The sequence below is a fragment of the Falco cherrug genome, chromosome 3, assembly GCF_023634085.1.
Source record: "Falco cherrug isolate bFalChe1 chromosome 3, bFalChe1.pri, whole genome shotgun sequence".
Lineage (NCBI taxonomy): Eukaryota > Metazoa > Chordata > Aves > Falconiformes > Falconidae > Falco > Falco cherrug.
The window spans coordinates 12,962,912-13,237,332 of NC_073699.1; the positions used below are offsets into that span (position 1 = coordinate 12,962,912).

The 274,421-nt window shown below is 41.2% G+C and overlaps 7 protein-coding genes across 7 annotated transcripts; 3 read left to right on the forward strand and 4 right to left on the reverse strand.

Annotated features, from left to right (window-relative positions):
* The first annotated feature begins 277 nt into the window (after nucleotides 1-277).
* Nucleotides 278-120,444, forward strand: DNAH5 (dynein axonemal heavy chain 5). Its single transcript, XM_027813011.2, is given in 79 exon segments — nucleotides 278-334; nucleotides 4,830-4,964; nucleotides 7,214-7,351; nucleotides 9,560-9,673; nucleotides 11,289-11,510; nucleotides 12,058-12,195; nucleotides 12,755-12,931; nucleotides 13,758-13,871; nucleotides 16,379-16,486; nucleotides 17,213-17,335; nucleotides 19,205-19,420; nucleotides 21,963-22,070; nucleotides 22,809-22,894; nucleotides 23,655-23,976; nucleotides 27,239-27,445; nucleotides 29,110-29,281; nucleotides 30,573-30,718; nucleotides 32,378-32,537; nucleotides 33,008-33,283; nucleotides 34,146-34,336; nucleotides 34,418-34,517; nucleotides 35,901-36,025; nucleotides 37,525-37,726; nucleotides 39,232-39,467; nucleotides 40,749-40,967; nucleotides 41,682-41,744; nucleotides 42,725-42,963; nucleotides 43,804-44,044; nucleotides 44,509-44,708; nucleotides 45,537-45,690; nucleotides 46,321-46,484; nucleotides 47,132-47,288; nucleotides 48,234-48,446; nucleotides 49,243-49,467; nucleotides 50,787-50,959; nucleotides 52,015-52,193; nucleotides 53,778-53,965; nucleotides 54,528-54,722; nucleotides 55,397-55,531; nucleotides 56,328-56,435; nucleotides 60,890-61,043; nucleotides 62,684-62,830; nucleotides 64,636-64,877; nucleotides 66,372-66,548; nucleotides 67,032-67,236; nucleotides 67,704-67,846; nucleotides 68,588-68,722; nucleotides 70,356-70,478; nucleotides 70,786-70,999; nucleotides 71,638-71,861; nucleotides 73,439-73,634; nucleotides 78,076-78,248; nucleotides 80,596-80,726; nucleotides 83,496-83,649; nucleotides 84,382-84,649; nucleotides 85,231-85,462; nucleotides 87,073-87,187; nucleotides 87,411-87,587; nucleotides 90,690-90,893; nucleotides 92,400-92,579; nucleotides 93,470-93,607; nucleotides 94,204-94,339; nucleotides 95,778-96,094; nucleotides 97,361-97,516; nucleotides 97,904-98,086; nucleotides 102,865-103,108; nucleotides 104,235-104,349; nucleotides 104,811-105,001; nucleotides 106,295-106,416; nucleotides 107,264-107,413; nucleotides 109,066-109,311; nucleotides 110,857-111,076; nucleotides 111,922-112,127; nucleotides 112,936-113,139; nucleotides 113,719-113,934; nucleotides 114,756-114,968; nucleotides 116,371-116,523; nucleotides 118,377-118,608; nucleotides 120,002-120,444. Coding segments are annotated over 79 exon segments (13,914 nt in total). The 3' UTR covers nucleotides 120,154-120,444.
* Nucleotides 120,445-150,950: 30,506 nt separating this feature from the next.
* Nucleotides 150,951-155,113, forward strand: LOC102048678 (prostate stem cell antigen-like). Its single transcript, XM_005444473.2, has 3 exons — nucleotides 150,951-151,049; nucleotides 152,940-153,044; nucleotides 154,663-155,113. The coding sequence occupies exons 1-3, from the start codon at nucleotides 150,998-151,000 to the stop codon at nucleotides 154,872-154,874; spliced, it is 369 nt and encodes a 122-aa protein (XP_005444530.1). The 5' UTR covers nucleotides 150,951-150,997; the 3' UTR covers nucleotides 154,875-155,113.
* Nucleotides 155,114-175,443: 20,330 nt separating this feature from the next.
* LOC102048506 (secreted Ly-6/uPAR-related protein 1-like) lies at nucleotides 175,444-181,180 on the forward strand. Its single transcript, XM_005444472.4, has 3 exons — nucleotides 175,444-175,810; nucleotides 179,058-179,177; nucleotides 180,467-181,180. Exons 1-3 carry the CDS (start codon nucleotides 175,759-175,761, stop codon nucleotides 180,676-180,678), a joined length of 384 nt encoding a protein of 127 aa, XP_005444529.3. The 5' UTR covers nucleotides 175,444-175,758; the 3' UTR covers nucleotides 180,679-181,180.
* A 40,361-nt stretch (nucleotides 181,181-221,541) lies between these two features.
* Nucleotides 221,542-227,860, reverse strand: LOC102048218 (lymphocyte antigen 6E). The gene is made up of 3 exons (XM_005444471.4): nucleotides 227,701-227,860; nucleotides 223,512-223,631; nucleotides 221,542-222,363 (listed from the first exon to the last, which is right to left on the reverse strand). The coding sequence occupies exons 1-3, from the start codon at nucleotides 227,750-227,752 to the stop codon at nucleotides 222,155-222,157; spliced, it is 381 nt and encodes a 126-aa protein (XP_005444528.1). The 5' UTR covers nucleotides 227,753-227,860; the 3' UTR covers nucleotides 221,542-222,154.
* A 10,653-nt stretch (nucleotides 227,861-238,513) lies between these two features.
* Nucleotides 238,514-244,451, reverse strand: LOC102048046 (lymphocyte antigen 6E-like). Its single transcript, XM_005444469.2, has 3 exons — nucleotides 244,400-244,451; nucleotides 240,001-240,120; nucleotides 238,514-239,196 (listed from the first exon to the last, which is right to left on the reverse strand). Exons 1-3 carry the CDS (start codon nucleotides 244,449-244,451, stop codon nucleotides 238,985-238,987), a joined length of 384 nt encoding a protein of 127 aa, XP_005444526.1. The 3' UTR covers nucleotides 238,514-238,984.
* Nucleotides 244,452-249,808: 5,357 nt separating this feature from the next.
* Nucleotides 249,809-255,280, reverse strand: LOC102047876 (lymphocyte antigen 6E-like). The gene is made up of 3 exons (XM_005444468.3): nucleotides 255,063-255,280; nucleotides 251,102-251,221; nucleotides 249,809-250,451 (listed from the first exon to the last, which is right to left on the reverse strand). Exons 1-3 carry the CDS (start codon nucleotides 255,112-255,114, stop codon nucleotides 250,243-250,245), a joined length of 381 nt encoding a protein of 126 aa, XP_005444525.1. The 5' UTR covers nucleotides 255,115-255,280; the 3' UTR covers nucleotides 249,809-250,242.
* Nucleotides 255,281-258,730: 3,450 nt separating this feature from the next.
* Nucleotides 258,731-262,487, reverse strand: LOC102047710 (lymphocyte antigen 6E-like). Its single transcript, XM_005444467.4, has 3 exons — nucleotides 262,430-262,487; nucleotides 259,776-259,895; nucleotides 258,731-259,173 (listed from the first exon to the last, which is right to left on the reverse strand). Exons 1-3 carry the CDS (start codon nucleotides 262,479-262,481, stop codon nucleotides 258,965-258,967), a joined length of 381 nt encoding a protein of 126 aa, XP_005444524.1. The 5' UTR covers nucleotides 262,482-262,487; the 3' UTR covers nucleotides 258,731-258,964.
* Between the last annotated feature and the right edge of the window lie 11,934 nt (nucleotides 262,488-274,421).

Here is a 274,421-nt window from a genome sequence, read left to right on the forward strand (position 1 = left end):
AGAGCTCTAGTCTCTGAAGTAGTCCAATTTAGTTTTCGAGTAATTTAAATGCACATTAGAACTGAATTTTAAATACAGAGTTGAGGTTAATAGTTGCTGACTTTCTAGGTCCTTACTGTATTTTCTAGAGTTCTTTGGTGTTCTAATAGATAAGGAATGACACAAATACGAAAAAAAGTTTGGGGGGAGAGTGCAAAATGATGAATCAAGAAGCTTACTCCATGGCTTAAGGCTTGTTGCTGAAAAACAGTACTTGAAGCTTGTGTCAAATAGGACAATGTTTAGAGCTGGAAGAAAGCAACTTTGGAAACAGAGCATTGGCAGAGTTATAAAGGTAAGGAAAACTGAACCTTGGACTAGGTCAAGACTAGCAACTGTGTAGTCTTAATAAAGGTATGAATTGAAGTGGGGAGGGTATAGAAAAATATGTGTTTTGAAGTGGTGTAAGTGGATGATATTTGTTTCACAAAACTTTCTAATTATACAAAAATGGATAAATTTGCCTTTTAAAGCAAAACACAGTATTTGGGATATTTGTCATGAAAGGTAGGGGTTTTTTGTGCAACTAGTCTTATGAGTTAATAGGTAAGGTATCAGTCAAGGCTTAGTTGCATGTTTTGTTTTGGAAGCTAAATTTGTGCTGGGAGATTTTTATACATTTGTATCTTGTCCAGATTGTTGCAGTGGTGTGGTAATCATATAATTTCACAAATGTTGTACTGGTACAATAAAGAGCTTGATGCTGGATCTAGCAATAAAACAGGGGTGGGCTCTATCACCAAGGAAAACTGAAGTTTAACTTTACTCTTCCCATACTTATAAAGTGGGAACAGAATTTAGAAGACACTATATAGCATTGAGAAACAATAATAAAATACAGAAGTCATTAAGACCCTTAGACTAGACTAATTTTAAAAGCTGGTTATTTGACAAACTCTTCCTGAGTTAATACAGTGTTATAACAAATGTGGGAAAGCTCTGACTGATGTTTGAAATTTAAGAGTCAGCTAAGAGGAGTGCCCTAATTCTGTAGGGTATGTGTTTTCTGGAGATAAGCAAATAAAAAGGTGTGTGTCTGTTGAAAACTCAGGGTGCTCGTAAAGTGGAAAATGGCTTGAAGTTCACTTTTACAGGGAGATCCATGAGCAATGCTTATGCAACATAAAATATCTTAACAAGTTAAAGGAGAGACAGAGGAATGCCTTGTTGGTTAAATAATTTTTGGATAAGAGAGTAAATTAACAATAGAACACATTTTGACTCTTCTACTTTTGAACTTCCCTGTAAAGTTCAAGTGTATTGCTCATCCATAAGACTTTGATCTGAGTGTGTCTCAGTTCAGTAATGCGCAGTATTCTGACAATCAAATGCATCATTTGCTGGATAAACTGTGTTCAGGAACAAGTTTTAACTTGTGCAGTTATGACTTGCATACTAAATAACATTAATGCTAACTCTAAATAGAGTGTCTGCAGACACATCAGCAACCGAGCTCTGTAATGGAAAAGTTGGCAAGAGTCAATATTTGGTTTCTGAGGCTGTTGTTTCAATGGAAAGGCACCTGGCATCTCTGAGTTCTGATCTTTTAGTACCTTCTGCTTAAACTTACATACTCGTGTTAACAAAGACTGTTGGTGTTTTTTTTGTTGTTGTTGGTTTTTTTAAAAAAATTTAACTTAATCCCCATTTTTGCTTCAGATTGCTATTGTGATGGTTGTGACTTCAAGCACATGTTAAAATATCGTTAAGACTCTCCCCTTCATGCTACTTCAGGAGAAGGTGTCTACTGAAATTGGTTTCCTGTGCTAAATTTTTGGTATTTAGGTATTAGGAATTTTCAGGTTTTATGTAACATAAACCAAGTTATTTATTATAACTAGACGAATCATCAAAGAAGGGCTTCTTGGTTCATTACTTTAACTTTGGACTTGCATCTGTTGTAGGACTGTGTCATATGGCCTTTCTTACCTTTGTAACTAAGAGGGGGGGAAAAGAAACCCCAAACTAAATGTGACTGTGCTGATGTTCTTTAAATGAAGAACTCTGGTAAAGCTGTATCATAAAAACCCAATCCTTCCGGATATCTAAGTGAGAAGGCATTTATCCCTTGTCAGTACTGTTCCATTGGGATCCTCCTATATCATGGAACATCATGAGGAGGCTCTGTTGTGTGACCTTGATCAGAATTGCTGCCAATACTTTTCAGGGTTTGCACCTAAGTGTTACTGTACATACCAGCAATTCCTCTCTTAAGATGTCATTTACGTAGGTATGTGTTTTAGCAATCTTTCCATCTTCAAATCTAACTCTTTTGGCATTCTATGAAACACTGTTTATTTGAATTTCATAAACTGTCATGAAATGCACCCATATGCAAAAATCAGGATGGAAACAAATATAGAATAGAAATCTACTTGTTCGTCCATGAGCCTTTTGCTCATTTATGTCTGGCCCTTAAAGATGAGGTGTGGGGAGGTGGTGGGAAGGGAAGAATGAGAGGTAGAAAGTTCAACATTTTCTTGTAATTCATTCTTTCATTCTCTGAGATTTCTAATCCCAAGTAAAGAATATCTTAAACATTTCTTCTTTAAGTAATATGCAAATGGAAACTAATATTTTGACTGGTATCCAGTCTAGCTTCTGAATGTTTTAAAATATTTAAATTAATGGCTTCCTATTGAAAGCACTGAAGGTAGTGCTTTTTTGAGGACAACCTAATCCTAAAATTGAGGCAGAAGTGTCTTCTGATGACTGCAACAACTGGGAAGTGAGAGTTGGGAACACTTCATTTGGGGAGGAGAAGTAGAAATGGTAGATCATCAAAGTATGGAAACATGACAGGCAGGATGTGTTCTTGAATTGCATTGTAGTGACTGTCAGGAAAAACATGCATGCAACTTGGATTAATTAGAGAGAAATCCACCAGAACAGTGCAAATGCCTTCCAGAAATGACGTGTGATAAATGCGAGTGAATGTCTTAATCTTCATAAAGCTATAGATTTACTATCTAGTTAATAATTCCTTGTTTTCTCTAGGCACAGTTCATTAAAATAATTTAACTAGATTTTTAAAGTTTTGTGACATATTAATGAATGCTTGTTACTGGACGTAGACATCAAATAATGCCTAATACTATGTGAATGGCTAAACACAATAGCTAGTATATTTGTTATAGGGCTTGAGACACTGCAATTAAAGGGTTGGAAAGCATTAAAAGTACTGAAACAAACATCAGGGCATGACTGCCCCGTTTGAAAAGAAGGTGCTTATGATTTCAGCCTTCATAAACAGCAGCTTGTGGAAGAAATGGAGGCTATGAACATAGCAAGGGCCATCTGTATAGGTGAGGTTGGGAACTGATGACCAATGTAAGATGAATACTTTTGTAGCAATCTATCTAGAGTTCTGTGCTGGAAACACAGCAGAATACAAAAGTAGTCTCTCTGTAGTTGAAATAAAACAAAAAGAGCTTTTTGATGGATTAAATAGAAGCTAGCTAATTGGCAGAGTATTGGTTGTGTTTTTCTATGTTAAAGATGCATTATCACTTGTGCCTAAATTACTGAAACAACAGGTTTTAGGGTTCTATGTTATCATCTAGCATGAAGCTGATTCAGTCCCAAATGGTTGCTTTTTGTATGTCTAACTACAAACAAAAGGGGGAAAATTCTACCCTGATTTGAGAAACACATAGGAAAGGCCAATCCTGTGATGACATTTCACTTTTGGGAAAGTGGAGACCACGTTAGACAATGACAGAGGTAAAATAACATAAAGTACATGCACAAATTAATCTGCTACTGCATTCTTCAAGCATATCTGTGTAAAGGGCAGGATTCATATGTTTTTCTTTTACATGGAAAAACATTTCCAGTGCATTCATCAGTTATGAAAATATGTTAGCATTTATGAATTTACCAAATATTTGAAAATTCCTTTAGAAAGTAGAAAAGATATTTACATAAAGGTATAAAGTATACTATGCAAATCCTATTGACTCTGCAGAAGCTTATGGATAAATCACTTGTGCATACTTTATAGAGTTACTAGATTTTTCATAATCGCTGGGGAAATAAAGATTGAATTTAAAACCAATGAAAAATAATTTAAAATTTCTTTTGAAAATTAAATGATATTAAATCATGTAATCTGCAAGCACAATAACACCAGTAACTATTCCAGAAGGCTATTTTGTCTATAATGTAATGAGATGTATTACATATGGGAATTCAATTTAATTAGAAGAGTAGGCATACTGTTTGAAGAATGGCATAATAGCTATAGTTAAGCACATTTGTAAACACTTGTGTACCTTGAGGCTTGTGGCTTGTTTTACTTCTCATTATATTAAAGAGATAATGTAAGAAACCCTAGCTTTCTTCAGCAGCATCTGTCTTTATTAGAGAATGCTTACAATATCTTCCATGAATCACAAAGATGGGTCAGAATCCTGTCTTGACTTGATGGTCATATGTGACTAGACTGAAAAACTGGGAAATAGGGTGATGAAGGTAACGTGCAGAACGATGGACCTGTACATACAAAGTACTTTTTTTTCCCCTACAGTCTTTCAACAACTACTTAATATCGTACAAAAGACCGCTGATAGAAATTCTTTGCTAAATCTGAAGAGAAAACACAGGAAATAAACTGTAAAATCACAACACGGGTTGCTTCTAAACGTTTAATTTGAGTGCCTTAACATACACCACAAGTATGGAAGAATGTAATAGCCTTAACTTTTAAAAATAAATTTTAGACGTTTCTTTATTTTTGTCTTCCAAATAGATTGTGAATTATTCATTGTCTGCTTTGTGTTTTATAACAGCAAAAGCTCAAGGAAGAGAGGGAGGCTAAACGTGCTCGGCTGGATGGCAGGCATGATTACTTACTGGATACTGTTGCCACTTGCGTGAATCTGGACAAAGCAGAAGTAGAGGATGCTGTTCTTGATGGTAACCAGGTAATCTGATGAATTTGATAATGAAGCTCATAGGGTGCTTTAGAACTGATATTACCATTAAATACTTGGTGAGATAGTTGTCAGATTTTGTGTCTGAGATTACTTAAGTCTTCCCAATGAAAAAAATATTTCTCAGCATTTTGTAATTAAGTGAGCAAAAGTGTCCTCACTTTCAGGAGCTATTGTAACAATATTGATTTTGAAATCAATTGAATTGATTATAATTTCTACTTGCCAATGTTTATAGATAAGACCGTAAAACTGTGACTGCATATCATATTGGATCCACAGCATGAAGTCTCTTGGTCCTTGAATATATAGTACATACAGATTCAAGAGTCCTGTCCACAGCAGGCTGCATGTTGTTGTTTCCATTAGGCTGCCACCAGCATTTGTGAGACTACATGGTGATCTAGTTTAGGAAATTACTTAACAAAATAGAATGGCTAAGTGATCTGACTGACTATGTGAGGCTTAATGCAGGGGGTAAGCAGTTAGAAATACATATATTGAGGAAATGGTGCATTAAAGTTGATGGTGAAGTATTATATGCAATGGAGATATATTTTGTGATTTGAATAGAAGTAACTATTTTTTTAAAACCTAGGCAGACAACAAGTAGAACTTGTTTTACCCCCTGATACTAAAGTAAACATGGTTGTGGGGTTTTTGTTTTCTCTTTCCAACTGTGTACATTCATATGCCTTCCCATTTCAGTGCTAATATTGTTGACAAACTGAAGAAAGTCCAGTGGAAGACTATGAAGACAGTGAGGGACATAGGGCCTGCAAAGTATGAGAAGAGGGAAAATAAGAGATTGAGGGGCAGTTAGATAGTAGCCTGCAGTTGCTTGAAGAGTAGTTACAAGGATGACAGAACTGAACTCTTCTCAGGAGTTGCAGATGATACAACAAAGGCAATAGCCACAACTTGCAAAATGGACATTAAGAGACAAAAGACCCTTCTTCACCAGCAGAGAAATGCACTATGGGAATAGGTTACTCACTTGAGTTGTGGAATTTCTGTCCTTGAGGTTTTTGAGACTCAGCCTAGGCAAAGCTCTAGATGACCTGAGCGTTTGTTGATGATACAGGAGGCTGGCCTTGAGATCTCCCAGAGGGCCCTTCCAACATTTCTGTGATTCCATGTGATAGAGGAAAATAAGCTGTGTAGAGCACTATCACACAAGTTAAAAAGCAGAACTTGTTTCAGGTTTTGTGCATTCTATCTTTAAATAGGTTTCCTAGCAAACTATATTGTCCGAGAATAAGTCAGGTGAAGAAAATATTGGCAGGTGTTACACTTGGAAAAAGAGAAGTGCAACAGTCATTTTGACCTCATCTTGGAGGGCTCAGCCAAGATTATCTGGAATAGCAGTTTATGTGATCTTGGTGTAACTGAGGCCCGTTATTAATGGAAGAGGATAAATGCAGCTTTCTTCCTGCTGCTGGTGATCTCTTAGCCTTTTTCCTGTGCTAGGAATCACAAATGGTACTGGCAAATGTTTCTGAAGAGCTTCTAGTAGAAGCCTTTTCTGCTGGAAGATTGCTATGTAGTTAGGGACTATATGAAACAATGACTCATAGATCTAGTAAAATAATTGATTAGGCCATAATTTCAGATGCTGAAACACTGATGCCAGCATAGAGAAATCAGCTTTCTTCCTGGGCCCGTATGGCCTTTAAATAGGATTTCCAGACTACACTACCAATACATGGTTCAGGGATGCTTGATGGTAGACTTAAATTGATGGAGAACTGTGAAATTGTCCTGATGTTTACAATATAAATAAAGGCTTCCTGTGTTGCTATGATATGGAATAATTGCAACTGTGTGTTTTCTGCTTTCAGCTAGTTAGGTGAATGGCAGTAAGAATAACATGGGTGGGGGACTTCAGTGTGGTGCTGCTGCACTTCAGAACGTGAAGCAATGCCATGTGCCCTCAGTTTGAGAGATGATATGCAGCACATACAGTAAGTGGTTTCAGTAAACTGAAACATGGCCTGGCTATACCAATTGTGTTCAGCATGGAAAAATTTAAATAGTTCAGTTAAGTAGGTGTGTGCTGCTAAAGGACAAGGCAATTCAATCATTTTTTGCAGGGTAGTAATTGGGCCTGGTATAACTTTATTACTGAACAATGATAATATGATGAGCATTTGTCAGCCCTTTATGTTAAGAATCTGAGTAAGCTAAACTTTTTATAGTGAGTGTGCTATATGTAATGATCTCATCACGATCTCAAACAGATAGAGCGTATTGACAAATTCCTGGTTCCTGGTGGCCTGCGTCATCTGATGTTCTACTATCAAGATGTGGAGACAGTGGATACAGGTGAAGCAATTTAGGTTCTCCTGCAACATGTTATAGTTGTGCTGAGCAAGTGTGCAAGGAAAAAGCAAACAGTGAAGTTCTTGTAAGCTGGGGCTTAAGGCAAGTGAAGGTTGGTCATACTGGGACATCGACCCTTGCTCATGAAATGAGGATTGATTAAATTACTGAACCAGTGACAGGTCCTCTGCCCCCTCCCTTCCTATCATGCCACATCTGTCCTAGTATCCCTCCTCATTTCTCAGCACATGACCATCCATCCATGTGGCCCTGTTACATGACAAGCGGCCCCAGGAGGCCTGCATTATGGGCAGCAGAGCCGTTGTCCCAGAAGTCCTTTCTGCTCATGTCCTCCCTTCCCCAGTGCCCCCATGTTACTACACTTCTGTGGGAAGCCTCCTTCTCACTTACCCTGGCAGAAGTTCAGGACCCCTGTCACAAGGACACCCTCCCTTTGCCCATGCCTGCTGTCACAGAGCCTCCAGTGCTGCTGCTGTTGGGACTAGCCAGGTGCTATGTGACCTCTGGGACCCCGTGACTGGTTGATGGGAGTTCACCCTGCTTGTACAAGAAGGGCCTTGTAAATATATCTATGCATATCTGTATAAATCTGTGTTTATACATATGTGAACATATACTGAGATGAGTGTACAAACATATATTTACGCTTTATGTATTTTCAATAATATGTATGTATATACCTTAAAATATGAAAAGACTGTCTAATATCATATAAGCAACTTTAATAATTAAAGTTGAAATGTACATAGAAAACTAAATTAAAATAGAAACTCAGCCACTAATTTAGAAATCTACTGAGCAAGTTTTAATATGACTGAGTTGAAGTAGTTGCAAGTATGTTGGAGAGCATGTGAAGCAAGGGGCAAAGCCTGGGAATCTAATCAGTCACCCTCACCCACTCCCAAGCTCCCAAACTGATGACCCTGTAGTATGATTGTGGTGGCCTTTGGTTTTTTGGGGATGCAAGCAACAGGGAAAGCTGGAGAAAAAAACCCAACAAATCCCCGACAAGTTCACAGCAATATGTGTATTGGGTCAATAAGCAAAAGTCCCCCAAAGACCATGAGCACTGGAGAAGAAAAAAAAAAAAAGTAAAAATGAACTTGTGATGAAGGAGAAGACAGGTGAGTGTGGGGTGAAGTGAGTGGGGTGGAGGCTGCCTTTGCCTACAGCTGCAAGCTTACAGTTACTTGTGATACCATCACAGTGTGCTGCTTGTGCTGTACATTTTTCTTTCTTAGATAGGGCAGAGTTTGTAAAAGAATTTTCTGTGATGCTCATTCTGGGACTGTGGTTCACAAGGCTAGCAAAGCAAAAATCACGGTTATAGTGATGGCTACTAATTGGTAAAGTTGTCCTTTAACTACTGATGTCAACAATTCACTTTTTGATCTTTTTATTGTTGCTGTATCTTACTGAGATGTGTATGCACACAATTTTAATCTGGGGTAATACTAGAAAACTAGTAACAGAAGTAGCATGGCCAAACCCAGAATTTAAGAGAATTATTTTCCCCCCAAAGACACTGCTACTTCTTGGTGACTTTTTGCAAGTGTTACCAACAGCCTAAACATGGGAGCAGCATACTTATGTTAGGGGAAGAAGAAATGACAGGGAAGTCCTTTGTAGCTTCTGTACTGTTTTTTTTTGTTTGTTTGTTTGTTTGTTTTTTCCCCCAAAGAATCTGCTGTGGTGTATCTCTCCTTGTTTTCAGCAGCACTCTTTCTTTTTTATTTTTCCTCTCTTTTTTTTTTTTTTTCTTTCTTTCTTTGTATGTTAGACTTATGTCTACAAGTTTTTAAGGGAAGACAGTTGATAATAGCTCCTCTGAGGTAAACTACACTTGCTGATTTTTTTCATTTTGTTTTGTTAAGCAATAAAGCATTATCTGCAACTGCATGATAAAGCACCATGTAAGAGGATCTTGAGCCTGAACCTTTACTTAGAAGGAACAGAAAACGAATGAATAGAAAGTAAAGGCTTTTGATGTGAGAATGGCAAAATTAGATGAAATAGTTCTTACTGTGCTGTGAGGACTCTGGATGCTGTGCACTGTCTGTGGATGGTCCCATGGGTTGGCTCCAGGGGACTAAGACTCAGAGATACACAAATGATGACTGAACTGTTTGCTTAGAAAACTATTCTTTGAATCAGTAATCAGTGGTTTTTAAGTGTTTCTTTTATTTGAATCTGCAGAGCGCTTCGGCCTTCCAGGAACAGGAACGAACTCTAATTTGACAAAGAAGAAACCTAAAGTATTTGTGACAGAGGGAAAAGAAGTTGCTTTAACTGGTGTGTGCATTTTCTTCATTAGATCTAGTCTTTTTAAAACCATCACAACTGAGAATATCTATCAGGTAAGAGTCAGTGACTGCTGCTCACTGTTTACATTTCATTTTCATCTTGGGGTATTTGCTCTCAGCATGTAGTTTGGCAGCCTTTGACAAGGAGGAAAGAACACAGTTTGGCTGAATGAAACGGGATTAAAAAAGGAGAGGAATGGAAAAACTGACATTATTTAGCTGCAGCAACTTGAAGTGTATTGTTGCTATGAAGAAATAATGTTAAGGAAGAAAATTTATGACAAAGAGCAATTAGTCAATACCTAAATAATAAGCTGTTAAATTTCAATAAGTGCTAGCAAATCCATTAAAAAACCAAACAAAACTGATTTTATTTTTGAGAGCATATATCTGCAAATTTAATATAAACAAGTTTTTACTGGTGAAAGACTCCTTAAATCTATGATGGTCTGAAATAAAGCTGGATCAAATGCCCCAGTAGTGAGGAGCATATAGTAAAATGTAGGTAATGTTACAGTTGTAGACAAACTAATCAGAGTGCTAAAGTAAGAATGATGGGCTAAATGAGGATATAATGTTGTGGAAAACTTTCTATATGCTTCAAAGTGGGAACTTTCAAGTACAATTCCTAAACTAGCAAGGTTTAACTTCTCCCGTCTCTTCTAGGAAAAACTTTAAAGCTATTTTGCCCAGGTAGGCAAGAAATAGAAGAGCAAAGGGTGGGTGAGGTGGCTGTCATCACATTTATTGTTTGATTTCTACAGATATACTCTTTAAAGTTTTATGCTTAACCTCTTAATTTAATTTGTTTGGGTGATTTTGAAAGAACTGGCTTAGAGTTTAGCCAATTTTATACTGTTTAACATTTAAATATTTTTTTGCTTATTAATAAAGTTTGCAAGCTGGTAATTGCAACTGAAAGACTGTAAAGCAGTCTTCTTCGCAAGTAATTATGTAGCCCTTGCTGATAGTAGGTAATACCTTAAAACTAGGAAAGACAAGTTGGAAAGTAAAAATGATGTGTGTGAAAATACATGTAATGAGTAGCACTTAAATACAAGTTGCTTGGTGTTAAATTATGTTGCTGAAAAAAATTCTTGTGGTACCTTCTAATGAAGCAAAATATGGCTGGCAGATTCATGTAATTTACCTTAGAAGTCTTCAGAGTCTTTTTCAGAATGTCTAAAAAGCAGATGCTCTGTGAATTGTTCTCTCTCCAATTGGATAGATGCATTCTTCCTGAACCAAAACCTTTGGGCAACTGCAAATCAGAATTGACTACAGTTCATAATTCTTTTGGCATCTAAGCCTTTTAAGTGCTATGATCTGTACATATGCATATATATACACACACATATGTATGAATATATTAAAAATATAATTCTGATAGCTTTAGAAATGGCAGGCTGGTGTTATTTTACTCACCCATATAATCCTTATAAATAGAGGTCTATTGTTTTCAGATCTTTGTTCCCTCAGTTTCGTATGACAAGTTGTGAACCTGTGCAAATCTTGCAGCCCTTGCTAGCAAGAATTGTGCTGTTAGTACTTGAAGAGCACTTGAACACACTGGCAATTTTTGAGATGATCAAGGCAATAGGACTGGAATAAATGTAATGATGTCAAAATTTTGTTTTCTATTTTAACTTGTATTGTGTTTCTTTTACAGGAAGTAAGTTTTAATATGATGAATGTAGGTCGAGATGGCTTACTAAAAAGTGTTGAGCAGTTGATATCAGAAATCTTCATTCCAGCCTTACAGACTATGGACTGTGGCTGGGTTGAACTTGGTGAACCTCAACAAGCTTCCAGTATTAAGCAGGACTTCCTTTGTTCCCTTGAAGCGTTTGTTAATGTGCTGTCAGGAACTCAGCAAAGTCTGTTGGAAAAGGTAGTATGTTCACATGGTAAATAGAAACTGAGCTACCTGCAGAATGTTGCTTGCTCTGGGCCTTTTGAATTAACTGCTCTTGCAGAATACTCATAAAAATTGCCTTTCTTAAACTGGACGAAAAAATAACCCTTTTGCTTGTTGTCATCAGTAACTTGTTATTCAGTGTTCTTTGGCTTTAACAATTTTTCAGGTCCTTCTGTTCTTGTTTGTTCTGGCACGAGTTCTTTAGAGTTAACAGCTTCTTGACTCTCCAATGGCTGTGGTCACTCTTAAACCAAGAATGATTACTTTATGACAAACAGTTTCTTTAACTGTTATTTTCTACTCTGTGTTTGTGAAGGAAAGGGCAGGAGAGCACAGCCAACATGCTGGTGAATTCTTCAGATTCTGGAGTCCAGTTCTGGCTCAAATCAGTTTAAGTTAAACTGAAGTGGAAATATGAAGTGAGATACCCCAAGTGGGGCAACCAGTTACTTTTAAAAGTTCCTGCATTATTTGTCATAAACATTTCAGCATTTCATGGTTTTTTTAACTTGTGTTTTAGGTCAGTCTGAACAAATGTGAAACATATGATCTGAAAACTCTAAGACGACCTTCAGATTACCTGATGGTTGCTAACAGCATAGATGCTCTTGAAAGAATAGAAGCCTGCATGAAAGGATGGACCAAACAAATTGAACAGGTGATATACTGGACAAATGTGAAGTATGACAACATAAACATATTGGCAGATGATGAGTTTAATTCTGTTGGCGTATAGCAGCCTTTATAGAAAATTAGATATGATCAGTTCCTGTATTTTAAAGTAGTGTTTTGTGTGCTTTTCCTTCTCAATGAGAATATTGAGAGCTTTTTCTATGCACATGTTTCTGGAAACTTAGTCCCCTTTCTTGATAAGCACCTATTCTTAAAGTAGAAAACAATGATTCCGAGTGGATTTAACAAAAGCAAAAGGAGCACAATAATTCAGTAAATACTATTCACGGTGGTCAAAATCGTACTTTGAAACATGTTTTGCAGGTTATTTGCAGAAAATGTAATTGTAATAGGGCTCTTGATACTACTCCTTCTTTAACTCAGAACTAAAAAGGCCAAGCAAAATTAAGGTATCTTATGTGAGGTGATGGCTGAGTTTGGTAATTTATCACAGGAGGTTAATACTTGGAGTTAATTATGAATTAATCCATGCTATCCATGCAGATTAAAAAATGTCACCCACTAATATTACTGTATGATAAAAGGTTCTTGCAGAAAATGACCAGTTGAGAAAGGAAGCTGATGACCTTGGTCCACGAGCAGAGCTTGATTATTGGAAAAAGAAATTGTCAAAATTCAACTACCTTATGGACCAGCTGAAGAGTCCAGATGTGAAGGCAGTGCTTGGAGTGCTCACTGCTGCTAAATCCAAACTGCTGAAGGTTTCTGTTTTGAATTATGACATATATAAAGACCAGAAATATTCTGTATACTCTAGTCTATTTTGGTGATATGTGTAACATTACTGGTAAGGAAAATACTGAAACATCTTTGGCTTTTGTTTTCTTTGTCCTTCCCTATTCCTTACCTTGAGTACATAAAATTTTGAATTAATTTATTGGAAAAGACTGGGAACCCCCTTTGTCTAAATGCTCATAATGTACTGCATCCACGTGACTCAACAGAAATAAATACTTACAAATATTTGAAAAGTTGATTATTAAATCAGAAAATTGAATTAATGAACTAGGTATTTAATGAAAATAAAATATCCCCCCCCCCTCATTTTTTAAACCTTTTATCATGTTGTTACACTGTCTGTCCAACCTGCTTGTGAGGTCACAGCTTCTCACATTGATATAACAAAGTTGAAGACCCATTACAAACACGAAAATAAGTGAATAAAAAAGTCTTGGCTCATCAATGTAACATAATAATCAATAACAAAATAAGAGACGTGAAACAAACAGCTATCTATTCATCAGTCAATCAAGCAAAAGTAGTTAACAGATGATCTCTATATATTTTACAGCAGCTTGACTTTACACTACTAGTGACATAACTTGTTGAGCTGAGTGCTCTGACTGTTCACAGTCAAATTATTGAAGCAAACAAGGACTTGTTCCTCATCTTGGGTAAACAAAGTGTAACTCTGGAGTAACAGATCTGTGCTTTCAAGTGTGTTTAAAGGCTAATGATAAAACAGTGATCTCAGAACAGTTTGTCTGAAATGCATGGGTTTATTTTTTTCCAACTTTCTATTCTTAGAACTGGCGAGCACTAGATATTCGCATCACAGAGGCAGCAAATGAAGCTAAAGATAACGTCAAGTATCTATATTCTCTGGAAAAATATTGTGACCCGTTATACAATAGTGATCCTGTAAGCAAAACTTTTGAATTCTTAACATAAATCTGTTGAGACAACTAAAATGCATGTATTTTGTAGGATCAGTTTAGGAATTACATAGATCGCATTTTAGGTATGCATATCTGGTTTGAGACTTTGTTCAGTTATAATAAAAGTGGCCTAGTGGGAATTTCTGGCTACAAAATAGAGTACTTGTTATTTTCTTGCTATGATATCTATGAAAATTTTCGTCTGATGGTGAAATTGGATTCTGTGCTATGGGAGGAAGTGAGATCTTTGTAATTTAAAAAAAAGGGGGTGGGTGGGTGTGAAAGTAAACCTAGTGCCACACTACAGACAAAGTCTGGGGTTTTGTCTTTGTGCTGGCAGTAAGTTCATGCTTAGCCTAACATTTATAAGGCAATTTTCAGCTTCTTGAGTTAGGAAAACATAAATACGGTTATGTAAATATTAAGGTGTAAATATAAATCACCTTCTCATACCATAGTAACAGAATGATGCAAGCATATAGTAAACAAAACCAGCCAACCTAAAGTATGGGATAGGAAGAAGAGTTTCTCACTGTCCCATTATCTGCTAAAGTAGGTGGCAAATGGTTGCTTTTATTAAAACTGGTTTTGCAACTGTGTACATGTCTTACTAGTCAGGGAAATATGATGAGTAGCCATGAATATTCAAAGCTCTGACCATCCTAGCCACCCCTCCCCCCATACCTTTCCCAAAGGTAAGTTACTTCCAAACAGTGCTAAGGGCAACCGTGCTATGGCTCTGTCTCTGTTTGTTTCCATTTACTGGATGGTTATTAGAACAACGTGTTCTTTCAGTGTTTCCCAATCTGATATTTGAGTCTCTCTGATTAAATGTTAGTACGATACCCATACAAAGCGGCATTAAAGTGAATATACTTTCTATTGGTGCTGTGCAGGGTCTGTTGAACTTGATCTGCTTTGTGCTCCCCATACTGATTTTTACCAAGGAGGAAGTGGTGCTAGCTTTAGAGATATTTAGTTTTGAGAGTGTGTAGCACTTGGGGTGGAAGCTGTCAAGGCATGGAGTGTGAACCTTTCCCTTATGGATATTTATCTGTAAAATGTTGAGAACCAGTTTGTCAGTAGAGTAAAACTGTCATTGCTTTGGAAATTAAGATGTGAGGAGGAGCTGTCTGAAAAAAATCTGTCTGGCCCATTCATTGGCTGAAGACATAATGCTTCCCTTCAAAAAGACATTTCTGTTTCTCTTCCACACAAGGCTTACTGAAAACCATATAGGGTACGGAGAATTAAAATGTGTATGATGGGTTAACCTTGGCTCTGGGCCAAGCACTGTGTTACTCCCCCTCCTCAACAGGATGGGGAGGGAGTACAGGATGAAAAAGCTGATGGAATTTTTAAAGACAGGGAGATCATCATGGGCAAGACAGTCTTGACTCAGGGAAAAGCAACGTAATTTATTGACAGTGAAAATAGATTTAGGTAGTGAGAAACAAAGACAAAAACTAAAACCACATCTCCCCACCACCTCTCTTCTTCCCAAGTTCAGCTTCAGCCCTTCAATACCGACTTCTCTTCCTCCTCCTCCCCCTGAGTGGCACAAAGGGATGGGGAACAGAGGGCTGCAGTCAACTCATAACAGCTCCTCTGCGCTGCTTGTCCTCCTAAAACTTCTCCCTGCGATGGAGTGGGCCCTTCCCATGGGCTGCAGGGAAACACTGTCTGCCGGAGTCTCCCCCAGGGCCGCAGGGACATCTGTGTGGGGGTGCCCGGAGCCCCCTGCCCCCTCCCGCTCCCCCCTCGGGGCTGGCCGGGCTGTTTCTCACCCCGTTGCCCTCAGCCCTGGCTGCCGGGCACCGTTTTGCCCTTTCTCAGCCCGGCTTTCCCCGAGGCGCCCGCCCGTGGCTGCGGGGCTCCGCTGTGCCCTGCGCTGGGGCCGGTGGAGCCGCCTGGAACTGGCTGTGCCCAGCACGGGGTAGCCCCAGCACCACCTCATGGGGCCACCACTGCTGCCGACGCCTGCACACCTGCACCCCAAAGAATGAGCTATGAGATCACCTCTTCCCAGGCACTTACCTATTGCATATAATTTTTTATGTTCTAAATGCCAGCAGTATAGAAAAGTTGTTCTTCGCAGTTCCTGTATTCAAATGAGTGCCATGAGGCTTAGGGCAATTTTGGGGCTCACTCTATTTGCAAGCTTAGATCAGGTTTAGCAAAAGAGGCTACAAATGTACTTTTTAGGAAAATAAATGGTACTTTGGAAGAGGCCTTTATCTCTATCAAATTTCACTTGCTGGCCAGAATTCTTCCAGCCAAGACTCTAGTGAAAATTTTTCCCTAAAACTGAATCACTGAGCTTGGAGGTGAAGTGGGACAAGCAGCTTTGCAGGAGAGGCTGAGGGAAACAGAGGCACAAACATTAGGCAGACCATGTTCGTCGTGCTCCTGCGTTCGCTAGCTCGGTGTCGAGCTAACGTATGATAACAGAAGTACTCAGCAGAGTTCAGACTGTGTGTTTCTTTCCAGGTGTCCATGGTGGATGATATTCCAGGCCTTATAAATGCAATTAAAATGATTCAGAGTATCTCTCAGTATTACAACACATCTGAGAAGATATCCTCGCTCTTTGTGAAGGTTGGTTCTACAGTGTGAAAGGAAGTTTTCACAGATTTGTTTGTGGTGTTGACTGAGTGAGAGACAGAAAACACAAAGGGACCAAGCAATTGAAGAGGCAGCATTTTGGTCAATTTAATGCTGCTTTTTGAATGTGTAGTGAATTGGAAATAGTGATAAAACTACTTCAAAGGTAGAACTTATTTTACTGTCTGTAATTTGGAGTTGTAAGAATTTTTTCAGACTTCTTGAAGATCAGGGCTAATCTCAACCCTGATGTGAATAGATTGAGGAACTTTCTGTTACAATGAGTTTTGCCTGTGGTGAACAGTTTTATGTAGAACCAATTATGTTAAATTTATATACCTCTTACACCTCCTTAAGTTTTCATAAAGAAGGAAATGGAATTCGAAGGACAACCTATTCTTTAATGATCTCATGGGCCTTTGATTTTACTTTTGCTTTCAGAAGTGCCAAAGTCTCATGACTTTGTAGTCCTCAATGTCATTTCAAGGTTGGTACAAGGAATTTAGGTTTAGGTTAAGCATAGTTGATCAACATTTTGGTGGTGTAATGGTCTGGAAGCTGGATATTGTAAGGACAGTCTGGCTATGGGGCTGGTATTTGGTGTTGCTATTTTGCAGGCTTTAGGTTGGTGGAGTCAGAGGTATGGGATGAAACTTGAAGAAGAGCAAGATCTGCTTTGTCTTGACATTTTTTTTTTCACAAGGTTAAAACTGCTTTTAGGTGACCAATCAGATGATCACAGCATGTAAATCTTACATTACAAACAACAATATGGCCACCATCTGGAATCAACCTCAAGAGAAAGTTATGGAAAAGCTGCAAGCAGCTATTAGACTTAAACAGGTAGGTGGGAAGAGTGTGTAGAAAACAGAATATAAGGTGGGATTTAGGAGGGCATGATTAGGAAAACTTTATTCTATATGAGGAAGAAAAGTTATAATGAAAGAAAATGAACCAACTGAAAAATAACCTTTGGAACTGGAGCATTTGTATTAGAGCTAACAGCAGATTTAGTCCAGCATCTGCTGATTTTCTGGAAACAGGATTTTGATGCTTAGCCTAACTTAACTATGCTTCTTATATGAGAATTACTTGGATTTTCATGTCTGTATTTCTCTAGAATAGAACACATTCTTCTCATATGATGGGGAAGGATGTGTGATAGAAATGAAAACGGAGCAAGTTACTGAGCTGAACATATTCCAAAGATACGTGGACAAGCTATACCTTTAGATAGGGCGATTTAATGAAATGAGGGCAATTCAGCTGTTCAGGTTGCGTAGACTTGTTGTGAAAATAGCCTTTATTTTTTGGCATATACTTCCATGACTGTATTGGGGATTATTTTTTTTTTCTTCTTTTTTCCCCTCTAGAACATAAGATCATAGGATAATTCAGCTTGAAAGGGTCCTTAGCAGGAATCTAGTAAACCTCCTGCTCAAAGCCAAAGCAGGGGTAGCTATGAGATCAAACTTGGCTGCCCAGTTCTTTATCCAGTCCTGTCTTGAAGCTCTCTGAGGATGAGGAGACTGCATAGTCTTTCTGGGCAATCTCCTTCACTGCTTGGCTGTCTTTAGGGTGAAAGATTTTCTCCTAACCAGTCAGAACATATTCTGTTTCAATTTATGCCCATTGTCTCTCGGCCTGTGTCCATGTGTTGCTGTGAAGATCGTAGCTCTTTCTTATAACCTTCCTGTAGATACTGGAAGGTTCATATTAGGTTTTCTCCGTTATTACTTTTTGATCCCTTAATAATATGTGCTTGGAAGAATAGAAGTTTATCCTGACACCTTCTGAAGCAACAGATCTTGCATAGTTCTAGCACAAATTAGTGTAAATTTATATGACATCTTACTATCAGCAATGAGTAGTAAATGTGTATGTTTCTATAAAGATACAGCAAGTTATTCTGTTGCTGGATTAAAATATGTTGAAGGAGTAGGTTTTTATTTGAGTCTTATTAGTTCCAAAAGCTTTCAGAAAATCAATAGATTAAAACGTAAAATTTGAATCACTAACAATTTAGGAAACTCTGGGTCTTTAGTATGAATATTTCCAAGTGGGCTTATTCATACATATATGTGATAAAAAAAATTAACATTGTATTTTAAAGGGAACTACTCTTGAAAGAAACCATTTCAAGCAAATCTGCTGACTATATAACCTGACTTTGGGAAGAATTTAATTTTAACATGTTTGGAGTAAGGTTTGTGCCCCGTTGAGAAAGCAGAGTGAAAACTCAAGCTGCTATGGACACCATTCTAACTTATAAGGGGTTTTGTTCTGGAAAGTGATTTTGTAAAATTTCAAACATCATTACTCAATAAAACTGCTCAGCACACAATCATTATTTTCAGTTTTCAAAAACCAAAATCTCAGTTGTCATCTTGGATAGTCAGTAAACACATTCAGTAAAGATATCAAGCCCTGCTAAGAAATGGAAGGAACATAATTTCATGCCAGTTACGGATGGAATGTACAGATACATATAGGGGCAGTTCATTCTTGTGATGAAGTGTGTGATCATGTAATGTTGTTGGGTTAGTTTTCAGAGACAAATTTTATGACTCTTTGTAGCGTTCATGAGTGTTTTTTGATGAAACCTCTACTTGCTATCAAGTTAGGATAATAGCTGCATAAATTTTGTTTTAGCAGATGACAACGCCTTTTATTATATGCTTGACATTCTTTTAAATTCTTCCTTGTTTTTAGGAGTATCAAAATTGCTTTCACAAAATAAAAAAGAAATTGGAACAAAATCCAGCTGAAAGACAGTTTGATTTTAGTGAGATGTATATCTTTGGAAAATTTGAAACCTTTCATCGACGTGTGGTAAAAATAATAGATGTATTCAATACTATGAAAACCTACTCAGTTCTACGGGAGTCTAAGATAGAGGGACTGGAAGGAATGATCACAAAATATGAGGTACACAGTAAATTTTGATATCCTGTCAGTCTGACTTGAACTTTAAACAGTAAATCATTATGAAAATTAGAAAAGTGTTTATCAAGAGAGAAATTTGAGCCATGGTTTTGTGCTATAATCAGAAGAAAAAGTGAGAAATGGAACATTTCTGTCTTTACAAATGTTTTTCTTGCTATGAAAGTGTACTGTGACCAAAATTGCAGACTGTTTTAATCTCTTGCCCATTATTCTAGGAGTACCTGATCAGTCAGTGCCGGCCAGTGAGGTAGTCCATTGCCATGGTAGTTGATGCTGCAGTTCCATTTCTGTGCTGCATAAATACAAACAAATATAAGTTTTATTTCTTGAAATAAGTAATTTAAAAAACAAACAAAAAGCCAAATGTTTCATTAAGGAAATAGCAAGCTTAATTCCAGCAAAACAGATTATGAAGTTTACTTAAAATCTGTACTCTAGAACTAGGGTACAGTCATCATCTTCGTGTTTTATGAGGGAAGAAAGAGTTAATTCACTCCACTTTAAATCTTTAGGCTGGAGGAGGAAGAGAAGTGACTTTCCTGGTTTTCTGTGAAAAGCTCTTCAAGCTGAGGCTTTTTCCTTTGTAACAGCAAAATCCATTTGCTTGTTAGTATTACTATTCAGGTTTCTTTCCTGGTCTTTTTATGTAGTAGGAGTGACACCTGAGCAACAAGGAGCTCTTCTAAGAATATAAATATGCTAAATCATGTTCTTTTCCTTCCTTCTTTTTGAGATTAACTTTATTTTCTAGCAAGTAGAGTCTTCCCTGGTTTTACTGAGCCTGAGCTAATTTACCTTATTATATATCTTTCTTAGTGCAGTATCATAATTATAGCACTTGTAAATATTAAAATAAATCAATTAAATTGATCAATCAAGTATTCAATGTGTGGTTTGTAGACTGCTTTCAGAGATCACATGTGATACAGCGATCAGGTAGTACAGGCAAATGTGACATTCTAATTTGCTTTACCCTGTCCTTTTCCTTTTTGTATGGCCACGAGTAAATGACTTTGCTTTAGTTAAATAACCATAGGGTGAAATGTGAGCATTCCATGGTCCATCCTGGTTCAATTCTCTCCCTGTTGCAGTCCAGGATTTTGGTTCCTTAATGGCATCCTTCACAGTAACTGGTTTTCTCCTTTGTTCTCCTCTATAGTTTTCTGAGGAAAACCTGGGCACAGCTGGAAGGGTAGTTTGATCTAAGACTATTCCATGTGGGCAGGATAGGTGTGGGCTGCTCTAAATTTTACTCCATTCACTGTGAGCTGCTCTCTAAAGTTGTGCTAGCAAGCCTCTCAGCAGCTCAGGTTGCTGAGAATTTTCAGGTCATGCTATGAAGATGCTATTTTGGTAGGCTGGAACACAGACATCTCACTTGTTTGGGGCATTTGTATTTGAAAAGCTGCCTGTGACTATTAGCCCAGGCTCTTATGAAGTCTGCAAATTCTGTACAGATAAACTGCATTGTCCATTGCAGCACTCATGCCTGAAGTAAGAGCTTTGTGTGAGACCTAGTTAGCATGAAGTTGATTTCATTTTGAGGGGGCGGAGTAAGGGGTAATTATACACACTAAGGTAGAAAATACTACATGGAAGGTTCTGGATGGTATGCATAAAGGACAGAAAGTGATTGTACTTTTTTAACAGCGACAAAATTGAGGTACTGAAGTATTTGACATGGACTGTAGGTATAATTATGTGACTATCTGACTTGAAAATTGTTTACAATAGGAAGTTATTATGTTGCAGTTTTTCATGCTTTACCTCTTAGTTGCTATCTAGGATTTGCTTACTTTTAGAGGAAAAGACTGAATTTTTATTTACAGCAAAGCAATAAAACTGATGGTCAGTTGACTTATAATAAAATGGTAGAAGTCTGCTGTGCTGAAAATGTATTGAGCTTCATAGCTATACCGTGGTAAACTGCTAGGATGTTGAACAGTGGTTCATCATTAAAAATCCTTTAACTTGTGTCTGCAGCTCAAGGGAGATGCTGATTAAGATGTACTGTCATTTGAATGGACAGTAGCTATGTAAGAGAAGCCAGGAACTATAAGTCCTGAGCTGGTGATGTGCTGCATCTTACTGTAACTTTTGAATAGTCTGTTTTTCTACGGAATCGGTTAATATAAAGACATGGAAAATACTAATGCAAAAATATTATTCGGTGGTGAACTTTGTTAACTTTTACATAGAAATAATCAACCTCTGCATGAGAAAATATTTAATGGGGAACAAATGTCTTTGATGAAAAGCAAGAGTCTGAATTTTCTGTCAGTTCTAATCGACTTAAAATAGAAGGAAATAATATAAATTAAATTCATATGATTATTGCACCAGCTTGTTCCCTTCAAGTATGTCATTTAAGTGGTTTGCTTATATTGCTCAGCAAATACTGGTAACTAATGGCCAAGATAAAGTGTGGATGTGCACAGCCCATTGTGCTAAATATTTTGGTGTGGTAAGTTTTTGATAAGGACTTTTTTTGGTGATAGTTTTCTTTTTCTGTGACACTGTTTAGGGCATTGTTGACACCATGAAGAAAAGGCATAACAATTTATTGGATCAAAGGAAGATTGATTTTGACCAAGATTATGAAGAGTTTTGCAAAGAGATAAATGATCTTCATGTAGGTTTTACGATCCAAATAAGAATTTAATTTACTGATGAATCCTCATGAAACAAAAATACCTCTGAGTTATCACCAAATAAATTATGCAAATCTCAAAGTTTATATTCTGAAATGGAAAAATTATTTTGATGTATTTCCACTTTAAAGCTTGCATTTATTATCTAACTTTCAGACCACTTTCATGGAATAGGCCAGAAAGGGCCTTGAAGGCCTCCAAGAAAAGGATTTTTCATTACTGTACTTTATTGGGAAGTTATGCTAGCAAGAATAACATGAAAATTGATGATTTCATTGGGTGAATGTGAGCAAAGCACAACCAAGTCAGATAATTAACTTTCCCATAGGTCTGAAATCAGAAATTGGTGGAAGGAAAGGGTATATGTAGAAGAAAAGAATTAAAACAAATGCTTGGCTAGCTTTGGCTGCTAAAGAGCTAAGCAAGCATTCTTTGAGGGCTCTCAGCATGGTGGAACATTTGAGGGTACAAAAGCTTTTGTTGGTTGCATGGCTACAGAGGGAATTTGGAAAGAAAGAACCATGAAAATTGGTTGTATTTTGTTTAATTCTTGAGGGAAGGAAGAAAGGGAAAATTGATACTTATTGAGGTTAGTTTCACATAAACAAATTATGTTCTAATATTGTGCGTGATAAAACCTGTCAAACAATACTTGGCATATTTGAGGTGTGTGCCTTATGATATAGTTCTTTGCTGTAGAATTATTTGCTCTCCTTCAGGATCAATTAAAGATTTTCATGGACATCACTTTTGAAAATATTCTGAACACTGAAAGAGCACTGAGTATGTTGAAGAAATTTGAAAGGTACTGTGTCCTATCTAGATTGCTAGAATTCTGCCAGGTGATGGAAGTAACACTTTGAGGGTGGTGTGAAGTGGGAGGAGCAGAGCAGGAGGCATTTCCTTAAGTACAAACAAAAAACAACTGAACCTTCTCTCATTCAGCTCTTCAGCTCTGTTAAAGGATGTCTTAGCAGTGTGGATGAATAAACCCCATATTTTTTGTATCAGAAAATGCAAAATATTAATGGACTTTGAACTTCATCTTTCAAAGTTAGCATAAATACAGGAAAACTTTATGGCTGTTAGCATATTTGCCTTAGCTTTGTACTTCAACAATGGGAATAATTTGTTACCACAGTGCAGTTAGGAGAGAGTAAAATGGTTGTATTAGGAAACAGTGAAATTTACCTTGATAAATTCACATTGTTGCAAAGCAGCTTCCATCTTTATTGCCTCAGTTTTCTTATAATACTCTGTTTAATGGAGTAGACTGCTAGTGGTGGATTGGTTTCAGTTTGCTGCACATAATTTTAGCCTAGTGTTTGAAAACAGTGACAAAACAGAAAATGCGTAGGCTTATTTGGAAACTTGATCGTCTGGTCTAAATCTTGGTTGCTTGGAATCAGGTTGTGACAGCATTTGTTCAAGCTTTAGTGAAAACTGCTGCTGAAGTTATTTTCTAAAGAAGACAAGAATGACTTTACTGTATTTTCCAAAATGCATCAAAATTATTTTAGAAGTAACGAAGGAGTTTTTTTAATGATTATTATTTTTCTAAGCAGATTAAAAATCCCGAATCTTGGGATTGATGAAAAGTATCAGAAGATACTTCAAAACTATGGTCATGACATCGAAACAGTCTGTAAGATCTACACTAGGCAGAAGCAGGACCCTCCACTGGCTCGTAATCTGCCTCCAATAGCTGGTAAAATCTTGTGGGCACGCCACCTATTCCACAGGATCCAGGAGCCCATGGAGTCTTTCCAGCAGCACCCGGCTGTTCTGCAAACGCCAGATGGCAAGCGCATAATCCGCAACTACAACAAAGTAGCAAAAGTTCTTATGAAGTTCGAGGTGATCTACCACAGGGGATGGCTTCAGCAGGTAAACCAGCTGATTTTGGTTAGGATATGTCTTTAAAAGAATGTGGTGGATTTTTGTTGTTCGTAGACTGATAACATCTAGTTCTACAGAGCAGAAGAAACACTGGGTTACAGCAGTGTGAAGAAATCTCTGATTAGTAGCAGGAGTTAGGTATGCTAAGCTGCAGACTTAGGATGCATCTTAAATGCCGGATGGAATAAGAAAAGGTACTTTATAAGAAAGTGTTTCTATTAATAAACAGTGCCTGTACTGCCTGTAGCTGAATTTAGGAGCAATTGAAAGATCTTCATTGTAACTAAGAAGTTACAATGAAAAATATTTATTATGGAAATGAATAATGAAGATTCAGTGGTAGCCTTAGCTGTCACTCTGTCTCTGCCATATTCTACTGACCGGTGCAAGAAGTTCATGTGTGGGGAGAGGGGTTTTGTCAGCTGGTTAGCTTAAGATGAAAGGAGACAGAGATTTCCTTTTGGTCTGGACAATATGGATTTGGTTTTTTGAGTGATAATCCGTGAGTATGCTGTGAGTGAATGTGCTTATAAAAAGCATCCAGTCTCAAGAGATATAGCATCTGTAGAATTAATAGTATACTCAGTGTAAAACTGTGTTTTGAGCCTGTTGTGTGTTAACCCAGGTAGGCAATTAAGCACACGCAACTGCTTGCTTATTTCCCTCTGCTCACCCTCAGTGAGAGAGGAAAGACGAAAGGAAAAGTAAAAGCAAGAAAACTTGTGGGTTTGGATAAGAAACTGTTTAGTAAGTGAAGGAAAAGTGGAGGAAGAGAGAAAGAAAGCAAAATAAGTGTTGCAAAGAATTACTCACTACCCATGTGTAGATCAATGTCCAGCCATTTCCAGAGCAAACTTGAGAAGCCATCTTTGATTTCATGTGTTCTTCACTGAGAGCTGGTACGGTATCCCTCATGTTTTATGGAGGAGGAATTGTGATGCTTCAGGAAGCCTTTGGTGTTGGTTTAATGTTTCTATCTTGGACTCAGTTTCTGTTTTGATGCCAGTACCATGCTGGATACCTGCATCGTTCCAAGTATACTGCTGATAGCTTTCACTGAATTGTGCCTGCTGCTGATATCATGTCCTGGCCTGGGCACCTTTAAGATCTATTCCCTGTGTCAGCTATAAAGACTATGCAGGACGTATACTTCTTTTGAGGCTACATCTGCCTCCTTTAGCTAGACAAGCTCATGACCAGATTTTTTTACATGTACCATGCCTTGACTGAGCAGTCAAGTACATTCTCTCTTCATCTTTTATAAAATGATTGTAATATACAAGGCATCTCCCCCAAACTCATGCCTTCCTTTGTGAGGTCCTAGTGATCTTCGATCTGATTCTGGTCTTCGCTAAAAAGTAAGCATCTAGTTTCTCCTACAGCTGGGCCAAATCACGCTTGGCAGCCATATAACTTGCCGAGCATGCTCCAAACTTATACTTATTAGGTGGGGAAGAAAGGGAGGTGGATTTGAACACGGTTTCAAGTTTTTGAAACGAGCATACGTGCCTTGGAAATACATGAAAAGTATATCCATTTTAACGTCAATGCACTTGTCTACCAGATAGGGCAAAAAAATGTGACTACTGTTCAGCAGCCTCGAGTCAAAAATTTAAGTGCAGATGGATGTGGGCATGAATCTCACAAGAACACAAGGGGGAGCTCTTGCTCTACTCCTGAACAAAAGGGGCGGGGAGCTGGGCAAGAGTCCTGTGGGGAATGCAAATGCAACGCAAGCAGGGCTGTAGCTCCTACTATTTTTTATTCTTCTATACAGTGAAGATAGTTAAGCTTAGTGACTTTCTGATATTTCTGAACATTTCCCCCCGCTTTTTCCTGTTTCTTATGGGATCGTTACCACCTTGTTTATATATATTTTTTTTTAATAGCATAAGATTTAAAGCCATTATTTTCGTGCTATAGCCAATGATGTTCAACTTGGACATATTAAAAGAATAAAATAGCAGCGTGAAAGCTACTATAATTCTATTTCAGTGTAAGATTTGTGCCTTTAGTGTATTACTTATTTCTATTACCGATTTCTGTTACCTTAATAATGAAAATTGCATGAAAAAACACATAAATGGGAGATGAAGACATTGATAGTGGGAATAATGAGTCCGAAGTCCAACGAAAAGTGCAGTAAGATGTGCTGGTGAACTTTGCAGAAAAAAATTTCAGTAAGACAGCTGTGCTGAGTGACTTTGATATTAGAGGATAGGGCATGGCACCTTCACTGACAAAACTTAATTAGATGATTTCTTGAAAAATGCTGTGTAAAATTTCATGCTAATATATGATACAGCTGAAGCAAGCAAATTTTCAGTGTGTGTTCCATTAAAAAAGAAAAAAAGGACACTGACAGAAATTAATGGGTTAAGAAACTTGCTTAAAACAAAGCTCTATCTCAATATATTTTTAAACTTGTAATTTGATAAGCGAATAAAGAAAAATAAAACTATGTCAGCAAAAGGACAACTGGGAAATAGGAATAGTGGCAAAGCTTTTCATGTAGGAAACATTTTCCTACTTAAGGTATGACTTCTTCCCGGTATCAACCAAATTTTCCATGTGTGGTGGTCTTACGAATGCTTTCCCTTCTAATCACATGGAGAACAAATGGCGTTCTAATATTCAAATAAGGCATTTAAACCAATAGTGTGATTAGGCTTCCCTTTTAACAATTGTAAAAAAATAATTATAATAAACATTAATTTTAGTTTTTTAAAAAATTTGCACAGAGGTTGGATATACTTGGGAGTTCCATTAAGACTGGAGCATAGTATATCTGTTTGATAGTGGATAAAAAGCAAAAGGAGAAAAACCGGTAAGTTTATGCAAAAGATATCTGAAGAAGTTATCCAAGAATAGTTTAGTTCATCCAGGAGGTTGTGTGCAGCCTTATTGCAGAATGTGAAATAAGTTTTGAGGAAGTAAGAATTCAGTTTTAAGTGGATTGAAGTAAGAAAGTCTGTGTCTCAGCTTTTGACATCTGACTGTGGAATTCAGCTTACTGTATCGAAGAACAAACAGAAAAATGTCGGTCAGATAAAGAAAGTTAATTTGATTGTTGAGCATTTGGGTACATGCAGATTGTGTTAATAAAGTTTAGGTTTTGCTTCATACCATATCAATATTTATTGTCAGCAATGCCTACTTTTATTATCTGCCAAAATTATATTTATATCCAAAACAAAGTATTTTATTGCACTGCCTGTCTGATCAGGAATGATGACTTTGTTTCCTGCAGATTGAATTAACTAAACGGGGACTTCAGGCATCTCTCTTGGTAAAAGCTCCAGAAACGGGAGAATTATTAGTGAATTTTGACCCTGAAATATTATCTTTAATCAGAGAAACAGATTGCATGGCTCACATGTGCCTCGAAATCCCAGAATCTGCAAGTGTTATTCAACAGAAGAGAGACTGGTATAAGAAGATTGTCAGCAATTTGCATGTGGGTTTATTTTAGTTTTTATGTGTAGTGTACTTTAAAATGTCTAGTTTCTATACATATGGAAGAGAAAAAATGAAGATCAACTATTATGCATTAAGAAAACATTGGTAAATCTATTTTTTGTCTTTACAACTGTCTTGAGGCACTTTTAAAAAGAATTTCTTAGATTTGTATTTTCTGTGAAGTCTCTTCAAAGATGCATGGATTTAGGGAAGCTCTGCAGAGGTTGGGAAAGAGATGAGGATGGGGACGAAAGGAGACTTACAAGATGCCTTGCTCTGTTGCCTGCTTTCTAGGTGATAAGTAATTTATCTGTCATCCAATAATGGAGTCAACGCTGCATACACTTTGTTTTGAGAGGATAGCTGGGAGGGAGGAATGGATGGTATGTCTTTAAAAAGTGTAAAACATCCAGGAAGCAGCAGCATAGTTCCTGCACCAGTTTTTTACACTGATGTCTGTGGAATAGTTTAAAAAAGAGAAGCTAAAACTTCCCTTTCTGTCATCTTTTAAATCCTTTGGATCATTTTTTCTGCCTATGAACAGACAAGGTTCTTGATGACTCAGGATGAGTATTCAAAGAAAAGTGTCCAGAAAACTATAGCTTCTGAAATGAGGGGGAAAAAAATAAAAATTGTATTAAGTCATAAGGTTATTGCAAGGATTGGTTTTTTTTGCAAAATGTGAAGCTAGATCAACAGGTTAAAGACACATTAGAAACCAAATACCATACTAAAGTTATGTTAAGGCTGGTCTAACAAAACTGCTGAAAAGTTCACTTAAACACATATTTTTCCTTGGGCTTTTTGTCTCCTGGAATATCATTTAGAGACTGAAATTTCCGAATCTCTCCATGTCATGGTTTAACCCTGGTAGGCAGCTAAGCATCACACAGAAGCTCCCTTACTTCACCCAGTGGGATGGGGGAGAGAATCTGAAGGTTAAAACAGAAAATGCAGGTTGAGATAAAAACAACTTAATGGGGAAAGCAAAAACTGCATGTGAAAGCAAAGCAAAATAGGGAATTAATTTACCAATTCACATCAGCAGGCTGGTGTTTAACCATCTCCAGGAAAGTAAGGCTGTATCATGGTTACTTGTGAATACAAATGCCATAGCTCTGAATGTCCCCCTTCCTCTTCCCCCAGCTTTTACTTTTAAGCATGATGCCATAAATATGGGATATCCCTTTAGTCAGTCAGGAGTAACTGTCCTGGCTGTGTTTCCTCCCAGTTGCTTTTGTGTCTCCAGCCTAATTGCTGGCAGGGCTGTATGAGAAACAGAAAAGGCCTCGATGCTGTATTGCATTGCTCAGCAACAGCCCAAATATTGGTGTGTTACCAACACCGTTTTGGTCATAAATCCAAAACATGGCACCATGTAGGCCAGTATGAAAGAAATTAACTCCATCCCAACCAAAACCTGTGCGATCTACAAAGATGATTTTCCATGTGAAGTAGTACTTGCATTACTATAAAGAGCAACAAATAGTGAATTTCTGTCAAAAATAGTGAAAACATTTCCCAAACTATTAATTATAATTTGTTAAGAATTTCATTGATGTACATCCAGAGGAATTTTCTTAAGTTATGATAAATATGTGTATGTGAAGAGGTTCAAATCAGTGTATATTAACTAATGCTTTAATTCTCTGTTCATCACAGCTGATGCTTGCTGAGTATAAAAGAATTAAACTGAAAATAAAACACCCTATTGAACAACTGATGGCTCCTCAGTTAACAAATGTAGATGATGCTATCCAGCCAGGTCTAATGTTACTGACCTGGGCATCCTTAAATATTGAGAAATATATTAATAAGGTTTTTTATAAGCTAGGTAAGTCGCTTGCTTCCTTCCATTAACTTCTGCTTGTTTGCTTCTATACAAATGCAAGCTATATTATTGAGCATACTACCCTTTATATGATTTTTACTTAATTGACTTATACATGAAAGACATCAGAATTTTCACCTGTCCTGTCCTTCATTAACCTCTGCTTTGTAACAACACCTTCTTTTTGTCTCACATATTTGTCAAATTTTTGCTAATATGAATGGAATGGCAGCTAGAATTAAGCCAAGCATAAAATAGTGTGCAAAGGTCCTGTGTATTCTGAATTCAAAGAATGAGAGCTGCTTTCTAAAAGAGCTTGTAGGTTTCAGGCTTTTCCTATTCTTGCCTTTTGTTTCTATAACATATAGTTATAGGAAGCTCTGTAAGTTCTCAGGGAGTAATATCTCGACTGAGTTGGCACTGTCACTGCTCAGTAGCTTTTCATATTAACCTTTTTTTTAACATCAGTCTCTTTAAAACAAATGCGTGCACATCTTGGGCAACAGTTTTAGAAAACAGATGAGCTTGTAGTCTTTTCAAAAGATTATCACAATATTGCATTGAAGTGTGCATTGTTCCTGAAGATACCAAGTTCCTTTTGCTTCAGTTTAATTACTACATCAAACAGATTTTGTTTTTTGAAATATAATTTTTTACAGTGGGAATTTTCTTTATTTGAAATGGCAAATCAAAATGCATTTTGGATGCTAACCTGACATTACATTTAATTTTGAATAATACAAGTAGTTTGAGTCTGGAACAGGGACCTTGCTGCTATTTCAATTTCAGCATTGAAAGCAAATTGCTATTAAACTGGGAAAATATTAGCGATTGTTTTCCGTTAACTATTATTTGGCCTCTAACATTTTTTTGAAGGATAGAAGATTTATTTATCAAAAGTTTTTGTTGCTAGTAGGTTCTCCAAGTGGTAACTAGTTCAAGCTATCGGAGAAGTATTCCTGAACATTCATTTTAAGCTGAACTTTAATGTCTTTGTGTTTGAAACGGATATACTTTAAGCTCGTCTTAATATGTATTTATAATATTTTGCCTTTTATCTTTTAGGATATGGATAGCATATGCTAGATGAGGTTATGTTATGCAAAAGACTAATTACAATTTCAGTGGTCAACCTTGCCATAAAAGTTCAGATGTTTAAAGTAAGCTGGTTAAGGTGCAGAATTAATATAAAATTGAATATGACATTTTGTTAGTAAAAATTTAAGCAGAACTCTGCAATGACTGTTGTTTCAAGCCTTGAAGCTTGTCTTGTGTTTTCTTTTTGCTTCAAAAGCTGGGATGGAGTTATTGCTTGATCGAGTGAACGACTTGGTTGAATTTCGTATCGATGCTGTCCTTCAAGAAATGAGTATGGTGCCACTCTGTAAGTTGCCAGAAGATGAGCCGCTGAGCTGTGAAGAATTTCTCCAAAAGACTAAGGTTATTAGATAAAAGCTTCATAAAAAAGCTTTCAATGGCTTTGAATTAAGGTATTTTCCTTTTTTTATGAGATAAAACCAGTGCGGAATTAATGAAACATGCGTGGGAAACCGAAGGAAATCCCCACTTACTTGGCTGGAACCTTAAAAAGGAACGTAAATAGCAAAGGCAAAGAGGTCTGAGCTGAGATGTTCTTTTCTGAGCTTATTAATGTCAAGCCAGCTACTGTATTATATTTCTTTTATGCTTTGATATCTCTCAAATGTTTTTACTCTGTGATAGTATCTTTTTTGTCACTATTGCTTTTTAGTGCCTTTAACTAATAGAATTGCCCATCTGATGCCTGTTAATAGCTCCATAACAAGTGCACTTCGTTGCCTGGGAGTGTAATTACTATGGAAATGATTGTGTACTGAATATCTTTGTTAATCTCAAGCTCCAGAATATACTCCAAAGTACCGGGGTGAAGTTTTTATTTTTGTTGGTCCTGCTGCTGCTTTCTTGATAGAGCTGGTACTAAAACACGTGTTCACTAAAGTAAAAATGTGTGAGGGAGCACAAAAACCTCAGCACTGTGTGGTAATTGATACTGCAGAAATTACACCACCACCACAGCCAATCAGTTTGAGTTAGTAGAGTAAGTGGTATACTGGGGTTACCCGGTTATGGGTACAATGGGAATAGTAACAGCATTTGTAAGCTTATTGTAGTTTTTAATGAGAAAGGACTAGAAATAAGTTCTATTCAATTTCTAAAGAAATTGCTGCAACAAAAATAGTTGTATCATGGAAAAAAACCCAGTGTACCTTGCTTAGTAGCTGCTGTGATATTGCAAATCAGATCTGGCTTCTCTTTCAACTAGGCTGAATCAGGAATATCAAAGATCATTTCTTAAAATTTGGAAATGACCGAGTGTTGCTAATGGCTGAAATTTTACAATTATTGATTTTTAATTAAATGGAGGTAGCCAGGTTTGAGTAAGCTAAAAAAATAGGAGTTGACAGAGAAGAAAAAATTAAAAGGCTGTTATAGTTAAAAACTATAGTTAGCTAAAGCACTTCATCAATTTTACCGTATTGAAGAAAAAAACTGCACAATACTTTATTTCTGAACTTTATTAAATCTCATCTTTTGATCCCTTCTCCCTCCAGTTGTTATCTTTATGATTAGAATAAATAAGAAAATTATCTTTTGATAGATTTTTATCTCCTATCTGGCTATCAATGGGAAATATGATTGGCTAATACTCCTTATGACACAGCCAAGTACTGTAAAATGGCAATGCTTAAAAGAAAGGTTACATCTTCCTTGTCTACATTAGAAAGTTAAAAAAAAAGAATTAAGTGCTTTTGGGAGCCCTTAAATGCAACTAGGCTTTATAAACATCGATTCATTATGTTAACTATGGATGAGTCATGTGAGTTAGGAAACATGCTGCAGCGATTTTGAAAGACATTTATGTCATCTTGTTTGGCACAACAAAGAATCCAACACTAAATAGTTTGGAACAAACCAATTTTAAAATCATCTTGTGTATTAATCTTGTTTTTCACAAATCTGAGGCCTTGACATTTCTGTTAACAAAGGCTGCTATGACAGTGAAACAGACATGAGAACTGGGAAGATAAAAACATATTGTTTGTTTTGTTGTGATAACAGGAGCTCTGTATAAAAGGTTCTCGGACTTTACATTTAAAAAGCTCACTGGTGGAAGACGCTGCTAATGAGTTGATTAACATGCTACTTGACACGGAGGTACAGGTCAGTAAAGAAGATGGGAAATCGGTTGTACCCACTGGTGAAATAAGAAAAAATACAGGTAAGAAGATTATATTGTATCTCTGTGCTTATGGGTTGTTTGGGGTTTTTTTGTATGCTGATAGTATATGTTGGGGGATATTGTAGTTTAGTTTACTGGAGTATCGATCAGTATCTAATGTTTGAAGACTTTCGTTGGACTTTGCTTGGATAATAGATCATCTAACAATCATCATCTGCAAAATAGGTCAATATTATCAGTGTAACTTGCATGTTGAAATGTTAATGCCATAGAAGCAGCTACTTACAGGCCTTGGTTAATTGCTGGACTTCCTAGAGAAAGAATATAAGAAATAATATCTAAATTTTGGTGATAATCATTGTAATATGTACTGAAAAGAGAAGGTGGATAGGAGTAAAAGGACTGTTACATTGAGGTACAGATTACAAATGAGTATAATCTGCACTTCTGTAAAAAATTATTTCAGACACTTACTGAGGTGTTGCTTTATTATTTTCAAGTCCTTTAAGTCAATTTAACTAACTAGAGTTATGATATTTTAGCAACAGAAGAGGAAAAGACATCAAAAAGCTTGACTTCCTCTCGCAATTCCAGTGAGGTTTGGGCTGGACTGCCTCCTCCAGTGAAGAGGAAGAGAATGGATTTAGAAATGTTAGAGGAAGAAGCCAATGAACTGCTTTCCTACTTCAATCATTGCAATGTTGATGCCCTTTTGAAAGTCACTCGAAACACTCTGGAGACCATTCGCAAGCGCATCCATGCATCTTCCATGATCAACTTCTTAGGTGCCTATATTGCAGTACTTAGCTTTCTTAGCCTATAGGAAGAAACATGTAAATGTAATATCACAGAACTGTGTAAAAAAGAGCCATGTATGTAAAAGATGGGAAAAGAAAAGGAGTTTGAATAAGCTTTTACATCACAATTGATAACACAGTATATTTCCAAAAGAATCATTTTTCCTGTGACAGTAGGCATGTGTCGTTGCGGTGCTTGCTCTTTTAGGACTGACTGTACTGTTCTGAAGCTGGATATTATATTTGGAGTTGGACTTGATAAGTGATTACCTGTTCGACCTTGGCTTTTACATAAAACTGTATGAAAAAAACGGTAGAGAAAGAGGTATATTCTCTTTCTCTTACTAATTGCCTTCATATCTTTCTTATGCATCATATACAACAGTGATGGTACACTCTTTCAAAGTATTTGAAACAAATACTTTGTTTCAAAGTATTTTCTTGTTCCATACTTTTAAGAAACAAAACCAAAGGCATTTATGTTTGGTCTGTATAGCGTATAAGGCATACAATAGCATGAGATTCTAAGGAGTTTTTGTGCCCGACTTAATATGCTGACTGGGAGTACTAGCCAGACAGTAAAATTTTCTGGTAAACGGAGTTTACTTGCACAGAACAAATTGAAGAGGAGCTTCATGGAGAGAAATAACATGGCACTTAGTTTTCACTTGTGCTGCTACAGACTTTAACAATACATCTTGTAAATTACTCATGAATCTTTTTTCCTTGAGAGTGACACTCGATACTCATCACTAGGATGTAGATATTGGTTTATATCACTGCAATGCCTAGTTTGACATCTTGAAAAAAATGCGAACAACGTTGGTTTTTTTTTGTGTCTTTCATTTAGAAAATCACTATGCTTCTAAGCAGAAAAAAAGTGCTTATCCTATATTTAGGACTAGTATTAACCTGTCTATCCCTAATATCGTCATGACACCCTCTTTGGATGAGGTACAGCAGACGCTTAATAAAGCTGTAGATTGTATTGTGAAAGTAATGAAAGGAGTTGGACAGTGGAGTAAGGAGAGACTATCCAAGGTTTGTGTCTTTAACGGCCTTACTTAAACTAATGTTTCAAAACTACCGCAAATAGAGAATGAAATTCTATTTCTTCCCCAGAAGAAAATGCTAGAGAGAAAAGTGGCTGTGTTGCATTGTGAGAGCAGAGACAGCGATTCTGATGATGGAATGAAAGAGACTGGAAAGAAAAACATGCATGGTAATGATAAATTCTGACATCATTGAATGGGAAATGTGATTTATACGGAATGTGTTACAGGATATTAGATACAAAATGCATCAAAAATGGTAGAAAGAAGACTTCATAGATTTTGAACTACTTCAGAGAAGAAATGGGATATAATAACAATGTCAGTGCTTCTCTTTGTCACTAGAAATGAGGCTTGCCTGAAGATACTTTTCTTTGTGTGGATTTGAGTAAGGGGATTTTATGTGCTTCTCAGAGAGCTGTACTGCTTTGGGTTCTGCAGCATGTGAAAAGCTGTTAGGGGCCAGCTTGGACAGCATAGTAGAAATTGTGAATGAGTTTGGAAGACAATTATAGTCACTATCACCACACAAAAGATCTTTCATGATTTGCCTGTGTGGTTTGTAACTTGGCATGTTCAAGTGGCGTCTTAAAACTTGTGCTGAAGTTCCTTTAAGAAGGGTGAGTTGAACTTAAAACCTGATATTGAATAGAAATGTCTTTATAATTTGCAGTATTGGTAGAGAAAGGATTGTGTAGATGACTGAATAGAGTAAAATTTCTAAAAGGATTTTGACTTAATCTGTTTTGTGATCAGACATGGAATTACATTATTGAAAACATTAATTCAAGGAAATTTAAGATGTTATCTTTGGGTTTTTCTTGTCTGAAATGGTGTAGAGTGAAACCAAATTAGTGGTACTACTTTGTACTTCAGGTACTTAAAAAATACATTGGGTCTTTTTAGGTTAGCTCCCTCTTATACACCTAAAAAGTAGGAAAGTAATACTTGAATTGGTTAAGAAATGAAATTGTTCTTTCAAAACTAAGAATTTCTCTTGTACAGCATGAAATAAGCAATGATGGTAAGTTCAATCTTATGGGTATTTTGCTAACTAATGGACCTTCATTTTATCTTTCTTTCCTTTTGAGGACTGGCTATGAACATCTTGGATTTAACATTAATTTGTATTTCAAATTGTAATTTGTGGTGAAATATTTCAGATTTCAGAAAAAAAAAATATTTATGGATTTGGTCAATGCTGGCATATCGGTAAATCACTTAGGTGAAGTATATAGAATAAACCTTGGGGAGGGGTGAGAGAAAAGGAAATTATTTTTTTTGAACAATTGCAGTGGAACTTATTCTGAAATTGACAGAGCATCTAGATTAAGCAAGTTTCCTAAAATGGGGAGATTTATGAATTTGTGGCAATTATATTGTCCACCTAGACTTCTAGTTGTCTTTTTCATTAATTAGTACTCTTAACTTGAAAATGCATTATTGAAAAACAGGTCATTAGTTTTTGGCTATAGGAATTTGCTTGGCCTAAACAATATCTGTCCTAAAATTGCTTTTGTATTTTGAATCTGCTTTTATAGATAGTGTGTCAGATGCAACATCAGTCAGTTTGTCTGATCCAATGCAAAGCCAGAGCTACTTCAAGAGCGTTTCAGAGAACAAAGACATTATTAAATTAGTATCTTTACTCAGCACTGCTATTAATTCTACAAAAAGGGTAAGACAATTGAGATGTTAATTTAATATCACTATCCAAAGGATATTAATGTATTACTTTTAATGTCCTTGGGCAATAAGGGTAGGTATTTAAAGCAGTGATTAAATATAAGAATGAAAAAGTGTAGGATGGGGGATGGAAAACGTGGCTGCAAATTTGCAAATACACTTTGAAAGTGTAACATGGGTTAAGCATACTCTGTTCAAAAATATATGAGGTTTTGAATCTTACATAAACTAAAACTTAAGTCTGATTAAAAATGTATCTCCAATTGGTAAAACATCATAAAAAATTCTAGGTACAGTTGAGTTGTGTGTATTTGATATAGAACTGCCAATAATTGTACAAGTATGTTAAATACATTTTTATTCACATAGAAATGATAATGAAACCAGCATGCCTTCTGGCCCATTATAAAGAGTTTATGAATGTTTTTGCAAGAAAACTTGTGACAGTCAGTTGACATTTGTTAAAGTGGTGCATACGTTTTGCTCCTGGAGGTTAGGCAGTAGCTTAAGGGATATGCATCATTTCTTTGCTCTTTTCTTATTCTCTGCACTCTCTAGTAAACTGTAGGTATTGGACTGATATTTCTTTGGGGAACTCTGCATCAGTTCCTCCTGGGTTCAGTCCAGCCTTACAGTGTGGCCTGGCCAGGTGGAAATTTTTTTCTAAAAGCCTTGTAACTTAAAGCATAACTAGCCAAATGACATACAGGCTTGTGCTGAAAACTGAAAACTAAGGTGCAGTTGATAATGGTGGATAGTTATCTTGGTATTTTGATAATTGGTATTTTGTAATTGGAAACTTTATCATTTAGCCAGGTTTGAATGCCTGCAAGCGCTATGTTCATGCTGTGGATTATCTCTTGTAGCAGTCACTTCTCATTTACTTGTTTAATTAGCTGAAATGATGATGTTTTAACTTTGTCTAATATTTTCCTGAACTTCTGAGAACCAGAAAAATAATTCTGTGTCATACCTTAACTGATATTCAAATCAAAGATGCCTAATTGAGTGTAGAATTTAATGTTAACAACACTGGTGTCATACATGCGAAAAAAAGAATCATAACTTCATTATTTGAGAACAAAGTGAGTTACTGCTGTTCTTGTTATGTTGGGCCTTGGAGCTCAGGTTTCAGTTGCTAGTCCAATAAATGGTAGGGAAGGACAAGTGTTCTGTATCCTAGTCTTAAAGGAGTATTTTACTTCCCACTGATTCCTAGGATTGTATTGACTGAAGAATCATTTCATTGGAAAATACCATAACTGATTTGACAAATTGAATGCGACCAACATACAGCTCCTGGCAAAGCTTGTGATCGCTAATGGAACTTGCTTTAGCATAAATTTACCAGAAGCCTTCTGTTTAGTGAGGTGATGCAATGTGCTACACTATGGAGTTCTTAATGTATTCTAACAAGCAGATGCTAAGTAATTATATGCATGCTATACATATAATGCTGAGAATCTTTCTTTGAACTTCTAATTTTTTCAGGAAATTCTTACAGCTTTGGCGAGTTTTAGTTGTTACCACCATATATGGCAGAGGGACAAGGAGGAAACCATTGACAAATTAATGACGGGAAACCTATTACTCTCTGAATTTGAATCTGAAATTCTGCATTTCCAACACTTGGAGCTGAAAATCAGTTCTGAGCCTGAATATATCTCCGTGGGAGCCATTGCACTGTACACTGGTAGAGTTAAGCTTTCCACCTCTCCCTAGAGACATATACCTTCTGCCTCCTGCTGCTTAGTTTTAGATGGCTCAACTATGTTAAAGATGGAAAGGAGGAGAGAGGATGGCTGTCTGCTGTTTTGGCTGTAAATGCATGCAAACAAAACACAAATGTGAGGGTATCTGTGAGGCTGAGCTGGAGTTTCTTCTCCCACCTGGATACTTCTGCTTACTTATGGGGTGGATGGTAGATGTTTGCCTATCCTTCTGTCACTGACCCCCATAGATACATGTTTTATGGGAGCAAGATGAAAACATTTATGTTGCTTTTCTCCTTGTCTGGCTACATGTAATGACATGGCTGAAAAGCTTTCTAGTTAATATACTTAAGAGAAACATGCATGATGTTGGTGATTCACTTTTTTGCCGTGAAAGCCAAGCCTCCCTCAAATGTTTACTTTTTTGAAGCTCAGATTCCACACCATCTAACTACATTTTGTATAAACATTTTATGCCAGTATAACAGAAAGGACAGTTGGGAACTGTGGTAGACTATAAGAAAAGCATAAAATTGATTTTGTAGTGGTTGTCAAATCTGAGGAAGCAAAATGTTTTCTTTCTTAAGAAATAATGTCAACCATACCTTTCATTATATCATAAGGCACAGAACTAGAGAAACAAGTTGACTGCTGAAACTCATTGGAGGTGAGGTAGTTCTGATGAACCTGAAAGACCATTAGGTGTGAGAACTAAGCATGGGAAGAGGCACTGTGTAAAAAGGGAGACACACAAGTGAAATCTGAGCAGGGAATGAATAGGTAGCAGGGCTGAAATTTTATCCAGCTAAAATTTTATGTACTGCTTGTGTTGGTATTGATTTTTGACTCTCTGTTGACAACTGTGAGGGAGAAAGTTGAATTTAATGGCAGAGCTTTAGAGAAATGGAGTGGATCGTTGCAAAACTGGGCAGCGACTCAGCGAGAACTTCAATTTTCTCTCTAAATGTTTGTCATTTGGTTCCACTGATACTACAGGTAAAATTTAAAAAATTAAATGGGTGATGGGCCATTTGGTTTCATTAAATGTCAGATCAAGGTTTCTATTTCTTCGGCTTCCATAATCAGGCTCTCACTTTTTTCACCCATATTATTTTTTGAAATACTGATTCTTAAAAATTTTACTCAAATGAGAATATTAAGCAACTTTTAGCAATGGACAGAAATCTGTGTGATGATATACAAACAAGATGACAACTGTGGAGTCCAGCCTCATCTTTCCAGTAGGAAATGTTTCCAGAAGGAAAGATGACATATTGGGAGGAGGAGAAAAAGAGTCCTGAATTGCAAGCAATCCTATAAACCACTCAAATATGTCAATGTGATTTCACCTTCCCTGTAGATGGATGGTTAGACTGAAAAAACCAGAACTGGGAGTGAAGAGAACACAGAGTGCAAAAAGATTAAAAGCACATCTTAAAAAAATATCTACACTATCTAAATATTTATTCATTGTTCAATGTTTTAGCTGATCTGAAGCTAGCACTGAGGGCAGAAACCAAAGTGTGGATGACTTTGTTGGGGTGTCATTGTAATAAGAAGTACCGAACAGAGATGGAAGCAATTTTCACTTTTATAGAGGAAACTGGCAAGAAGTTAAATCGCCACATCAAGGATCTGGATGATATAAGAATAGCCATGTCAGCTTTAAAAGAGATCAGAGAACTACAGATCTCCATAGACTCTCAAGTTGGGCCCATTGAGGTAATTAACAGGAGTGTTGCATGTGTGGGTAACTGCTTCAACAGAACCATTATTTTCTGGGTTAAAGCTTAGCAGTGCACTTTGGAAAGGTATGATTTAATATGTGTTTAGTGGGTGGCAGACCTGTTGTGTTCCTGCGAACTTTTTTTGTACAGAACTCTGATTTGGACAAATGTAAACTTGTTGGTGGGAGGTGTTTTAGTGAATAGTGCAAAAAATACTGCTATTTAATGCAAGAAAGCTACTGGTACTTTGTAGGAGTCATCTGTGTATGAAAAGCATTGATTTTCCTCCTTTTTCTTTTTTTTTTTTCTTTTTTTTTTTCTAAGTTTAGCCTACAGAAGTCAGGAAAAAGCTAATGCTACTCAGATTATATGACAATGTGTGAGAGTGATTGCTTTATCAGCTATATCGTAGGGAGAAATCAACAATTGACTACCTTTAAAGAAGTTCACTTAGTAGAATACATTTATTGAACATCTGACAATGTAGGGGCTTCTGGTCAAATGGCAGAATTAAAACCAAATAGTAACTGTTTCTCTGCATTCCTGATCACAGTATGGATTTAAGAATGCTACAGTTTGAAAAAATGCACCATTGGCTGGATGTTCAGTAGGATTTTTTTTCCTAAGAAATGTTCATGATTCCTGATTGCCCACAATTTTATTGTCAGGCTTTGGTTCTTACTGTTTTAAATTAACTTAACATAAAATGCTTATCTACCAAATATTGACAGCTCTTAATGTTCTGTTTTGGAGATGCAAAACCTGTGTTTGTTGTCAGACAAATGTCTTGCACCTGTGTTTTCTGATTCTGATTTCTCTGAGCTGAGGTAAATTATGGAATGTAGTATGTACTCGTATGTGGAAATAATGGAAATGACTGTGAGGCCCTTCTGTATTTTGCAGATTACAGCTAAGAAAGAATGTATCTCTTAGCCTTAGAGGCTGTGAGGGTGTCCCTAGTTGTGTGAAGGAGCAAAAGTAGTACAAGTAGTTTATGGTGAAAAGCAAAGTATATCTACTTTAACTGGAAACTGTTTTTTTTAGAGAGATAAATTGCACTAGGGCAAATAATCTGTCAGATAAGAAAACTAACTGGTTTTCATTTTGATGTTTCTTCCAGTTTGGTGTTGGTTTGCCAGATTGTGATAATTGCTATGCAAAAAGTACAGATTTTCTAACAAATCATTCTCTGTTCTTAAAAACTTAAAATTTTAACATACCTATATGTGTAAAATTCACTTACAGTTTTGTGTATCTCGATCCAAACTTCTGACAGGAATCCTATGCTATGTTAAATAAGTATGATTTACTTGTGGCCAAAGAAGAGACAGAGAAGGTGGACACTTTGCACTACACTTGGGAAAAACTGCTAGTCCGTGCAAATGAAGTGCAGAATGAGCTGGTAGCTTTGCAGCCAAACTTCAAAGGAGAGCTTATTAGCACTGTGAAGACTTTTACTGAAGACTGTGCACAATTCTATTCAGATTATGATCAGGCAAGTATCTGTGGTGTATTTTATTATAGGAGTTTTTGAGGAGCAGTGGGAGCATTGAAAGATTGTGGAGGTACCTAATTAACGGGATGTTATTCATCTTTCTGAAGAATAAGTTTATTCTTGTTAATGTGATATTTGAGTTTCAGTGCAGGGCAGGCTATGTTCTGTATGTGACTGAAGTATGTAATGATGGTAATCAGCTTTTAAAGATAAGACTTGAGACATTTAGGGTTTATGATAAGCAGCTAGTTAGCATGAGCAAATGTGAAGATTGCGATTAATAAGAAATTATGTTACAATGTAAGAAATGTTTTATGATGTTGGACAGAAGTACAAATGACTTAAACTCTTATATTCTTTCTCAGTAAAATGTAAATGAGTCAAGCTGAACCAGTTTTGTGTCATCTTCTAAGTAATGCTGATTTTTACTTGATAAAGAAGCTATAATTGCCTAGCTTTTACATTATTATGAAAAATTCTGTATTAAAAAGACAATTAATTGCCACCTTTGTTTGCTTTTTTTTAAAAATTCAAATAAAGTGCTTCTAGTAGGTAACTGTTCTTTTCATTCAGTTATCTGATACAGGGATGGAATCATGCAGCTGCAAAAATGTTATGAGTGTAACATTTAGAAAATGCTGATTAGAAATAAGTTGTGGCTATTTTCACCCTCTAAATTCAGATTTTTTTATTTATTTTATTTTAAATTTTTAGAATGGGCCAATGGTGGTTGGTTTAGAGCCTCAGGAAGCCAGTGACAGGCTTGCTATGTTTCAGGTACTGTTAATTCTAAGACATTGCTTAATACTTACTGCACTAGTAAACTAACACCTGAAGGCTCTGAGAATGAATCAGAGTAGCTGAACTAATTTTCATTGATACATAGGGTTGATGATTGGGTAAAGTTTGTTTTAACTTAATGAAAGCTAAGTTAATATTTTTTTCTGTGCGTTTGCAAGGAATGCTGGTTAAAGTTAGATGTTTTAGGACATAAGAGAAAGGCTGCATAGATAATGAGAAATAATTACTAGATTCAAGTATCCTGATGAGGACCTGCTCTCAGGTTTAGTGTATTTGGCTATAGGCTGCTCTTGTGCTCATTATTGGGTCTTTTTCTCACAAATACAATTCTGCCCTATCTTCTTCCCCTCTCCTTCCCTCCCTTTTTAAAAGAAATAGTATTAAAGGTTTCCTGTTATTTCCTGTTTTTCCTGTTTAAATGTTTCTTTGTACCATGATTAATTTCTGTTCCTGTAATAATGACTTCTAATGGTTTTCCTTTTCCCACAATGCTATTCTTTTGTCTTCCTACTGTTCCCTCAGTTATATTGCAATTGACAATTAAATTTTGTTTTTCTTTGCTGCTTAAACAGTAGTAAATCTTACTTCAACCCTTCAATAAAAGAATTGTACAGCATACTTGGAGAGGTGGAATTTGCTGCATCCACCTTTCTTATCTTTGCATGTCATGCTCCACCTCGTTCACATGCAAGCTTAGCATCTATTGTTCTATCACTGTGCCACATGGAGTAAATAACGTCTCTGTCAACTTTTAAAGATCTGTCTCCAAGCTAACTAGAAGTTACATTTCTCATGAAGATTGTTGACAAAAATGTGGACGGTGCAAGTTGGTACTATGTCCTCTGTATCTTTCTAGTATTTACTAGATTTTAATCACAAATGTAGCTCTAAGCATAATGTCAGATCTTGAATATTTAGTTCTTTAACTCTATTTATTTAATCTTTTTCTTTCTTAGAATCGATTCGATAATCTTTTTCGGAAATATATTACTTATACTGGTGGGGAAGCTCTTTTTGGTTTGCCTGTTACTCGGTATCCTCAGCTGCTTGAAATAAAGAAGCAACTGAACCTGTTACAGAAACTCTATAATCTATATAATAATGTCATTGACACAGTCAGTGGCTACTATGATATTCTTTGGTCAGAATTAGACACTGGAAAAATTAACAGTGAACTTCTGGAGTTTCAGAACAGGTGAGAAACTGCTGCTGTGGTAAAGATGCCTAAAATATTTTTGTTACTTCTTAAATGTGATTATAATCGATTAACATCAGTATTCATATATGAGCATGTATTTGTTCATTGAACCATGAAAAATGTGAATTTTAATTGAAAAATATGTCCATTACCAACTTCATAAAATAAAGCAGCCAGGTTAGATTCTAAATGTTGAGGATTATTGTTCATTAGAGAGCTTCTTGGTTAATATCTTTTGGTCAGATTGGAATGTAAGTTAAAATGGCTATTTGTTTTGTTCATGAAGGGAGATTTCACTTTGTTGTTGTTATTCATGAGAGTCAGATGCACTAGATGTCTAAGGCAAGTTAGTGAATTGCTGAATAGTTTTCCTAACAAAATGGGATATATTGCATCCATAGAAGCTGAACTTTTCAACAAACCAGGAATCAAATTATTTAAAGAGTTAAACCTGCATGTTCCAAGGAGAGGGTTTTATCTAGAGCACAGAGCAGTGCTTATCATGAACCTTGCCAAAAGATGAAACCAAGATGTAAAGCGCTTCAATTGTTTTTAAAGATCACTTGGACAAAGTGTATTAGAATTATGCAGCTACACTCCTCAAGGGGAGCCTGTAGGTGCTTGGCCAGCTATCAGTCAATGAAATAGACTGGAAACAGATTTTCTGACATGCAGAATCACATACAGAAGCGTCAAAATATAAGGAACCTGAATTCGGAAGGTATGTGGTCTGCTGTTAAAACTATATACTGTGGTTAAATTGTGGATAAAAAATTAAATGGATAACGGAAAGAATATTTGCAACTTTTTGAAAATTCTTGCATTATTTCTGCTTAGATGCTGTAAGCTTCCTCGTGGTGTAAAGGAATGGCAGGCCTTTTTTGACCTGAAGAAGACCATTGAGGACTTCAGTGAATGTTGCCCATTGCTTGAACGTATGTCAAGTAAAGCAATGATGCCTCGGCATTGGAAGCAGATTACAGATCTCACTGAACACAACTTTGATGTGGAAAGTGAAACATTCAAACTGAGGAATATAATGGAAGCTCCGCTATTAAGATATAAAGAGGAAATAGAGGTATTGTGAAGGAAGAGAAAAGGATGCATGAAACAAAACAATCTGCTCAAATAGTGTAGGAGTAACTAGTAAGAAGGAAAACAATATTTCTAAAGAAAGAACAGAGAAATAGACTATCACTTCAGCTTTCTGTAGGAAATAATGACACAAATATATCATGGTGTCAGCTCCTCTTTTTGTATCATGTAACTTGGCCCAGGAGTTAATTTGCGAGGGTACCTTGCTTTGCAACATTAAAGATATGAAAAGTAATCACTGTATTATTCTTTTATTTCCCCAAAAGCTGACCATATTGAGATGTGGTATACAGATTATTAGCTATGTTGTTTGCCTGTCTGTAGGTCTTTCCACTTGATATATAGTTGTTCATCATCCTTATTAGCATTAAGGAAATACAAATTAGATTTGTATACCAGAGACTTGAACCATTCATAGCTTGCTTCGACATCCTATTTATTTAAAAGGATATCTGCATAAGTGCTGTGAAGGAGAGAGACATTGAGCTGAAGCTAAAACAAGTTATAGCTGAATGGGACAACAAAACATTTGTCTTTGCAAACTTCAAAACACGTGGGGAACTTCTTTTAAGAGGTGACAGCACATCAGAAACAATTGCTACCATGGAGGACAGCTTGATGATTCTTGGCTCTCTCATGAGTAACAGGTATCAGGAAAAGGGGGGTGGGTGGGCAGGGGGAGATAAAAATATCAGCAAGAGGCTTTGTTTTATTGAACTTATCTATCTTTCACAGAGAAGGAAAATAAACATCCATCTAGATAAAAACTAAGAGCTTGCTTGCCCTTGAACTGTTCATGGGCTAGTTCTTATTGTCTGTATTCCTCCAGTAACTTCTGAAAGCATGTGGATGCAGTTCAGGCTTCCTGAATAATCAACTGGACAGTTTTCATGGGTGCAAGAAAGTAGCATGAACATAAAGGGGAACACTGCCTGGTTGTGGCAGGCATACTACAGGCATTACAGGCGCTATACTCTGCCCCCTGTGATGGGTCACTGCTGCACGCTGAAGGTGCTGAGAATCCCAGTTAAAATGAGGTTGAGTTTGTCTGGTTTCACATGCTGAAGCTTGCAGATAAAACAAGCAACACAGAACCTGATCCTCAGGTGGATGTTCAAAAGCAAGAGTTCAGTTGATAGGGGCCTCTGGGAGTCTTGCGGTTTGCAAGATGTTGCACAGTCCCTTTTTGGAACCACTTTACCTTAGAGTGAAATTGAAATCTTGCTCCTATTCAGCTTCTCTTGCGTCAGAGCTGTGCTACGCACCACGTGTACAAAGTAGCAAGTTGGTGCTGATTTGGCTTACAGCTGCTAACTAGCTGAATTGAGTTAAGTATACTTATACAAAGGTTTTATACTTTCACTTGACAAAGTTACAAGCAGAAAAATTATTCCTCATTCATACGAGTGATATGCTGGCTTTCAAGAGACTTATTTCCTTCTTGAAATAAAGCAAGTATCTTCTTTTTATTTTAGATACAACGCTCCCTTCAAGACACAGATTCAGAAATGGGTGCACTATCTTTCCAACACAACAGATATCATTGAGAACTGGATGACTGTGCAGAACTTGTGGATTTATTTAGAAGCTGTTTTTGGTGGTGGTGACATAGCAAAGCAGCTTCCTAAGGTTTTCAGACATGTCTTTTTTCAGTTTGGTTTTCTACATTTTAAGAATAAAACTTAACTGTGATGTCATAGTTGATGCAGTAACATAAACGTGTTTTTTTTTTTTTTAGTACTTAACAAAACTAGTCTTGCTAAGAAATTAGGTAAACAATGCCAACAAAAGTATTCTGTAGAATAATAACATTGTGTGAGCTAGTTGATATTTTTATTTCTAGATTGTAAAATTGTTAACCAATGTGTGTTTATGTGTTGTGCCTAGCCTACCTACCACTATCCTAGTAGTACCTAGGAATCCTTATCTTAAACTTTCCTACATAGCTTTTCAATTAAAAATTAACTTTAGTTTTTTGAAAAAAATCTTCGAATTTGAAGCATACAGTTCAAGCATAATGAGTTTTCTCTACTTTCAGTCATTCTTAGTAGGCTTGACTGTAGAGTATAAAATAAGCTGTATTGTGTAAGCAGAAAGATCTGTGTTTTTCTAAACTGAAAAACCTTTTAGAAGTTTGACACGGGATTACTAGTGAGAAGATCATTGCAGATTGCCAATTCTGCAAGCAGGTGCCTTTTCCCTCTTCTGTCTTCCTTCCTCCATCTCTTCCCTTCCACATGCATTGTCATGTTTCAACAGGAAGCAAAGCGTTTCTCTAACATTGATAAATCCTGGGTGAGGATCATGACCCGAGCTCATGAAACACCTAACGTTGTTCAGTGCTGCATTGGAGATGAAATCATGGGGCAGTTACTACCACATTTACTAGAACAGCTTGAAATCTGTCAGAAGTCACTCACAGGGTAAGATTACTACAAGACTACAGTCCTGGCACATGGTTATGAATTATGTTATTAGGGACAGACCAATTAGTTGAGTACTATCCCATGGGCTTTGGAGAAAGATCATGCTCTTATTTTACTACGAATTCAGTTGAACTGAACAAACAAGTTACCAGGATAAAACACCTCCAAAGAAATTTTTAGCAACTCCCTGATAAGTGTTTGATACGAGACTAAGCTGTCACCCACTGTCTATGTTGAAATCAAAGCTTGTTTCAGCCTGGTTTAAATCCAGAAGGCAGTCTAGGTCTGTATGTCCTACTCAGACCTTTCATGAATCTGGGAGAAATTCAGCATGAGACCTAAACAGCAAGTAACAGACTTAATGTAAAAGCATTTTATTTTGGTTTGATTTCTTTCCTTTTTACAAGTGCTTACATTATAGCAAATAATAAAAGCTTTCCTTGCAATTATTTCTGATGCTAAAAGAGTAGCTTTAAAGTATGTGGTTAACACGAAGGTAATATGTTGTTGCATTGCCACTGCTAAAAATTGCAATGATACATTGTGAGAAATGCCACTTATAAAGAGGAAAGGATGTATAAATTAACCTGTTCACTTAACACTACATCCCACCCCCCCTCCCCCCACTTTTTAAAAAAATGCAGGTACCTGGAGAAAAAGCGCTTCTTATTTCCACGATTCTTCTTTGTGTCGGATCCTGCCCTTTTAGAAATTCTTGGCCAGGCATCAGACTGTCACAATATACAGGCACATCTGCTGAATGTCTTTGACAATATTAAAACTGTCAGGTTTCATGAAAAGGTATGTACTGCTCGCACCTAAGTGTTACATTCTTACAAATTCACAATGTGTGATACTTCTTAAATAAGAAAGCTATCTGGGTGCATAGGGCATTCAACTGTTTTACCAGGCTCAAACTATTTGATGATGCATAGACTTTTTTCGTTTAAGATTTAGTTTCATCCTCATTTATGTAGTAGGAAAACTCTATGTAGCACAGCAAAACAAACAAAAAATTGCACCAGTGCTTAGGTTTCAGGAAAACACATCCGAGTACTGAACTGTCTTCTGTGGCTTAATATAGGCTAGCATCCTCTCAGATAAGCTTCTGATTCTTTATGAGCATATTTGTATCTTTAGATTGCCTGTATTTGTACTTTCTCATTCATTTTCTGATTGCAAGAGAAAAAGTATCTAGTTTCTTACCTGTTTCTGAGTTATCCTTAATATGCTTTCCAACATACCATTTGAAAAACAATATTTTTATACCTTTCACAAGAAAAGATAGTAACCAAAAACATCTTTTTTCTTGTGTATGTATACATTTTCTTAAAAATTCACTACATCCCCATGCGTTTGAAATTCCTTTGATTGACCATGTTCCTTAACTTTTGTGTTTCCATTATTTTTGACTGTAAGGCTGTAAATTTTGTTAGGATATTAAACCACCAATAATGGGAGAAGGTTTCCTTTGTTGTGTCTGGGAAGTGGCTGTTGTCATTGAAATTCAGGAACTGTCAATGTATTAGTGTTTGTCTCCTTTTTCAGATGATGATGTTTTGTTTAAAGCCTTTTTGCACACCGGAAGTAATGATTTAATCATTTTTACATTTCACTTAACAGTTTGGTATAATTTATTAGTTACCTAAATAAGTTTAATGGAGTGATGGCAGTAAAATCAGACTGTTATGTTAGAGATCACAATGAAACTCTAAATGTAAAATGTTCTTGCTTTGCTTTTATTAGATATATGATCGTATATTGTCGATTAGTTCACGAGAAGGTGAGACTGTAGAGCTGACTAGACCTGTAACGGCTGAAGGTAACGTGGAGGTTTGGCTCAATACTCTGTTGAAGGAATCCCAGCTGTCACTGCATCATGTTATTCGCCAGGCAGCTGCGCACATCCAGGAAACTAGTTTCCAGCTGACTGAATTTCTTTCTACTTACCCAGCTCAGGTAATATCATTGTTAGATCAGTGAAGAATTACTCACAGATATGTAGCACATTGATGTTTTTTGATTGTCTTTGCAATCAAAATTGCAGCCACTGTTACAAATGCAAACTGACATTTAAATTTATCTTAATCACCTCAGTCTTTTACTTTACACTTTATGTATCTGAAACCAAAAGAAGAAAACTTACCTGATGGTCTTGTTCAAAAATAATGCTGAATGAAATAAGTTAATGCAATGGAGTTAACGCTATTTCTTTACAAGCTTAATACTTGACTGCTGAAGGAAAAGTAGTAAAATTATGTGTTTGTTTACATATTCAGGAAAACACTATAAATTGCTAAAGATTTGGAGCTGAGGGTAATGCCAAGGCAAAATTATTTTCTTAGCAGAAACTTCTTCACTTGTGATCAGGAATGTTGTTAGAGAGGGAATGAAGGCTTTGTGACTTAATAAAAAAAATTTTAAATTGAAGCATTAGTTATTCATGGATTAGTTATTAATTATATTTATAAAGTATATTAATTGTATATAGTATTCATATATAGATGCTATAAATTATGTTTAATAGTTGTATCAACAGTGCACTGTGGGCAGCATCTACAAAACTAAAGTGTTAACTTTATGAACAGAGTTGGGACACAAAACAAATGCATAGGTTGAATGACATCTATATTGATGCATGAAAAAATAACCTTATACAAATAGTCACAAAAACATTTTTTTTAGTTTGTCTGTGTCTGTGAATGTACATTTTATATGAAAGAGAAAGGATTATGAAGCATATATGTTTCCTAAGGTTGGGTTGTTGGGGATCCAAATGATTTGGACAAGAGACTCAGAAGAAGCTTTGACTAATGCCAGATGTGATAAAAAAATTATGCGAAAGACGAACCAGTTTTTCCTGGATCTTCTAAATATGTTGATAGATACAACAACAAAAGACCTTAGTCCATTTGAGCGAGTTAAATATGAGACATTGATCACTATTCATGTGCATCAAAGGGACATTTTTGATGGTCTGGTGAGTACTGAAAAATACAACGAGTTATGAGTTACTTTCCATGCAAAACAATGTAAAAAGACAAGAAGCAAATATTACTACACCTATGAACTCCTGTGTCTTAAGCTAAACATTTAATTTCAGGACTGTAATGATTATGTGACCTGAAGTAGTATAAAGGTGCTGATGTTCCTTCAATCCATAGCTTAGTTTCCCTTTAAAGTAATTCAGTTCCACCCCCCCACGCCCCCAAGCAATAGCAGTAGCAGAATTTTATAATGCTTTATGTTGGCCCACTTAAGTTAAATGACTCTCTGTTGCATGGTCAGTTAGGGACTTCTTTTTCCTCATGCATTGTGTTGCAAGTAATTGTCCTTTCTCTGGACTATGTTGTGAATTTCAAGGAGTAAATAGAATGAATGTAGAGTTATAATACAGGAAAAAGTTTGAAGTTGGTTGAAGCTGCAATCCCCTCTGTTCTAGTTTCAGTAGCATACCTAATTATTACTTAGGGATTTATTTATTCACATCTTCTTATGCTGTCACAGGATACTAAAATTAGGAAAGTGAAAGAATTTACTGCTTAACTCAAGTATAAAAGCTAGCATACCCCTTTACCTATAGGAAGCTCTGGACCTGACTCTGAAATTAAGCTGTATGAGAAAAGAATTACTGAGGTTTAACCCATTGCTGATAGGCAGACACCTGTCTTTTAATTGTAGAACTAGTTGTTTCTAGTTATAATCATCTTATGCAACGTATAATTTTTAGATACAACCTACAGAGCATCTTTTAAAATTCTGTTTTAATATTCAGTTGGTCAACTTTGAATTACTCCCAGCTCTGTTGAATTTCCTTACTAATAACTGCACTATGACATTGTCTTGATATACCTTTTTTTTCCAATTTGCATGTGGTTCCATACAATTCTCATGGCTTTTTCTAATATCAAGTATCATGTTATGTGCTTCCTAGTCATATGGAAAAATGAAATGGTAGAGATAAGTAAAAGAAATGCCAGGTTTAATGTTAACTAAGCCTAATGTCTCTTGTTTGAGACTTGTGAATTGTTCATTTGTATTTGGAATTTTGACACACTTGTCTAAAGCCTAAAGCCCCTTTGCCTTAGTGTGGATATCAGGGACAGGAATAACATGTTAGCAATTTTATGGTAAAAATCAAGATAGGATCTCCACTATTCTTGTGTTACTAGCTCTTCTTTATGCCTTTCATTGTGATTACAGTGATGCCTTTGCAGTACTACTTAGATGAGGGAATATAAATGCGAAAGTAAGTGTTAACCATTAATATTATAGCCTTTTTCCCCCCTTTTTTCTTAGTGCCGTATGCATATCAAGAGCCCGACGGACTTTGAGTGGCTGAAACAGTGTAGATTTTACTTTAATGAAGACTTTGATAAAATGATGATTAAGATCACTGATGTGGGTTTCACATACCAGAATGAATTCTTGGGCTGTACTGACAGGCTTGTCATAACGCCTCTTACAGACAGGTGAAAAAGACTGATTTTATTCCTTTATTCTTTAGTCATTCTTATTGGATACAAAATAGATCTCTGCAGAGTTTATCCTTCATAGTGTTAGTGAAGTCAATAATTTTACATGGAATGCGTGAATAGTTTTGTTTCTGGGCCTTATAATATCAATAATTTCCAGCTTAATTTCTGCCACATACTTGTGTGATCTTCACATATATGATGTATGGGACTCTGATTCTCATGTATGTGATGCTAGTATACCTCAGGATGAGGTATATCCAACAGATGCAATATACAGAGAGAGATACAGGACAAAAGTAAGTGTTTACAGATGAGCTAATGAAAAGAGCTAAGAAAGATCAGACAGGAAAAACAGTTTTATTAAACTGGAATAGATTGGAGACCTTGGGTCTAGAAGGATATTAAAAGAATTGGAGTCCTATTAACAGAGCGGTCTACTTACCTAACTGGAATAACAAAAGAATGCTGTATAAGCTTTCTTATTGGCAAAATAAGGGCATTGGATTTTTTTTTTCCCTAAGTATTCCATACAGCAAATTCTAGAGCTTATCTTTCAATATAATTGTTAGCTGGTGTCCTACTGCATTACACATAGAAGTTTCATTAATGAAATGCACTTTATGATCAAATTTTTAAGGTGGATGAGAAAGGAAAGGTTTGCTGTCTTTTGTTATTTTACTCAACAGAATAACGTAGTTCAGAACTGCTTCAGTTAAAGTAATTCAAGAACTAAGCTAGCCAAAGTAGATTAGGCAGCATCTCTGAATCTGCTTTCTTTCCTTCTCGTAATCTTTCAGGTTGATTATTGAGGATTATCTGTTCTTCCGCTTTATGTATGAGGAGATGAACCTTAATATTACCTGTATCAGAGGCCGAGTGAAGTCTTCTTACTGATTTAGGTTGTTATTAGAGGCATGTCTTCTCAGCAGTTTCCCTGTCTCCTTATATCAGACTTCCCTCATGTAACACTTTTTAGTAAGTTTCTCTGGCACTATACAGAAGACTGTGCACTGCAGCCAATTAAGTGATGACAGCCTTTTGCCTTTTAGATGTTACATTACTTTGGCTCAAGCTTTAGGCATGAGCATGGGTGGAGCACCTGTGGGACCTGCAGGAACTGGAAAAACTGAAACCATCAAAGACATGGGACGGTGCCTTGGAAAATACGTAGTGGTCTTCAACTGTTCAGACCAGATGGATTTTCGAGGACTTGGGAGGATCTTCAAAGGTAATATGTGAATTAAAGGTAAGATATTGGCCCAAAGGGTTACCTGTATCCTGACGTACATTAAGCACTGTATAACTGGTCAAAAGAAGTAATTGTCCCACTATACTCAGCACTGGAGTGGCTTCACCTCAAGTATTGTGTGCAGATTTGGCATCAACAATGTAAGAAGTATATTAAAATATTAGAATGTGTCCAAAGGAGAGCAACAAAGATGGTGAAAGGACTAGAGGGCATGACTTATGAGGAACAGCTGAATATACTCTGTTTGTTCAGCTTAGAGAAAAGGAGACTGAGGGGTGCCCTCATTGCTGTCTACAGCTTCCTCATGAAGGGCAGCAGAGAAGGGAGCTGATGATCTCTTCTCTCTGAAATCTGGTGATAGGATGTGAGGGAATTGCTTAAAGTTGCATCAGGCGAAGTTACGATTTGATGTTAGGAAAATGTTCTTCACTGAGAGCGTGATCAAGCACTGGAACAAGCTCCCCAAGGAAGTAGGCAGGGCCCCAAGCCTGTTGGTGTTCAAGTAGCGTTTGGACAACACTCTTAGATGTATAATTTAACTTTTAGGTAGCCCTGTGTGGAGTCAAGAGTTGGACTTGATCGTCCTGAGTGTTTAACAACTCAGGATTTTCTGTGGTTATATAATTCTATGAACTATGTGAAAATTACAAAAGCTAAGAGAACATCTTTTTAAAACATAATTGGCAGGTGGTTTTCAGTCTTTGAATAAATTCAAGTAATAAAATATTGCAACATTGTCCCCAAGAAATAGAAATGTCTGAAAACGTAAGACAGTTTATGAAGGGATACATAAAGACACTTAAAATCATCAAGGAGGACTGCCAGTACAAAAAGAAAAAACTGACATTTATTGCAGAACTAGTAGAATGTGTCAGATTTGGATTTCTGTATTTTGTTTCCTTCAAAGTTCTTATTATTGAAGGGAGTGCATGAATAGCACTATGTATGTTAAAAACAATTGGCACAGCTCAGTGAAGTTAGATAAAGGTGACATTTTTTTTTTTAGGCACCTGAAATTGATACCTGTTGGTCAGGGCAGATACTGAGTTAGAAATCAAGTGGCAGTCCTTGACTGTTGTATTGTTGCAAGTAACTGTGTTGATGGTGGGTTTTTTTTGTTTTGTTTTCCCCAAAACATCTGAGGAAGAATGCAGTTCTGGCACAGACTGACCCGTAACTTCTTTCCAGGTGAAAGGAACGTTATTGTTCATTTTAATCTGTGCAATAAGCTATTGACAACCCATCATATTTTCATAGACTTATTGTGGGCATTATTTTTTTTTGGAGGGTAGAGAGGAACAGGAAAATACTCAAGATACTTAGAGAAGGAGCAGAAATTGAAGGATGTAGTATCCTAGATAAGCTTGAGGACTCTTGAAACTGTGAATTCTTGCTTGAAAAAGAATTGAACTCTTCTCCTCGTCCCTTTCCCAACCCTGAACAATAAACTTATTTTTATTTCTGAGGTAGACTAACATGAATTTTGTCTTATGAACTGCACAAAAAAGGGGTTAACAGTTAACAACAGAATGGTCAGATACTTAGTTGCTTTTCTCTTGGAAGGTCTTGCTCAGTCTGGCTCCTGGGGTTGCTTTGATGAATTCAATCGTATCGATTTACCAGTACTATCAGTAGCTGCACAGCAAATTGCAATTGTGTTGACATGTAAGAAGGAACGTAAAAAAAACTTTATTTTTACTGATGGAGATAATGTGGAAATGAATCCAGAATTTGGCATCTTTCTTACTATGGTAGGTATTTGGTAGATTTCTAATATGCCAGTGGTGATTGTACAGTAATTGCTTCTGACTTGGTGTGTTAAATGTGCTTGCTAACTCTTATGTCAATTGGCTCTTAGTTGTCGCTGACAGTTTGAGAAGATAGAGCGTTACTGCAAAGACAGTTTACAGGGTCTTGTTTTAGTGACATCAAAAACATGCAATTAACAAATGCAGCCAGCACTGTAAATACAAGTTATCATCTCAATGTCAGATTACTTCTGCATGCTACATCCTGGTTCCCAAAGTATGCTTTTTTGCTACAAGTAGAGAAAAATGGCTGTAGAGATATAGGTAGAAGTAGCCAGTAAAAACAGGACAAATACAGTTCTGAAGTGTTTAGGTGGAACATTTTTCATACCTTATAGATGCAAGAGAGGCTAAAATGCTGTACAAACATGGCTGGGAAATGTGGATATTGATTCATTTTTACATGTGTTTTAAAGCCAAAAACCTATTTTGGTCGAATGATGCTCCTTTGCTGATTCTGTTTGTGCAAGGTGCAGTCAACTTCAAAACTGATTCTTTTCTCCAGAATCCAGGATATGCTGGACGGCAAGAACTCCCTGAAAATTTGAAGATCAACTTCCGTTCAGTGGCTATGATGGTTCCTGATCGTCAAATCATAATTCGTGTTAAATTAGCTAGTTGTGGTTTCATTGCCAATGTTGTATTGGCAAGGAAATTCTTTACACTGTACAAGCTCTGTGAAGAACAACTGTCAAAGCAGGTGATTATTTTCATAGGAGGAAAAATTATCTTAGGGAAAAACTATATCTGGCATCACAAATTATTAGTATCTGTGTGAAGAAAATGGAAAAGCTCATGTTCACTAAGTAAGCTAGATGACACTTGCAGTTTAGTAGTGCAACCCTCTGCTGTCCTGGAGAATTAACTCCTTCTACAGTTATCTGTACAAGAATGTGACTGTCATTCAGAACATCGCTTATTATTAACATTTAGGGTTAATGAATGGTGATAACTGGCGCAAATAAAGGGCTTATATATTAGTTGGTCTTACAGAGGAGATTGAGAGGCATTTGGCTTGCTGCCGGTACTTTTTTAGATGTTTCTCAAATAAACTCAGTTTCCAAGGTCCACAGAGAATACAAAATAATACTGCCAGTTTATTTCTTAATAGTGCTTGGGAACCTTATCACAGTTCAAAGACTTGTGATTACATTTCTTTTTTCTGTCACGCCTTACAGTTTAGTAGATGGTAGCAAAGGTGGGGAAGGAAGTTGCTCATAGTCATGCAGCCAAAGACTCGTTGCTGAACGTTAGGAAGCATTTGTGCCACATGTACCACTTCTCATACATATTCATACCTTAAATGATAAATAAGAATTGCTTCACCCCTGTTAACTTTGGGAAAAATTTCCCCAAACTTTGCATATCTTCTAGGTGCATTATGATTTTGGCTTGCGAAATATATTGTCAGTACTACGTACATTAGGAGCAGCAAAAAGAGCAAATCCGACAGATACCGAGTCTACCATTGTCATGCGTGTACTGAGAGACATGAACCTGTCTAAACTAGTAAGTTCTGAGGGCCTGGTAAATTAATTAAACTGCATTTAGGAGCTCTGTGGGGTTTTTTGGAAATACAATTTAAATCTGTTAAGGTGGTCACTAGAAGACTGGGTGTGGCCTTTACACTGAAGCTACCTTGGGAATGTTCCATTCTCTGGATGGTCTTGGGTACTGGTTTTAGCTGGGATAGAGTTAATTTTGTTCATAGTACCTTGTATGGTAGGGGCTGGTGAAGGCGTGTGTGAGGAGTTGTGTGGTGCTTGGCTGCCTGCCTGGGTTGAAACACACCTTGAATTTTTCAGAATTTTTTTTTACATATTTGCCCTGCTACCTATAGAAATAAGTGACCAAATAGAAGTCTGTATAGCAGCCTCTTTGACCTAAAGTATTTAGTCACTCTTTTGAAATAATCTGTTATTCATAGTAATGAGTACTAACTCATCTGTCTTAAATAGCTAAAAAACCCTGTTCTGTTACTGTGATATTTCATCTCCTTCATTATCTTTTTTCTGCACTTTAGACTAATTTACTATTTGTGTAAATGTTATTGCTAAAATTTACTTTAATAAATTCAATCCATATTTTAGTAGTTTATTTTCAATAGTTTTTGATAATTTGAAGCACCACATGATCTCCTGTTGTGTCCTGCTAAAGTGTTTAGCACCTAGAGGGTTACCATGGATGATTTCCGATGTTTTCAAATATTTCTTTAGCTCTGCAAGAGTTAGGGATTTTTTCTTAAGATGCTAGAATAAATAAAATAGGTTTTAATTTGTGTTTTTTTCCTCCTGATTTTCACTAGATTGATGAAGATGAACCTTTATTCCTGAGTCTAATTGAAGATCTATTTCCAGATATCCATCTTGATAAAGTAGGCTGTCCTGAACTGGAAGCTGCCATTGACAAACAGGTGATGTTTCTCTTGATCTGTGCTGCTGTGGCATAACTGTTATGATGTGACATCTAAGAAAATTATTGGTGTTGAATCTATCCAGCCGGCAATAACAGGTTTTACTATTTAGAGGAAGAGTAAGCTTTTCCATAAATCTTTACCATTGACGTATTACTATTAACCTTATTATTTAAGGATGCCAGTTAATTGTGATTGTGGTGTCCCATAGTTTTCTTGTAAATAGTATGTGGTGACCAATTTGAAAAATGTATGTATATACACTAGCCTTATATGACCCAGCATTTAATATTCATATAAAGTCTAATGAGTGGAGCATGAGCTTGAGAAAAGATTTACCTAGAATGACATTTCCTCTGTTTCATCTCCCATTAGATCTTTTGGAACATTTCAATAGGGCCAACCTAAGAATATCAGTGGGATATAGAAGGCTAATGAAGTATGTACACTTAAATCATCACCTTTATTGAACTTTTCTCCAGAATTTCAGTAATTCCTCAGATAATTATCTGATAGTTAAACAGAGATATAAAAAACTCACAAATCATCAAAAAACCCCAAAATGAGAAAACTGAAAACCAGAAGTGCAGTTCTCAAGGATCTTAGTACATGACTTTTCATTTATTTATATTTAATCTGATTGGTTATAAGTAAGGAGATCTGCTTCTGGTTTTCCTAACAAGGAAGAGTTGAATCAGCAGCTAATGCATATATAACTGTTTTACTTTCTGTAATTTATGCAGTTGGCGTTAAAAAAGGGTTCACAAATTAAGCTTTTCTTAGGAGAAACTATGAAGAACTTGAATTTCATGCTTTAATTTGTCATTTCCTACTAAGTTAAAAAGAGGTCTTCATAACGTGTTCTTCATAGCTCTACTGTTGGTGATCTGTGAAGCCAGTCACAGAAAGTGTCAACCATTTTAACAACCATTATCATTTGCTTCTAAGTAGGGTGTAATGTCAGCCTATACCGAAGCAGGCTTTGAAACTTGAAGAGCTTTAGGCACTGTGATGATCTTATGCAAAACAAAATTTATCAAAATTTCAGAACTTAGGGATCCCGTTGTGCCTTTTTGGTGCTAGGACAGTGTTTGGAAATTTTGCTAGCTTATTTAGGCATATTTTTCTCATATTGTTAGAACTTAAAATCTGGAGAAACTAGAAATAGTAGGCCATCCTGTTTGTCTTGTAAGTAAATTGAGGTTTTATTGAATGGATCTCTCTGCTGTGTTTTCAAAGCTATAGTGATTCAGTACAATGAAAACAGCTAGCTTAGATTCACAGAATCACAGAATGGTCAGGGTTGGAAGTGACCTCTGGAGATCATCTAGTACAACCCCCCTGGTAAAGCAGGTTCTCCTAGAGCAAGTTGCACAGAGTTGCATCCAGGCAGGTTTTGAGTCTCCACAGAAGGAGTCACCCTCAAGGTAAAGAAGTTCTTCTTCACATTCAGAAGTCAGTTTGTGTCCTTTGCCGCTTGTCCTGTCACTGGGTACTACTGAAAAGAGTCTGGGACCATCCTTTCAACACTCACTCTTAAGATATTTGTAGGCATCGATAAGATCCCCTCTCCATCTTCTCTTCTCCAGGCTAAACAGGCCCAGCTCTCTCAGCCATTCCTCGTAAGGGAGATGTTCCAGTCCCCTAATCACCTTTGTAGACCTCCGCTACAAAGACCCTCTCCAGTAGCTCCCTGTCTCTCTTGAACTGGGGAGCCTAGAACTGGACACAGCACTCCAGATGCGGCCTCACCAGGGCAGAGCAGAGGGGCAGGATCACCTCCCTTGACCTGCTGGTCACGCTCCTTCTGATGCAGCCCAGGATCCCATTGGCCTTCTTAGCCACCAGGGCACACTGCTGGCTCATAGGCAAATTGCTGTCCACCAGCACTCCCTGGTCCTTCACCCCAGAGCTGCCTTCCAGCAGGTCAGCCCCAGCCTGTACTGGTACATGGGGTTGTTCCTCCTTAGGTGCAGGACCCTACACTTGCCTTTGTGGAGCTTCATTAGTTTCCTCTCTGCCAAACTCTCCAGCCTGCCCAGGTCTGGCTGAATGACAGAGCAGCCTTCTGGTGTGTCATCAGACACACATCATCAGACTTGCAGAGGGTACGCTCTGTCCCTTCACCCAGGTCATTGCTGAATAAGTTGAACAGGACTGGATCCAGTACTGACCCCTGGGGAACCCTGCTAGCTACAGGCCTCCTTCTACACTCTGCTCCATTGTTCACAACTCTCTGAGCTCTGCCAGGTTAGGACAGAATCAAGTTTAAGAGGACTATTTCTGTTAGGGAAGGGAGGCAGGAGTTCTTGGAAAAATACCATAATGAAGAAATTGTTACTTGAATTAAAGTGGTTTTCTATGTTTACATGTTGTGGTGGGTTGACCCCAGCTGGCAGCTAAGCCAGCCCCCAGTCACTTATTCACTTTCCCCCAGTGTGCTGTGGGAGAGATTCAGAAGGGGAAAAGAGAGGGGAAAAAGCTCATGGGTCTAGATCAAGACAGTTTAATAAATGAAGAAAAAAAAAGAAAAAGAAACAAGTGATGCAAAAGCAGTTGCTCACCACCAGCAGACTGGTGCCCACCAGTCTCTGAGCAATGGCTACTTTGGAGAAACATCTCCCCAATTTTATTGCTGAGAACGATGTTGTCACCACACGGGGGGCTGATGACCTTTAAGCCTAGATGACCTTTAAAGCTCCCTTCTGGCCCAAGCTATTCTATGATTCTATGGTATGGAGTATTCCTTGGGTCAGTCAGCCAGCTGTCCCACCTGTATTCCTTCCCAATCTCTTACCCACCCCTGGCCTACTTGCTGACAGGGTGGTGTGAGAAAGAGAGAAGGCCTTGATGCTGTGTGAGCACAGTGCAGCAAAAATCAAGACTTTTGTGTTATCAACACTTGTGATCACAAATCACATGACACCATATGGACTACTGTGAAGAAAATTAACTCCATTCCAACAAGATCCAGTACATACGTACAACTGTTAACAGAAGATCTTTTGAGGACATGTCAAGCCTGCTTGTGAACATGCTTCTTTTTCAAAAAGGGAAATGCCTAGTCTACAAGATTATTATAGAATCCATGAGTGTTAGAAATTAAGACAAGTCTCCATTGAATTAAAGTGAAGAAATAGCTAACATGACCATCTTGTTTTATGTGAAGAAAGAAATCAGTTCAGATATGTTCTGTGCACACAGATATGTGCATTATTGGATTCTGGATATATTACTGTATGTATGTGGTCTCTGGAAACAAGTCAGAAAGCTATATTCTATACTGGAAAGAAAGACAGATTGGCTGGTTTTGTGTCAACTACGAGAGCTGTTAAGATCTAAATGATAACAGAATTTTACCATGTATCCATGAACATGGTGCATCTGATGTCTTTGTTGCGCTTTGCAAACTCCATTACTTCAACAGTGGTGTTCATGGCAATGAGGAGTTGTTGGCAACATATACTTCATGATTGCTGTTGATGGATTCATCTTGTGCTGCCTTCTGTTCTTGGCTTCCTAGCAGAGCAAGACAAATAAATTGAACTGACATGAACTTCAATATGCAAGTAAAATAGCAAGTAGTTGTGACAGTTCCATGGTTCTAACTGACTGACAGTAATTGTGAAAGCCGAGTTTTATCTTATCAGTAAAAAGTTAGTCCTCTTTTTACTGACAATACTTTCTGACATTTTTTGTGGAACATACTTTAAAAACAGAAATGATACTTGAATGAAGATAAAATTATTATTTTGAGGGCTTCACTTTTATAACATGGTCTTGAGTTTTTAGATTTTTATTTTTTTTTTACTGTCAAAAACATACAGTGTGCTATGAATCCTTAAGAAATAGTTCTAGCTTTTCTCTATTGGCTAAAAACTTTCTTGTTCACTTCCAGCTGAGTCACTTTCACAAACAACAGAAATACCATTACAGTGAGATAATTTCTTTAAGCTTGAAACTAGTAAAAAGTAGTAAACATGCATATGATATTTGATACTAAAACATCATGTCTTGTCTTGTTTTAGAAGGATGTTATTAGGAAGTTACTCAAAAGACTGTATACAGAGAAATATTTAACAAAATGTTTTACAGGAAAACTTTTGTGCTATTACAAGCATTTAGAAACACAAGTCTTTGTAATAAAAAGGCAACTGTTCTGAGAGGCAAGTGAAAATGCTGTGAGGCTGTGAAAGACATTGCTAGCAAGAGTGTTTCTAAAATTATTGGCTTTTCCTTAAAATTATTTTTTAACCATAAGATCTTATGGTTATCTTTTTTCTTCTGAATACATATTTAAATATCAAATATCCCTTCTCTTTCCAGTGTTTTATATACAGAAAACCTTGACAAATAGTCTCCTGATGATAGTTGTGTTTTTTTAAAAAAAAAAACATCAAAATATCTTGTACACTAAAATAACAGTAATTTGGTTTTCCATCACGGGTCTATAGGTGGAGGAAGCTGGACTTGTTTGTCATCCTCCTTGGAAACTGAAAATCATCCAACTTTTTGAAACCCAGAGAGTAAGGCATGGATTGATGACACTAGGACCTAGTGGTGCAGGAAAAACTGTTTGCATTCACACTTTAATGAAAGCCATGACAGGTATGTGAGTATTTTTATTGTAAACTGTTGTTAAACTGTTATATTATAAACTTTAAACCACATTGTTTCTTCAGAGAAAGCCTCGGTTACTTCACTATGATAATATATTACTAGAAGAATCAGTTTATGTGTTGTGATGCTAATTAGTATGGTAGTATATTAAAAGCTTAAAAATGATTGACAAAGTCAAATAATACCTGTCTTATTGCTATATTTTGATACTTATATCAGAAGTCCTTATTCTAGAAAGGCTGAGAAAGGGGTACTGTCTGGGTAGACAGCTCAGACAAGTGATTAAAGCATCTCCCACATTTCATTGAGATAACGATGAAACCTTCCTCTAATCATAAGTGTTTAGTCCTTTTTGAACAAAATTCACAAGACAGGGTCTTGCAGTATAAAATAGCTGCTTCTATAATTTGTTGCTCCTAGGAGATAGCGCCTCGTTTAGGCAGTGACAAAGTCTTCAAGGGTATTAATTTTGTGCCGTGGCTGGAGCCTTGAGGAGTGTGTGTTTTTGTCCCTGGTACTTCTAGACGAAAATGTTAGTAGAAGAACTTCTGTTTGATCTTATTAAGCTAAAAGCTCATAGCTGTTGGAGAAAAAACATACCTTTTGAGGTAAACTTGTCACAGGCTTCAGTAGGCTGCTTATACAATTTTCCAGAAATAAATAGTTTCTGTAATAAATAGTTCAAGCAGGCTCTCATCCCTGCGGTACCTTACTGTGCTTAAGAAACACTGTAAGCTCTACTTTGCAGTATAAATGGCTGTTCCATTTAGGAAAAAAAAGTAGAAAGAACAGATAGTTGTGTTATACTATTTTCCTATATTTCTATAGCACTGAGATGTGTACTACTACTAAGATAAAGCTGCTGCAATACCAATTCCAAGCTGATCTTCTACATAACCTCATGAAAAGTGAAACTACATGGTTTGCCAGGCTTCTAAGTTACATGTTAATAAACTTTGATTATGAGTAAGATTTTAAGATAAGCCATTTTTTTAGCTCCTTCTTTCAACACCATATTACTGCCTCCTGATTAAGTTTTAATATTGGGTTTTCTAAAGATGTCTGGCATAGGAGTTTTTAAGCTGTTGTTAGTGAGGAAGACTTAAAGGTTATATGATCATTATATGGCTAGATAGAATTTAGCTGCCTAAGAGACTTCACAGGGATATACCAATATCATATACTTTGCCTATTCCAAGATGTATGCAAGTGCACAACAGGGGAAAAAAAGAACACAATCATGTGAAGCATCTGTCTGGTGTTTTGTCATTGGATTTAAAAAAAAAAGTGCATCCAAGGCTTTAAAGCTCTGTTGTTTGATAAACCTTCAAAATACTAAACTAAACCTTGAATAAATTTCATCTTTCTGCTCTTCTGTTCCCAATTAATCTGTGAAACGTGAATTGTACTTTCAAAAGTTTCAGGACTTTCTTCTATTTTAGATTTTGTTGGTTCAAACTAACAAATACTGATGTATAGCAAAAGGTATGTTTTCCATGTAAATACCCAACTTTTTATAATGGTGAGAGCATATTAAAACATAAATTTGGGTGTAACAATTTTGAATTTGTCAGTTCTCTGACTGTTGAAAAGAAATACCAAAACTAACTGATGATCTGCCTTCATAGATTGTGGACAGCCACATCGTGAAATGAGAATGAATCCTAAAGCTATAACAGCTCCACAAATGTTTGGTTGTCTTGATGTGGCAACAAATGATTGGACAGATGGAATATTTTCAGCACTCTGGAGAAAAACACTAAGAGCCAAAAAAGGTATAGTGAAAAAAAATACCCTCCAAAACAAAAACAAGCTGCAGAACATCACTGCAAACAACATTAGCAGACTTTATTTTATTTTTTTTTTACTTACAAGGAAACTTTGGCATATTGCTGCAAGAATTCTGTCTATTGTATAGTCTCTGTGCTAAATGCTTTGTGTTCAAACTGTGTAGTGTAGCAAATACTACTTCACTGAATTTGCTGATCCTTCTCTTTCAAATGATTGGCCCTTCTATGGAGGAAAAGTGGAAGGTAAGAGTCAGCTCCTCCAACACTACTACACTATAAAAAATTTTGGTGCTGTCAGGATTTCTACCTGGTCTCCAGCTGCTCTACTACAAGGGTGTGAATCATGCTTGTGTCATACATGTGAGTCCTGCACATACTTATAGTCCATCTCAAATGGCACTAAATTCTATTTAGGCAACCAATTTCTGCCTAAAATAATGCTGGCATATATTCTTAGACTGCTATATTAACTAAAAGAGAGGCCATGACAGTTCGATGCTAGATAGGTTCTTCCTTGTTTTCTCTGCATATTATATGTGACCTTATCATTAGGCCTTAAGGACTAAAGGGAGAAAAAAAGAAAAAGAAAAAAAGGACTTTTTTTTTGGCAGTGCAGCAATTTTTTGACACTATCAATTTTCATACAAAAATTCTTAAGTGTTTAAGGTTACAGATGCTTTTAAAAAAGAAAATACTTTTGAATTTACCTTGGTTGATTTTGTTTCAAATCTAGAAATGTAGCACCCTTGTGAACGTAGCATAGCATTAACTGTTGTTTTTTGTATTTTTCTCCTCCACATGAAATACAAACTAGCACAGTCACATGACTTCCTCAGATTCACTGTTTGCAACACTTCTCTAATGTCACTTTGTGAAGTGAACTCTAGACCATCTCATGCCTGAGATACCTGCATTGTAGCTATGAAAAAACTCTAAATATAGAACTCTGCCCTAGAGGTGAGAAAGTTGCTCATCTGAAACCTTCTTGGCTCATAACTAGCAATGCACCAGGCCACCTAGGTGTAGATAGTAAGGACTCTGAAAGGAGATGAGAGTGGGACCATCTCTGACTAAAGGGCTATCTAGCAATGCACACAGCAGGGCTGGCTACTCCCAAAGGGATGGGAGCCAGAAGCTAAGGGGAGATCTCTTTGCAGCTAGGGCTTATTGCTCAGTACCCAAGGGACAGACCCAGACTCTCCTAGGAAACAGAGGCAGGCTTTAAAATAAATTTCTGTTACTAAATGGAAAGAGCTAGAAAGAACTTCAAAGGGAGCTGGATCAAGTTTACAAGCAGGAGAATGGACAAGAAGAATCTTCCCCTAATGGACCTCTTTTACTTGTGAAAGTGAGCATGCTATTTGAAAGAGTGATTTTTCAAGTGTTCCTTTCATTTAATCTCACTACATTTACATAAACTCTTTGGAAACAAATGAATGGTGGTTTTAAATAGATCTATAGTTTCTATCTTCTTCATCTTGTTTTATGTAAGTTGAAATAAACCTGATTTATTACTATGTTGAAGATTAGATCCATAAAGCTTTTTCAGACTATTAAGAACTGATGACTTATGCTGATCACACTTTATATACTGAGCAATGGATAATTATTATCAATAGCTGACAAAATGAAGTACTTCACTGAAATTGAGTGATGGAAATGGTAATTGTATTAAAAGCTGAGATTCTAGCTCTGTGAGTGTGTGTGTGATTTCAGAATTAGTTCAAAATTTGTTTGCGAAGAGAAGAAACTGTTCCTTAGGCATCTTTATATGTTATTTTGGATTATAGGTGACCACATCTGGATAGTTCTGGATGGTCCAGTTGATGCTATTTGGATTGAGAATCTTAATTCTGTCTTGGATGATAACAGAACTCTAACACTAGCAAATGGAGATCGAATACCTATGGCACCAAATTGCAAAATAGTCTTTGAACCTCATAATATTGATAATGCTTCTCCAGCAACAGTTTCAAGGAATGGGATGGTATTCATGAGTTCATCCGTTCTCACCTGGAGCCCTATCCTTGAGGTACTCTAGCTAAGTGATTGTATATGTATTGAAAGTTTTACTGGTTTCTAATTCAGCACTTTGCTGCTGTTACTTCAGGACCTGATTTTGTGATTTTTGCTATGGAATAGCTTTTACACTCTGAAAACTTATAAGACAGTATTTAATATATCAATGCTTCTGGTAATTTATACAGTAGCGAATAATGTAATTTCCTCGGGAACATAGTCAATATATCACACTCTTAAAACCAGAGATATTTTACTTTGGGGCAAATTTGTAATTCAAGGTATTTTAAGCAATTGAAGAACAACTTGGTTGTCAAAATACTAACTACCTGGCAGCCCCTAGTACAGCTTAAGACCAAGGAGGAAGAAAGTGTAAACAGGATGATTTAGGAATCTAGAAATCCTAAAGAAAATATAATTTATCTTGATATTTCTTTACATTAATTGCAGTTGAGATTTAGAACCAGAAATAAAGTCAATGCAGCATCAATTTCTGTAATTTTAAAAATTATGTTCTTCCTTGGTTGTCTGTTAACATTTCTACAAGTAAAATGAAGAACCAAGCAATGGTTGCTTTCCCTCTGGCATGGAATTAATAATTTAGAAAAGCATAACATATTGTAAGTGTGTTTGGGGAAGAAGAAGAGTATATAACATATCCAAATTTCAAAGTGATTTATAAAGTGAGGTTTTTTTCTTGTTTATGTCATCGATGATCTTCCAAAAACCAGGAAAAAAAAAATCCTTATCTTGAGTGAGTGCTGGTAATGTTATAGTGAAGGATGCATTTAGAGACTTAAGCCTATTATGTTATTTTTTAATGTAGCAAATATCTTGGTAAAGATGAAATGTAAGAGCTCCCAAGAATCTACCTAATGTTCTGTAGTAATAGCTTTCAACAAAACTTTCAGTGTTTAATTCCAGTTTTCTGCCCTTTAAGAAAGCAATGGAGACAATAGCAGTAAGAAAAAGCTGATTTCTGATTTTTTTTTTTTATTCTTAAGCCCTATATTGCCTGTTGCTGCCTCTGGAGCCTTCTCCTGGGGTGTTGCCCAGGCCCACAGTACAGTCACTTGGGCCTTGTCCCTTACACCACCCCTGAAATATTGATATTTTCTGCAACTACCCTGGGGTACCCTATATCACTGCTAGGGACTAACATTGTGCAAAATAAATCAAACTTGTGTTCAGTACATAAGATGTTTGTTTGAAAATTTGTTGTATACCTTAAACAGCCATTGTGATTAAAAATATTTGAAAAGAACGGGTTTTGTGCTGTTGAAAATTTTGAAGTGCTTTTTTATTTCAGTGTCCCTGATTAATATCCAGTAGGAATTATGCATACTTGGGTAAAGTTTGACTTTCTGCTAGCCAAACCCTGCCCAACAGGCAGGGAATCTGAGCCTCCCCCAAAAAGAAATCAACTTTCCATGCTCACTGGACATTTAGAATTTGCTGACACTTGCATTGGGAATCAGATTTATTTTCTCACCATGCTTTTTAACAGGGATTTTTGAAAAGATGTTCCTTCCAAGAAGCTGAAATTCTACGTCAGCTGTATTCTTCATCATTCCCAGACTTATACCGTTTCACCATTCAGTCTCTGCAGTGCAAGACTGAGATGTTGGAAGCCTTTGTGATTATGCAGAGCATTAATATGCTGCAGGGCCTTATCCCACCTAAGGTACTGTCGGGTTTTTTTTAATATTTACTTAGTCTAATGGAGATAATGTAAAGTTATGAGGTTAAGTAGAGAGGAGATTCTTTGATGACTTGGAATATAAATGAAGATGCAGGTTGGTAAGGAATACTTTCTTTTTCTTTAGAAAATAATAGCTAGGATGTGCCCTTTTTCACATTTGGATTTGATGTTGAGTACTGACATGTAGCATGCATCAGACAGCAGTTTTCCTTCTGTTTTTTTTTGGGTGGATCATTATCACATTATAAACCAGAACTTAAACAGATCACATGCTGTAATGGTTGACTAAAAGTGATGTTTACAGGGTGCTTTTCTTTATTTTGTGGTCTACTTGATAGCGTTTCAGTCTATTAATTGACAAAGACACCAGTAAATATGACTGAAGGCTTTTAATCTGATGTTACTAATGATTATCAAGTAGAATTTTCCAGCTATTGAAAATAAAAACCTAACTTAATCCTTCAGGAGCAAGGAGGGGAATTGGCTCCAAAATACTTGGAAAGGCTGTACATCTTCTCCCTTATGTGGAGTGTAGGAGCATTACTAGAACTGGAAGACAGATGCAAAATGGAGCACTGGCTTCGAAACCATGCAACAATAAAACTTGATCTTCCCTGTATCCCAGAAGGCAGTGAAGATACCATGTTTGATTATTATGTGTCATCGGACGGTTAGTAACACAGCTGGGTGGTATGGGGTAAAACTTAAAAGTAATTTTAAAATAGTTTCTTTTGCAGAATTAATTCAGATATTTTTTGTAGCTTCCTAAGGAACACAAAAGAAGGGTTTTTTTACAGCTGTGCTTTACTTGTGTAAGGCTTTTTCCCTGTTTCCTGTGAGAAATCAGAATGTGGATATATTGCTACAGAAAGCTGCCTGGACTTTGTGCCGATTAATTGTCAAGTGAACAAAAATAGACAAGCCTTGTCCTTGTCATAATTTATGTAGGAAAGAGTAAGCCTCTTAGATCCAACTTGAGAGATTCTATGAATTTATGATTCTATAATTTTGGTCTGAATTTACAGAGTGGAATTACTGTATATGACACAGAGTCACTGACAGATGAGTGAGCATAGTGGAAAATAAATGACAGTGCCTTGTATTTCTAAAACATTAACTTCATTTCTTTCTTATTAGGTAAGTGGATGCACTGGAATACACGTGTTGAAGAGTATGTATATCCCAGTAGCAGCACTCCAGAGTACAGCTCCATTTTTGTGCCTAATGTTGACAATGTAAGAATGGATTTCCTTATTAAAACCATCGCGAAGCAGGGCAAGGTACTTTTCTGTATTTCACATCTAAATAGTGCTGACATTACACTGTCATACAGTACACTGTCATTCGTGAACTATTATTATGTTATTGAAAAGGAAGAACTTCATTTTTTTAATATAAAATAGTATTTCCAGGAGCTACATTCATTCATGTAAACTCACTGCTTCTAGATCTTTTTGGTCTTCCCCTCACCCGTCCTTTCTGTAGTGCAGATAAGTGTAATTACAGCTGAGATCAGGTCAGAATAGAAACAATTTTTTCGCGTAGCTGTTGGAGAGGGGGCAGCACACAGACCAGTGAAATGCTAGACTCTGCTAATATGAACTCTGCCCACATCGGGCAGTTAGGGAGCTTATGTACCTTTAAGTTATGCAACCTGTTCTTCACCAAAACTGTCAGATTAGCAGGATATGGTACATAACAACAGCAACTGAAATCTTTTAGATACTGAACCCCTAAATGGTACACCCTTTTTCAAATAATCAGCTCCTTTTAAGAATAATCCATTCCTTTGTTAGTTAAATTGTGTTGACTGACATGACCATTAGCTGCGAATATTTTTAACTTGTGAGGCCTGCAAAAGTCTGACAGTAACTGTTTTGCTTCCACACATCCCTAGTTGAGAATTCCCTTTACATAAATTTTTCTAGTTTCATTTCTGTTTAAAAGCTAAATGGGATTGCTTAGGCTTTTCCAAAACGCCTCTTGTGTTTCATCTTATTTCATACGTTGTCATTGTCTAGGCTGTCCTATTAATTGGAGAGCAAGGAGCTGCAAAGACTGTTATCATCAAAGTTTTTATGTCAAAATACAATCCAGAAAGCCATATGGCTAAGAGTTTGAATTTTTCATCTGCAACTACTCCATTAATTTTCCAGGTATAGTAGTGATTCACTTTCTAATACAATGTGACTGGATTCTGAGATTGCTCTGAGAATTTGCCATTAAGATGCTTCTGAAAGTGGTTTATTTAATTGAAAATGAGTACAGAAACTAAAAAGCACCTGCTCAGAAGGACTAAGTGTCCTAACACATGACAAAAGACTTCTGTAAAAACCATGTTCCCTTCAACTTCTTTGGTAGTTATTGAGCTGTTCTTGGACTGTTACAATACCATGCATATTATTTGCTTCATCACATTTAATTTTTATGTCAAACTCATTAACTGAGTAGAGCTGTCAGCGACTTCCCTCAGATTTCACTAAAAGCCATGAGTAAAATAAGTGTTACCCACAACAATCTGTCATAAAAAGTGTGCTGTCTACCTTTTAAATTTCAGTAAATTAAATTACTTGTTTAAAAAGCATCACATGCAGTGCAGCTGCTCTAAATAGAAGTATGAATACTTAAAACCTGACCTACACTGTCTGTCCAAATTTGTACTGAGCTACTTTGAATTATTTCAAGTTTCTGTAACCTGCTGGCAATATATATGGGAAATATTTTTAATGTGGTTTGGTATGCCGAGCTGAAGCACTGTCTGTGCTGTAAACATAAGTGCTGTCTGTAAGCTTGATGCATCATCTGTCACCTGGTTCTATAGCATAGCAGAAACTATCAACATTTTTAATATACAAGTGTGTAATTTTGGTCTTATTTTCCTTAGTATTTTTCCTTCTATTGATTGGGCTATAGAAACAAGAAGTAGTGGCGGTACATCTATTTTTGTAATTATTTTTATAAAATAGATGTTGTTTATTGATGATAGATGATAGTCTGTTGATGATCAAGACATCTGAAATAGATGTGCAAGTCTAACAGTCAAGTCTCTGACAACAAACTAGACCAAAGCATTATCTGTTATGACATGTGTGCTTTTACATTACTCTGACTTTCTAAAATCTTGGTCTAACTGATGCCACTTGTGTAAAAAGGCTTTCCAGGCTACTGTGCAGGAGCCTAGGCACAATATAAGAATGCAGATATTTGTATTTGCACTAAAGAATCTGCATGGTTAAGTGAACTTTCACTAGGTATATTATAAGTAAAAACTGGACCATAAAAAGAACAGGGCAATGGAAAGATGGTGGGAAGAAAAGCAGTGGTAAGTCTACTATTAAACAAAGTTATTTTGTCAAATCTATTTATGTATGTGAGTTTAATTATTGCCGTATGCTTTTATGAAGTACATTAATGTCTGCTGGTAAGGTCTTCAAGAATCACATCTTTCAGATCTGACAGGTTATTAGTTTAATCTTTATTGCTAGTAATCATCAATTATGCTGATAAATGAATAAGATGAAGAATCAGTTTGAAATGGTTTCAAAATTATGAAACTGTTTAGTCATGGTTGTCTACAGTAGACATTTATTGTATCTGATGCTGACTAATGCTGTATAGCATGAAATTTCAGACGTTGTAGTTGAACTAGTGCAATTACCTCCAGCAGATGTGTTGGCTAAATCTTCCTTATTAAAATTCTGTGCAACAAAGCCATCAATATGTTTAAATGATTGAATTGTGTGAAAGGAAGGGCTCTTTGTAACTATGCTAATAATTGCTTTTTAACAGCGTACGATAGAAAGTTATGTGGACAAGCGCATGGGCACAACTTACGGTCCGCCTGCAGGCAAAAAGATGACAATCTTCATTGATGATGTGAATATGCCCATAATAAATGAATGGGGAGATCAGGTTAGTTTGTAAAGGAGGAAAAAAAGAAGGAAAAAAATATTTTCTTTCTTTCCTTGATACACTTGTAAACTGGCTTCTCTTCTCAGTCAGGCAGTAAGGGGTAAATTTGTTATGCAGTGTTTGATTTTTAAACAGTCTTTTTAAAGAACCCATCTAGTTTAATATTGTCATGAATTAATTGAAAATAAATATACTGACTACAAGAAGTAGTTCAAGTACTGCTTAAATATAATTTCAATAATTTGCTTTGTATTTCATTTAGTTGTGTGTATGATATCCTGTTACATAATATCTGGTTATTTTACAGGTCACTAATGAGATAGTTAGGCAGCTGATGGAACAGAATGGACTGTATAACCTGGAAAAGCCTGGTGAATTTACCAACATTGTGGACATTCAGTTTTTGGCTGCCATGATCCACCCTGGGGGAGGTCGCAATGACATTCCACAGAGGCTCAAGAGACAATTTTCTGTGTTCAACTGTACTCTGCCTTCCAATTCTTCCATTGACAAAATTTTTGGTAAAGGGAAATTAGCTTTGTATCCATCCCGTTTTTGAAAATGGTAGTTGGTTTTTCTTTATCCCTCTATTTATAAACATTGTGATTAAAATTGAGGCTTAATCCCCCTCTGATTTGCTTACCAGCACATTTCCCTTCAGTAATCACTCCCCACCTGCAGTTTCATCAATCTGTATATTTTTCAGGTCCAGTCATATCTCTGAATCTGTTGGTATGCTAAGTGTTAGGAAGAACGGCATGAAGGCCATTTTCCTAGTTCTAATGACATTTCTGGAGAGTTGCTAAGGTGCTACTGGTGCTAAGAATGAGTGACAAATGACTAGACTCTCACAAATGACAGTATCAAGTTAGTCTCAGAGAAGAGATGATCTATTCAAATACTGTGGAAGCTGTTTTGGTGGAAAAAAGAACATTTTAAACAGACCACTAATTAAGAGCTAAATAACTGGTGAGCTGGTGGCAGAACGGTGTTAAGGCCAGGTGAAACAAGATTTGAAGAAAGACTAGAAAACCATTTCAACAAATTAATAAAGGCTTTTGGGATTGAAAAAAAGACAAAGGAATTTAGGAAGAACGAAAGTCTTGGTGTTGCGCTAGTGTGTCTTAGAAAAATCTTTCATGTGGCAATTTTTTCACAGGTGTAATTGCAGAAGGGCACTATTGTACTGAGCGGGGATTTTCAGAAGATGTGAAGAAAGCAGTAGCCAAATTGGCTCCACTGACACGCAGGTTGTGGCAGACTACTAAGCAAAAAATGTTGCCAACACCAGCCAAGTTCCATTATGTCTTCAGCCTTCGAGACCTCTCAAGGATTTGGCAAGGAATGCTGAACGCTACATCAGAAGTGATCAATGAACCAAAGGTGAGTGCAGCACATCAGTGGCTTTGTTGTAATTAGTGTATAATTAGTGTAGCAAAAAGGATGAAGAGTCTAACTTCTTGGCATTGGAGTTTGCTTTAGAAAAATATAATTTCTGATTAAAAAAGTTTTTCAGCCTTTTTTTTTTTTTTTTGAGGCAAAGGAATTTTGTTCTAGCTTTTACAGTGCTAACTGAAATGACAGATTTGTTTCATAACTGTAACAAATGATGCTTCTTTTGACAGAAGAAGGTTTGTTTGTATCTACTTGCTCTATTACTGAAAAATGCTAGTTTGTTTGAAAGAAGCAAGCAAAGAAAATTATGAGAAGCAATGAACTTTGGTTATTTTAACCAAATGGAAATGTGTATATGTTGATTAAAAAAAAAACACCAATTCCCCTCTCTCCACTAGTATCTTGAGGCTTTCATTCACTGCCTCATATCTCTCTAACAAATAATTTCTGGCTTACAGCTTAAAAGGAAGAAATATTAATGAGCCATAGTGATTTTTTTTTCCCATAATCTACCTTTCTTCCAGAAAAGCTGAATACTTTATGCACCATTTCTCTTTTCATTGTTTTAAGGAAAAGTAATTGGGTGTTTTGAGCACTGAAACATGAAGTGCTGGAAAAGCAATGTTTATGGTAATCACTGAAAATTTGTTATACGTTTGGTTTATATAATCACTTCACTTTTAATGTACTTCTCTGCTTGTTGAATAAGCTCCTGAATTCTACTACATCTAAAATTTAAATATTAGAATTGATTTTAATTTCTGAAGCTAAAACTATACAGCACTAAGATGACTATATTGATATATTCTCAATTAATGTCTTTTAAAGTATAACAAATATTTGTTAAAAATCTGTTTGTATACATTTAGATATTAATTCTGAGAATTTACATAGTTGTGTTATTTGTACGAAGTGCTGTAGGCTTGCTTAAACAAGAGGTCTTCAAGGAGCATTTGGAATTTTTTTCTGCTACTAATAGTGTAAGATTAAAACCAGTACTGCTAGGATTAAGGTCCTTCTTTGGACCTTCTATGACCAAACCAAAGGACATTAAAGATATATTGAATCTGGAGAATGAATAATATAAACACACTTTTTTCCTCTCTTTTTTCTCTAACTACTTTGGATATAGTATTGGGAGCGATATCTGCGTTTGACATGAAATTTTTCATGCCATTATGCTCTTATTTCTACCCACTTTCTATTAATGACCAGTTCAAAAAGTTGTTTATCAGTGCACAAACATTTTATAACATGTATGGATATGTTTTTAGGTCTAGGTAAATTAAATTTTAGTTCAGTAAATAAACTCTGGTTTGGAATGCTAGAATAAGACTTCTTGCACAGTTGACTGGATGTGAGTCTGAAATGCTATTGAACAGAATGAGAAACTCAAGGTATCTCTCCTGAATAAACGCCAAAACACTACTATTTGTTTTCTAGTGGTAATATGATACTAAAATAAACAAATAAATACATAAAAGCATGGCTTTTAAATTAGCATAGCTCTGTTGGAAGCCTAATCTGAATGAAATACCTTTTTTTTTTTTTTTTTTTAAATATAGGTACTGATAAAACTGTGGAAACATGAATGTAAGTGTGTTCTTGCTGATCGTTTCACAACCTCGGAAGATGTAAATTGGTTTGACGCAGCTGTGGCAAAACTCATCAAGGAGGAATTTGAAGAAACAAAAGCTTTGCTGGATCCTGAAATTGATACATTCTTTGTTGACTTCTTAAGGGATGCATCTGGAAGAACTGGTAAAGATGGACTCTGATAGCCAAGGAGGTGGCAAGAATAGGGAGGGGGGTACGATAAAATAGATGCTAATAGAAATATGTCTTAAAAGTGCATAGTAAGTTTATGCATCATGGGTGGCTGTTCTGTCTAGTGATTTAGAAGGTAGTCTGTGTTACCCGCTGTGGCACATCTTTATATTAATGGGATTTTTAAGCTGTATTTATATATGCAGATTATCTGTATAGGAGAGCCTTGCTTCCATTTCCACCCGTGTGGTAAATAGACAAAACTGCTAAATAGTGAGCGTGAGTCTAATATTGCTCTAAAATGAAGAAAGCAGTGTGGTATGAATGACTTGAAATGGTGGGGTTGCAGTACTAAAGGACAGCACTCTAGCTGCCATCCCCTAGAAACCCAATAAAAAAAATACTGGCTGTGGGCTAATCCAGTACTTCTTAGGAAATACCCAATACGTGATTTTGTAACAAATGAGTATTATTTCAGAATCTCCTGAATGCTAGTAAAACCTCTTGAATTACCCATATTGCTTATAACAACACCATTTTGTGTTTTAAATAAAAACACTGTGTCACTGACCTTGCTAAATTACCTTGGAATATTTGTTAGTTGATGCAAAAGAACAGAGAACAGTTTTTTGGGATTTGGGAAAGGTCATTTTTTAAGCCATAGGATGATTCAATTATATGTGTTCCTATCACTGTAATGGTGGATAGTGGAAGCAATAAAAGGTTGGCATGAGTGGTCAAATGCCAGTTAAATCTCTTCTTGGATAGTTGGGAGTAGTCAGAAGGCAGTGACAAAAGGAGAGTAAGGGATGGAAAATGTTTGATTGGAAGGAATCAAATAGAAGTAAAAAGCAAAGTGGAGTAAGAAAGTAGTCAACGCTATCCTTAAATAACTTGCTAAACTACAGCAATGTAGAGAGGACTGAAATATAAGTCAGAGTACATACTGAGGAAATGAAGAGTGACTTTTAATGTGAAAATCTGAATCTACACTAGAAACCATTATGCTGAACTGAAAAATAAATGCAAAAAGAAGCACCATAAACTGGTGACAGTTTAAATGTACCTGCCCTGTAATGTGCCTTTTAGCATGAAACTTCATCTAAATACAAAGTCGGAGGTAAGAGGCCCTCATTTAGGAAGGGTATGTTTTGTCCTCAGTGTTTGTCAGAGCCTTGAGAACCCCTACCTGTTTTGGCTTTAAGTGAAAAGAATAACAAGTAGAATTTTGTTTGAATTGTCCTTTAATGGAATTTAGTTTTGCCCATTACAATGGAAGTCTAAGAACAGGAACTGGATTTCTGAGCTCTTAAATATATAAAAAAATATCTGACATCTATTTCAAACAACCCTATACTCAGTTTAGTGATACATTTACATATAGTCCCTGTATATCTGGGTTGTACGGGCACAATGTATTTGTCCCTTTCATTAATTGAGATTAATGAAGTAGCCCAAACATCAACTTTTAGATCTTAGCTTCACAGAAATTGTTAGTGGTGCTAGTGTTTTCAAGACCCTCAAAAGTGTTCAAAGGTGTTTTTTATCAGCTGGTTTGGACATTGCTATTTAGTACTTGTGATTCTAAATCTTAAGACCAAACAAGAGTTTTAAATAATATATTTTATATTATATAATTTTATTAAATATATTTATTTAATAAGTATATTAAATAAATATATTTAATATATTAAAATTATTTGATAAGTATATTAAAATATATCACACTAGCTGCCTCTGTAAATAATGTCTGCCCTTTCTTGGGTTTAGTACTTGATCATGCTGTCTTTTCACATTAATGATAAAACTGCAGAAATGGGATTAATCTGATAAAATTATCTTAAATGTTTTGAAACTGTAAAAGGATCACTACAATTAACTCCTTGCTGTATTCCTTATTGGTTCCTTCTCAGCAGCCGAGTGATTCAAATGTCTCATTCAACTTACAAGAGATGTATTTACCCCTAGAATATTCCTTTTGTGTAACCACTGTTTTTGCAGGTTAAAATAAGAAGCTGGTTAGTTTAATTAGGTCTTAATCTAAAGGAGTGTTCCTATATGCTGAAACAATACAGGGCTAAAGAATTCTGAAATTAAGGTGACTTCAGGCATACACAGAATGCAAGATAAAGGACAACTGAATGAGAATTAATCATCACTTTATTTTGAGAAGTTTGGTTCTCTGGTAAAAGGCAGTTTCATGAAACTGGTTGATATACATATGTAAGTTTGGTTTATGGTTTTTTTTTGGGGGTGGTGGGTTTTTTTTAAGCCACATGATTATTGGACCACTGCTAATTTGTAAAAGCAAAATATGTGAAAAGGAAATTGAGAACAAAATTAAAATGGGAAAAATATTACAGATACTATTCTAAATAAAATATAGTTCGATTGCTTTTTCCCCACCTTTACTTCCCTTTCCACTGACTTCCAGTGCTTTACTAAGCTTTAGGGAAATACTTATTTTACTGGAATTACTTATTTAATTGATTTTAATTCCACCAGTTAGAGATAATATATGAATAATATATTTCTTCAGTATGAGGAGGCTTAGCAAAACTGACTGTTTGACTGACTTATGATAACTGGAAAAATATATCCTGCAGCATATTATTAGTGAAATTTTGAAACTAATGGAGTAAATAATGCTTGTAAATAAGAGCAAAATTGTACTGTCTGTACTATTATTTTTTGAGGAAAACCAAACCAATCCATCAACCAATCAAAAACCCCATGGTGTCTGTTTGTTGGCACTCTTCCAATGAAGTTTGTCAGTTATTTGCTGCTAAGTATGGGCTGGATGAGCAGTGAGATGGGTTGAGAATTGGTTGAATGGCCAAACCCAGAGAGTGGTGATCAATGGCACAAAGGCTAGTTGAAGGACAATAATAGTGATGTACCCCAGGGGTCTTCAGCATCTTCCTTAGTGATCTGGGTGATGGGGCAGAATACAGCCTCAGGAAATTCCCATATGACACAAAACTGTCAGGAGTGGTTGATATTCCAGGGGGTTGTGCTGCCATCCAGAGGGACCTTGACAAGAACCTCATAAGGTTCAACAAAGAGAAGTGCAAAGTCCTGAACCTGGAGAGGAAAAATCCCATGCACCAGTATATACTGGTGGCCACCTGACTGGAAAACACCTTTGCAGAAAAGGAACTGGGGGTGCTGGTGGACAGCAAGTTCAGCATAAGCCAGCGATGTGCCCTTGCAGGAAAAAAGGCTAGTGGCATCCTGGGCAGCATTAGAAGGAATGTTGTTAGCAAGTCAAGGGAGGTGTTCCTTCACCTTTGTTCAGCACTGGAGAAGCCACAGCTGGAGTGTTGTGTCCAGGTCTGGGCTCCACAGTACAAGAAAGACATGGATGTACTGGAAAGAGTCCAATGAAGGGCCACACAGATGACTAAAGGACTCTTCTATCAGTAAAGGCTGAGAGAGCTGGGACTGTTCAGCCTGGAGAAGAGGAGGCTCAGGGAGATCTCAATATATACGTATACTTGAAGGGAGGGTACAAAGAGGGTAGAGCTGGGGTCTTTTCAGTGGTGCCCAGTGACAGGACCAGAGGCAGTGGGCACAAACTGAAACACAGGAGGTTGCCTCTGAATATCAGGCAACACTTTTTTACTGTCAGGGTGACTGAGTGCTGGCACAGACTGCCCAGAGCAGTGGAGCCTCTCTCCTTGGAGATACTCGTAAGCCATATGGGCATGGTCTTGGGAAACCAGCTGTAGGTGGCCCTGCTTGAGAAAAGGGACCAGATGAGCTCCAGAGGTCCCTGCCAACCTCAACTTTTCTGTCATTTTATTTGCTGAGTAAGGATTCTTATAACGAAGGCATATCACCTTTAAGCATGATTAATGCTTATGAACAGAAAGATGAGACAGAGACAATATTTCCTCCTTTCCTTTGGGTAGGGAAGGGTTGACAATTCCTTTCAGATCACTTGATGAAACAAATGTATGCTTTTTCACAGTGAATATACTTTTTTGTTGTGGTGATTCTCCATTTAAGTAGTAATTCTTTTTCACTGGTTTGATTTCACTAATCAACTTAGAGTGTTTTTCTGTTACAAAAAAGAATATTTGCAATTTTTAACTGCAATATTTATTTACTTTCATTCTCTGATGGTACTTTTGCTTCTAGCATCTAAGTTAATTTCAGTTTTTCATCATTCAAGTTTCAGATGTAGAGAAAGAAGGCTCCTTGCTTATTTCTGGTATTGCCTTTGAGAATTAAGCAGCTGAACTTGCCATTCCTTGTAGGCAGGGTAAAGGCAGCACTTTCATATGTATGTCTAATATGTAATAGTATGTATAATAAACCTGGTTCTGGGTGGTTAAAGAGACTTCTAATTACCTTCACTTACTCATCCCCACACTGAGCATTCATCAATCATTTAAACTGCTAAGATTTTGTTACTTGATTTTTGTTCTAGGCAAAAAGTCAGAGGAAGTTAATTCAGATATTCCCAAAATCTATAAGCCAATTTCCTCCTTTCATCAGCTACGGAATTGTTTAAATATGTTTTTACAAACATACAATGAGAATGTCCGTGGTACTGGAATGGACCTGGTTTTCTTTGAGGATGCTATGATTCATTTAGTCAAGGTACAGTCTTACTGGATTACTGGTTTTTGTTGTCTGCCAACCCTCAGCACCTATGAGTGGTGGTCTGCGTGAATTAAGGTAAATTGTGTCTAAAACTGAAGTAATTTATTGCTAGCAATTATTTTGTCTGTCACTCTGTGACTTGGTATTAAAACTCAACTTTTCTGAAAATGCAGCAGATGGAACTATTATTTTATATCTATCTTTTATGTCTGGTGGGATCATGGTCCTAACTATTCTGACTATTTCAACCTTTCTTCCTGTTAATTCATCTGAAAGCCCTTCCTCTCTTTGGCAAGAGTCAAATGAAATTCAGGTTAGGACATAATTGGTGGCTCATGAAGGAGCAGGCACAGCAGAGTGGGAATAAATGTACTCCAAACTTCCTTTGTAAATCTACAGTATGCTCACTTCTTTTAAAATTCCTTTGAGTATAGACTGTAGCTAACCATAATTTTTAGCATAGCTCAGCTTGATAGTGTTGTCCACACAGAATAGGCTTCATAGAAAGCCGAAACTTTTCTAACTAAACCCCCTATTGTTTCTCAGTTTCACAGTAAAGTTTTCTGTATTTCTTACAATAAATGATTAAAAACTTACTATTGGATTGTACCATCCTAAGAAATACTATAATAAATATCAGAACAATTTAAATGTAATTATACTTGTCAAACACATTGCATCTGCAGCTTTCAAAATTTTGGGGTAGATTCTTTTGATTTCACAAAATTAGTCCTTTCTTTGAAGGTCTTCCTTACAAAATGGATGATGTTCTGCTATGGGTTTCTTTAAACCGTCATCACATTCACTAACAGGTTTCTCGTTTATTCCTAGTCAAAAAATGTAAACAAATCCAGCATCTAGGCAAAAAAAAAAAAATATTTCCACCCTACACCCACCCACCCCCCCCAAAAAAAAAAAAAACAACAGAAAAAGAAAAAAAGACAGCTGTCATCAGGAATCTGTTCTTTGGTCAGCTAAATGATAAATACTTCAAATATAATCTTAACTTTCACTTGGATAAAAAGAATATATAATGCTTCTCTGATCCCATATTCTTGAAAGCAGCGTATACAGCTGTGCTGATCTGAGCATTATACATTAGCTAGATTTGAGAGAGCTTCTTAAGGAAAGCTAGGTAAACACTGTTAAGGTAATGCCAAATCTGAACTGATGTAGTATGACTTGAATGAGTTAAAACTGAGGAATACCTTGAACAGAACTTCCAATTTACAGCTTGTGTGCCTCTGCTTGGGAAAGATCTAGTAGCAATAATTGAAGTGATCAGCAGTATTCCAAGGGTGGTACACTTTTCTTTCTCTGGTTAAATACTAAGTATGCTTAGAGTAAATGCTCATACTTGATTTTATCTTTTCTTATGAAACATTAACCTATGAAAAATAACAAATACATTGCATTCAATATGTAAAAGATATGGGTTTAAACCTGCAGGAAATTGACATGATTTTTTGATAAATTGAATAAAGGTATGTTAGGGGAAAGGCAAGTAAATAGATAACCCAAATTGCTTATTGTCATGATGGAATTCTAGAGGCATCAGAGTGAATTTCAAGATCATAAAGAGAGTAGGAGCCAATATTCTGCATCATTTTTTGTGCAGCAGAGACCAGTACTAAACTGTTGGTTTACATTGCACTGTCCTGAATTGGAGGGAAATGTGGAGTAGTAGTTAACTACTGCCTTTTGCTTTAAAAGATAAATAATAAAATGGGGAAGAAAGGGAAATTTATCTGGGAGATATTCCAATGTAATCAAATATTCATGCTGATATGCATTTCTATAGTCAAGTAAACTAGAAGCTTAAGAACTTTGATTATAAAGGCAGTATTATTACCTGCTGCAGAGAATACTGGAGACTGTTTATCCTGAATTTCAGATGCCTGGGACAACTTGTCTTTCTGGTCACAGTGAAGGGGCCTGGAGAGATGAGTCTTATTTAAGTTTTCCAGAGGATATGGTATTGGGGAAGTTATTATTTCCTTTCCAATTTTAATAATCTGTCATGTTATGATAGCACATCACTGGCAAATCACAGTTGAGATTTACTTGCACTTTGTGGAAGTTTGAGATGGAATTCTACTGATAATTGAAAGTTCACAGTGATGGAATCAAGTGGTTGCTATACTATTAGAAGGTTTACAGAAAATATTGGAAAGTGCAAGTGTTTGTAGAATATATTAACAGTAATATAGAATCCCTTAATTAAACCTTAACATTTTCATTTTTTTCTGCATTTCCAACATAACTTTATTACTGCAGTAGCATAGGATTTTTGGGTGTATAACACTTACACATTGTAGCAATAAATGACTGTGATCTTACACAGATTTCTCGGGTGATTCGCACTCCTCGTGGAAATGCACTTTTAGTTGGAGTTGGTGGCTCGGGAAAGCAGAGCTTGACAAGACTGGCATCTTTCATAGCTGGCTATGATACATTCCAGATAATGTTAACAAGGTGAGCATTCATTAAAATTTAAGTCAATAAGTACTTTGTGTTTGAACTCATAAATAAAACAAGCTCCCAGCCTCTGCAGTGGGAGAAAGAACAAGCTTAACATAGGCTGAACACTCTGTCCTAGAATGGAAAGACATGAAAACCCTTTGAGACTTACTAAATTTTCTTGATTTTCTACAGTAAATCTGAGCTTTTACTGTCTTTGGAGTAGTAAACTTTTTCATGTGTTTCACAGAATGAAAAGGAATATTGGCAGTGTCAAGTTACCTTTACTATATGTCTTTACATAGTAAACAGTAATGAAAGTATTTGCGGTGGTATCTATCCATAATGCCTTTATGAGTTCATCTTGTAATATTTGAAATAACACCTGTGTGAGAAGGTGGAATCCCTATCCCTGCCCATTAATTTGGTAGACCTTACGTATATTGTCAGTATTTTGACAGTCTTCCAAGTATAACTTTTCTTATTTCATATTGTTTAACCCAATGTGGTTTCTTTTAGAATGACTCACAAAAGATATTAAAAATAAATTACAAATCCTTCTCCAAATGTTTTAGAATAACTGCCTCTTAAAGTGTCTGTGGGACAAGTCAGTGGGAAGGAAATATTTTCAGCACTCAGGCAAGATGTCACTGTAGAGAAGCTAAATTATTTTAATTCTTTTGCAGCTGCGTTGGCTGCAGAAGAAGTTGTAAATTCACATGTGGGAATGCCTCTTGGTGAGGATCTCATCAGAGGACCTATCTGAAATAGGAATAACTTCCTTACAGTAAAGCTGACAAAACCAAGCAGTAACAAATTGCTGCATAGCTTTAACAAAGAATTGTGAAGCCATGAGAGGGTGAAATATTGAATTAAGAAAGTGGTGTGCAGCTTCCCACTTAAAGTTGCCTTGGCACCTGAGGATCATAAGAAGGCCTACATGAAGCCCAAGAAAAAGAAAATCCAGAAAAAATTTGGGGAAACCTTACACCTGAAGGCTTGTAAACCCAATGTGTGTACTGGATGAATTAAAGAAACTATCATGAAGAATAGACTTGAGTGAAGTTTTGAATAAACATGATTTTAGGAAAGACTCATCAAAGGTTCTTATAAAACATAACCCTGCCTTACAAACCCCTTGGAGTTCTCCAAGTGGGTTGACAAGCAAGTGTAAAAGTGTGATCTGACTGATAAAATTAAACTTCATTCCTTTCTAACCTTAAGTGTTTATATAAAACACATCAAATAATTTGTGCCAAAATACCTCTGGGAAAAACTTTGAATTCTTGGATAGAATCATTTGCTCTTTGTTAATCCAAAATTTCCTGTTCTTTGAGTTCTTAGAGATAATACTTGTTGTATTTTAAATAGTTTCATTTAGTTCACCAAGGTAGATGATAGTCATATTGCTAACTCAGTGTGTATAACAAAGTATTTTTTTCAGGTCAATATTTTTATTTAATTTTGAGTAATTAACTGAATAACTCTTCCAGTCATTATTTCCCCCTGCAGCTGAAACAAAAAGGCATAAAATATTTGTGTCTTCTCTGTGTCCATTTCTAATTTTAGTGGTGTCTTTGCTTTTGAAGTGTCTTACTTATAGACACATGTATGGAACCTTATCTTGGTGATTTTTATACCTTTGCTGAAATGCAAAAAATTATCTTCTTAATCATCAAGATAAAAGTAATAAACTAAATTTGTTTATTTATTTCCTGAGCTCCTCTCCAGTAATGAGGAACTACTGTATAATTTCTGATTTTTCAGGTCATACATGAGATCATTATGGTTACATAAGAAACTCTTTATATGCACGTAAAACTTTTCTGTTTTAATTCCCAGTGGGCATTCTAGAAACCTCAGCTTTTATTGCACTCCTTTTTCCAACCAGAAAGATCATTCCAGTGTAACCTTGTGCATTGGGTTTGCGTGACAAGGTTTTGGTAGCAGGGGTGCTACAGTGGTGGCTTCTGTGAGAAGCTGCTAGAAGCTTCCCCCATGTCCGATAGAGCCAATGTCAGCCGTCTCCAAAGATGGACCCACTGTTGGCCAAGGCTGAGCCCATCAGTGAGGGTGGTAGTATGTCTGTGACGACGTATTTAAAAAGGAAGAAAGAAAACCTGTTGTGCAACAGCAGCCAGAAGAGAGGAGTGAGAATGTGAGAGAAACAACTATGTACACACCAAGGTCAACCCACCACACCTTGTCTAACAATTTTTGTGTTTTTTCATCTCTTAGTTTGTTGCTGCTCTCTTTCTTTTCTGTAAAACTGAGTGCCAACGTTGGCAACGACTTTCACCAGAATGGCCAAATAGTTTGATATTTTTTAATTAGTCAATAAAATCTGAAGTATCTTACTGCACCCAGAACATGAAAAAATCCTGTGAGACAACACCTGTCTGTCTTTTCACTTTTTCTAGCAAAAAGAGAAATAATTAGCATGATAAGGCTTCAGTTTTGTGGTGTTGTTAATGGTTTTGGGTTTTTTTTTTAATGGGTTTGGGGTGTGGCGTTGTGGGGGTTTTTTGGTTTTTGGTTTTTTTTGTTAATCTATGTGGGAGGTGAAAAAGAGAGATTAAAAAATAAGAATGGAATAGGTATTCAATGTGAGACTTTGAAATGAGCTATATCTCTCCTCCTAATCTAAATGAAAATTCTTGGACTTTGGCACCTTTTTTCCTTAAGTTCCAAGAGATTGCTTCTTAAATTTGTTTGTTCTTTTTCTTTTAACTGTAAGCCCTTTTAGAAAGGAATTAATATAAGTACAACTGTCCTTTTTTGTAGATCATACAACACTTCAAACTTGATGGAAGATCTGAAACTTTTGTACAGAACAGCAGGACTGCAAGGCAAAGGCATCTGTTTTCTTTTTACAGACAATGAGATCAAAGATGAATCTTTCTTGGAATACCTGAACAATGTTTTATCATCAGGAGAGGTAAAATGCCTTCTCTTGATCATTTTCCAGCTTTAAAATGTTAGAATTTTGAAGCAAATAACTAAATTTATTTGAATATTCTTTTATATGTCTGGGGGCACACTTTCACAAACTAAAACTGAGGTGCTTTTTATCATTACAGTGTTATAAGAAATTGAAATGATCCATTATACTAGGTTAAAGTGAGACAATGTTATTGTAAAAGTAAGAATGAGCATCATCATTCCATATAGAGGAAATTGCCTAAGTCAGACCCTTCTAAATGTGTTGAGGAACTGTCAAGAGCATGAGAATAGCTTAAAAAACATAGAGACTTGGGAAACATTACTGAAGTTTAAAAAAAATGTCTGTTAAATTAAATATCTTGTTAGTGTACAGTGAGTTTTTGTATGGTGAATTTATGTCCAAAATGAATGGGATTACTTTTCTTGTTTGTTTTTATATGTTTATTTATGTACTTTATTATTTCAGGGGTGTGTTTCAGAGTAATTTCATTAGTTGTTAGGATATTGAGAAAAGAAAGCTTTAACAGCTAGTTAGATTTCAGTGTGTTTAATGGAATCACTGCAGTAAAAGTTCTGGATTAAAGGAATAGGGTGGGTCCTAAAAGCTTCGTTCTCTAAATGTATGTCCCTTCCTAAAATGCTATGTATTAAATGAACCTTATGCTATATATACTCTATTTGGATCATCTCATAAAGCATGAAAAAAATCTGTATTTTTTTCTCAAAGGTGTCAAACTTGTTTGCACGTGATGAAGTAGACGAGATCATTAGTGATCTCGTACACACCTTCAAAAAGGAACATCCACGTAGACCTCCAACCAGTGAGATTCTGTATGACTACTTCATGACCAGAGTCCGTCAGAACCTTCATGTGGTTCTTTGCTTTTCACCAGTAGGTGAAAAATTCCGAAATAGGGCCCTGAAGTTCCCTGCTCTCATTTCTGGATGCACTATAGACTGGTTCAGCCGATGGCCTAAGGATGCTCTAGTGGCAGGTAGGTGTAGGTTTTGTCTTTGCAGATACTTAATTCTCTGATAGGTGGTCATGAAGTTATTTTAATTGCTGTGAACTTTGCTAGAACACTGGCAGAAAAAACTTGCTTGGTTCTGAAATTTGGTAATGTTTTCTTCTTTAAAGCTTGCTGTATTAAACTGTTGAAATATTTCTAAAAGAGGAAAGGATTTGAACACAGTTTGAAGAAAAATTCCCCTTGAAGATGGCTCAAAGACATTAGTAAAGAGGACAAACTACTACTAAAGAAAGATATTATTGGTGACTGTGCCTGTGATCAGCCATAAAGAGGAAGGCTGTGATTTCCCAATCCCTGGTAGCTAGCAGTTAGGTTCGGAGAGAAAACGCAGTTACACACTTTGGAGGTGAAAGAATATCAGAATCTTGGCTATACTTTTTACTGAGAAATGGGGAATAATGTTAAGAATTTGGTGGTGGAAAGTAAAGAAGACTGAGGATTCAGAAGCTGGGTGAAAGCTGATATAATATGTGCTGGCATGTTTTATATTGCCTTGTTTATAAGCTAAAAATTTTTCTGAATAGTTACATTTTTTTTTTCCTAAGTATCTGAACATTTCCTGTCCTCATTTGATATGGACTGCACTGCTGATACAAAGAGAGAAATTGTGCAATGTATGGGCTCATTCCAGGATGGAGTGGCAGAGAAGTGTTGTGATTACTTTCAAAGATACAGACGTACTACACATGTGACTCCCAAATCCTACCTGTCCTTTATTCAGGGATATAAAACAACATATAAGGAAAAGCATGCTGAAGTGCAGATGTTAGCAAACAGGTAAACTGCTCAGTTTACTACTGTCTTTCTGTAGTTTTCTTCCCCAGGTAGGTATATTCTAATATGCTTTGTTTCAATGCATGGCTTGTCTCCTTGCACAGCAAAAGGATTTTAAAAAAATTTAATTTCCTAAAATTGTGTAAAGGTGTAACTTGAACAAAAATTATAATTGTTCTTTGAGATATATATATATATATATAAAAACCGTATATCTTTGGAGGGGGGAAAAGGGTAGTGATGCTTGAAAAAGCAAGGTGGTGGGGAAAAAAGGTGAATGTAAATTATTCCCATGTATTTTTAACGAGTAAAAGAAAACATTTACATGTAATTTCATATTATATTCACAATGTAATTGTGAATATAATCAAATATTTGATTTATCAGAGAGCAACTTTGTTTTCTTGCTAAACATGCTTCTGATATGAACATGCAAGAAATACCCTTGGCATTTTTGGTTTTGTGATCATAAAGCCTAATTTAGTCTTCTGAGCTTTTTATTTGTAGATTATTAAAAATATTTGTTTTTATCAAAAATGGTTTTGAAGTATTTATTCTTCTTTTCAGATACTTCATTAAACCAATTTACTATTGCAGATATATCTTAATGTCAGAAATGCACAAATAAAATATAAAATTATCATTTGGTGTATCAATTGGTACCCTTATGAAAAACTGTCTTCTCAGTTCTGAAAGATTGACACAGAGAGCTGAAAGCCTTTAAGAAAGACTCAAACTAGAATATTTCACTTAGAAACATTCTTTGGCTTCAAAGCCAAATTGAGTTAGAAATCTGTAGTTACATTATGGATGAAGACTTGTAAAACAAGAGGTCTGGTCCATTTTTCTACTTTCTGATGCCTCGAATGTACTGGATTAGTTCATGCATGTTAATTTGTTTCACTTAACCTCAGTTACACAGTCTGAATTGCTTTGGCAGGTGTTACTCTTATCTTCCCTTCTGTACTTGCTTAGCTTCCAAGTACTGCTTAGTCTGCAATAGCAGCCTCTGTAGAAGCCACTTAAGCTTGTCTGAAAACTCCCAAGTGAGGACTTATATTTGATAGGCAAAAAGCACTGTTGAAGGGGCATTTTAGTGGTGAATGAGAAAAGTGTTATCTCTATGCTATTTTTCTGTTACTCTCTTTTGGTTGGTTTTGATTTCAATATTTTGATTTCATTAGCCTTTTCAATACCCTCTTCAAACAGGGAATAGTGATTTGAGGTATTTTTCAGGATTCTAATCATAAGAAAATGTTTTCTGCTATGTAGAATGCAGTTCCTTGAGTATCAGGTTGGAGCCCAATGGGGACGGTGACGTATGTGGAACCAACGTGTAGGATTTTTATGCAATGATAAAGGCACATTGTTTGAGTTAAAGTGGGTAAAATTCCAAGGACAGATTCTCTTCATGTAATTCATTATTGTTCACTTTCTTGATTCTGAAGACACTTGTATGGAAGTTCTGGTACAGGTTTTATTTTTGGTGTAGAACATCTTTTGCTAGTGTTTGTTCTGATTGATTTGATTCATTTTATTGATGGAATAATTTGGAAAATGGACTATAAATTACATAGGACTTGCATACATCTTATTTTGCTTTTTAATTCCAGAATGAATACCGGACTGGAAAAACTGAGAGAGGCCTCTGAGTCAGTGGCTGCTCTCAGCAGAGAGCTGGAGGTAAAAGAAAAGGAACTTCAAATTGCCAATGAAAAAGCTGACATGGTATGTATGGCTTTCAAAGTGTATTGCTGTTTGTTTTTTTGGCTGTTTTTATTTCTTCTATTTTGAAAAGATTAGGCAAGTAAAAGGAAATGAAGTGTTGGAAAAAAGGGATCTGGAACCAGCTTCTGGTTCTGGAATTCCAGAGGTAAAATTTTACCACAAAAATTAATACATTCTTCCAACTAGGTGTTTTCTTTAATATTTGTAATTTCTCACATTCTAGGTATTGAAAGAAGTTACTGTAAAAGCACAGGCTGCTGAGAAGGTGAAGGGTGAAGTACAGAAAGTGAAAGATAGAGCTCAAGCTATTGTAGACAGTATCTCAGTTGACAAAGCCATTGCTGAAGAGAAGTTGGAAGCTGCTAAACCTGCTTTGGAAGAGGCAGAAGCAGCCTTACAGGTTAGTACTTGGACCATGTATAACATTATTTTACTGCTAAGAAGGTGGGCTTCTTTGAAAACAAATACAAGATTGCAGCTGCACTGCAGAACTTATCAGTTGACAGAAGAGATATGCAAATAAATATACATATTTTGAGGCTTTTTATGTTCAGGGTTTTTTTTCTTTTTCCATCTGAGTACCAAACCCAAAATAGGCAGTTTCTCTGAAAAAGGGAAGTTTTAACTTTCATTTGAAACTACAGTTGATATATGATGTGCTGCAGGTTTATATTAGACAAGTAACTGAATGTTGATACTGTTATAAAACAGCTTGTGTGCAGTGAGTGAAGAAGCACCTTCCATATAAAAAGTTATAATTCCATCCAAATCTAAACCTCCTGTTTTAAGTTTTCACCAATTAATTACATTTTGAATAAGTTCGATGATACACTCTACTCTGCCTTCTTATTTTTTTTTTCTTTTGAATTTTGACATTACCCAGATTTGTAACAATAACTGTAGGACTCCATGTCTTTCAGCATACTTTTTTATATAGAACTTTTTTAATGGAGTGATAACACTCTGCCCATACCTTTCAATGATGCATCATTGGTGATGAAAAAAAAAGATTAATTTTTGTTGATCTTGCATATATATATATATTTTTAATATCTGTTCAGGTGACCATATAAGAGAATGTCCCTCAAGGTATTTGTGTCATGAGTAACGGTAGTGGGATTTGAAGTAAAGCTAATACTAGAGGCTAGCAGGGAACTGGCTCAGAAATAGAAAAGAATGAAGGAAAAACCTAAAGGATAGATAAATCTCAAAGGTTCTTATGTAGCTTTAATGAAAACTTTTCCTTTCCACTTGGGAGTCTGCCAACAGTTGTGATGGTTAAAGACTATTGTGATGTTCCTTCAAATCAAATCTTCAAAACCTAGCATAAATAAATTTTCATGGATCTTCTGAAAGTATGACTTCACTTTGAGGGAGAGGTGCTTAACAATCTCTGACTGCTATGATATTTGAAGAAGAGGAAATATCTAAATGAAGGCTAATGACATGGCAGCTGATAAGAGTGGAATAAAAGAGCAGGTCTGGATCATAACATCATGATACTTATCTACACGAGAAAGATAAAAAATAAACCAAAAATGCAGAAGTGGGCAAGCATTCTGAGAAGAGCATAAACAAACAATGATAACTGGGTGATGCCTGATGTATGAAAAGAGCACCAGTGTCCTGTCCTGCATCTTACTACAGCTTGCTTTCTGGTTTTGGCTAAAGTTACCAAACTGAAACAGTACTGCTCATCTTGAAATTTAGGATTCTAATAAATGAAAATCTGATTTTAAGGAAAAGCTACACTAGCACTATTGTGAGACTTCACAATGGGGAAAGGTAGTTGGGCTTAATCTTGAAATTCTTGCATTTGCTGTAATGAATTGCTTTGCTTGTGCCTAAAGGAGAAAGGAAAACTATCATAAAAGCAAGCTTATTGACATGCATATCTGTATTCTCAGCATGCATTCATTCATTCATAAACTCCTTTTAAGTAAGAAAATTGTATAGATTTGCATAGGATTGCACCTTTCAAAAAATGAATCTTACAGTCACGGATTTGCAAATTTTCAGCTAGGTATTCCTATAATGGAATTATGCTTGCAGTGTGGACAAACGTCTATTAAAATATTTGATAAATATAAAGGTCACTTCCCAGATAAAAATATGAGGTTGGTTATTTCACTCCATTTTGTACATATTTTAGAACTGCTAAATGCTATTTTAAGAGACAGGTAGGTACAGAACAGCTTACAAACATTTTTAAACATATAGCAAGATTAATTTTCTAGTTTGAGTAAGAATTGTTGAAGTTCAATAAAACTTAGTTGCTCTTTGCACCGCAACAAAGATGGCATATTAAATTCACAACTAGAAGGAAATAAACAAATAGAAATTAAATGCAATTATTTTGCCACAGTTTGGATGGTAACAAAAAAGGCTGGGCTGAATTTCCTAAAGGTCACTAAGACACTCTGGTTAAAGTTTCCACATGTATCTGGATATCTGGAAAAACAGCTGAGTAATCAGGTGCACCCCAAACCCAACAAGCAGCAAAATTTTAAAGGGAAACAAAAACAGAAGAAAGGTGATCAGGATAATCTGCAACAATTTAACAATCTCTTTCTTGAAGTATAAACATAAGTAAATAACATCTTCCTTTATGAATTCCCAGTGAGGCATGTGCTAGGCTAGAAGCAAGGTGTTACAACACCTGCAATAACCTGTTGCTTACTGTTTCTCACTGAAATGTACTCGGGCTAATTAAACTGCCTGTGAATAAGGAAAGCTTCTGATCCAAGTCATGTCTGCTACCGTAGTGGGCCGGTCCATCAGCAGTTACCGTTCAGTGTTTTTGCTCTGTATGTGGTGCAGTAAACACTACTGCTCGGATCAGTGCTTCTCTAAGGAGACATCTTCAGCAGACTTCTCTGATAGTCCTTTCTGGTTCATGATGTACACTACAGTTAGGAGTTATAGTAATAGATTTGCACCCTGGGCTTACTTGGCCTTACTTAATAGGGCCTAGGTTTTCATGCTTTATTATAATCTATTTGGTTTTCTCACAGGCCTGCTTCTGCTACAGGAACTTTCCCAGTAAGATGAACCAGAATGTGCAAATCTATATGTATATCAGGTCTCCTCAGGGTTTTCCTTAATTCACCTTCATTTGCCAAATATTAACGATGTATTTTCCTTTCTAGACTCAGTTCTTGATCAATAGACTTGCATTTTACAAAAATAGGTAAAATGGCAAGATGTTTCTGTTTTGCTCTTTATTTTGTCAAAAATGTGTATAGTAGTTTTAAGCATGGAGGTGCTGCTGTGGAAGCGTCTGAGTTGAGGTTTTCTAGTAGTTGCTAGGAGGTAATAGTGAAAATCTGGTTGGAGGGTCCTTCACCTTCATGCTTTTTAGAGGTAAAATGATATTCAATCCAAATTAAAATAAATAATGTTTTTCTTCTCCAATGGATTAATGCTGTTGGTGAGTTTGTGCTCTATGTCTTATTAAATAACACTAACATTAATAGCTTTACCCTTTGTTTTAAATTCATAGACAATAAAACCTGCAGATATTGCCACTGTCCGTACACTGGGTCGACCACCTCACCTCATTATGCGTATCATGGACTGTGTGTTACTGCTCTTCCAAAGAAAAGTGAACAATGTGAAAATTGATCAGGAAAAATGCTGTACCATCCCATCATGGCAAGAATCTTTGAAACTGATGACAACAGGGAACTTCTTACAGAACCTACAGGTGCTTACGCAACCTTCTTTTTGATACTATTTTAATTAAAGAAAATAGAGGACAGTGTTTTCTTTGGTATTCATAAGAGAACAAATGTCCAAGGGGTAGCAGACACACAATAGATCTGAAAGGTTAAGGGCTTAAAAATAAATATGTTATAATGAAGTAAACTTGAATCCTTCTAGCAAAGTCAGGTAATAAATCAATCATAGTTTCTCTTAATTAAGGCAATGAAATTGCTTTCAGTGACACATGATTCAAAGCCTGAAGAACTTGGTTTGAATAGCCATTACTTATCTGTTTCATTAAAGCTGATAGAAAACATCTTTTTTACTGGTGCTTAACTTTTCATTAATTTTCAGCATTGCAACCTATGCAGTGGATCGCAAAAGAATAATTGAGTATTAAGATGTACAAAATCAGATTTTTAAAAAAAATATTGGGATTTTCAGCTCCACAGCATGTGCCTAGGGAAATGGAAAGAATAGCTAGTGAATAAATCCCTGTTTATAATTAAACTAATAATATTATGATTAATCTACTGAGAATAAATCGTACCTTTTCCTGCCCCACTAGATGTTATTATCTCTGAATTATGCAGTCTGAGGAGTTTTCCTAAAATGTCTCTGGTCCAGTGGGAAGTTTCAGATGGCAGGCTTGACCAACTTTGTATGGTTGGTAGTGCCATGGATGCCATTTATGTAGTATACATATTACATCTACTTGTAAGGATTTTTAATTTACAGAAGGGCTTCAGCATTTCACTGTGCATAAATAAAACTATTTGTGCTTCAGGGAGCAGCTGTTTTTCAAGGTTCATCAGTGATGTTCTTTCATTATACCTTATAAATAAAACTTTAAAGACGACCAAACTTATATAAAATATTTGACCATCAAAATAAATTTGAGGGAGAAAATTGAGAGCTTTTGGGGATGAAAAAAATGAAGTGGTGTTTTTTGGAGAAAAGAGAGGGTCAAAATAAATTCTTAAAATTGAAACACATTCCACTAATGAAATATGGTAATTTAAGGAGAGGATACCTGGCTTTCCCTTTGAAAGGACTGTCTTGTAGAATATAAGTTTCTAAACCAGAGCTAAGCTTTTCCTTTTTTTTTTTTTTTTTGGAAGCTTGTTAAGTTACTTATTCAGTCTTAAGGAAAATGGAATTTCAAGCAGGATATCAATGATATTTTGTATAAACAAGTAGCTGTGCAATGGTAATGGATAGTGTAAGATAGCAAAATAGCGTAAATGATATAGCATATCATTTGATATGATATAATTATGCTATCATGAAAGATAGCATAAATGAAGGCAAACTTTTTTCCATTTTGTAAGATATAGAACAGTGGAATGACTTGGGCAAGCTCTCAAAGATGCATGTGGCAGAGAACTTCATATTAGCTGTTTGTAAGTAACATTTGTGATCCCGGTAGTATTCTTGGTGTGCTGAAATACATATATGAATCGTTTAAATATATTGCATACATTATGTATATTGCACTTTATTTTAGCAATTTCCAAAGGACACAATTAATGAAGAAGTGGTGGAACTTTTGACCCCTTATTTTGAAATGGTGGACTACAACATTGAGACAGCTAAGAGAGTATGTGGGAATGTTGCTGGCCTTTGCTCATGGACCAAAGCTATGGCTGTATTTTTTTCCATCAACAAAGAAGTATTACCTTTAAAGGTATGTTAAACAGTGGGAGGCACACAAATGCCTTTTGCTCCTTCTCCTCCCCACCTGTGTGCGCTTGAGGATTTCATTTGCTGGAAACATCGGCTGCCTTATTCCAACTGGTGCATGCTTCTGTAGGAATTTATTATCTTGAAAATAGTAAATCTCCAGTAAAATATATTTCAAATGTACTACCACTTTTCAAAATGATGAAAGGGATTGTGTAGTTTTATGCCTCTGGGCCCCTTCTGAATGGGGTTGCAGCAGCTGTCATCTAGTTTAATTCACTTTTGCAATTGCTTTACCTTAATTCTTAATGAAGTAGATCTGGTTCTTTTAATGTTCCAGATCTCAGTTCACAAGAAGACTGTTACAGAGACTTTGTTCATCAGTGTTTATTTAGAGAAAACCAGGTCTAAACAGTTGTTAAAGGGTAGGAGTGAAAGTTAGGAGGAACATGGTCAAGCAGGATTTTAACACAGAATAGCTCGTATTTATAATAGCAATGACCGAGAGGGAAGCAAGATTTGTACTTAAAGGTAGTATCTTTAATTGGATAAAGCATATTGGTTGGAGAAATCAAATAAGCTTGTAGTGGCACCAATCTGTTTTGCAGGCTGGATCACACTAACTTTTGTGTCCGATGGAGAAAGGCTGGTATTCCCAGAAGTTCTTCTAATTATTTTTTCTGATTGATGTTAGACCAGCTGCTTAACTGCAGCTATCTGCAATAAAAAGTTAGTTTGTTGTAAAATTAAAATAAAAGGTTTTAATGAATGATTAAATCTCTACTGAGCAGCTTGATTTTGAAATGTAGTACAGTAAAACTTTGAGATACATTCTAGCAAATGCTTTGAAATGTTGTGTTTATGAATACACTTTTCTATTTATATGCTTTGTAGGCTAATTTAGCAATACAGGAGAATCGCCTAACCACTGCTATGCTGGATCTGCAGAAAGCTCAAGAAGAACTGTGTGCCAAGCAAGAAGAATTAGATATTGTGCAGGCGGAGTATGAAAAAGCAATGAGAGAAAAGCAGGTGAACTACTCTTTACAGAAAAGAAGTTGACACTCTTTAAGGAAAACAATGCATTCTCTCAGTTTCACTATCATTCCTTGGAAAGGATGTTGATGGACAGAGGATCAGAGATATTATTTGGATACTGCCTCTTTGGATCCCACCTGTCTCCTTCACCACTGATCCTCCCTCCCCTCCCCGTCCCTCCTACCTCCTCAAAAACTATTTTATTTGGACTATTTGTTTAGTGTCTATTACTGTAACATCAAATCTCATTAATGTATGTTATCTGTGTATAATGTATTTGAAATTGTGGGCAGATTTCCCCAGAGTTAATAGGTACCAGGCATTTTGCCTGTCATTTAACATATATGCCAACAAGAAAGTTAAGAGCAGAAATATTAAAAAGTTGAATCACATTTATGACAGAGTTGATAATTTATCCTGATATAATTTTTCCATCCCACTTTCCCTTCTTCTCTGCACAGTGATATAAGTGTTTGAGAACATATTTTTAAGCTGTTGTTTAACTACTCATTTAATTAGATGTAGAGATTTTTCTGGCCTATTAGATACATGACTGTAAATCATATTTCTTGGTGTGTGGTTTTCTCTAGACTTTGCTTGAAGATGCTGAGCGTTGCCGTCATAAAATGCAATCTGCCTCAAGTCTTATAAGTGGTTTAGCAGGTGAAAAAGAGAGGTGGACAGAGCAGAGTAAAGAATTTGCCATACAAACCAAAAGACTAGTGGGTAAGCTTTAGTCTATACCTTTGAACTTGGGAGTTAGTCACTTGAGTTGGAATGGGTAGTGACACTGAAAACATTTGAAATTTCAAACTTTTCCTTTGTAGCTTAACTTCCTGGTTGAAAGAGGGTAATTGTCATTGATTCTCTTGCTAAAGCACTGCTAGGTAAAAAATACAATAGGAGACTGAAGTTCATATTTAAAATAAAAACACAGTAACTATGTATGCTGTGCATGGGCTTTACTTCATGTGTATAACAGGCAGTGCATACTTGGGATGCTGGTGTTTTAACTTGGCTGATGTTTGTAGGCAGCAGTACAAGGACAGTGATATGCTCAAGGGCCAATAAAATCTGTATAACTGAGCATACGTATGGAGAAGAGGAAGACTGATGTTCAGGCACTGACATCTATGTGTAGATGTCGTTATCTTTAAATGCAGTTATTAATGTTCATAAAAGTTTTGTTTCTTAGAAGTTCATTTTTCTTTTATAAGTCTGCACTGGGAAACTAAAGTACTTTGTAATAAAGAATTAATTTATTAGGTAGATCAAGTAAATTAAATTTATCTTGTCCTTTACTGTGGCCTGAAGTTTCTTCTCTGACTTCTTCCTTGAATTGCTGTAAAAAGTAGATACTGTTGTATAGGTTGCATTATAGTAGATAGGTTGTATTTTATTTGCTGTTATAACATGTGTATTATCAAATTATAAAAAATACAGCATACCTTCCCCACACACTAATCATGGCTTTTTTATAGATAACTTGAAAAAATCTAAAAAATATAAGTACTCAATATAAAGGTACAGTATCTTCTTCAGACTGAATCCTGCATTCTTACTTCAGAGGTACAACCCCCCCCTCCCCCCAAACTATGGTGTCATGAAACAATTTTGAAGCTGACCAGAAGATTAGAACTTGTCACACTTGATACCTCCATAATGATATCTGTTACAGTTTTGTATTATTAGTAGTAACAAATGTAGTTGATTTGTTCTTAATTAGTACTCCTAAGTGAAGGTTCTTTTCTCCCCACAAAATATTGTTTAAGCTTGTTCTCATGATTGTGCAAGGAAATGATGGAATTGGAAGTTTATGAGTAAGTGTTTTCTGCCATGCTTTGCTTGTGCAGGATCTGGTGTTTGGAATAGTGATGTGTGTGTGTGTTGGTTTGACCTTGGCTTGCTGCCAGATGCCCATCTCTTGCTTCCTACAGTTGCTTTGTAAGGATAAAGTAAACATGGCATCTGTTGAAATGTCGTGTTGTCTTGCTATATAATGAGCCTTAGGAAAAAGACTGATTTGTCTCCTTTATGGGTCATAGTGTGCTCTTCAATTACCAGCCAAACATTATAGCAACTAGAGAAGGAAGCAGCTCATTCATGAATAGAATTGATGAAGTTCTAACATTTTGTTTTCTCTTTTTTGCTTTTTCTCTTTAAGGTGATGTACTCCTGGCTACAGCTTTTCTGTCCTATTCTGGTCCTTTTAATGAAGAGTTCCGCAGTCTGCTATTAAGTGACTGGCAAAATGAAATGAAAAGCCGGAATATCCCCTTTGGTAACAACCTGAACCTCATAGAAATGTTGACTGATGCTCCAACTATCAGTGAATGGAACCTACAAGGGTTACCAAACGATGACTTATCCATACAGAATGGAATTATTGTCACTAAAGCATCTCGTTATCCTTTATTAATCGATCCACAGACACAGGGTAAAATTTGGATTAAAAGTAAGGAAGGCAGAAATGAACTTCAGGTAATAGCAATGTTGGTGCTTTCATTATCCCTAGAAACTCTCAGCTTACAAAACTTCACAATTCAGTGATTCAAATAATACTTAGCCAATGTTTTTTATATAAAATGCCTAGTCTGGATATAAAGGACATCTCAGATATATTTTGGTAGATTTGAGATTTGGCTAGATACAAAAATGTACCTTTGAAGCTTATTAGTACCAGTGACTTGATTTATTTTATTAATTTATTGTAATGAAACATAAACTGTTGGAAAATAAGATGGATGGGTAGTGTCTGATAAAGGCTAAAGTGTGTTTGCATAATACTATGTGTTAGAAAAAAACTCCAAATAAGTGGTTAGTACAGATTCGTATAAATGTTTAAAAATGAAGATGAACAGCATAATGTTTTTATCATCTTTTAATCAGAAATTATTGATAATTTGTGTTCTTAGCATGGATGTCAGGTGCTAAATATTCTGAGAATATACAGGGAAGACACTGTTGCAACAACATGCAGTCTGAGGCGAGATACACCAATTCAATGCAAACAGGAAAATGTGAGAAAATCCTTACTTGCTACAATTATGATTACACCAGTAAAGCATTTTTTAAAAAAGATATCCCTGAAAAAGATGAAGTGGAGCTTGAAGGTTGATAGTAGAGTGACTCTGAGAGTATTACTAGGAAACTACTTTCATTCATGTTGATTGTTAACTCAGTGTGAACTGTTTAATGGTTGCCTAACTAGTTATGTTAAAAAATTATTATTAGGCCTTGACTATGGGGTTATGAAAAAATTAAACTGAATCACAGTTGTACCGAGGACTACTTTTTAAAGCAAAGACTAGTGGCTTGTTCAATATAACCCTCTAATATTCAAGAGGGGAAAAAAGAAACAAAAGAGCCCTAATCTTGGAACTGACCATCTTGCAGTTTGACTGGGGGATGTTATCCAAGATAATATTGACGGAGATAAAAGGTTCCTGTGAATTTCTGGTCTAGTTGCACTCATAGAATATCAAAACTTCAAGTTCTCAGTGCTGTTGTGCTTCTACTTTTGTAGTTAAAAAAAAGTAAGTTTGCGTTCAATTAGATCTGAGAATATGGTACACCAATGCTGCTTTTTCTTGTGGTCACAATCTTTGCCTTAATCCTAGTCTAACCATAGGATCATTATTTTTGTCAGTAATTTAAATAAAATGAAATAATTTATAAATATAAAACCAACAAAAAGCTTGATAACTGGGCATAACATAATATATTAATCCATGATTGTATTTTTAGATCACTTCTTTGAATCACAAGTACTTTAGAAATCATTTAGAAGACAGCCTTTATTTGGGAAGACCTCTTTTAATAGAAGATGTTGGAGAAGAACTTGACCCAGCACTTGATAATGTTTTGGAAAGAAACTTCATTAAAACAGGTTCAGCCAGCAAGGTAAAAATAAAACAAGTAAGCCAACAAGTGGAAACATTCCCCACCTTGCCCTCAACAAAGTAGCTCCTAATAAGTATATGACTATAAAAGATTAGTTGTGTATTTAAATTTGAGTAATGCTAATACCAAAAAGAAGTAGAGCTTAAGATCACAAATAGTTAACCTATAGAGTTCCTTATCTCATTGCTTATGACAATTTTTAAAAATTGAAATAACTTGTGAGTTATTTAAAGTGTTCCATGGGTATTCTCAATGAATTCTTTGTATCAGACTGGATATTTACACCTTGGAACAGAAAAATATGATTTTTGTTTCTACATACAGTATCTGAAAGAGTGTGTACTGTTTTTTGATCTCTCAAGACTTCTTTTTAATACTTTTCTGAAGGTGAAGGTTGGTGATAAGGAAGTAGATGTTATGGATGGTTTCAGGCTTTACATTACTACAAAACTGCCAAATCCAGGTTACTCTCCTGAAATTAGTGCTCGAACCTCCATCATTGACTTTACTGTGACCATGAAGGGTCTTGAAAATCAACTCTTAGGCAGAGTCATTCTCACAGAGAAACAGGTAAAAGAATTGTTATCTTTTTCCTGGCTATACATCTTATCTTTACCTGTAGAAGGTTTTACTTTGATTTTAATTTATTGCTTTCTATTCCCATATTGCAGCTTAACTTTCTGTCTCTCTTTATTGTGATTATTCTTATTATAACCTATTTATGATGGTTTAAAAGCTGGCACAGAAGAAATTGACTCATTCATGTGGAATTTTCTATTTGTCCTTATTGTTGCAACTGTACCATACTCACCTTATTTTTCCTGCCTTACAACCTCATGAGAATGGCATTTGAAAAGGAAAAGGACCTGGAATAAAAACTGATGTTCTTCTGTTTTCACACTGTGGAGCTCATGGCAACGTAACCTGGTGCAAAGGATTCAGACTGTGTTAATTTCTTGCTTCAAGGGGAAGAGGACTAATTACCTATTTTGACATTGCAGATGTATTAGTTGAGGAAGTCCAAGTTCAGGATGCCAGTCCCAATAAACATGCCACTAGCAGTTCTGGAGGGAGGCTGGCTGGTATCTTGAACTATTGCACACCTAATCTGTGTAACTATGAGGTCAGGCAATGTTGAAGCCAAATGAGGCACTATGCATCTAAACTGTGTATTTACTAAGATTTTGGCAATATTTCAGTTTACCTTCACTAGAGATGCATGTGCTCCCTTATTTTGGCATCTGTTGAGGTCCTCCTGTCCCCCTCCCCCACCTCCCCCCAATGTAAGACATTCCTCCTTAATGGCCCCAGTCATCTTGTCAATGTTAAGTAGTTGCATTTCATTCCTGATCAGCCCATGGATCTCATGAGAGAAATCATACTCATTCTATGAAGGCTTATGTTCTATCAAGCAGGTTCATTGCACCATCAGCCTTGCTTCAACCAGTGACAGCTTGCCAATCCACTGTGTAATGGAATCATCACTGTCTCTCTGAAACACACTGTGATGTGTATATTCACAAAGTCTTATGCCAGACTTCACGTCTGGGTCCTGCAATACAGTACATTCCTGAAAGGTGATGGTAATTTTATCAGCAGATTCCTCCAGTCATTGCAGTTGCTGTATGCTTGCTTGGAGGACACAGAAAGATAGGAGCTTAATTTTTCTCAGAGGTGCAGAGCAATAAACTGAGAAGCTATGGATGCAGGATAGAACATGGGAAATCCTGATTAGATATTAGGGAAAAAATAATTACATTGTGAGTGGTCAAAAATAGTAACAGATTACCCAGGGGCGTTGTGGAATCTCCATTCTTGGAGGCGTTCAAGACTCAACTGGAAATGGCCCTGAGCAACTGACCTGTTTAAACCTGCTTTGAGCTGGGAGTCGGACTAGTTCATTTCTAGAGGTGCCTTCCAAACTAAAATGATTCTACTACTTTTATGGTATCTTTGACACTAACTGGGAATGTCTAATGTGTGGACATACTGTGCTCTCTGAACCGGCTTCTCAGAGTGGTGTACTCACTACCACTTGCTTTGTGACCATCTGGGGACAGTTCTTTCAGATAAATGACAAGTGGACCACTTGACAGGCAGAAGGATTGGTAGACTTTTTGGTTTGTTTATCCTCTGTTTTTGCACAAGATTTGCTAAAGAGTCCATTCAGAAATACCCCACCATTCCAAAACATTTTTTCCTATGATATCTAATTATGAACTTTTGGGATTATGGGGATTTCCCTCCTAAGTGTCTGGATTCTTGCTACCTGCTTGTAGCCTTTGCTAGTGAGGAGGTGGAATTACCTAACTGTGAGACAGTTTGCCAAATGATTTGAGCAGTATGACTGCTTGGTGATATCCAGTGTTAGAATATATGTGTGGAATTTCTGCCCCCAAAAGAGAAAAGATTATTTATCTGTAGTCAGGTTTGTATATACATTTATATCCTTGCCATTCCACTATCTCTAGTATGGTTCTGCACTTCAAATGAGATTTAGACATACAGTGAAAAAAGGGAGGGTTTATAGCACATCATTTAAAGATTCTGCAAAGTCTGACTTTCCATTTCTGTGTTGTATGGAATGACTATTGGTAGAATCTGTGCAGCATACATTTCAAAGAATTGATTGATTACTGATGAGAATACTGGTACTGATTTCTTCTTTTCCACCAGAAACTTAAAGCAATTTGTGAGATGTGAGCCAAGTATAAGAAGGTGAAGGGTAGCTGGTGTATCTGCATAAAAATAATTCTGCTCTGTTTCTTGGAATAGTTGGATCTGAGAGACTTGATATATGTCCAAATGTAGTATAACTTAGACTGATTTAATGATATGGTTGTTGTCCAAATGTAGTATAACTTAGACTGGTTTAATGATATGGTTGTTTTGATACATTGGCTGTTAAAAAATTTGACAAAAAACTTGCTTATTTGTTGTCATAGAAATATAGCCAGATTAGTAGTAGAGTTACAATATACAAGAACTATTTATGGCTTTTTGAATTTTCAAATTCATATTTCAAGATTTTTGGTGTAAAAAGACTCAAGTTTTGTGAGGAACAGTTGGTGCAAATTCTTGCACTTGCGAATCATTTTGTGACATAATGATATAAGCTATGTGGCAGCTTTTATATTTTATGAATATTAACAAGTTCTAACATTCTTTGGTACAGCCTGTAAAATGACTTCAGGTTGTGAAAACAATTCCATAAAGCTGGATTCAAAATAGCCTCTTTGGTGCCAGTTTCTTGAATTTATGCATATGGTAACTTGCCTTAGTTTTTTTGCATCCTTGATGTTATGACTGGAAATTTTTGAAGACATGCAGAAAACTTTTGTGTACCCTTCCTGATCTGCAAAAAGTATTTTAAAAGCTTAATAGATAGATTTTTCACTTAGGCTTTTGTCTAAGGATACTTCACTTGCTTGAGTTCCAACTTGTTTCTCAGGCTCTTCTTGTGAGGAAAACTCAGCTTTCTGTTTTTAAAATGTGTTGCACTCTAAAATATGTTTAACCTCTTTAATTGCACCCAGAAAAACATGAAACTTAGTTTGGCTCAGAATGATTTCTTAGTATGATAATTATATTTAATTGGATGCTAACATTATTTTAATGCTGTACTTCTAAAAATTGTTTCTGCTTCATCAAACTTACATAATGCTTGTCTTGCTTCATAATTGCTACCTGGTTTTCTTTAGTTCCACTAGGCACCAGTTGATTGAAATGATGTTAATGGTAGTTTTCTTGTATTCTTCATCAGTTTTTTTCAGAATCTTTGGAATCTATATGAACATCTTCTAAGTTATGTGACATTTACCGTATTCTGTGAAGTCCCAATAAATCTTTTCTACCTGATTATGATCTTTCATTATGCCTTTTGCACAGTGACAAGGAAAGAACCTAAACCTGATAGCAAGATAAAGATGATTTTTGTGGGGTTTTTTTTAATTTCCTTTTTAAGATAAAAGGACTTTCTTTACAAGAGCTAAATGCTTGAAATACTTGGGAATGTTAGCAGAATGTAAGAACAAGAAGGCCACAAGTTTAGAATGTGGGAAAACAATTAAACAAAAATCTAAAAAGGCGTAACAGTGTTGCAAACCTATATAAACGAAGTCTACTCAAATGGGGGGGTAAAACCTTTCCTTAAGGCTTGCTAAGGTCTTGGGTTCATATTGTATCTACTGCTCTATGAGGGACCATGTATTCCTTAGCGTTGTCCTGGTTCTTTTGGAATAGTATCAGCCTGTCTGCAGTTATAAAGTGGCCTTGGCAAAGGTGAAGTGAACACACAGCTTCCAGCTTTGGAGTGGTTGTTTAAACTATCCACCAGACCTTTGTGAACAGTGAAGGAGTACTTCTGAAAACATAGCTAATATTTCTACCAACTGGCTCACTTGTTGATTCATAAGATTCATATTATCCTTATCTTATGAAAGACACTCAGCCCATCCTCTCCCTTTTTTACTTCACTATATTGAAACATTTTGTATTGTTTCAGTGGAGTATTTTTATCTCTGAGGGATTCATTCATAATAACTTTTTAAAGTTTAATTTTAAAAGTAGTTTGCAAATGAACTAAAAGGCCTTTCATCTATGAAGAACATATTTTTCTAGACATTTTAAACAGGGTTTTGGTTTTTATTCTCTGTTAATCTAAAGCTGTTAATCAACACGTATCCATCTTTTATATATGACCACTGGAAAACAAAGAGGGTATATAAACCACCCAGCTTGTATTACTAAATGTAATCGACTAAATACTTCTAGTGATGCAACTCAGCTTGAGTTCTACATGCTTTCTTTTCTTAATCAATGAAGCATTTTAGTGAGAGACTGAAGTTATCCCTGTTTGATGGAGGAGTATTTTTAGATGCTTTTCTTGAAATATTTGATGTTTGTTTTGTTGACTAAGGATGCTCATCATTACTACAACTGTATTTTCAGCATGGTGATTGGAAAACAGGGCATAAATGAGGATATCATTAGATGGAGTGAAATAAAATCCTATGCCTGGAAAGGTGTCTGAACTTCCCTTTGTCTGAAACAGAAAAAGAAGAACAATTACTATTTTGATTTTCTAATTCTATTAAGGCATGATATGAGCATGCTCCATTGTATTTGTTGAAATGATTTATTAATGCATACTTGTGGCAGGTTCAGAAACCTGGCAACAGACCTGCTGTCAGAAATATCACTGGACTTCTTTCCCTGAATTAGTACAGTTTCTCTTGACCTACACTGTTTTAGTAGGATCAGTACTTTTAAAATGAAATTGCTTGTTTCATTTTGTTTTTATTTTTTATTTTCTTCTGTTTTCTAAATATTACCATGCTTTTCAACAGGAATTAGAGAAAGAAAGAACAGATCTTATTGAAGTTGTGACTATGAACAAAAGAAGGATTAAAGACCTAGAAGATAACCTTTTGTTCCGACTTACAAGCACTAAAACTTCTCTGGTAGATGATGAGAGTTTAATAATTGTATTGAATAACACTAAGAAGACTGCTGAGGAGGTAACACAGAAACTACAAACTTCTGCTGAAACTGAAGTACAGATCAACTCAGCCCGTGAAGAGTATAGACCTGGTGAGTGAAGGTAGTGATGAAAGACAAGTGAGTGTATGGTTAAAACAGTAATACTTAGAGTAGGAGAAATGGTAGGATGAGATCAGGAAGACCATAATGGGTGGAAAGGATCTGTGTTTTCCTGTAAGTAAAATGTATCTAGGAAATGTCATACTGAGTTATGGTGGAGAAAATAGTCAATGTTATGCTTCATGTGGAATTTCTGAAATGGAACGATGTATTCTCTCCCTGGACTTCCCATTGCTCTATATACAAGTGTACCACTCCATCTAGTCTAGTGGGCAAGGAACTTGGGAGGTCTTGGTTGTTCTTCCTTAGCTCACAAAATGTTGATGCTTTTTATGGGCTGTCAATGAGACCAGTTATGAGGGTATTTAGGTAACTGTGTTTTAGTTCAACATGTTGACATTCTTTTTGGGGCCCATTATAATTCTAAATGCTTTTTGTATCTGTTTGGCTGAATCCTTTGTTTATCTTGTATTATAGATCCCTAAGTTGTTATGCTCAGCACCATTTCATCAGTCTTTTGGCTTTTAACTTGACAGGTGAAGACATGAACAAAGTGGAAATGAAAAAAAGCTCTCTGGAATTGTTATACCTGCATTTTAGAAAATGTGTAAAATGGTAGTTAGTGTACCAGAATCATCGTAGATTTTGTAAAACCTTTGTATTTAAAACTAAATGACTGCTGAAAGTAAGTTGAATCAGTGCTGGGCGAGTTAAATCAATAGAGTTAATTTGGCTTTTATATGACTCCTGTCAAATCTGTAAAATTTGGATACTCAAACAATATCTTTGTTTTTAAAAAGAAAAATCATCTTACTTTTTATATGTTCTACTGATGATCTAAATATTGCAGTATACTATCCAGATGATCTCCAAATATGCTCATATTTGCAAATGGAACTTTACATAGTATGCATTAATTACAGAAAAGATTTTTTTCCCCCTGATGTATAAATAAGGATCAAATGAAGGTTTTAATTATTTTTGTGGTTAGTAAACAATGGAGGCAACTCAAGCATCTTCAGTTAGCATTAGTGTTAAACTCACTATTGTTGTAGAGAGTTAAAGTTTCCTGCTTTGCATTTCTACTTTAAACACAGTCTTGTTTCCTGTCCTTCAGTTGCAACTCGAGGTAGCATCTTATACTTCCTTATTACTGAGATGAGCATGGTCAATGTGATGTATCAGACTTCGCTTCGACAGTTTTTGGGGCTTTTTGATCTCTCCCTAGCCAGGTAATTTAGATAACAATAAATATCATTTGTATTTATCCAGTCCTGGAGGTGGTTGTAGTACAGTAAATATTTGTTGTAACTAATGTAAGACAGTGTTGCCTGTTACAGACTTGACAAGAATTGTCAGTTTAAATACTCATAAGCCTTTGTCTGTTAGTTACCAAGGCAAAGAACTTTGAAATGTACCTACAGTCTTTAAAAATTAGGCAATGGGTGATTAAAAACCATTATACTGTGTTGATTTACAGCTATGCAGAAAGGCTTGATTAGAAAGGAATTTTTTGTTGCTTCTTTAATCTGAAAGTTGTTGCTAGATTGCTGTCTGCTATTCTGTGTTTGTGATCAATTATTTTTTCATGTTTTGAAAGTTCTGAACTATGGCTTTTGGTCTTTTACGTGGTATTCCCTTCAATAAAGCCTATTCAAACTGGTGTTTCAACTGCAGACCTTTCTTCCAACAGGTCTAGCAAAAGCCCTATAACTAGCAAGAGGATTACTAATATTATTGAACATATGACATATGAAGTATTCAAATATGCTGCCCGAGGACTCTATGAAGAGCACAAGTTTCTTTTCACATTATTACTTACATTGAAGATTGATATACAAAGAAACAGAGTGAAGCATGAAGAATTTCTGACACTTATTAAAGGTTGGAATTACAGAACAATTTTAAGCAGGGCACATATATTATTGTAGCTGTAGTTGTATCTCCTAGACAACCTGCTGTTTGCTTTTGCACATGAAAAGCCAGTCAATTGAAAGAATACATACTTATCATTCTGTTCTGGTGACAGACAACATTGTATGGCAGTTCTAATTTATAGCAGCACACTGGATATTGATAAATATAGCTTTGAGAATTGTGAGAATTTTAAAGGAAAACTGTTAAGTATCCTTTCAGTTGATGTTTATGATTACTGCTCAAATACTACTAGCTATTTGTTCAAATTAGAAAAATTATTATACTAAACATTTTTCAGTTAATTTGGTAACTTCAGGAGGCAAGCAAGCAAATAGGAACAGAAAGTGATGCTAACAGTTCAAAAGAATGTCAGGCTTTTAGCTGAATGTGACAAGTTCATGCCTTCAGTCTTAATTGCATGCAAGCACTGTGTATCTTCACTTGAAAGCTTGGATTCATTTTGTATTATCTTTCCAGGATACTTAATTTTGCAGGCAACATTTATTTATGGATCATAACTGTTAATTTTTCCATGTTGAATCTTCAGAATATCTTTTCCAAACAAGCTTTTTCAGGCACAATGCACAAAGAAATAGTAAATCCTCAAAAGAGAAACGGGTTAACAAAGATTAAGTTTAAGGTAGATCATAAAAACAAATATTAATATAAACTAACCAAACTACAAACTCTGCTTCATGAAAGGTGGCATGACTTTACAAGGTAGAAAACCCCTGTAACCTCATGATTAAAAATATGGATTTTTTTAGCTTGTGTTTTCTTTTTATTTTGCGTTTGCTTTCTTTTAACTTCAGTTGAATACCGAGGAAGGCAAATGTACATGTAGGCAAAGTTATTGCATTATCTACAACAAAAACCCCACTGAAATTAAGCTGCTTCAGTTTTTTCTCTGTAAACTCAAGCTTATTCTTTTACAGTAAAAAATAGGTTTAACTTGTTATGGGAAGCTGTTATGCATTTAAAAAAATAATGTTTTAAAGTAAGTTGAAAAAAAAGATTTGAAAATAAATTTTGCTTGTTACCTAACTCAGGAATGTCTTCACGACTGTCCTTAGTTATTAGGTAGTCTTTCTCCAAACTGGGAAGACTTAGTCATAAGCACTAGTCTTGCACAATCTAGTTTACATTTTCCAAGTAGGTTTTGGGGTTGGGGTTTTTTTGTTTTTTCTTTTCTTTTTTTTTTTTTTGTCTTTTGGGTGTCTCTAATAGTTCTAGTTATAACTAAATCCTAATTTCTTGCAGGTGGTGCTTCCCTAGACCTTAAAGCTTGTCCTCCTAAGCCAGCTAAATGGATTCTGGATATGACTTGGCTGAACTTGGTGGAGCTCAGTAAGCTTAAACAATTTTCAGGTATCCTTGATCAAGTAAGTAAGAGATTTTTAAAATGAACCTGTTGTTTGACAGTGATCATCTGGTATTGATCAAAGCATGTGGTGGGAAACTGGTTTATTTTATAAAACAGAATGAAGCTGTTGTGGCCCCAACTCTCTAGCCACCTGTTTTAATAAAAGGACATAAACCCCCACTCCCAGGAAATTAGGAAGAAAGTAGCATGTTTCACACCCTATATAATTGTACTACTTTTGTATTGGGATACAACTTGCTATTATCCAATTTAAATAATGCAGTTTGAATTGTATTCTGGTTGTTAGACTTGCATTACTCTTGTACTTTTTTACACTATGTTTTATGATGCTAGTTCCAATATTTCTCTGGCTACATGGAGTAAGAGGGAAGGGATGCTTACTAAATTCAACACTTCTATGAATAGTCTTAATGGACACTAGGTGTATGATAGCTAATGGAGTAAGCAAACAGCATTTGGCATATGTGAAGAGCACATTCTATACAGTCATGTGGGGAGAAGATATGTACCTCCGGTTTTCAAAGCTATGTCTGAGCCTAGCTATCTGTGTTCTGACCTTGCTAGGCCATTATATCTATCATTAATTGAAAACACAGACTGGTAGCTCATTTTTTCAGAATATGAATACTTAAGGGCATTGTTGCATTCTACAATTTTGTACTTAAAATCTGAAAGCTTGTCCTTTCTTTTTTAGTAGCTGTACGAAATCTGTGTATTAACATTGATAAACAAATGACTGTGTGTGGATTATGTGTCTCTGACCCTCACTAGAAGTTTGTGACTTTGTTGCAGTTGAAATGTGACTTGTTTGTTTAGTGTCATTTACTCTGATGGTATAACTGCAGATTTCCAGAGCAGAGAAACAGTGGAAAATCTGGTTTGATAGTGATAATCCTGAAGAAGAACAGGTTCCTAGTGGCTATGGTCAATCCCTGGACTGCTTCAGACACCTTCTTCTTATCAGATCTTGGTGTCCTGACAGGACTATAGCTCAGGTACATTTATATAGCCAACATAGTATATTTAGGTGTGATTAGAATAATAGTTACATGATTGCAGTTCAGTATTTCTTTATTTAATGCTAAACTCGTTTTTGTAATGGACCTTTACATTATGTTTTCTGAAATTCTTTTCAGACAATTTATGCCTTTGTTACAAGGGCAGTGGTAGCAAAATAATTCCAACATACTGAGTGAATGGTAGCTGATGTTTTTACTATGGAGGTAGGATTTCATCTGGAAATGTATGTGTTTATCCAGTTCTGCTTTATCAGTGCAGAAGGTATTTTTGACTGTCCTTGCTGATATTACTCAGTGGAATTGTAGAAGTATCCTCATGTTAGGCAGAAGTAAAATCTTTTGATGAACTCAGTTTGCTGACTGAAAACATAACATGACAATGATTTAATTGAGGAACTCTTTCTTGCATGGAAAAAATAAAAAAAAAAGTCTGCATTAACATCTGTTTAATTTTTTTAAAATAAACCCATCTATTTAGAAAGCAGAGAAATATAAAAATAAAGTTTATTAAATGGTTAGACCTGTTCTTAAGAAAAATCAACTTCTAGGAACCTATTTTTAATCTATGTATACTTCTCCAGTGCAAAAGAATAAAAATTATGCAATTGCTGACAATTTCAGAGCAATGGTTGGCAATTTAATGAAGTCAAAATGCATCATTAAAGTGTGGTATCAATTTTGTGCATGCAAACCGTTAGGCATTGTGACCAAATTCAGAGAGTGTCTCAGCAGTTATTGGTATAACTGCAATCAATAGAGGGGTAAATGGTGCTGTATAATGATTCTCTCAGATTGTGCTATGTATCTGAAATGGATTGTGCAAAATGAGTTCCTCAGTTCTGTTAATAGGGAGAAGATGCACTTTCATCTTATGATGGTTTTATGAAAACTGATGTTTACTAAATGCTGATTATCTTTTGTCTCTGAAAAGTTACCCAGAGGTATTAAGGGGAAGATTGCTCTAAGACAAAAGCAACATAGTGGGAAAGAATACAAGATAGTTTCAGACTGTTTGAAACAGCCTTTTCTATTTCTTAGTAAAAAAGATCAATAATATAACAATTTTCAAAATAAATAAATAAGGAATAACAGAGATGGTCTTCACCTGTTCCTCTGGATCTTCTATTTAGTGACAGTTATTTTCATCAATATTAACTAGTTGTTTGTTTAAGCACAAAAGTGGGAAAGACCTAACGCGTCTGAAGGATGTCTTCCATCCTTTCCTCCTTTATTCCTCTAGCATCTGGAAAGGAAAGCTAGAATTTAAGGTTACAAGTTATGCTATCTACTGTAGAAACCATCTTTAAATCATGAAAAACTTTCTAAAGGTTTAGTAGGGTTATTATGTTTATTATACTGTAATTATAGGTATTATATATAACAATACATGAAGATATATGTAATAGAGTAATTATTTTTGAAGTTTTTACTGGTGTTATAAGGCTGTAAGAAATAATGCCTTCAAAGACAATATGGTATGTTAACATAAATTTGTGGCATTCTTGTGTTTCTCATATAAACTTATAGCAGCCTTTGCTCTTCAGTTTACTTATTGGTTGTATTTAAGCTGTAAAGAAAACAGTATTAAATGATTACATCATGGGTTAAATTTACCCCTTTTAATACAGGCAAGAAAATACATCATTGACACTATGGGGGAGAAATATGCAGAGGGAGTCATCTTGGACTTGGAGAAGACATGGGAAGAGTCAGATCCACGTACTCCTCTCATATGCTTTCTTTCCATGGGCTCTGATCCTACAGACTCTATTATTGCTTTAGGAAAAAGACTGAAGACAGAGACACGTTATGTTTCCATGGGCCAGGGTCAAGAAATCCATGCTCGTAAGCTTCTACAGCAGACAATGGCTCATGTAAGAGACAAAAATCTGTATGTTTTTTGTATCTGTATTAAACACTTAGAAATGAAAATCTTGTCATGAAATGAAGTTGTTTGGTAGGTAGGTAATGCTGATGCGAGAGCCTTTATTTATTTGTATAAATAAGTGTTCTAAGCAATAGAACTGTCTTTTTGGAGTCATTTAATTGACCATAACAAGCTTTGATACTGTGCAGGCATCAGTGTTTTTCTCATATAAAATGGAGGTTTTGTTATATATAGGTTGTTGACTGATGACCATAGTTGAATGATTGTTTGGATTGCACGAATATTAAATATTCTTCACCAAAAATTTTACAACATTTTCCCAGTTTTGTGTTTTTGTAATACAAATGTGTTTTGTTAAATAAAGAAGATTAATTCCAACTATACTATTGATAATTACATAACCCTGAGAAAAACAGGGCTGTATAGAAAAATAGTTTGTATTGCTGTAGTCTGGATTTTGAATTGGGATGGCTGTCTGGTAGCATAGGCATTTTAGACATCCAACATGGGAAAATTGAAAAAATAAAATGTTTTCTATGAGAAAGAAAACCTGAAATGTTACAATTTAGCATGCTTTGCCCATCAGGTGGTAGTACTGCTATGTCTGCTGATGTGAATGGATCAAACTTCTTGTGCTCCTGTGTTATGAGCTTCTACCCTGTGTGTATAACTAGTTTTCCTTTGACTTCTGCCCCAGATTCTCATTTGACAACTTCACATTAAAAGCTAAAGCTAATCATCAGATCACATGAGAAGAAACTAATTAAAAAAATAAAAGCTCCTTTTGTTTAGTTAAGAGAAATGCAGTTACTTTTCCTCACTGTTTCACATACACTCTTAATGAATACATATGTTAGATGTATATATGAAGTATGGTAGTTCATGTCAGAAAGTTTGATATTTATTGATTGATAGCAATAGATCAATTAAGTATGTATATTTAGTTGTTTTCCAAGCCTGTAACCCTTCTGAGGAACAAGGTTTAGTAGCTTGTTCTATGGAGCTACTTCTGAGCTCCCTTAAATAAATCATGATTTATCTGTTTATCAGCTCTATAATCATGTCCAGATATGTTTTAAATGTACTGAAATGGAAAAGGTAGGGACTACTTGAGAAGACTAGACTGACAAGTAAGGACCACCTGTTCAGATGATAAAACCAAACAAGCTAACAACGCCTCCAGAAGGAACAGCCCATAGCTTACCTCACACAAGCTTTCTTTTGGAGAGAAAATACTTTGTTAATTGCATGTGTCCCATTACTATAACTACTGGCTTCTCTACATGAAATGTACAGGAAATCAAATGATTAAGGCCTTGGTTTTGATTTGGTGAGCCAGTGGTGAGAAATTGACTGTGCAGGATTTCTTCCCTTAACAGATCTGATAAGCACTTAAACATGATATATTTTGCTACAGCTTAGATGCGTTGGCTTTGCTCTTAACCTACAGCATAAATAATGAGTGAGTGATTTTAGTGATTTCAGTTTGTAAACAATGTTGATAACTTTTTATTCTGATGTTTTAAACTAGGGAGATTGGGCACTTCTGCAAAACTGCCACCTTGGTCTTGACTTTTTGGATGAGTTGATGGACACTGTAACAGAGACAGAGACTGTCCATGAAAACTTTCGACTGTGGATGACAACAGATATTCACAAACAGTTTCCCATCACCCTTCTTCAAATGTCTATTAAGTTTACCAATGAACCACCACAAGGGCTCAGAGCTGGACTAAAGAGAACATATAGTGGTGAGTGCTAGAGTGATAATGATTTAAAATTTAACTGTGCTCATTTTTGGACTCTGGTGTTATTGTGTGCTTAGATTGTAGCCACTGATAATAGGTGTAAACTAGTAGGAGGAAATGATCGTAACAATGACAGGAAACCTCATCCTTGGTTTGAGCCAGAAGCTGTGAAAATTAAAAGGAAGAGAAGATGTGCTGAAGTTCTGATGCTAGAACAAATTGGACAGCAAAATAGGAAATGCTTTTTATTTTCTCAGACATTGGCTTCTGATATCTCAGCTTGAAGTTTTGTGGCAGAAAATTGACATTTTAATCTCTGGCTATTAAATGCTCTTTACATTAGTCTTTAGTCTTAAGTTGAGCAACTTAATCACAGAATCATAGAATGGTTTGAGTTGGAAGGGACCTTAAAGTTCATCTAGTTCCAACCCCCCTGCCATGGGCAGGGACATCGTCCACTAGATAAAGTTGAGCAAAGCCCCATTCAGCCTGGCCTTGTACACTTGCAAGGATGGGGCATCCACGTCGTCTCTGGGCAACCTGCTTCAGTGTCTCGCCTCCCACACAGTAAAGAACTTCTTCCTAACAGCCAATCTAAATCTATCACTTTTCAGCTTAAAACCATTACCAGTTGTCCCATTGCTGTATGCCCTTGTAAAAACTTCCTCTCCAATAACATGCTTTAAACTGTCTCCAGCACAGAACACTCTGTAGGACAATAACTCACTCTTGGGAGAAGCGAGAAAGCCAACTGAATATCTCTAGGAGTGATGTTTTAGCACTGATTTGAAGTAGTTTTGAAAAATACTACTACTGTGTTTCTTAAAAAGCTCACTTACAATCAATAGGTGTCAGCCAGGATTTACTAGATGTCAGTGACATGGTACAATGGAAACCAATGCTGTATGCTGTGGCCTTTCTACACTCCACTGTTCAAGAAAGACGCAAGTTTGGATCGCTGGGTTGGAATATACCCTATGAGTTTAATCAAGCTGATTTCAATGCTACTGTGCAGTTCATTCAAAACCACTTGGATGGCGTGGATGCCAAGAAGGTAATTAGGGGAAGGTCGATTAGGGTGATGGATCTTTCTAGTAGTGGAATGTGTATACATGGTTCCAAATAACTGAAACGCAAACCTGGTTTTAAATGTTTCTTTTGTTTCTTTCCACAAATATTCAACATTCCAAGTATACATGTCCGTAGAGCAGCAGGCTTAGAATCCTGTGGATGTTAAGTTTCTATATTAACCTATACGTTAAAAAAAATAAATTAAAATTCCTCCAGCCATCTCCTCTGAAAACTTCAAAAATATGAATCTTAGAAGTACAGACCTTCTTTTCAATGCTAATTAAGTCACATAGTTACAAATGGACCACTGCATTTAAAACATTCTTTTGTTTAAATCTATTTTGATTAAAAATAATAAGATTTGCCCCCTCCAACCTATCTTGGTAGCATGGAGAAATTGAAAGTGGCTTTAAATGACTATGTAAGTATTCCTCTTTCTTCCTTATTTCCCTATGATCATTGTCATATAGAAGTCTGTGGCAGATCACTTCGCAACTGGCATTTTAAATGAAGTTGAAAGCATGATTAGAATATAGTTGTATCCCTCTTGCCCAGATGCTGGAATAGCCTCTTGAATTAGTTGTCAAATAACTATCTTGAGAAATCCTTGAAGGTGTTCTAAAAATGCAGCGTTATAGTAGTAGTAAGTACATAATAGAGTAGTAAGAAAATAACTTCCTTCCCAAAGGGACAGACATGCAGGATTTGGTATGTTAGCGGTTCTTAGTAAGGAAGATGTAAATAGGTGAGAAGAGGATTAGTTTAAGTCAGTACTTTCTTCTTGGTTTTAGGGGATCTCCTGGAGTACTATTTGTTACATGATAGGTGAGATTCAGTATGGTGGCCGTGTGACAGATGACTATGACAAAAGACTCATGAACATCTTTGTAAAGATTTGGTTCAGTGAAAATACATTCAGTCAAGAATTCAGCTTCTACAAAGGATACAGCATACCCAAATGTACTACAGTGGATCAATACCTTCAGTACATACAGGTTAGTAAATGAAAGCTTTTCAACACACAAAACCCCAACCCAATTCACTTGTTTTTTATAAGTTCCTGAGTCCCTAAATTTTGTCTTTTCTTCTAAGTACCTGTATTTTATCTTTCATTCGTAGATTCTTTATTGCTTTCTAAAGGTCTGCATATCTATTAGTGACAACTAATTGTCATCAATGTTATCATTGTTATGCAGGAATCTTTTCTTTTTCATTTGATTTTGCTTGAGGGGCATACCTGAAGACACAGAGTATTAAAGAGGGCAAAGAATGTAGTACAACAAAAATTGGGTACAACCTCACAGAAATAAGGTGTAGATATATGAAGGTACAAATTGAATGTTAAAATAGCATATAAAGGTTAAAACTGAGTTTATTGTTAACGTTGGTGTGATTTTGGCTGTGACATGAAAAATACATCGCAGCAAGTTGTTTGCCCTAAGACTGTTTGAAGAGATCTAGCTTCTTACTTCACAATGTAAGGTTTTGGGTTCTGTTGGTTTTGTTGTTGTTAGTTTTTTAACTACCTTATAAGTCCATCTCTACTTGTGCTTTTTTTATGTTTTACTGTGTAGAGTCTTCCTGCTTATGACACACCAGAGGTGTTTGGTTTGCACCCCAATGCGGATATCACTTACCAAAGTAAACTTTCCAAAGACGTATTGGACACCATCCTCAGTATTCAGCCTAAAGATAGCTCTGGTGGAGGAGTTGAAACTCGAGAGGCAGTTGTAGCCAGACTGGCTGATGATATGCTGGAAAAGCTTCCTGCTGATTATGTACCATTTGAAGTGAGTTAATGAAATTCCATTAAAAACATAGGTTTCATCTTTTTTTGTGTGGATTAAAAAAAGTAAAGGTACTAATTTTTCTAAAAGCATGTCTGAATTCATTCATACAGGCAATACTTCAAAAACATTTTTGGAGAAGTCTGACCAGACTCTTAACATTTACAATGAAGTCACTAAATGTGCACTGAAGTGCTTTTATAAGAGCTCTTTCAAAATATTAAACCACTTAATGCTTAATTTGTCATTTGCACTATGGGGGAGGTAGGATCATCAGCTTTTAACTAAGATTGTTGACACTGTAGAGAGCTGAGGTCACGCTGCAAGTGAATTCATGCCTCTAGAAGTACTACAGCTTTAACATATGTATTACTTTGGGATTCAGCTTATATCGTGGAGATATTTTTAAGTTGCTTTCTTCTGCAGCGAAGTGGATGCTGAAAAGCTTGTCAAGTGATAGGCTTCATTGATTGAAACCTAGTGTTAGTATCTCAGGATCCATATTAACACGTAATAGCCTATGTAATTATATTTGTAATGGACACCTACTGCCTTTCAGCCATTTCTTTTCTGAAATAGAAAATTTCCTTCTGTTTATGTGGAAGATGGAATGACTCTCAAGGTGAGAGGGTTTTCTTACAGTTAGAAAACATTTACTGATGGCTATATACATGGACGCTTCCAATCAAGGAAGATGCCAAACTGACCATTTAATTTCCTAAATAAAAGCATTATGTCTTAAAATGGTATTGAAGCCTAACCTTGATATAAAGCCATATTTAGTTTTTACCTCTCTTGAAGTATCTTTGGGTTTCTACCTACAGGTAAAAGAGAAACTAAAGAACATGGGACCTTTTCAGCCTATGAACATATTTTTGCGACAGGAAATTGAACAAATGCAGAGAGTTATTTCCTTAGTGAGAAGTACTCTGACTGATCTAAAACTTGCCATTGATGGGACAATTGTTATGAGTGAAAATCTGAGGGATGCCTTAGACTGCATGTATGATGGAAGAATCCCTTCGAGTTGGAAAAAAGTAGGTTTACATCACTTGCTTTGTAAGGAAAAATAAATTATTTCTGTAGAGCTATATTAAACTGCTAGACATACAATAAATACTGTTTTCAAACACAAGTTTTAATCAGCACTATGCAACTGCTGGAGTCAAAGCAAGCCCTCTTTCATTTACAAAATTAGAAATTATTGTGGGAGATGCAGGTATTTCCCATTTTAACAGCCCGTTGCATATTGTCAGGATAAAGAGCTAGAGAGAGGAGAATAGTTTAAAATGTAATGATGGATTTTTAAAAATAGCACCCACACTAGTGGACTACACTGTTGCTTTTCTTTGAGATTAGGACTTGTAGTTATAGAATCATAGAATAGTAGAGGCTGGAAGGGACCTCTGAAGATATTCTAGTTTAACTCCACTTCTGAAAGCACAGTCAATTAGAGGAGGTTTCTAGGACTCTCCAGAATCAAGAGTCCACAACCTCTCTGGGCAATGTGGTCTAGTGTTTGATCACCCTCACAGTAAAAAAACAACCAACCATCAAACAAACAAAAAACCTCTTATATTTCCCACATTTGGTCTGTGCCCATTGCCTCTTCTCCTGTCACTGACAAGGATCTGGCTTCATCTTCCATTCTCAACACATAAGGTATAAACATTGATAATATCTCCTCTGAGCTTTCTCTTCTCCAGGCTAAACAATCCAAGCTCTCCCAGCGTTTCTTCCAACGTAGAAATTGTTTTCAGGAACAAGTAGAGCTGTTAATGGCAACTGATGAGGAGGGGTTTTTTTGGTGTTTGCTTGTTTTGTTTTTATTGAAAAGATGTTTGTATGGTACAAAACCTAGACCAAATCAGATGATTCACAGCACAAGTATGATACAACTATTCAAAGAGAAAAATCATCATAAATCTTCACATAGTCCGGCTCAATTTTCCTTAGCTGCTTTTTTTTTTGTTTGTTTGGGGGGGTTTTGGTGGGTTTTTTTGTTTGGTTTTTTTTGGGTTTTTGTTTGTTTTGTTTTTTTTAGAAAAAGCAGAATAGTTTTGGCAGAAATCCTGTTTTCTCGATACATTGAACTTGACTTTAGAAAGACATGCATACAATATTTTTTCTGCTTTACACAGCTATCTAATTTTGCAAAAACACCATAAAATGGACAGTTATCACAAAAATCTTTAAGCCTGTCTAAATGGAATGGTAGGCATGAATTCAAACAGAGCAAGAATTTGCCTCAGGTTTCAGTGAGATGCAACATTCATCTATTAGGTTAAGCTTAAGATATGAAAAATTAGCTTTAAATATGCTTTGCTAATATTATGGTTTTTAATGCCTTGTGAGGAATTACCTTTTCTTAACATGAATATGATGTTTTAAAACTGTTGAATGAAATTAAAAAATGAACACACTGTTTACTATTTTTAGGCATCTTGGGCTTCCAGTACACTTGGTTTCTGGTTTACTGAGCTTCTAGAAAGAAACCACCAGTTTTACAGTTGGATTTTTGAAAGACGACCAAACTGCTTCTGGATGGCAGGGTTTTTTAATCCTCAAGGATTTTTAACTGCCATGAGGCAGGTAAATTGTGTTTAAAGTTTCACTGTGCTTATTCTTTGATACACTTCTTTTAAAAAACATATTGTGTGAGAAAATGGTTGAGTTACACGCATGGCTCCTTTGTATCAGCAGGGAAGATGTGTAACTGTCTAACATTTCCCGAGTGAAGTGTTCTTCCTCTGCACATACTTTTTTCAGGATATCAACCACTAATGTATTAAAATATATTTCCTACTTTGACCACGCCTCACGTATGTAGGGGCTACCTTACAATATTGTTAAAGTAGACTGGAGAAGTAATGTCTCATAATGTCTCATGTTACCATTGAGATATCCCCAAGAAAAGGTGTTAAGCCCATAAATTTATTTTCTTTTTTTCCTCCTTTTTGGTTTGTGTTCAGCACTTACCTGGCTGGAGGCTTGCCAAAATTAGTCTTAAATTACACTTCTGCAGTTCAGCAGCTGATTCAGCCTGTCTTCATGAAGTGGGAGTTTCCTTTATTAATGTGTACTAAGTATAAAGTTTGATGTATTTATTAATGTATGTATCACTGTCCGCTTGGTGATTGTGTTGGTTGCTCAGCACACTAGTTGCTTTTGACAAGTGAGCTACTTTTTACTTCAAAAGGATGCAATAAATATCTATGTAGGTCGGCATAAAGGGACATATTGGAGACAATAATTGTCTGGAATCTGTAAAATTGGGAAAGAATACTCAGGTGGAAATCCAATGGGACTTCAGAAAAAACTAACTTTTGGAGGAGAAAATGAAGATTTGCAGAGAAGTCTTCCCTCTTGCTCTGAGGTCTGGGTTGTGTAATGCTTGGCTGTCAAACTGAAGTTCTAATTGGTGACCTCCCTCTGCTAAAATTGCAGGCCTTGGAATTGGATAAAAAAATATTTCTTCTGAGTAAACAGTCCTAAACTAGGATTTTCTTTTGGACCCAAACTTGTGGAAAATGTGTAGTAGCAGGATCTGAAACAGTTGAAATCTACAGAACTTTTCTAATTCCGTAAGAAAAGAATGCATTACATAACAACCTAATGTCCCAAGCAAAAAAACCAAAGTGACTTTCTGGGCTTTGCTATATCGTGGAATAAATAGAAATGAGAATGATGCAAAGCCGGAATGGTCATTGAACTATAAACCTTCTGCTCTTCTAAAACAGCTAATTAACTGTGACAGGGGACAAACATTAATTCCAAGTACTTCAAACAAAGATCTTGGAAAACATTTACAAGACCAGGATAAAACTTGGGTCTGGCATAACTTAATGGCATGGGATAGTAAGGAACTGGGCAAGATAAAGGAGTGTTGTCTAGTGCACTGACTGACTAAATTTGAAGTATATGTTGAATCTTAAGCATTTCTATCTTCAAATCTGTTCTTTGTTTTGTTTTGTTTTTGGGGTTTTGGTTTGGTTTTTTTCCAGCCTCTTTGTGTAGCTTTATAGGTGAATGAGCTTTTATTATTATGAATACAGTTAATTAAGAATATAGGCACAGGAAAAGGAAGGCAACTCTAGAAAATATGAAGCAAACTACACATTTTGCTTTTGTCATTGGAACTGTTTTACTTAGCACAAGCAGTTAATGTTTTCTCATCTCATGATAGCTGTGAATTTTTCATATTCGCAAGAGCCAGTTACAATTGGCATTTGATTGGTTGTGTTACTTGGTATGGTCGTAAGATATTGTATGTTCTTAGAGAAAAGTCAAACTGCTGTAAACATAGATACCATAAAAAGTTTAATTTTTGTATTGAAGAAGGTAAGTTGTGACCATACAAATATGTTTCTAATAAATTCTGGGAAAAAAATGTCTCTGTGCACATGTGAAAATGTAACCTCTATACTTTCATCTATTTTGGGCAGGAAATAACAAGAGCTAACAAAGGATGGGCTCTTGACAGCGTAGTGCTGTGCAGTGAGGTCACTAAATGGATGAAGGATGATATCACAAGTCCTCCTTTGGAAGGTGTCTATGTACATGGGCTGTATTTGGAAGGAGCTGGCTGGGACAGAAGAAACATGAGACTGACTGAATCTAAGCCCAAGGTGCTTTTTGAGATGATGCCGGTTATAAGGATATATGCAGAGAATAACAGTAAGTAACTATATCGTAAAGGATGTTATTTTGATAGAATTTAGTGTAACTTTTTATTCAACTGCATAGAAGTCTTTGGGGCTTTAAGCATTTCATGAGACTGTTGCTATTCATTGTACTGAATCTTTTCAAAGGGGGAGGCTTTCTGGTCTTCCATATAAAATGAGTTTTCAGTCTTCCTTGTTAATTGATAATAAGGACTTTTTTCCCTAATATTTAGATAGGTCTCTACCTTTTGGTCTTAATGATATTAATAACTTTTAAAACCCATGACAGATGAGCTGTTCTCTGCCTCCTCTGACAAACATGCTTGCATTCAGTCTTCTATGGACAATGTGTCCTAGATTGGGAAGATCAACGTTTATATACACAAACGCTGTAACCTAAACCCAAATAACCTCTTTTCCACATCTAAACCCCTATGTAATTCATGTATATATAAAACTTACATAATTATATATACACAACGTATATATATATAACTATATCTTATATTAGGTATTAATAGATAACATGTTATATATGTAATGTATATTTATAGTAATGCATTTTTTTTTCTGGACAAGGCTATTTTTGAGCTAACAGAAGCAAGCAAGTGGTGGAGTGAGGTGGTGGAAGCTGTTTTGTCTTGGAGGCAGAAAAAGACTGTATGAATGGAAAGGAAACATGGGGCTGAAGGACAGTGCCGTTTTATGAAAATGTATAATTTAGGTTAATGCGGGGGGGGGGGGGTGTGCATAAAAAATAGGAAATGCTGTTGAATAGGTATGTAAAATAGGATAGGTCTGTTCACTGTTGAATGTAACATTGGAAACATCTGTTAAAAAGCATTCCACCTCCAAAAGTAAAGCTTGCTTGCATGTTATTTTGTGTAGCTGATGGCTGCTTTCACAGTGATCATGCCTAAGATGCTGGATAATGAACACTGAAGAATTAAGCATGACTAGATTACAGTTCTAATTCTGCAGTGAAGAAGTTTACAATTTATACTCTGAAATACTGAATGCATTTCAAAATAGGTGAATCAAAATAAAACCTTTTTACTTTGACACATTAATAATACATTGATGAGAAATAATGGCCAGTGGACAGATTGAACTAATAATGTTAATTATGCTAGAGTGTCCATTTACATTTCCTGCTACATCCGATTCCTAGGTGCTGATGTTAAATCTTAAACCTACAGGAATTTCAAGCCATATGTAGCCATCAGCTGGCAATAACATAGTAGTGAACAGTGTGAGAATCAAGTAAGAGTTTTCTTTGGTCATAATGGAGAGCTGTGTGATATTGAACTTCGATTCAGTTTTACATTTGCCATATACCTAGTTCCTTAGGGCCCTGGTTTTCAGCCTGGTTTCATTTTTTCCTAATGTCTCTTCTGTCTTTTCAGCTTCAAAAGATCCACGTCTGTATTCATGTCCAATCTACAAAAAGACCATTCGAACAGATAAGAATTACATTGCTGCTGTGGATCTTAAAACCCTTCAGTCTCCAGAGCACTGGGTACTGCGTGGGGTAGCACTTCTGTGTGATGTCAAGTAATGTTCAAAAAAAAAAAAAAAAGGTTTCTAAGAGTAGTTCTTTTCTGCTTTTAAATGTAAACATCAGTATTTAGTTTGCTATACAATGGATCACTTCTAAAAATACATTTTCTAAGACATAGACTCATTATGGTATTTTTAGAAAATTATTCTCAATAAACCTCTACAATAAGTTTACAAGTGCTAAATCATACAGTGATATTGAGTTTGGTAAATAGGTTGAAGTACTACCTTTATCTTGACAAATTGTGACAAATATTTAGTGTTCTTATCTCACTATTGTGTGCTTAATTTTACCTTGAATAAAGATTGACTTGAGCATTGTTACTTTTCAGTGGTAAATATGTTTGTATCAGGGCTTACCTTAAAAGTAGGTAAATGCAAAGCTTTTTTTTTTTTTTTCTTTTTTTTTGTGTGTGTGTATCTATGGAAAGCTAAGCCTGGCTGCTCATTATGTTCCAAGATTTATCTCCTAGCTGATAGTTCCTAGTTCGCTTGGTGCCTAAATAAGGAAGGTGAGACTGAAAAAATGTCACACTTGTTTCACTACTTGGAGAACAATTTTGTGTGTGTTACATAAGAAAACAAGCATTTGACAGCTGCCAGAATTCCTTACTATCTTGTTCGTGAGATAAATGTGTAATGGATAGGAAGAAAATAGTTCCATAAGAATGCTTGGATGTTTTTTCATGGGCCAGTACACCAGATTTGAGTCAATCTTCATCCAGGTTATTAGCTTTATGACATCAATTTTACCATTGTTTCTGCTGTAATTTTGCAATGTTGTGATTTTACGTATTGTTCTTTTTTGTTTGGTTTTTTTTTGTTTTATTTTTACGTTTCTGCTTTTTATTTATGTGCTGCAAGCTTTTTGGTGTCTCTGCTAGGTAGGAAACTTTTCACATAGGAAGCCATCTTAAGAGAAATGTTAGCAACTCCATTCAGTTAAACACTCTTGGCTTTACATGTCAAGCACACTTATTTAATCATCAAAAAGCCGGTCTGTTTTTGTTGCTGAGTCCAATAGGTCATGTATCCTAGTGATCCACTAATTCACAAAAACAGGTGCTGCAGAAGAGGAAGAAAGAAGAACCAGTATTTCTGGTTCATCTGTCACACATAAATGCTGAAATGGAGAAGCTGTTTTCAATTTTATGTCGAATCAATACATAGCATTTGAAGGGTGGATTAGTTTATTAAATACACATGCTAAATAGATCTCTTGCCTAAAGCTGCTATTTAAGAAAAATGCAAAATTTTATTAGAAGACAATATTTGTATTTTAGTGGAGTCTTCAGCATGCATTTCTACAGTTAAACCAGTTATGAAACTTAGGTGGAACACTGATTCCATTTGCAACTTTAGGTATAGAGGACTTTCCATTGTCTTTCCATCTTGGAATTAGTCTTTTATTTTTCTTTTTTCCTTTCAAATAACTCACAGTGAAACAAATGAAAATATGAAAATCTCCTTTAGGAAATATTTTTAATTTAGACACAGCAATAAATAAATAGAAGATGAGAAGTTTGAATTGTTCTTTACTGGACCTTGGAGCACCATGCTCAGGCTTCCAGGAGATCGTCCAAATGCTCACTCAAGTTCCAATGTTGCTGTGGACTTGTGTCTTTCACCAAGACCTTCCTCTGAAGGAAATGCACATTCTTTGCACTTCTGCAAGTTAATCACACTTCAAACGTCACCTTTCAGACAGTGAATTTGTTGTATCCTTATAGCTGTAGATACAGTGGAGATGTCAAACCCCATGGTACTTCTCAGTGAGCGAGCTGTGCACATTTTTTTCAGTGTGATTTTCTACAAGGGTGGTGAGGAAAAGGGTAGTTTCCCAGATGAATACACCTGGTGATTCTAGTTATGCCAGACTGTCAGATGAGTGAAGCCATTGGTGTTGGCAGCCACTTATTATTTAGTGACTTTAAAAAAAAAAAAAAAATGTTAGCTCTGTTTCTTAAGAGGTTTGGCATTAGCTGGGGTTTTTTTAGGTGTCTGCAAAACTACCAGCAGGAATGGACTGAAATGATGAGGCATGGGAGAGTTCAACAAAAAGCTCTTCTGAGATGTGATATCATGTCAAGGGCCAGAGTACATAACCCTGCTCTCCCAGGGTTTTTTCTGCCTGGGCTGGGGGGTGACTTGGTGCAGCTGACATTGGACCTGCCTCGTTGCTACAGACTTGCCTGGCAATCACTGATCGCTGGCAGACTCTGGTTACCCTCATCAGATCAGGCCCTGCCTTGCTACCTCAACTTTCTGGAGTGACCTCTGATCTGCCTTGTTATTACAGCCTCATCTGGCAGTCACTGATATGTTAACTGGCCCTGGCTGCTGTCACGGACCTGCTCTGCTTTTTTGTTCAGGTGACATGGGACTGTGCCCTTGTCAGAGAGCCTTTGCCCTGCCCACCCTGCTGTGACTCTTGGCTCGCAGCTCCACTCTCCTTTCCAAGCAGCCTGCCCTTGCTGACCCCCGGCTTCAAAGAGGTGAAAAATTGAACTGTTTCTTGCTTATCTTCATAGCAGAGGTAGGTAATAAAATTTTTCTATGGGAAGGAATATCAATAAAACAACCAGCCCTGAGATACAGAACTCTATGCACTTTCTCTGCATTTGGCTTTGTTATTGGTCCTGATTACTCAAGAAAAACCCTTTGCCGGAATCAGTTGTGCTGCTATTAAGCATGCAGCACTGTAAGTTTAACGTTCTGGAAAACTGCAGCATTACAGAAGGTATTCCCTTCTTTTCTTTCTGATATTTGGCATGACAAATACATGTGTTTTGGAGAATATTTAAAAACAAATATTATACAAATTTCCTGTAGAAATTAATTGTAATATAACTTTCTGAATAAGGTGGAGATACTGGTTTCATCAGAATCCTTTGAAATTCCTCATAAATTTTGTAAGTATTTAAAAAAAAAGCTGTCTAATCTTTCAAATATACATTATGCTCTGTATGCTACATTACACAGAATGGTCTTGTCTTACGAGCTTCTTTTCAGAAGTACTTTTTTCCCTGAGCTGTGTGCCTACATTCATACTTCGTAGCTCATAGGTTACTCACATTGAACTTCTTTTTCTCACTGTTGTGAGTTTTTCCCCATATGGCGATTATAAGGAAAAAGAAAAAGCCAGTATAATTCCAAATTATCAGTAAGTACAGTTGTCATAATAGAAAAGGATTTTATTTTATCAAAAGTAATTTGTTATGTTATATGTACCAGCTGGTTTATAGAGAAAGTATTTCTCATTCTGAACTATCCTTCATTAAATTTCTGTTGATAATGAAATCAATATTGAAGAAAGTTCAGTTTTTCTCTATTACACTGGATTTTCTTTCGTTCCTTACTTGGACAATTATCCTGTTTGATTACTTGCAGCTGGACATACAAAGTGGCTTCCTAATGAATCTTGAAATAAAGCTTCACTAATGCTCATATATGAAATTTTAATTTGTAATGATCTCATTTGCATTGCATAAGCATTATAGGTGTACACAAATGACTGAAGGCTTTTAGAACATATACAAGTCTTTAAAAAACAATGCTGCAAAGGTGAATTAATTTGAACCAAGCTGATTATCAGTTGTGTAAAATTTAAGGTCTATTAAACAGATGAAGAAAAAAGACATAGCTCTGAACATGTCTATGGACTCAAGATGTACCATTTACTGAAGCTTCTGGCATCTTTTAATCTGCAATGTGCAGCTTTCCCTCAAACTTTTCCAACTACTATACTATACTTTTCCTATACCTTTGTTTTTATAATAAATTTTAAAAATTCATTGTAAATGAAAAATATATTATGTGTGTATGTATATTAATATAGAAAAAGGAAAATGAAAATCTGGGGTTTTAAAACTAAACAGGAAATACGTGTGGCCGATCTCAATTTGCCTGTGAAGTCTGCACACAGAAGCAGAAATTTCTTGGTATTTACTTGTATATTCTATCTTTTAAAGAAATATTCAGAACAAGGAAGAACAAACACTAGAAAAGCTGGCAGAAGAAGAGTGGGAAGAACGATATGGTCAAAGTATCTTTCAGTTAGAGCTATTATTTGAAATGGATACCACCCTTTAAATTTTTAGTAAAGCTATTATTTGTGTTGCAGTCATTCTGAGAACTGAAGTAGTTATTTTAGTTTTTGCTGTCAGAGAGTATGAGACATCCTACTTGGCAAGAAAAACAACATATGTTTGACTACTGATGTAAAAATGTGGGGTTTTTTCCCCCCAAAGGTACTATCTTAGAACAAGAAAATTTATACATTAAAAAAAAAAAAAAAGAGCTAGGAAACCATAGCATTCTGTGAAAAGAGCTTAACATGGTTTAACAGAAGGTAGTGCAACTTGTTAAGAAACTGTTTTTACACAAATTGCCTGCAAATCAGTGAAAGTTTTCAGTTTCTCTGTTAAACTGCCACAAGAATGGCAGCCAATATATAAGCTCCTCCCCTAAAGCCTCTTTCGCACCAGTTTGCATAGCTTGAGTATAAAAGGTGGGGTTTTTTGAGAAAAACATAATCTAGAATAATTTTTCCTGTTAACTGACCTTACTATATCATAATTTACATAGTGTTTTCCTATATTTAAATTGAATTAGTTTCTATCTACCCCACTTGCTCTGGGTGAACTGATTCCACCAAAGTAATAGCAGATTAGTTTTGGGAAGGGCACTCTAAGTGGTTCATCTTATCTTGCAGTTTCTTTTCTAATCTAATCAATATATACTCAGAAAGTAAGTGGTGACTGATGATGAAGCCCATTAGCACTGTATAAGATTGTGACAAGAGCATGTGTGCAAAGAAAGTATAGAAATGCTTTGTGAAGTAAGGTGTGTTCAATATATCTCCCTTTTCTGAGTCATCCTTTGCAAAACTCAATTCCTTTTCATTAACTTCCAATACTTACAGGGGGCTTACAAGAAAGATGGGACAAACTTTTTAGTAGAGTGTTTAGTAATAGGACAAGCGGTAATGGCTTTAAACTAAAAGAGGGTAGATTTAGACAAGATATAAGGAAGAATTTTTTTTACAGTGAGGCTGGTGGAACACTGGAATAGGTTACCCAGAGAGGGGATACATGCCCAATCCCTGGAAGCATTCAGAGTCAGGTTTGATGGGGCTCTAAGCAACCTGACCTAGTTGAAGATGCCCCTGCTCATTGCAGGGGGGTTGGACTAGATGACCTTTAAAGGCCCCTTGTACCCAAACAATTCTATGATTCTGTATCTTGCATAAATCAATATTGTGTCAATTAAAATGTTTGGTGTAAAATGTACAGATGAGTGTCCTGGTTTCATCTGGGATATAGTTAGTTTTCTTAGCAGCTGGTGCAGGGCTGTGTTTTGGATTTGGTGTGAGAACAACGCTGATAGCACACTGATGGTTTTGGTTGTTGCTGGGTGATGTTCATATCAAGTCAAGGACTTTTCAGTTCCTTGGGCCCTGCCAGCCAGAGGGCTGAAGGGACACGGGAAATTGGGAGGGGACACAGCCAGGAGAGGTGACCCCAACTGGCCAAAGGGATGTTCCATACCACATGACGTCATGCTGAGTATATAAACTGGGGGAAGAAGAAGGAAGGGGGGACATCTGACATTATGGCGTTTGTCTTCCCAAGTAACCGTTACGTTGCTGGAGCCCTGCTGTCCTGGGGATGGCCGAACACCTGCCTGCCCATGGGGAGCGGTGAGTGAATTCCTTCTTTGCTTGCATGTGTTGGGGTCTGCAGCGGGTCTGCAGACAAGTTAGTGGACTTCAAAGACTTAGCTGTGTACCTTTAAGACAGCCACAAATTGTCAGGTATGTAAACAGGGTGTGAAGAACCGGAACTTAGAACCACAGCATACGGGCACCTACAGCAACAGCAAATAGCAAGCAAGAAGAAGGACACAAAAACCTATCAGGGTCTGACACCTGTGCTGTCTAAGATATATAAATAGTTTGTATACACAATAAAGGCCATTTTGTCCGAACCCAGCCACGCAGACATAGCGTTTCTTTTAAGTCTGCCTCGACTTGCGTCACCACAGAAACTGCAGAAACATTCCAAGATGATACATATCTGGTAGGCTTCACTCATCTGTGAAGCAGGTATTTAGCAGGCCAGACCCTGTGTTTTCCACCTCTCCGTTCTTAGAGATTAAGAAATGAGCAAAAGAAAGCAAAAGCCAGAGCAAAAATAACAGTGAATAATCCATCTGAATGATTTGTAAATATTCCTATTTTAAGGTCTTCCTGTTGTCATGTTTTTGCACTTTTTGAAACTTCTATCGTGTCTTCATTTCAGAGGCACTGGCAGGAGCAGCTTTGCTAAAATATTCATAGGGGAACACTTTCAAACAAGTGAATTGCCTGGATTTACCCAGGAGACTCTCTAAGAGGAATTATGCTTAAACAACCTACAAGAAACCACACGTAAAACAAGAGAGGTGATTCTCCAAGCAGCCCCAGGACCCACTCCACGCAACTGAGCTGTGCACCCAAGGCAGTGCAAGGTGGCCACTCACGGCATTTCTCTTCGCCAACAATTTGTGAGCTACCAGTGCAATAGGCACTCTGTGAATAGTTTCAGATGAAGAGGCAGAGCAGAAACTGTGATGTGTTTGCAAATGTGCATTTTTTGCTAATTCACTGCCCAGTCCCTCTTCTCCCTAGTGGATGCTTCTGGATGTATTTTTTCATGCTGATTCCATCAGGGGGGAAATGCAGTAATTCCACAGTGTTTGTGTTAATTTGTTTGCTAGCTTACCACCCCTCTTGGACACCATCTGATTCCCACCTGCCCTCTCTAAATGTGTCACATATATTTGACCAGATTGCCAGTAATTGCAATGTAAAGGGAGAGAGCAGAGGTTACACCAGTACAAAAGGAGAAGGAGCAGGTGGAAACTGAGTTACATTTAGTACAGAGCTGTTGACTGCTTTCTGCTGTTGTCACTAGACCAAAAGCAAGTTGTACCATAAGTTAAAAGATGTTTATATCCTTGTTATGAACCTCTGACATCTGCTAGTGAACTCTCTGAGCCCCTGCTCAGGATCTGGTGGGGGACTGTTCCCCAGCTCCTACCCAGGTCTTGCCACTTGTGTTTCCTTGGACCTCTTGCCTAGTGAGATCCCAGCTGCCCCTGCTGACTGCAGAGGCTGGGATGAAAGAAAAATCAAAGGCAGGGCAATCTGAAATGTGTTTTTCAAATGCTTGTCTGACCTGTTGGAAGGCAAGAGAGCTTCCACCTCGTGGGAACAACCAATTTTAGCCCACAGAAAAGCATGTGCTGAGCACAGCAATCCCCAAGGAGGCTTCAAGGGAAAACAAAATCTGCGGGAGTGCAATCGGCCACTGTGAAGTGCCTTTCCTGCAAGACTCAGGCCAATCAATTTCTCAAGCATCAGCTTGTGTGAAATCGGTGCTGGGGAAAACTCTGAGTGGCTAGGTAAACAGGATTTTCCTGCAGTGCCAGCCTTTGCAGGCAGAGTTTTTCCTCCTGATGAGTTACAGCACTCTGCTTTGGGAGAAGGGTGCTTCTTTAGGCTGTCCTCCCCCTGCACAGCTGACTGTCGCGGCACACCACACACAGGGCAGACAGCGCTCTGCACCACCTTCCCATTCTTCCCAGCCACCATCATCCACATGCTTGCCATCTCTTATCTCTGGATGTATATCTGGACCTTATCTCTGTGGTCTCTGATCAACCCGGACCAAAAGCAAGCTGATTTTCCAGACTCATCGGGTCCTCTGCATCCACCAGGGGTAGAAACCGCTCAGTGACTCCTTTGTCATCCGAGAAGACACATTTGTCGGAAAGGCAGTGACTGTTACATCTGTTGGGCCAGGCACAGGGGATGGGTGTGCTGCCTTTATTGGCTGTTAATCTATTGAACCCTAAAACTGAGATGGAAAGCAACCTCACGCTCATTATATATACATATTTATTTATATATGGGGCAAAATTACTTCATCATCCCCAGTCTCTTTGGGTCTTGGATGGATAACCTGGATGTAGTCTATCCAGAATTTCCCAATGTCACAGCTCCACTGCCCCTAGCTAGCTTCCTGGCACAGCTCAAGGCAGAGTGGTGTAGAGTGGTGTAAAAGAGAAATCCCAGCAGCCCTACTTCCTTCAGCCCTGTGAATGCCAGTGTCTTCACTGCTCTCCATACCTGTTCTTCATGTACACTCAGTTGTGCAGACTTCCCTGCTCCCTCCCTCCTCTATGAAAGCAGTCTGGCAGGGAGCACACTCATCACTTCACCTTTAATTAATACCTGGTGCCTGAAAAGTACAGCGCTGGCTACCGTCTCTGAAGAGCCTACAGTCCTGCCAACAGGTTTATAGCTTACAGCTATGATTTAGGGGGAAGATGTGCACTCCAAGCAGCAACCTTAAAAGCCACATGGGGGCTGAAACAAAAGCAATGGTACTGTCAGCACAAATCACCTGGCACATGCTGTGGGCCAAATTCTCCGCAAGAGAGCCTGAACACTGCTACTGCTATATATCCTTGTAACAGCAGGCATTCCCTTAAGTAGAATCTCCAAAGGATCCTGGTGAAGCAAAACTACCCTGCAATTCAGGAGAAGGTGGGAGAAACTCAATCGGTTCTTCCCGTTTGAGCTTAGGCTTTAATTCTTCCAATCTTACCCAAGGAGAATCCTTTCTTGAAGTCATGCATTTTAAAGCACTGGGAGTCAGACGTCTGTGTCCTGTCCCAGAGCTTGCCTGCTGATCCAGCCATTCCCTAGTGCTTCAGGAGAATGAAGCAGTAACATCAACAAAAACAGAAAATTAAACTGACAAAAGGGAAAAGTTGATAAACAAGGAGGGAAAAAGCCTTCTTCCCAGGTGAGCTGGAGAAGTGAAGAAGCATGGGCTGGCTCAGGGGAAAGCTGTGTAACACAGACTTCCTCAGCTGCAATCCTTAGAAACTACACAGTCACATTTTAAAGAGGAAGGAGCATCTTGAAGAGGAATGTCTGCAGCTGAACTGCAAGTTTGTCATGAGCAAAAGTTGGTTATCAGCCTCATTTGGCAACAAAGGAGATTGCAATTTGTCTTTGGGCAATGTACTGCTCTAAAGGATCACTGAAAAGATGCTCAAGGCATAGCTCTGTGCAGCTTTACTGGATCCTGTGGGAGATTTTGGTGGATCTCTGGATCTGACAGGGCTTAGGTGGGAATAGGTGATTTCTTTCCTCATTGCACTACATCTCAAAGGTTAGCTTTAAACAGCTTTAAGCAATCTCCTTATTAGGTTTTAGCTGAGCAGTGATTTTGATGATCGCAGCCTCAGAGTAAGGTGCCGCTTCTTTTAAGAATTTCAACACAGCTGAATTTTGATTTAAATTGCTCATCTTACAGAGGAAAAACCCAGGCCAGATCTTCAGACCTTTCCACCAATGGGAGTGAAGTAGATACATTTTTTTTTAAAAAAATTCTGTCCTGATCTTTTTACACAGAGACCTTAGGGACATCTGCCAGAAAAAGGCAAGCAAATTTTCCAGTAAAACTTAGGTCTCCCTGGCCTTCTCCAGGTGAAAAGCAGACATAAGAAATCCTGGCTGCAGACACATTCACAAATATTTATTCTCCAACAGGAACTGTGCAAATTTTATTGTGTGTGTTTTATTACTTTCTTCTAAATATTTTGACAAATTCAAGGTGGATATGCAGACAATTTGTGCCAATGAGTTGGGTCTTGAAAGCCAGGGTTTGTAGACACTTAAGAGAAATAAAAAGGAAAGGAACAGCAAAACCAGCCATACAAATCCCCAGTTTCAGTAGGGAAATATTTGACTTGTTGTACAAGAAAATTTCTCTCCCATAAAGAACTTCATAGAGACCAGCAGAGAGAGCAGAAACACAGACTGTTAGGTTACAAGACTGGTGGTAGAAATCCATTCATCTTTAGAAATCATTTCCCTTCTTTCCAGATATAGAAAGTGCTCATTGGAACAGAATGATATGCACTGTACAGCAAACTAAACCTGGCTCAAGAAGGATGCTGGTCACAAGGAAAAAATGCTACATGCTTCGGCAGCAGTAACAAATCCATGGTTGTAACCCAGAAGAGCCACGGCTGCTAACACTAAAAAGCTGAAACTTGCATGGCTGTTGAGGAACAGGGATAGAAGGGGTTCCTGAGAAAAGTTAAACCCTCAGACGTCCCCTACTTCCCATCCCTCCACGAAGCCACCTTAATGACCTCTGTTTCTTGAGAAGGACAGAGGTCAAGGGAAAATTGTCTAATGCAGCATCCAGCTGAAGGAGGAAAGGCACAAGGTTAGTATCATAATTGCACTCAGTTATTTAGCTATAGATGAGTACACACCAGGTTTTAGGAATAATGCTCTGGGCTGGTTTCTCAGAGCCCCACTGTGCTCAGCAAAGCGGTCTTCAGCTCCATTCAGAGCCAGAAATACATGGAGATGTGAAGGCTGACACTGTTCTTTGTCAAGACATTGTTACACAGGCATTGTGAGAGCAAAACCAGGATAAAAGAGAATTATGCTTACAATGGAGCTACTTTGTTCCACTTTGTTCTGCACAAGCATAAGGTGGAGAAGAATAAAGACGCCCAAATGCTGGGTATTCTTGAATTTATGAATGCTTTCAAACAACGTAATTGAGGAGATCATTCAAAGAAGCTTCTTTCACTTAAATATGAACACCCAGGAGAGAGAAAGTAAAATTTGCAGAAGTGCCTACTACTAGTTCTGAGTGTCTTCATTAGTGATTGTCCTATCCCAGGTGCCTCACAGCTCCTCAGCAGATGTGAGCTCAAGGACCTTCAAGTACCACAAGTCACTAGTCTCTCTGAAATAGATAGAGACTTCAGCAATCACAAGAGCTGGCTTCACAGAGCTAGGAGGGAGTGTTACTATTATAGATCAGCAATTGCGCTTCACAAAGTCAATAATAATATATCTGTTAAATGCTGTTTGGCTCATGCTACTAGGCAGCTCTTCAACATCCTCTGTGCTGAGGTGTTTTCAGAAGGTAAACAACTCCTGCCCACCACAGCTTAGGCAAAGACTTTGGATGACTGTACCTCAGACACTTAAAAAGGATTTCCCACATTTTCACATGCCTATGGGAGTAATTTTCTGCCTGGAAAGGTTATGTCAGCACACGCGTCTCCATAGCAGGAGCACAGTGGAAGAGATCAATAAATGTAAGCGAGCAGGAGATCACAGCAAGAAGAGAGTGATCATTGGTACCTGCTCACTAGCCCAAGGCGCCATAACACAGTCATCACCTAAATGCCAAAGGTGACAAGCAACACTCCTTTTCCTCCTTTTTGACAAGAACTTTCCTCAGTCTACCTGAACTTGCTTATTGCCTTTTGCACTGCGGGACATCTTCTAGAGATGGAGACTGACCTAAGACTCACCTGAATGGAGTTTGGGTGAGGACACATGGTCCCAAGGGAAGCCAAAGAGGTCTGCCACTCCTTTGCAGGGGTCCACACTTCTCTGTGCCACTGTGGTGTTTAATAAACTTGATGTGGTTATATGGAAGAGGGATCAAAGACATGGGGGGGGCGGACACACCACCAAACCAAAAAAAACCCTAGGCACAAAATAGATTGCCAGAAGACAATATATAAAACAATATATAAAGCCAGGAATCAAGATATATAACCCTGCTAAAGGAACGCTAAGCAGTTAATTCATTAAAAAGTAAAGCGGGGGAGGGGGGAGGGGAATCTATGAAAATAAGTCCCATTCTTAATACCTTACTTAACATTACACTGTGCATTTGTACATTTACTTCTTGTTTCCCTTCTCTATACAGAAGAGCAAAAGCAAAGGTTTCTCAAACCTTTATGATAAATTGTACGTAGTTAGGGCAGGTAAGGTATTTACAAGTTGCTGTTAATAGAAATGTTTCTCCAAGACAGTGTAATTACCAGGCAGTTTGGGTGCCTGAAAATGGAGCTGTTAAAAAAAGATGGGGAAAAAAGCCAGAGGAGGAACTAAAAGATAAATTCACAGGGATATATGTAAAAGCAAGTGGCTTTCAGTCCAAACTGGTGTCTCAGCTCTCTTTACACAAACCAACAAGCATATTATGACAGGGCAGTATAACCAAGGAAAGCAAGAAATACCTGTATTAATGGGAATAACTAACAGCAATAAAAGGTTACAGGGTGTGGAGGATATCCCTATCCCTTATTTGAGGGCATTTTTATTGAGAAAGGCACTTGAGTTGCAACCTCAGCCAAACAAAATGGGACTTATATACACATTTAAGGTTAAGTATATCCTTAAGTGTTTTGCCAATTGCAGTCCCTAGGCGATTAACAAGCTACCTTTGAGATGCCTCAGAGCAGTGCTGGGGGCTGCTTTTTCAGAGATGCCAGCTGCGGGTCAGACGTACCACAGTGGGGCTCCCCACGTGGGGTAATTGCAGAAAGAGTCAGCCATACAACCTGACCAAGCTCCAAGCCCAACGAGCAGCTCCTTCAATCCTAAATCCCATAATGATCATCACAGATAGCATTCCTCCCATTTCACCCCTTGAGGAGGCTGCCTTTCAGCAGAGAGGGAAAGTAGCCACTGTGTATTTTGCACCTTGTGAAGGTGGCTGCAAGGCAGAGTTTACAGCGAGCACACTGGTGATTATATTCCTGACATGCTCCAACATTCCGCCGATGGAGTCCTACTAGACAAATTAACAAGTAACATCTTTACATCATGTATACGTGGATTTCTCTTTCAAACTGTGGTCCACCTGTGCAGATTCATTTGATTCAGAGACTGTCTGACTCCATTCCCAATACATGTCATTTGAAGGTCGATCGTTTTAAAAAAAAAAAAAAGCGGCGATATTTAGTGGCTGTGGAGCAAATAATTTGCTCTTGCCATTCTTTGCAAATGGATGCACTACTTGCCTCACCTGGGCACACTGGTGTGAAGGCGTTAACACTTGCAAAGTGCTTTAAAAGCCCTCAGACACAAGTGCAACATCTTCCTCCGAGATAAGCCACAAAGCCAAGCTGCTCAAACACCCTGTTTACTGCTGTTGCAGCCAGATTCAATGTGGAAGCAAGAGTCACCCCAATTAGGGGATTGTAATTGATGCTTTTGTGGCCAAAATGCCTCAGTTCACTATAAAAGTGACCACCTTATGACAAAACCTGTGCTTGTAAGTTAAACAGAGCCTAGGAATGTATCCTGTACTGGGACAACATTCTCTCTCCAGACCCTGGGAATGTTTTAGTCCAGGCCAGCTAACACTTTGCTGGCTTGAAAAAAAAAAAACAACAAAACAAACAAACAGAGAATGACAAATAACTGTTTTTTAAAGTTTCTTACAGAAAAAATTAATTGCAAACAAATCAAAACAAGACTACACAATGCTGTATGGAAAATAAATAGTCCAAAATTACAAGTAGTGCAATTTTTATAAACATAGCAAAAAGAATAACCTAACCCTGGCGAAACTCTTGTGGGTTTTACGATGTTAAGAAACACTAACATGAGTCAGATGTTTTAGGTTAAATAGCGTTAAAGCTGCTGGTGTTGAAGGAAGTGTGACCCCGAGTGTCCCCACGTGTGGGAATTGCAGCATCTTCAGGGCACAGCCTATCTTCTGCAATCTCTAACATAAAGTTGCATCGTTACAAATACTGTAAGTGCATATACTTAATTTATAACCTTATTTCCAGGCAAACACTATAAAAAATTTAATCTACTTTGTATATTCAGTGGTTAGCTAAACCAGCCTGATTTTGTACTGTGGCTGATGCTGGCCATTCAGATGGAAAATTCATTCTTTCTGCCCCTCTCACCTGTGCCCATTTCTTTTGATCCTTCTCCCCATTAGTCTCATTTTCTATTATCTTAGGCTAAAACCTGCACTTAAATAACTGTCCAAGTTGATCTGTCCTGCTACATCCCCATCAGCATCATTTGCTGGTAACTCATTATTTAATCTTTACGTTTAAGAGCAGTCCTTTTACTGCTACCATTTTACAATGTCTACAGATTTGAAGAATCGGTCAGCAACGTGCAGGCGAGCAGAGGTTATCTTTATTCAGCAGCGCTGGGTGCTTAGTTTGGATTCTTAATAATGCTAAAGGGAGAGATTGTGGCCAAGTTAGATTTGTTTCTTGCCCTATTTTTGCTCTTTGTTGTTTAATTAAATGGTTCATTTTTTTCCCATTTACCCACTTGCTTGAGGTCTATAAGGAGTATGTAATTGACAATCTATTCCTAATACTGTACTCACTTGTTGTATTACTTTGGCACAAAAGTGTGAGCCTCTATCAGAAGGGATTGTTGCTGGTACCCCAAAACAGGGAATAATCTCATTCAACAATCCCTTTGTTACCTCTCTTGCTTTATTTGTTTGACAAGGAAAAGCTTCTGGCCAACCTGAAAACGTATCAGTCATAACTAATAAATATCGGTACCCCCCTTTTCTTGGGAGTTCAGAAAAATCAACTTGCCACTGTTGTCCTGGATAATTTACTAATGTTCACTAGTTTTATTCTATTTGTTACATTGGGATTATTACATAAACACACTTCGCATTGCTGAGTCACCTGCTTTATTGTAGTGTACAAGTTTCGCCCTATTAATTTTTGATTTAGACTTTTATATAATGTGTCAGCTCCCCAGTGAGTCTTATTATGTTCTGTTAGGGCTGTGGTCCATGTTAAATTGGATGGCACCACTATATGGCCATCTGTCAAATAAGCCCACTTATTTCATTTTATTTTACCATTCATGTCCTGAATTAGCTTTAGGTCTTCTTTAGAATAGTTTGGCTCCTGATCTGTACTTACAGTTTGGATTTTACTGTCTGGTATTAAGGATAATTCCTCCTTTCCCACTTTCTCTGCTGCTTGTCTAGCCTCTTGGTCGGCGAGGCGATTTCCAATCTCCAAATTAGTGCCTCCTTTCTGGTGTCCCCAGCAGTGTATAATAGCAATTTTTTCAGGACCTTTCACTGCTTCCAACAGCTTTAAAATTTCTTCTGCATGTTTTATCTGTTTTCCTTGTGCTGTTAATAATCCTTGTTCTTTCCAAATTGCTCCATGTGCGTGGATTACTCCAAATGCATACTTAGAGTCTGTCCAAATATTTATCTTTTTCCCTTTTGCCAGTTCCAATGCTCGAGTAAGGGCAATGATTTCTGCTTTCTGAGCAGAAGTTCCTGGAGGTAAAGGTTTAGATTCAGTTACCTGTCATACGGTTGTGATTGCATATCATGCTTTACGCTGTGCTTGTTTCACAAAACTGCTCCCGTCTGTATACCATGAATCATCGGCGTCCTCCAGCAGTTCCTCTTTCAGGTCCGGCCTGCTAGAATATACGACTTTATGGTCTCAATACAGTCATGTGTCACCAGCTCACTTGGGGTCTCACTGAGGAAAGAAGCTGGATTTATAATATTAGTAACTATGATTTTAATATCATCTTTTTCTGCTCATATAGCTTGATATCTCAAAAGTCTCTGAGGTGAGAGCCAATGATTTCCCTTCTGTTCCAAAACCTCCGAAACAGTGTGAGAGACTAGCACTGTTATTTTCTGCCCCATTGTGAACTTTTGGGCTTCCTGAATATTGACAATGACTGCTGCAACATCCCAGCCATCCCTTGTTTACTTCATCCAATTGCCTGGAGAAATAAGCTGCTGCCCATTTATGTGGTCCCAATTTTTGTGCCAGCACTCCTAAGGCTATTCCTTGCCTTTCATAAGAGAATAGCCAAAATGGTTTTGTGACATCTGGTAGTCCCAAGGCAGGGGCTCTCATTAATTCTCATTTAAGTTGCTTAAAGGCGCTTCACGCTTCTCCATTCAAAATTAATTTTGACTGATTTGTTTTCATTAGTTCCTATAATGGTTTTACCATTATTCCATAATTATATATCCAAAGTCGACACCAACCTGTCATACCCAAAAAGGTTCTCGATTCCTTTACCGCCTGAGGTTCTGGAGTTTGGCAAATTGCTTCTTTTCGCTCAGTTCCAAGTTCACGTTGTCTTCCCTATATCTCACGTCCCAAGTAGATCACACATTGTTGAACCAACTGAACTTTCTGTTGAGAAACTTGATACCCACTTAATCCCAAAAAAATTAAGAAGGCTTACAGTCCATTGTATGCAACTCTCTCTATTTTCTGTAGCAATCAATAAATCATCTACATACTGTAATAGGATTCCTTCTTTGTCAGGTGATTCCCAATTCTCAAGTTCTTTTGCCAGTTGGTTTCCAAAAATCATAGGGCTGTTCTTAAACTCTTGAGGTAATACTGTCCAGGTAAATTGTGTCTTCCTACCTGAGTCAGGGTTTTCCCATTCAAAGGCAAATAGATTTTGACTTTCTGTAGCTAGTTAGGCAAAAGAAGGCATCCTTCAAGTCCAGTACAGTAAACCAAACTTGACTATTCTTTAAGTATAAGGGTTTGCTACTACAGGATGTATATCTTCAATGTTTTTATTTATGGCCCTCAAATCCTGAACTAGCCTATGGCTTTTTCCATCTGCCTTTTTTATTGGCAATATGGGTGTATTGTACTCTGATTCACATTCACTTAATTGATAAATTTTTACAGCACGGACTATTATTTCCTTAATCCCTTTTCTGTCTTCTAACCTCAGAGGATATTGTTTAACCTTAACGGGCCTTTCTCCTGGCTTCAGTTTAATAATTATTGGAGCTGCGTTTTTAGCCTTTCCAGGAACTTCAGTAGCCCGAATTCCTGGAAATACTTGATCTAAAATTTCTGGAGGTATCTCTCTTTTAGATGCGGTTTGTATTAATGCTAGACTTAAAACATTAACTAATTGTTCTTCTCCTGTTCTTAATTCCATTTTCCCTTTTTCAAAGACAATTTCTGCTTCTAATTGTTCTAACAAATCTTGACCTAATAAGGATTTTGGAGATCCAGGTAGATACAGAAACTTATGTATCCCTATCTGTTTTCCCAATGTATATTTCAGTAGTTTTAAGAAAAAGGCTTTTTCTTGTTGGCCAGTAGCTCCTACCACAGTTACAAATTCTTTATCTTCTGGTATTAATTTTTGGTTCAACACTGAATAAGAGGCTCCTGTATCTATCAAAAATTCCATTTCCTGCTCCATATTCCCTAGCTTTACTTTAACCAGGGGATCCACTAAGTTAGACTCCCCCAGTCCTTTTCATTGTTCAGAGGTAATGCTGGCTATCACAGGCGGGGCTCCAGGCCTAGGACACTACCCTTTCCAATGACCTATTTCTTTACAATAGGCACATTGATTTGATTTTATGAGCGGCTGAAGTCCTCCCCATCTACCAGCTCCTCAACCTCCATCTCGAAGGGGCCCTTCCTGCTTTCTTAATGCCGCTACTGTGGCTGCAGCACTAGTTTCTCCCAACTTTTGCCTTTCATCCCCTTCTCGATTTCTAAATACTCTCCAGGCCTCCTCGACTAGTCTTTCCAAATCTCTTATACCTGGTTCCTTCAATTTCTGGAGTTTCCGCCTTATATCTTGTCCTAGAAATAATGAAACCAGTTGTTGTTTGCCCCCCTCAGAGGAAGGATCTAAAGTGGTGTATTTTTGCATAGCTGTTCTCAATTAGTCAAGAAATTCTGTGGGGGTTTCAGATTGTCCTTGTTTTATCATATACAGTCTTGACCAATTAACCAACTTTGGTATCGCATTTTCCAAAGCAACTCTTATCCACTCCTGATATCTTTTCAATAATCTATAATAGTTTTCATCATTATAATCCCAGTTTGGGTCTATTCTTGGTACATGGACTTCTACTGTACCTGGCAGAGCTCCTGTCATTGTTTGAATCTGCACCTGTGTTCGAGCAGTTTTAATCACCAGTTGCTTTTCTGTTTCTGATAATGCATCCAGCATTATATCAGTATCTTTCCAGTCTGGATCGAAATTCTTTATGATTAACTCAAATCTTTTAGCAATTGCTTCTGGATTATCTCGATACCCTTTTACTGCTTCCTTCCAGGAATCCAAATCATTTGTCTTAAAGGGTATCTTTACTCTGGCAGGACCATTAGTTCCCATAGCTTGCCATAAGGGGGCTTGAACTATCATCCCAGCCTTGTTTCAGGTGTGAGCAGTTATTGGAGTAAATTCCTTTTTGCTTACTTCCCCACTCGCCCCTTCAGCTCCCATTTCTCTACCTGCATCATCATCTGTTCGAGCCAGAGGTAGGGGTGAAACAAAATCTTCTATCCTTTCCTCTGGTTCATTTAATTTCAAACATCTTTGCCCAATACTACATGCTGAACAACATCTCGTCATTCTCCCTACATCACCCCCCCTCTGTTCCTTTTCCATTGCTAATATTAAAGGATCTTGTGGAGCTAGGTTAATACCACACTCTTTTTGCCACTCTGGGTGATTTCTCAGAGTGAAAAACATCAGTATACATCACTTCATCCCATTTTTCCTCTCACCTCAAGAACAACATTAACTGCGATAAAACATTATAATTCAGTGTCCCTTTTAAGGGCCATTTCTCTCCATCCCCTAACTTATACAGGGCCACCACCACTGATTGCAGTACTTAACCAAAGTTCCCTTATTCACACTTCCTCCAGGTTGCCCTCCTATTTCCTTCCAATGACTTAGAACACATCCCAGCGGACTCTTTCTTACTATTCCACCACTTTGTTTTCCCCCCATATTATCTCTGCTATCCCAGCCACAGACCACTAATTTCACTTACAGCAGACCACTCCAATTTCACTTACAGCTCTCTCTTTCTTATCCCAAGGAGTCCAAACCTTACAGTTAAGGCATTCAATTTCTTGTCCCCACCATACATACAATAATTCTTTACACCATATACACTTTAAAACATAAAGAGGTTCACATTCACCCCTCAGATGTTCAAGACAATAACCATACACCAACATTTACAATATACTTAATACAGAGATGTTCTCACATTTCCAGCATAAATGAGTATAACAATTATTAGTAACCTTATCAATTTATTTATTATTTTTTTTTAGTCTTCCGACCAAAACAGAATCAGAGTTCTTCAATATCAGAACAGGTACCAAAAACAGAACAGAATCAGAGTTCTGATATTTCCTTAATATCAGAACAGGTACCAAAACAGAATCAGATGTATACCTGGGATGCTAACTACCCGGTATATGCCATCCTGCATAAGTATACAATGATCTTACGCCTTATGGACAGCTTTACAGATGGACCAGTCCCAGAACAGAATCCAAAACATTATATTCTGGTATATTTTAAACAGTACTATTTGAATAAAGGTAATACCTTTGCTCCATAAGATGGAGTCCTTGTCTGCTCCTGCGGTGATCCAGATGAGACGAGGAGCCCCTCTGGGAAAAATCCCTGGAGGTACCCTAGGGAGTCCCCACTCTCAATGGGTCCCGCAGCAGAGCAGAGCAGGTCCCATCTGGGTTGCCAAATTGATTTGAAGAATCAGTCAGCAACATGCAGGCGGGCGGAGGTTATCTTTATTCAGCAGCGCTGGGTGCGCATGGGGGATCGTGCCACCAAAGTCATGCACACCGAGGGGACTTTTCAGTCCCCACTTTCTTTATACAAGCTACTCATACCTATTCATTAGTTTTCCAAGAAATTGTTTACATATTCATTACAATTCTGAGAATTCATTTACATATCTCCTGCCTGCGCAATGTCCTTGAGGAGTTGTCTCTGCGCAGACTCTGTTCCTCAGTGGCCATGTTTAAAGTCTCCATCTTTGCCACATCGCATGTACAACAGGAATCTAAGACAAAATGTCCCTTCTAAAGGTAACCAACCCAAGGACTTAGCAGTCTGTGCATCTGTCATGTGGCAATAAGGGTCCTTGGACGTTTCCAGACTTTAACTAAACATAGGTGCATCATCCTTTAGATAAGAGGTACAGCATTCACTGTTCACTACCATTGTCCCAAAAAACTTCCGTACAGTTAGAAGTTAGTATGGGCCAGGGACTATTTCCAATAGCTTTGATGCAGTCCTTATACTTTGGAGGGTAAGAAAACTTGCCATATTTGCACAGCAATTTCTTGCTCATTCATCTCAGTGGCAAAAGTAATAATTAAAAAACAAACCCAAAACCAAATAATAAAAAAAAAAAACCCACAAAACAAACCAAACCTTACAAAGATATTTAATTTACTAAGAGAGATATAGGCAATGCTTTTCAAAGCACATGTTTATCACTTTGTCTGTGGAATTTTTTAAGAGGTTGCCATGGCTTCAGGAATGAATGGCCAGAAGAAAACAGCAGACCACATTGCCTCAGTTCCTGCAGAACTTATATTAACCCCACGGGCACCGCTCTGAAAGCAACAACTCACATTTGGCAAAGATCTGCTTTCCAAAAAGGCTTCCAACCTTGAGCTGAAGACCTCAGCAAGAAGATGTACCCATTGGAGCTCATCCAGAGAGAAGTAAAAACAGTCAGCAGTGGTCTAGAAAATGTGGCCAGGGAGGAAAAAGTACCGAGATTTTTTAGACTTGGAGAGAGCAGATATGAGGCTGAAGATAAGCAAAAGTTTTGCAGAGGATATCTTAGCACCAAAAACCACAAAATGCTGAGAAATAGGTGGGAAAAACCCATGAAGACAAGTCTTGCATAAAATACCAGAATGGTGTGAACCCCACCTCTTGGTGATGAAGTCATAAAGCCAAAGTCAGCAAAAATTAGGGGATATTGTGGAAGAAAGCAACCTTTTCTGGCTTTTTCTTTTATGATCTTTACCTGCGTGGCCACTAAGGGTCAATGGCACAGGCAGCACATGAGCCAGATGGGTGCTTTGGTCTGACCAGGGGCAGCAGCCCCACAACTTCGCTGGGTGATTCTCTCTGATGCCTAATCAGTCCTACTGCTGAAAATAACCTCTGCTTATTCATGCTAAAATCATTCCAGTAATTAATATAAAACTAATTCAAGCCAGGCTGCTATGCCCCTGAGAGCACATGACATTGCTTTGTGCAGTGAAGACAAATTAGCCAAGGTCCATCCAATGTGAACCATCCAAATGACTGTCCCTGAACTCCTGACCCTTTTTCTTCCATACAGGGTTTGTGGACCACTGGGGAGGAACAGCACCCATTACCTTTCCTACTACCTCTTTATCTGTTCCCTGGCCAGCATTTTGTATCATCCTTGGTATTATCTTGAAATTCTTGACATTTGCTTTGGTGGTTTTATCCTTTTTGGTTTTTGGGTTGGGTTTGTGGTGGGTGTTTTTTGTCATCTCTTGGATACAGTTCTTACAGTTCCATCAGTCTTAACCTGGTCTATGGAAATATGGCTTATGCAGTTGCATTGCCTGTCCATCCCTCTATCTGTTCACCAGTCTGGCCACGTTTCTGACTAGCTTTCATCCTGCCTAAGTTCAAGCAAACTCAACAAGGCAAAAGTGCTCAAAAGTCTAAACATACACTTGGCATTGTGAAAATCAGTCAAACAGAGGAGAAACACCCAAATGAGTGGTTCCACTAAAGGAATCTTGGCTCCTCAGCCATACTTAGGAGCAGCAGCAGCTGGCCAGTCAGAAAATCCATACACTGAACATGGTGCCTTTCATCCAGCGAAAAAGGAAGGAGTCACAGGAGAGAGCCAAAAGACAGGTAATGATACATAAAGAGGGAACTTAGCATACAGAGGGTCCACGTGCATGGGAAGTTAAGCTTCATCAGTTTTGCTGCTCATCAGAAAAATGCATCCGTTTGGCTGTAAATCTGTCTCCTCCTTTTGGCTCCTGCCAGGTCTGTTTCAGTCCCTGGTACATTCCCATCTCTATCCTTTGGCATCACAGCTTTTGCTGAAGAGGCAGAAGGCAGTTAAGTTGTGCGCTCACTGCAGGGCTGTGGTATTGATTACAAAAAAAAAAAAAATATCTATGCTTCTGGTCTGTGGCATCTCTGAAAAGGTTACAGCCAAGCAGGATGTGCAATTTCTAAAGGTCAAGCAGGGAAAGGGATCACTGACTCCTGCCTGGGCATGTGTGAGGCATGATTTCATTCTAGTGACAAAACCTAAAATGTAACTGCTGGGAACAGCTTTGAGTCATACCATATGACTACTTTCTTTTTCCTTCTTCTTCTTTGGCCCCTTTCAGGTGTGCATCTATTGTTGAGAATCTGACAAAACATAACCGTCTGCAAGGTAGTAGCCTATTTAGGGCTGAGTATCCAAGCTCCCACTGTAGTCAGGAGAGATTTAGCCAACAAATGGAGCTGGGGGGAACAATCTCACCAAATACAGGTGTCAGCTTTAGGATAAGTTGGACAACACCCCAAGCTCTCCTGACCAGACCTCTCTTAAGCATAGAGTGGCCCGGGTGGTACGGCCAGATACAACAACCCAATTGCATCAGCTGAGCTCATCATTAGTGGCTGATGTGGGAAGAATCTCAGAGAATCACTGAATCAGAGTGTGATACAGGCAGTTAAAACCTGGTAATCTGAAGGACACACCAAAGGAAACTTTGAGGATGCAACAAAGAAACTATGAAGTTTACTTTTTTTTTCTTTACAAAGTTTTACAAAGAAACATTACTATGAAGTAATGATTTATTTTTTTTTTCACCTGTACTGATTACTTTGAATACTTAGATACTGGCAGGAGAGGAGGGCAATGCCTGGAGTTAGAAACAATTTAATTCCCATGGTGCTGCTTGCCAAAGAGCCTCCTAGCCAGTACTTAAAACAGGATATAAAGCCAAAATAAAGTCCTCTCTTTAAAGAGCCATGCATATCCACCACATTTAGCAAAGAAACCTTTTCATAATGATTTCAAGAAATTGTGGGTTGATTTTTCAAATCGATTTTCCAGCTAAACAGTTAAAACAAGAGGAAATGACAGATATTAATCAGAATTCCCACTACCTCTCCTGGTTTGTGCTACTCATCTTCTGCTGTCCTAAGCATTGGAGCATTTCATAAAGCAGTCAGGAAAAAAAAATAATGAAACAGTTTTAATAAGAATTTGCCATTCATCAAAATCAAATTACTTCATAACACTGCATCTCGCCAGCCCAATTTGTTTATAATTAGTGAACACAAAGTGGAACAGTTCTAAGAAGAGGGACAAAGACAAGTACAATCTGAATTCCAGTATCTGTGGATAGACCACTTGCTCAAGCAAAGGGAAACATGACTTAAAAGGACTGATTCTGTATCTCCTGCACCTTAATTGCATATCCTAACCCGCAGAGGTTGGCCATTTTAGATTGATCTTGTTCTCTCTACCCAGGTTTGATTGCAAAATCCATCCTGAACTTCAAATAGCTTTATTATTTCTACAAAACCTTTCTTAGTCAACAAAATGGTATTTTGTTGCAGCACTCTCCAAACTATCAAGCTGCAACAAGGTCTTTTACCATCTCATACCAACGTACTCTTCAAGCCGGTCCCTCTGCTACCTTTTCCTCACCTCGTTCAGGAGCTGCTCTCTTCTCTTGCTTCTTCCTCTCTCTGCTTCTTCCTTAGCTGCTCTCTCTTCACTGGCTCTCAACCACTTAACAGAACCAGCCACAGCTGCACCTTATCTACATCGGCCAACCTGATGCCCCTGAAGCCAATCTACAGTTGTATATTATCAATGCTAATTAACCTAGCTTCATTCCCCTACCCCAGGAAAAAATTTATCAACAAATTCACAAGAAGTCACAAGACAGCCCTGACAAATACGTTCCCTCAAGAAAATGCTTTCCCCATACATGAGACCATAAACTGAGCTCCTGTGCTGGTTTCTTCCCCAAGCTGTGTTCAGTACCACCCATGAGTACTGGCCTCAAAATGAGGACAATAAAGGCAGAAAAGGAGAGTTTATGACCTTTGGAAGAAGGGGCAGGCAACTCAGGAGGACGTCATGAGGTTATGCAGGGAGAAAATTAGAAGGGCCAAAGCCCAACTGGAACTTAATCTGGCTACTGCTGTAAAAGACAGTAAAACATGTTTCTATAAATACATTAGCAACAACAGGAGGACCAAGGAAAATCTCCATCCTTTATTGGGTTGAGGGAGGGAACATAGTAACAAAGGCTGGGGAAAAGGCTGAGGTACTTAATGCCTTTTTTGCCTCAGTCTTTAATAGTAATGTTATCCCAAATCTGGGCTCATCACCCAGTGTGCAAGAGCCCATCCACACACAGCTGAGAATTTGCTTATTGCATGTCTGCGCAGAGGTGGGTGTTAAGTGGTGATCCGCAAAGCTAACACACCCAACACAGAGCAGAACTTTTTATACACTTTGAAAGATTGTACAGTCACACTTAATTCTCATTCATTCTTGCAAGTCTCTTCTCCACTTAAAGGTATAGTGTTCTTTATTAAAAGATTGTTCTGTGGGGAGGGGGTTTGGTTAGTAGGGGGCTCTTTGCTCTAGAGTGGTTCTTTTAGAATGCTAATTAGGATAGTTCACACATAGTTCCAGTAAATTTCTCTTCAGTCTCATTAACCTTTTGGTTCTCCTTGAGCTTATCTTGTGCCCCAGCTTGACATATTTATGGTGTCTCTTCCTTCTTCCAAGGCCATGTTTTGTTAACTGTTTCTAAGGATTTAACTAACATTCTCTGTTTTTCAAATTCTCTCTTGATTTTCACTATATATATTTACTCTTTTGGTTTTCCCTCTTTTTTTCTTTTTTTTTTTAAAGTAAATAACTCTTGTATCAGTAAGACCATTTCTTCTCCAAGTACCCAGCCACCTGAGCTGGAAGGCAGGAATGGGGAGCAGAATGAAGCCCCCATAATTCGGGGTGGGGGGTGGGGGTGGGGAATGATTAACCACCTGCTACAGCACTTAGACACACGCAGGTTTATGGGGATGGATGTGATCACCCATGAGTGCTGAGAGAACTGGCAGAAGTGCTCACCAAGCCATTTTCCATCATTTATCAGTGGACCTTCGTGCCAGGGAAGGTTATGGAGCTAATGATCCTGAGGGCCATCATGTGGCATGTACAGGACAACCAGGTGATCAAGGCCAGTCAGCATGAGTTCATGAAAGACAGGTCCTGCTTGGCTAAGCTCATCTCCTTCTATGGCAAGATGACATGCTTAATAGATGAGGGAAAGGCTGTGGATGGTGTCTACCTAGACTTTAACAAAGCCTTTGACACTGTCTCCCACGTCATTCTCCTGGAGAAACTGGCTGCTTATAGCTTGGACATGTGTCCTCTTCACTGGATAAAAATACTGGCTGGATGGCCAGGCCCAAAGAGTGGTGGTGAATGGAGTTAAATCCAGTTGGTGGCCCATCACAAGTGGTGTTCCCCAGGGCTCAGTGCTGGGGCCGGTTCTGTTTAATATCTCTATCAGTGATCTGAAAGTGATCGTCCCCCCGTACTCAGCACTGGTGAGGTCACATCTTGAACCCTGTGTTCAGTTTTGGGCCCATCACTACAAGAAAGACATTGTGGTGCTGGAACGTGTCCAGAGATGGGCAACAAAGCTGGGGAAGGGTCTGGAGCACAAGTCTGATGAGGAGTGGTTGAGGGAATTGGGGTTGATTAGCCCGCAGAAAAGGAGGCTGAGGGGAGACCTTATTGCCCTCTACAACTGCCTGAAAGGAGGTTGTGGTGAGGTGGAGTTGGTCTCTTCTCCCAAGTAACAAGCAATAGGATGAGAGGAGGAAATGGCCTCAGTTTGCAGCAGGGGAGGTTTAGACTGGATATTAGGAAAAATTTGTTAATGGAAGGGTTATCAAACCTTGGAACAGGCTGCCCAGGGAAGTGGTTGGGTGATCATCCCTGGAGGTATTTTAAAGACATTGTAGACCTGATGCTTAGGGACATGGTTTAGTGGTGGACTTGGTAGTCCTGGGTTGATGGTTGGATTCAATGATCTTAAAGTTCTTTTCTAACCTAAATGATATTATAATTCTATGACAAAGGAGGGACCTTAAGTGGTCACGCATTGAGTGCACTGGCACATGAGGAGCAATTGTCCCTGCTGGTCCTGTATGGGGCTTGGTGTTTCCAGCTGTCAGGTCTACCCTTTTTGACCTGCAGCAGCTGGACTGGAAATCTCAAGTGTTTTCCCATCGATATTCTTTGGTCTTTTATAGGGGCCAGAGCAGTTAAAGCATTTTCCTGATGGAATGAAAAGGACGTAGACTAGGAAGCAGTTAAAGTGCTTGAGGGTCCTGGTCTGAGGACTGATGTCGCCCTGTTGTGTGACCTCAGGAAAGTCATGTTTTCGTCTGGTATTTCAAACTACCTTTTGCTACATCTGTCCACAGAAACTGCAACACCTAGTATTCGAGAGGGTGAGGAAGTGTTTTGTAACGGCAGAGCAAGCTGAGAACTACTTTGTGGTCATAGCACAGACTACTTTCCCCACATTTCAGCCAACTCCAAAGCATAGGCATAGGACAATGCACTCCTTTTTTCCTGCAAACAGCTCGGAGATGTGCGAGGCATCGCCAGCAGAAGCTGGCAGGGATCCCACGCTCCGAGTCTTTTACAACCAAAAGCGCTTAGCAATTAGCAAAATAACAAAAAAAATGTCATATGCATTTTTGATGCTCTGAAGTTGCTGAGATTTTAAACAAACAATCTGGGCTTTTCCCACACACCGAGGTCTCTGCACCAGCAACGTAGCAACAGCACCACCGTATGGGAATCTCCAACCCCTACGGCCTTCAGAATCTTGTCCATCTACACTTTGCTCCGCAGACAAGATCAGCACCATGGTGGGATTAATTTGCAGCAATGCATTGATTTCATGGTTGTCAGCAAGAACACGTGTGATGTCAAGGTGAACTTTTTCTTCAAGGCTGGTCAGGCTAGCGTCGGAAATATCAAATCCGGAATGAGGATGTTTGGGTCTGCGCCAGGACTCTTGTAGAAATACTCAAGGTCGAACAGGCTCTTTGCTTATTAAACCTTTATAACGTTTGTTGGTTGTACTTGTTTGCACCCACGGATCTCAAAACATTTCCCTTGTGATGCAGGAGTCATGAGCCTTATTTGTCATTAGAGGAAGAAGAGACACAAAGAAGGGAAGGCATGTGCCAAGGGTCCGTCAGCAGCCCAGTGGCAGAGACCCCACGACTACTCTGTCTTTGCTCAATGTTCTGCTCTTAATGACAGCTCGATTTCTGCTGCTGGACTTCAGAAGGTGTCTCAGGCAGCCTAGCCTTGCCTTCACATGCTCTCAAGCTCACTTGAACAGTAAACCTAGATGTAAATCCTTGTAGTGTAAGCTAGACCATGACATGAACCAAGTGTTAAACATCTACCAATGTAGCAGCTGGAGCCTGTCTGTGCTGGCAGTCAAGGACAGTGCTGGAGCAGCAGGAATCATATTTTCTGCTGCCAGGCAAGCATCATGCCTGTCCATCCCAAGGCGTGTGCAGAGGAGAGTGGAAAACAGCTGGGAGCTCGGTGAGAAATACTTTAGGCTGAGATAGGGGACATACTGTGGCCTTTTGTCACAAGCAGAGCAAATCCTGCCTGTAAACGTACGGTTAGAAGAGGGTGCACAGGACCAGCTACTCTAGCTCCTCCTGACTGCTAGCTATCCATCCATCTCTGTAGATATCTGTGTATCTACTCATTTTTAAATCTTTCTCTCCCCTTATCTATCTGTCTTCCTATCAATCCAATCACATGCCTCATTTAGGAACCATGCTTCCCTTTTACGAATCTGTAATGCTATTTCCCCTACTGCCTTCTAGTGACCCAGTCTCATTTATTCCCCACCCATTCTGACTTGGGACAGCTAATGCTCCTGAGGCTGCTTACATTCCCAGGAACACAGCTGTGCAGCTGTTAGAAATTCCCATTTCAATGCCTAAAAGTGGCCACTAAAATCCCTTATCATACCTCCCACATCGACGCAGCCTGAGTAGATTTGCAGACATCACTGCAGACGTTTACTCACCAGCTCATTCACTGCACATGTACCAAACACCTTCCAGGAGTGGAAAAATCGGGAAGGTTCCCTCTGCAGCCCATTGCAACCTCCACACAAGTACTTCAGAACATTCTGAGAAGGAGCTGCAAGCCATGTTCATGCTGACCAAGCAACACAGTCACTTCTCTTCAGGGCCAGGCAGCCTTGCAGAAAGGCTCCTCTTGTTCTTGCACTTAATTCTGGCTTGAACTAAAGCATCCAAGAAGGTGTTAGACCTCTGAGCTCAAAGGCTGGATACTCTGCAGGATTCTCTGATGATCCAGCTCTTTCAAGGACTACAATTCATTCAGGAGCTTGGATGGGTGCGTGGAACTTCATCTTAGTTTCCTCTTTGCCAGGTTCGGTTCTGGGTTTGGTTTTTTTGTTTGTTCATTGTTTTTTTTCTCTTTTATTCATAAAAGACATCCCCACAAAAAAGGCAGTCTGCGATTGAAGTCTTAATACGTTATCTTTGTCATCTTGCAGGCTTCCCTACAGACTCTTCAGACCACCTAACAAAATGGTTGCCACAGCTCAGGAAGTAGAAGCAACTTTCTTTTGCCTTCAGAGACACTCAGTACCTCTGTCCAGACTTCCCAGGCACCTTTGCACCTGTTGCCCCTTTTGTCCTCAGATTTCCAGCTCATGCCCACCACAGTTATGCAGCGCCTCAATACGATCTGTGACACCCTGCTGTGTACCACAATCAGCCAGCACCTTCCCAGCCTGACACCAGGCAGGTGACCAGGGCAGAGCAAATAATCAAGTCCTCTTTCCCTCCCTCCTCAAAAGAAAGCTCCATACGTATCTATCAGGAATCTGCAGTGACAGCATGGAATAGTATTAAAAAAAAAAGACAAACCCACAAGTGATTTGTAGACATTCTTAGATTCCCAGGGGAAATAGATGGTCTTTTTCATGCGGTTAGACAAACTGGGGATTTTATAACATCAGGAAAATAAAAAAACACCATGCACTCACAATCCTATGGACAACTGCATGTAAATGTGTGTGTAATAATTATAACAGGGCACGTCTGCCATCTTCAGGAGTCAAACAGGAGCTGCACACCAATGTTCAAAAAAAACAGCTTTGTTTTTTCCCAGAGTTGTGGGAAGCAACAACTGGTGTAAGGATCCAGGAATTTCTGGGCTCTCACACAGCCTGGGGCTGCAGCCAAGCAGGACTGGGGCAGGGACAGACTCTGAGCTGTGTGCCCCTCTTTCACAGCACCATGGGTCCTGGTCTTCACTGGCAGCGCTGATACTGTTAGAAAAAGAATAAAAGGAAATACTAGTGCTAGGAGGGTTAGACTGGCAGCAAGTCAGGCTGCTGAGGATGAAAAGAGCACTCCCTCGTGTTTATCGGTGAGCTGTTCAAAGAAGAAATACTTAATTCACGGCCTGGGTGGATTTGATGGGGTAACCATCAGACTTTCCCCTTGTCCCTATTCCTCCCTAACACAAGGAACCAAACCCTACAGGGGAAATCACTGGGGATTTAAAAAGTAGCCTTAAATATCTCTGAATAAGGAACAGCAGATTTTGAGAACCTTGGTTATAAGTGAAATGATCTGAAAAAATGTGATGAAGCAAAAGTCAATAGATGCAGAAAGAATGCATTGGCTTGGTTTTGTTTGGTTTTTTTCTTTTTAAACAGAAGTTCAAGAGTCCAAGGGGAAGCACTTAAGATATCCACAGAAGAAATACGTTTTGCAAAATCACCCCCTCACCAAATTCTCCACTGGTGTAAATCAGGGAAATGTCATTAACTTCAGCAGACTTAGTCCAGCTGACCCTCCATTACTCATCCCACAGCCAATGATCAAGAGCAATGATCCAGCAACACACCAGCACACCTTCCTTTCAATTTGAAATAGTACCTGGTGTCCCAAGAGCTAAACTGCGTGAGACCAGATCTGTGAAGGCTATTACTGCAAAGTGCTAAGTTCCTGAAATTTCAGAAAAACCCTAAATAAAGCAAGAAACCATGGCAAATAGAATTTGGCAGAAAGGCCTGTTTTATTTCACACCAGTGTGTACTGAGAAGTGGTCAAAGGATGTGAGGAATGGGAGAGATCTTCAATCAACGCACAAAAGCAAACATTTGCACTTCACTTTGGAATGTGGCTGAACTCACCCTCATCTCTGAGAAGTGGCATTTCTGTGACAAGCCTGAATTGTTTACAGTACAAGCTGATGTGGGTTGAAGTGTCAAAACTGCACCCAGCCTATAGTGGAGAGACCGCCAGCTAAAGAGAAGCATGCCGTGGTACAGACATAGCAGATAAAAACAATACCAAACAAAACCATCAAAAAGTCCCTTTGGTTTCAAGACACATAAAAAAAAATTAATTGGACATTGCCTTTTATTAGACTACAGATAATACAGATAATAATAAAGGCAAATAAGCACTTGGATACCTGAAAGAGGCCAAAGCACTGTAATATGCCCACATACCTTGCAGCCACATGCCACAAGTGCCACAGAGGGACTCACACATGCAGATAAATCGCTGAAGATGTTTATTAAAAGAACATTTCGTCCTTGATTTAAATACAACAGCTCCACTCAGGATAGTAATGGGAGTGGAGAGCCCTGTTCACAGGGTGCAACCGCAGCCTCACTGGCTCCGGTGAAATGCGTAAGGCCAGCCTTGTTCTAAAGAATTTGGATTTTTTTCCACCCATATGAACACTTTGCCCAAGGGTAGGAGGGGAGGATGTAGTGGCTGAGGGGACCTGCTGGTAGCTCTGAAAGTTGCAGTCAGGTAGGAGAGGCACTTAACACAAATACCACCACCACAAACCAAGCCCTTCCTTGGTCCAGTGGGCAGCCTCGCTCAAGTGCCTTCACAGATTGACCTACTGGGCATGCCCAATTGTCACCTCCCACATTATATAAACTGCCCCGCAAGGGGAAAAAAAAAACGTATTCACCACAAGAGAGGCTGTTCCAAAATGAAGATTTTCCTTGTCCTCCTGCTAGGAGCAGTTCTGTGCTTGGACTCAGGTAAGACAGCATGGAGAGTCTGTCCCACATCCCCTCCAGCAGATCTTCAGTTGGGAGAAAAAACTAATGATGGGGTTTGGCAGTGAGGAAAGAAATGCTGACATAGTTGTCGTATGAAGACATTTGCTTTTTGATAGGATGTCCTGGGTGTTGCATGGAAAAAATGCAGCCCCACCCTGCTGATGGTGTGATCCTAGTGCTGGGCAGAGCAGCTCCCAAGAAAGATAAATCCTATAGAAAACTGAACATAGTTGAAATCAAAGTTATTTAAGCCAAACGATATAGTTATGTGTATGTAGGGTTTTTTTTAAGTGGGGTGGGAGGATTAATTTTCTTCTTCCCAGGCTATCAAAATTGCAACATTTCTGCAAAGGTAAGTTTTGTTCCAACTTGTTTTCTGAGTCTTCATTTCAGAAGTGGCCCCACAAATTGTCAGAATTTTAATGGGACAGAAAAAGGCAGAATGCCATGGCATGTTATTTTATAAACTGGATGGGTGGAATTTGGACACCATCAGGTTTTTCTAACCTCCATGGGAAGAAGCGGTTTTAAGTGAGCTCTTCCCTATTTACCAGACAACAGAAGAAGCAGATCTGAGCAGAAATGTTTCTCAGCAGAAGATGCTGAAGAACAGGCTGGGAAGGGTCTTGTACAGTCCTGGCCAGACCTTTTCCTCTGCCAGATTCCATTAGAGTGCTCTGAAGTTTAACTGTCATTGCATTAAATGTGAAAGCAGAGTATAGCATTACAGGCAAACTGGGGTTTGGCTCCTTGCCTCTATGGCTACATCAGTCATTTGTACCAGAATGGCTTGGACAGAGGGAGACCAAGTGCCTCAAATCACTTCTTGTTCCTGCTCTGAATAACACTGATTTCTAAATAGGGCTTTTCTGTGTCCTAGAAGAGTATTTTAGGCATTAGGGTATTGACTTGAGGTATTCATGATACAAGCCTGGTGGTCATGAGTTTAAAGTACGTACATATCTATATATCTGTACATTAACTCTCACACTTGCAAGGCTCCACTGATGCCCTGGGGCACAGGTGGGTAATAGGAACAGGTAATTGCACAATGCTTTCACTCCTCTGGGGAATATTTTTAATCATGGCTAGACACCTGTAAGCTGCAATGTTTATTCTGCCTTTGCTTGATGGGCATAGCAGCACAGCAGATGTTAACAGCACTGACTTGTATCCCCCATAGAGTGGCATGTCCATAAGGGGCTGGAAACACGTGGTGACCTGAATTTCAGAGGGAGGTGAAAGCCATGTTTTCACCTTGCTTTTTAAGAGGGGGTGATGGAGAGAACATGCCACAGGCTGGTCAAACTGAGACAACAGGCTGGAAGAGACCTTGCAAATGGCCTACTCCATCCCACCTTCACCCCCTCTTCCCTCTGGGCTTTCCTTCTTTCATCCAACCCTGGCAATGCCTCAGCATAAGGCTCAGAAGCAGACAAAAAATATCAGCCTGTCCTCCTGGGGGCTTCATGCCTTCATCTCAGTTCAGGAGGTGTGAATATCACCAAGAGCTTGTTCCAGACAGGAACGGAGATAGGCATCCCAAACACAGAGGAAGAAGTATTTGGGAAGCCCTTCCTATTGACTGATGAGACCAGTCAATGAGACCAGCTATCCAGCTGGTCTCTTTTTGCTCCCTCGCTGCAATGTCTGCAGCTGAAACATCTTCAGCACCTGCAAAACTTGACCCTCACTCCAAGCAAGCATACTATTCTCTAGCAAAACCAGAAAAAAACATTGTTTTCCCAATAACAGAGGTGCTGTCTTCCCTTGAGGACCCACAGGAATGGTCCTGTTTCCCAGTGCAAGCCCTAAGTCGAGTTCCCTGGAGAGCTTCAATTTCTTATAACCCTTCCTGGTCTTTTTCAGGTTCTTCTTTGCAGTGTTACAGCTGCACATGGCAGCTGAGAAACTCCAACTGTCAGAAGAAAGTGGACTGCAAGACTACGGAAATGTGCAAGACAGATGTGATCAGTAAGGCAAAGTAGGGGTGGGCAATATCTTAGTCATGACGTTAGAGCCAGGTGTGGTCCGAGCCTCAGGTGTCCAAGCCTGATTCTAGATATACCAGCTGGTGTGGGCCAGCAAAGCTCAGTGTGCAGCAGGAAGAGAAAAGCCGTCTTGGAAGAAAAGGTGATAAGGGAGGTTTCAGATGACTTTCATGTTAAGTAGAAATGACAGAAGAAAAATGTTTATCCCTTAGTGATAGCTGGTCTTCTGGTAATGATGCTGGCTGTCACCAAGTCCTCTCCCCACACTGACAATGAAGGTGTGATTAGAGTCATATTAACATGAGCACGCTGTACCCCATAAATTCCTCGGTGTTTGCCACTAGATCATGCTAAAAACTGAGCAATATGGCCAGTACAATGCCAGTACCGGGAAAGAATCTCAAGAGGGTGCAGCTGCATTTGACATTGCAAATACCTACAAATGTCTCTCACCTGTACAAAATTAGGTTTATTTCTCTTTAATAACACCAAAACTAATTTTTTTTCAAGGGCAATAGTTAAGTTTATGGCTTTGAAAAAAAAATGGAACATGAATTAAAATGTGAGGGGCTGAGTCTGGTGAAAACTAGTCATGAAGTTAGGAGCATTCAATGACAGAGCTGACTTTAGGTGAATTCAGTGAAAAGGACATAGTTTCACCTAGGCCCATCTACAGCCAGCTCTGAATGCAGCCATCTGTGTGTCTCTGGGTAAACTCCTTTAACAGATTATGACTTAATTCTCCCATTATAGATTGGGCAAAAAAATGTTTGCCTTGTCCAGATCTGTGGTGACAGCTCAGTTGCTCTTAGAGCTGGGGCACAAACCCCATCACTGGCATGCCCAAACTTGTATCTAATAGGCAGTAAACGTAATACTTCCAGTAGCTATTGTTCTTGTTGGAAATTAAGCAAACCCATGACCATGCATTCACATGCAGGAGAGCAAACACATTGTATAATCCCCTGGCCCTATACACTGAATTTGCATCTGTCAAAGGCTTGGTGTCCAGAATAGGTGGTGCAAGATCAGGAGATCTCACGCAGACTGTAATCTGCTGGTAACCAGAGGTTACTCAGTATCAACCAGCCACAGAAAAAAAGGCTGTGCCTCTCAGAAACAAATCAAACAATAGCTCTTTCATCTGTGAAATGGGGATAGCCATGTTTCCATAACTTCCCTGGGTGTTCAAAGTCTCTGTGCAACGAAGATATATGGGATACGAGGAAAGATTACCCACATGCTTGCTCCTCATCCATTAGTAGCTTAGGCTCCCCTGGGGAGGTGTCAATGGCTACTTTCATTATTAATTAAATTATTAGAATTTCTGTAGTTGGTGCTGGTTTAGAAACCCCCGAGAACTGTGCTGTGGAGTACACTGCCTTAAGCAAACACCTGTGGCTGAAACTCTTCCCCCACTGCTGACAAACTGACACCTCAAAAATACAACGTGCTAGAGTAAACCATGCAGCTGTTTGGAACCACTCATGCTTTTTTTTCCAAGTGAGCTCAGATAAGAATAACATCTCATTATTCAGTTCCATGAAGCTTTGCTTGCCTTGCCTTGAGTCCATGTAGTAATGGTCCTACTTTCCTTCCAGAGATCATAGGGTTCATCAAAATCATCAACAAGGGCTGCGACTCGTCATGTAGTGAGTCCTATCAGGACTTCAGCAGAGGCAGCAGGAATATCTCCTGCTGCAGCAGCGACCTCTGCAATGCCAATGCAGCAGGCAGTGTGAGGTGCAGCTATGGGATGGCAGCAGGGATAGCAGCCAGCGTGCTCTGGACCTTCCTGAACATCAGACTGTGAGGACCAAAGAGGAATTCCATGACCTCAAAAGTCTTGGAGCACCCCGCCTGTAACAGAAATTGTAACTGAGAGCAATGGTGGTTTGTTGGGCACGTCGCATCCCTGGAGCTGATGGTAGATCTTTGCCGTATGATAGCTTCTTTATTACTGTTATTGTATTGTTGTAGTGTTACCAGATAAGAAAACATGTGTTCATACTATCTGCATAACGCCTAAAATATACTTATTTCTGAAGCAAGTGTGAGCGTGTTACCTGCATATCACTTAGTCATGTACTTCTGCACCCAGCAGCAACTGCAGGTAGGTGTGTTGCATGTCTGGCCAATGTTTGGTCTTGGCCATTGCTGTGTAATGATGGTATGTGCTGAGAGGTGCCATCACAGAGCAGAACAGAGGTGGCAACTGTACCTCTAAAGCTTGAGGGGCTCTGGCCTATGACAAACTGTGGAGGGCACATACCCCAAGGAAGCCCGTGAAGAGCAATCACACCTGAAGGGGAACTTGCTTGTGACCTAAAGAGCCTGGGACCCTGCACCTAGTTAGCTACCATACCAGACAAAAACAGTGCTCACCTTCCCTGCCACATGTGCATACAGGCATTCATACACCTACGAATAGCTGTACATCCCTGAGAGAGTAGGCAGGACTGCACATCCAGGTAGCTGGAGCACCATGCTGGGGAATAACCATTGCATTGAAGTGGAAAGGATGTCTCCATGGTGTCTTGGTCAACCACTCCAGTTCTGGGATTGCCAGTCTCCATCCTGGCCATAGTGGCATCCTTTGAAGGACCCATCTCCCACAGGCAGGTTCTCAAGCTTTTGTCTCCAAATTCCTCCTTGATCCATTCCACATACCACAGCCTGGAAAACAGGCCCTGTCACAAGGTTGAAGAGGTGTTTACCTTTCAGAGAAGGTGGTGTTGCCTAGCAGATTAGGGAGAGTGGAGAAAGTAAACATCAGAGCTCGCATTTTCCCTTCTGGGTACCTTGTTGTGGAGGTGAGCACACACCTGTGGGCACACACCCACTTCAACCCCCAGGTGAGACACAGTCAGTGAGAGATGGGGAGGAAGGCAGTGTGGGGTTAAAAGACGAAGAAAAGCAGGAGTAGGGGAGGTAGAGAAAGGCACAGGGCTGACTTCTCCTGAGGTGCTCTCAAGGACAGGGCTGGGGGTGCTGAAGAGTAGGGTGAGATTGGTGTTTCCTGCAGATTTTTTTAAGATCATGAGGATACCCACAGAGTCATTTATTCCCTTCCTTGTAATAGGAATTTCCCTTCACCCACTGATCTTTCCCCCTTCCTCGAAGTCCCTGCTGAAGCCAGAGTGGCTTTCTCTGCTCATCACAGGTAGAAGATTTGGGTCACATCTGAGGAAGGAGAAGCTTAGTGCAGTCTCTGGCACTGGTGCAATCATCATGTTTTGACCATCTTTACTGGTGTAATGAATGTGGCAATCATACAAGATCTGAATATGGAAAACCATTTCAAGGCCTCTCTGTTGCTGATACCAATGAGGTGTTTGTGTGCAAGGAAGACTGGGTTTAACATCTCTTTCATACAGTTATAGCCCCTCTCCATACTTACAGATTCTAAATTAGTTTGCCTTCTCCAGATAGCTTATTTTATGGATATAAGCTTGGGTGTTCCCACCTTGCATTGGGAGATCCTGTACAGTGTTTGGCAAAGGCAGCAGAGAAAGTGCCATACAAAGCTGCCTGAAAGAAACTCTCAAATAAAGCCTCCAAGCAACATATATATGAAGAGACCTAAAAAACAAGGTAGAAAACTGTGTTCCATGTGCTTCCTCCCAATATACAACAAAAGAAGACGAGGCTGGTGTCAGCAGAGTGTACAGATGGGCCTGGGAGAGCCCTGTATGAGAGTGACAAGACAGGGTGGACCCATGAAGTCAAGGAGCTGTGAAGTCAGGACAGCAGTGGGTGGAGGACTAAAAGGGGAGGGAGATTGGCCAAGAGCCCCATTAATCCACTTTCATACCCTAAGAACTGTTGGAGCTGCAAAGGATGTGCAGCCACAGGCTGAAATAACAAAGAAGCATTTACCTGGATGGAGATGAGTCATCTGGGGGACCCATAGCCATGGGACAAGGGCCAGCATCAAATTTTGGATTAAGTCAATGGGATGTCAGAAGATAATTACACTGTTATTGTGAAAGAGAAACGTATATAAATCCTTGGGAGGCAAAGGATTACCAAGCTGCTAATTGTGGGAAGCAAGGAAGGGGTTTCCCCGAAGGGAAATCCGTAATGAATCACCATCCTCATATGAGTTGATTCTGGTTATTGGGAGGGAGGATATAAGATATAGGACATGTGGGTGATTATCCTGGCTTTTGCAAACCCCCTGAACCTTAGTAACTGAAAAGGGGGCTCATCCAGCTGTACAACTCCTAGCCAGGCTGTTTTCTGCATGGGTAACCAGCTCTGTGACCTCTCCAGTCCAGGGGCTCATCTTCTTGCACTGTAAGAAGGTCCCTGACACACAACTGCCTTTTGCCCACTTTCTGAAACAATTCTCAGGCATTCAAGCATGTCCACATCCAGTGGCCTTTCTCAACAAGCAGTTTGGCTACAATGGCCCTTTCTGGAGCCTGGGAATTCAGCTGTACAAAAATGGCTAAAGCACCAAAGCCATTGAAGTCCCCACAGACATTGGATGAGACACAGCCTCTTCTGGCTTCTTGAAAGGTCAAACACATTTATCCCTGAAAATAAGAGAGGGGTCAAAAGTCTTTAGCATGAGTGGGGGCTGCTTAGCTGGGTTATAACATGTCGGTCTCATGTGGCAGCGACATCTGCTTGCTGGAGCTCGGTATTCAGGAGTCTCTTGCTGGAGCCAAGAGGGGACTTTCTCTTGCTCTGGTGGTTGAGACCTGATGTCTAGACCCTTACAGGCCGAAGGGACAATTCTTCCTCCCTGTACATATTCTAGAAGGAGTCTGTGACTCTGGAAGGAGTCCGTGATTCTCCTCTGGATTTATCTGGAGATATATCCTCCCTGTGGATATATCTGGAGGTTTTGCCTGCAGTGCTGGAGGTCATGAGGCTGAGATAGCTTGGGGAAGGTGCAACTGGGAGAGGCCATGACTGGGACAGACACAGTAGCCCCTGCAGGCACAGTGTGGCACCAACCACTGCTGCTTGATGGGTGCCTGGCATGGCACTTGCAATAGCATAAAACTTCACTGTCCATTCAGGTCACTGACAGACAGCCTCAAAAACAACCCTCTAAATTCTGGGAAGTGTTAGGAGGTGTCAAACTGGGGCGGATAAATGACTCAGCTGCGGTTCAGAACGTGGGCTGGGCCAGGGCAGGACCAGGAAGAGGACTGATTTCCCAAGTGCTGCAACTGCACATTGACAGAAAGGCTGACCTACCCTCCTGCCTTGTAAACCCCTAACAAACATCAACAGGGCTCAGTCCCTCCTGCTCTGATCTGCACCCCCAGTTCAGCAGCATGCTCTGTTGGTACAGGTGATCTGACATCATGCAACTATGCAAGCCCTGGTGAAAGGTTGATTTACTCTCTGGGTGCTGAAAAAAAGGCCAAAAAGCTGTTTTCTGGGTGACACAACTTTTATTTTAAAAACAAGTTTTCTTTTTTACCCAGGTAAGTTGTGTCTTGACATTGCTAGCTGAGCAGTTTTATCAGTTCTATCTTCTCCGCACTTGTCAAAAGGCCTAAAATTGAGGACAGGCTCTTTAAGCAACTCAATCCATCATGTATGCAAGAGATTTCTATTCCTCCAGGATCAAACTGCAGTTCATTTATTTAAATAATAAATAGCTGGACAATAAAATAGATGGTTTCTTCTTTTCAAGGGTAGCAGCTGCACTTTTCCAAAGGCTGCAGTTGTATTGGGGACTGAATGTAAACATTCATATCTCCAGTGAGGCTACCTCTTGCAGATGGGAAAAGCAACACGGTTCTGATCTAGAGTAACTGCTGTGGTACGATTTTTATGGTAGGAAACGTTACAGATATACATTCAGAATAAAAGTGTTGCTTATATAATTGTTACGATGCTGTATTTGCTACTGGTCGTATTAGCTAGTATTCATTGCCTCTGTGCATAGGGATTAGGGCATACAGTATTTCCCATGGCTCAGCAGAAGTTATACCCAGTGCCTGTACCTGGCCTGAAAAATGTCACCAAGGTCCCCTGAATTCAAGCCAATTTGTGGCAGCCGGTCAAAAACATTTGATCGCACTGGAGAAAGTCTCTGGGGCAGAGAGGCCAGATGAGCTGGCTTTTAAGGACCAGAAGTTCTTTGCTGTGCTTCACTTTTCCTTTGTGGCCTGGGGCAAGTTACACAGCACCTCCATACCTCTGCCTTGTACAGATGCTATCAGGTCCAATACATTGAAAGATGCTCAGATAGTGATTTTAATGGGGCCAGGAGAGAGACTTAGGCTAAAAATAAGCTCAAATAGAGTCAGCTAGCATAACAGAGCTGGGGAAGGATTACCCGCTAACAACCCACCCTGCACAGCCACATTCCTGCTCTGAATTATTCATATACTGTTGTGCAATGAGGCTTTTTGTGGTCCAAATAGACTGGAAAGAGAGCCTGCAGTTAGCTCTGCTCTTCCAGCTATTAAGCCACTGGAAAGTCACTAAAAACAATCAAAAGACCTGCCCTTTGATTGCAGAACTTCCCTAAAGTAACTGTACCCATCACTCAACCAGGGCAAGGCTGGCTGAACGAGGCTGATGAAGCCAAGTTCGTTCCATGCCATCTTGATTAATCCCACTCCCATTCTGCCACTTGACAACTCTGTGTGGCAAAGAAATCCCTTGCTAGCTCATTTCTGACCTTACCTTGAGCTCTATTAATGTCATTCAAAGCTCAATCACAGAACTCTTTGCAAATCAGATGCTGCACCCATGACTACTCTGATGATGTTCCCAATTGACAGTTCCCATTGCAGCCCTGACCTCCTCCCTATATGGCTTCTCTGATTTCTTATCCACAAGCCCATATTATGGGAGCATTACCTTACGAAGTCACCAGCTTGTTAAAATACCTCTCACTATGTGTCTGTACCAGAATTTGTATATACTAGCTGTGTTCATCACTCACACTGAAATAGCCTTTATCCCCTTCACGGGCTTGTGTTCACCTCTGTCGGTGCTTCCCCATGTGAATCACTTAACGACACCATGACCCAGCCCTGGACCCTTTCACAACTCTGCTGGTGGCCCTCCATGGCTGGGGTAGTTTGACTACCTCCATATACCTCTCCGTCAATGGAGATGACAGGTATGGGGCTAAGTCAGGAAAAGAAAATGTTTTGCTTCTTTCTCTCTTGTTATTTTCATTAGAGATTCAATCTGGCCTGGAGGGAATTTGTGGAATGAGGACTTCACCCTGGACAAGTAAGTGAAAGTGGAGCGATGGGCAGGGAGGGGACTTGTTTTCATCAGGGGTCACTACATGTTGAGTATTTACAGGGACCCACCTGTCTTCCTGGGTGGCTGCGTGGTGCCACACGCACAGGTGCCTTCTGTCCAGACTAGTTGAGTCATCCACTCTGGACTTGCATTCAGCTGCTTTAAACTTGCTTTCTGCAATGCAGCAAAGGTAGCATGTTTGCCTGCTCTCACAGACAAATTTAAGAGAAAATGATGTAATCTCTGCCTCTAACATCCAATGTTTCTGTAGTGAAGAGAAAAGCATTCATCCTCCTTAAAATACTGACATTCAGCCAGAGACTGTTTTTTTTTAACACTCACTCAACTGTCATAATTAAGAAAAGACGAAGGTGTGGCTAAAGTTTCAAATAGTCAGTTGAGATACATCTGACCTATTCAGTCCCTCTGCACAATAAATGAGCTTTATAAAAATAAAGTTAGACTTGACAGAAGAATTTGACTATTCAAAGTTTAAATGGGAACATTTAAAATAAAACAATTAAGTAAACAACCCTCTCTGCTCTTTCTCTTGATGCCATAGAGTCAGAGAATGGAAATCCTTTTCCAAGAGTGTAGTGCTCATGTGCAGTCACTGCTTCTGGACTGGCTCCAGTTGCCTTGTGGTAAGATGGCAGAGCATTTCACAACAGTTCTCACACCCATGTACCATCAAAGGAGACAGCTGTTTCCCTGCCCTTCATAATCCCATGCAGTTAATTCCTCTTTTTGCTGTTTTCGCAGCAAATACTCTGCTATGAAGTACTCTTCAAAAACAGCAGCTCTACCCTGCTTCCCCTCATCCTTCCCCCAGGAGGATGGAGAAAAAAAGCCTTTGCCTTTGCCATGGAGATCTATTGATGTGATGTCGTTCAGCATCCGTGGGAAGCAAAGAGTCTGAAGTCAGTTACAAGCATGTCTGTGTCAGAAGTGCTGCATGAGCTGTTCCTCCACTTTGAATCTATTCAAGAAGTGATGACCTGAAGAGCTGGCATTTGACACAGAGGCAATGAGAGAACAATCCTGGCATGAAGAAATATCCAGCAAACAAAAGCTATTCATGTCAGAGAGCAGGGGCATTCACAGCGTGAATGGAAAATTGCCCTAAATTCCCCACTCTGGAAGTTTGAGGACAACCCTTTCTCACCTTGCTAATGTAGCAAGAACTGCCATCTCAAAGCCCAGGGAAGTTGGGAAGGCCCAAGTCAAGAGCCTGACAGGAGCCCAAAGAAGCCAACAGAGAAACCGTCTTTGGCACCTGTGAACACAGAGGCTGCAAGCAGCACACCTGGAGGCAAGGGCGAGCATGTGTGGGCACGAGAGAGACAGTATTTGTTTTGCTGGCTGGCACCAGGTACTGGCATTAAAGACAACAAAAAACAGAGACATTTTCTAAGTCTTACAGTAGTTCCCACCCTACACTAAAAACGGCCTCTGAGGACAACAAAAATACTTCTTATCCCTCTTATCTCCTCCTGCTTCCTGGTCCACCCAATGTCCACATCCATCACAGGCACCAGGCACTGCCACAAAATTAACTGTCTTCCCTCACCCAAAGTGTGCCCTGTTCCTACCTCCCTCTCATTTCATCCTTGTCCCAGCCACACCCTTTCAACAACTGCTTCCATGACCTGGTTTTGGACAGGTTTGTGTCTGGAGGCCAGTCTCATCTGTTGCTTCCCCTAACACCTATGAGACCTGTGGTCACCATGTGGCCCTTTGCACAGACAGGATGGTTGTCTTGTTGAAAAGTTCTTGGAGACATTCATATGGGCAGATAGACACATGTATGCATATATACAGTGTGACAGTTGAAGGAAAAGTGGTTAAGAATCAAAAAAAGTTTCATTCTCATAGGTACATATTTACTGAGGGCTGAGATTTTACTGGAGAGCACACAAGTAGCATGTGATAGAAGGTTGATCACAGGACAGAACAGCTACCCCAGGAAATCTTACCTAGCTACTATAAAAACCTCTTCAGTCTCATTTCTGTGTACAGCTTAATAAGAAGACCTATGCCTAGAAAAAACTTAAGTTCTTGCAGGGCTTTTATCAGTGACATTTGTATCCATAAGAATCAAGAGTTCACTATGCTTAGATTGCCAGAAGAAATTCAGATGTAGTCATTACCTGCACCTCCACCAAGATATATTGCCCCCTTGTGATGCTCTTTTAACATTACTTTATGTGTTCTGAGGCCCATTTAGGGATAAATCAAGTCCAACAGCAAGCCACCATGCACTAGGATCCTGCTTAACAACCCTGGAGGTGGGATATACCCACATACCCCTCAGAAATGCAGCATGGGTAACAGACAGGAAAACTGTTTTCTTCAAAATCATGAAACCCAAAATACAAACAACCTACTACTTTTCTAACCTTCTAGGGATGGGACCAGCAAGTTTCAGGTCCAGAGGATACAGTTATGTAAGTAAATCAGGCTAGGCCAGTGGACACTTCTGGTTACTGGACATTAGTCATCCCTACCGTCACCAGCATGGGTTAGGCCCTAGGTTCTCCCAAACAATTCCTGGGGATGACAGAGGAGTTAACACAAGACAATAACCATTCCCAGGAGGCAGTTTGGATAGAAATGGTCTGTTTTGGCAGGAAAAAGAGTCAGATCATTCCTTCTTAGTCATCGTCACTGCCAGAGACTGGTCCTTGACATCTTTAATTTTTTAGGTACTCTGCGATACCAGTTTTAAACAACAAACAACACCTGTTGCAGTTGAAATCTGCAGCAAAAGACTGAAGAAAGGATGTTTGCAGACACCAAAGAGGTGTGTGTATAAGGTGGCATGATGCTGTCATTGCACTGTGGGATTTCTGGGGCAGGAGATGGAAATGGCCATGGAGGGAGGGTGGTTAGTCTGACCCAACGGTTGGTATAAACCCCTATTGCTACAGCACCAATCTACAAGGCAACTGGTTTGTCATTATTTAGTAGCAGCTGCTAGGTGCTGTGTATTCTGATGAAGGGAACCCCTCTTCCAAATGGACTCAGGAGTTCTCAGACTGAACTGTTCCCTCCCAGCCTAGATTTGTCCAAACCCTTGGTAAAGTGCCTTCTGCCAGTAATTACCTGAACCCCAGTCAAGATCTACATAATGATCATTGCTGTTGCTTGTCCAGGCAAGGTCCTCAGATCCAGAGCTGCACATTTGTATTCTCCTTGCTCAGCAGGCATAGCTATTACCCAGGCTGGGCCAGCCTCCTTCCCTGTGAAGGTAGGTATCCAAAGCTGTGTGAGTCCTGAGATGAGGGAAGCTGGGGACAACTACAGATAACACCATATCCCTTTGTTTTCCAATAACCATGTTCTGGAGAAGTGTTTCACCCCTAGAGACCTTTTTGTAAGGAGTGGAAAAGATGCAAAGAACAGAAATAGAGGACCTGGACTCTGGGATGGATGTTTATTCCCCACATGTGGGACAGAATGGAAATAATGATTAATGGGACAAAATTTAACATGTCCAAATGCCAGGTTCTGCACCTAGGACAGAGGAACGCCAGGCACAAGTACAGACTGGCAGAGGAGTGGCTGGGGAGCAGCCCTGCAGAAAGGGGTCTGGGGGTGCTGGCTGGCAGCAGGGTGAGTACCAGCCAGCAGTATGCCTTGGCAGCCAAGAGGGCAAACTGCATCCTGAGGTGCACCAAACACAGTAGAACAAACTAAAGAAAGAAAACTATTCTAAAAGATATCTGGCGTTGGTATGGCCTCACCTTGAATACTGTGTGCAGCTCTGAGCACCTCAATTTCAGAAGGATGTGAACATCCTTAAATGTGTGCAGAGGAGGGCAACACAGCTGGTGCAAGAGCTGGAAGGCATGTCCTGTGAGGGGCAGCTGAGGACTCTGGTTTGCCTAGTTTGGAGAAGAAGAGGCTGAGGGGTGACCTCACTGCTCTCTACAGCTTCCTGAGGAGGGGAAGCAGACAGGGAGGTGCCGATCTCTTCTCCCTGGTATCCAGGGATAGGATGTGTGGGAATGATTCAAAGCTACACCAGTGGAAGTTTAGGCTGAATTAGGAAGCATTTATTTTCCAAGAGATTCGTCAAAGACTGGAACAGGTTTCCTAGAAAGGTGGTCAATGCCCCATGCCTTTCAGCATTTGGACAATGCCCTTAACATGCTTTAACTTTTGGTCAGCCCTGAACTGGTCAGGCAGTTGAATTAGAAGATCATTGTAGGTTCTGTTAATAGAATAGATTCTATTCTATTCTATTCTATTCTATTCTATTCTATTCTATTCTATTCTATTCCATTCCATTCCATTCCATTCCATTCGATCCCATTCTGCCTAGAACAGAACATATTTCGCCATACTTTCCATAAAAAATCCCTAAACTCAAAGGGTGGAGCAGAAATACACAGGAAACAAATCTACAGCACTCTGTGGATACTTCAAGGTAAATTCCCTGCCATCACCACCCTGGTGATTCACCGTGAAATAAAAAACAGGGGACACCTTTGCATCACAGAAATTACAATGAAACATTTGCTACCATGCCTCTGGCTTCAGGATTAAGATGTTGACATAAACAAGCCCAAAGTCCTCAGGCTAAAGTGGAACATACAGCTACCTCTTCCCTATTGAATGGTGTGATAAGAAGCAGACACCATCTTGAAGACAACCAAGGACATAGGAGGCAAAATGACTATGCAGACACTCTCTGAAGATGGTTGCTGAAGGGAGACTGTGCTGGTTTACCTCACTTGATGGGGCTGCCTGTCCAAGAAGAGCCTAAGAGGAGAAGGGTCTCATCTACTCCATCAATATTTTTATTAAGACACTAACGCAAACACAGAATGCAGGAATAATGTTGCTGTCCCAAAACAGACCCCACACATCACAACCAAGTGAACATTTCACTTATGTCATCCTTATTATCCTAGTTGCGTCTCTTCAACAGTATCTAGCCAGAGTTGACATTAGACTTCCCAGTGCTTTCAGCAGAAATTAAGTGCAAATTACTCTCATCTTGCTCACATGTAGAATAACTTTCAAAACTATCCAGCTCTCCTCCAACCCAGTAGAGATGCTGCCTCGTCACTTCTTCCTTCATCACCCACTTCTACCACTCCACCTACCCCAAAACTCTTAGAGTTACTCAAGCACAGATTGCCAGGGAACTGGCACAGACAAAAGAGGCCTTGGAGTATGGAAAATCTTGTTTCATCCGTGCTCAGACCTGAGCACTATTCCTGTCCATGAACTTTTCTTTCTAGCTATGGGGGCTACTTGCACACCTGGAATCCCAAATGATACATCTGTCCAACATCCTGGTATGACAGGGCAGTACCATTAGGCTCACTGAGATGGGTATTGAAGGCTAAGGAGATTCATGCTTTGCCTGGAAGGCTACTACTGGAAAGGACGTAAAGCCTTTCCACTCAAGTCTGGCAAGAACGCTTCTTATAATTAGTCCCAACCAGCCTTTGCTTCTGTGTCTCCATGCCAATTTGCTAGTCACATACACATGTAATGTTGCTTTGGCCTTGAGCAGCTCCAAGGCTGAAACCAAACTTGGCACGTTTATATGTAGTGAAGGACCTGCCTAGTTCAGCTTTTTTGTGCTGACTGGGCCACCCATCTCTCCACTGAGCGCAAAGGAAGCAGTGACCACATCCTCTGACAGCACAAACCAACACAACTCTGAGTGACTTAGAAAGAAAAGAGATACCCCTGGAAGTTACTTCCCTGCTGTATCAAACATATCCTGACAATACATCGATCAACAGGTGATACTCTGATCAAACTCGGTCTTAAAACCTAGCTCTTTGTTCTTTTCCCCATCTGTTAGTAGAATAATTCATTGCTTGGGTACACATTTCTAATTTCCAGCTTTTATTTGTTTCATGGCCAGATCCCACCTATGTGTCCGGTGCCAGTACCAAAATTTCTTATTCCAGACAGGTTTTCCCTTCCAAGTTGCCTACTGTTGAGTATGTCCATATTTGGGAATCTTTTCTCCTTCCGCTAAGAAATCCCACATCTTTTAGCCTGATATATTCTCCATTCTCATCTTCATATTAGCCTTTGTATGGGACTTCATCTCCCTTGGGCTCAGCTGGTGAGAAATGCACCCAGCATTGCAAGTGTGGTCTTGTTGGTGCCTTGCACAATGACCTTAGCCCTGCACTGTCCTCACTGACACAGCCCCCAATCATGACAGCTTTCTTCACACTTCATCAGATGTCTGACGTATGCTCAGCCTGTGATCAACCGATACTCTCATGTCTTTCATCTCTCTAGTCATTTACAGGTGACCTCCTGTTTACCGTATAACTTGCTTATTACAGTATATGATCTTATTAGTATATGACTTGCATCCAAGCGACATGGTTGTTTATGATATCCTGATCCTTCTTGGCACTGCTGATGCTTTCAAAATTTATAACACCAGCAAATTTCAGTGACACCATCCTATTTAGCATCTTTTAAGGTCTTTACAGAAAATATTAAACAAGAGTACTACAATACTTGTTCCTGGGGAACTGCACTACTGACCTCATGCAGGCTCACATCCCCCCTCCCAGCACTTTATAAAGCTTTCAGCCCTTCTACTTACAATCCTTTAAAAAGCTCTTACCCAGCTTATATTCACTTAATTCCCATCCATGCCATCTCAATAAATATTTTCATATTATATTGTTTAAAATTTTGCTGAAATCTTGAAAATCAGACTTTATTAATATGAAATCAAGGAAGACCATCATCTTGGGTTTTAAGCCTTTTCATATTTTCCAATATTTCCTCCTTCAAAAATTGTTTTTAATCCTGGCATCCTATCAAGGTCAGACAAAATACTTTTACCCCTCCTCTCTTGAATTTAGGGGGTAAGTTCTGACCACATGATACTGTCTTGAGCTTGATTGATTTATGAACAATATTTGGGAGTGGACCTGGACCTGTTGATCTATATACTAGTTTTCTAAGAGTCCAGGACAGAAAACATCCTGCTCTGCTTTGTCCCAATTGAATACATTAAACCTTTTCATTCCACCTGAGATGTGGTTATTTCTATTTCTGTACACCTGTCTCCATGCTGTCTTTACCCCAAAGTCAAAAGCACTCTCTATAGTGAATAAGAGGTTTGATTTAATAATCAGTTTTCATCTATCATATCTTCACTACTTTCTTTTGTCTGTCCATACAAGGATTGAATAATTTTAACATTCAGTGTCTTTCCTGAGACCTAAATCATTTTGACTATTGCAGATTTTTACTTTACACATTTCTTAACCTCTGTCATGTAATTTTGTCTACTGCTCGGTTTTTGCTTCCATTCATTTAGGCTTCCCTTTTATTCCTAGTATAATCTTTGAAATGGTTAATCAACCATTTCAGGACACAGTTATTTTTCTGTAGATGTTTTTTCTTCACCTTTCCCCTTTGTTAAGCAAACAAATTCCAGAAAGGTTTCTGAATCTTTGGTTTCAGGGAACCACAAGCTTCATGCCTTGCATACACATCCTTGAACTCACAGTTCACTCACCCTTTCTCTAGCCACCATATATCAACATTTATCTTTGGTATCTGTTTATGTTAAACTGAACCAATCAAAGCGCAGCTGGATCAGGGGGGAATATCGTTTCACATGTGTTAGACTCCTAAGCCCAGTCATCAGAGTACACCATCTTAAAACCCATCTTTGCAAGGAGGGGAGGCATGGAGGAGAAAGGAAGGAAAAGGTCTGTGTTGTGCGTGGCTAAATGAAGCTGAAGCCAAATTAGATCAAAATTAATCTGAACAACTAAACTCTGGGCAGGCAGCTGAGTTCTGGAAACATGTAGGATACCCCAAAGAAACACACCAAGGGAAGGCAAATGGAGAAAGCATTGGCTGTGGTAATTTCATTTGGAGACATGGATGAATGGGGAAGGAGCTTTGTCCTACTGAGAAGGACTGGCACCGTTCTGTCTGGGGTTGGCATTTCTTTCTCCAGTTTGAGCAAGAATGTCCCCTCATTTGAGACACTGACTCAAAAGCAGTGATGGCAAAAAAGAGATTCTTGGCAAAGACCCATTTGTGAAGCATCATCTTCTTCAGCTGTCATTTTCAGGCAGGTACCAAAGGTATGCATCATTGATGAAGCACAAGATGATGATGGAGAATATTAATTACTGAGAAGATTGGACACTGTGCATCAGAACCATACTCATCCTACATCTCCAGGAACATCCCCAGCCTTACTTATGATCAAGTGGGCAGATTTTTAATGATTGATTCTTTATTATTAAAATCACAACATATTTATTATGCTGCAAGTTTACTGCATGCCAGGGTGTGAACTGCGGGTAACCCATCAGCAGCTTTTAATTTCTCACTGTTCTCCTTGGCAAAGAAGTCTTGTTGGTGTCCCATCCAACTTATTCTGTAACCACATTCAATCACTGTTTCACAGGCAGTAGTAGCTTCAAAATTCCCCTGTATTTTTGTCTTTAGTAACTCTTTTTTCTTCCAAACTAGCCATGGAAGTAGCCTCCTCAGAACAATATCCAACAGGATTATAGACAACCATGCATTCATTTCAGCTGACCAATGTCCTGATGTTAGGCAAAAGGAAGACATACACTTGGTACACAGCCAGAAGTCCCTAACATAGTGTCACATGAAAGAAAATGTGTTTGCTAACAGGCAAATCTTTCCAGTGCTTGGGAAAGCAAAGCACCATTTCCACACCTGCAGCCTGAGCCTACACAGAAGCTTCTCCACCAGAGCTCAGAGCAAGCTTCTTCCCCCAGTCATTTACCTAGTGCAGCTCCACCCCATCAGCAATGTTGAGAATGTAGCTAGAAAGAAGCCAGTGGAGCTTTTCCATGACCATGACATGAGCTGTAATTACTGCTTTACCTGAAAAATAATCTCACAGACCCACAAATTAGAGTCCTCATCTATGAGGTAACAATATTCATAACCATCCACATCCTCAGAGGTTGATCTGTTCTCAGAATCTGAAGATACTTTGAGGGCAGCAGCCTCTAACAAAATTGCAGTACAATAGAAATGTCTGAGTCTTTGCAGTGTCCTGCCAACATCCTGAGCATAATCTCAAAGGCATCTGGAATGAGCTGCTCTTCTGAGATCTTCTCCATGTCCTTTTAAAACCCATTTCTAGGGTGAGTCCCAGGAATGGATGCGTTTTCCCCTTCCACTGGCCACTCTGCTCCTTGTCAGAAAAAGTCATGTTTCATGGGGACATTTGATCTTGTTAACCTTCCAAGCCAACAGAAACTGGAGTGAAGTGCACCTGACATAATGCACACATTTACTATGGAGAGGCCTCCAGGTGACCTAGCGCTCACCTTTGAAAAGTGACTTTCAAAACCAGTGAAGGGAAACAGGCAATCCACAGTGCCATTCATTTTTTGATGAGGCTTTTGTCTAAAGCAGTTCTGATGAATCGTGCGTGTGTCTGCTTGACTGCATAAAGAAAGAGGTATGGTGATTCACCCAGGAGACATCTGTGTTACAGCCGAAAGGCTGTACTTAAACCACATGACTCCCACTCTGGATTTTGTGTCCTGCTACAATCTGTTTGTGACTATGCACGTTATTGTCTTCCACATTTTCTGTTAATTGGTGCTCCCAAAACTTTTGTCCCTGGCCACATACATCCCAGTCATGGAGACTGGCTTCTTTGTCATGCTGTTCCTTTTATTGTGCTGGATACCCACGGCAACACACACCGTAAGCTATTCTTATTATTCAGCAAGATTTACAATATATTTAGATTAACTCTTGGTAAGGCATCTAGTCTGCATCTGGTGATAGGCATTGCTACCAACATGAGACATGAAGCAGTAGTGTGAGGGACAGGCTTCCCGATACAGTCAAAAGCACTGATGTTATTAAAGAGTTGACAAATTATGTCAATCAATTCAATGCTCAGTTGCAGACTCAGCTACACTCCCTGGTTTTGACAAAAGTAAGCGATACCTTAAGTTAATGGGGGGAACTCCATCTCCTTTCTCCTGTCCTCTGTACAACCAAAGTGTTGTTGATAGAGAGGGAAAATCTCCCTCTCCCTGCTGAGGGGAGGGAGATACCAGACCCTGTAACTGGCCAGTCATTGCATGTTGTTCATTCCTGCATTACTGCAGAAGGTTGCTCAGAGACTGACAGTTCGATCAGTTGGTCAAAGTGCAGACCAAGACATCGGAAACTCCCACCAACAGCAGCCCCCATGACTGCTCCCAGCACCCTTCAGCCTTGGCTCTAAATCATCCACCTTTCAGATGGAAAATCACATGGTCACAAGACCCTCTCACACGCTAGAGCATGCACTTATGGGTCATAATGCAAAGGCTTTCACATATGCTTCGCAGCAGATATCACTAGGACAGAGAGGGGAACCACAACATAACAATGAATGCAACAGGCTTTCATTTGAGGACACGTCCAAACTATGTCTACTCTGGTTTTAAAATGGACTAGGATCCATTCTCTGATCCTGACAACTGTCACAGCTCATGCTTACATAACCGAACTTTCTTATCCCTCAAACCAGAATGTCCTCATTGGAAACATCCTTGGCCCATGCTATCTTCAATGTGTGCATAGGCATAGCCTGGGACAGATCCAGTGCGTTCAGGCCATAACAGAACCAGGGATCATGCCAAATGCTACACATCCTAGGCAGTCCTCAAGTGCATGGTAGGACTGACAAAAGTTAAAGGACCCCTGCAATGCCTAACTTGTGGATATCCATCCCTCTGGGGTGCAGTCCAGAACCACACATTGGACATTTTGTATGTTTTCTGCAGTGCTTCGGGGACCTACATTCCAGGGCTAACCAAAGAGCTGGTGAGGTGATGCCTGAAGGGATTGTCCTCAACCCTGCAGCCAGAAGAAGTGCAACCTGCAGATGTAGAGTCCGTGTCCCTGGACCCCCTTTTTTTCTCTCAGAGCACTGAACAGAGCTCACTTATTTTTCTAAAAACACGGCAGGTGTGGAGGTTTTCCTTCCATCTGCAGAAATTCATCTGCTTTTTAGCCTAGAGGTTAGTGTGCTTTGGCCAGAATCTGGTAGATGGGAATACAATTTCCCTTTCTGCTTGGACAGGTTCAATTTCCCGTCTTACATGTTCAGATAGGGTGAACAAACCACCAAAATGAAGCACAAGCATGGGAAGAAAGGGGTAAGAGCTCTTTACAGATTAACTGAGTCAGCACCGGGAGTCTGGATTTCTCTTTGATGCTCCCCTATGTGGAGTTGTGTGTGTTTTGTATCAAACAGCCCCTGGAAGAAAGACTTAAAGAGCTCCTAGGGGAAGGGTGCTCACCAAGCCATGCTCACACTTTCACCCTTCTCCAGCCTAATGAAACCTGCATTCCTTTCTGCCCAGTGGCAGAGTTTCATCAGGAGGGTGGAGAGCACCTCCACCCGAACAAGCCTATAGTCTTGTTATTAGCGCACACCCGTGAGAGGTGGGAGCTTTGATTAGCTGAACACATCATCAAGCATTGTAGCAGACATGGTCATGGACAGCATGATTTTCCACTACTGAGTCACAGATGAAGAAGGTAGAGCCCACAGGCACAGGCATCCAAATGGTCCCCAGCAAAATCTGCCCTCCCTGAATCACAAGAGCTGAACTCAAGTTGGCTCAATACACTGATCAGTAGTTTCTCTATTTTCCTGTACTCCAGCCATCACCATACCTGGAAACCTAATAGCAGACTCCATCCTGCAAAACAGCTCCCAAGAAAGACACTGACATCAGGTACACGGATGCCATGGCTACAATGCCATGGCCACAGCGTCAAATACAGTTGTTTGATGTTCATCTGATGATGAAGGATCCCTTCTGCTTACACCTGGGACTGGAGCGGCTGTTGCTGCAAGACAATGTCTAGGCTGGGGCAATGGATTGGGCAATGCATGAGAAAAGGGTTGTAAATCAGAGGCGGTTCAGAGAAGGATCACTGGAAGGTTTAAAGCCCTGGAGGACAGACCTTTCAAAGAAGGTGTCAAAGTCTATCAAAGGAATATCCTAGATAAAATGCCTCTCCTTGGGGGAGAGGAAAATTGCAACAGTGAGCAATTAAGTTTAGTAGAGGGGTGTAATGAGAGCCACTGGCTATAGAAGCTTTATAAACCACAGTAGAAATATCTTACACAGGGGTAATTTTACACACAGCTGATAGCTGGCTACTGGAACAACTTACCAAAGCTTGATGTACACTCTCCGTCACAGAACATCTCTACGAAATTTGGTTTCTTTTTCACACAAACAAGAATTAGCTGTAACATAGTTACAAAGCATACTGCCACCTTGCCTGTGAACACTCAGTTTAAGTCATTTGCCTTTCCTTGCATATGTGATAGGCAGAAAGAGATTATATCTACATAGATTACCTTATAAGTAAGGGCAGTCTCACAGAGACAGGCTGGTAGTTGTTTTGGATTAATACCACTGAAATTTCAGAAAGGCTTTTGACACACAAGTCTTTCTCTACATACCACACCTCATTTGTATTCTCAGATCTTCAGACCTGAAATGACATTTCAACTGAAGTCCCTTATGGTTCCTGTCAGTCAGTGTTCAAAACCTTGCTCAGGGTTTATTCGACCACTGACAAAGACAGATGGGAATTTAGGTCCTCCTGAGTCCTACAAGCTGTCTAAGGCTGTCCTAACTGCTATATCAAACCACTTCTTTCACATATTTATCAAGTTCCATCTTAAAGCAGGTGGCATTTCTACCCTGCCTTTGTTTTTAGAAAGAACTCAGTTTTTCCTAGTGTTTAAGACCCTACTTCTGATTGCCAGTCTCATTTAACTCATGTTAGTCTTAACTCAGCTCTAGTCCAGTGTGATCTTTTAGCTTACAGACTTTTCTTTCTGTAGCTGTTTTCAATGCTTGCAATGTATTTCTGGGACAGAAATCGTATCTCCACTCTGCCTCTGTTCTGCCAAGCTAAAAGGGGCCAGTGTTTTCCAGTGTCATCTTTTGGAGCAGATCCTGTTGTCCCAGTCTTCCCATTAGTTTCCACCTGCATTTCTATTTCCATCAGGACCCCATTTTTTCTTGACAGGGGCAATGAAACTCCAGGTGAGAAGCCACCAGGGCTTCACAGCAAGGTGCTAGCACTTCCATAATCACCTGTTAACAGCCTCTCTTACACCCCAACACAGAACCTGACATCACCTTTGTTTGTGTTTGGTTTTGGTTTTGGTTTCAGAGGTCCATCTCACTGGAGGCTCCTAGTTATCTCCAGATCAACTAATACCTGTAGGTCTTCCCTTTCCTTCACAATTTTACTGGCAAGCTCCCAACTTCTCTCTCTCTGAAGTCTGGCACTCCTGCACACTCAGCCAGTCTCCAGGAGCTTTAACAGCCCCAGCTCTGGCGTTTTCCTGATGCTTTGCCTTACAGCCAGATCTCAAACCTTTTCAAGCTATTAGACAGATTGAAGTGGCTTTGCACTGGCCAAAGGCAAACGATCCCACTGTGCTGATGCATCCCATGTCCGGACAGCACAGTGATGGACAGCCTCCACCAAGCTGGACAGACTCATTTAGTTTCCTATTTACATCACTATTCCTTCAACCACACTGATTTATTCCAAGGATTTCTCAGCATGCAACACTTTTCAAGTACAGGCAGACCATTACAACATGCCTGTGTGGACTTCTCCATTTCAGCAAGCTACACAAGCTGCCAAGCAGCCCTTTAGTGTTGTGAACACTGGAATGCCAGCCCTGCTGTGCTTACCTATTGAGGCATAACCATCTTCAATACTTACAGCACTGTATCTCTTCCAGTTTCATGGCTGTTAATTAAGATATTGCTCAAATGTGCCTTGAACTACCCAGTTACAAGAAAGGAACTGGATGTAACCAGGTTTGGTAGCTTTCACAGAGTGGAGTTTTTTTCCTATATACCCAGAGATGTTTGTGCTGTTTTTCTTTATGTACCTGGTCTCTGACAGCACAGCAAGATAAAATAAAGATAAATGGTGATTTTCACTCTCACAGCTAAGCGAGCATTAAGGTACGTGTCTTTTCCCTCCCTTTCCCACAGCACAGTACTGATCCCACTGCCCCAGCTTGGCTGGCTTTGCTTCATCCATGACTGTTGAAATTTTGATTAGCAATGCTTCTCAAGTTACTGAGAACCTTTCAGGGAGCAACATTTTCCCAAAATTCCCATTCTCAAACTGGGAAAAAGGATAGGCTGCTGGGTACGATAGCAATGCCCACGTGCATTGCTGCAACAAGCCCGTGATAAGCAAACTCCCAGTCATTAAATCAGCTTGTGCACTCACCTTGTCTCCATCCCTGAGGTCTCTGAGTGCTTCACAGTGATTCACAAACTTTTCTTCTTTGGCTTATTCAGCTGTTTTATGGGAAATTGCATAACGCTGGGGTTTTCCATCCTGGGCCACAAAAAACCCAACACAAAGTCTATCAGCTTTTCCTGTGAAGTGCAAAATGTCATTGACTCAGTCAAAAGGGAAGAGCAAAGCATTTTTCCCTTTCTGCAAGCTTTTAAAGCTGTTTCCACAAGTACATAGGTTAAAAAATATAATTATTGTTTGAAAGTTGCCTTGAAATGCATGAAGTGAAATTTTCTATGAGGGAGGTACTGCAGTGGGAAAACTGATCCATTTCTCCATGTTGGGTTTATTTCCCAGCTTCAGAATAAGATTTGCCAAGGAGCTGATAGCTTTTCAAAAGAAGGCACAGCACCCTGTTCTGCCAGTATGACCCAGGACCTGAAACAAAATGACATATCTAAATCCCAGACTTGGAAGCACCATCTCCCATGCTCACGCCCACTGGCCTTTCAGTGACTCCCATGCCCAACAGCTCAGCACCTTAGTTAATAACTAAGCCCCTGGAAGCCAGAAACTGAACTTGCCTTTGCACTGGATTTAGGAAAATATACATGCTTTGGGCAAACCCAGCCACACCAGCTTCCTGCCCTCCAGCTCCAAGAGCAGTAGGCACGAAAACACGGCACAGGCTTTGGTGAGACTGAGCCAACATGTGTGGAAGTCCAGCCTGCTGCTGTTTACATCTTAACTCTTGTTGCCCAATGCAGCACGCATGACACAGCCCAGCTGTCAGCTCACAGAGCCAGACTGGAAGGAACAAACATACCTTGTCACATTCCCCATCCAAGCACTGGCATGGGGCCACCTCTTGCAGAGCAAGCCGTGTTTTTCCTTTTCCATGGGACCAGCCGCAGGACATAAACCTGAAGAAGAGCCGATGTATGCAGGAGTCTTCTCATTGTGGTGATGTCACCTCCTCAAGGAACTTGTTCCTCCATAAATCCCAATCCGGACTGGGGCTGAGTTCTTCCCTGATCACCCTGAGGGAATCCGCCCACAGGATCAGCAGGAGGTGGAGGGTGGGAAAACATATAAAGGTCCCCGGGAGCAGCTCTCCTTTACTGCCCTGACTGCACGGATCTGCTTTCAGCATGAAGACACTTCTGGTTGGGCTGCTGCTTGGCCTGGCATACATGGAGTCGGGTAAGACTGCTACATTCCCCAGGGACCACCTGGGAAATGCCTGGGAGGGGAGGGGGAAGGCATCAATGCAGAAAGACCTGATAATCCCCAGGTAGGGAAAATAATGCCTTTATGTATTTAAGAAGGTCATGGGAGAGGGTGAATGGGAAAGGGGATATGCACTCCTAGTGGGCAGAGACTTAACGCCTCACGGAGAGCGCATCATTTGGATGCATGGGTTGCCACCTGTCACCCGACCCTGTTCAGATCATACTGTGGGATGGAGGGGACTGACACACTGCTTGGTAAGCCTAAGGTGTGAATGACAGCCACATGGCACAGGGCAGTACAAGTTTTTAAGCTGCCAATGTGTCCCCTCAGGATGGGATGGATTATGTTCATCCTGAGATCCTGCCATCCCTAAAACCTCCCAGCTGGCTGCTGGAAGCTCTGAAAACCAGAGTGTGAGGCTTCAGTATAGGTATGAGTGAGGATATGAGAAATAACTCCAATGATTTTTGGAAAGGTTCATTGAACCAGCAGCTCCAGTGTTTTCACTGATTTCTAGAGTTTAGGATATAGGCAGAGACAGGCAGTTCTCCTGAGTCTGTTTACATTTGGTTTCTGATAGGTCTGGGTCTTGGGCAAGCTGGCAGCTGGCTCTGCTCATAGCTATGTTCTTACTTCGCCTATCTGTGACCCACTGCAAATACATCCTTGGCCTGGAACAGAGTCATCCTTGGGGTGACACCAACCCAGTGGGTATTAACCAATGGCCCATGGGCCCTAGAGATCCCCAGGCTCCTCTCATGGGACTCTGAAAGATCTCAGAGGAAAGTCAGCCTGGACAGGGGTTGAACATCTCCATCTGGGGAGGTGGCTGGGGAGGGGCTGGAGGCATGGCTACATGGAGATCATTCAAAGGTTTGCAAGTAGAAGGCTGAAAGTCATACACCTTGCAATTGTCTGTGCGTGGTAGTTTTCTTCAAGCTGCATTATTTTTTAAATCCCCCTACCCTCGTTACTCCTTCCACCTGTCTCTAAAGCAGATCCAACTGTCTGCTGAAGGACATGCTCTGGGTCAAATCCACGACAGGGCTGAACCCAGACAGGTGTTTTTATAAACCAGGACTGTTATACAGCTACCACATTTTTTTTACATTTCAGTACCTGCTGGTTTTTGTTTGGGTTTGGTTTTTTTTTTCATTTCTTTCAACATATTTCACAGGTGGAGTATTACGTGCTTCTTATCCTCTTTCTGGGCCGAGACCTGTCCTGGATTTATTGGGATTGCTGAGGAACTGACGGAGCAGGTTTCTACCCACAGGCCTCAGAGCACTTTGTGGAAACAGAGAGGCAACACCATCTTTTGCTTTATAGCTGAGAATAGGGCAGAAATTACTTTTCTGGGATGATCTAGTGCGAGGCAACTAGTCCAGGCACACTTCTTGCAGCTGAGGAATATGTCTGTGACCATCCATCTTCCAGAGGTTTAATATCAAGGAGTAGAAAGTACTGTTGGACAGAGATGAATGGTGAATTATTGGCCTCAGATCAGGACACAGCACTGTCCTTTATGTTCAGTTCTTCTGCTCTCATCCTTATGATTTTGGGGTTTCCTCTTCCACTGAACCCTTCCTACAAAACAAGTGTCCACTGAGTGCCCCACACAGAGTCGGTGAAAGATAAAGGGGCTGAGGATTATCTTCTTTAAGCCTGCTCTTAACTGGAAGTAACTCCCCCAAGAGCCCATGGCACTGCCCTGCTCACCCATGAGAATGGTGAGGAAACACTCAACCCGAAGGCTGCAGATCAGTTTCTCAGATGCTTTAAGTTATCACTGCTCCATCACTTAGGGACACGATCTACTGGTGGACTTGGCAGTGCTAGGTTAACAATTGGACTAGATGTTCTTAAAGGTCTTTTCTAATCTAAACGCAACTATGATTCTATGATCCACATATTACCCAGTCCTACACACTCACAGACATCCATATACTTGTCAGGTTGACAATGTTGCATTTTCTTTCTCAGTGGGCACTACATGTTAAAGTATAAAACAGCTTCTCATGGGCCATTTGGAAGGGTTCTACCAAAGTCCTCAGCTCGGGTAAACGGGAGTGGCTTCCCTGCACCTGTTCACAAAGGATATGGCCACAAGAACACCATCACTGCTCACATTAAAAAGTCCTTCCTACCTCCGCAAAGACCACAAAGAAAGTTTTTACACCCTGTAGGCTCTATTTCACAGCTGGATTTTCCAAAGGAGGTGCTAAAAGAAGCAGATGCCCTGAAAACACTTTCTGGAGTCAGGTGTTCAAACAACTGCCTTCAGAAATGTTTATCCTTATCATGAAGTCCCAGGGGTTCCTCTCTGATAGCAGATGCTGCAGAACTGTGAGAAAACCTTGTTTCTCTGCAATATTGCCAATAGATGGCAGTGGATGCATTTGGGTGGCGCTTCAGCTGCTGTGCTGGTAGAAGGCAGGTACGCCAGAAAATACTCAACTTAGGCTGGTTTCTGTCATCAAGCCACACCAGCACGACTCCGGAGAAACGCACGCTCGGTATCTGCCTGCTGCGGTCGGACAGGTCTCATCCCGAGACTTTTGAGCAACTGCTGTGATCAATGCTTGCATATGTAAAGGCGTCCTTCCGTAGGCAGGCAGGCAGCAAGAGGTTTATAGCATCATCTCTTTTAAGAAGCAGCAGTAGCCCCTGATGAAAGTGCTTTTTAGGCCACAGTCAGCCCTTAGAATCTCTGATACAACTCTGAAATTTAAATTCTGCTCTTAGTTGCTAGGTTCTGCAGAAATCCCTCTAAACAAGCGCAACGGAGCCGTCACTGTGGGTGGAGGGACGGGCGGAACTGCCAGTCTTTCAGTGGTGGTAAATGCTGCTCTCAACAGAAGGAGATATTTTGCTCTGTGTTACAGCATTTCTTGCAGAGGATGCAAAGTTCCCATCAACGCTGCTCAAACAATAGATCTCTCTAAACCCCTGCTGGTTTGGGGCTGCTGAGCCCCCAAGGTGGTGATCACACTTAACTCCCGCAACACCATCCCTGTCCTTTGGTGCTGGGGTTTGGTCTTTCCCCCCAACATATCCAAGCTTGCCATTGCCTCCAGACGTGCTTACTTTCTGAGACTGCATCTTGATCAAGGGGGGGATGAAGCACCGACCATCACATAGTCCCCACCACAGAGCAGAGAAGCTGTTTGTCTTCGCTGCTGTGACCACCTCAAACTCATTCTGTTCCCCTCTGCAGCCCAGTCCTTACGATGTTACACGTGCAAGGAACCAACGGACATTGCTAAGTGCAGAACAGCCACCCAGTGCCCCCCGAAAGCCACCGTGTGCACAACGACGCTGCACTCCGTAGACTCAGGTAAGTTTCATTGATTGCTGTGAATGCTCATGGGGAGAGATTGTAGAATCACAGAATGGTTTGGGTTGGAAGGGACCTTAAAGATCACCTAGTTCCAACACTCCTGCCATGGGCAGGGACATCTTCCACTAGACCACCTTGCTTAAAGCCCCATCCAACCTGACCTTGAACACTTCCAAGGAGGGGACATCCTCTGGGCAACCTGTTCCAGTGTCTCAGCACCCTCGCCGTAAAGAATTTCTTCCTAATATCTATCTAAAATCTCCCCTCTTTCAGTTTAAAACCATTATTTCTCATTGTCTCACTACATGCCCTTTTACAGAGTCCCACCCTATCTTTCCTGTAGGCCCCCTTTAAATACTAGAAGGCTGCTGTAAGGTCTCCCTGGACCCTTCTCTTCTCCAGGTTGAACAACCCCAACTCTCTCAGCCTGTCCTCACAGGAGAGGTGCTCCAGCCTTCTTATCATCTTCACGCCCCTCCTTTGGACCTGTTCCAACAGGTCCATGTCTTTCTTCTACTGTGGACTCCAGAGCTGGATGCAGTGCTCCTGGTGGGGTCTCATGAGAGCAGAGGGACAGAATCACATTCCTCAACTTAACAGCCATGCTTCCCTCTCCCTCTCCCAGTCACAACTAGTATTGTCCTTTAACTTCTCTATAAGAATTCAGGTGAAGTTATCCAATTGCAGGGTAGGAAGGAGAGTAATCAATCCGATTCAGAGCCTCATAGTGAAGTATACAGGACTTACTCTGCTTACTCTGTTTGTTTTGCCTTTCCTATCCCTCAGTCCTTGTGGACCCTGGACTTACAGATGTGTGCAAACACACTGCAGAAACTCAGGGGCTCTGTCCTTGTTTGTAGACCCTTCCACCTAACAAACACCATCTCACCAGTGACCGTGCCAGCATTACAGCAGTGCTTCTTTACACTGACACCTTCCATGCAGAGCCATTGCAGGAGCAGCTCACCTGAACAAAATAGGCAGGGACTTGTGACTTGCCCTTGTCCCTTGGCAGTACTAGAATAAATCTGGAAGGAGCAGGAGGGGGAGAGCGGGTCACAGGGAGAACTGGCAGGCACGTTCCTACAAAGAGTAATCTGGATTACAGGCATCCGTGGATTAGAGATGTTCAACAATTTATTTGCCTTTATTTACCTATAAACACTTTACTTTTAGTTCCCCTCTATTGTACAAAGCCAGCGTTTCTCAATGCCAGATGTCTGCACTTTCCTTTACCATTTCTTTCTGTCTAATCCTTCTCCCCCTCTCCAATCTGCCTGTTTCAGGTTACCCCTTTTTTGGCAACATCACCGTGACCAGAAGCTGTGATGTGGAGTGCATCTCCTATGATGGGATAGGAGCAACCAGACCCAAGTCATGCTGCTACACTGATCTCTGCACTGATGACACCAGGAGCAGCGATGGGGTGCGAAGCAGCTCTGCAGCACTGGGTCTGACAGCCATGGTCATTGGCACGCTCCTTCAGAGTGCTCTGTAACATCACAAGTGCCCACACTCCAGCCAAAACACCCCAACTCCTCTCTCCGACAAGCTGCCTCCTGAACTCTCAGGTGCCTTGGGAATAATATTCTTCACTGATGTGTGGCTACACTCATCTTCAGTCCTATCAAGTGGATTCAAGCCATGAGTTTGGGCACCTGGACCTAAAACCCTCAAATTTCCAGTTTCCAGCTGCTAAGCAGAACATTCCTCACCTTCAGCCGCTTCTGGTCCTCAGGATCTGCATCTCCCGCTGCAGCTTTCCTCTGTGGGGAGCAGCAGTGGATGAAGCACTGCAGCTCTGTGCAGCAAGAGGGACTGGGCAGTGCCATCAAGGCTGGTGTTCTAGCATCATCCTCAGCGAGAGCACGGGGTTCTACACATGCTGAACATAGACAGTACTTTTTTTCACAGGTGTCCCCCAGCTCTCATACAACCTGTGCCTTTGTGCCTCTGTTAAACCTCTGTGTACAACCCCCCAAAAATCCTCCAATCCTCCACCAGGAGCTTGGCTTATTTTTTTTTCCATTTTTGCTGCAATTTCCTGAGTCAGAGCATCAGGTGGATATTGGTCCCCACTTACTACCTGCCCAGCAGAGTGTGGCTTGCAGTTGCAGAAAGCTGGCACTTAATTCTGTCTAGAATAAGCTATGGAATGAGTTCAGAAGGGCTCAGTCTTCATGTGTTGAGATGGGATGTATTTCTGGAAAGCTCAAAATGCCCTGGACTAACAGGCCAGGGCAGGTTAGACCTGCAAAAGCAAATTTGGGAGTTTGGCTAGACAAAATTGCCTGAGCTTGGGTTGCAATCAGAGCTCCTGGATTTCCCTTCCCAGATGTTTTACAGATCATTTCAAGCGACTTCTGTTACTCTGCCCTCCCCCATCCCTTCACAGCAGGGACCACAGGAAAGGCAAAGTAATGACTATCCCAGACCCTCAGCTCTGGGAAAAGCCAACAGCTTTACTCACACTGGTTAGCAGCACTACAGGGTCCCAGCTGGGGATTTGCTCCATTTTCCCTTGGAGCAGCAGTAAGATTCATTTTGATGCCCTGTCTGCTGTAAACCCAGATGGAGTGGAAGCAGATAGAGATGAGCCAGGTGTGCCCAGCTGACAGCCCTCTCCGGTGGGGGAAAGCCAAGGAACTTGCCGTTTGCTCTGTTCCTACTGCCAGGGCACATCCAGGGGAGCAGGAGGCAACCTCCAAGAGCAAGGGTGGAGTGGAGCATGGGTACATCCTGTGAACCATCCTTGTGTGTTCATGCCATCCCTGTAACACCCTCTGTGGCTAAGTTTGGTTTTCTCTATTTTTTTCCCCATTTTTCATTCTGTTTCTGTAAGACACAAACCAGAAAACCAAAGGAATAAGCAGGGGGGCTCTTCTTCTTCATTGCACAGAGGTAATTGTTTCTCAAGGTCTACTTCAGTACCATTTGCAAGAAAACTTTAACAAGACATTGTATTCCTTGGCAGAGGGCCCAGCACAAGCCTGGGGCTCAGGAGGATGGTAAGCCCCTTTGTTCTGGAAGGGAAATGCTCTGTGCTTCACTAAAACAGTGACAGCTTCCCTGAAACACCCTTGCAATACTGAGGTTGGGGTGGGGGGTGGGGGTGGCAGGGGGTGGGGTGGGGGATGTCGTTGAGCAAATAATGATCAGGATTTACTCGAATGCTGATACTACACCCACTCTTGCAGACACAGAGCACCAGCATCCACTTCCTACTCATCTGTTCTCTGTTTCCCTGCTTCCAAAACAGTCTGACATGTCAGGCCAGAAGCAAACCACCATCATTGCCATCCTTAGATCCAGATCCCCTTTTCTATTCTGGGTTCAAGCTCCAGGGTAAGTCACTTTCCTCAGTTGCTTTTCCACACTGTCTGCAGAGTCCTGTGCTGTGTTAACGGGGGCTGAACTTCACTCCATGTGTTGTACATGCAGATGGGGCAAGGTCTGAATACAGAGGGACTGGGATGGTGAGGGTTCCCTTCTGGGTGAGAATCTGGCAAATAAAGCTGGATCCTCTGGTTTTCAACCTGCAGCATCTTTCTTGTGTGCTCAGCCTTCACCCAGAGAAGAAGGACCATGGGGCAGCACAGGCTGCAGGAAGGTCATGTCTCTGGCTGGTTATGCAGCTGCCAAACTGCCCTGTGCCAGAGAGAGGAAAAGCTACAGAAAGGAATAAGTAAGGGAGTACAAAAAATACTCCTTGGAAGGGATAGATTTAAAGCTGTCCCTGCTGGAAGAGGATCGGGAGAAGAGTGGCAGCAGAGTAAAGTACTGTCCAGTGGACAGGAGGCTCATTTGGGGAATGCACAGGGGAAACTGGAGGTTTTCCTGGTTCAGCTCCTCCTGCAGCAGGCAAAGAGAACTGAGCTCAGCACTGCAAAGCAAGCAGGCAGCCAGGAGCAGCCACTGGGGACCTGCTCTGCACTGCAAAGATGCTGCAGATGGGAACCACTGGCCTCCTTGTGTCACTGGTGCTGGCTGTGAGCATCCTGTATCACACTGTGCTGCACATCTCCTGTCACCTGGGACTTGTCTGTTAATGGCTCCATTGCCAGAGCAGTGAGCTTCTATTGTAGCCAAACCAGAGTCAAAGGCAGGATTTAGCTTCAAAGCACTTGCAATATGTTCCTAGATTAAGCCAAGTGAAAAGCCCTTCACACAGAGTGTCAGGGATACAAAATGTCCTTTGCATTAATATTCATCTGTTCACACAGTGTTAGCCATAAGCCACAGGCTGAACAGTTGTCACTGGGAGCCCTTGTGAAGTCTGATTTGCTGCTGCTTTAGTTACTGCTTTTATTTATTCTTCCTATTTAGCCCCTAGGAGTCAAACCCAACAAGCACTAGTGCCCCAGCAAATGCAGGACGCTGCCAGGGGACTCAAAGGAGTTGGCAGACTTTTGCGTCACTGGGTCAAGTGGACATATGGAGAGGCAAGTTTAAATATAGGCTGAATAAAATAGAACAGAGAAAGATGTGTCTCCAAAGGGCCATAAAAAACTTGCAGCCTCTCGGCCCTGTGAGATAAGGCTTCACAGCAGGTGGCATCCAATGCTGCTGTTGCTGTATTGAAGGATTTTACCTGCCCCTCTGGGGGCTTGTTCTTCCCAGCAGTCATTCCATGCATGTCCAGAGACGTGAGAGCACTCCTTGGTGCCTTATGCTTTATCTGGCCAAGGAGTTGCCTTTTACATCACCTTCCAGCTGTTCTGCAAATGTAGGGCAGCCCTACAGATGCGCAGCCCTGATCTGCATCACCTCCTTTCAGCTGCAAATCTACAAATACTTTTGTCTGTCTAGAAATTAAAGAGTAAAACACACCAGAGACTAAATTTTCAGGGAGGTGTTTGGAGACCCGTATTGGTGAGGATATTCAAACTGGTGAGCCCTGTTGAGTGCTACCTCCAGCCAGCCATCAGGGTGATGTGTCTGCCTTGAGTGGCCTTTTCTCTTGGGCTCCACATGTCTTGAAGGTGGAGTCGACATTTCAAAAGCTAGTTTCTCCTCTGGAAACACAGTATACACCCTGCCTTGGCTTGGGCTGGATCAGGACCCAGGTTCAATCCTGCTGTTTTGACTTGGGCACAATTACCACAAAAGCATAACGGGTGCCGTGGGAGAGCAAAGCTACACAAACAGCATGATTCACACTTAGAGGAACAGAGTTTCCAGCAGGGATCATTTGCAGCTGCTTTCCACAGCAGGACACTGGTCACATCATGTGTAGCCATGAGTGGTGGTAGTTACCCTGGCATGCCCTGATTGCAGGCTGGCTCAAGCTGCAAGGTGGAAAACACCAGGAAGTGTTTTGCTGCTTGATTCTTGTTAATTTTTTTTTCTTCTTTGAGAGGGCAAGAAGGGGGGGAAAACCATACAGCCCACTTGGAAGGTGCATTAATCCAGGTGGGCATGAAAGAAAAAGAGATAAGGACAGAAATTATTGCAGAACTTCAAGAGAATTAAAAAAAAAAGGGGTATTTTTGCAGTCCAGGCATTTCATGTAAAACAGAGCTCTGATGTAATCAAATACAGAAAGAACTTGTAGTTCTTGCTAAAAATACCTATCTAGAATATAAATATACATTACCATGTAGCTGCAAGGCTTATGGAGATATCTGCCAGAGTCTTATATTTACAGATAGGGATTTAAATGTTTAATACTGCACATTCAAAAGAAAGTCACTTCATCTGAAGTAGTTATTAATTATAAAATGCACTAGGCAGGATTGAAGTGCAGCAGGAGTGATATCATTTTCAATATCACTCCCAAATTATTTCTCATCTAAAACCTATCATGTGCACTTTTTTTCCTTCTTGAAATAGATCTGTTTTTCCACATTAGGCCTTGGATGACTTGGAACGGCTGCCTCTGACATGCCAGCACATCCTCTCTCAGATATCTTCATTGCTTTCTTGCACAACTCTCACATCCCTAATTCCAGAGGGACATGAGTCCAAAGCCTCTTTATTCAGTATGGCCCCAGATCTGAGAACAAGGCAAATCCCCTAAAAATAGGTGAAAGGAAATTTAGGGTGCCTGAAGCAGATATGTTGAGGGAGCAGGGAGGCAAACAGCATGGTGGTCGGTATCTCAATTTAGCAAAGTCATTTCAGGTCACTTGAACTCGAGAGGGATGCTCAGCGTATTGTAAAAGAATGGGACAGATGGACTGCATACCTTCATCCCCATTCCCTGAGGCTCCACTCTATAGTTTGTCATGAGGTTTTAAAAAACCCAAGGTGTGTCAATTAATCATTCCGTGCCCTGTCTGAGGCTGGTCTGGATCCTGATCTCCTTCCCCCACTCAACCCTTATTAAACAGACAAGAATTGTCACACATCGGTACCTCCAGGCACAGTCCTGCATCACATCTTTAGTGTTGAATGAGCTTTAAGTTTCTGAATACATTTAGTAAATATGGCTAAGGCTATTGTGCCTTGAGGTGAACCAAATTTGCACTAATCCCTTGTGGGCATATTGCTGAAATCCATGCAGATCCACCATGTTAAAGACAACCGAAAGCCATATGAAATCCATGAATCAGAGTCCAAAACATCTAACCCAGTCATCTGAACAAGACCAGTACAGGCTCCCTTTGGCCAGCAGGTCTCTGAATACAAGGGGAGAAGATGCTTTTCAAGCCTTCAGGCCATTCCTCCCCATTGCAAGGGCAATTTAATGTGCCCTCAGTTACATCAGTGATGGCACACCAGTACGGAAGCATTGTCCGACTCTTGTTTCAACACACATCCTTGCTCTGGACTCACCATTGTTTGGACCAGTAGAGTTCATTCCTGTCTTGTTAACAGCTGTAATGGGGCGGGTATGAACCTCTCTTCATCTCCTTGCAAAAGAAATTGCTTTTGCTCAATAATCTGGGAATAAGATACAGAAGCCTGCCTGGAAAAGGAGACTGAGTGATGTCAAGGTGCTCATGTTGGTGCCTTTGCTTCTGCAGTACCTTTGGACTTGCAAGGAGCAGGGTGAGGAGCACGCTGATGCCTGGGAGAAGTTTTTCACCTCCTTTGAGCTCTGCTGCTAGGCACACACCTTTGCTGCTTGGCTGGTTCCCCAGGCAAGGCACAAACACAGGCTGAGGCACAATGATTTTCCACTTGCCTATGGGAAATCCCAGGGGTGGGTGGCACTTTGCCAGTCGAAACCCTCCTCCGGGCAGTGGCAGGATTTCAGCGTGTGGCTGTGAGGCAGCAGTGATGGGAGATGTTTGCAGAAGGCTGTGCCACTGCTCCCAGTGAGGAGCACCAACCCACAGTGGGCAGTGGTGTTCCTGGTGGCACCAGGACACTCTCAACATGAGCTGATGTGAGTGGCAAAACAACTAAGCCTCATTAACAAATAGCTCTTCGTCATGGATGCTCTGAAGCCTTAGAAAGGGCTGAGTGTCTTCAGTCCCAGCGGAGGCTTCAGTAGAGTCTCTTCCACCTGAATATCTGTTTTCCTGAAACCCACAGGGGCTTCACAAACTCTTCCCATGCAACGAATTCAAACCAGCAACTGTATGCTGTTACCTGTGCATGCACAAATTTGTGATCAAATGGGCCATGTTCTTGTAAAGCTGGGCCAAAAACAAGCCAGAATTTGTTTTTAATCTTTCCTGGCTGCTGCCAGTCTCCTGGCTCTTGGGAGAGGGGACACAGGGGAAGCGGTGTTTTTAGTGTCATGACAGCTGTCACTGTGTTTTGGGGATGACATCCAAACCTGAAAAAGAAACAAACACCCAGGAGACAGTGACAGACTCTGACACATATACAGCAGAGGAGAAAAGCTGTCCTGGCGAGCAGGAGTAGTTAATAGCAAGACATCTGGCTTCTGCCCCAGAAAATAAGGGGTTTTAAACAAACTGCTATCAATCACCAGCATGGCCAGCTTGGGAAAGGGGTGTCATTTATATTTGCCTTCAGGGAATGCAACTAGGAGATTATTTTCTTTTACCTTCTGGTTATCTCAGATCACGGTAGGATTTTCTGCAAGCTTACATTTTTGTGCCAGCTCTGTGCAAAGATGTCACGGGTGGGTTAGGGTTGCTCATGCAAACGAAGCCAGTCTAGGTGCCTCAAGGGGCTTTTACTGCTAATCTCAATGAGCACATGCAAAGGGTCTCCTCAGCTTATAAGACTCAACCCTTATCATTACTTCTTATCACTTCTTTAAAGAGAAAAATTTGTCTGATATATATGCATCTTTGTGGCTCTGCTGGCAGGATGCTGTTCCAGACCCTCACTGTTGTAATGGTCAGAAAACACATTTATAATAAAATATTTCTTTTGCTTCTTCCTGCTCTGAGATGGTATTTCTATGGGCATTTGGTCCTGTCGGATGTTTTGTTAAGCTAAACAAGCCAGCCTGTTCTAGTCTGCTCTTGGAAAATTAGCTCTCCAAGCACAATAATTTTCAATATTTGTGACTGTGTCACCTTCAAGTCATGGTTACCAGGGGCGATCCAAGCTATGTGCAAGATCTCATGAGCTAGAAGGCCATCACAGAAAGGATCCTTAGAGGATCTGTTGTTTCAACAGTGTCCTGGGGCAGGGCTGGGCTGGATAAAGGAGCTGAGAGGTGTTTTACTCAGGCTGATCTGCAATATTACCCCTTTATGAAAGCAGTTCATGAATCCTTATCCAGTGGAAAAACACAGATGAGAGCCTTATTGGAGTCCTCTTGTTGTGCCAGTTTTCCTGAATGAGGAAGAAAAAGCAAGTGTTTTTCATCAAATGGGAAATAGGGATGAGCAAGCATTTCTGTCACCTAACCAGGGCACATGTGCGAGAACCTGCCCTCCCACTGGCAGTTCAGGGATGCATGCACAGGTCTGAGCTTCAGCTTTTAGGGTCCCTTTTGAAAATCCTCTCAAACTCACTAGAAAAAAGTTGGGGTTGGCAGACATGTAACACTTTTTTCATGTGTAATAAAATGCAATTGCTGACAGGCTGCTGCTTCAACAAGCCACAAGGTCTGTGGGAAAGAAATATGAAGTGTGTGCAGTCAAGCACTAACTTTCTGAACAGAGGACAATCCTTTGGTCACACAAATGCATGTAACCCCTATAGAAAATGCTGTGCCACACAATAAATAGCAGCAAAATGTAAATGGTTCTTCATGCATTGAGTTTGCCTTTTTTTTTTTTTTTTTTTCCCTGTAAGCATCTCAGGGGTAACAGAGGTAGGTAGCACATAATACCATAGCATAGCATAGCATAGCATAGAATGTAATACAATATTTCAGTGAGAAGGGACCTACAATGATCATCTAGTCCAACTGCCTGACCACTTCAGGACCAACCAAAAGTTAAAGTATATTATTAAGGGCATTGTCTAAACACTTCTTAAACAGTGATAGTCATGGGGCATTGACCACCTCTCTAGGAAGACTGTTCCAGTGTTTGACCACCCTCTCTGTAAAGAAATGCTTCCTAATCTCAAGTCTAAGCTGAGGTCTTCAGCTCCCCTTACTTTTATCCAGACTCTCTTTTCTCAACTTGCCCTGGCCCCATGGATGTTTCTGTGCAGCCCACCAACATGTAGAGCTCAATCATCCTCCACCCCACCAGCAGATATCTGGGTTCCCCACCCTGCAGTGCTTAGGGGAGGACAAGGATGTTCTCTTCAAGCTGAGAAGTCACAGAGACCTAAGCCAGGGTGTTAGGATCCATCCCACAAAAGGCACAGCCATCTCCCAACCTCTGAACCATGGTGCCAGTGGTGTTTGGGCTAGGAGATATGGGGGGTGGCTGTGTTTTTTGAAAAGGTGATGGCAGCAGGAGCACATGCCTGTAAGACTCTGCACATGGGTGGATGGATGTGCCTGTGTTATCGTTCCTCCTTAGTTGCTCGGTAACCTCACTTGTTTACTTTGGCATGATCTTCACAGCCCTGGAGGCCAAGGGAGAGTTAATGGGGTTTATGGTATCCTGTAATCATGCAAACCTTGAAATAACATGCGACAACATGATTGGTTTATTAAGCAAGATTAGGTGCATCTAAGATTAATAAGGCTTTTGGGAGTCTGTTGTTGGGCACCAGCTAGCTTTCAAGCCCTACCTGCAACCCCCTAGAAGTTTGCAGCTGATTGTCTCCAAGTGATTGCAGGGATCTATGTCTCCAAGATCCTCATGCTTCGTTTCTGGGTAGAAGAAGTGACATAGTCACCTCCTCCCAGCCCCAGCACTCAGGTACAAAGAGACCCAGGAAATATCTCTGCCATGCCTATCCCTCTGTAGAAGAAGATCTGGTTAGAGAACATCTAAGGAACCTGAAGGTGCGCAACTCCATGGGACCTGATAAGATGCATCCACGGGTCCTGAGGGAAATGGCAGATTAAGTGGTTAGGCCACTATCCATCATATTTGGGAAGTTGTGGCAGACTGGTGAAGTTCCCACTGACTGGAAAAGGAGAAATATAAACTTCTTTTTCAAAAAGGGGAAAAAAGGAAGACCTGGGGAACTACGGATCAGCCAGTGTCACCTCAGTGCCCAGCAAGATCATGGAGCAGATCTTCCCTGAAAGTGTGCTAAGGCACATGGAAAATAAAGAGGTGATTGGTGACAGCCAGCATGGCTTCACTAAGGGCAGGTTCTGCCTGACAAACTTGGTGGCCTTCTATGATAGCATTGGCAGATGAGGGAAGAGTCACTCATGTCATCCACCTGGACTTGTGCAAAGCATTTGACACTGTCCTGCATGGCATCTTTGTCTCTTAATTGGAGACACATGGATTTGATAGATGGACCACCTGGTGGATAAGGAATTGGCTGGATGGTCACACTCACAGAGTTGCTGTCAACAGCTCAATGTCCAAGTGGAGACCGGTGATGAGTGGTGTTCCTCAGGGGTTGGTATTGGGATTGGTGCTGTTCAACATCTTTGTAGGTGATGTGGACAGTGGGATTGAGTGCACCCTCACCAAGTTTGCTGATGACACCAATATGTGTGGTGCAGCTGACATGCTGGAAGGAAGGGATGCCATCCAAAGAGACCTTGACAGGCCTGAGAAGTGTGCCTGTGCAAACTTTGTGAAGTTCAGGAAGGCCAAGTGCAAGGTCCTGCACCTGGGTTAGGACAGTTCTAAGCACAAATACAGGCTGGGCAGAGAATGGATTGAGAACAAACCTGAGGAGAAAGATTTGGAGGTGTTGGTTGACAAAAAGCTCAACGTGACCCATCAGTGTGCGCCTGCAGCCCAGAAAGCCAAACAAACCTTGAGCTGCGTCAAAAGCAGCATGTCCAGCAGGTCAAAGGAGGTGATTCTCACCATTTACTCTGCCGTTGTGAGAACCCTCCTTCGAGTACTGCATCCAGTTCTGGTGCCCTCAACATAAGAAGGACATGGACCTGTTGGAGCAAGCCCAGAGGTGGGCCACGATGGTAAGCAGAGGGCTGGAGCAACTCTGCTATGAAGACAGGCTGAGAGAGTAGGGGTTGCTCAGCCTGGAGAAAAGAAGGCTCCAGAGACACCTTATAGTGGTCTTCCAGTACCTAAAGGGGCCTACGAGAAAGCTGGAGAGGGACTTTTTACAGGCCCATGTAGTGATAAGACAAGGAGGAATTGTTTTAAACTGAAAAAGGGGAGATTTAGATTAGATATTAGGAAGAAATTATCTACTGTGAGGGCACTGAGGCACTGGACCAGGTTGCCCAGAGAAGTTGTGTGCACCCCCTTCTTGGAAGTCTTCAGAGCCTGGTTGGATGGGGCTTTAAGCAAGGTGGTCTAGTTGAAGATGTCCCTGCCCATGGCAGGAGTGTTGGAACTAGGTGATCTCTAAGGTCCCTTCCAACCCAAACCATTCTAGGATGTTATGATTCTATGTCCTGGGTGCACCCAGTTCCAAGGGACTGACTGTGCCCCAAGGATCCGTGAGATAAAGTTGCTGCACGGGCTGCACTAACCCTGTCTGCAGACCAGGGAGGTCCAGCACAGAGTGGGATCATTTTTTTTCCTGATCACAGAAGGAGGCATAGGGCCAAACTTTTCCTGTTCCTCATTTCATAGCATCGCTTCTCTCCTTGAAACTCAAAATCTGCCCAAGCCCCAGGCCATGTCCTGCCATGAGTATAGGTCTGGAAAGATGCAGAAGAGTTAGTCACCACTGAAGTAAACAGCTTTTAAAGCAAACCAGGTCTGCATCATACCTGAGCTCTTGAAATGCAGTGCTGTTATTTCTAATGTTTTTTTAATTCCTCACGAGGTTTTATTCCACTCTATTTTTGGTACTGATATGTAGGTTTCCATTATAAATAGCTGCATATTCTAATTCAGTCTGGTAACTAGAACAAGGATGCGCTGGGCATCCAGACCTTGATTTTGGGAGGGAGGGATGAAGACTGCAATACTTCCAGCCAAGCTTCAGGCTATCTGTGAGATCCTTCTCTCAGGAAAACCAGTACCTTTGCATCTGGAAAATGTCCTGCACTCCCTGGATATAAATCAAATGGAAGCACTGGTAAGGACCCATTGCCAAGCTAACACATCATAAGAAACAAGGCTTTGAAGCTCTACAGCAACTTTCCCTCTGAGGAGCTCAGAATTTGAATTTAGACACAAGGATTTCAACATCAAAGCTGGGTGATAAATATTCTTCCCATTTTATAGTCAGAGAAGCTGTGCCATAAGCCTGTGCATCCTTGTACGTGACACTTAACCAAAGCCCTTTGCAAAAATAAAAACAAAGGCTCTTTGTGGTTTGTGAACAGTTTTAAATGACTAATTACTCCAATGAAAATCAGAAGCAGGTTGCAAACATCCCAACAAGTGCAAACAGTTCTGTTTGCAAGAAATACTGTTCATCCCTAAATAAGGGAGTGCTGATGGTTCAGGGCAGCTGTGAAGGATGGCCCAGTTCCCACCCTCATCCTACTGTAGCCTGGGGAAAGTCTCTCAACCTACATAACTTTCCATGGGCTTTCGATCAGGACTTCAGTCTGCACATTTCCCAGCTGTTTGTGTGGAGTAATACTGCTGCTCATGCTGCTGCCTTGGTGCTGGGGGAGAACAGATCTGTGCTCACATGAGGTCTGCTCATGTGTGAAATAACAGCAGCCAGGGAACTGGCTCCCAAACGAGGTCTGCTTTGCCCAGAGGGTTGGGCTACAGACCCCAGAGCTCCCTTCCAACCTCATCTGTATTATAATTCTAGATCTGGATCCATACTGGGGGACAAGTCCTTGCTTTCTGCTTTATCTTTCACTATACATCAGTTGCAGTCACTTACAGCTGGATATCTTTTCAAATGTCAGCAATAGTCACAATTCTCCCTCTTCAGAGGACTACAGAGCAATGGTTGTGCTGTACCCAAGTCCTTCATAGTTTGTTTGCACAAGGAAAGGTAAAGTTGCCACAGGGAGCACAGATTTGCAAAGTGCATAACCAGTGATGGATGACACAGTCTTATCTTTTAGGATATGAGTCATATTCACATAGCCATTAAGTGAAAGATAATTTTCTTGTTATATAATCATGGCTATTCTTCTCTGATTGAATTTGTTGTAAAAATAAGTTTTCAAAAGAGCTTCCTGGATTTTGCAAGTGTACATAACTGCTTCCCTGCCTATGCACACATGTAACCCTGCTTGCAAACTGTGACACTCACTCTGGGTACAGCTATCCAGGTTTTTTTTCCAAGAGGGTAACACTGCGTTGCTGAAGGTGGGTCTATCCAGGTTTAAACAGAAAGTTGCATGGAGAAACACAGCAAACTAGAACAGCCCTGAATAATAAATAAGCAGTAAATGAGATGAGGTCCTGCTGTGCAACTCCTTGGACAGCAGGGAATTAGAGTGACTCTCTTCCAGAGGGGACAGCACAAGCACGCCCTGAACTTCTGACTGCAGCTCACATTGTCAGAAACAGTGAAGTGCATGTTTATGCAGAGACAAGAAGGGAAGCCTCCATGCCTCCTCCTACTGATATTGCTGAATTCCTCTGCAACCTCAGCAGGAGGTCACAAATATCTTGACCTCCTGAAATGCTTCCTCTGAGGAAGAACTGGCAAGCACAACAGATTCATACTACTCTGAGGACTGGAAGCATGACACAGGTCCGTGCTGTTCATGCCTTTCAGAGGCAGCCTTGCCAGGTCTCAAACGTGGAGCATTCTGGCAGGGCTTTTTGCTGCCTCCCAGGTCCTTGCCTGTGCTATAGCATGCAGTCATGAAGCTGGATTTTACCTGGAGGGCTTCCAAGTGAAGCATTCACCTGCCCAGCCAACACACTCCCTTTGCTGTGCCACTGGGGAAAGGGAGATAACACAATATAGTCAGAGAAATATGTTGTGCTCTGCACACAGTGATATGGTGTTTATTGAGAGCCCTAGCTGATACCTTCTGCCCCCTGGGGAAACCTGCCTTAGCTCCAAGGCTCAGGGGAAGGGGTCTTGGGCTGGTAGGTGAAGCAACAAGCTACAGCCAGGTTGATCTACAAAAATTAACTGCTGAGCTGAACTAGGAAGAGAATGCAGATCACTTTGGGAGACACTCACATTAACAAAAAATTATGTAGAAACTCACCCCAGCCCAATACAAGTGTCGGGAAGGGGTGGGATGGATGCCTACTGCAAAGCCCATCTCTCTCCACTGATGAAGAAAAGTCCTGCCTGATTTTCTCAGACAGCTTTTGGACACATCGTTATTCATCTCTCCCTAAAGGTTTCCTTGACTTGCATCTATAACCTGAACCATGGCCCTCTTCCAGCATTTTAGAACACTTGCTGAGATATTTTACACAGGGGTTTGGTTTTGGGGTTTTTTTTTCATTTTGAAAATAAACAACCCACTTTCCACTTCTGTCATTGTTGCAAGGAGTTGGCAAAGAAGCTCCATGAAGTGTGTACATAGAGCTCAGATATGAAGTACGCTAAGCTCTTTGTTGTTTCCAGAATCAAAAATTCCCAGGTGTTTTTACTTCCAAAACTTTTTTAAAACAGAATTAATTATTTTGATTTTTCACTAGGTGGGGCAAGGTTAGAAAAACTTCCACTCTTCTGTTAAAAAAAAATCAAAGACCAAATGTAATTCTAGGAATTACTAGAGAAAATGTTACCCAATATATTGGGAGGTTCAGAATCTTTTGGGGAATGAAAAAAAAAAAATCAATCTAACTGGAAATAACCTGAAAGAAAACTCTTCTTCCTGCTCATCTCAAGCTACAAGCTATTGTGCAGGAAGGTACATATGGGCTTGCAAAGCAGCAGTGCTCAAGCAGACAGGCTGCTCTTGCTGTTGTCTCATTCTGGGAGACACCACCTCATCACTGTGAAGTACCGGGCATTACATTCCCTCCTGACAATGTTTCTGTCCTAGTTCAAGCACTAAATGCTTTGGCAGATGAAAAAACAGGTTGACCGCACTCTCAGCCCACCCACCCCCCAGGTTGCGTAGTTGCCACCAGGTTTTGTGGCAACTCTAGAAATGGTGCTAACCCAATGGCCATGTGTAACACAAAGTAGTCACTGCTGGACAGCAGGGATGGTGCTGTGATGGGACAGCATGGTGCACACCCATGTACTCTCCTAGTAAAGGAAAGAAAAGCAAATGAAAAGGAAAAATGTAATTTAGCTTTCTGGTTGAGGAATTGAGATACTAAGAAAATCATAACCATTACTTCTACTTCGGGATGCCAGTACTAGAAAGATGTTGAGAAACAAGAGCAACTTCAGCAGATCTTTTCAGGGGGCTGGAGCCCAGGAGGTATGAGAACAGGCTGAGGGACTGATGTTCTTCACCCTGGAGAAGAGAAGGTGAAGGGAAAACCTTATTGCTGTCTACAACTACCGGATGGGAAGGTACAGAGAAGACTGAGCCAGACTCTTCTTGAAGGTGCACGGTGATAGGATGAGAGGCGACAGACCTAAGGCATCGGGAGAGCTTAGGAGCAGAGGCTGTAGGTGAGCAAAAGACTTTTTCCTAAACAAACACAGGCAAACCCTCAGGGAGAGCATAAGCCTTGAACAGCCCCCAGGAGTGAGGAGGACCAGAAAAAATAGATGGACCTGGAGGTGAGTTGGATGAGGAGGGAATTACATTTTAGCAAAAATGAACGAAACAAGACCTTCAGTGACTGTTGGAGGGCAATAAATATGCAGAAACATCATTTCCAGAGGCAGCCTAGATGCAGAAAGCTTTTACACCAGGTCAGTGGGAACAGAGCTATATACTAATTTTGCATGCCGTGCTACCAGCTCCTTGCAAGAGAAGTTCAGGTTTATGTTTAACCAGATAGCATTGCCCGGTGGTTTGAGACCTCTGTTTTGGTCTGGAGGTGCAACTACAAAGCACAGTGCCTCACCCACACAGATTTTATGCTTTTCAGAGTAGATCTCATCCAGGAGCTGTGATCCCTGCCGTAATCGCTGAAATGCAGGAAACATGCTGACAAACTGGGCAGAGATCAAAGAGGTGAAGCATCCATGGCCAATGAAGGGAGGGGAAGATTAGCCTCCTCCGCATGTGGCTTGTCAAAGTGATGACAGCTAAGCAGACACACAAGTTAAAGTCATGGAGCATGAGCACTGAGAAGTGGCTGCAATCAGCTGTGTCTAATGCTTTTTAGCTGGTGAGGATCTCAAAAAATCTCCTTGGTTCAAGTGCATCATAAAAGGGAGTGCTGAAACACGCAGCTGTATGAAGAATTCTGACCTCTAATGAAATCAGAGGACAGTCAGCATGTTGGGACTTTCTGATTTTCTGCCATGTGTCACCTTCTGTGCTCAGCCCAATTTGCTACATGCCTGCCTCTGTGGCTTTAGCGTAGCTGGAGAAATCCCCACCAAGGCTTGCTGTGCAGTCACAGTTTACTTTCTTTCCCAGTGTTTGCTCCTTGTTCTGACTTGTGATGTCAGGATTGGTACAAACATGAAAAGACACTGAAGATCAGGCCCATCTCACCGAATCCTGGACATTTTTAGTGTGGAAGGCTCCACCAGAACTATTCATTCAAACTCCTTGAACAGCCACCACTAAGAAACGTTCATTTCCAGCCTACTCCATCCAAGAACAGATGTTAACAACACATCAAATTCATTGTGCACTAGTCAAATTAATGGTGATTCTCTGTCTTTCCACTGATTCTCAAGGGAGCCATGAGGAATGGCTCAAGTGTGGATGTCTACACCGTAATTCTGCCCCTTTCTCAGTTATGCCACTCTCTACAAAAAATATTTCCCCTTGGAGAGAATCCATCCAAGTTCTTGGTGAAAGAAGATTCCTGTGTTACAAGATCTTCTTTCCTCATGGAAGCACTTGCACTGCTCATCCTCGAACTTGTAATCTGAGCATTTTCAATCAGTAGTATGGCACAAAAGAAAGGAGAAAAGTGGTGTTCATGATTCATCTCCCCCATGTCCTGCCTCAAGAAGCCCCACTGGTCCAGAGCAGACAGGAAACATAACCTTCTTAGACTTGAGAAGACATAACCTGCTCAGCCTTGAGAAGACATAACCTGCTCAGTCTTGAAACGACTTACAGCAATATTCCAAAGACTTTTGGTTTCTCCCTAGGACTTCAGATGTCTACCCACAAGACTGCAGTCATTCTCAAAATCACTGCTCCCCAGAATAACATGTCCCCTGATTGTAAGTTTCTCAGATACCATGAAGATACCTTGCATGTCAGGAGCTAGGCTGGCAGTCTCCCAAGGAGATATCGATGTGCACCACAGCCAAATAAGCAGCCCTTGAAATAAGGCCTACTTAAGCACCTGTATACCTAACCACCTCTCCATACCCAGGTGGGAATCTCCATAGTTTTGTTATGTTTAAAACCTTGTTATGGGCAAAAAGGAAACACAACTTATATGCAAAGCCAAGAATTTATTATTACTATGTGTGAAATCTTCACAGTTGAATCAAAGAATTATGATTAGTGATCAAATTATTACAGACATTAAAAGGAAATTATTATTATTGTTGTTGTTGTTATTATTATTGTTATAATTATTGGGAAATATTTCAATAATGATACAGTTAAAATTGTTATACACATACTTACTAGTATCTACCCATTTTCCTGGTGTTATGCTCACTCTTCCACTAATTTTGCTGCCTCACACCTTACAGGGAGGTATAATGAATCATCTGCACTCTGAGTCCTCCATTGAGAAGAGTACGGTGGTGGAAATGGATTCTTCTTCCTCAACCAAGGATCTAGTGGGAGTAATTTTGATTATGCTTAGTAAAACATTTTCATACCTTGCTCTTTTTCCCTTGGTCAAAAGGTGTAGGTCAGTCTCACATAGGATTTTACCATGGTTGGTGGATTTTACATAGTTCTCCTAAAGATGGTTTTGTCCACTTAAAGATCATTTTGTCCAACTCTAAGTCTGCATTTCTTTGACTCTCGGTGAAGTGTTTATAGCCAAGGGATCGCTAATGTCAAGCCAGTGCCCCACCTTGTATCACCCCACGCCAGCACTCCTCTGTACCACAGCTTGCACCTCCATCTCTTGAGGCTTCTGCTGCCGTGCCAGATCTGTATTTCTTCACATCGGAGTTGTAAATAGCTCCTTCAACATACAACAACTCCTTGTTACAGCTATCTATGTAAACTTACAGTTGCACAACACAAAGATAAACAATGGCAAATTAGGCATAACCACCTGGCCAATTAGGAAAACTGCTGTTACAGCTAAGCAAAGTAAAAACAAAGTTGAAGGCAGGTTGACACAGCCAGACAAAGCAAGCCCAACAAGCCTCAGCCCTGAGGACTTGCAAACTCAATAAAAAGAGTGTGGCCCATTAAAAGCAATGCCAGTACTGTGTTCACTAGGCTGCAGAGCTATATTGTCATCTCTGGCTACTGGGAGCCAATGGTTTTTCTTCTGTGCACCTTTCTGGTGACAGGAATCTAGCTCCACCAGCCAGACATGCTCCACTCACCAACTCAGCAATGGCTTGGTTTCAAGCATTCCCAGTATCCTTGCCCATGACTTATACCCTCAGTGTCCATGACTGCAGTGACATTTTTAGTGTTGTTCTCTAAGATTACAATATAACACAATAATCTGGCTCCTGATGTATTTATTTTTAAATGCTCTTTGACATGATAATTGTGTGATGTTCTGGGCCATGACTGCACTGCTTATCAACCAACACAGGGTAAGGACAGAGTAGTCTGAATCCAGTAACTCATGTCTGAGAAAGCAGTGCTGTGCAGTGAAAATCTGTGAAAGCTGTATTTCTTTCTGAGTTTTGCAAGTACTTAATTAATGTTGGTTTCATGTGCAGAAGTGCTGACATATGTATGCTTCTGAAGAGTGAATAGGAAATGTGCAATATTTTTCTATCCCTAACAAGTGAGTGAGTAGCCAGGTATTTTGACCATGTCCTAGTAAACCTTCCATTTACAATACAAAATAAATGAAGGTCTCTTCCACTTTTTTTGGAGAAAGAAAATAAAATAAGTTTTGTCACATGCCTATGGACAGAGATGAGGAAATGCTTATCCACATATCTGGGCTCCAGCTTTGCTTTCAGGGAAATATCAGTTTCTGCAGATTATAGAAGAAAGTTAGCAGCTCTGGTAAAGTACCCTGGGCTTCTGGATGTAACAAACATCATTCAGTGATGCAACAAAAAGCAGAGAGGTGGCCATGACAGAACCCAGTGGCTATGAAGTGACCTGTCACCATTGCATTTTACCAGTGCATGAGAAATCATTTGTGTTAGGTCTTAGCAACAGCACAGCAAGAAGGTGAAGTGTCCATTTCTCGTCTTGGCACTCGCATATATCCTGGGACTGGTGAGAATCTCTGACATCCTTCTTTCTCCATGGGGCTCATTCAGAATTTTTAATGGTCCTCTTTCTATGGCACGCGGTACCTGGCGTACAGATGGGTTCATGCATTCATGGGTTTGTAAGTGATAACTGGATTTAGACAAGAGATCTTTGGCTTGGAAAAGAGTTATCAGGTGGACATAAGGTGATATAACATAAATGGTGTAGAAAAGGTAGCCAAGGAACAGTCACACTACTGCTCATCAGTGAGAACAAGGGGTCTGAATGAAACTGTGAGGCAGAGGGTTTGAAAGAGAAACAAACTACCCTTAATGAAATGATGACACTAAGCCTAAAAGGGTGCTGTGAAGGCTGGAAAGGTGAGTAAAATCAACATGCCATAAGACATATTGGTGGTGTTTTGCTGTTGGGTACCACACACAGTGGTCCTGATGCAGCCCCTGGGCCAGCAAAACCCGAGACTGATGACCGCCAGAACTAGCAGATAAAAAGGGCGAACCTCCATGTACCACCCTTGTGCAGCAGAAAGCCAGAAACATATCAAACATCTCTGGAAACTGAGCTCTGGGCACGGCTCACAGGTAGAGGGCACTGCAAAGCACACACTACCAGCTAATCCAAGCTTGCAGCTTGTTTCCAAAGTCCTACCGCAGCCAGGGATGTGGTTCACCCAGCCACCTCCATGCCAGTGCAACACCCTGACCACTTACACAATGTAGCTCCAGCAATGGAATTACATTTGAGCAACCTGGAAGCTGTGTGTGAATCCAGAATTGCAATTCATTCAAAATTTGATCTCAATTTGGCAATAGGAAGCAGGGCAAGACAGGTGAAAACCGTTGCAGAAACATCTGCCAGACTTCACACAATACCTGGAAATCATGGTTTGTGCTCTCGTGATCTTGCTGAGTGCATCACAGGATTACAGGAAACTCAGTTTGGAAGGCAGACCTCAGGAGGTTTCTAATCCAAGTTCCCAATCAAAGCTCTAAACTGTGAGGTCAGCCTGGGTTCCTCAGAACTTCATCCAGCTGAGTCATGAAAACTGCCAAGGATGGAAATTGTACCACCTCTCCTGGAAACCTACTCTAATGCATATGCTGCATGGAAGACATGAAATCATATCTTTGTTGACTATTCCAAATATCATAAGCAGAGTGAAAATTGGAGGAGCACATTTTTGCTGAATCTTGAAAAGGGGATTATAGGAAAATGCAGAACCAGGTCAGGATGGATAACATCAAAATGTAGGAGACCTTACCAACACACAAGGAATTGCAGATGATGCTCTGGACATTTGAAGCAAGGGGGTATGTCATTCCACTGAATTCCAAATTCAGGAGAGAACTGTTACTCAAATCACCCAGTCTTCCCTGTAAAGGTAGTTTTGTACCAGTGGAGTTGGTAGAAGAAACACTGATGGAAGGCACAGCCAGTGGCAGATAATGGGAAATGTCTTACACATCTCTTGCAAGAATGACCAAAAACCTAGCTTTTCTCACTGTATAAACAATACTGAAAGGTGGAAATGGAGTTCAGAAATGAAATGAAATGAAATGAAATTAAATTAAAAATAAAATAAAATAAAAAATTATCAGAGGACTGGTATGCTATAAATAACTTCAGTGATGACAATTTTAACATAACATTATTTTTATTCTGCTCAAAAAGGTACAGAAAACAAGACTTTTTAGCCTCCTTGGATCAGATCACTGGCATGGGAAGTTTGGTTTTCTACCTCCTATTTCGGACACAGAAGTGTCTCCTTGATTTCTTGTGTACAAAGAAGAACACCTAGACAGAATGAAGAACCAGCACAAAACTCTGGGGTGGAGAGGACTGCCACATAATTGAATTTCATCTGAGAAGACTGAGCAATTCAGCTATTCTGCTAGTTAACACCTGGGGGGGGTGGGGGGTGGGGGAAATGTTCTAAGGAGGTACAGAAGGCTCTTAGTGCAAGGGTTTTTACTTTAAATACACTTCATACAGCAGAATTTTTTAGTTCAAAACCAACCAGACCAGCACAGTAAAGAAACTCCATAGTTAGTTTTGTGGGAGTTGTTGAAGAGTCAAAAGAAAAATTTGTGTCAGGACTTCCTAAGTTTTGCTTTTCTTTTGGTTGTAGGAAAAGGGCAGGTACTAAAAAAGCAATTTCTGGGAGCTGTTGAGTGCTGTCCGTGAGGCATCCAAACAGAAGGCTGAGCTGGCAGGGGTTTACTCTCTTCCTCATTGGATTCTCCGGTATGAAAGACCTCCCCATCAGCTCCTCAGGGTCTAGTCCAGAAGGCGGCACAAAGGGAGCTTGCTAGTATCCCAACTGGCACAAAGCTGATCCTCAAACTAGCTGCACCATCAACGTTGCACAACTCAGAGTAACAGCAGGAGACAGGGCGTGTCGTGCCAATGTCATCCACATCTGATGGGATGCAGACAGAAGAGCACATCTTGGTGACGGTTGAGACTCCCTCAAAGGTATAAACTACAGCAAAGAAAGAACAAAGGAACAATTAGGAATGGGAGCAATGGAGAAGAACTTTCTTTATCCCTATTGAAACATTAGCTGCCTTCACCACCAAAGTCTTAGCTCCAGTTCAAACAGAATTGGTCTACTTCCTACCAGGAATACAGGAAACAGTTCCCACTGGGTGGCCCCAAGCTGAACAGCACTTTGCATCCTCTGTGTCCTGCCTGGATCAGTTTTACCCTGCCAAAGGTCATTTAGGCACTTTTTCTGTCTCTGCTTTGACTCTACTCACTATCTCCTGCCTCTCCCATGTGCAACCAGAGCTTTATCAGCATGACCATGCAAAAGAGAGACCCTCCATCTTCACAGTGCATTTCTTTACTTGGAGAGGTTGTAACCTGTAGTCACCAGTCAGGCTGTTGATGCCTTCCTGAGAGCTCCAGAGAACTCAGGGGCATTTCTGTTTTTCCTCCAGATGATCAGAAGTTGGTGTCCCCACCCTACTGAGCTTGGCTCATGTCTACTGGCCTCTCTACTCCAATAAGCCTTCACAAACAGTTCTCAGGTCAGGACAGCACTGTTTAACCTACACCCATTGTATGAGTCATGCAAATAGTCTGAAGAGCCAGAACTCTTTGGCTCCACATCTCAAGCTCAAGTCAACATGTTTTTCCTAACCATGCTCAACATTTAGCATTAACTATGAGTTTGCATTCACTAAGTATTCACTCACATGAAGACTGCTTTCTGCAACAGCAGACTGCTCTCTGCTCCACAGAAACTCTCTTCTAGGCTTACATATTTAAGTAAGAAAAAGTACTGCTCCCCACACAAGTGCTCTTCACTGTAGAAACACTGACTCATGTTAAAAATATGGGTAAAGAAGTAATTGCCCTTACCTTCCTCCAGGGAATACAAAGTAGTCTTGCACATGGTTTCATTCTGCGTGCAATTGTGGATCGTCAGGCACTTATCAACAGCAGTAGGTTCATGGCAAGTGTAACATTGCAAGGTTTGAGCTGCAAGGGGTTAAAACATTTAGTTGGCCTTTCTGTGGAGAACCAGGTACTGTTCATGCCCCTGCAGGTACCTCTGGGGAGGGTATCTTTCCAAAATACTCATACTGAGAACAGAAGCGGAATAGTAAAAGGTATTTGTACCAATGGGAATGAGAAATACAGTAATCTGGCAGTCAAAGCACACCCTCAGATGTGTGTTCAGACCCCTTGTAACAAGTCAGGCAAGACAGAGTCTCACACACAGAAGACCTCATGATACAGGAAAGACCTTGTAGCTGGATTACCTGAGCTCTGTTCTTACTTTGCATCTGCTTTTTCCTTGTCATTGCATTAGTAGTGGTTCAGAAAGAGATCACAGACTCACAAACTCACAAAATGCCAGAATGGTGGGTGTTGGAAGGGACCTCTGGAGGTCATCTAGTCCAATCCCCCTACTCAAGTGGGACCACCTAGAGCCAGCTGCCCAGGACTGTGCCCAGAAGAGGTTTTAATATCTCCAAGGATGGAGACTCCCCAGCCTTCCTGGGCAACCTATGCCAGTGCTCAGTCACACTCACAGTAGTAAAGTGTTTCCTGATTTTCAGAGGGAACCTCCAGTGTTTCAGTTCATGCCCACTGCCTCTGGTCCTGGCACTGGGCACCACTGAAAAGAGCCTGGCTCCATCTTCTTTGCACCCTCCCTTTAGGCATTTATAGACATGAATAAGATCCCCCCCTTGGGTCTTCTCTTCTCCAAGCTGAACCAGTCCCAGCTCTCTCAGTTTTTCCTCAGAGAACAGATACCCACCCTTGTGACCCTTCATTGGACTCTCTCCAGTATGTCCATGTCTCTCTTGTACTGGGGAGCCCAGAACTGGACAAAGGACTCCATGCGTGGCCTCACTACTGTTGAGTAGAGGGGAAGGATCACCTGCCTCAACCTGCAGACAACACTTCATCTAATACAACCTGGGATACAATTCATCTTCTTTGCCACAAGGGCTGCTGGCTCATGTTCAACTTGGTGTCCACCAGGATCCCCACATCATTTTAAGATGAGCTGGTTTCCAGCTGGATGTCCCCCAGCATATATTGATGTGTGGGTTTGTTCTTCCCTAGGGGCAGGGGTTTGCACTTTCCCTTGTTGAAAGCCATGAGCTTCCTATCAGCCAATTTCTCCAACCTGTTAAGGTCCCTCTGGATGGGACCATGACTCTCTAGTGTGTCAGCTGCTCCCCCCAGTTTTGTGTCATCTGCAAACTTGCTGAGAGTGAGCTCTGCCTCATCATCTAGATCATTAATGATGATGTTAAATGGGACTGGACCTAGTACTGAACTCTGGGATACACCTCAAGTTACTGGTCTTCAAGAAGACTTTGTGCTACTGATCACCACCCACCAGGCTTGGCCATTCAGCCAGTTTTCAATCCACTTCACTGTCTGCTCATCCAGTCCATACCTCAACAGCTTATCTATGAGGATCTTATGGGAGACATTGTCAAAGGCCTTCCTGAAGTCCAGGTAGACAAAATCCCCTGCTCTACCCCTCATCTATCAGGCCAGCCACTTCATCACAGATTTTTATCAAGTTGATCAAGCATAACTTCCCCTTGGTGAAGGATCTGGATACACAGAAAAGTCAGACTCCAATGTGAGTTGCAGCAGGAAGAATTTCATATGGTGCTGTCCACTTTGTTGGCTCTTTCCAAAAACTGGGAGCTCTCAGATAGGGGAGTGTTCCAGAAAGCAGGAACTGTCTCCATCAAATTTACTGACCTATGAGAACAAATTAAGCACAACCTTTCCCCTGTGCTGAGATTCTGGTTTTGTGAGAAGAATGTGTAGGAAGTTATTTCAAAAAGATGACAGTGGCCACAACAATAGAATGCATGGGCACATGTGCTGTCCCACATAGCACACAGAGACCATAGAAACAGACCTTGGTACCCAAATCTCCAAACTCAGTCCAAGGTAGTTCACCCTGCCTCATCACTCACCAGTTCACCTCCTTGTTCATCACCTCCTTGTTCAGCTGCAAAGGCCCTTGTAAGCCTGCAGGTGCCAACTGGCTCCTTAGGCACGTAGAACAACCACAGCCCGAGTCTTTCAGTGCCTAAAGTCTTTTGAGATGGAGAGATTTTAGGGAGAGACACTGAAGAGCATGGGCTGTTGTGATGCAGTATTTCCAGAGCACTCCAAGATGAAGATATCAAGCCAAAATAGTGTCTGGCATTTCCTATCACCAAGGAAGCCATGTCTGGACAAGCTTTTCAGGGCACTTTGCTTACTGCAGGTCTTTCTGAGGAATCCAACCCTTGATCTAGGTCCTCTCTTCCATGCCCTGGCAGACACCCAAACATGTGTGCCTTGCAATGAAGTTTGGTACCCTGACAGACCAGCAGCCCCTCCTTGGTCTGGAAAGCAGCTCTCAACCCACCCGTGTGACAACCCTGCTGAAATCCCTTTAAATCCCTCCGAAAAAGAAAAACAATCCAGCTCATCTCAGTATGCCTAAAATGGGGTGCTATAACAGCAGGGTTAGGCAAGCAAGCCACCTTATTAAAGTAATGCAACTTCACCTGAACTAGTAAGCCAGAAAGAGACCTTTTTTGAACAGACACAGCAACTATCTTGCTTCTGTTCAAAGCAAACTTTATCATTCTCTTTTGCCCATTGTTACTGATGTTTTGTTTGCATTGTTTTCAGATTTCACGATCCTCCTCACTGGACAAGTGAAAGCCACAGCATTTGTGTCCCTCTGAAAAAATCCCACTTGTCCCTCCCCTGCAGAATCTGCTCTGCAGGCCCAAAGGTGGAGGAAGGAAAATGTCCTTACACAAGAAGGAAATAAATACAAGAAAAAAATCCTAATATAGCTCCGCATCACAGCTCCTGCACTGACCCTGCTAGGATTTACCTTGGCCATCCAGGCTAACATCAGCTCTGAGCTTAGGATCATCAGTATTAAATAAGGGTTTGTGCAAGAAGTTATCCCAGTGGCAGCATCAGGAAATATCAGGAGATAGGGAGTCTGTGTCAGGATGTCATTTCCACTATGCAGTCCCCTTCCACCATTAGAGGTCATGGCATCACTGCTTATGTGGGTCTGCTGCGATGAGTGGGTTCCCTACTTCCTAGGATATGAAAACACCAATATTCCAGAAACCCTTCCATGCTTGGCTTCATGGAGCTGGTGATGGAGGAGGAGCAACTGAATCCCACTGATGGAAACAGCGGGGTAAGATTTGCATGGCATCCCTGAACAGCCTGGACTCATGGGGCTTGTTCCCTACCTCCACATCCTAGATCGGTCACCCCCAATATCAGGCCACTGCTGTCTGCACACCTTGACTGTGCGCTTCAAGCATACCCCCTCCAGCGAGGTGGCAGGTAGCCTCACAGGGTGGGAGGGAGGGAGGACAGTGCGGATCACTCCCTGTGATGACAAACTCTCTGATCCTCCTGCAAATTGGGAAAGTCCCCAAAACACTTCACATCTGGTTGTTTTCCAAGGTGGCCCCCTGAAATTGTCTTTGACTTCATGCAGATCACAGTGTGATAATAAAGAGCTAGAAACTTCAGTCCTGCAGTACCTGGGCCACCAGCTTTGTGTCCCAGCCCATCTTTCCCAGTTCTAATGGCTGAAGTTCAATAAACCATACACATGACATACAATTAGAGAGAAGCTCTACACAAGCTGCATTAAACGGGCTAGCTGATTTCCAGGGTTAAGTAACGAGAGAGGAACAGTGACTTGGGGAGAAAAAAAAAAAAAAGATAAGATTGAGCCAGAACACATAAAAAGTGAGAGCTGGAATTTGCATTCAAGAAATGACACAGTATAATCACACTTCGTCTTGTAACACTTTCTAAAGAGCCTGAACTAACAATCCCAATGAGACCAGGATGGTCCTGAACATCTGACAGGCTGGCAATATTCCAAAGACAGATATTTTTTTTTTTGCTGAAAACTGTTCAAAGTGAGAGGCATGGACTTCAGAGGGAACAGGATGCACCCCATCCCTTTATGCTGCATCTCTTGCAGGAGTCTGGATAAATCAAAGCAGGAACTTACCAAACACGATGCAAGTGACGGCAACCAGCAGAAGAGACAGAAACACCTTCATCTTGCACAGACCCTTGTGTGGTCACTGGGCTGCCACTACTCTTCACCGCTAGTTTTAATGGCACACCTCCTGGTGACTTGTCATGTACCAATTCTGACCCCAGATCCAATTCTACTGGAAAAACAAGTCTAATTAAGCTACAAATTAATTGAATGAGCTACAAAGCAGCCCCACCTCTTGCTATACTGTCATCTCCTTTCATACTTGGAGAAGAAAATGAATGTTTGCCTAGTGGACAATAGCTGAGATTGTTTAAGCTGGGTGCTTTGTGTCTAGGCATGATGTGTAAACCCAGGAGTATTAAATAATCCTAAACTTGCCTTGCAGTTTGGTGATATTTCCTCTTTTCTGTAGTGGTTGGAGACATCTGAGTGGTTTCCATGAATCCTGGGAAAAAGGCATCTGTAGGTGTGAACAGCAAGGATGGAATCTCATGTACTTTTCTCCTCTGTTTTTTTGCCCCCAGCAGGGGCCAGTTTATCACCAGGAGCAAAAGTGGAAAGCTGACTTGCAGTCCCTTACTGGAAACAGCATGGTTGGGATTTTGGTACTGTAATACCTCTCCCCAAGCTGTGAGCAGGCTTGCAGGGGGCTGTAGGTGGAAGCATGCTGTCTCCCTCTCTCCCTGTCCTCTGTGGGCAGAGGTGGTGGGAGCACTGGAATGACAACAGGACCAGGTTGTGAAAGTCAGAGCCAAAGGAGTCTCTCAGGCTTGCTATCCCAAGCCGTTCAGGGAGGATGGTGCATGGAGAAACCCCTCTGCTCTGAGCCAACCCTCTCCAAGTGTGGCAGCCAGTCCATGATTTCTGTGCTTGCCAAACACCCTGGCTTTCCCATTCCCAGACCCTGCTGCCCCAGGCATCTTTCTGCTTTTCCTGTGCCTCCGGCCAGCCCCATGCTAGTAAATCTTCCTACGATGTGTGATGAGCAAGTTTGATTGTGGAACTGCAAAAACTGGTGAAGAAGAGCCTTTCTGTGGTTATGCCAGGTGCCCACCCAACACACACTCTTAATAAGGAAAGAGAGAAAGCTGAAACAAAGATGTTCTTGGAAATATTCCCACCACCTTTTTTATCTATCCCACCATCAGAGGAACTTTATTCAGAGTTAGTATCAATCAAATTCTTGAAAGGTTTTCTCCTATTCCCAGATAAACACCCAACCATCATTTCTCCAGACCTAAAGCTCCAGTGATGGTTGCCTCATTATATCAGCAAACCTTGCCTCATTTACAAACTACATTAGTGGGTGACCTACACCCTCAGGAATTCAGACCCATCGTTTTCACAGTTGTCTCCATAATACAGTCCTTACTAAAGTTTAGCAGTTATTTCCAGCCCAAAATTACCTAGGTAAAGGCATTTTGGTATATTCTCGGTTTGGCATCCCTTATGTTCAACACAGTTTTATAATCCTATTAAGAAAGGGGAAACTTGCTGACTGTGTTTGCTTTCTTCTTAGGAAAAAAACAAACCCAACTTGAACATGGAAAGGGGTGTGGTTTCTGGTTTCTGGTATTAAAAAGCCTCAGACAAGGTGCGTTAGGTGACTGGTTTCACATGCACATCTGAAACGTGATCTTCATTACATTGTTGAGATATTTGGCTATTGAGATGGATATTTGGATGGAGGAATATATGCCAACACCCTGCTTAAATCCTGTACCCTCATTCTAGTTTGGAGGGTTGTTTTGGTGGGGGGGTGGGTGGGAGTGGTGGTGACAACATACCTCACTCGTTTATAGTTTCACTTGATCTTATCTGAGTCTTTCAGCATTGCCTGAGATGTTTTCTCTTGTATGCACATCATATGCAATTGCCTCATAATGTTGGCAAGTCACCAAAGAAATAAGAAGAATTAATAGGAACATCCAAACAGCATTTTGTTGAACTCCTTTCATTCTTTTGTGGGTAATCATAGCCTATTGTGTTGGGGGGGGTTCCATTAACTGCAGAGAAAAATTATAAAAGGACACAAGCTGCATAAATCTGCCTCAACAACCCACAGGATGGATTTGGAACAAAAAAAAAATAAATTAGTATTTTCTAGTGTATGTGTTCAAAGGCAAACTAGTACAAGAACTCTGCATTTCAGAGGAACTTGTTAGCATAAAAAAACCCAAAAAGTCCAGAGTCAAATGTTTACTTCCAGCCTGAGAAACCTGTACCAAACACCTTTCCTGTCCTACCTGGCCGGCTGAGACAGTCTCTGGGTGGAGGCATCTTCATCTCATGTAAGCAGTCCTGCAACTGTTGCAGCCACACTGGAAATGGTCTCCAAATCCTGTAACATCTCAATAGACTTGTTCACACTGCCTAATTACCAGGCTGAGGAGGTCCTGGTGGAAAGTCCTAAGATATGCCCATCCACCTCCAGAGCTTCAGGCACCATGGGCTCTGCACGTGTTTAGAGAAGTGCAGGCACTGGTTTCGGTTAATAGCTTTCTTGACTTAATAATTTTAAACTCTCAATTTTCTTGATTATAATCAGGTTTTTATATATCTCCTAGGAATCTCACAGCTTTCCAGAGCAGACAGATGCAGGAGCAAAAGCTATGACTGGATTCAAAGATGGACGTGGATGAGTGCCAACATAACAGTGTCTTATGCTGGTGCTAAGATTTTACTGCACACCTACAGGTAGATTAAACCCAAAACCACTCCTGTAAGATGAGTAAATATTATTGTCTCAAAATGAGATGTAAGGAAGCTGAGGTGCAGGGAGGTTAATAAGGCTCATGGAGCAAGGTGGTAGTGACTCCAGAAATACAGCCAGCATTGGATTCCACATGGTTTAACCACTGGTTAATGCTCCTTTTTCATCAGTGCTCTTCTGCTATTTTTGTGCAACCCTAACAGGAGCTGCATGAGTTACTAGAAGCAACAGGAGTGACTGCTGGCCTGAAAGCCACATACTTAGAGGTTTATTCAAGCTCTGTCAACGACTTTAGGTATCTAATGAAGATCAATAAAGGCAAGCATAAGGTCCTGCACCTGGGGAGGAAGAACCCCACGCACCAGTACAGCCTGGGGCTGACCCACTGGAAGACAGCTCTGCAGAAAAGGACCTAGGAGTGCTGGTGGGCAGCAAGTTGCCCATGGGCCAGCGGTGTGCCCTGGTGCCCAAGAAGGCCAATGGAACCCTGGGGCGCATTAGGAGTGTGGCCAGCAGGTTGAGAGAGATGATCCTTTCCCCTCTGCTCTGCCCTGGTGAGGCTGCATCTGGAGTGCTGTGCCCAGTGCTGGGCTGCCCAGTTCAAGGAGGGCTATGAAGATCATGAGTGGACTAGAGAACCTACTTTATGAGAAAAGGCTGAAACAGCTGGGCCTGTACAGCCTGAAGAAGAGAAGGCTGAGAGGGACCTTATCAGTGCCCACAAATATCTTAAGGGTGAGTGTCAGGAGGATGGGACCAGGCTCTTTGCAGTGGTGCCCAGCGACAGGACAAGGGGCAATGGCACAAAAGGCAACACAGGAGGTTCCATCTGAACATGAGGAAGAATTTTTTTACCTTGAGGTTAACACAGAACTGGCACAGGCTGCCCAGAGAGGCTGCGGAGTATCCTCTGGAGATATTCAAAATCTGCCTGGGTGTGATCCTGTGCAACCTGCTCCAGGAGAACCTGCCTTAGCCATGGGTCAGACTAGGTGATCCCCAGCGGTCCCTTCCAACCCTGACTGGTCTGTGATTCTGTGATTCTGTGATTTTCTAGCTGGCTTTGAAAATTTAACCTCAGTTTCCCCATTCTAGATATTAAGCTGGTGCATGTTGTAGGGCTGATCATAACTACAAGATAAGCTATACATTGGAAAGGCTAAAGAGGTGATTTATTCAAACAGTTCAGGTTTTTCCCCTAGTAGCTTTGAAATAGTGTAAATTATGAAAGCCACTTAAAGAAGCCAGCAGCAAAGTTGGGTTTGTGTGATCAGTAACCATGCTGGTGTGTAGAATGTCAGGGGTTAAATTACCGTGAACTTCACCTCTGACACATCATGTCCCCCATCTGTCTCTCCTAGAAACCACAACTGTCCAGAGATGAGAGCTGTTTCACATCAAAGAGAGATGAATTAAACACATATCTTTTCCCCCATCTATTTCCTCCATTGCTGAAGAACATCTTTAAAAGTTAAAGAGAAACCTGGAAAAGCAAAGTAGAAAATAAACACTGCCAAGCATGAATCTGGCCTGTCTCTATGAATAATGCATCAGGAATCCAACCCTGCAGCTCTCTTAGAGCCATTTCCACTCAGGCATCACTCATTAGCTCATTAGTCACAGCAGCCTTATTCCTACTAATTGATTTTACTACAATTCCTTACAATGTATGGCCAAGATCCAACATGTCTCTGCCTGGCTTTAAAACCATTATATTGGCACAGCTTTGCAAGACACTTCAGCATCTCTCAAGCCTATTGAACATGTAAAGGAAGATGCCCTTGGGGAAACGCCATGTGTCCCCTCAGTCTGACAAGCCTTAGGCTCGAAGCACCTTGCTGAGCAGAGAGTTGTGACTTTCACATCTGGCAGCAGGTCAGCCTGCTATAGATTGAAGCTACAGATGGGTACAGAGAGCTTTTCAGCTCTCTCCACACTGGTTTCCACCTCAGTACCTGGACTGGGACACGAAGGATGCTGGTTAGTGCAGGACCTGGGACAGACGTCAGACCAGACCACAGTACAAAGGGTTTCTTTAACTTTACTGCTCTTCCCATACTCCCACCAGACCTCACTATAGCTACCCCTCTGTGCCAGCCTGGTGGCGTGGGCTGTGCCTGAGGATTAGTGATGTTTTGTATACTCACCAGGACAGGAAGGTAGGGGACAAGATGATTTATTTTTATAAGGAGTCCTGTTCCCTGTATTTAATGATTCACCTGCCTTTTTCTTTATTTTGGGTTTTTTTTTCACAATCTGTTTTTTTTCCCCCCTTTGTACTGTGGTCTAGTCTGATGTCTGTGCCAGGTCCTGCATAAGCAGCATTCTTCATGTCTCAGTCCTAGTCCAGGTACTGAGGTGGAAATCGCAGGTACTCTTATCTCCAGGTTATTATTTAGACTAACCTCTGTGTAGCACTTAAATCTTTCTGGGTGGGACCTTCACAATTATCACTTGTCTGGCAGGTGGCCACCATATGGATACTGTGGTCCTCTGGGTGAATCTGACAGGAGTTAATAACTACTGAAGTGTGTTCTCCCTCTCTGTTCATAATGTGCATAGGAAGGATTGATCATATATTTATAACTCATGGAAATTTCTTTTCCTTCCCTATCAAACTTTTCCAGTTTCCTTTTTTTTTATTTTGCTTCAAGCTGGTATCTTTTCTCTTCCCATCAACCCTGACTGAGGCAATAATCACTTGTTCCAAGATTATTTGTTCCATCCAGCTTTCCAAGGCATTGTTAATGATGCGAGAATGTAAATCACTTGCTCAGCTTAGCTGTCACCTGCTTTAATTATCCCCTACCTTCCTTCAAGACTTAATCCAATGAACAAGAGATACTTTCCTATCTGAGTCACTTCTCATTGACCCAGAAGGGAAGAACAAGGACATTTATGTAAAACCATAAATGATCTGACTGAAAGAAGCAGCTTTGCCTCAGGCCCTTTTCATCTCCCTCTAATGCTGCAGTGCTTGGCATTGAAGCTGGAAATAGTCACATGTCTTTGGCTGAAGACAGCTAGGAGTGTGTTCAGCCTAAACCAAGTTCAGTCCCTAAACCAAGGTATCTCCACTGCCCATGTGATAGGCTCAGCCTAACTCCCACCAGCTGCAAGAAACACCCCATGTTTGGCTTCCAGATGTTTTCGGGAAGATGCTTCTGACCCAAAAGCTTCTATCTCCCAAAGCATTTTTCCCTGGTACAGGTGAGGGAAGCAGCTCTGTGGTGTTTCCCAGTCAGATGAGCAGTTCAGCCCATCTGATGGTCCTGGTAAATGGGCAAAAGAAGATCCATGTGAGATAAGACCAGCTCATGGGCACTTGCCACAAAGCAGAGGAGCACGAACACCCCCAGCAGCACCAGCAGCAGAATTCACACAAACCACTAAATGGTTAAGCCTGGCAAGGACCTCTGGAGATTGTCTAGTCCAACCCTTCTGCTCTAAGTAGAGTCATTACAGCAGGTTGCCCAGGGCTGTGTCCAGTTGGGTTTGAATATCATCAAAGATGTGAACTCCATGACCCCTCTGGGCAGGCTTTCCCAGCATTCAGCCACACTTAGAGGAAAGAAAGAATTTTCTCATATTTAAATGGAATTTTCTGTTTCATTCTGTGCTCCTTTGCTCTTACCCTGACACTGAGCACCACTGAAAAGAACCTGGCCCCATCCTCCTTGCACTGTCCCATCAGGTATTTATAGATTTCGATAAGATCTTCCTTAAGCCTTCTGTTTTCCAGGCTGAAAAGTCCCTGATCTTGCAGCCTTTCCTCATAGGATAGATACTCCAGCCTCTTCATCATCTTTGTGGCCCTTCGTTGGACATCTCCAACATGTCCTTGTGTCTCCTGTGCTAGGGAGCCCAGAATTGGACAAAGGTCTCTAGGTGTGGCCTCACCAGTGCTGAGAAGGGGGGAGGATCACCTCCCTTGACCTGCTGGCAATGCTCTGACTAACACAGCCCAGAAGGTTGATGGCTGCCTTTGCCATCAAGGAACACTGTTGATTCATGTGCAACTTGATGTCCACCATGATGCTCAGTTCCTTCTCTGTAAAGCTTCTTTCTGTCCTAATCAGCTTACAGCCTGTTCTGGTGCCTGGAGTCACTCCTCCACACATGCAAGATTCTGTAATTTCCATTTGCTGAATTTCCTGAGGTTCCCCTCTGTTCTTTTTTCCAACCTGTTCAAGTCCCTCTGAATGGCACCCATCTGGTGTATCAGCCACTCCTCCTAGTTTTTATCTTCTGCAGACCTGCTGAAGGTGAGCTCTGTCACCATCAAGGTCATTAATGATGACAAACAGTACTGACCTCAAATAAAATCTTGCAGTATCCCACTAGTGATTTGCCTCCAACCAGACTTTGTGCCACTGATTGCCAGCCTCTGGGCCCAGTTGCTCCACCAGCTTCCAGTCCACCTCACTGTCCACTTATCTAACCTATCCTTTGTAGTTCACCTATGAGGATGTTGTGGGAGACAGTGTTGAAAGCCTTAATAAGGTAGAGATAAATAAAGTCCACTTCTCTCATATCATCCACCAAGCCAATCATCTTATCATTGAAGGCTATCAGGCTGGTGACACACAAGTTCCCCTTTGCGAATCCATGCAGACTGGTTGTGATGCTGCTTTTTGCCTTGTTTCCTACTCTCAGGACCTTAAACTCCACCACCTCATGGTCACCACAGCCAAGGCTGCCCCCAGCCTTCACATCCCCAACAAGTTCTTCCTTGTTTGCAAATATGAGGTCCACGAGAGTACCTCTCTGTGTTGGTTCCTCAGTCACCTGCGTCAGGAAATTGTGACCAGTGAACTCCAAAAACTTCATGGATTGCTACTGCCCTGCTGTGTTGCTCCTCCAGCAGATATTAGGATGCTGAAAGGCCTCTGTAAGGACCAGGCCTTGAATGTGAGGCTTGTTCCAGTTGTTTGAAGAAGGCTTCATCCACTTTTTTGCGATCAGATGAGATGGTCTGTATCAGCCAGCCACCACAACATCACCTATGCCTATCCTGACCCATAAGCTCTCAGCTCCCTCATCACCCATCTCTAGGCAAAACTCCATGCACGTCAGCTGCTCTCTCACATAAAAAGTAACTCCTCTTCCTCACCTCTCCGGCCTGGCCTTCCTAAACCATCTGTATCCAGCCATGGGTGCACTCAGTTATGTGAGCTATCCCACCCTGTCTCTGTGATCCCAGGCTTTCATGTGGTTTGGCCAGTGACTTGACCACAGGCAATGCAAGGAGTTACAAGACAGCTGGGTTTGTTCAGCCTGGAAAACAGGCTGAGAAGAGAGGGCTCAGGGGTCTTACAGCATCTGACATAAAAAAGGGTCAAAGAGAAGGCTGAGATGGACTCTTTTTGAGGATGCCCATTGACCACAAGTTGCAGGAAAAGGAAGTCTGGTCAGACATAATGTAAAATATTTCTCCATGTGAGCATTCAGAAACTGGACCAGGAAACCAGAAAGGCTGTGGCGTCTCCATGCTTGGGATGCAGTGAAAAGCATGCTGAGCTAACACACGTCTTCCTCATCTCCAGGGTCCGAATTAACTACTTTCTGCACCACGTCCCTTAGCGAAAGGGGCTGGTGGTCCCGCTATGCCTACACGCCCATCCCAGCACAGCCTGCAGGAGTGGCAGCTCTGGGGCCTGCCACTGCCACCTTGCGACAAGAGAAGAAAATGCAGATGCCTGGTCCCAGCCCATTTCCCGAGGAAGGAAGGGAGGAGTTTTTAGTATTATTTGGGTAGTTTTTAATTTTCGCTCTTTCCAAAACTCGGGTTTCATAACCCTTTGATTTCAACCAGCTTTAAGATGAGATATCTCCATGTGAAAATAAAAAAGGGAGAAAAATTCAGTCTATCTAAATCGCCTTGAACAAACCATGAGTTGAATTCCAACAAGAGTAGCTGCACCTTGCGCTTACAAAGAGCCTGAGCACTGCAAAGAGTCACATACAAGGTGCCACAGTACCGTATCTATTGAGTGCTTATATTTCGGTTTTATCATCTTTCATCTAATAGTTTGGACCATGATACTAACTGGGTGCAGTTCCTGAAACCAGCAGGTTTAACTGGTCTCAGCTCAGGGAAGGTTCCTGGTGTGAAACTCAGACTCTCATGTGAGTATGGGTGACTGCATCCCCACAATGTTAGCAATGAGGAGACAGAATGGGAGCCAGAAGCACCTGGTGCTCAGGGATAACAACAACTTGACATTGCTCTGATGCAGGCATGACAAGAATCTGTGTGAAATACAATACACCCAGTCATTGTTTGTGTTAATTGGCATGGAGAGAGAGAGCAAGGCATGCCGCTCACACCTCTTCCCCCATGGGTTCCTTGCTGTGTGTGCTCCATTTTAGCCATGCTAGCTTAACTCCTTCTACACAAAGGACAAGATGTTATTAACTTATTGGCACCTTGGCTGGCCAAGTGTCCCTGTGTCACAGGAAGGCCAGATCACCAAACGCAAGGAGACCAAGGTACATTGCACATTGTTTTACATCTCTTTTTATTGGGAGATCAGAAGCAGGAAGATTGGAACATGTTCCCACCACCATGCAAAGCACCTCCCATCTTTCCAGCCTCCTCCCATCTCGCCTGCTGCTCTGGTCAGTGTTGCAGCCTGGAGGTGCCATCTTCCCTCTTGCTCCCCGTGGCTTCTCATGTGGATTTCAGTACCCATGGACTGGGGAGGAAAGGAATGAGGAGGAAAGAAAGGGGAAAGGATTAGCACTGGCAGGAAGGTGGAGCTCTCGATTCGATCATTTTCTTCTTCCTTTAGCACACTCAAACTTTCATTTGCAATCCATCTACTTACGGTACTTTGCGTGATGCCTCCACATCCACATCAAAACCAGAAAATGGACCCATTTTCTGCAGCCTCCCTTCCATCCCCACAGCTATTTCTTCCTCCAAAACCCGTGTTTGCCATGACTAGAGTGGAGACATGTCCAGAGGGACAATAAAGGGCAGGGATGGAAAGGCAGGAATTCTCCCACTTCAGACCGATTTGCTAGCACATGGTGTCTCATACCCTGAAGCAATCAGCATGATCTTGGAATGCCAGTGAGAAACGTGTGCAGAGCTAACTGAAACAGAAACACTGCCAGCAGCCCATGTTGTTTATTTACCAGAAGTATTTTCAGGCATTTGGTATTACTGTAACTCTTAACAAGATTCACCTGGAAATACAGACCTTAATGAAGGAAGCAGCTCTATTCTGTGTCAAAACATGAATGGTCTCCCCTCTTAGATCTGGAGAAACAGCATAATTTCCCTGAACTTTCTGAACACCTGAAATGTGGGAGAGACCATCCTGGGCCTGTCTAGAGACAGACAGGTCCCCATGGAGCAGCAGGAGCAGGGACCTGGGCGGCAATGTGAGAAGAAAGGATGGGAACACCAGGCAGGAGGGAGGTGTAGCCTCTTAGGGGCAGGTTTCTTCTGTGACCATCTGCTGTGCAATGCCTTCCAGTCCCCAAAATACTCCCTGTCACCACTGATGCCCTCCCATCCCCAAACCCACCTGTAAGTGAGGCTGCAAATATGGATTGCAAGAAGGGAGTGCAGTGGAGAAGACTCCTTCCCAGGAAGGAGATAGTCCAGGCTCAGGGTAACCAGAGAAAAGGAAAGCTATTTTTATGTCTTTGTTTCAAACAGCCTGTGGCTGTTCCTATGAAACTTCCGAGAGCCCATTGCTGTTATTCTGCACATCTTACATTCCCCAAGGAACATAATCTCCTTCTCCCACGGGATCCAACTGGGCTCCCAAAAATAATAAAGCTTTAAACAAAAATTAGAATGACACGTCTTTGGAAAGCAGCATACATGCTCCCCAGTTCAGGAGAGCAGGGGGGAGACTCCAGAGCAACCATCCCCATGTCTATGTATCTGTGTATGCATGTCTACAGACGGGAGCAGGGCCAGAGCAGCCCCTCCAGCACTGCAGCCCCAGGGAGCTCAGGAAGAGGAGCAGCTGCCCACTGACACCCACACAGGGGCCATTATGTACCCAAAATAGCTGCCCTCTCCAACAAGAAAGAGTGCAGGCTCGCAGGACAAATCCCATCTCCATTCCCAGTAGGGTCACGGGCAAGTCAACGATATTTATGACTATTGAAGGCAAAGACAATCCCTGTTCTTTATCCATCACCACGAAGAGACTCCAATGGCCTTGAGATGGCATGTATGGATTTATCCCTCCCTATATTCTATAGGCTCAGCCTCATGTCTGTCCTCCTTTTGACCAGACTGCAACTCCCAGCCCTGGGCTTTGAATCCAACCCAAGAACTTTCTTTTCACACAAAGCAAGAGGTAATATTTGTAATATCTGCAGAAGCATCCAAGAATTTTGTTCCGAGTGTAACTTTTTTATTAATTCCATATATATTCGTTAGAGTATAAGAAACAATATGTACCATACACTACATATATCTATGTTAATATATTTAAAGGAATCAGCGTTTCTTTATGCTGCTTATTCTTTTACAACAATGGTAATACACGATTACAAATCTCACATATGTATTAGTAAAATCAACATCTCAGTGTAACCATCTTAGTGAAATGAGATCATCCAGCAAAGCTGAAATAAAATGTGTCAGTATTTTTTCTGCAACACTCTATTTGCCTTACTATATTTTCATGAAGTGTCTCAGTTTTGATGAAACGGTAGGGTGTGGTCTGGAAAAAGTGTCCCCTCATAAAACATTGGACCTGGGAAGCCTGTTAAGCCTTTAATTTCTCAATATACACTATCAGAACAAAGCTGGACAAATTAAGACATTCAATCTGTCTCTGTTGTTTCTGATTCTCTGCTTTGCATGCAATTATCTGGTTAAAGGTAGCTTGCCCTTGGCTCCCTACTCCCCATTTCATGTGCTCCTTGACTTGTGAGGTCTGGGCTTCAAAGCATCCCTACCAAGTCTACAGAAGCCAGCAGATGGCAGGACCAACTCAGGGCTTCATCTTCTTGGCACCATGGCCACTCCCGAAGTGCAAGACTGGGTGTGTTTATCTCCATTCCAGTTTGATAGCCTCAGACAGCAGCTTTCCAGGGGCGAAGTAACTCCTCCAGCATCAACGAAGGATTCAGCGCCATCTTCATCCCAAACAGCTGAGACCCGCAGCGTCTCACCACTGAGGATGACGGTGAAAGCACGGCACAGCTTCAGGGTGCAAAAGCATTGGGATCACAAGAGCAAGGGCCTTGTGACAGGAGCATCTCCAAGCATCCAGATGTGCACCATATTTGCCTTTCCGGGAGACAGGAGAGCATGGATGCCTATACCTCATTCCAGCATGGAGGCTCAGCCCCCAAGACCAGAGCTACCAGGCTTCCCACCAGGGGTGGTAGGACCACAGCCTCCTTCATGGCAAATAGGGTCCCTGGGTCGTGAGTCATTTCAGATAATCCATAACTTGAGTAAACTAACACCAAGCAAGGACATTCTGTGAGTAGCGATGTGGATCATTTGAGTAATGATTAAGCAACTGGCCTTATTTGTTCTGGCTGTCTGTGCAAGAAAGTCACATCAGGTCTGTGTTCTCCAAAAGAAGAAATTGTGCCCTTTTACCAAAAAACAAACATCTCAAAAAAAGTTGGAAGAACTTTGTTCATTTTTAAGCCCTTCCTTTCAGCAAATGGCAAACCCAGTGAACCTGGGTGGAAAGGGCTGGTGCCGCAGTAAGCTTTGAGCATGTACAGACAAAATATAAAAATGAGAGCCCTTGCGACGTTGGCGTAGTGGTAGATGGCAGCAGCTGCCACTGAATTACAGCCATTTCTAGGAAGGAAGCACGGAAACCATTTTCTCATCAGCACGCTCCAAAATCTGCAGGTATTTGACTTCAGCCGTTCTTTTATTTTCCAGTGAAAACTGTTCCAGGATATTTTATGCTTGTACAGAGCAAAGCTGCCTCCCCTCATCACCTCTCATCCTGTCAGAAAAGGTGAAGATCTGAATTTTCTGCTGAGATTTCGATCTCTGATTCCATAGTCCAAGTAAACACATTCAGAGCACTTAAAGGCTGTCCCACCACTGCCCTAAAGCTCCAAATCAGGCATTTGGTTTAACAAGCCACCACTTATAATGCTCTATAAATGCCAGGTTCTTGCTAGGTATTTTCTTTCTGTTATTAATATTTATTATTACAGCTGCATATTTTCACGCCTTTCTCTCCTGGGCTTTACAGTAGTTGGGGTTTTCACATGATTTCTTGTGCTAAGGATTTGGAGGCAAAAATAAATTCTACAGTAGGACCAAAAATCGTGAGAGTTGGCAAACTGGTCACATGATGCTCGGGATTAAACTGTTGAATAACATCTCTTGTATATCTATCAAAGAAATCTTTGCCACAGGTGCCTGAAAGGAGAAACTGTAAATATCTCACCTTCCATATAATAAGCATACAGGCATACAGCACATGAGGAGGAGACAAAGACAAAGGGAGAGTAAAGAGGAGAAAAAAGCATCTCCATACACAATCTATTCATCATCTATAGGCTCAAGAACACACATGAACTGACCTTCAGATCTGTCCCCTGGCAATGCCATTAATATAACTTGTTATTTGTATAAGGTAAGTAGCCTGCTGAATGCTCTTTCTGCCAGCCGCTGCTCCCTTGCATAATCAACTACTCGACATAAGCAAACTCTGAAATGCTGAGGGAGGGAGATGGTGGTCACTGGAAGAGGCAACCAGGTCTCACAACTCTACTCATAGCTTTAGCCCACAGGGTCGTCCAGTGCAGCATCCTCAAGAGCCTCATACGGGCTCGAACAGGCGTTAGGACACAACTATGCTAATGTCTTTTAAGTTTAGCTCTTTGCTCACAGCAGAGGTGTGAGGGCAACCGAGTTCAAAACCAAGATGCCTTTTACCAGGTGGCTAGAAGAGTCACAGCCCCACTACTTGCAAGGTAGCGTTCTCTGGGTGCTGCCTTGGTCTCACTACAGTATCTACTCACAGCAAGTGGTGAGGAACAAATTAACCCTGCAAATGAGGTTTCTAACCCTCTTGGGAGGAAGGCTCAGGCACAGGGAAGCTAGGGAATATTTACCCCATTTCTAGTAATTTTTTCCCATTTTCTCTGTGCTATATGTGCATAGCAGAGGTTTGCGGTGTACCTCAAGCCCTGTGGTCCCAGCAGGCAAGGGAGGATGCATTAACCAGAGGAAGGCACATCTGAGGACCAATGAGACAAGCGATGCATTCTTACCAAACTCATCACCTAATTGTAGGTCATGTCACAAAGACCAGTCCCTCCTGTTGTAAAGGCTGTCATTAGCATCTGTGTCATTTTAATTAAAAGATGGGGAGAAGGAAAAGGAAAAAATGCATAACCCTTTTTGTTGTAAATATTTCTAAACATCTGCACACCATCTTTCAAAAGCAGCTGTTTATCACACATTTAAGTGGGGACAGAGGTGTAACTGAACAGTGCGTGCAGCTTGAGCAGCTTTTGGTTTTGACACAAAATCAGAGAACCACACACAAGGAGGTTATGGCTAGAGTGTCAATGCTACACCTGTTTTTTGCTGCTAGAAGAGAAAAAAAGTGCAGTGCACCTCTGATCAATCAGTGGAAGTGACAGCAAGCTTTCGCCAGACAGTTTAAGGCTCAGTTTTGGGGGTTTTTTGTGTCTAGTAAGTCCACAGGTAGGCAAAGCAGGTAGGAAACCAGCTTGATGCAGATGGTAGGTGGACACATCTCCCATGGGATGGCTGACAACTTCCAGAAGCAACGTTGCTGGAAGATCCTGGGATCTGAGGGACAGCAGGAGTGGCAGATGTGGTGGTGAAGTCACCTTCTGCAGTCCACGTGACCATCAACCCATCAACCAGGGATGGCAGGTAGAAGCTAAAGATCTGAGTATTGATATCTTTGCTTTTGACTTCACTATATTTTGCAAACACACCTGTTGCCCTGGATCATTTACGTATCGATGTTATCGTCCAAAGTGGGGAAATCGAGACATCAAGTCTTTGCATCATGCAGCCTAATCTTTAGCAGTCCTGATCCCTGTGTGCTTGCTCCATTAGGAGTAACGGGTTTGCCTCAGACCCCAACAACTGGCATTTTTCACTAAAATGCACCTGGAAAAGGTGATTCCCAAGAGAGGTGACACAAGCTGGCTCAGGGATGTTTGTCAGAAAGGACAGCAACAGGGAGGAGATGGACTTGCTGCTCAGAGGTGAACTGGAAGGAATGCTGAGGTGAAGCACTCAAAAGCTGCTGGAGAGGGTAAGAGGCCCACGTGCCGGGCATAATATTTGGGTTTTCCATAACAGCATTTCAAATGTCTCTGTCTGGAGCAAGGAAACAGACACAGCACACGTTCCATCTCAGGTAACAACAGGAGCATGTTTATTCAGGTCTGGCACTTACAGAGCTCGGAAGGACAAGGTACACATCATTTGTTTTCCAGAAAAGTCAGCCCAGGATCAGAAGAAACAAAACGATTTTATAAAAAGAGACTGCAGCTGCAAGGGGTCAGGAATGTGTCTCCTTTCGGGTCATGCATTCCGATGCCCAGACCACCCATGGGCTGGAGCACGCCGGTGCCAGGCACCTACGCAGAGCGAGAGGCAGGAACGTCTGAACACTTGACCAGGTGGTGTCTGGGGTTAATTGGTTCTCGGCGAGTCCCAGCCTTGTTTTAACCAACCTTAGCAATGAGGGGGAGGGTATTAGGTATAAAAGCAGAAACCCTTCCAAAATGATCCACCTTTGCCAAGGAGGTGTGAGAGTGCAATGGGGTATATCCACAGAAGGAGGAGAACAGCTTGGCCAAACCGCCCAGGTCTCCAATGCTCGAAGAGCATAAAGTCTGGGAAACAACCACCTTGGAAGCCTGCTGAAAAGTAGAGGATCTCCTTGCAGACAGCAACAGAGAAGATATTGGCTAATGAGACCTGCAACAGCCCGTGAAAGATGGCTCTTCCTCAGCCAGCCCCATCACTCACGAGCCCTGAGGATGTAGATGAAGCTAATGAGGACCCCCAAGGCCAGTACCGTGTAGCTGGCTTTCACGCTGCTGGAACCACTGATGTTGCAGAGGAAAGAGTCGCAGCAGTAAACAGACGCAGCCGCTATGCCGAGGTTAATCCCAGCGCTGGGGCAAATGGGAGAGCATCCTTTGGAGATGGACTGGCCAGACTTGCTGCCTGAATTTAGGTTGGGATGGGCGGAAAGGAAGAAAAGCAAAAAGAAATGGGTTTAGAATGTTTCTTGGCTTTCTGATCACCTGTTCTGCAAAGGAAATAACAGAACTGAAATAGATGAAGTATCACAGGTGGCACAGAGAGGATGAAGTACTTCTCAGCGTCAACCTACGGAGAGTAATCTCAGCCAGCCCACACGATTCAAGAAACACCCATGATAACTTCCCACACAGACCCTAGAGATCATGCAACAACCCAGAGACACTACTTCCAGGCCATCAGCCAAAGTCTGGCCGCCATGGCTCCAGTGAAGAATCTCAAAAATCCCACTCAAGCTTGACCCTGGGACTCCTCAAGCGAGACAGGGAGCACGGGGTGTACAGAGCACCAGGGAGGCACTCATGAGCAAAGTCTGTGTTTCAAGCGCTGGCTGCAGGAGGTGCAGCAAGCATTTAGCAGCAGGAAATTGGAAACTGTTAGCACTGTGCTAAGACCAGAGGTTTGTAAAAGCTCCCAGCCTCCATTTGTGCACCCACAACCCACCCACATCACAGACCGTGCAACTCAGGCATGCAACACCCCTCCCCTCCTGCAAGGGAGAGCAAGGCAAGCCAGGCTGGGCTCTGGGCTCTGCAATGGCACTAGGAGACTTGCCAGAGCAGCCTGCTTCCCTTGGAGCAGCAGCCAGGAAGCACAGAGCCACCCATATCTTTCCTGGAACTTAGGGAGGAAAACTGCAAATTCTCCCTTCCTGGCAACCCCACTTTGTCCACGGAGAGCAAAGAAGCAAATGTGCGACTCAGGAACGAATAACCCAAATGCAGGGCAAAAGTAGGAAGGGCAACCCTGGAGTTTCCTACAGAGGAAGCCTGCAGCATCCTCCACGCTTCCACTTATTCATCCGCAACCTCCCCGCCCCCAACCAGAAATTCCCTTCGGACTCCCAGCATCACTGCAAGCACGTGGGCTTTAACGTGACTCTGTCTGGCAGCACGTCCCTCATAAAAATTCCCTTGGGATGGTCCAACATTCAGCTGCTAAGCAGAACTTTCCCTTTTTTTCAGCCAAAGGAAGGAAAGCCTTCCTGCAGCTCAGCAGGTGACCCAGGAGAGCAGCCAAGAGGGGCAGCAGAAGGTCCTGTCACCACTCACCAATTCCCATTCCAACATACGTCGTCACGCAGTGGTTTTCATTCTCCCCACACTTGACAGGCTTCAGGCAGGCCCAGTTGGAGGACGCATCCGAGCAAGAAAAGCAGATCAGCGTGTGGGCTGCAAGAGAAAGGCATACATCGGTTAAGGGCTGGTGGGAAGATCTCCTCGCTTGGTGGTCCCCACCTCTAGCAAATGGCACGCGCTGCATCTGGCCACAGCCACCCTTGCTATTTCAGCTGTATCAGCCTGTGACAGGTTTTTTCCAAAAAAATTGGCCAGATGAAGTGTTCAAGCATAAGGGATACATTTTGAGCTCTTGGCAGGATCAACTGTCAGCTAAAGCCTCAATACAACCACAGGTCAACCCAGTACTTTATGGCATGCTCCTGTTTGCACCAAGAGCGGGTTCAAGCTACAGCCGCCAACTTGAAACAAAACAATAGAAGCATGTTCAAACCTGCAGCCTGGAGCCTGAGATTTGGGCTTATTCAGCTCAGCTACTGTGGACACTGATGGGAAATGCTCCAGGCATGCACATGGGTTTGAGCCTTCTGTGACCTGGCCTTTGGCAGCAGGGCACAAAGCTCAGGCTACACTTGTGCTAGCACATGTGGTGGAAATGATTTCTCAGCTAGAGCAAGCCCAGCATTGCAGCAAGACCTGCAAGGACTTGCACTGTCCCACTACCCAGGGAGTCACAGCACTATGAAGGCAGCATATGCAACCAACCTTTTTAATCTGGAGCAGGGGGATAGCAAAAAAAGCATGCCTTCCTTCATGGCAGGTCCCCTAAAATGGTTTATCCTACACCAGCAGGATGGACTGCACCAGCTGGCTCCCATCCCTCATCCTTCAGATCTGCCCAAGAAAGAGGAAAGATTGGAAAATAGCATTCAGTTGTGGGAAATGGTTGCAGAAACAGCCTGGACCAGTGACTCAGCAGGGACATATGCACTTTGCTGTGGACAGATGATCCTCCCTGTACTTTACATATAAGAACATCATATCCACACTGCAATTGTTGACCTGTATACACAGACAGATCAGGTCTGTTCCTGATGTTTCACGGACTCTGATTTTTGAGCACTCCAACAGCAATTCCTTCCATGAGGCACTGCCCTTCTATTTTACAGGATGCAAAATGGAGTGGGAGCTGATTCAGGATGGGAAGTGCAACAGCATCATTCCTGTTCCTACCACTTTCAGCCCCACCACAAGCAGATTATCCTAAGAACATGAAGTTGGTGAAGCCCTGGGAGAGCTTGCTGAGGCTCAGCAGCCCCTTCATGGAGTGTTTTGAAGACTAAGTTGGATAAATATTGGTAAGCAGCTGTCCCGCTCTTCCATGGGACTGCATGACTTCTTGTGGTTCTTCTCAGTCCTGTTTCTCTCAGGAATTGAAAAGCTTTTTTATGAGAAAATTGGTGAAAAAATAAAACTGTTGTCAGACAAATTACTTTTGAGCAGCCACAGCCAAGGCAGGGAAAGAAAACAAAAGCATAACCTCAGGAAAACAGATTAAAGTGGGTTAGTGGGAGATCCTGAATGTCACATCAGGGCAGCCATTGACTCTGCTTTGGAGACAAAGCCAACACCACAACCCCCTGAGCAAGAATGCCATGGATTGTGTCATACATCTTCCAACAGTCTGCAAACGATCCCTGCAACAAAACCAAGTTACCTAAAGTATGCCAGTGCAGCAGCCACAACAGATACACAGCACCCAGGATTACAGGGCCACCAGTTGAGTCAAAAGCCCCAGGAGAGATTCGTCAGTGGACCTTGCTTCTAGATCTAGGAGACAGGGAGGAGGATGAAGCCAGCCATTGAGTCTGCACCTGTCATTGTCCCTTGCTGAGCCCTCAGAGCGTTTCCATGGGTTGGCCAAACCTCAGTGTGGGACCTCAGAGAGAAATCCAGCTCTCTCCTGCTCCCTTGTTCCCAGCATGTTTCTGCTCTCAAGTCTCAGGCGACCTGTCCCAAAGCCTTTGCCTTGCAACCACCCAAGGGCAAACTGAGGAGGCAAATTGACTCATCCCATTTCACAGGAATTGTCTGCAACCAGGAATGAAGTGGATTACAGGCTTCCTGTGGGCATGATGGGAGGACATATGTCCTCATATCTATTTGCTCACTATGCTGAACACATGAGTCGAGTGGTGCAGTGCTATTCATTAAGGCTTAAGAGGTTCCAGATACAAACACATCACAAATATTTGCTCATGCACATGAAAGTGCTTTTAGGCATGAAATTCTCTACCACGTGACTAAATCTATGCTCCTACCACAGCACCTCCTACCTGTCCCCATGTTTTTCTCTGTCACATTTACGTATTACCCCTTGTCTTAATATAGACAAAATCCTTCCAGAAGAGGCAAGTCTTTTAACATAGTTTAAGAGAAGAAATACACAGTCGTAACTAGTGCCACTTTCTGCCCCACCAAAACAGATAACTGAAAAATCCACTGCAGAGTTAAGAGAGCAAGCAGGCTGAGTGTTTTAAACAAAAGGCACAAGAGGAGTGGCATAATTATTTTATGCAGCTGGAGACAGAGCAAAGAGTTGGAGCTCAAGGCTACCAAAAAAAAAAAAAAAAAAAAAAAGCCCAAGACTGAACAATGCAAAAGGGAAGCCTCGTTTTCACCAACTAGAAAATGCAGCGTTCTTGCACAGGAAGAATTTATGTGTTTATTTGTTTGCTGCTTAGCTCCTTGGAGGAACAAAGAGCTCCCAAAACAGAGCAGACCATTTGGGGGGATTCCTCAGGTAAGAGGCTGAATCCATTCTTGCAAGGGGAGGGGGGGGGGGGGGGTGGAGAGCAGCCTGTAAAAGCCCACTCTGAAACTCAGCAGCACCAGTGGAAAATGCTGTTGCTTCAGCAGCTTTCATTCGGTTCCTACGCCCAACGCTCTTTCCTTTTCCACTGCACTTAGACGAGATCCTTATTTATACACCATATGCAAGATCTTAAGGGGACTTTGAGCAGGTAGTAAAGCTTTTCTGCAAGACTCCCTCGGATGCGCTGGAAGCATTTGGGGATAAAGCTACCTGCAACAAGACTAAGAACTTACTTTAAAGCTGAACGGTTTTTTGGAGGAGGGAGGAAATGAAACCTCTTATTGCCTTGGCCTGGACAACCCATCCTCCCAGCTGGAACGGAGCATAAGTCAGCTGGGCTCTGATGGAGAGCCAAGGCTTGAATTGCCAGTTGCTTCCTGGAAGTCACGGGGGGAAGGGGGCATAGAAAGAGCAGCAACCAACTAGTTTCTTTTCACCGGTGTCCTCTGGAGACAAGAAGAGCCCGCGATTCCTGAGCAGAGCCTCACAGGGCCCAGAACTCTCCTGTTTGCTCTTTGTTTGGCTTCTCTAAGCATCAACATATGGAAACAATACAGGGCTCTGCACGGCCCCATGGAGTTTGGATAGTCAGAAATGGAGTCGCCGGGAAGGCGGGGATTGCAGACCCTGCGACTTGGCCACAACTTGCAGTTGTAACACCCAACAACACGAAGCGTGCTCTCTCCCCTGCTTCGGTGGCAGCCCCAAGATGCACTCCATGGGGTACGGTCCCTTGGGGGTCACCACCCACACGTCGGCCACCGCAGCCTTCCCTGACGGATGCTGGGGGGCGACAGCAGGAGGCAGAATCACGAGCGGCTCTGCCCAGACTTTGCTCCATCAGCCATTGCCAGGCTGGGCTCCATCTCCCCTCCACCCTCCTTCCCCTCGGCTGCATCTCAACCCATTTCGGCGCCGTTATCCCGGCTCGCTGCACCAGAAAGGGGGAGCGGGGCCGGCCCTGGGCTTTGTTCGAGCTGCAACTGGGAAAAGCTCCAACAAAATACCCACATGCACAGCTGGAGATGCACACCTATACATACAGGCACTGAAGTTCCTGCTCCGAGAGGGATCCTGCTGCGAGGTAGGTTTTGGAGAGCCACCCACACACACGCCCCGCGCCAAAGCCCGGCACGGCTCAGCTCTGTCCCCCCAACCCCTTTACAACCCTCACCCCCGCTCCCTGCAAAGCTCCAACTTCCAGAGCCCCCCTTGCAAGACGCAGCGCGCACACGCACGCACGCACGCACACACCGCAATTTGCACCCAAACCCAGGGCTGGGGAGCGACTGGGGAGAGGTGGTGGTGGCTGGGTGACGAGGGCATCCCCCCCCCATCCCCCATTACCTCTCTCCACGCACAGCACCGCAGCCAGAACAGCGAACAGGAGCGCCTTCATGGTGCGGCGGTGGGGCCAGGAGTTGCGCAGGGAGGCTGGCGGCGCGCAGAGCTGGCGGCAGGGCCGGGCGCCGGGGGTGGGGAAAGGCCAGAAGCCCCGCCCCGCGGGCCGGCCCGTGCCCCGCGCCGCCTCCCGCAGCGCTTCCCCGGCCCCGCCTGGTTTCGTTTCTCCGCTCCGGGGAGCCGGGGCCGGGGAAAGGGGAGGGCTGCGCCTCCGCGGCTTCTCGGCTGGCCCGCGCCTGGCCCGCCGAGGGTGCTTAATGCCTTGCGGGAGCAGAGCCAGCTAGCCTCTGGCCCTGCCGCAATGGCTTTCTCCATCCACCTTTCGGGTCCCTTCTATGTGCCTGAGGGAACAGACGGGAGTAGGAGGGCTCCCTGTATACCGGACCCCACTCATGCACAGCCCTTTTCAAGTGCAACCCCCTGCATCCACGACTTCCTCCACCCACGAGGACCTGCTGTGTTCGTGTCTCCCTCCTCTCCTCCACGCATCTTCACTCACAGATTCCCTGAGCACATACACACACCCATACACCCCCACCACCCTGTAAACACACCTGCCCTGCCTGTGCAAACCCCTGTGTGCAGGGTTCCCTTCAGGCATGGACCTCCTGCATGTAAGGCCCTCTGAATGCGCAAGCCTGCATGACACCCTCTTTCCATGTATAACCCCTCCACCTGCACAGCCCCCATGCAAGACCCAAGCACACAGAGAACCAGTTTCCCTAGCCGTTTACCAGACCCTAAATGGGATGACACATATGGGGTTGGGAAGCTTGAAGGTAGGAGGGCCCAGCAGCTGGTGTGACACAGGACAGCCTGCGCTGCTTGGCAGGATTGTGTCTTCAGAGCATAGGACAGCCCACCAGAAAGGTTTGTTGGAGTGGCCCAGGTTCAGTAGATCCCACAGAAATAGCTGTGTCCTCCAGGAAATAAGCTGCAGCAAGGGCGCTGGGGGAGGCACCGCGTGAAGCTGGCTGTCAAGGAAGTCTGGGATGGAGGAGATGGTTGGTGAGCCAGCAAGAAACAAGCAGGTTTGACAAACTCTGTATGCCACTGATGGGTTTAATTCTGCAGAATCAGCATTTCCTGGCAAATGCATCTGCCAGAAGAAATTCCAGCTTCTGTCTTGTCAGAGTGCATTCAGAGTCCTCTTCTTGAAAAACAAATCCATGCCTGCAAACCCCCACTTCCCTATTCTTTTCTGTGGCTCTTTTTTTTTTTTTTTCCCTAATCATTGCCAGTTATTTTAGGAGGAACTGACTGTGAGCAGTGTGTTTCTGTGGTCTAATATCTTCCACTGAAATGAGCTGCTGGGACTGTTTCATTCTCTGGTTTACAAATTAAATACTTTAAAAATGGGAAGTTTCAGTTTTGCGGTAGCCTGTGCAACTGTAGTTCACATACACTCACAAGACCCCTGTCTCATACAGACCAAGTTCAGGTTGTGTATGTGAGAGTCGGTCTGGTTTTTTTGTAGCCTACATCTGAGCAGTCTCACAGCATTTATCTCAGTTTTGAGATGAAGCACCTGAGATTTAATTTCTGTGTATCAGGAAGGCACAGCACATTCCTTCAGCTCTCCTGTTCCTTTGATGTCTTGCATGCTCCCCTATCCCCACCAGAAGCCTACAAGGGCCTACAGCTTTCTGGGTTTGTCCCTCATACAACTTTAACATTATTGGTTCCACTGTTTCATGGAGAGGACCTGCCTGCTGCTAGGAAGGAAGAGAGAGGACCTAAGAATCACACAGGGGACAAGTCACCATGGGATCTGGAGTTATCCCAATACAACTGATGTTACAAATTTGTTATTAGTTAGAATTAGCAACCATATTTGTTTATATTGAAACACATTTGATCTTATAGAGTTATTTTAATATGAATATAGAATTATAAGAAATATTGTAGTGGAGTTTGTGTTTGCACAACAACCGACAGCTACAATGAAATCCTTTGTACAGCCCTGTACACTAGGTCAGAATCACCTAGTAGGAATGATTAGAACTCAGATAGCAGACTTAAGATTCAAGATGACTGGATACATTTTTTACGTGTAGACTAGGAGAATGCATTGAGATGTCAAAATGCAGAATTAATGGGAACTGGGGAGAGTCAACTGGAACAACCCGTAGATACCTGCCAAGAAACAGTTACCTTAAGTAAAAGGTAATTCCGGCAGGGGGAGATCGCAACCACCAACTCATGTACCACCTACCCAATAGTACCCCAGACCATTTCTAGATCTTTCTAAACTTTACTGCGTAGAATCGGATATGGGAGGAGAGTATGTTAATGATTTTCAGGAAATATTATGTTTATGCGTGAATACTTAATGAATATGTATGAATAAGTTCTATATATGGTGTACGATTTTGAAGCTTGGTGTGCATTGATCGTGAGAGGACTCACTCATGCACCCGGCCATCAATAAATAAGTGTCTGCTTATCTACATCACATTGGTGTCAATAAGTTCTTCATTCCAAGATTTTGGTAACACTGAAATGGCTGCAGGGGACAGGACAGCTTTAATTACAGGATGCTGCAAATGAAAGAGCTTGGCAGAGCGACTGGGGATGAATTTGCTATGGTGGAAGATACGCCAGGTGAGGAAGCTCTTCTGAAAGCCTGCTGGTCTAAGCCCACGTCTCCCACCTCCTCACCAAGGCTACAATGTGGGCCAGCAGACTTCAAAGCTCAGTGCAGCAGCTCTGATGGCAGGACTTTCTGTTCTAGACCAGCACACAGCAAAACACCACACTGAAGGTTCCAGACTCCTTTTGCAAGTTGTTGGAGGGCTTCATTGAACTGTTGGCTTCATACTGTGAATGCAAGGCAAAAAAAAAAAAAAAAAAAAAAGTCTCTTCACAAGGAGATTATAAGAAAGGCAGCATGGGTAAAGTCTAGCAACAGGAATGTGGTCTGTATTGGGGAAAGGTGGATAAAGATACAAAAAATACACTTAAGGGAAAAGGAGATAAGGAAGCAGTTGGGTCATAAAGTGAACTGGTGCTAGAGTAAATATTTCAAGGTCTACTTGCATGATGGGGATGAATGGCTAGTTTTAAAACCGGGAAAGATGAAGAGTATGGCAGCTGCCTTCATGGGTCAAGGGAGCAGGGTAGCAGGGATGGGTGCAGCAATTAAAACTAGAATTACTAGGTCTGCAAGGTTTTGGTGCTGAACAGGCACTTTAGGAAATTGAGCTTAAAATGTGGGCCTGCTAAAAGCTTGCTCATCTTCTGTGGAGCTAGACAGTTTTCTTCACTCATCTTCTGTGGCACGCAGAGAGTTTCCTTCACCATCACACTTCTGTTTCAGGGCTTGGGCAAGACTTTCTGAGCCTGATCAGGGCTGTGCTTGTGGGTCACTGTGAGGCACCCAAGCCCCAGTCCAATTTGCAAATGAAATGTTTCCCCAGTTAGTGAAGCAGAGTTGTTTTGTGGAGCAAACCTGCTAAAACCACTTTGCATAGATGCCACAGAAAGTGGACAAAGTCCTTTCCTTTGATTTCTAGAGACGAGAAGTGCTCAGTCTTCTCTTCTGAGGGAAAGGATAGAGACTGCTCTATGGAAAAGCCCTGTCCCACCTGCCAAAGCTATCTCTGTATACTGATACTGATAACTGGTACTGTAAAATGTGGAATATCAGTTTGGCACGGCGGAGGACTGCAAAGACATGATCTGTCCTCTGGCCTGAAAGAACAGGAGCCAAGACCTCCATCCTTGCTGCAAGGCATGTTTCCCCTCAGACAAACAAGGTTTTTTTCCCAGAGCAGTCTGCTGCAACGTAGTCATGCCATAAAGGCCGTCACTGCCCCAAGTGCTGGCATAGCCTCCTACACTGCAAAGAGTGTTGAAGCCATGATGCAGCATCCCCAAGACTCCTGTTCATATTGTCTTGCTCCACCTGACTGAATGAGAGGGGTTGGCTTCATACACCAGCCCTTCCCCAGTATTCCACTTCTGGATTTTTCTCCTCCTGAAGCCCATTTTGGTTGCTCTGCATCAGACCTGCCCAGCAGACTTTCAGGAACATTCTTGGATCATCCAAGGATGCTCCAGACACAAGTTTTTCAGGGGCAAACCAATCCACAATTGCTTCTTTGAGCCTTCTTGCTGTCTACAGGGCCAAACAGCTCACTGTCCTCTGTCACCTTGACAGGCATGACTGTCCTCTGGCACTCTGACAGGCACCTTCTGCTGCAACCTGTGGGAACAGACCTGAGATAGCTCTTAGTTAGCTACTGAGTTTCCTGAAAATGGGTGCATAACCAGGCACCTTTTTGGACTGCAATATTTACTGGAACAGGACCTTCATCTGCCCACTCAAACCACAACCTGCAGTCACAATCAGGCTGTCAGATTTATGAACTTTTATTTCTGGTTGATGTTAACATTTCCGTTTTCCTTCTTTCCTGGAGTGGTTAAGGTGAAGGTGGTTTGCTGGCTGGTGCATGCTCAGTTGGTATTTGAGAAATCAGCATTCTTACACCTCCTCCTTCCAGAGTCTGCATGACTCACACTTCGTCTTGCTTGTTTGTTCCAGGCTTTTGACAGCAAAACAGTTGTGAAGCTTTAAGCAGGGGTCATTACTCAGGCAAAAAGTTCAACTGTGATTGCTGCTGTGATGTCTCCAGGCTACTGGAAGTGTGCTGGAAGATACATCCATGTCTGGAGCAACCAGGGTACCTCCGAAGAAAGGTTGCTCTAGAGTGCTCCAGCATTATAAACTGATTCCTCTACAAATGGGCTCACGTTGTCATGCCCTGTGTGCATGCATAGGCCTTAACTGTCCTGACCAGTCTCACCAAGGACCTCTATTCAGCCTGTGCCTGTGGGTCCAGGAGCCCCATTTAAGCTCAAGCCTGAGCCTTTCATCCTTGCCAGGACTATGCCATATGTGTGCCTATCTCCAGCCATCACCTGGATGCTGTAGGTAGTTTGTCTCCAGCTCTGTTCCTGGCCTTGTGTTGGCCACAGGGCTCAGGTTGTGACCTTGTCCCCAACTCAGCCGCTGGATGGCCCTTCACCTATGTAGTAGGTATGCCTGTCTCCAGCCCTGTCTCCATCTCCTGGGAACACTTTGGACACATGTTGTAACCTTGTTTCCAGTCTTGGCCTCTTTTGAACCATCAGTAAGGTTCTGCAGCAACCTGCAAAGGTTCCTGTGCCTGAGAGCATCTCCTTTCCCACAGCATGGACCTCATCACCTGGTGGTTTTGGGGAGAGAGAGGCTTTTCAAGCCCTTCCCCATCTCTTCCACCAACGATTTGCCTCTCTGTAAAAAAGGAATTCACAAGGCTTCAGGGAGACTGCACAAACGGTGCCAAAGCTGCAGACAAGGTGCTGGGCTTGTGGAGCTTTGCAGTAGAAATGTTAAGTTTGATATGAAAGACATAGGAGTTGGAATGTGCAAGTTTGTGAAAGCACCTAAAAGAAACAGCAGAGCAAGGGTTAAAGGGAAAGGCGTGTGCTGACTAGACAAAAGCATGCTCTAGAGCACCCGGTGTTTGACTTCATTCAGATGAAAAGGAGGAATAAACTGACCTTAGATAAGAGTCTCCAGAGGAGGAAGAACTGGGTAGGAGCCATAAAACACCCAGATAAAGAAAACAAAAGAACTGGGAGCTTCAGGAATTTCACCTAAGAGAGGCAAAATAAAAGGAAAATGGAGCTAAACCGGCTTTCTCTCTCCAAAGGCTGTAAAAGGCAAGTCCAAAATCAGTCTGTTGTGCTCTGCCAAGAACCTCAGAGGCATGGTGAGAACTGCATAGCTGTCATCTCTTGGCTACCTGTGGCGCAGCAGTGACACTGGCCAGATCACCCAAGCACACACATGTTGGTGCTTGTGAGACAGTGATCAAACTAAAACTGGAAGAATGTGTGTGAGAGGGCAAAATCAACTTTGTTAGAGATTTTTTATGATAAAATTGCTTTCTTCTCCGGGAAGATCTTGCAGTAAGTTTTATTACACTAATTTCCTGAAGACTGCATGTGCAGAAGGGAGTTTCTTGTTCCCAGGAGCAGTGTCTGCACGTTATCTAATTGCTGATTAACATCTAATATTGGAGCAGGCCCTGGAGCTGGAGGCAGGTCCCAGATGAGCTATTGTGAGCATCTGGCACAGAGCCAGTGCCTGTTTCCTGGCCTTGCTGGATCAAGGAAGATTGAACCCCTGTCACCCCCATGCATGATGACAATGCTTTGTGTGGTGCTTAGGGATTTGTCTAGGTGAGAAATCAGCTGGAAGAGGTGAAAATTGTATGTAATTCATATTCTGCAGGGTTGTATCTCCACTCACTGCCTCAGCACTACTATTGCTTTTACTGTTGACTGAAATCCTGGGGGTCCTGGAGGTGTTTTGAGGGTTAAACACCCTTTGGAGTAAAGTTCCTACATGATGTCAGTGGAAGAGCATCTTTGGGTCACCTTTGCTGCTAGACATTGCTATGTATTTGGCTTTGAGCAACCCGGTCTAGTGGAAGGTGGCCCTGTCCATGGCAGAGGGGTTGGAACTAGATGTCTTTAAGTCCCTTCCAACCCAAACCATTCTGTGATTCTTTGATAAAGCAAAGTCAAGCCTGAACATCACAATTCTGCTTTAGTGAAGGGAACCAACACCCACAAGAGGTTCATGGGAATGACAGAAAGGAGATGGAGAGAATCGGGAAAGGCAACTGAGTTCATTCTCCAGCCCCAGTGAGACACCAATGAGATGCTGAGGACAGTATTTTTCTATCGTGCTTTGATGCATCTTGATAATGATGCTAAAGCTGCTGATGCTGGAGGCAGTTCTCCAGCTCTTCACTATACATCTTCTGATTCTATCAAAAAGCCCCTTGGCTGCTGTGTGAACTCATAAGCAAAAAGTGGGGAGAATGTAGCAGCCCAGGTCCTCCCTTTGGAGGACAGACTGGGAGGATCTTATCCTGTCACAGACCAGTTCACACCTCCCAGTGCAATGTGTAAGACTTTTCAATAGATTGCAAAGTTCCAAGAAGGTTGCCTTCTTTTTCATAATTTTCCCCACAAGTTTGACACATTAAACTTGTGATCTGTTATAACACCCACCACAACTTCTTTTTCTGCCAGATTGCTGCAAGGGAGATTACCTTCTCATCCTGTATTTGTGCAGATGACAGGTCCACAGTAACTGTAGAGCTTTGTGCTTGTCCTCACTAAATGACATCCCCTTTCTCAGACTACTGCTTAGATTTATTGGAGTCACCCAGAATTCTCCTGTTTCCAGGTTCTCTCATTTTGCCATCTACAAACTCAATGGGCTTACTCTCTAATCCGTCATTCAAACCAGTAATTAAAGCACCGCATCACACCAGAGCCCAGGCAAGCCACAGATGACCCTGTTTAATAGATCATTCCCGTTTGATAGCAGACTGTTGACAGTTATTTGCTCATGATTTTAGCTAGATTGTGTTTTCTTAGTTCTGCTTATGAGACTTGTCATGTGATATGCTGCCAAAAGCCTTATTAACACTGAGCTATGTGACAGGTATCACTTTTTACACTAACTACAGATTTTGCCATCTTGACACAGGTGGGAATAACACCCATCTGTCACAATGTTCTTGCTGTTCATACCCATCTCCTTGATAACCCCTACATCACTGCAAATTTTTTTATGATTTATATCAGAGTTCTGTTCCAAGGCTGGGGTCTGGGTTGACTGTTCTGTATGTCCCCTGAATGTCCTCCATGCCCTTTAAAATGATGGATGCTGCATTTGGTGGTATCCAGTCTTCTGAAATACCCAGGTTTCCCTACTGTGAAGAAACAGGAGCAAGTCAAACAGGCTGGGTTTGGTAGTTGCAATGGATGCCAAAGATTTCTTTACTCAGTGTCTTTGGCCTGGACACCACTTAGTTTGGCTCCTGTCCCTCACTGATGTGTATATTGAAAACATCACTTTTTATTTGCTTAGACCTGTGCCCTGCTTCATTTTAATGTTCTTGTTTTGATGTGTTAGTTGGCTAATTCATGCTAATCTCATGAACATCTGCAGCAGCAAAATGGCTGTGCTACTCTTGTGTTAGATGTGGTTAGTGTCTCCACACCCGTCTTTCCTCTTACACTGCACGTACTGCGGGCTAGAAGCAAAGCCACATCTCCTGACTCTGGATGTGCAACTCAAGTTGTTGTAAGATTGCAAAACAACTTCTAACATTGAAGTGGCACCTGGATGCCTTCTCCCAGCAAGCACAGCTAAACCTGGAGAGCACCACCTACCAAATGTCACGCTGCAGCTTCATTTGAAAAGGCAAATGTGACTAGTTCTTCCATGGAGGAAGAGGAGACTTGGCTGTCTGTGCCTAAACTCCTGGACCACAGGAGCCCTGATCTTCTACCTGCACCTTCTTCCAGTCCAGGGAAGGCAGGTACTGGTGTGAAGGGAGCTGTGACCTTATCATTAGGCAGACCAACATGTACCCCATTTCTCACCCCAACCAAGGACAGCTTTTAAGTGTCCCCCTTTCTTCTTTATGAAAGAGTTTCAGTGATTTCCCACACAAAGCACCATCTCTGACAAAGTCCATTCATAAATCCAACCTCCATGCTCACTTTTCAGAGACCTTCTCCTTGTTTACAGCTGTGGGCTTTCAACCCAGGAACCAGGTGGGTGGTGTTATGACTGGCAATGCAACCAGTAAACACAGTGAAAACCTTAAGGCACTTCACCTGCAAAGGATCAATCAGTGTAATCTTGGCATGGTCAGGTGCGCTGGCATTCAGAAATTTCAAGAAAAGAAGGAGCTCCTCTAAATTTGTAGACAAGGAGATCTAGAAACACCTCTGTCCATTTTATCTTGTTGGACGCATCATCCATTTGGGTGCTACCAGCAGGCAGCACTTAAACTGGTGTCGTGAAAAGTAGGGGAAGAGCTAGGAAGGCAATAAGGGCCTGCAATGGGACACAATGCATGCAGAAGTCTGCCAGAAGGAGAAAGTCCCCATAAGCAGAACCAAGTAGCGTTTTTAAAGAGTGTCTGATAGCCAGGGATCCCAGTGCCAAAGTGGAAGGCCACAAAAGGGAGTCAGTAGTGGTTGTTGGGCTCAGCTAGGCTCTGAGTGGGCCACCTCCTCCTCCAGAACCTGCAGCCACTCCACTCCACTGGTCTAAAAAAAAAAAATCTAGATGGGGTTTGCTCTCTTTCCTTCACTCTACCCATCCTGGTTGCCCGCATGCCACCAGCCTTGGTGGACTTGTCTCAACCCTTGACTTGTTCCCTCCCTACCAGCTGGTCTGACCCACCAGATCTTTGCCTTCTCATGTCCAGTGAAACTCGTTGAGATATAAATTGCTCCTTCTGCTTCCCTTTTCCTGTGCCAGCTTGCCTGGTGGTAAAGACAGCAATGGCTTTGGCCCATAGCCCAGCTTTCCTGGAGTTTTTTGAAAGCACACAATGTATTGCAGGTTCTTCCCTCTGTGCAGGGTATTCCTGGAGCATATGTGCTCAAGGCATTGGGATGAAGTACGGCCACCACAGTCTCTACCAGTGCTGCCAGCCCCTGCCATTAGCAGCTGGACATTTCTTCCTTCTTTTGGTCCTTCTCTTCCCCTTCTCCATCATAGCCTTCCTTCCCTTCTGTGGTTCTCTTTGGTGAGATAAATTTAACAGTACGTTCTGCTGGCAAGTTCACATTTTGACATCTGTCATCCCCAGGCTCACCAGTATGCTCAGCTCAATGGGCATCAATGTCTTCTTGTCCCTGCCCAGCACTGTGGTGTCACTTCCTTCATTTGCTTTGTTTCATTCCTGTGTCTGTTAAATAAAATGTTTAAAACCGGTCACTGGCCTTCAGAGTTCATGGTACAAAACATGAAGCTGATGGTGAATCTTGGGCTGGTCATCATCTTGGGAAATCAGTTGCTTTGTAATCCAGGCAGTGTGAAACATCTCAAAAATGTGCATCTTTCCACATACTTCAGACAAACCAAAGATCTCATTTAGCTGTCAAATACTACATCTCATCCAAAAAAACCCAATGAAACAACCATCCTTCAATTGTTTGGATGAGCTCTGGTTTCCCCCAGCACACAGCTGAGCTGGTGATGCTGCCAAGTCTTCCTTTTTCTTTTGTATTTTGTTTTCCAGAAAACTGAGCTTGCAGCACTGGCTATGACCAAGAAGCTCTGGGCTGTTTGTGTTAGTCTCTGGCTGCCTGCCCTTCCTCTTCTGTGTAGACACCCACAAGCCTCCTACAGAGCTTTTCTGTCTCCCCTCAGCTGCAGCTCTCACAGAGAGGAGGGAACAGAGAGCCTGGAGTGCAAAGCAAAACAAAGCCCAGCACAATCAACCCTTTCCATGCCAAGAACATGGTTTTATAGAAACCATCTCACAATCTCTAAATGGCTGGGGTTGGCAACAGCTGTCAGATTGGATTGGCCCTGGAAAAAAAAAAAAAAAAAAGAGGGAAATAGGTATGGGGACATCTTCTTTTCCAGCTAGACCAGGTCCATGAGTAGGCAGTGTGAGGGCAATACCCAGCACAGTGCTCACCATGTTGACCCCCCCTTCCCTTCTCCTTCCCACCTCCACGCTGCTTCTACCCTGCTTCTGCCTTTCGTCTCTCAGCCACGTTGTCTCCTCTCCACCTTTTCCCCCAGCTCAGCCAACACATCTGAGCTGGGTGATAAAGGATGCTAATTTCAAAATGTGATACCCCTACAAGAGCAAAGAGCCAGAGGAGTCAGAAATTGTTCACCAATGAGGCTGAAGGAATGTCCAAAATGTTGCCAGAAATAAGCTTTACCTCTGCTTACTTGTTTACAAACTGCTTGACTGATGCGTGATAACCAACTTAACTGCAAAGAGAAGATACTGAACATCCCCTCTGTGCTGACACAACTATTGAGTTTTACCTGTGTTTCAGGCAGGGTGGGTTGTTATTCCTCAAAGTGCTTTGAAACTCAAAGAGACAAAAATATATCTTCAAGGATCTCTTCAGAGCTGTAAGGATTTGAAGCCTGAGCATGGTAAAAGGGCTGCCTTTTATGTGTTTTCTTAGGTGACTTGGATGTCTGGGGACATTTAGGATTCAAGTAGGCTTAGGAAATCAATGGGAGTTCAGCACCTAACTTATTTAGATGTTCTCAAAAATCCCAGGGGAAGCTCAACTGCAAAGCATGACTCTTTGAGAGCAGTAATTAACCCAGAGGAACAGACTTTTATTTCAGCCGGCAATGCCATCACAGGGAGCTTTTGCTAACCCATCACAGTCCACATGCAAAGATGTAAGTGATACTGGCTAGTACACCCAGGGATATCGCTCCATAGCTGCTTTGCTTGCTACTGACTCCATTCACATTGCATAATGGTTTCTCACAGCAAGAAACCCTCTGATAGGTTTGGTTTTGTTGATGACTTGATGCAGGACACGTTGGAGAACACATCTTAGAGATGACATATTTAGGCTGGTTGGGCTCTAATGCAGAAGAGAAGGGGGGACAGGGAAAAAGAAAGAGTAGAATGTAAGAATCATTGTTAAAATGTTTCCATGGCTAAATCTGCATTGGTGAATAAAAGAAGACCAGGCACTAGTCCCCCAAGGCAAATATGTCCTCTGCTCAGGGCTAGCAAGTCTGGCCATGTCCACACTGCTGCAACATGATGCTGTGCTGATCTTCTCTGGGCTCCGTGTTTCATCTGTCCCTAAAGTAGAATTAGCATGTATTGGTGGCTTTCATTTCAAGATGCCTGAAGCAATGCTCTGGCTGGGTTGCTGTCCACCAAGATGGTTTCTCTACAGCATAAAACCCAGGGGGAATGCACTGTATGACCTAAGATTTGGTCTGAGAGCATGTGGAGATGTTTAAGGGTACAGAGTCCCAAAGACAAACCTGAAGGATTGTGCATGGCAGTAGGAGTCAGCCATGGCGCAGTTTTGCCCAAACATTTTTAAAAACAACCCTGGGAGTGAATATTGCCATAGCAGGAGCTAGCTGGGGAAGCCCACCATGAAGCAACATGTGCACACAGCCCCAGGCTCGAGTTCACTCACTGGGGCTTCTATATGTATCTTCAACATTTCCCTAACACCTGGTAACAATATCAAGCGTGTATTGACACTGCAGTGACTGCAATAGTGTTTATGTTGGTGTTTCTTAACAATTGGTGATGGGGGGGCTATTTTTTCTATACTTTTCCATATGCAGTCATGGCTGGGATGAAAGCCCATTCCTGGGACTGCTCTTCTACAGCAAAAATAAGGTGTTATTCAGAAACGTACTTGTTCCAATGTTGTTACGGACAGTCACGCAGTATTTGTCTTCCTTTGCACACATGGAAATGGACAAACAGTTCTTGTTGGACTCTTGTTCTTGGCACACATAGCACATAAATGGATAAGCTAGTGGGGGAAAAAAAAAAAGCACCTTACATGGTGTAGGCACCACAATACCTACAATCTAGATATCTCCATTTTCCTAGTTACAGCCTGATGAATGCTTGTGTGTGAATGACCAGTGACTTTCTTTATCCCCTGACCCGTGGCAGCAATGTTAAATCCCTCTCTGTCTCATATGTCTCAGACTGCAAAGTGTTATCGATCTGTTTGCAATCTCTGGCAGCAGTAGATGTGAGTAGAATTCAAGGATTTGGGGTCTTTTATGATGGAGATGATTGCTGAGCAACAGCTTCTCTGTCCTGAGGGCTCTGCTACATGAATTGCCAATTACTGCTCAGTCACTCCTCCTGGGCAAGCGTAGGCAAGGCTTCCCGGGGAGAACTTGAGGATGCCTGGAGCGTTTTGAGGAGGTGGACAATGCCCAGTGTCCTACTCCTTCATCTAGCTCAGAGACTACTGTCACGTATGGTATCCTTTCTTGTGGTCAGACGCCATTAACTGAACTGGCCTAACCCCAGTCCTAGAAAGTCTGGTGAAAGTAGTTAGATGCTCTGTTGAACTTCTGCATACTGCTGTAAAATCGAGAATAAATGGGAAGTCTTGACCAAAAGAGTAGTTTAAACTGGTAAGCACAGATTTGGTGAGATAACTCATACATCTGCAATACAGATATAAAAGATGACTGGCAGGAAGGGCAGGCAGCGAGGAGTTGTCTCTCCTGTCAAGACTGTACATACTTGCCCTCAAATCCAGAAGATGGTAGGACAGCCCTCTGGAAAGCCACTGTAAGGTAATGGTAAAAAGAAGAGCCTGGGAACCACAGCCTGGGTAAGAGACCACACCAAAGTGTCTGCAGAACAGCACCCAGCTAGGCAGATTGATTTATAGGTTTTATGGTGGTGATTGGGTTCTGAGCTTGCAAAATCACCCAGAGCAAACTACGTGGTTTTGTGTGTAGGGGAGGAGATGAGTTACTTTAAAAGCATAGACATTTTTTGAAAGGGAAGCAAACACAGTGCAGAATGCTGGCTAAGTTCCTGGTAAGTCTGGGGACAGTCTGTCAGTATGGAAAGAGCAGAAAGGATCTAGAGGACACATTCCTGTAAGTGCAGTTTTGCCTGATAAGAGGTTGGCAGTAAGAAAGTGGAAGGGCAGTGTAGGTCAGAGAGACCATTAAATGAGAAGTTCCTAATGAAAGGAAAGAGAAGGGAAGAGAAGGGAAGGCAAGGAAATGAAAGGCAAGGCAAGGAAAGGACAGGAAAAAGTTATTGACTGCTGATGCTAAGAGGGCCATAACACTATATAGCTTTTTTGCTTCATCCATCACTAAAAAAGTTGAATCTTCATGTACAGACTAAAGGAGATGCAATAAGGTTTTACCAAAATTTTTGGCACAATCTCGAATTATGTTGTTATGAGCAAGCCTGGGAAACACAGGCTAGTGAAAATGCAACAGGATGGGTGACAAGCCAGACATGAAAAAACCCTCACAGGGTAGTTCACAATGGTTATGATATGGAGAAATAGTGTGAAATGGGGACAATGGACACCGACTGTGATTGTATATGTCTACTCAGGAATGTGGGTATGGTGACTAGTCATGGGTGCGGTGTCTGGTCACATAGGCACACAGTTTTGAGGAGCCTGCCCCTCTTCCTCTAACAAAGGGGCTATTTAAAAGAGAATGAGAAAAGGATGAGAGACATTCAAATGCTATCTAGAGGGAGGGAGTGCTAAGTCTCCTTGCTGGAGAAGATCGGATGGTCACAAGAACATGAATCACCTACAAACCTGCAAGACCAGCACATTCCAGGCAAAGGACCGATAAGCTAATTAACACACGAAGCGAGAGTAAGTGGGTTTAGGTAACGAATATGTATAGGCGTTAATTGAATATTCATTTGTTTTATTGTATAAATGTGAGATGGTTTGTCACTTCGGGCATGCACGCTTGTGGAGGAGCGATCCCCCGTGCATCTGCGCGCAATAAACATACCTACTTTATAACTTTTGAGTTATAGAGTCTAATTCTGCACGTCAGTTATTGGTCAAACCAACTGGAGCACTGTTTGCTCATAAGGTTTAACAAGCATAAGGTTCTCCAGCTGTGCGCTCAGATCTGTACAGTATCATCACCAATGACAGACAGGATGGGACAGAGGATGCATATCCCATTTTCAGATGATGTCAAGGACAAAATAGCTGAAAGCCCTGTAAGTAGAGTTCTAAGTGATTTTGACAGATGGATGTAATAAAATAATGAAAAAAAGAATGAATGCAGTCAAAAAAAGAGAATTATATTACATCAAGATAAAAATTAGCCACTTAAATGTAGGATGAGGAACAAGTGGTGGAGTTACAATTAAGGATTGCAGTGTAAACAGCAGGAGTCAACCGTGTCACACTACAGCAATGAAAACAAATGTCACCCAAGGGAACACAGGCAGCAATGTCATCTGCAAGATATGCAAAGTGGCCTTTCCACTCTGGCAAGGCCTCAGCTGGAACACCGATGACCAAATCTGTATGCAGTACTTCAAATAATATGCAAAGCTTTTGGAGCTAAACCAGAGGAGAGGAAGGAGAAATGGTCAAAGATCCTGAAAACATGACCTCATAGAAAAGATTTGAAGTATTTAGTTTGTGTATTGAAAATGAGGAAATGCTGAGGAAAAACACAGTAACCTTCATGCAAGCAAAAGAAGATGCAAAGAAGAAAGTAATGAACTGTTCTACACATCCTATGGTAAAAACACAGAGGAACAATACAAAAATAGATATTAAGAGATATTAAGACTATCTTTCTGAAAGGATGAGAGCCTGCACAGTTCCAGGCTGTGGAATCTTCTTTGTTGAAAACTTTCAAGGTCATGTTAGGCAAACATCTACCTGGTTTGATCTGGCATTGGAGCAGGGAAAAGAATCATGACCTTTTAAGATTTCTTCTGGACATACTATATCTAGAACAGTGAGTTCATGGATGGAAATGGCAACAGATCCTCTTTGGTGGGCTGAGAGATCAACAGTTTTGATCAAAAGTTGCTTATTAGGGTCTTGAATGGGACTCCAGGTACATGAGAAGGATCAAAAAACAGTTATCTCCAAGCTTCCCTCTGCCCTCTATCAAGCCAGAAAGCTGCAGTCTCTTACTCTTGAATGTGAAAGCCTTCAAATAGAATTATTAGCTTTCTCTGATCTGGACTGGGCTACAGAAAGGTGCTGTATGAAACCCCTGTCTTTAAGTCCATTTGGAAGCTGATGCCAATATAAAATGTTGTCAGCCTACTACAACAATAAGGTTTCCCACCGTGAATGTGTGCTACCAGAATCTTGGGTCTCTATTAGCTTTCCACTTCATCCTGCGTAACACTGAGGATGTTGCCTTTGATAATTACTCTCCTCTGTCCTTGTTGTGTCACTGCGTTTAGGAATTATGGGGATAACCCCCTTCCTTTTGTTAGAATTTAATACTCCTTTTCCTACCCCGAAACTGGTCGAGACTTCTGGTCTTCCAGGCATGCTGCAGAACCATCTGTCCAAAAAATGTAGGAGTGGGGGGTTGATACATCAGAGAGCAAGAATTAATTAGAGGCCTCTTTCTCAACCCCTGCTAGATATGTATCATGGTTTCTGGGAAACTACCAGGTGTGGGGGAAATATTGGCAATCAGGTCATTATTCCTACATGCAAGTAGCGATGTAGCAACACGTGTATCAGGTCCAGAAGGAGGACACACATCCAGAGTACCTCAGACTTCCCTTTGGGAGAAGGATGCCTTTAACATGACATATGCACAGAAAAGCTCTTTCACATCTGTCTCTGATTTAATCTATAAGAATTCTCACTGGTGCATTTCCTAGGGAGCAAGACACATGGCAAACCACGTGGCTCGCTATAGTGGAGGAAGCAGCAGTACAGAAAAGCCTGTAAAATACTGAAACGCTGATATGGATAAAAAAATTACATGTTTTGTTATGCTTTCCAGCACTTCCAACTTGCATCATTTGGGAAGATCCCATAGATTGCTGCATGGATATAACCTGGCATCCAGAGTCACACAATTAGAGCTCTATCATTCAATATTGCCTGATGAAAAGAAGAGTTAGTTTATCGGGATCTGATTTCTGCAGTAAATCGTTAATCAAGGTGCAGAAGGGAGTTGGTGGCAATATGGCTGCAACATGGCAATACTGCAAAGTTGGTGATAGCCCCCAGATTTTTGCCATGAAAAGTTTTCACCATCTGCTCTATAAGCCTTATCATAGCAACATTACAGGCTCACCTTGCTCCACACACAGGACAGTAGCCAGTAAGGTGACAAGAGTAGTCTTCATCTCCACCAGATCTTCTCAGCTGGACTGGGAAGATGTTTGGAGGGCAGCTTATATACCTGTTGAATGGCAGCAGTTTTACAGGTTCCAGACGGCTCACGGGTGGACATGAAATCAACCTAAGGGTGTGTAATGTTCATGTGGGAGTTCTCCATGCTGGAGCCTATGGAAGAGGCTGGCACCTTGGGAAAAAGCCCTTTTGGCAACACATTTCTTGCTCTTCCAGTCATATGAGTGATAGGAAATTAGGATCTGCTCTCCTCCAAGTTTCTTCCTTTCCTTCCTCCCAGCAGAAGCAGCAGCTGCACTGATGAAATAGCAGAGCCCGGAGGCACGGGGAGATAGTCCTAGCAGTGCATTTTTCTAATCCCTTTGGACAGTCAGCATGTGATGTACCAGGGTTCATACCGTTAATTTTCTTTAATTATTCCACAGTACCAGAAGCTCAGACTCTCAACTGGCCTACACTGGCTTACCACTAATAAAATCAGTGTTTTATGCTAAATTAAATTAGCTAATGGCTAGTTAAAAGGAAGATTTTCCTCAAATTTTCATGTCAGTCTTCATTTCTTTATCAATTTTCCATTACCTGTAATTAATCCCTCTGCTTGCTCCTCTCCTGGTTGTAATATTCAACTACCTTATACACTTTTTATTCAATGATCTTTTGCTTCTATTTCAAGGATCCTTTAGGTGGTTTGCTTTTCTCCATGCCCAACAGTTTCTGGAAGTCAGACCTCCATTTATGATACCACAAACTGGCATCCTGGAATTGCTGCTCTACTTTGAGAAAAGCCATTTTGCAAACTGTCTCTTTTTCAATCTCTTCTCTTAAATCAATCCTTTTTCTTCTACTCCTCTGTGTTGCTCTCCTGAATTTCTTAAAATCTGTTTCTGACATTCGGGAAAATAGACCTTAATACAAGATGCATCTTGTAAAAGCTCGAGCTGCCATCTCAATAGAGCTTCTTCCAAAGTGAGATTAATCCTGGACAGCAGGTAGCAGAATGTGCAAAATAAAGTATTGCCAACGCCACCTTTCGCTGGCAATTATGGAAAACTTAGCAGGCAGTTCCCTAGAAGTAGCTATCAGTAGGATATTTTTGTCTGTTTCTAATATGAATGACTCCAAGACTGGATGGTTTCCTTATCCATGTGAGTTTCTGACACCTTTTCAGGCCCTCCTGACCTGCTCCTAGAATGACATCATCTAGTGGTGAATTCCAGAGTTGTTCAAGCCTGATGTCGAAACAGATATCCCCGCTCTTGTTTCTGGAGGCTTGTGAGGTCAGCAGGGGACATACTAGTGATGATCAAACCATCTGCTTCTCATCTGCCCTTTGCAGAGGGTAATTCGGTTTACTGCCCACATGTGTTAATAAACAGGTTGTTCTTCATAATTAGTGGGTGTGTCTCCTCACTGGTACTTTGCAATGAGGGTAAAAGGGGGCAACAAATTTTTCCTTTTTTTGATCTTATTAATTATCCCATAGACTTCTGTTATGTATATTCTTTTCCCTTTCTACTCGAATGAAAGTGCTTTAATTATTGCTGCATCGCCCCTCATACTGACTTTGCCAACAGCCATTTGTTCCTACATGAGCCTTCTTGCAATAAGATGTTGGCTCAGTGCAAGTCAGCTTTGAAAGACTGGTGAGGCTAAAACATCACCAGCACTGCCAACAAATGTCTACTAAGGAGAAAAATTTGAGTAGGAAACAAGCGTTTCTACGTCAAAGAGTTATGTGGGAGCTGTCCCCAGGGCATTAATGTCTTCATTAGCAGCTAGGCATACTAACAGTGGAGCATGCCCTCTTCCCAGCATCTGGAGAGCAATAATTTTGCACCACATTGACTGTGTCACAGAAATTTGTTCTTTCTCAAGAGGACAGATTACAAAACTCAAAAGCAGTCAAAGGCAACACTTAAGCAGCTAGCTTGAGGACGGTGTCTCCTGCTGCCTGGCATCACAGCCTTCAGCCTGGAGGAGGGCCTGGAGCAGGAAATCCAGGGATACCAAGTGAGAAGTGAGATTGAGGAGGACTGCGACTGCAAAAAACTCACGGAAGCTGAGTCACCTCTGTAATCTGATCGCTACCCATTCAGGAAAACTAAAATGGACCTCAAAATGAAGCCATGAGTTGTCTGTATGGCAGCAGAGAAGCAGATAATTTTGAGAAATGGACACTTTCGTCACTTTCCATGGCTTCCAGAAGCTTTTAAAATGCAGTGAAGACCTTGCTTTGATCTTTTGCTTTGTCATTGATTCACTTGGTGTTAATCAGATCTGGGCAAAGAAGCAGAGAGAAGGGGAAGAAAATTCAAGTTGGGGGGGGGGGGGGAAGAAAAATTATTCAAGGAGAGCAGAAGGCAACACATGCCATTCAGAATCAACAGTGATAAAACCCTGAATGAGAGGAAAAAAAGTCCCTGTACTCTGCCCTGGTGAGACCGCACCTGGAGTGTCGTATCCAGTTCTGGGCTCCCCAGTTCAAGAGAGACAGAGAACTGCTGGAGAGGGTCCAGCAGAGGCTACAAAGATAAGGGGACTGGAGCAGATATCTCCCTTATGAGGAAAGGCTGAGAGAGCTGGGCCTGTTCAGCCTGGAGAAGGCTGAGAGGGGACCTCATCTATCCATACAAATACCTTAAGGGTGAGTGCCAGGAGGGTGGGACCAGGCTCTTTCCAGTGGTGCCCAGCGACAGGACAAGGGGCAATGGGCATAAACAGCAACACAGGAGGTTCCATCTGAACATAAGGAAGATTTTTTTTCCTTTGAGGTTGACAGAACACTGGCACAGGCTGCCCAGAGAGACTGCGGAGTATCCTCTGGAGATATTCAAATTCTGCCTGGGTGTGATCCTGTGCAACCTGCTCCAGGAGACCCTACTTTAGACATGGGTTGGACTAGATGATCTCCAGAGGTCCCTTCCAACCCTGACCATTCTGTGATTATGTGAAAAGAAGGACTAAGGTTAAACCACCTCCCACAGGTGCCTAATGTAGGCAGGGGGAGGCCTCCTTGGCTGATTCAGGTCCTGGCCCAGTGACTCAGAGCACTGAAAAGTGAGCTGTTAGATAATCCATACAGAGAGAGCCAGCTACCTCCGAGGAGCAATCCCAAGTATTTCAATGAGACACCCATCTTTTTCCTGAAAGCCCTACAGGCATCACAGATGTCTCTGCAGGGCAGCTCTCATGCAAGGAGTATGCAACCATGGGAGCCAGAGAATAAGAAACCCCGGGTGGAAGGATGTGGAATTAGGCAGCAGCACCTGTGTGGGAGATGTCACACAGGGATTTCTCAGGGAGGCTGGCAGAGAGAAGTCTCCTCTTACACAACACCCATTGCCAAGGGAGGGTTCACTAAGGGAGCTTTCATGGTTTTAGGACCTCCTGTGCCTCAAGGCAGTCGCTGCTCCCACCTTCAGTTAGGGACTGTTTTTATGTAACTTGAGATGTGGGTCAGCCTTTGGCCCACATGCGTGGGTTGTTTTTCTGGGCAGGAGGAAATGCAAAACCTATGGGATCAGGGAGAAACGGGGCAAGAGGGAGGCAGGCTGGGGCCCATGGAGGGAGCTGCTCCCTTAGGGATGGGACTCCTGGCTTCCCAGTGCTGTTCATAACTTCTCCATGCAACAGCCATAAGTAGACCATGAAAACCTCCATGGCAGAAGCAGGCTCTACCACGTGCCTTCACCCCCTTTGCCCACACATTTTCATACCTTCCTTCACATGCCAGGTTCCCTCCCAACCCAAAAATGGAGGAACCCGCCAAGTTCAGGCAGCACAAAACTGAACCTTATTTTAAACCTGGATGCCAAGAGCAGGACTGTTCACAAGCTCAGAAGGACAAGATCTGTGGCAGTAGTAGCCCCAGCTTGGCCTTTGCCTGTGCCAGACAGCATGGTCCCTAAGAAATCCTAAGCCTGTGGGTAGAAAAGTCTGAAGACTACTTTAAATAGTTCAGTTGTTACCACCTTATGATCTGGGTGTGGAGCAGAGTATGGCTATCCAAGACCACAGTACAGTTCTTGGCTCATTCCAGGTGTTCAAATATGTGTGCCACTTGAATATCTCCAATTCTGGCAGGAGGGGAAGAAAGTTGAACGGAGTAGATTGGGCAGAAGACTGGAGCCAGCTCAGCTGGGGGATGGCAGTGCAATAGAAACTGTGGGGACAGTGGAGAATCTGATGGCTAAAGATGGAATATCCTTGGGCAACCTTGCATTTGCACTGAGGAGGAAAAAGATGAAGTGAGGCTGTAGCAAGAAAATAGAGGTTGGAAGTAAAGCCCAGACTAAGACTGGATGAAGAAGCCAACTAGGAAGGTTGGGAGAGAAGACAGTCAGGGATTGCATAGCTGGGGGTAGGATGTGGATGGGAGAAATGGCTCACAAGAAGGGATAAGAGCAGGTGAGGGTGAGCTGGAGCAATGAGACCACATTTCATTTACAAACCTGTTAAAAAGATCCAGCTGTTTCTGAGTGTTGCTGTTCCTCTGCTCTCGGCAAATGCCCAGCAGTGAGCAAAGCATAGAGCTGCTCTCCCTATGCGATGAGTCTACAGAGAGAAAACCAGCTGGGTGAGCTGCACCCAACTAATTACCCTGGGAGATCTTCCTTGGGGTAATCCTAGTGGAGAACTTCTTCAGCTCAGGAGAAAGCATCTCAGCCTCCTGTGACTCACTACGGAAGGGCATGAGTGAGCAAGTCTCCCATTCCTAAGATTATCCACAAGGAAGATCAGTGCAGGGGAGTGAGCTCCTTCAATTTTAACCATGAGAGGAAACTTGACTAGCAAACATAAAAGATTTATTTTCAAAGTTAATATTTGGTCAAAGATGAAGCTGAAATATCCAGATGCCAGCAGACACACGGTAGAAGCCATCTGTCTTTTCTGATGATTTTTCTTTAAGCACCATGCAAGATACTTTTTTCCTCTTTCAAAATAATCCGTAATGCTTATAAAGCAATTTCCGCTGGAAGATCTTAAATCAGTTTAAAGTAAACTTAATGCTCAAGATCCCTTCACATTGGGTCCCGCCTTGTCCCCTCTGTTTGCCTGCTGGAGAGCTCAACAGCCATTTCCTTTCAGCCAGCTGACCCAGAAGAGAAATTGAAAGCAAGTTAAAGAGAATACAGTTTACTCTGAAATGGAGTCACAAAAATGACACTTCTGCCATTGCAGGGGAAAAAAAAAAATAAATCTGGGAGAGACTTCCTGAAGTGAATGCAAAGCAATGGCAATATATTTCAGTGTTATTTCAATTCAACTTGCAGACCAACGCCTCCGCTTTTGTTGCTGCTAACATGGATGCATCCAGCCGCTACACGCGATGTACCATACCACACAGTCATACAATAGAATAAAATAGCACTTTATTGTGCCCGGTTTCTGTTTAACAACTGTAATATTAAAGGCTTCCTCAGAGCAAAATGATACAGAACAGAAAATGGTATAAAGAGAAAAATGACACAAAAGAATGGCAGGGATAAAATGAAGGGGGAAAAAATGCAAGGAGTTGAAAAGGCCAGTAGTAGGAAAGATGGTGACTATATGGTGCCCTTCTGCAAGTGCAGGGCTCCGTATCATGCTTTTCTCTTCCAAACACCATTTTGAGGTAGAGCTGTGCTCTTACGCATTGTTATCAGAGTAAAGAAAAAGCAAAAATATTTGCTGATGAGATGTGACCTTCCAGGTAGGAGAAGCAGGGCAGCATTCACACTGTACAGATGAGAATTTGATTCCTTGCAATACAAGCCCAAGCAGCTACATTTCCCCCCAGCCCCTTTAAAAACCCAGCCGGAGGATGCAGGTGAGACTGGCCAAGATGCCCAGAGCTATAATAGTGTAGCTGGTTTTCACACTGCTGGCACCACTGATGTTGCACAAGGAAGTCTCGCAGCAGCTGGTAGCAACACCAGCTATGCCAATATTCACGTCAATTGTTGGGCAAAATGCAGAACATTTCTTGGTAATACGCTGGTTACGGTTATCGCCTGAAGTGGGACAGAGAGAAAAGAGAAAAGTCAGTTTTTTTATCTTGTAGAGTTTTTACATACTTCAATGATAGGCTGGCTGTGAACATCCAGTGGGAATATGTTGTTCTGTACTTAATGCTGTTGGTTTTCCCTTGCGCTTCCTCACACTATGTCAATATTTGCATATATGTGACCTATGGAGACCATCTCCAGGCCTTACTACACCTCTGTTGTTTTCAGGGCCAGCTGAGTGCAACCTAGGGCAAGATTCTGGAGATCTAATGCATTTGTACAGTGCAAGATTGCAAGACATAATCGTCACCATGCCTTGGGATTGCTCCTTCCACACTACCTGGCCCTTTCCAATTCCACCACCTCATGAGCATATATTTAATCTTGGAGATGAGGCAAGCGATTTGTGCAGAGGAATCTCCTCTCTTCCCATGTCTCCCTTTCCTGAGTGCATTTAATCAGCAGTGCGGTAATGTTACAATATATTGCAACAGAGATGGGCTATGCTGAGCTCCCAGCTGCTGCAAGGTTTGCCCTCTGTGTGCTACAATCCTCATTAATTCTTTCCCTGCACATCCTGGTAGGAGGAGGCTCTACAGTCAGCCTAACCTGAACTCCATCTTGTCATCAGAGCCTTAGAAAAGCTTCGCACTCACCAAGTCCCGTGGTAGAATACGTTGTGAGACAGTACTTCTCATGTTCAGAGCATGTGGTTGTACTGAGACAATGCATATTGGAGGATGCATCTTTGCATGTGAAACACATCAAGGAGAAAGCTGCAAAAGAAGCACACAACACACATCAATCACCTCTAGAAATATCTGTAGAAGCACAAAACTGGTGGTGCTGGTCCAGATGGAAGATCTGTCAAGCCCAGCAGTCAGAAGCAAAAAAACTCCTGAGTGTGTGAAACTTGGCCCCAGCGACTCTCCTGGACCCATATTACTTTAAGCTCAGATTCCTGACACTGGTGTGGTTTGTTCATTTAGTAAGCCTCAAGGGAACTCCCTTTTGGATGTTAATACTTGAGTCTCCCTTGAATCCATTTAAACATCTCACATTCCCAGTGTGCTTTTGCCAAGAGCACCCCGGTCTACTACCACTTGCAGCTTGAAGCTCTTGTGGTTTCTTTCCAACCTGGCTCCTCCAAGTCTTGGTTGCTGGCCACTAGTTCTTGTATGGAAAGAGACCTATGGATTGGATGGAGCTTTGAGCAAACTGTTCTAGTGGAAGGTGGCCTTGCACATAACAGGGGGTTGGAACTAGGTGATCTTTAAGGTCCCTTCCAACTCAAACCATTCTATGATTCTACGATTCCTGTCCACACTCTTTCACATCCTCAAGTCAGCTGAAGTGTCCTGGCTTACACACCCTTTCAAGGAGCACACAAACCAACAGTGAACTATTTAACAAATATTTTTGAATACAGAAAGGGAGATACACACCTGTTGAGTAACCCCCCTGGCTGTACTAGGCATGAATATTTTGCTGCATGCCCCTCCAACATATCTCAAATGAGGGACAAGTGACCTAGATCTGCTTCTTAGTGTTTGCTGGAAAGATGGATGCATTTGGCTGGTTCACTTTTAGAGCTCTCTTGTGTCAGGAGGCAATCTTGGACCTGTAGAAGGCAGGGCTTAGCAAACCGCCCCCTTGGCTGCAGCAGATTCCTTTTTACAGCCGTTCACGGGTGATGACTGAGTCACACTACAAAATGTGTACATCTGTAACATTGCATCTGCAAAGCGCTGTGCTAATACAAACGAATGAGAACAGCTTGCACTTCAGTAAGCCAAAGCAGTCATTCATAGCAAAGAGATCCTTGGGGAAGGTTTCATTGCATGATAAGGGGAATTTCCTACTCATCTGTTTATCTCGAGCAAACACTCCAGCAGTAATGTCACCCACCAGGAATTAGACTCACTCTCCTCATTTCCAGGATGTCCGTATATATGGCCGGTTAATACCCATCTTATTCTTGTCCTTTAGCTTTGCCTTCCTTGTTCTTCGTCTCCCTCTCCCTTCTTCTCTTTTGTTCAAGCTTCTTTTCTGTTTTTAGTGCCTTTGCCAGCAATGTCCCAACCTCATTGCTGCCCTTGTTTGGCCTTAGACAAGCTCATCTAACTCAAACAGGATCTCTGCTCCTTAACATCCTACTAGCCCAGACCTGGCCGCAGCTCAGACTGTGACCCCAGGTGACCAGGATCACTGTATTTCATAGGAAGCCACAAAAATGCTTTTTAGGGTACTATTCATCCTTTTGTGTCTCTGTGGAAACTGTCTACTCTTCCTGGTCCAGCTAACAGCCCCTTCTCCCTTTCCATGGCCACCCAGCACTGACCTTCACTTTCCTCTTGTAGTCTGTAGCCCTTAGAGTTCCTACTGTCCCTTTTCCCTCTCCCTGGAGAGCAGCTGGCAGAGCACACAGAGGCCAGGCAACTGGGCTTGCAGTGACTCACATCCCATCTCCCTGTGTTCCCATGCTCAACGCCCTTATGATTGATTGTCAAAGCCTCAGACCTGGTACCTGGCTCGTCCCGACATGATACCCAGACTATTGAAATTTGCTTCCTACCTTGCTCATTTTCATCTCCAGAACCTTTCAGCTGTCCTGCCTTTCTCTTGCATTCATCATTGTCCTGACACTGCAGGCTAATTTTTTTTTCTTTTTTTTTCCCAAGGCTGGGACCCTCCTTCAGAGCATCTCCACACAAAGTGGTATGGTTTCATTCTCTTTTCTTGTGCAAACCCTGTATAGGTACATTTCTGCTCCACCCCGTTGGGAACCACCCTTTCCTCCCAGAATAACCGTATGCTAGAGCAGAGTCCCCAGACTGGGTTTTCCAGACATGTAGCTCATTTTATCCCTTAATTAATGCAGCTTCTTTAATCAAGCCCATTCCAAAGAAAAACTTCCTGAACCTATGCAGGAAACAGTGGAGCTTGTTGCATGTGCAAGTGTTGTTTCATCACAACCTCCCAAAGCTGCTAATTTCAGATTCCAGTTGCCTTGGGACCCTTCTAGCTGGGGGGTGGGGGAAAGCACCCTGCAAGGTTGATTTTGCCAACCTCTCTCTGTTCTCAAGAGGTTTCTCTCTCACCATTTACTATGTAGGACCTTGGAGGCACAGGGGCTCCTAACTGGGAGCTAAGACCCTGAAGTCAGGTAGAACAATTTTCCTCATGCTACTGAAAAACACTTCTGGTTTTATTGTGCCTGTTGAAATATCTGTTGCAATGAGGGCTAAGTGGGGAAGGGAACAGTATTTCTTTTCAAGTGTGCCCCACTCAGGATGCAAACCCGGGGTTAAACCAGGCTGCCTTTGGAGGTCTCCTGACTGCAGGCAGCAAGACTCTTCCCTGCTTGAAAAAGAACATTCCTCAAGGAATATTTTCATGTGAATAATTCCAGCCACCCAGATAAACAACTTACATGGGTAAAGGATTAGCAAGTGCAAGTACTGGCAGATGCAGGATTTACACCATTAAAATCAGTCAGGTCCAGGATTAACTGGAACAGCAACCAGCCTTCTGGCTAGATTGCACAGCGAAGCAGCACTGTGTATGTGTTAATTTTCACTGACTCCTTTGATAAGTTTGCTGTCTCATTACCTGATCTTTTTAAAAAATGTGATTACAGTTGATAAGCTGCAGGAAAGAATCATTTTATGTATTGCCCTCAACTTTCTCAAACCCATTGAGCACAATGGTTTAGCACATGCCAAGGTTAAAGCCTGTGAAGTCCCATAGCAAGAATATTTACAGCTTCAAATTAAGCATGAGCCTAAATGCTCTGCTAGATCAGGACCAGAATGGCTAGTAATTTGCAGGTAAAACCCTACAGTAGAACCTGAGAAAATTTCAGTTTGCAATAATGCAAAAGCCCCCTGAGCTGTTCCTTGCCTGACCCACAGCCCACCCCTGTGCAAACAGGACCTCTCCCAGTGGCACAGGCAATGATCTTTGGTAGAGCCCAATCAGGCTAAGTAAAAGCACAGGTTCCCAGTGCACCCTTCCCAAAAAATACAGTTATCAGAATGAGACTAGGACCCTACAACTCCAGCCCAGACCTGGGATCAACATCAGCAAAGTTGCACCTCAAAGCAACAAGCTGCCAGAAGGAGCCAGAGCATCTTCTTGTGGTGTGACATCTCTGACAATTTAGGCAGTGGTGATTTGTAATTGCAAGCAATAAACAAGCAAGTGAATAAAAAATAATCAGGCTATAGTTAGTTATATGTCAGATCTGCAGCTTTATTGCACATACTGCCCTCTCCCTGTCCAGCTCTGTATATCCCTCAGCTAACTCCCTTCTCATGGAGCTGCACCAAGGGCTCCCAGCTGCCTACACTGAGCCACTCGAGAGCTGGGCTGGGACTGCATGAGTCAAGTGAGTTGGGTATCTTATCCCCTACCTCAGCTCCTCAGCTTCCTTCCAACTTCTGTTGGGGATACGTCCCTTGCCTTCTTATCCTGAGGACTGTGGTGCTGTCTAGACCCTAATGACCCTTCAGCTTTACCATTCATGCTGCAAAATGCCCTTGTCATCCTGCAATATCAAAGACATGCCCCAGCTCTGGGGGTCTTCCTAGTGCAAAGCAATCCTTGGAGACTCACCACTCTCCGTGCACAGGGCTATGACGAGCACGACAAGAAGAGAAGTCTTCATCCTTTATAGGTCTTGCAGCCTCCAAAACAAGGAGAACTCACCCAGGGCAGGTTTTATAGCTCCACAGTGTTTGCTTTGATGCTAGGATAATAACTATAGGGTTGCTGTGTCAGACGGGGTAATTGAGACTAACGTGTCGGTGCTTGTGTGTGGAAGTATGCTTCTCTGGAAACAGGCATACATTCCTCCCCACTTTTCTTTTCCTAGTTGTTTCACAATGCAGCTTGTTCATCTGGTATTAAGAATGCAACAGTTTCTAATTCTGGATAAGTGGAGGAAAAGGAAAAGACAAAAACAAAACAGTGTCCATGTGAGAAGAGGAATGTTTTCTTTCCAGGCCAGCCTAGGTCTCAGAACAGACTGCATCCTTAAAGATCATGTACTCCCACACTGTTTTAGTGCATATGTAAATTGGTTGAATTTAAAATTGAAATCAGGATTGAAACTTCTACAAAATGTCTCCCAGGATTGTCAATACAGCTAGATCAGAAGAGCAGTATCCTTCCACTGCATTTCATAGGGGACCAGACATCATTTTCTGTGGGCCTTTTTAAGACAGAAGTTCAAAATCATAAATGTTTCTGTTAAAAAAAAATGGATGCTTTATATGAGGGAAAATGTTGTCTTATTAGAAAATAAATTCCACTGAGCAATGAGAATGACCACTTAAATTAAAAAATAGAAATAACACCCCCTCCCATCACATTGAACAAGCTGTGATTTTTTTTCACAGATTACAAAAAACAAATGTCAGGGAGGAAATAACCAAACCAGTTAAAGCATGGAGAATGAGGGATTGCCTGATAAAAGACTCATTAAGCCTTCAGAAAAAAAAAAAAATTATAGCCAGCCAAAATTCTGTGAAATGCCAAATAGGAGTACTCCACTGGATTTCCATACGGTGCTCTTTATTCCTTCTTTTTTATCATGTTTCATCCTACCTCCCTGCATAAAAATCGGAATCTTTCCTATCTTCTGATCGCTGTTGCCTTTTCCTCCCACAGTTTTCTTTCTGCAGTCTGGTCATGGGGGTGGAGGCACAGTCCCAGAAATAGTCCAGCTGGATCCCTTTCACATGACACTCAGAGCTGCAGGAGCAACCTGCATGCCCCAAGCCTCTGCCAGTGACTCTGCCGCTTGCTGCTCTCCATCTGTTTTGTTTCCTTTTTTTCTTAATCTCAAAGTTGCTTAGATTTCCATCTCCCATTAAAAAATTGGGCTTCAAATATGACCCACCTACAGTCATTAATCTCATTGAAAAGGCATGCCTCGCTCTTGAGGTGATGTAAGTCTTTCCAACACCTCTAAATTGGACATATAAATATTGTTAGTATGGAGACCTGTGTGACTAAGGTGAGGAAATTTCTGCTTTCTCAATAGGTAGGTCACGAAACTCAGTTGGAACAGAGGTGGCAATTAACCAAGAGAGCTCAAAGGAGGGGAGCTGTTTGGCTTCACAAGGCACCAGGCAGGAGCAAAACAGAAGCTGGCACCCTCCATACCAGGTAGTGCAACCCTCTACTGTCAAATACTTTCTTCTCCCCACTCCAGAAGAGGTTTCATGAATCTTTATTGGAAAATCAACTTTTATTTCTGACTGTTTTGGGTAATAGCAGCAAAGGGGGCTCTAGTCACAAGGTGATGCCATTCTGCAGCCGGTACGTTGTGCTGCAGAGGCAGCCCACACTCAGATTTATTTCAGCCAACAGCATCCATTAACAGGTACAGAAATAGCAGCTCATCCAAGCACTCCCCCCCCATCCCCGCCTCAGTAGTCTCATCCAAGCAAAACCTAAAATATCTCTTGTCTCCTAGAAGCTGCTGAGATTTTGAAACAGCAAGGCTGTATTTCGTAAAGGAATTATTGCAGGATTTCTGACAGTGAAATTTTCCATTAGATGGTCCTGCACTCTTCCAACTGGTCCCATATGTCCCTCTGATACTAGTGTTATCTTTGTCCCTCACCAGTGCCAGGTGAGAGAAATTGAAAAAGACTTAGAAGGGTAGAAAGGACAGGGATGATTAGGACACCAGAGGGACCAAAGCAAAGGAGAAGATAATATTGCAGTTTACAAGTATTTGGAAGTTAGGAACTTTAAGAAGATTTTGGAAAGAGTAACAGGGTGTTTAGCTGGAATTGGAGGGTGGGGTGGAAAGACATACTTCCCTTCACACAGTTGCTGAGTGGAGAAGGAAGGAGAGTGTTTTCATTCATCTTGTTCTAAACCTGGTTGAAATTGTCACATGAGAAGGACAAATGATTTCTTTATTTTAGTGAAAACATGTAGTTTTCATGAAACAAAAGCTGAAATTTAAAAGTAACTGTGTAATTCAGATTTTTTTTGCTAAACGTGGATTTTCAAGTTGGCCAAAAGCTTTGAGAATCATTTCAGAAATTATTGTGAATAACATATAGAAGAAGTGGTTACAAACCAGTGCAAAAATCCAAGTTTCTGTTGGTCCCTCAGCACAGAAATGCTACAACGCTACCATTCTTCAGTTAGCCCATCTCATATTTAAATAAATGCCAGAACACTCTCCTTGCCCAGAAATTAAATCTTTATAGGATGACTGAACCTAATCACATCTTCACAGCCTTCAGCCAGCACTGCGGTTTCTCCCCGTTGCACAGAAACACACGTGCTCCTCAGCCTTGTCTGGAGTGCTGGTTGAGCAGGACTCCTGTCAAATCCAGCTGGGCTGCAAATATGAGGTCTTTTTTTTCAGGTGCCCCTTTACACAGGCCCTCCCAAAACATAGCACTGCACTTGTAAGCTGCTTGTCCAGTTCCAAGAGTGGATGTATTTTGCCCATTTCAGCTACAGTTCCACTCCTCCAAGAGCTGCAGGGCATCTCCACCCTCAAGAACTGCAGGAGATCTCCTCCCCAAGAGCTGTGGGGCATCTCCACCCCATCTCCTCCATCTCCAAGCCCAGAAATGCAGCAGTGACAGAGGAAAGAGAAGGAGCAGAGACCTCCCCAACAGATCAGACACGGGTCACCTCTGCCAGGCTCTTTCTGCTCGTTTCCCCTGTCCCTGCTGGGAAGTCATGAGCAATCACTCAGACAAGCAGCATCTTTTCTAGGCAGGCACAGAGGTCCCTTTTCCATTAGGACAGATTCCAGCATCATCATCCTCATCTTGGAGATCTATAGCATCTTAGGGTGGGGCCTTTACCTATTCTAAAAGCTGAAACCACCCACCCTGCAGAGATCACATGAGAACTTTGCAGCACTACCAGAAGCACAACCAGTACCTGCCAAACCCCCAGCCTTGGGTGTCAGCCGTTACAAAAACAATTCTTGCTGTTGCTTGCAATGGGAACCACATGAACATCTTTGACCTTTCCAGACTGACACCTTGATTCGTTAGCACTGAGTGATCAGGCAGAACATCTGGCTTTATGGAGTGTCTGCCTTGAGCTGCTGGATGCATCTGAGTCAATTGAGAAAAGTAGCCAGGAGAAGACTCCCAGGCACTAAAAAGAGGAATTCAATGTGAAGTAGAGATTCAGACAACAGCCTTTTCTGGCAGAGCTGTTTTCTCAGGCTGATCTTAGTGTGGATATAGCAAATACACTCTAGAATAACATAAATCTTTATTTTGCCTGACAATTGTCACACACATGCTATCAAAAGAGCTTTCCCAGGGAAAATCAGTACAAAACAACAAATAATACAGGAGAAAAAATAGGAGCTATACTGCTGTGCCATTTTGTGGATGGGATCTGAAGCAATATCTTGGAAAAAACAGGGTACCATAGACCCTGTTGGAGACACTTGACAGAGGATGTTGGTTTCTCAGTTAGGGAATACCTTGTTGGGTCGTCACATCTTCTTCCACACCTCATCACAATCCTGCCCTGATGACACAGATCAGGCTGGCCACAACTCCCAGGAACATTGCAGCATAGCTGATTTTTATGCTGTTGGCACCACTGAAATTGCACAGGGAGGTACTACAGCATTTGGTAGAATAAGCTGCCATACCGAAGTTCACATTCGTCTCAGGGCAGTCTACAGAACATTTCTTGGTGATGCGGTGTCCGATGTCCTTGCCTGGATGGAGAATAGATAAGAAAGGAGAACTGTGATTTAAGATTCTTTTGCAAGAGCTGACCAGAGAACAGTAGGAGGAGGTGTATTGCACTATGCCTAATTTGCAGTGCAGCAATAACAGCTATCAGCAGATTTGATGACGGCTGGGTGAGTATCCACACAACCTGGATCAAATGCATGACACTAGAAAGTCCTGGAAGCACACCATGCTTCCTATGGGACAGCAAAAAATCACTGCCAATGCATTTTTGGTTTCTAAACTCCATTATTTACACACAAACCCTTTCCATCCTCTATCACGAAGCATGTGTGTGAGCTCTCAGATGAAGCAACAGGGTCTGCTCATGAAAATCTGTGTGCTCCAGCCAGCCCTGCCACAAGGTGGTGAGGAATGTACCCCAGGTGGTGGATCACAGAGCACTGCTGAGGGATTCACACCTGCTGCGATTCTTAAACCTCAGTGATTGACTCTTTCCAACAAGACCAACTAGTGCCCTAAAAAATCTATTGCCCATCAGTGTCTTTGGAGGGAAAAAAGGAGGCGAAAAAGAAAAAAAAAAAAAAAGCCAAAAAAAGCGCCTTGACATATTGCTGGTACTCACCAAACCCAGCAGAGCTGTATGTGGTTACACAGTATTTCTCATGGTCTTCACACTTATAGGTTTTAAGGCAGTTCCAGTTGGAGTGCTCGTTGTCACATGTGTAGCAAAACAGTGAGGAAGCTGGAAAAAGCGCGCATGACACCTGTTAATGGTTTCTAGCAATGTCCTCCTGGGAAGAAAGTGTCAAAAGCCATGTCCCTTCTTGGAAAATACAAGGTGAAAAATATGTTACGAACAAGTTTTCACAGCAAGTGAAATAAGAGGTTGGGTTTGATTAATGAAGCTGAAAAAGGAAACAACCAGAACAAAACAATTTCCTTTCTTTACGTGAGATTTTCAGTGATTAAATTTGAAAACACGTTCTTCAGCCTGAGCAGCACTCTCAGGTGACCTTTCTTTCTCACCCAGGTCCACATTGGCCTGGTTGACAGCCAACCTGCAAAAGCAGAACTCACGACCTGCCCAGCTGGGTCTAGTATAGTTCTGGCAAGGAGAGGATGAACTGGCACTGTTCTCAGGTGAGAGCTTAGTTTTTTAGTATTTTCAGACTGCATCTGCAAAACACCGTACAGACATGAATTAATTAGAGCCTACGACACCCCTGTGAGCTAAATTACTGAGCATGAAGCCACATTAAAGGGAGTTCCCTGGGAGAGGTTGCTCTGGACAATAGAGAGATTATTTCTACCAGCGCCTGGAACAACATGTTCTCAGTGATATTATTAGCAGGGCTGAGCCAGCTCTATCACAAAGCCAGAAGGAGATGGGAAATGCATTTCTGAGCAAAACTGAAAGAAATTGAGTCAAACTTCCAGGCTGGCCAGCAGGCCATGCTAGAAACATATGCATGTGCCATCTCATTCCCTGGAGGTGGATTCACAATTGATGGAAGCTGTTTCTCTCCTGTGCAGAGTCCCATGAAGTGCTCCTCATGTCTGAGCAGGGGTGACAGAGGCAGCTGAGCTGCTCTCAGGAAAGCCTGCTCCGTTGTCACCAGTGGTGGACAGCTCTTGGCTGTAGGTGACCAAATTGCACACCAGGGTCCTCCATTGTTAGGCCGTAATTTTGCTTGTTCAGCTCCTCTTGGCCTTCTTAACCTAGGAAGGCTCTCATTTCTGCACAGAATAGCCCCTTTCAATTGAATTTGTACCCATTTTCCACAACGAAACTCCTCTCAGGGAGTCTCCAAAGCCCAGCTTCTGCTGATTTACATTCATCTCTGAAGTTGAACCTGCCTGTGACGCTTGGTTAGACAATTCCAGAAGCAGTCTTAAAAGAGAATTAAAAGCCATTTTATGCCCTAACTGCCCCAGGTAGGTGAATAAAAGGCCTCCCCTCTGTGATGTGGGGAGCTCAGGTGCCTTGGGTACAGCTCTGCGTGCCTCAGCATATGACTGACCATCTTGCTCTGAAACCTACGCAGTTGCTCTTTTCCTAGTGTCAGGTGTTGCAAGTGCAGGTGTTCTCCAAAACAGCAGATAAAAACATTCTTGTGGCATCCTGGTTTTAATTTCTCTTTAACTGACTACTCAACACCCGCTGTTTCTCCACCACTTGCATAAGTCAAGCCTCTCACCTCTCCAGTGGAGGTTCACCAACCAGAGCTGTGGGCTACCATTCTTCTGCAGACCATGGCAAAGCAATCCCAGCCACGCTGCCTAGCAAGTGTTACGGCACTTTACAGACCCTGTAGCTCTCTCTGATCTGCTTTTCTTCCAAATCTCACAAAGCTGTTCAAACCACTTCCTGATGCAGTAGGAGCCCAGACCCCAGCATGTGTGCAAAAGCAACTGAAGTGAACTCACGTTCACCGACTGATGCAAGGAAAATCTCTCCCAGTCGGGAAACAATAACAGCTTAAACCATTGTAACTGTTATAAAGCCTTCCCTGCCTCTGGCCTCCACCCTCCATTAGCTCTAGTTTTGCAAATGCAGCCAGAAATAGCCTTAACGGTGCAAAAAGGCTTGCAGGACTCCTTGGGATTTCAAATCCATGCACAGCGCCAATGTTTCTCAACTGCACATTCCTATGTAGTCACATCTGCACCTCCTTTTGAAAGTCAAGCACAGAGCATTGTGGACCCCCATTACAAACACATTCACTCCCAGACACTTAAAAAAGCTCTTCAAACCTACGAGCAAAGGGCTCTTAGGCTTTCAAATACTTGCCAGCAACCTAGTTTCTTGACTGTAATGTCATTGTGTGATATAAAGTGAAACACTGGCAGAAGATGTCATGTCAATACCAGCTGTATTTACCTTTATCAACAACTCCTCAAGTTTCATTCAGGAGCAAAAATAAAACCAAAGGCAAAGCAGTGAGTCCAGCCAAATTCCTATCAGCATTTTTCAGTCCACATGTCTATCTTCAGATGTGAGTGGTCAGAGCTTGCTACTTGGAGGTGTGAGAAACCAGGGCAGTTAGCTCATCTTCTTTGGGTTATGGGTACCTCAACAAAACGCACTCAGAAGCTAAAGCTCAACCACACTAAATATTGCTCGATGCAGCTGATGCCAAAGAAAACCTGCACTACCAAGACCTCACCAATTGCAATAAAAGCTCTCAAACATTCGTGTCCCTGCGTTATGTCTGATTTCTCTTCTGGCATTTTCATCCTCTCCATCTGGCTCTCCCAGCCTTTGCAAAGCCTTACCTCGCTCGGCACATAGGGCTGTCACCAGCAGGGCAATCAGAAAAGTCTTCATGGCTGTTGTGCCCTCAGCACCTGAACAATGTGGAATGGTGCACCACGGTAAGGTTTTATACTGGGACTGCGTTTACTTTGACTTCCTTTGATTACAGTAATTTGAGGTTTTGGGAGTGACAGCACATAAGATGTGCTCAGTGATGGGTGTGTTTGTGTGTAGGAACCTATTATGAGGCTCCAGGTAGCAATTTTTTTTGCATCTTATTCAGATCCAATCTTTTTTTCCAAGGCCTACTCCTGCTGACCATGTCCACATTGCTAATTTGGGGAACAATTTATCTGATTCAAACATGGGAGTCCCTCCTTATCCTGTTGGGCTGAACTGCAAAACTTGGAGCAAAGCAGAGGCAGCTGCACCAGTCTGGTATGGCTTATCACTTGCAAGATAGTAGGTGTCATCTGACATTCGCCATATTTTCTCTCTGGTCTCTATATATGAGCGCTTCATATCTGTGGGAAGTGGGAGAGCAGGCAATAAAGAAATTTTTTTTGCTGGATTGCCTGCAATCATTCAGAATTATTTCACTTTTACTAAGGAACGTGCTTTAAGCAGAAATCCAGCTTGCATCATTCCTGCAACAACACTATTTGTGCCTTGAGGACTGTCACTCAGAGGCTCCCATGGTCCAGGCAGGGACAGGATCTGATGCTTTTGTTTTGCTCTGCTTCTCTGTCCTCCAGAAGCATCCAGGGTTTCCAAGTGACAATGTTTGTTGCTACCTGTAGACCAACTCTGAACTCTGTCAGGTTTTTCCAGTCCCTCATGACCTTTCCAGTCCTTCTGGACTTCCTCCTTCTGCTCCCACAACTACTTCATCACCTCTTGCCAAATGATTCAGGATGCAGCAGAAGCACAAAGTGCATGGAAATGGCTGCAGGAGTTAAGCTCCAAATGGGAGCAAAAATAACTGAAAAATAAAACAAGTCCTGGTCAAAAGACATCTCAGCAGACCAGGACCTACCATCTTTAGAGAGAGAAATGACCAAGGGGAGCTCAGAGTCAAGGTTTGTAAGGTCACAAATGGCATGCAAACAGAATAAAGAACATCCAGTTGCTCTTTGTCTTCCCCAAATTACTCTCCAAGGATTTGGTTCATAGGGTCTTCTGATCACCTGTCTGCAAGATCCTGGGCAGATGGCCCCATGCTCAACCCCTGCGATGAGGCTTTTGCTTCCAGTCATTCTTCCCTCACCCAGTGCTTCCTTTTCTACAGCAGCTTCAGCCCCCAATGTTTTCTATCTCTGCCTGTGCCCAGAGAAGGGTGGAAGAAATGAGTATCCAGTTTTCAAAGTCTTCCACTCTGTTCTTTGGATTTTCCCTGACCTTGAGCATGAATCTTTCATTACCTCCTTTTTTTAGCAAGGATGTGAAAGACCCACGTGACAGCTAATGTAGCAACTGTACTTCGGAAATAATCTGTGAAAAAGTCATACCCTCCAAACAAGACTTCATATAAATACATGCATGAACGAGATCAAGCAGGAAACTTGATCAACTGGGCATGGGAGGAAATAGTAGGTATTATTCTACATGTTTGTTTTATGTATAATAGCCAGGCTTCTCTCAGCCAGCTGGAGAAATGGAAAACAAAACTTCCTTCCCTCCATCCACATTGAAAATTCAGAAACAAAACTGAATTATGGCACTGAATTCAGCTTATCTTGGAGCCAACCAAGCAGAAAAACGCAGCTCCTCAGCAGAAGGAAGGGAGCAACGCATGAACACAGCCCAAAACAAGAAAGAAGAAAGGCTTTGAAATTAAAACAAATAAATGAACAGTAAATAAATGAGACTGTTAAAGGAAAGTGCAGCTGAATAGAAAATCTGCAAGTGAGAAATGGGCTGTAGGAAGTGGAAATGTGAGAAAGCATTTAAATAGATTAGAGAGAGGGAAGGTTAATAATAATAAACAAGATTAATATTTCACCCAGAACTGGGAAGAGAGAACAAGGGAGCTGAAAAATAGTGGTGTAAAGCAAAATAAATCAAAGCAAACACAAAAAGCTCAGGGGGAAATAATTAAAGACAGAAAAAGTGAGGGTAAGAAGTAAGATGGGATGGGAGGGAAGTTTCGATGCTTCACTGTTTCTTCTATGGTGGCATTACTTAGCACTGTGCAAAACGTACATGTTGCTATATGTAGACACTGTTCAGGTATTAACCACAGCCCTTTAGGGTCTGAAGAACATTTTCTGCAGTTCTCCAAATCCCAGTTTAACCAGTCACTAGTGTCAAACTTTGGGGTGTCCTATGAGACCTGGATGGGGAAAACCCCTGGGGCATCACCTGACCCCTTTCCTTGTGCCCCCGAAGGAGAAGACTGCAAAAGCTTTGGGACCCAGACTGCGGTCTGGCCATGTCCCAAACCCCACTATTCTTGTGTACTGTTGGTATTGCAATCATGCCCAGGGCCACTGCGAGGGCTCTGGGCTCCAACCAGCACCACGGCTGTGGGGTGGGGGATGGGTATCCTTTGAAGTAGAGAGCAGCCCAGGTTTTTTTCAAGCAAGAGGTGAAAAGATCTGGAAGAAAAAACAGAGCAAAGACAACTAGGGTAGTGGGAAGTGCAGATGGTGTCAGGAGAACACCGTGTGGAGGTGTTAAAACTACTTTCCCAGAGACGTAAAAAAAAGAGGAGGGCATTAAAGAGAGGAGGGCAGCAGGATGAATCTTGCTGCTGAAACTGGGCTAGGTGGGTGTTAACCCGATGTCATGAAGGGTATTAAACAGTTAACAGAGCCTGGGAGCGCTAAGGAAGAAACTTTAACCCACTTCAGTCTTGGCAGCCAACAACTTGTGTTTGTGCCAGACCTTGGGAGAGCATTGTACAAGGCCTGTCCCTTTTGTGCAACTGGAGCCAGACCAAGTGTGTTTTCAGCCAGTGATGGAGCAGTGAGGTGGAGCAAACTGCCCGCTCTGGGGACACTTTAATGTCATCTCTCCCCACTTTCCCCTTTTTTTGTTCTGGAAGGTGGCTCCAGTTGCAGCTCCGCTCTATGGTGTAGGGAGGAAACTGTTTCAGATCAGGGTTTTAAGCTGCAGCTTCAACAGGGAAAGGAGATGCCATGGGACAAGGTGAGAAGGCAGCCATGAGTAGTGCTCCCAGTGTCCCTGAGTCACACAGGTGGTGCATGCAGGGCAAGCAGTCCAGCCCAGCCCAGCCCCGGACAGCATCAGGCTGATCTGGTCGTGTCCTCTCCTTCCCTGGCAGGTCAGGGAAGGCTGGGTTTCTTCATCTGGCTGTGCAAGGGCAACAGGGTTAGGTGAGAGACCAGAAGGTGGGAGATCATGGAATCCAGAAACCCCAGGGGAAAAGGAAGAACCGTGTGTCATACTTTGCCCTTTCCACCTAAGTAAGGCCTGATTGTTGCAGGCAGCCTGCTCTATTCTTCCCTTTCCTGAAGCACACCTGGATCTGTAGGTGACTTGGTAAACTCCAAACAACAGGACAGAGCTCTCCAGGTCAGCCCCATGGCAGATGACAGAGGCTACCAGACCTCCAGCTAGGAAGGACAGGGGTAGCCCAGACCCACCATGTCTGGCTGAAATACAAGGTGATCCAGGTAGACTTCCATCTCAGTGTGACAGCTGTGATGGTTGCCAGGAGCCTTGGTATCAGTCGCAATGGGTGGCAAACCTGAGTCCTTTGGGGTCACAGCTCCCAGCCAACAGGGAACCAAAGCCATTTTGTCACATTCCCTTAACCTCCAAGGTCCTAAGAGATAATTCAATCCCACCAGCTTGGAGGCTCATGGGGAGATACCAAACAGCATTATCGTACATGGAGTCATCCACTGTGATTCACATGTCTTCCAGTGCCCTGCCTGAAGGGCCAGGTCTGGACTAGATCACCAAACAGGGCATAAGCCCAGCCCCAATGCCATCCATGCCATCAGACCATCAACATGGCTTGGGCACACCCCAACTGGCATTGTCTCAGACAGAGCCCTGACATGGGGATGCTCCTTGCAAGCAACTTGGGTGTAACCACCCTGTTTACAGAGGAACAAGGTTAGAGTTATGGATGTGAATCATCCTTCTTGGAGCCAGGGCCATGGTGTTTTATTCTGTGGTGGCATCTCTGCAGCCAGGGGTGGGGATACTGGGGACCTGTGGGATCTGAAAGAAAAAGGGTGGTGAATGATGTTTGGGAGAAAGAAGAGGTGAGAGAGGAGAATCCAGTACCCTCTTGGGATTCCCTTAAAAGAGTTAATGTCCATGGAGGACACCACTGGCCACAATTGCTTGGGGAGCAATGATCCTCACAGGTTTATTTAAGTTTGCACTTGTTACACAGCTCAGCTGGTAATTCCCACGTCTGTCCTTGCTTTTTCACTGGAAGTGGGAATTTCCTCTTGTCCAAGGTCCAGCTCTCCTGATCCTCTTTCCTGATATGAGCAGTCAATGTGCAGGCACTGAAATGGGACCGTCCCCTCTGCTGTATGTTCACACAGGTGCTGACAAGCAAGGCTCTGATACTTTTTCAGAAATCTTGGGCTATGATAGATATCTGAACCATGCCAACACACTTATGAAAGGCTGATCAAAAGCTTTACCACGGAAGATTTTGGCCAGCCTCTCCAGGAACAAAAGTAGGTGACAGCTATCGTGCTTGTCTTCACAACTGTCTGTCTGATCACTGTGGGGTTTTTGTGTTTCTTTTATGGGTTTTTTTAATTGAAACTTTTAAGATCCTAGAGTTACACAGTGGTGTAGGGAGCAGTCATTTGAACCTGCCAGGCTAGTGATATGTGAGAGAAACTCATGAGAACACAGCTGTGGTAGCAGCTGGCCTTGTGAGAGCCTCCACAGCTGTCCGCAGGGACAAGAAAGCCTTAGTCTGCTCGTCCATTTTGCTTCTGTAAGAAACAAAATTTTCCACTATAAAGGGTAGACACACACACCCTGACCCAGAAGGCAAGGCAACAGTCACAGTTTTCAAAATTGCTTTCCTTCTTTTTTTTTTTTTTCTTTAAATATTTGCTTTAGGTTCTCGATTCATCTTTTACATGATTGGTATTTCAGGCCCACCAGTGATCCTCTGCACTGAAACCTTATAGCTGAAATTTCCAAGGTTAGGTGAAAGCTGAGATTAAAATGAGAAATATATGTTTCATTATCTGTAGAAAAGCTATGATGAGCTCCACAGACAACCTCTCTACTCTTAATTTGTTTTAGGGTCTCTGGGTCTGATTTTTTACAAGAGGCTCCCAACTGAGAGTGGAAAAACTCAATGAGAGCAGAAAAATTTGGCATATGTGTGGGAAGATCAGGATGTTTCAGTTTCTCTCCTGACCTGCTCCTGCTGACCCAGTCAGGTATGGCATCAAAACTCCAGTTGCATGGTGAGAACAAGAGCTTGGACCATCCCTCCTTACGTCTAGAAACTTGTCACACCTCAGGTAATAGCTGTGCTGAAACCTTCACAAATGCAGCCAAGGAGGGCGAGGAGAGCAGGGCTGTCCCCAGAGGGGAGGCCATGGCAGGCAGAGGAACTACAGGTCAAGGAAATGTCCTGGCAGAAACCATCCCAGCCTGACGGGTGTGTTCAGCAGGGCAGAGAAACAAACAGGATGATATCTGGGAATACAATCATATTCCTCACTGGATGAGAGAAGGGTGTTTTCCCAGGAGGGTTAGTAAAAAATTCGAGGCTGTGTGTTGTTTGGGTTTTCTAAATTGCGGTGATTTTGGAAAAGCAGGGCATGGTTTTGCTGGGGTGTGTTTGCCCTGGTGGTAGGGCAGAAGGAGGGAAAGGCATCTGTCCACCTCAAGAGCATCCCTGCACACTGCAGCTGGGCTTTGGCTTCTCTGACCACATCCCCACTGCTTGGGGGGTACTGTGAGAGCAGCTCACATGCCGTAATTGATCCCATCCACTGGCAGAGCAGCTCTTCTGAGACCAGTCGCCAACCACTCAGTGCAAACAACCGCTTGTAAACCTCAACAGATGACAGCCTGGGAGGGATATGGGAACCAAAAGCCATCCACACTGATTCAGGGAGCAATACCAGGGTGGAAAAGCTACCCTGTCTGCAGACACCCTCCTTCTTGCCAAGGAAAGGGCATAGGAGGAACAACTTGCCCCATCTTGATTGTATCCACCATGTACTAGGCTTTGACCCATTCCCAACTTGTTAAAATGTCGTGAAAAAGACAGCCACGACTTGCAGGGATTTTACAGTGTTTCAGCAAAGGCTTCCAGAGCCTCAAAATTGAGTCTGAGTGAGAAGAGTGATGCTCAGTGTCCCAGGTGTGGGAGAACAGTGGCTTTTGCTCATCAGCCCACAGCACCTGCAGTTGGTGCTTCCACCAGCATTTCTTTGCAAACTGACCACTGCTGCAGGACCGGAGTGGGAAACCAGAAAGGAAACAAGCTCTCTGACAGGAGAAGAGGTCCATGAAGCTTTCCTTCCTCTGAAAGTACAGCCCAGGGATGTGACCTCCCCTTTCTGGGCTGTAAATACAGCGCTTGGCATCAGGCCCTGGTTTTGCTTACACACAGCTGCTCTCTCCTGCCTCCACACGTGGAGGAAAATCCACTTTCATTCAAGCTGAAAGGGAGATGGGATGAAGGAAGTGCCAACAGAAACAAAGCTGCGAAGGTCTTAGCACCAGGAAACTGCTCTGCAACCAAAAGCTCACCCCCTTGTCCTCCAGACGTGGCTTTCATGGCAGACATACTGGGTATCTCCTCTCCTCTCTTTTGACATGTCCACAGCACCAGGCAATGCCTCTGGTGTCACTTCCACAGGCAAAAGCAAGCCACGACATCTCCGGTGCCCTCACTGCCACCTGGTCCTGATGGTGGGATGGGTCCTGCCCACCTGCTCTGGTCCCATTTCATTTTCCTGGGGCAGGGTGGCCAGGAGGGGCAGGATGCAATGTGCCATCCCAAGCAATCAATCATTGCATGTGCTGGAGTCAGCCATTGCTTCCTTGGGGTTTCTCATGCTAGTTGTACAGCACAGTGGGGTTCTGGTCAGACCCACAGAGTGCTCTGATAACAAAAAAGAGCTTTGAACCTACTTCTACACTGGTAAAAAAGCCAAGGACAGAGCACAGGCTCGCACATTCGCCCACTATCAACACTCAGTCATGCCAAAAAATGCCTCCCAGACCGCACCCAGGAGACAGCCCAGGGCCAGAGGGCCATTTGGATGTGACCACCCTGTTTGGGGGATGGAAAGGGTGCCACAGACATGCCACCATGGCCTCATGGCTGGAGAACAGACCCGCCCTGTGCTGTTTATCTGTCTGGATAGAGCCTCTCCCTGTAGCATTTAACCTCAGGAGCTTGATTTCACCCGTTTACTTCTTCACACTCCTGCCAACGCGTGTGGTACAGCATTTAGCATGGAGGGTCTGGAGTGGGAGGTGAGATTATCTGCAGGGATGCTGCTGTGACAGCCTCCGACCCAGCTCCCCCATGCTCCAAATAAGTGGAAGGGACCACACAGGCAGTACCATTTCAGTAATGCCTGGGACATGCTGAGCACCACTCCTGCTGGTTTCCTTGGAAGCAGGACAGCATCTAGGAGAAGCACTAGGATTCTGCCACCAAGCCTTGGCGACTGTGGGTATTTTGGGAAATGAAACATGATCAGACTAGATATTCATCAGGCTCTGCTTCCTCCAAATCCTTCAGGCCCACAGCAGGCAGCAAATCCCAAGGAGAGCATCTGCCTCCAGATACATTCACCACAGCCCAAGGTCCACGTACCCAGGGAAAGCTTTGCATGGATCTAAGCATGGGGAAAAAAGACACAGAGCAGCAGCCTGGGAAGGTTTTATTGCTGTAGGGAGGGGGTGAAGCACCACCCTCCCTTCTCACCACAGCTGACATCCAGCTGGGAGCTGAGTGATGAGCAGACAAGCCAGTCCTCCAACTTTTGCAAGGCAGGGCTCATCCCCAAGGCACTACCTTGCTCTCCTGTCTGTCGTAGCATGGGCTGTGCTGGGCTCAGCCCTTCTTCTCACCAGTGCCAGTGCTGGGGAGGGCAGCCTGCTGAAGGGAGAGGCAGGTCAGCAGCAGCATGTAGCCCTCCTGCTGCTTTTCAAGGCTTTCTGAAGACACAGGGCTCTGCATCTCAACCTGACATTGGGCTTATTCCAGGGAGCAAGTCCTGACCCTGGAGCTTCTCTGATTGCACTGTCAGGAGACTGGAAGTTGAACAAGGGGTGCTGGACCCTATCAGACCTACAGAGCAGCCTCAGCCCATCATGCGACCTGTCACACTACTGACAATAAATCAGGCAGTAGCCAAGCGACTGATGCACTGAGCAATGCCCAAACCCTTGCCTTTACCTCAGTGTCTACATCCATCCATTGTAAAATCTCCTGTGTGATAGGGAAGTGGGGGAGAGATGTCTTTCTGAGCTCTTTGCATGCCCAGCTCCTAACAAAAGCTCCTTGGCACCACAGTGAGTCAAAGAACAGCATTTCTGGAGGAGTGAGCAACGTGGGAGCAGCCTCAGCTTTGCCATGACAGGTTTCTGCATTGCATTATGGAAAGGATGAGTGTTCACACCAGTTATAGCAGCACAGCGCTGCAGGGGCCTCCAAGAGGCAAGCTCTGAGTGCACAGACATCTGCAGTCAGTGGGCAGGCTGACCCATCCTGGTCCCGGTGTAAGGACATCCCTGGACCAGCTAGATGAAACATCACTAAGATACTGAGTGCCAAGATCCAAAGAGCCCTCCAGGTCAGGGTGAGCAGCTCTGCACTGTTATCTCCATCTTAAGCACGTGAATCAGAGACACCAAGTGACTCTGCCAAGGTCAGACATGGGGAAGCAGTGGTAGAGCTTGGTTTGAAGTCTTGCCTAGGCCACCTTCTCCCCAAAGACCTTCATGGACTTCTTCCTTTCTCTACTTTCACATAGTTGCCGAAGGCATCAGGTGGTGGGTTCCAGGCAGGGTTAAAACCCACAGGTGAGGAGTTAAAAGGTGGAATTTTTATAATTTGTATGCATGGTGGGTTGCAGGTGCCAGTCTTATTTTTTGGCTGTGGCCATTTATGAGAGGAATGGAGGGAATTAGCATAGTTTAGAATTAGAGGGACAGGAAGATGTTCAAGGAGTCATTGCAAAGAGTGAATGTGAAAGAAAATCAGAAAGAGGGGACGGAGTCACCCATAATGGAACAGAAAGGTGCGACACCATCCAATTCGATCCCCTCTTTACTTCCCAGGACCTCATAGATGTCAACACTCTTCCTGCTGTCCAGACCCAGCCCAACATCAGTCTAGCAGTTCTGGGGACACCAAGAGCACCGCAGCCACAGGAGATGGAGGGACAGAGGGTGGCACCCCACTTCCAAGCAACCCATGGCCCCAGGCTCTGGACCGAAACCTTGCAGGGCTTGGTACCAGCTTTGGGGTTCTGATGCAAATGCCCTCCTCTCCTAGTCCAGGCACCTCAGGAGCTGATATTAGACGCACCAGAATTGTCTCGAACAGCCAAACTGAGGCACGTCCCTGGCTGCCGCCAGCGCAGGAGCCAGCAGGTACTGGAGGCTGGCCGGGGTCCGCTGTCAGTGAGCAGAGCTCGCTGGCCTCGGCAGCACAGACCCACAGCCATCCTTCCCTGGGCTGCTTCCAGTCTGGCCACCACCTCATCCCTCGCATGGCTGCTGGTTTTCCCGCTGGATGATCCCGCAGGAGTCATCTGGGCTGCATATTTCTTTGCAAATTAAGATCTATTTACTTTAAAGCTTTCCTATGACATTGCTGGACTGTGTCAGATCTTATTAAGAATAAAAAAGCCAAGGATTCAGAATTTTTAAACATCATAACTTTTGTTGTCTACAACGGGTGCTGTGTATCCTCATGCCAAAGGTGCTGTGCATCCTCATCCCGGCAGCACCGCGGGCCGGGCCGGCGCCGTGCAGAGGCATCAGCTCCCTCTCGTGGGCTTGGTCTGGCTCTCTGCACTGTCCAGCATGTCCCAGGAAAACGGTGTGTGTGTGTGTGGGGGGGGTTGTTGTTACATGGTGTGTGTCCCCACCTCCCCCCAGTTCATAATATTCATTAGTGCGCCAGACACGGAAATTTTAAGGAAATGTGCCAACTAACTGCCATCAAGTTTCCTCTCATAAACATGGCGGGGGGGGGGGGGGGGGGGGAAGGAAGTTGTCACATTTTCCTTTTTTTTTCTTTCTTTTTTTTTTCCTTTCTGACTGAGGCTGGGATTTGAAGCAACTATTTCAGGCATATGAATGGTAGGTCTCTGATTCACTTGCCCTGGGCCTCTGAAAAGAGTTGGGGGTCACCACACTGAGCTCTCCAAGCACCATCTTCAGTGCCTGTCCCAGGAGGGGGCAGTCACCCCAATTTGTTTGGCAGGCACAGACTGAGGCATCCAGCATTTAGGTAAGTCAATGAAGGCCACAGCATGAGTGCCCAATGGCCATTTCAGTTTGCAGTGCTCGAAATCAAGTATGTTTTATGAAGTCAAAAGTTAAGGAAGGAAAGGAGAATAAAAACAATAATAAAACCTCTTTTGATTTGTACCACATAAAAAAATAATAATAATAAAAAAATGGCTAGATTTCTAGCTTCGATTTGGAGAGCTCTTGGTTTTCCCAAAGAGCTGGAATTTCCCCCAGAGCTGAATTTCCTGCAGCATTTCCACCCAAGCCCTCAGCAGGGAGGTGTCACGAGTCCTGAGAGTAGTTTTGTCCATCCTGCAGCACAGCCTGGTACCTGTTGGGGACAGCCAGGTCACTTCTCCACTGGCGCTCCTCCCCAGGTTGCATGACCCAGCAGGTCTCACCATCATCCAGATGATGCTGTCCACCCCACAAACCAAACTAGGACCTCACCCCCTGCTCTGAGCCCTGTGAAGATTTAGGCAACACATCAGGGGCTGCTGTGCTTCAGGGTGGTGGTTTGGTGTTTTCCTGCCTGGCATGATACTCACTTGGTGGTGTGGGTGGCAGTGGGACAGATGGGGTGGATGCTGGCCACAGAAGGGCTTGGGGGCCCTCATCTGATGTCCCCTCCTCCAGGTACCGCTGCCTAGGGCACTGCTGCTCCCCCTTTTGCAAGGCTTGATGGCTCCATCCCCCTTCCAGCCTCCCTCCCAGCACTCTTCTAGCCTTGCCCACACACAACAGCTTGGCACAGGGCTAAATTTATCGCGTGGGTCTGGCTGTTTGAGGCTGTAAGCTGGTAGCTCTGATAGCAGAGGGGAAGGGTGACAGCCACACACAGTGAGTCCAACTGTCCTACCACCTGGACCCAAAGGAGGCACGTCACAACTCCCCCTGACGTCCATCCAACCAGTCCCTTAGGTATTTAAAGTGCTTGTTATTATCTACGCCCAGGCATTCATTACGGCATTTGCAATTGTTTGTTGCTTCATCTCAATGCTGCATAAGCCTGCCAGCTCCAGACACTGAAAGGACTCCGTGTTTGCTTTGTGCTGCCTCTTCTAAGTACCATACTTAGGCACTTCTTTCTCCATGCACCTTTCTCCATGCCTTGCTCTGGGGTCTGTTAGCCCCTCTGGAGGACTCTCTCCCCATGTCTGGCTGGTTGGGTATCTCCTCCCCAAATGCCTACATTAATGCTGTGCCAAGTGTCTGTAGCATCCTCCTCCCACACTCTGGACCATCTCCAGCTGAACTGTCTCCTTTGCACTGTGCGATGCCCCGAAGTACTCTGATGTTGCACCTGAGTCCTGCCTTGTGCTGGGGAGAGCAGAAGGGCTCCTTCACCTCTCTCCCACCTCTCCCATGACCATCACATCTTTGAGTATGGTCGAAGAAGCTCAGTGCAGTCTGTAGTGATGTTAAGAACTAGCTCCTTTCCACCCAGTGCACAACTCCTTTCTGTTTAGGGTCCTCCAAGCAACCTCCAAACCCAAGGGGTGAGTGCTGCCTTCCACAATGACACAGCAAGCAGCACAGGCTCAGGGTAGTTTTCTGGACAGC

What these genes read in the sequence shown, in the direction of transcription:
- LOC102048678 (XM_005444473.2), top strand. Translation starts at nt 150,998, where the DNA reads ATGAAGATTTTCCTTGTCCTCCTGCTAGGAGCAGTTCTGTGCTTGGAC. An exon ending in AGTTCTGTGCTTGGACTCAG is followed by an intron (nt 151,050 to 152,939) that starts GTAAGACAGCAT and finishes GGTCTTTTTCAG; the next exon opens with GTTCTTCTTTGCAGTGTTAC. An exon ending in GTGCAAGACAGATGTGATCA is followed by an intron (nt 153,045 to 154,662) that starts GTAAGGCAAAGT and finishes CTTTCCTTCCAG; the next exon opens with AGATCATAGGGTTCATCAAA.
- LOC102048506 (XM_005444472.4), top strand. Translation starts at nt 175,759, where the DNA reads ATGAAGACACTTCTGGTTGGGCTGCTGCTTGGCCTGGCATACATGGAG. An exon ending in CCTGGCATACATGGAGTCGG is followed by an intron (nt 175,811 to 179,057) that starts GTAAGACTGCTA and finishes TCCCCTCTGCAG; the next exon opens with CCCAGTCCTTACGATGTTAC. An exon ending in GCTGCACTCCGTAGACTCAG is followed by an intron (nt 179,178 to 180,466) that starts GTAAGTTTCATT and finishes TGCCTGTTTCAG; the next exon opens with GTTACCCCTTTTTTGGCAAC.
- LOC102048218 (XM_005444471.4), bottom strand. Translation starts at nt 227,752, where the DNA reads ATGAAGGCGCTCCTGTTCGCTGTTCTGGCTGCGGTGCTGTGCGTGGAG. An exon ending in GGTGCTGTGCGTGGAGAGAG is followed by an intron (nt 223,632 to 227,700) that starts GTAATGGGGGAT and finishes TTTCTCTTGCAG; the next exon opens with CCCACACGCTGATCTGCTTT. An exon ending in GTATGTTGGAATGGGAATTG is followed by an intron (nt 222,364 to 223,511) that starts GTGAGTGGTGAC and finishes ACCTAAATTCAG; the next exon opens with GCAGCAAGTCTGGCCAGTCC.
- LOC102048046 (XM_005444469.2), bottom strand. Translation starts at nt 244,451, where the DNA reads ATGAAGACTACTCTTGTCACCTTACTGGCTACTGTCCTGTGTGTGGAG. An exon ending in TGTCCTGTGTGTGGAGCAAG is followed by an intron (nt 240,121 to 244,399) that starts GTGAGCCTGTAA and finishes TTCCCCCACTAG; the next exon opens with CTTATCCATTTATGTGCTAT. An exon ending in CCGTAACAACATTGGAACAA is followed by an intron (nt 239,197 to 240,000) that starts GTACGTTTCTGA and finishes CTTCTGCATTAG; the next exon opens with AGCCCAACCAGCCTAAATAT.
- LOC102047876 (XM_005444468.3), bottom strand. Translation starts at nt 255,114, where the DNA reads ATGAAGACTTCTCTTCTTGTCGTGCTCGTCATAGCCCTGTGCACGGAG. An exon ending in AGCCCTGTGCACGGAGAGTG is followed by an intron (nt 251,222 to 255,062) that starts GTGAGTCTCCAA and finishes CTTCTTTTGCAG; the next exon opens with CTTTCTCCTTGATGTGTTTC. An exon ending in GTATTCTACCACGGGACTTG is followed by an intron (nt 250,452 to 251,101) that starts GTGAGTGCGAAG and finishes GTCCCACTTCAG; the next exon opens with GCGATAACCGTAACCAGCGT.
- LOC102047710 (XM_005444467.4), bottom strand. Translation starts at nt 262,481, where the DNA reads ATGAAGACTTTTCTGATTGCCCTGCTGGTGACAGCCCTATGTGCCGAG. An exon ending in AGCCCTATGTGCCGAGCGAG is followed by an intron (nt 259,896 to 262,429) that starts GTAAGGCTTTGC and finishes CGCTTTTTCCAG; the next exon opens with CTTCCTCACTGTTTTGCTAC. An exon ending in ATACAGCTCTGCTGGGTTTG is followed by an intron (nt 259,174 to 259,775) that starts GTGAGTACCAGC and finishes TTCTCCATCCAG; the next exon opens with GCAAGGACATCGGACACCGC.